Source organism: Gorilla gorilla, chromosome 12 (assembly GCF_029281585.2).
Source record: "Gorilla gorilla gorilla isolate KB3781 chromosome 12, NHGRI_mGorGor1-v2.1_pri, whole genome shotgun sequence".
NCBI lineage: Eukaryota > Metazoa > Chordata > Mammalia > Primates > Hominidae > Gorilla > Gorilla gorilla.
The window spans coordinates 129196789-129485146 of NC_073236.2; the positions used below are offsets into that span (position 1 = coordinate 129196789).

At 46.0% G+C, this 288358-nt stretch overlaps 2 protein-coding genes and 1 non-coding gene across 3 annotated transcripts; all 3 read left to right on the forward strand.

Annotated features, from left to right (window-relative positions):
• The first annotated feature begins 29130 nt into the window (after nt 1-29130).
• Nucleotides 29131-146329, forward strand: NOL10 (nucleolar protein 10). The gene is made up of 21 exons (XM_031008168.3): nt 29131-29934; nt 35122-35167; nt 37669-37767; nt 43825-43902; nt 46143-46180; nt 48008-48144; nt 50904-50969; nt 52351-52411; nt 56416-56501; nt 60209-60287; nt 61579-61728; nt 64946-65012; nt 75074-75126; nt 111041-111167; nt 115199-115278; nt 115482-115580; nt 117401-117490; nt 128612-128785; nt 129073-129320; nt 140257-140359; nt 145793-146329. The coding sequence occupies exons 1-21, from the start codon at nt 29869-29871 to the stop codon at nt 145910-145912; spliced, it is 2067 nt and encodes a 688-aa protein (XP_030864028.1). The 5' UTR covers nt 29131-29868; the 3' UTR covers nt 145913-146329.
• Nucleotides 146330-270984: 124655 nt separating this feature from the next.
• On the forward strand, nt 270985-279125 carry ODC1 (ornithine decarboxylase 1). The gene is made up of 12 exons (XM_004028836.5): nt 270985-271388; nt 274256-274365; nt 274471-274589; nt 274873-275046; nt 275253-275425; nt 275685-275819; nt 275950-276031; nt 276208-276291; nt 277341-277503; nt 277586-277698; nt 277792-278006; nt 278645-279125. The coding sequence occupies exons 3-12, from the start codon at nt 274488-274490 to the stop codon at nt 278787-278789; spliced, it is 1386 nt and encodes a 461-aa protein (XP_004028885.1). The 5' UTR covers nt 270985-271388; nt 274256-274365; nt 274471-274487; the 3' UTR covers nt 278790-279125.
• Nucleotides 272659-272794, forward strand: LOC115933635 (small nucleolar RNA SNORA42/SNORA80 family). Its single transcript, XR_004069501.1, has one exon. It is a non-coding gene; the product is annotated as a small nucleolar RNA SNORA42/SNORA80 family (small nucleolar RNA).
• Nucleotides 279126-288358: the final 9233 nt, after the last annotated feature.

Consider the following 288358-nt stretch of genomic DNA (forward strand, 5'->3'; position numbering starts at 1 on the left):
AACTCGGGCCTGTGACTGAGTCTTATGTCCTTTCTACTGCTCCCAACAAGCCTGCAGGACTAGATAATCAGGGTGAGGAAGAACACATGCTTTCTATTTTAGTCCACATTTTCCCATCTGCAAGGTTCAAAGCCATGGACCTGGCTTCTCAGAGACTGAGCAACACATTTAGAAGTATCTGTGACTTTGCTCGTGGCACCACTCTTTCTATACACCTGGTTACCTGTAAATACTTTGTTTTGTGCCAGGCGTGGTGGCTTACACCTGTAATCCCAGCACTTTGAGAGGCCAGGTGGGCAGGTCACCTGAGATCAGGAGTTCGAGACCAGCCTGACCAACATGGAGAAACCCCGTCTCTATTAAAAATAAAAAATTATCTGGGTGTGGTGGCGCATGCCTTAATCCCAGCTAGTTGGGAGGCTGTGGCAGGAGAATCGCTTGAACCCAGAGGCGGAGGTTGCGGTGAGCCGATATCACACCATTGCACTCCAGCCTGGGCAACAAGAGTGAAACTCCATCTCAAAAAAGAAAAAAAAAACCCAACCCAAACTAAACCAAACCAAAACAACAACAACAACAAACAAAACAAAACAAAACTTTGTTCTGTGAATTAAGAGAGTCAGACACAAATAACTCCTGGATAGGCCAGGCACGGTGGCTCATGCCTGTAATCCCAGTACTTTGGGAGGCCCAGGCGGGTGGCTCACTTGAGGTCAGGACTTTGAGACCAGCCTGGCCAACATGGTGAAACCCCATCTTTACTAAAAATACAAAAACTGGCTGGACACGGTGGCTCACGCCTGTAATCCCAGCACTTTGGGAGGCCGAGGCAGGCAGATCACGAGGTCAGGAGATCAATCAAGACCATCCTGGCTAACACGGTGAAACCCCAACTCTACTAAAAATACAAAAAAATTAGCTGGGCTTGGTGGCGGGCGCCTATAGTCCCAGCTACTCGGGAGGCTGAGGCAGGAGAATGGCGTGAACCCGGGAGGCGGAGGTTGCAGTGAGCCAAGATTGCGCCACTGCACTCCAGCCTGGGCAATAGAGCGAGACTCCATCTCAAAAAAAAAAAACAAAAACTAGCTGGACACGGTGGTACGCACCTGCGGTCTCAGCTGCTAGGGAGGCTGAGGCGCGAGAATCACTTGAACCCGAGAGGCAGAGGTTACAGTGAGTTGAGACCACGCCACTGTACTCCAGCCTGGGTGACAGAACAAGACTCCATCTCCAAAAACAAAAAACAAAACAAAACAAAAACACACAAATAACTTCTGGACATCATCTGATTAAGAAAATAATAAGGACCTACAGTGTTCCTTGTCTTCCTCAAAATCTTCCTACTCAAAATCTAAAATCTTTCTGGTCTTTCACATCTTAAGTTTCTTGTTTCATAGCTGAATTTATAATGGATGATGTCTACTGCTGCAGGGGTAGCTTGACATTTTTCAAATAACTTTTTATCTGCTTATATAGGTAATTCTCTCCTTTGCTTTTCTCCAACAAGAATGAGCTTGAAATTTCTCTGTTTTTTAAAAAGAATTTGGCAAACAGAGAAGTATAAGGAAGAAAATAAAAATTACTTGTAATTCTATAATTAGCTGCTGTTAACATTTAAATTATTTATTACCATTTAATGCATATTCATGTATAGATGCAGATTTCTTTGCATGATTGAGATTATATATTATTCATAAATCTTGGCATTCTGCTGTTTGCTTTCTAAAGATCAAAAAAGTTGTCAAATGTATCTTATCAGTAAAGGATAATCCAATGTCATCAGAGTTTACCACAGCTCAGAACTTGAGTAAGATTCTGAAGCCAAATAAAGATGCCTTGTTAAACAACTTACATCTTGAAAAGGTGGCAAGGCGGGGGGGAATCTTGTCCAAGAGGTTGTTTGATTTGCATTTCTCAAAGACAACCACATGTGTACTTACCAGTTTTGAGCTAACTTGTGTTTTTCTCTCACAAAGATCAGCCTTTAACAGATAAATAGGGAGAAAACAACAAAAAGTTCTGGAGCCTGCTCCCTTGGTATATTAAAAGAGTATGATTTAGCATTTACACTGTATAAGGAAGGTATTTTTCTTCCATATTTCAACCTGAAGCACCATTTAGCAACCCATTTTCTGTCCCCTCCCTATACAACCTTAAAGTTTCTGAAATCTGCTGCTAAAAGACTTAAAAGTTGATGTGCCTTAATCACTGCTTTTAAAATACTCCCCAGGTTATGAAAAATACAGTACCCAGGTCATAATAAACACCATCTCTTCCCAGGAATAAAGGCTGGGGAGGAAATGCCAGGAGTCTTGAGTCATCTGTAGCTTATTATGAATTTGGCTTTAGTTAGTTACTTCTGAAATGTTTCTGCAGTTGGCACTGATCGTGCACTGAGCCAGCTGAAGTCTGTGCAACATTGAACAGTCCCGTCAGGTTTGGGAACCAGAAGGGTGAGGCTGGCCTCGTTGGTCTGTTGTCCTCTGGCCACTCCCAGCTGACGTATTTTGAACTTCTTTATTACTTCATAGCCATCCGAAGATGATGCTCTTTCCAAATTAGCCCAGATATCCTTGAATCTCAATCAGCTCACGTGGGTTGTTCTGGGTTTTGCTGAGAAGAGCCCTGGGGAGTTTTTCTATGGGGACGGATCTATAGTACAGAAAAATGCAAGTAGAATTGTCCCTTGCAAGTCAATACGGTGCTGTAGAAACAGATTAGGCTTTGAAATCAGACAGTCAGAAAAGCCGCTTACACTTGCTATGTTTCAGGTTTCCCAGCTGAAAACAAAGGAGCAAGATTATGCCTGCTTTTTAGGCTTGTTATGAGGATAAGATAGAACAGCATTTCTGGTGAGAGCAACTGAATAAGAGCTCCCCTCACTTCTCCCTCTCCTGCTTTCTTAGGTTTCTTTATGGTTTTACATATTAAGTGCAGCACATTGTAATAATCTCTCGAAATCATCTACCATCCTTCTTCAGGGCCCAAAGTCCTCTCATCTGTATTTTCTTTTTCACCCAAAAAGCCTTTGTGATTTTAGGACAGCCATTGTTATCATTGTCACTGTTTTGGTCAGAGAAATTAAGGCCAGGGAATTCTCAGGATTTGTCCTAGTGTACACAGACAAGGAGAAGTCACCTCTGCTCACTTCCTCATCTAACAAGTTTTTTTTTCCCCTCACAATATTTGCCAGGCACTGTGGGGCATGCAAAAATAAATCAGTATTTTCATACTAGTACTAGAGCAAAGCAAGTCTGATAAACAGAATACTGAGCAGTTCCAACTCACTAAGGTCTGAACACAAAACACTAAGCAGGATGTGATATGTGCATACACACGAGGTGTAGACATACCAGGAAGACCATGATCCTCATTTCACAGATGAGGAAGCAGGCTCAAGGAGATTAACTGAGCTGATCAAAGCACACTTAGTGGTAGAACCGGGTCTTGAACTTCATTCTTCTACCTCCAAGTGTCTCTGGCATTACAAGCTCTAAACCACCCCTCTAGGCCCCATGCAAAGACCTAGTTACTAGCACTCAGCCTGTAATTGCATTCGTTTGTTTGTTTGTTTGTTTGTTTTTGAGACTGAGTCTGGCTCTGTTGCCCAGGCTGGAGTGCAGTGGCGCGATCTCAGCTCACTGAAACTTCCACCTCCTGGGTTCAAACAATTCTCGTGCCTCAGCCTCCTGAGTAGCTGGGACAACAGGTTTGTGGGTTGGTTGGTTTGTTTTTGACAGAGTCTGGCTCTGTTGCCCAGGCTGGAGTGCAGTGGCACGATCTTGGCTCACTGCAATCTCTGCCTCCAGGGTTCAAGTGATTCTCCTGCTTCAGCCTCCTGAGTAGCTGGGATTACAGGCACCCGCCACCATGCCCAGCTAATTTTTGTATTTTTGGTAGAGACGGGGTTTCACCATGCTGGCCAGGCTAGTATTGAACTCCTGAACTCAGGTGATCCACCCACCTCAGCCTCCCAAAGTGCTGGAATTACAAGCTGGAGCCACTGTAACTGGCCTACATAAGTTTCTACATAACGTCAGTGGACTTTTTGGTGAGCTGTAAACTGTGGTTAATAATAGTACCTGTCGGCCAAGCGTGGTGACTCACGCCTGTAATCCCAGCACTTTGGGAGGCCAAGGCAGGCAGATTGCCTGAAGTCAGGAGTTTGAGACCAGCTGACCAACATGAAGAAACCTCATCTCTACTAAAAATACAAAATTAGCTGGGCATGGTGGCACGTGCCTCTAATCCCAGCTACTTCGGAGGCTGAGGCAGAAGAATCACTTGAACCCGGGAGGTGGAGGCTGCAGTGAACTGAAATAGCGCCCTTGCACTCCAGCCTGGGCAACAAGAGCGAAACTGTCTCAAAAAAAAAGAAAAGAAAAAGAAAAAGAAAAAAAAAAAGTACCTGCCTCATAAGGTTTTCCCGGGAATTAAATGATATGGCAGAGTGAACAGTGCATATTAAGCAATTGGCAACGGCGTGCTATTAGCATTTGCTACTTTAAAAAGCTCCATTCATCTCTGCTTCTTTTCCTCCTTTTATTTCTCACTTCCAAGTTCCTTTTTCTCCTCACAGGGTTCTTTGGGAAGATGCGAATTTTGCCCTATTATAAATATATGGCATATTGCCACTCCTGCATTCAGTCACTTTCAACCTATCTTTGATGGAGTTAGCCTACGTGGTAGGTTAACTACATCTTGGAGGTACCACAGGGAATAGGAGAGGTCCCTGACCTCAAGAGTCCTGGGCTGGAGAAAGAAGAAAAAGAAGAGAAGGAGTGTGGCTGGTGCTTAGGGAAGAGTCTTTGGGCTACAGCCAAGAGCCCTCTGCAGGAGTTTTGAGCTCTGGCTTTGGAGTCAAAACAATCGGACCTCAAGTCTCAGTTCTGCCACTTACTAGCTGGGCCCTTTCCAAGTTACCCAATCTCTCAATACCCCAGTTTTGAAAATGGGGACTTCAAGTTCAAGTTAGAGAATTGTGATGAAAATGGAATGAGATAATGCATGCAAAATGTCTAAGCATGACTGAGCCTGGTATGCTCACAGTAAGTGCTCCCACCATTTTATTTAGATTATAGAGTTCAGGAAGGCACTCTGTTCACTGCCAAGTTCACAGTGCTGAATAGACAATATATTTTGGATCACTGCACTTCAAGCAAGGGTCTTAAATGCTGGAGGATGTCTGGAGAATCAGAGGAAGCTAAGTGTAAATGTTTTTGCTCTTAGATCTGTCTCTTTTAGAAATATGAAATGATTTGAAAGAGACATGAAAATATAACACTGTATATTTAAGTACTGGATGTCTATGTTACAGATGAGCGACATCTGTAGCCATTCAATTATGTTTATAAGACAAAATTGCAAACAACATATATGTCCAACAAAAGAGGATTGAACGAATTAGTAATTTTATAATCGTGCTGTCATTAAAAACATTTTAGAGGAATATTAAATGACATAAGTGATCATGTAATCTCAGCATTTTGGGAGACCGAGGTGGAAAGACTTCGAGACCAGCCTGAGCAATGTAGCAAAACCCCACCCCTATTTAAAAATTAACTAATTAATTAACAAATAAATGATCATTGACTTGTTTTTTTTTTTTTTTTTTGAGATGCAGTCTTGCTCCATCGCTCAGGCTGGAGTGCAGTGGCACCATCTCGGCTCACTGCAAGCTCCACCTCCTGTGTTCAAGCGATTTTCCTGCCTCAGACTCCCGAGTAGCTGGGATTACAGGCGCCCACCACCATGTCTGGATAATTTTTGTATTTTTAGTAGGCACAGGGTTTCGCCATGTTGGCCAGGCTGGTCTCGCACTCCTGACCTCAGGTGATCCGCCCGCCTCATCTTCCCAAAGTGCTGGGATTACAGGCATGAGCCACCATGCCCGGTCTGATCATTAAATTTTAAGCAGAAAATTCAAAATCAGATTCCAATTCTCAGGCCGGGTGCAGTGGCTCAGGCTAGTAATTCCAGCACTTGGGGAGGCCAAGGCAGGAGGATCACTTGAGGCCAGGAGTTCAAGACCAGCCTGGCCAACATGGTGACTGTGGCCAACATAGTCTCTACTAAAAATAAAAAAATTAGCCAGGCATGGTGGGTGCCTGTAATCCCAGCTACTAGCAAGGCTGAGGCAGGAGAATCGCTTGAACCTGGGAGGTGGAGGTTGCAGTGAGCTGAGAATGCGCCATGGCACTCCAGCCTGGGCAACAAGAGCGAAACTCCGTCTCAAAAAGAAAAAAAAAAAAAGAGAAAGTCCAATTCTCTGTAATCCCAGTGCTTTGGGAGGCCAAGGAGGGAGGTTCACTTGAGGCCATGAGTTTAAGACCAGCCTGAGTAACATAGTGAGACCCCCAACTCTACGAAAAATAAAAATTAACCAGGTGCAGTGGCTTGCACCTGTATTCCTAGCTACTCAGAAAGCTGAATACAAGAGTATCACTTAAGCCCAGGAGTTTGAGGCTGCAGTGAGCTATGATTGCATCACTGTACTCCAGGGTGGGTGACAGAGCAAGACCTCCTCTCTGAAAAATAAAAATAAAACCCCAAACCAAATATGGAAAAGGAGAAAACTAGAATAAATCCTGTGCTACTGAACTGAAACTGGAGGTGCCAGTCTAAACTCCCAGATTTTAAAATGGGTGGATGAAGGGAGAGAGAGAGAGAGAGAGAAATAAACCATTTACTAGCTCTGTTTGCTGGGAGACCTCAGAAGCAATGATTTACCAGTAGCACTGAATATACCAGTAGTCCGGATCTTAGTTTCTAATACCACTATCCACTAAAAGGAACCAGGGAACCTTGGAGAAATGGGTGGCTTCCAGGCTGGATTAGAGGATAGTTAACAGATACGTCAGTTTACTCTCAAATATTTTATACATATAATTAAGTCATTATATAATATATAGTACATATTGTAAGTATATATTAGGTGATATAGAGAACTATGTCATATATATTACATGCCAATATAATAGTCCTATCATATACCCATATCTGTCTATGGAAGTTCCTTGTGCTAGTCTTACAACTTTTCTGTAAGGCTGAAATTTACAAGCCTGGGTACGGTGGCTCACACCTGTAATTTCAGCACTTCAGGAGGACAAAGTGGGCAGATCACTTGAGGCCAGGAGTTTGAGACCGGCCTGGGCAATATGGCAAGACCTCATCTCTACAAAAAATACAAAAAATTAGCTGGGTGTGGTGGTGCATGCCTGTAGTCTCAGTTACTCAGGAGGCTGAGGTGGGAGAATCGCTTGAGCCTGGGAGGTCGAAGTTGCAGTGAGCCGAGATCACATCACTGCACTCCAGCCTGGGTGACAGCAGACCCTGTCTCAAAAGAAAAAAAAAAAGAAAAAGAAAATAAATTATGTTAAAATAAAAAGTTATCAACCAACAACAGGAAAATCCCTTTGGCAGATTTCCATTAGTAGAAGTGAGAAGGGTGGTCCTGTTCCCACCCCCAGCTCTCAGCCTGGCCCCACTCTGCCTAGAGGACAGTTCAGGAAGCCACAGGCTCCGAGGTCACCCTCCCCTGCTCACTCTGATCTCCATGCGGCTCAGCACTCCCCCTCTTCCGTCCTTCTTCCTGTCCCTCCTCCACCCTCCGCCCTTCATCTGTGCTCTCTGGCATTCATGTCCCTCATCCGCAAAACCTCTGGCTCCCAACTTCTTTCAATTTCCCCACCTTGTGTACTCCCCTGAGGACACTGTTTTACTCAGAACCCCTCAGGAGTTGGTTGTTTCCTGTCCCCACACCTACCAGCCCTGGGGCAATTCTCCTTGCTCCATCTTGCCACATCAGGCCCTTCTCCCGCACTCTGCCCTAACTCCCCTTGTTCCCACCCCTAGCTTCCAATCTCGGCATAGACCAGCCCTGGCCAATAGAACTCTCTGTGATGACTGGAATGTTTTATAACGGCACTGCCCAATACAGAAGCCATTGGCCACATGTGCACCTGAAGGAGGCTGGAGAAACTAAGGAACAGTTTTACGTTTCATTTAATTTTCATTACTTGATTTTTTAAAATTCATTAATTAGATAATTTTATTTATTTAATTATTTTGGAGACAGAGTTTCGCTATGTGGCCTAGGCTGGAGTGCAGTGGTGTGATCTCACTGCAACCTCGGCATCCCAGGCACAAGCCATCCTCCCACCTCAGCCTCCCGAGCAGCTGGGACTATAGGCACATGCCACCACACCTGGCTTATTTTGTATATGTTGGTAGAGACAGGGTCTTGCCACATTGCCTAGGCTGGTCTCAAACTTCTGAGCTCAAGCAATCCTCCCGCTTTGGCCTCCCAAAGTGTTGAGATTACAGGCTTGAGCCACGGTGCCTGGCCAATTAATTTAGTTCTTGAGACAAGGTCTCATTCTGTTGCCCAGGCTGGTGTGCAGTGGTGCAATCACGGCCCACTGTAGCCTTGTCCTCCTGGGCTCAAGTGGTCCTCCCATCTGAGGCCTCTCCTGAGTAGCTGGTACCACAGGGGCATGCCACCATGCTCAGCCTTAATATTTGCATTAATTTAAATTGACTACACGGCTGGTGCTACTGTGTTGGGCAGTGAAGTGTGGACAAACCGCCCTCTACCCTTCTTTTTATGGTGACCTGCAGACCCCCAAGCTCCTCCCTCTCGTTCTAGTCCCCTTCTCCCCATCACTGTTCCCATCCTTACTTATGCGTGGTTTTTTTTGTTTGTTTTTGTTTGTTTGTTTGTTTGAGACAGGGTCTTGCTCTGTCACCCAGGATGGAGTGCAGTGGCAGGATCATGGCTCACTGCTGCAGCCTCGACCTTCCAGGCTCAAGTGATCCTCCTCCCACCTCAGCTTCCTGAGTGGCTGGGACCACATATAGGTGCATACCCCTACACCTGGCTAACCTACTTATGTCTTCTTTTTTTTAATGGAGCAGGGTCTCACTATGTTGCCTAGGCTGGTTTTGAATTTCTGGGGTCAAGCAATCCTTCTGCCTTGGCCTCCCAAAGTGCTGGAATTACAGGCATGAGCCAGGGCACCTAGCCTATTTATAACTTTTATTTTAAGTTCAGGGGTACATGGCCGGGCACGGTGGCTCACACCTATAATCCCAACACTTTGGGAGGCCAAGGCAGACAGATCGCTTGAGTTCATGAGTTTGAGACCAGCCTCTGGACAACATAGTGAGACCACGTCTGAAAAAATAAAATAAAATAATTTTTTAAAACGTTTTAATTAAAAAAAAAATCAAGTCAGCTCAAGCATGACCTGCCCTTGAAACCATTCTTGATCCTCATTTGGGCTTCTGCCCCTGGCATCTCCCATCCCTCTATCACAGCTTTAGTGCCTGATCCCAAAGTCCCGGATTCCTCATCTGTCTGATCTCACACTGCGAGCTACTAGAGGGCACTCCCTTCCTCAGCTCTATATTAATGCCCAGCACCACGCCTGGCATAAAGTAGGTTGCCAGCAAATGTTTGTTTAATATGTGAATTCTTATAATTATTTTAATAAACATTGTGATTTTTAATTCTTTAGTAAGTATATCAAATGTTTAACTATTTGGAAAATATATATTGCTCATTGCCATAAATAATATGCGCTTAATTTGCCAATAGCTGATAAACATTGCGGAAACTTAAAATTCAGAGAACACACACTGTGATTAATAACTTTAGAGGTCAGTAATATCCAATTCTCAGAAGAATACTTGTCCTTTTTTTGTCTTTTTTTTTTTTGTTTTTTTGTTTTTGAGACAGAGTGTTGCTCTGTTGCTCAGGCTGGAGTGCAGTGGCGCGATCTCAGCTCACTGCAACCTCCGCCTCCCTGGTTCAAGCGATTCTCCTGCCTCAGCCTCCCTAGTAGCTGGGATTACAGGCACCTGCCACTGTGCCCAGCTAATTTTTGTATTTTTAGTAAAGACAAGGTTTCACCATGTTGGCCAGGCTGGTCTTGAACTCCTGAGCTCAAGTGATCCACCCATCTCAGCCTCCCAAAGTGCTGGGATTACAGGCGTGAGCCACCGTGCCCGGCCCCCATCATTTTCTTAAAGAGGTTTTCAAGATCCCACTTATGTTCATGGTTTCACCTATGAACATTTATGCTAATGTGAGTGACCTCCTTCGCTCTCCCCTGAGATTTATTTGGCGGAAGTAGCACACTGATAGATGGATGGAATACAACATCAGGAATTAACAGCATCTTTTCTTTTCAGCACACATCATTTTTAAGGTGTATCCACTTGGGAAATGGGTGCTATGAGAATAGGGAATTTTGGATTTGAATATTGTGAAGGAATAATGGTTCTCAACCACACAAAAGCCATGGAATAACAGCACTGGTTTTCTCCAGGTATCCTGTTTGGTGGAAGCCTGCTGAGTCTATTGACAGAGGGAAGCCATTGCAACTTATGACAGCATACAAGGTAGGACTTTTGAGATGTCAGTAGAAACAGGGGTGCACTGGTCCCTTCCTAGGAGGGGCAGAGGGTGTCAAAGGCATCTGTGGGTCTGGGTTGGGTGCGAGCCTGAGCCTCGTGAGCATTGTGGAAGTTGCCCAAGAGTGTGGAGTTTGATGGGGGGGGGCCCTCATGTTGTAGACCATACCTCCCGTCTGCTTCCCGGGAACCTCTGCTTCTTCCCAATCTGCCTTTGTCCTCCCTAGATCCTAAAGCCCTGCAGCTCCCTGGAGCCATCTTCTGGAGTAAACAGACCCTGCAACATCATCCACTTGCCTCCACCCCCTGCCATAGCCCTCACCTGAGGATGCTGTGGGGAACTGCAGGTCTCCGCCCTCCAGGCTGCTGCTGCCAGACCCCGATACCTCCACACTTGTGTAGAAGCCCCTGCTCCCCAGGGCTCCTGCCATCCTGCTGAACACCCTCTGCCCCTCCTAGGAAGGGACCAGAGAAAGTCATGTGTGTCTGCAACGATGGGTTCGCGGGAGACGGTCAGATCCACTAGGGAAGCATCTGCATCTGCCTGGCTCACCACATGGTAAAGCTAATAAACAGTAACTATTTCCCTGAATGAACAAATGAACGATGAATGAATGAATGTTAACACCTGCCCACTCCCCGTCGCGCGGTGAATACTCAGGCATCTAGCTTTAGAGCAGTATTTCGCTCCAGCCCAAGAAGGGTGGCTTCAGTGCCCCGTGGAGGACACCGGATGGCCGCCTCTGTGCACCTTCACTTCCTCCACTCCAAGGCCTTCCCTTTTCTCTCCCTTCAGGTGCCCACTCCTGTGCCACACCCTGTACCTTGTCACCACCTGAAACTGCTCCGCCCCTGAAATCTTGAATACCAGTACCCCACTCTCTGACCCCACCTCCATCCCCCACGCCTGCCTCCCACCACACCTTCCCCTTAACTCACACACCGCCTCTGCTCCCTCCCATCCCATCACCTCCTCCTGGTCCTGTTTCTCTTCCAGCCAAGCCTGAACCCCGGGCTGCCTGAACCTCCGTCTCATCAGCACCTTTCCTTCTCTGTGCCTCACCTTGTTTCAGAAGAACCCCAGCCTAGCTCAGCATTTTTTTTTTTTTTTTTTTTGAGACAGGGTCTTCCTCTGTCACCCAGGCTGGAGCACAGGACTCAAGGGATTCTCCCACCTCAGCCTTCTGAGTACCTGGGGTTACAGGAACCATGCCTGCCTAATTTTTTTATTTTTTGTAGAGATGGGGGGTCTCACTATGTTGCCTAAGCTGGTCTCGAACTCCTGGCCTCAAATGATGCTTTCACCTCAGCCTCCTAAAGTACTGGGATTACCGGCGTGAGCCACTGTGCCTGGCTACATTTTTTGTTATATCACAATATCACCCTCTCCCAGGGTTGCCTCTTTCTTCTTAGCTCAGGGGATGCAGCACCTGTGGTTCAAGGTCATTACCACCTCCTGTTTGGACACAGAATCCTCCCCAGCTCCCCATCAGCTATCTCCTCATTTTCTTTTATCTTCAGACTCATTAGATTGACCCCTCCCCTCAGCTGGCAAACATGCACCATTGCCTTCTGTCCTAACGCCATCCTCCTTGGTCCCTGATGCCCATCAGCCGTCATCTAATCTCTCTCCTTCCCTGTGCATCTCACCTCCTCAGAAGGGAGGCCTCATCACAGTCGTCAGCACCTGCCTGCACATACATGCACTCCCCTGACAGGGGAGGACCTACCTGCACGTGCATCAGGCTCATGGCTGGGGAGAGCCAGGAAAACATGACAGACAAGGCCGCCGACCTCCTGAAGCCTACATTCCAGTGCAGAAGGGAGGAAATCGGCAAGCAGATAGGTAACTAAAAATGAGAAGCACACACATTCTTTTAAAGTCCTATGAAGAAGATAAAAAGAGGCAACGAGACTGAGCAGGCTGGACATGGGGTCTCACACCTGTAATCCCAGCACTTTGGGAGGCCAAAGTGGGGAAGGGTGGGACATCATTTGAGACCAGCATGGGCAACATAGTGAGTCCCCATCTCAAAAAAAAAAAAAAGAGAGAGAGAAAGAGACTGACAGAAACTGAGAAAATGCACTTCAGTGAGTGTTCTTTCTGAAGCAACAACAGTGCCTGAAAGTTTATTTCTTTATTTATTTTTGAGACAGAGTTTTACTCTTGTTGCCCAGGCTGGAATGCAGTGGCGCGATTTCGGCTCACTGCAACTTCTGCTTCCCAGGTTCAAGCGATTTTCCTGCTTCAGCCTCCTCAGGAACTGAGATTACAGGTGCTCGTCACCACACCCAGCTAATTTTTGTATTTTCAGTAGAGACGGCGTTTCACCATGTTGGTCAGGCTGGTTTCAAACTCCTGACCTCAGATGATCCACCCACCTCGGCCTCCCAAAGTGCTAGGATAACAGGCGTGAGCCACTGCCCCCGGTCTAGTGCCTGAAAGTTTGGAATGATCCAGATATGTGAGGAGTGGAGGGAAGAGCATGAGGGGCCCTGGGAACAGAAAATGCAGTGCCCAGGGCTAAGAAACCGCACGGCTTAGGGAAAGCAAGTGCGGGTGGGTGCCACACCCTCCTCAGCCCTCCACAGCCTGGTTTCTTCCCCTGCCACTGCCTTGGAAGCCACACTCTTCTCCTTTGTGAGCCCAGTGAGAGGGTTCTGCCATATTGATTAGTCCTCCCTGCTCTATTTCTCCTTCCTTGATCTTCTCTTCCGGAGCCACCCCCTCTTGTGACTTCCATGACTCAGAGAACCCCCACCCTCCCTGCATCCGTGCCCACTCCCTGCCTGGCTCCTTTCCCGTGCTGGTTCCCTGACTGCCCTTCAGGTGTGCTTGACCTGAGTCTCCATTCTCGCCCACTGCTTCCTCACTCCACACCAGAGGGTCAGAACGTTTTCTGGGGTCATAGACTCCTTTGATTCTCTGCTGGTCATTCTTCCCAGAAAAAAATAAGTGCACATAATACATACATAAGATTTTTTTCATACAACATCATGAAGGGGTTTGAGGGTCCCCCTAGGTGTTGTGAACGCCAAATTAAGAAGCTTCATTTCTACATTGTCCCAGAAAGATTCCATCTATTTTCACAGTACTATCTGTTTATAGCTTTTTAAAGTTGAAAACTGCACTGTAATCCCAGCACTTTGGGAGGCCAAGGTGGGCAGATCACTTGAGGTCATGAGTTTGAGACCAGCCTGGGCAACATGGTGAAACCCCGTCTCTACTAAAAATACAAAAATTAGCCGGGCGTGGTGGCAGGCACCTGTAATCTCAGTTACTCGGGAGGCTGAGGCAGGAGAATCACGTGAACCAGGAAGGCGGAAGTTGTAGTGAGCTGAGATCACGCCACTGCACTCCAGCCTGGGTGACAGAGTACGACTCCGTCTCAAAACAAAACAAAACAAAAAGACCCTGAAAATTCAGGTGGGTAGGGATGAATGGGCAGACACAGAAGATCTATATGATACTGTCATGGTGGATACATGTCATCGTATATTTGTCACAGCCACAGAATATATAGCACCAAGAGTGAAACCTGATGTAAACTGTGGCCTTCGGGTGATAATGACTTGTCAGTGTAGGTCCCTCCACTATAGCAAATGTGCCACTCTGGTGGATGGTGTTGATCATGGGGGAGGCTGTGAGTGTGTAGGGGTAGTGGGTATATGGGACATCTCTTGAGAACCTTCTGCTCAATTTGCTCTGAAGAACAAAGCTCTAAAACTGCTCTAAAAAATAAAGTCTGACCAGGCACGGTGGCTCACGCCTGTAATTCCAGCACTTTGGGAGGCCAAGACAGGCGGATCACCTGAGATCAGGAGTTTGAGACCAGCCTGGCCAACATGGTGAAACCCTATCTCTACTAAAATTACAAAAATTAGCCGGGTGTGGTGACAGGCACCTGTAATCCCAGTTACTTGGGAGGCTGAGGCAGGAGAATCACTGGAACCTGGGAGGCGGAGGCTGTAGTGAGCCGAGATTGCACCATCACACTCCAGCCTGAGCAACAAGAGCGAGACTTCATCTAAAAATAAAAAAATTTTTAAAAAACCTGTTATTTTAAAAATGAATCATATGCAGGAAAGAGAACAAATTACATGTATGAAGCTTGACAGATCATAAGTGGGGATTCCCATGAAGCCACCACCCAGGTCAAAAATGAGCCCTGAGTGTGACCAGAAGCCCCCTCTTGCCCTCTGCCAGTCACTATCCTTGCCCACCCCACAAGGAAGCTACCATGCTGACCTGCACACCAGTGACCAGTTCTGCCTGTCATAAGTAGAATCATCTGTCATTGGCTCCTCCATACACCTGGCTTCGTCTGTTATGCTTGTGAGATTCTACTTTCTTGGCCATAGCAATTGTTCTTTCTCGTCCACTGCTGTCCAGTATTCGTTGTCTGATGTCCCATAGTGTGTTTTGATGGACTTCTGTTTCAAGTTCTAGGCTATATTGAATAATGCTATTGTGAGCATTCTCGTACGTGTCTTTTGAGCATTCTTGTACGTGTCTTTTGGTGAACATATGTACACATTTCTTTTCTTTTCTTTTTTTTTTGAGGCGTAGTTTTGCTCTTGTTGTCCAGGCTGGAGAGCAATGGCGTGATCTTAGCTCACTGCAACATCTGCCTCCTGGGTTCAAGCGATTCTCCTGCCTCAGCCTCCGGAGTAGCTGGGATTACAGGCACGTGCCACCATGCCCGGCTGATTTTTTGTATTTTTAGTAGAGACAGGGTTTCACCATGTTGGTCAGGCTGGTCTCGATCTCCTGACCTCATGATCTGCCTGTCTCAGCCTCCCAAAGTGCTGGGATTACAGGCATAAGCCACCGTGCCCAGACACACATTTCTTTATTTTTAATTTTTAAATATTTTTTAGAGACAGGTGGAGTACACTGGCTATTCACAGGTGCCATCATAGCACACTACAGCCTCAAACTCCTGACCTCAAGTGATCTTCCTGCCTCAGCTTCCTATGTAAGCTGAGACTATAGGCACATGCTACTGTGCTGGACTGTACATATTTCTTTTTCTTTTTCTTTCTTTTTTCTTTTTTTTTTTTTTTTATTTGAGACAAAGTCTCACTCTGTCGCCCAGGCTGGAGTGCAGTGGCACAATCTCAGCTCACTGCAATCTCTGTCACCCAAGTTCAAGTGATTCTCCTGCTTCAGCCTCCCGAGTAGCTGGGATTATAGGTGACTGCCATCGTGTCTAGCTAATTTTTGTATTTTTAGTAGAGACAGGATTTCACCATGTTGGCCAGGCTGGTCTTGAACTCCTGACCTCATGATCCACCCGCCTCAGCCTCCCAAAGTGCTGGGATTACAGGTGTTAGCCACCACACTGGGCCAGCTGTACATTTTTCTGTTGAATGTGTATTTAGGAGCGGAATTGCTGGGTCGTAGGAGATACATATGTTCAACATAGGTAGATAATTCCAAATAGCTTTCCAAAGTGATCGTACTCATTCACACACCCACCAGCAATGTGTGAGTACATCTCCATCCTTACCAACACATGGTATTGCCAGAATTTTTAACTTTCACCATTCAGGTATGTGTGTAATGACAGCTGGTTGTGGTTTTAATTTTTATTTCCCCAATGACTAATCATGTAGAGGACATTTTTATGTGCTAATTGTTATTAATACACTAATATACTTTTTATTGGATTGTTTTTATATTATTGAGTTGTAGGAATTCTTTATATATATCCTGGATACTAGTCCTTTGTCAGACACATACTTTGTGAATATTTTCTCCTGGTGTATAGCTTGCCTATTTTCTTTTCTTTCTTTTTTGTTAGAGACAGTCTCACTCTATCACCCAGGCTGCAGTGCAGTGGCACCATCATAGCTCACTGCAGCCTCAAACTCCTGGGCTTTAGCAATCCTCCTGCCTCAGCCTTCTGAGTAGCTTGGACTACAGGCACTGGTCACCATGCCCGGCTCCTATTCTTTTTTTTTTTTTTTTTTTTTTGAGACAAAGTTTCACTCTTGTTGCCCAGGCTGGAGTGCAATGGCACAATCTCAGCTAACTGCAACCTCTGCCTCCCGGGTTCAAGCAATTCTCCTGCCTCAGCCTCCCGAGTAGCTGGGATTACAGGCATGTGCCACCATGCCTGGCTAATTTTGTAATTTTAGTAGAGGCAGGGTTTTTCCATGTTAGGCTAGTCTGGAACTCCCAACCTCAGGTGATCCGCCTACCTTGGCCTCCCAAAGTATTGAGATTATGGGCATGAGCCACTGCGCTGGGCCCTATTTTCTTTTCTTCTTTTTTGAGACGGAGTCTTGCACTGTCATCCAGGCTGGAGTGCAATGGCAAGATCTCCGCTCACTGCAACCTCTGCCTCCCAGGTTCAAGAAATTCTTCTGCCTCAGCCTCCTGAGTAGCTGGGACTACTGGCACGCACCAGTAGTCTAAACTACTGGTTCCTGGCTAATTTTTGTATTTTTAGTAGAGACAGGGTTTCACCTTATTGGTCCAACTGGTCTCAAACTCCTGACCTCGTGATCCGCCCACCTCTGCCTGCCAAAGTGCTGGGATCACAGGCGTGAGCCACTGCTCCTGGCCTCGGCTCCTGTTTTCTTAATTATGTCTTTTGATGATCAAAAGTTTTTCATTTTGATGAAGTCCAATTTAACAACTCTTATAATTGTTGCTTTCTGTGACCTACGACATCTCTGCCTATTCCCCAAGTCACACAGATATCCTCCTAGGTTTTCCTCTAAAAACCTTTTTCGGGCCAGGCACGGTGGCTTACGCCTGTAATCCCAGCACTTTGGGAGGCCAAGGCGGGGGGATCACGAGGTCAGGAGTTCAAGACTAGCCTGGCCAAGATGGTGAAACCCTGTCTCTACTAAAACTACAAAAATTAGCCGGGCATGGTGGCAGGCACCTGTAATCCCAGCTACTTGGGAGGCTGAGGCAGGAGAATCACTTGAACTTGGGTGACAGAGATTGCAGTAAGCTGAGATCACGCCACTGCACTCCAGCCTGGGTGATAGAGTGAGACTCCATCTCAAAAAAACAAAACAAAACAAAAACTTTAAGGTTTTAACTTTGATATTTAGGTCTGTTTTTTTTTTTTTTTTTTTTTAGACAGAGTCTTGCTCTATCACCCAGGCTGGAGTGCAGTGGCACAATCTCAGCTCACTGCAACCTTCTCCTCCCAGGTTCAGGCAATATCAGTGCCTTAGCCTCCTAAGTAGCTGGGATTACAGGCATATGCCACCATGCCTGGCTCATTTTTGTATTTTTAGTAGAGATAGGTCTTGCCACATTGGCCAGGCTGTTCTCAAACTCCTGGCTTCAAGAGATCCGCCCATCTCGGCCTCCCAAAGTGCTGGGATTACAGGTGTGGGTCACCATGCCTGGCCTATGGTCCATTTTGAATTAATATTTTTTGTATGATATGAAGTAGGACTCACGGTCCACTTTCAGCCATACAGATACACAGTAAATCCCAGTACCATTTGTTGAAAAGCATTTTCCTTCCCCATTGTATTGCTTTGGTGCTTTTGTTGAAAATCAGATAACTACATAAATTGGAATAGATTTCTGAGCTCTTTATTATTTTTATGATCTGTTTGTAGATTCTCAAACTAAAAGTGCAAATTCATTACTGTTGCTTTGTAGTATGTCTTGAAATGAGGCAAGGTAAGTCCTCTGACTTTGTTCTTTTTTTTTTTGTTTTTTGTTTGTTTGTTTTGAGATGGATTCTCACTCTGTTGACCAGGCTGGAGTGCAGTGGCGCAATCTGGGCTCACTGAAACCTCTGCCTCCCGGGTTCAAGCAATTCTCCTGCCTCAGCCTCCCGAGTAGCTGGGATTACAGGCATGTGCCACCACATCTGGCTAATTTCTGTATATTTAGTGGAGACCTGGGATTACAGGCATGTGCCACCACATCTGGCTAATTTTTGTATATTTAGTAGAGACCGGGGTTTCCCCATGTTGGCCAGGCTGGTCTCGGACCCCTGACCTCAGGTGATCCACCCCCGTCAGCCTCCCAAAGTGCTGGGATTACAGGTGTGAGCCACCATGCCTGGCCTGACTTTGTTCTTTTTTAAAGTGTTTCAAGAAAAAACACTTTGCATTCCTATATACATTTTAGAATCAGCTTGTCAACTTCTATCAAAAAAAAAGATTACTGAGATTTTGGTTGTGGGATTGTGTTGAATGTATAGATTAATGTGGTGAAAACTGGAATCTTAAATAAGTCTTATCCTGAATTGTTTACTTATTTCCCCTATTCTCCAACTGTCCACCAAAACTTGCTCTTACTGATGTATATTTTGTCTTAGGTAGAGTACCATTATCTACTATCCTGGCTGACTTTATAACTGGGAGGCACTTTTAACTTTGCCCTCTTCCTCAGCCCTAACAACAATCTTTAAGGCTGGCTGAATTTGCCCCCTAAATCTTACTGGATTCATTCGTGACTCTTTGTCCCCACGACTGCTATGCTAATGTAGGCCTTCCTCGTTACTCACCGGGGTAACTGCAATCACGGCATAACTAGTTTTTCTGCTCTAGGCTGGACCCTGCAAATCTACTTTGCACTCAGCATCAGAAAGATGGCTCTTGCAAATCCGACCATGCCACTCTGGCTCAAAGCCCATGGGTTGTAAGTTGAAGTCCTGATGGCTTTGACCTGAGACGCAGCGTGCTCATGATCTGGCCCTTTCCCACCCTTCAGTTGCATTTCCTGATATTCCCTGTGCTCTGTTCTTTCTGAAAGTCTTGTGACTAAGAAGGGACCCCACAGATGAATAAGGGTCCCTTCTTAGTGTGCCCATAATGCTCTGTACACAGGACCAGCTACACAATTTCAAGAACCTAGTGCCAAATTAAAACATGGGGCCCCTTGTTCAAAAGTGGTTAAGAATTTCAAGAGGTGACAGTAGAATGTTAAACCAAGTGTGGGGCCCATCTGAGCAGGGGGACCCTATATGACCATGCCGGGCCTGGGCACATCTCATGCTTGTTATTGTCTCTGTTTCTGTGATACAAACAGGCAGCCCTAGAGCTCTGGAGATCCCAGGCAAATCATCCATGAAGTAAGTTGCTTTCTTCCAAAATCAATGGCTTTGGCTTTTGTTATAATCTGATTAACGTAAATGCTCTTACAAGGTCAAACATTCATAGTTTTACAGTCCAGTTACTCAGTTCTGAAAACTGCAGTTAACTAATGACAATGTGTGAGAACCCCTAAGATCAGGCATCGTGAGTCGTGATTAAACGGATTGCTGTGGTCACAATGTCAGTCAGCAGTTTCATCACAAAGATAGAGGTTGTGATAAGCATTCAGACACAGAAGTTACCTTGGGGTCAATTTGTATTCTGTGTAGTATAATTAGCCTGTGCTTATTCTCAGTAAATATCTGACAATGTTCTTATTCAAAGGATTCTATAAATTAAATGTCCCTCCCCAGAATAGATTGGAAATGCACATTTATTTGTACTTGGTATTACTCATACAACACTTAGGTGTGTGATTAAAGGAGGAAATGTACAGTGAGCTAGCATCCCCTGGTTTTGGCAGGGTGTGGGTGTTGACTGTGGCATGGTTTGGGACCCAGGCTCTAGCAAAGGTCTTCATGGGCAAGTCTAAGGGTCTTTTGGTCTGTCCTACTGCCAAGTCACCCGACTTCATTCATCAGTCCCTAGAATTCTTCATCAATGCAGACAAACATCTCAGCCAGCCTTTTATTTCTATTTCTACTTATTATTTTTTTGAGAAGGAGTCTTGCTCTATCGCCCAGGCTGGAGTGCAGTGGCACAATCTTGGCTCATTGCATCCTCCACCTCCCGGGTTCAAGTGATTCTCGTGCCTCAGTCTCCCGAGTAGCTGGGACTACAGGCACGTGCCACCACGCCCGGCTAATTTTTTGTATTTTTAGTAGAGACAGGGTTTGACCACGCTGGTCAGGCTGGTCTCAAACTCCTGACCTCAAGTGGTTACACCACTCCAGCCTGTGCAACACAGCAAGACTCCATCTCAAAAAAATAAAAAATAAAAGTTTTTTAAAAATACAAAAAATGAACAAAATTAGCCAGGCGTGGTGGTGTGTGCCTGTAGTCCCAGCTACTTGGGAGGCTTCAGTGCGAGGATCTCTTGAGCCCGGGAGGTCAAGGCTGCAGTGAGCCGAGATCACACCATTGCACTCCAACCTGGTTGACAGAGTGAGACTCTGTCTCACAAAAAAAAAAAAAAAAAAAAAATTCTTAAGACTTTTTAATTGCAAAAAAGAGAAAATAAGTTGTAAATCTCCTACAAATATCCTAGAGTTCCCATTTACCACCCCCCGCCCCGCACCCAGCACTCTGGTTGTTAACATCATACATAACCCTGGTATATATATCAAAATATGAAATGAACACTGATACAATGCTGTCAACTAAACTGCAGATTTTATTCAGATATTACCAGCTTTTCCACTAATGTCCTCTTTCTACTCCAGCATTGAGTCCAGGACACCACATTGACTAAAGACATAATTCTTTTAAATGTTACTTAAAGATGTACAAATAGAAACCTAGTTACAAAATGTATTATGCTTTTAACTCTTGTATTATTATAAACCAAACCAAAACAAATTTATATTTTCTTTTTTTTTTTGAGACAGAGTCTCGCTGTGTCACCCATGCTGGAGTGCCGTGGTGTGATCTTGGCTCACTGCAACCTCCATCTCCCAGGTTCAAGCGATTCTCCTGCCTCAGCCTCCAGAGTAGCTGGGATTACAGGCATGTGCCACCATGCCCGGCTAATTTTTTGTATTTTTTTTTTTTTTTTTTTTTTAGTAGAGACAGGGTTTCACCATATTAGCCAGGATGGTCTCGATCTCCTGACCTCGTGATCCGCCCACCTCGGCCTCCCAAAGTGCTGGGATTACAGGCGTGAGCCACCGCACCCGGCCCTTTATAAGTTATTTTCAAGCAAAACTTTAAAACTTCAACCTAGTATAATTCAAATTAATTTAGTATGATGATTGATATTGTTTTGATGGAAACCTGCTCTTTGCTAAATGAATGGAGAGCTCTGCTATGGCAAGAGTTCTCTTGCTTCTATCCCTGTGCTATCACGTTCCCTGGGATGATTTAATTCTTCCCACCCCTGACTTCAATTTGGTCAATTGCAAAACCCTTTTTCCCACAGTGAGCCATGACATCATTGACTTTCACTTGGCTCAAACTTGCCCGTATCTTATTACCTCCTACCAGACCCATCTCATCTTTTTTTTTGAGAGGTAGTCTCACTCTGTCACCCAGGCTGGAGTGCAGTGGTACAATCTCAACTCACTGCAACCTCTGCCTCCTGGGTTCAAGCGATTCTCCCATCTCAGCCTCCCGAGTAGCTGGGACTACAGGCACGTACCACCATGCCCAGCTAATTTTTCTATTTTTAGTAGAGACGGGTTTCACCATGTTAGCCAGGCTGGTCTTGAACTCCTTGCCTCAAGTGATCTGCTTGCCTCGGCCTCCCAAAGTGCTGGGATTACAGGCGTGAGCCACCGTGCCCGGCCCAGAGCCTCTCCTAATCACTGGGTCAAGACAATACAACTAGTGGGACAGGCGCGGCGGCTCACGCCTGTAATCCCAGCACTTGGGGAGGCTGAGGCAGGCAGATCACGAGGTCAGGAGATCGAGACCATCCTGGCTAACACGGTGAAATCCCGTCTCTACTAAAAGTACAAAAAATTAGCCGGAGGCCGGGCGTGGTGGCTCACGCCTGTAATTCCAGCACTTTGGGAGGCCAAGGAGGGCAGATCACAAGGTCAGGAGTTCTAGACCAGCCTGGCCAATATGGTGAAACCCCCCCTGTCTCTACTAAAAATACAAAAATTAGCCGGACGTGGTGGTGCATGCCTATAGTCCCAGCTACTCAGGAGGCTGAGGCAGAAGAATCACTTGAACCCGGGAGACGGAGGTTGCAGTGAGCCGATATTGCACCACCGCACTCCAGCCTGGGCGACAAGAGCAAGACTCCATCTTAAAAAAAAAAAAAAGAAAAGAAAAAAAGAAAAAATAGTAGTGGCACATGGAACCAGTGAACTGTAAACTTAAATGCAAACTTGGCACTGAAATCAAGCAGCAGTGCTTCTTACAAGATGGCCAACCAGAGAATTGGGTGTGCTTATTATCACTGAAGTATTAATAGAAGAAAAACACCTAAAGATTATCTCTCTTTCATTATTTTCTTTTTCGAGACAGAGTCTCACTGTGTCACCCAGGCTGGAGTGCAGTGGCACGAACTCGAGATCTTGGGTCATTGCAACCTCCACCTCCCAGCCTCAAGCGATCTCCTGCCTCAGCCTCCCGAGTAGCTGGGATTACAGGCACATGCCACCACATCCAGCTAATTTTTGTATTTTTAGTAGAGATGGGTTTTCGCCATGTTGCCAGGCTGGTTTCCAACTCCTGGCCTCAAGTGATCCTCCCACCTCGGCCTTTCAAAGTGTTGGGATTACAGGCATGAGCCACCACACCCAGCCAGTTATTGTATTTATTTATTTATTTTTATTTTTTGAGATGGAGTCTCGTTCTGTTGCCCAAGCTAGGGTGCAGTGGTGGGGTCTCAGCTCACTGAAACCTCTGCCTCTCAGGTTCAAGTGATTCTCCTGTCTCAGCCTCCTGAGTAGCTGGGATTACAGGCCCACGCCGCCACACCCAACTAATTTTTTGTATTTTAGTAGAGACGGGGTTTCACTGTGTTGCCCAGGTTGGTCTCAAACTCCTGAGCTCAGGCAATCCACCCGCCTCGGCCTCCCAAAGTGCTAGGATTACTAGTGTGAGCCACCGCACCTGGCGCCAGTTATTTTAAGAATACAAGTGTAGTCTGGGCATGGTGGCTCACGCCTATAATCCCAGCACTTTGGGAGGCTGAGGCGGGCAGATCACCTGAGGTTGGGAGTTCGAGACCAGCCTGACCAACATGGAGAAACCCCCATCTCTACTAAAAATACAAAATTAGCTGGGCATGGTGGCGCATGCCTGTAATCCCAGTTACTTGGGAGGCTGAGGCAGGAGAATCGCTTGAACCCGGGAGGTGGAGGTTACGGTGAGCCCAGATTGAGCCACTGCACTCCAGCCTGGGCAACAAGAGTGAAACTCCATCTCAAAAAAAAAAAAAAAAATAGAATACAAGTGTAGGCCGGGTGCGGTGGCTCATGCCTGTGATCCCAGCACTTTGGGAGGCTGAAGCAGGCGGATCACCTGAGATCGGGAGTTTGAGACCAGCCTGACCAACATGGTGAAACCCCGTCTCTACTAAAAACACAAAAATTAGCCAGGTAGTGGTGCACGCCTATTATCCCAGCTACTCAGGAGGCTGAGCAGGAAAATCGCTTGAACCTGGGAGGCAGAGGTTGCAGCGAGCCGAGATGGCACCATTGCACTCCAGCTCTGGGCAACAGAGCGAGACTTCATTCCAAAAAAAAAAAAAAAAATAGCCAGGTGTGGTGGCTCATGCCTGTAATCCCAGCACTTTGGGAGTCCACAGTGGGTGGATCACAAGGTCAGGAGTTCAAGACCAGCCTGGCCAAGATGGTGAAACCCCATCTCTACTAAAACTACAAAAATAAGCTGGGCATGGTAGTGGCTGCCTGTAATCCCAGCTACTCAGGAGGCTGAGACAGAGAATTGCTTGAACCAGGGAGGTGGAGGTTGCAGTGAGCCGAGATCTCACCACTGCACTCCAGCCTGGGCGACAGAGGGAGACTCCATCTCAAAAAAAAAAAAAAAAAAAAAAAAAATTGTAAGCCCTAGTTTAAGAAACAAAACAGTGAGATGATACACAATGAGAACTTTGATCTCTAGGGCCTCTTGCAGGGGAAGAAAGATTCAGGAGAGTTACCCAGGTGTCTCAGTCCATTCTCTGTTGTTTACTACAGAATACCTGAAACTGGGTAATTTATAAAGGAAAAGAGTTTATTTGTTACAGCTGTAGAGGCCGTGAAGCCCAGGGTCGAGGCGCCGTATCTGAAGAGGGCCTTCTTGCTGGTGGGGACTCTGCAGTCCCGATGCGGTGCACGGCATCACATGGTGAAGGAGCTGAGTGTCCCGGCTCAGGTCTCTCTTCCTTTTCTTATAAAGCCACCAGTTCCCCTCCCATGATAACCCACGAATCCATTAACCCATTTATCCATGAATGCAGAGTCCTCATGATCCAATCACCTCTTCTAGGCCCCAGCTCTCAATACAGCCTCATTGGAGATTAAGTTTCACTGTGAGATTTGGAGGGACATTCAAACCACAGCACTGTGCAGAGGAGGGTGTTAAAAGCAGCCAGAGGAGCAGGAGCAAAGGCAAGAAGAGGGTGAGAGAGGCCTTGTATTTTTCAGGCTGTCAGTAATCCAGGATTTTTGGAGAGGGTAGTGAATGCAGGAGAGAGGCAGCAGCTTCGGCACTGGCTGGAAAAGGAAGGAGGGGCCAGGTGCCTATAAGGCCAGAACCTGCAAAGGTGTTCGAATGTAGTATTTTCTTTTTCCTAGAGAGGGTCTCACTCTGTCACCCAGGCTGGAGTGCAGTGGTACGATTATGGCTCACTGCAGCCTTGACCTCCCTAGGCTCAGGTGATCTTCCTACCTCAGCCTCCCAAGTAGCTGGGACTACAGGCATGTGCCACCACACCTGGCTAATTTTTTGTATTTTTTGTAGAGACAAGGTTTCACCATGTTGCCCAGGAGGGTCACAAACTCCTAAGGTCAAGTGATCACCCACCTCAGCCTCCCAAAGTGCTGGGATTACAGGCATGAGCCACTGTACTCGACCTTCAGGTATGTTCTTTTTGGCTTTAGGAGGATTGAAGAGTTTTTGTAGGAGTGCACCATAATCAGATTTGCCTGTTAGAGAGAATGAGTTTGTCTCTTATGGGAGGCAGACTTGAGGCCGGGAGAACAGGAAAAGGGACTGCAGTGGGCCAGGTAGGAGACAATGAGGTCTGAACTCCTGCGGCAGCAGGAACAGAGAAGGAATCTGATATTGGAAAGAAGGAACCAAATGCTTCGGAGACCCACTGGCCATGGAGGTAAAGAATTAGGAGAGGAGCCGGGCACGGTGGCTCACACCTGTAATCCCAGCACTTCGGAAGGCTGAGGTGGGAGGATCGCCTGAGGTCAGGAGTTCGAGACCCGCCTGGCCAACATGGTGAAACCCCGTCTCTACTAAAAATACAAAAATTAGCCTAAAAAATTAGCCAGGCGTGGCGGCATGCATCTGTGATCCCAGCTAGTCGGGAGGCTGAGGCAGGAAAATTGCTTGAACCCGGGAGGCAGAGGTTGCAGTGAGCTGAGAACCCGCCACTGCACTCCAGCCTGGGCAACAGAGTGAGACACTGTCTCAGAAAAAAAAAAAAAAATTTAGGAGAGCAAGCTTGAATGTTATTTGAAGGTTTCTGGAATGGCAACTAACACCAGAACATTTAAGGTTAGTTGGAATCTGTAACAACTAGTTTTTCTGGAACAGTTTTTAATGTTTTGGTTTTCTAATAACTAGCACTTATGTAGTGTTCTGTGTAAGGCACTGTTCTGAGTGCTTTATATGCACTTTATTTTATTGACTCTAAAAGACCATTACCTATAAGATGCACCATTCCCTCAAGATATGCACGATACACTAGACATATCCTTTCAGAGATGCTAAAAAAAAATGGATGTCCTGAAATCAGTGATTTATGGCATAAACTCACTTTTTTGTTTGTTTGTTTTTTGAGACAGAGTCTTGCTCTTTTGCCAGGCTGGAGTACAGTGGCGCGAACTTGGCTCACTGCAACCTCCACCTCCTGGGTTCAAGCGATTCTCCTGCCTCAGCCACCTGAGTAACTGGGACTACAGGTGTGTGCCACCATGCCCAGCTAATTTTTGTGTTTTTAGTAGAGATGGGGTTTCACCATGTTGGCCAGGATGGTCTCGATCTCTGGACCTCATGATCTGCCCTCCTCGGCTTCCCAATGTGCTGGAATTATAGGCATGAGCCACCATGCCCAGCCTTTTTTTTTTTTTGAGACGGAGTTTCACTCTTGTTGCCCAGGCTGGAGTGCAATGGCACAATCTTGGCTCACTGCAACCTCCGCCTCCCGGGTTTAAGCGATTCCTGTGCCTCAGCCTCCAGATTAGCTGGAACTACAGGTGCCAACCACCACACCTGGCTAATTTTTGTATTTTTAGTACAGACAGGGTTTTGCTATGTTGGCCAGGCTGGTCTGGAACTCCTGGCCTCAAGTGATCTGCCCGCCTCAGCCTCCCAAAGTGCTGGGATTACAGGTATGAGCTACTGCGCCTGGTCATGATTAGTTTTTTGTTTTTTTTTTTTTGAGACGGAGTCTCGGTCTATTGCCCAGGCTGGAGTGCAGTGGTGCCATCTCTGCTCACCACAACCTCTGCCTCCCGGGTTCAAGCAATTCTCCTGCCTCAGCCTCCTGAGTAGCTGGGACTACAGGTGCATGCCACCATGCCCGGCTAATTTTTGCATTTTTAGTAGAGACAGGGGTTTCATTATGTTCACCAGGCTGGTCTCGAACTCCCGACCTCGTGATCTGCCTGCCTTGGCCTCCCAAAGTGCTGGGATTACAGGCGTGAGCCACCGTGCTCGGCCCATGATTAGGTCTTAAGGGCAGAGCTCTCATGAATGGGATTGGTGCCCTTATAAAATACAGGTTGAGTATCCCTAATCTGAAAATCCAAAATCTAAAATGCTCCAAAATCTGAAACTTTCTGAGTGTCGATGTGATGCTCAAAAGGAAATGCTCACTGGAGCATTTCGGACTTGAAATGTTTGGATTAGGGATGCTTAACTGGTAGACCCATCTCTATAAAAGCAAAACAGCCAGCTCTGGTGGTGTGCCTGTACTCCCAGCTATTCAGGAGGATAAGGTGGAAGGACAGCTTGAGCTCGAGTTTGAGGCTGCAGTGGGTCATGATCATGCCACTGTATTCCAACCTGGACAACAAAGTGAGATGCCCCCATGGAAAAAACCCACAACCCCAACAGAAAGTAGATTAGTGGTTGTCTAGGGCTTGGGTGGGGGATGGGGCATGGAGTGAATGCTAATTGAGCCTGGGGTTTCTTTTTGTTCTAAAAATGATTGTGGTGATGGTTGCAGAACTCTGAATACACTAGAAGTCATTCAATGTACATTCAATGGGGACATTTTATAGTATGTTAATTGTATCTCAATAAAACTGTTAAAAAGGAAATGTTAATGGAATTTGGATACATTTCCACTTATTTGGTATAGGGCTTTATTTTCAGTTTTATTTTACAAACACTTACATGGTCTTACTATGTGCCAAGTACTGGGTTCCAAACGCTTTATAAATATGAATGTATTTCATCCTCATAACTCTGTGAAGTGGATACTACTGTTATCTCCATTTTACACAGGTACAGAGAGGTTAAGTAACTTACCTAAGGTCTTTCAGTTAAAAATGGCAGTCAGGATTTGAACCTTGCCAGTCTGGCTTCAGAGTCTGTGATCTTTATTTATTTTTCAAGAGATAGGGTCTTGCTGTGTTGCCCAAGCTGGAGTACAGTGTTAGTCACAGGCATGATCCCATTACTGGTGAGCATGGGAGTTTTGACTTGCTCCATTTCTGACCTGAGCCGCTTCACACCTCCTTAGGTAACATGGTGGTCCCTGGCTCTTGTGGGGTCACCATATTGATGCCAAACTGAGGACACCCAACGCTCGTTGCGTGCTACAGCCAAGAACTCCTGGGCTCAAGTGATTCTCCTGCTTCAGCCTCACTAGTAGCTAGGACAATAGGCCTGCACCACCAAGCCAAGCCAGAGTCTGTGATCTAACCATTCTATTATGCCAGCTTTCCCAAGGATGTTTACAGTTTTTCTTAACTGTAACCAGTGCAGAAAATTAAAAATTTGTGGAGGATCTTAAATTTGAGGACAGAGTTTAGGAATATATCCCTACGTACATGGCTAAATGTAAATATGTAGCAATGCCTAATAGAGGCCAGGCACTGTTCTGGTACTCTGGGTAGGGGTGGATGGGGTAGATAGGGAATATAAGGACAAATGATATAGGGTCCACGAAGAACTCTCAACCTAATTCTGATGCAATGTGGTGTTGGTATTTGAGAGTTTCCAAAATGTTCTGGGTAGGAGAGGAAAACAATAATATTTGGGTTTTAGAAAGTAAGGCATAAAATAATTTGTTCATTAAATCAAAGGAAGTAAGAAGATCACTTGGGAAAGTTATAATCCAAAAATAGTTAAATATTTGAGTTTCAGCAGGAGGAATGAAAACAGATTACTTTAAGGAAATATTTCATAATTAGAAATATCCAGGTTTAGATACTGAAAGTGAGGGCCAGAGATAGGAGTGGGTTGAAGATGACGCCACAGTCTTTTTTTTTTTTTTGAGACGGAGTCTCACTCTGTTGCCCAGGCTGGAGTGCAGTGGCACGATCTCAGCTGACGGCAACCTCTGCCTCCCGGGTTCAAGCGATTCCCCCACCTCAGCCTTCAGAGTAGCTGAGATTACAGGCGCGCGCCACCAGGCCCGCCTCATTTTTGTATTTTTAGTAGAGACGGGGTTTCACCATCTTGGCTAGGCTGGTCTTGAACTCCTGACCTCAGGTGATCCGCCCGCCTCGGCCTCCCAAAGTGTTAGGATTACAGGCGTGAGCCACCGCACCCGGCCTACAATACTTCTAACGTAACATCGCAGAAACATTGGAGGAGAGAAAAGAATACACTTCCACTCGGAATTCGCACCCTGGTCGCCTTCATTCGCTGGGTTCACTCGCTGAACTGCCTCGCCCCCGCCCGGGAGGATGACATCTCGCCCTGGGCAGAGACTCGAAAGCCTCCTCCTGCCGCTCGGGATGCTAACAGTAGGGAGAGCTGTGTCTAGCGTTTTTTTTTTTTTTTTTTTTTGAGAGGGAGTCTCGCTCTGTCTCCCAGGCTGGAGTGCAGCGGCGCGATCTCAGCTCACTGCAACCTCCGCCTCCCAGGTTCAAGCAATTCTTCTGCCTCAGCCTCCCGTGTAGCTGGGACTACAGGTGCCGGCCACCACGCAAGGCTAATTTTTTTGTATTTTTAGTAGAGACGGGGTTTCACCATATTGGTCAGGCTGGTCTCGAACTCTCGACCTCAGGTGATCCGCCCGCCTCAGCCTCCCAAAGTGCTGGGATTACAGGCGTGAGCCATCGCGCCCGGCTTGTGTCTAGTCTTGCCCGTAGCAGCGTCGCCGACAGCCGCGCCAGGTTGTCAGAGCCTCACTAGTTTTTCTCCCGGCCGCCGCTCTTCCCCGATTCAGCCCACCTTTCCTCTTCCGGGAACTTGCCCGCGTGTTCCGGCTCCAGGAAGTGCGTCATCAGTCGGCGCCAGCGGCCGCACGCCGCGGAGCAGGGGCTCGGAGGTCCCGGGATTACGGTGCTCGAGCACGCTGGTGGGAAAGGACCCGGGACTTGAACAGTGTTGTGCGGCGCCATGCAGGTCTCCAGCCTCAATGAGGTGAAGATTTACAGCCTCAGCTGCGGCAAGTCCCTTCCTGAGGTGAGTCACTTCCCGGCCCCCTCACTCTCGAGCTCTTGGGGGTCGTCCTCCTCGTGGGGCAGCCGCCCCTCTCCTCGGCCCTAGCCTCTGTTTTAGCTGGACGCTGGTCACCCCCCGACTCGGGGAGGCCCAGAGGCGGCTGACAATTTCCGGGGGAGGTGTCGGCATTGGGAGACAAGGACACTGCCGTCACCGCGCCAGAAACTGGACCAAGGGATAATCAGGGTCAGTGAGCTTTGCTGGAACTTTTGTAAAGTTCTCTGTTCCAGAGAACGCATCCATTTGGGCTTCTTTGGGTGTTCACAGTCCCTGCCGTACACTGAGGAGGAAAACGTGGCAGATTGGTTGACACATCTCTCCCCCATATGGCCATCAGCTGTTTGTGGAGTCCCTATCATTTGCCAGGTCTTAGGGATACAACAGTGAACAAGGGAGATACAGACTTCGCATCTGCAGAATTTATGGTGTAGAGGACAGTATTTTCGAGACTTGTTGAACTTAACCTGATTCCTAGTCTTAAAGTTGGAGAGGGCTTGGACAAGTCGGTAATTCTCTTCCAATCTTCTCGTGTTTAATAATGCAGCTGAGATTTAATAATGCGTTTAATATGCAGCTGAGATCCAGCAAGGGGAAGGGTGACTTGTCCAGCATGACACACTTAGGCTCTGAAACTTGTCTTTTGTTTCTTATACGTGATGATCCAGCCTCTGTCCAAGCACTACCACTGAGCACTACCTTTTGTGGAAGCTCATTTCCATTTTGAGACTCTGCACTTTTTAGAAAGTGGTTTTCAAATATGTCACCTTATAGCATGCCACTGTTGGCCTGAGTCTTGCCCTTGGAAAACAGAATAAATGTAGCTCTCCTTCCATGCGTCTGCTTCTACAAAAATTTGGAGCCAGTGCTTAGGTTTTTCCTTTCTTCCTAAAATTCTGGTTTAAATAATTCCCTGTCTTCCAGTTGTTCTTCACACCCCACGAGCTTTCTCATTTTGTTCATTCATTCTCCGCATGTATTGAGAAGTTACTATGTGCAAGCAACTCTGTTTTAAGTATTGGGATATATGGTGGACATTTCAGGTAAGGTTCCCTGTTGGGGAAAAGGGAAATAAACAAGTGAGCAAATAAGGCAATTTAAGGTAGTCAAAAAGTACTTTTCGTGATGAATGATTAGAAGAGAGCTGTTTTGGATAAAATATTGAGAGAAAGTGTTTTCGATAAAACCTTCGGGGAAGGCCTCTCTACAAGAGGTGACATATGAGCAGAAACTTGAATGATGAAGAGGAGCCAGTCGTGTGAAGATGTGGGGAAGAGTTTTCAGTGCTGAGAACAGAAAGTGCAAAAGTCCCCACATGGGAATGCACTGGACATGTAGGAGGACGGAAGAGGCACAGGTGTGATTGCAGTATGCTGAGTGAGGGGGCGAGAGCAGGGTGGATGAGGCTGGAGAGGTAGGCCTGGTAGGAAAGGTAGGAAGTTCAAGTTTTGTCCTTAGTGCTGCTGGAAGTCACTGTTGTGTGGGCTGCTGTGCGACAAATGTCTAGCTGGGGAGGGTTCAAGTCGGGATGAATTAGGTAGTCCAGGTGAGTGACTTTGGTGGCTTGGGCTTGCCTGGTAACAAAGAAGATGCTAAGACACAGTGAGATTCAGGACATATTTTGTAGATAGGGCTAATGGAACTTGCTAATGGATTGGACTGTTGGTAGAGGGAAGTTGAGGTGACAAAAAGGAAGGAATCAGAGAACTCTTCAGTTTTGAGTCTGAACAAGTGGGTGCACGGTGGTGCTGCTAACTGACATGGAGAAGAATCAAGAAGGAACACATTGAAAGGTGGAGAGGAGGAATGTAGTGAGCAAAAAGAATCAAGATTTTTTTTTTTTGAGGTCGCGTGCAATGGCCTGATATTGGCTCACTGCAACCTCTCGGGTTCAAGCGGTTCTCCTGCCTCAGCCTCCCCAGTAGCTGGGACTACAGGCACACGCCACCACGCCAGCTAATTTTTGTATTTTAATAGAGACGGAGTTTCACTATGTTGGCCGGTATGGTCTCGATCTGACCTTGTGATCCACCCACCTAGGCCTCCCAAAGTGCTGGGATTACAGGCGTGAGCCACTGCACCCGGCCCAAGGTTTTTATTTTCAATAGTGAACATTGAAGTTCTAATACATACCAAATGGAGATGTTGAGTAGTTAGCAGTTGCATGGATACTAGGATGGAGATTGCAGGTGAAGTTACTGTCGTTGTTTGGGACTAGGTGAGATCAAATTGTGAGAGAAAGAACAGAGAAGATAACTAGGCTGAGGCCCTGAGGCAGTCTTAGCGTTTGTCATCCAAGAAGAGGAGGGGAACCCAGCAAAGAAGAAAGAGTAGTAGGCACTGATGGAAGGGGAGACTGGGAAATGTGTAGTTTTGTAGAAGTAAGTGTTTCAAGGAGGAGGTGGTGGTCACCTGTGTCAGCTGCTACTGAGAGCTTCAGTAAGATGAAGGCAGAAAAGCGACCATCGACTTTGGCATGATGCAGAGCGCCCTTGACCTTGGCAAGGAGCTCCAGTGGAGTGGTGGGGAGGGTAGCTTGAGCTGAGTGGATTTGGAAACCCCTGCTTGTCCTGGTTAATATTTTCTGGTTATTTCTTTGAGGTGTGGTGCCTAAACTACACGTGGAACCCCAGTTGTTGTCTGATCTGTGCAAATATTGCTTCTCTCCTTCTGGGCTTTACGTTTTTATTAATGTAGAGAAGCCTCTACATTTACTCCCCTCGTGATCCGATGCAGTCTCCTGGCTTTAAGCACATCTGCATATCGATAACTATCACATTGATGTTTCTAGCCCTTACCTCTACTCTGAACTGGACTTTTGTATCCAGCTGTTTTTTGACATCCCCGCTTGGATGTCTGATAGGCATCTCAAACTTAACTTGTCCAAAGTAGAACACCAGCTTTCCCCCCACATTTCCCCCTCCTCCAACCTAGTGGTCTTCCCTCCCTCAGTCAGTGGCAACTCCATCCCACCAGCTGTTGATGCCAAAAACACTGGAGGCTTTTTGTTGTTGTTTCTTTGCTCTCATACAATCCACTAGAAAATGCTGTTGGTTCTATCTTCAGTATAGATCCAGAATCCAGTCACCTCCATTACTGTCACTGATTCAAGACACTGTCACCCCTGACTATGCAATTGCAGTTATTGCAGTTGACTTCTAAGCAGTTTCTCAGTTTCCACCCTCTACCCCTTTATTCCACAGTCTGTTACCAGTAAGCTGCCAGGGTGATCCTCTACTCAGAACTGTCCAGTGGCTCCTGCTCTCTTGGGGGTGAAAAGCAGAGTCCTTTGAGTGACTTTTAAGGTCCTACTTGATGTTGTGCCTTCCTGCCCTCCTCTCTGAGCTCAGCGGTCACTGTTCTCCACCTTACACTGGCCTCACAAGTCTCCTCACTGCCCGAGACCAGGCACACTCCTGCCGTAGGACCTTGGCGCAGGTCCTGCCTGCCTGCTTTTTTCCCGGATGTTCTCCAGGCTTTGCCTCCTCATGCCTTTCAGGTCGTTGCTCAAGAGGACCTTAACCTTATTTAAAATTATAATTCTCCACCAACACTTCGTCTCCTTTTCTTGCTTTATTTTTTCCATGGCATACATAACCATCTGACATTCTAATTCTTTTACTTCCTTATTTGTTGGTGTTCCCTCACTTGAAAGAAAGCTTCATGAAAGGAGGGGTTTTTAGATTTTTAATTTTTTTTTTTTTTTTTTTGAAACGGGTTTACTCTGTTGCCCAGGCTGGAGTGCAGTGGCACAATCATGGCTCACCTCAGCCTTGACTTCCCTGGGCTCAACGATTCTTGCACCTCAGCCTACTGAGTAGCTGGGACTACAGGTGTGTACCAACATGCCCAGCTTCTTTTTTTTTTTTTTTTGTAGAGACAGTGATCCCACTTTATTGCCAGGCTGGTCTCGAACTCCTGGGCTCAAGTGATCCCCTTGCCTCAGTGCTGGGATTATAGATATGAACCACTGCACTTGGCCAAGAGGGCTTTTTTTTTCCTCCTGTTTTATTTACTACTGCTATACCTAATTACTGGCATTTAGTAGTACTAAATAAATATTTGTTTAATGTATTGATGAATAAAGTTAATTTTCATTTTCAGCCCCATCACACTTTTGACTTGGGGCTACGATTTTTATTCACACAGTTTGACCTACAGTCTCCCATTCTGGAGTTAATCAGCTTTTGTTGTATTTTTAATGCTGTTAAATTTATTTTCGTTAGTTTTCCAGTGGTTAAGCCTGTTTTTTTCTTTTTTTGGGGGGGGTGGGGAACGGAGTCTCTCTCAGTCACCAGGCCGGAGTGTAGTGGCAAGATCTCAGCTCCCTGCAACCTCCGCCTCCCGGGTTCAAGTGATTCCCCTTCCTCAGCCTCCCGAGTAGCTGGGATTACAGGTGCCCACCACCACACCTGGCTGATTTTTTGTATTTTGGTAGAGACGGGGTTTCACCATGTTGGCCAGGCTGGTCTCAATCGGCCTCCCAACATGCTGGGATTATAGGCGTGAGCCACCATGCCTGGCCAAGTATCAGCTATTTGGTTAGTTATTTATCTGGTTTTATTCTTTGTAAAAAATATATTTCTATAAGAAACATTCTCCTATAAATGTTTTACTTTTTAAATTCTCACTTAAATAGATTAAATTGTTCCGTATATTTAGTTATAACCCATAATATTTGAGGCTTTCTGCTTTCCTTTAGATTGCTTAGATGGGTTAGTTTTTCTCTGTGTAAAAGATTGTAGTTCAAAAAATTTCTTATCTGGCCTGGCCTGGTGGCCCATGTCAGTAGACCTAGCATTTCGGAAGGCAAAGGTGAGAGGATTGTTTGAGCCCAGGAGTTTGAGCCTTCGGTGAGCTACAGTCACATCGCATCGTTGTACTATAGACTGGGCAAGCATGAGACCCTGTCTCTAAAAAAGTAAAAATAAAAGAAATTATCTAATGTATGTAAGTATACACAAGAAAAAAAATCCAGGAGATATTTAATACGTTACGAGTAGAGTTAGGATTAGAGAATATTTTTTGCTTCCTATGTTATATATTCCTATGAAGTTTGAATTTTTAAATATAAGCATGTATTGATTTTGCAAGCCAAAAAACAATTTAGCTAAATTTGTTTTAAAATAAACTCTCTTCATTTTCTTTAAGTGGCTTTCTGATAGGAAGAAGAGAGCGCTACAGAAGAAAGATGTAGGTGAGTATTGTTTTTTCCCACTTCAGCTGCGTTAGTGATCCGTGTTCTAATGCTTTTACTCATTTGCTGTTATATATAAGTGAGGATTTATAAGAATGCAGTAACATGTAGTGGAAAATGAATGCTCTTGTCCCTTTCCTTTTTTTTCCTTTGACATGGGGTCTCGCTGTGTTGCCCAGACTGGTCTCTAACTCCTGGGCTTGAGCAGACCTCCCACCTTGGCCTCCCAAAGTTTTGGGATTACAGGCATGAGCCACTGCACCCAGCTCTTCTCCTTTTTTTTTTTTTTTTGAGACGGAGTTTCACTCTTATTGCCCAGGCTGGAGTGCAATGGTGTGACCTCGGCTCACTGCAGCCTCCACCTCCTGGATTCAAGCAGTTCTCCTGCCTCAGCCTCCTGAGTAGCTGGGATTACAAGCCACCATGCCCGGCTAATTTTTTTTGTATTTTTAGTAGAGATGGGGTTTCTCCATGTTGGTCAGGCTGGTCTCGAACTTGCGACCTCAGGTGATCCACCTGCCTTGGCCTCCCAAAGTGCTGGCATTACAGGTGTGAGCCACCGCATCCGGCCGCCTTTCTCCTTCTTAAGAAACTTTTTGTTGTGGTTGGTATGTTCCTGGTGGGTATGGGATTTGATTTTACCTTATTAACTAGTAAGTTAGCCTGTTACCGTTTCATGGATAACAATAGTAGACGCAAGACTCCTGGGCTAGAAATGCAGATGTTATTACTCACAGCACAGTAGATAGCATGAACATCAGCATATTTGTGCCAGTTCCCCTCTTGGGTCTCCTGGGGACACTTAGCGCAGTCCAGGTGGATGCTTGGCACACAGTGGATTTGTGTTGTGGCCGAGCAACACAGCTTGGGAAGTCCACTGCTTTTCTGGCAAGCAGTAAGCAAACCTGTGTTTTGTCCAGAAGGGACAGGTTACCTGTCTATCAAGGTTCTCAGCAGTGTAAACAACCCTGAGAAATGGCTCAGGTAAGAGTGGCTGGGGTCTTGTAATCTCGCCATACCCAGTAAGCATGCAGGTCCAAGGAGGACTGTCTCTCCTAACAGGTCCCTAATTGCTTTGCTCTCTTGTGTATCAAAATCTTATCATGTAAATTAAATCCATTTATCAGTGTTTGAGATACAGAGACAATGAGCATTTTTTGAAGAAAGGAATTTTACATGTAGGGTTTATGAATCTGAACAATTAAAGATGATTGCAGAAGATGTTGGTTCTTTTAAATTTACGGCAGCAAGAAATTGTAAGAAAAATTTCTAACTTAAATAATTTTGGTGCACAAGTTTTCATTATATTTTCTTCATTATAGCTTGTCACATACGAAATAAAATTTATTTTCCCATATATTTTGTTTAACTTACTCTTTAAAAACCTGAGGTATCAAAGGGGTTTCCTCTTGTCTGCAGATAATTGGTGCCAAAAGAGGTATAAGTCAGCTTCGTAGCAGTTTCTTATATAAACTTAAGAGGTTGGGTCAGGCACAGTGGCTTATGCCTGTAATCCCAGCACTTTGGGAGGCCCAGGCGGGCAGATCATCATGTCAGGAGTTCAAGACCAGCCTGGCCAACGTAGTGAAACCCCGTCTCTACTAAAAATACAAAAATTAGTCAGGCATGGTGGCGTGTGCCTGTAGCCCCAGCTACTCAGGAAGCTGAGGCAGGAGAATTGCTTGAACCTGGGAGGTGGAGGTTGCAGTGAGCCAAGATCGTGCCACTGCACTCCAGCTTGGACAACAGGTGAGACTTGTCTCAAAAAAAAAGAGTTTGGAGAGTTTGGGGGCTTAAACCTGTTACTTAGGAGAAAAAAAAGTTAGATTTTTGTCTTTGCCATGATTGAGTAGTAATAGTGGTTTAGGGGCCCGGTGCGGTGGCTCACTCCTGCAATCCCAGAAGTTTGGGAGGCTGAAGTGTGAGGATTGCTTGGCCCTAGAAGTTCAAGACCAGCCTGGGCAACGTGGCGAAACCCCATCTCTACAAAAAATACAAAAATACCTGGGTGCAGTGGCATGCGCCTGTAGTCCTAGCTATTTGGGGGGCTGAGGTGTGAGGATCGCTTCAGCCGGGGAGGTTGAGGCTGCAGTGAGCCATGATTTTGTGCCACTGCACTCCAGTCTGGGTGACAGAGTGAGACCCTGTCTCAAAAAAAAAAAAAAAAAAAAGTGATTTAATGTTTATGCTCTTCCTCCTATAACACTGGATGTTTGATACACTGTTGTGGAAAAATTTTTTTCAATTAATGATGCTACTTTTTTTATTCTTGAAAAGTAAAAATGAAATACTTAGCTTAGAAAAACAATGTATGAGCTAAGGAAAAAACCTCTGCTGTTTAATGGTTGGGCTGTGCTGGTGACCTTTCCCAAGGCCAGGAAGCATTTGGGATGAATTTCACCTGTTTATAGTTGTGGTGACTGCTTGGTACCCATTTGTCTTCTTATGATAGAGAATAAGCACATGTTAGTTAAACTAGTTGTTTTTTTCTCTCTTTTTAGATGTCCGTAGGAGAATTGAACTTATTCAGGACTTTGAAATGCCTACTGTGTGTACCACTATTAAGGTGTCAAAAGATGGACAGTACATTTTAGCAACTGGTAAGCATCTTTTTGGTTATGATTTTCATGCATTTTGTACCAGGAAATGCTGCAATGGGAAAGGTCTTTTTTTTTTTAACCCTAATATTTTATTATAAAAAATTTCAAACACACAGAAATATTGAAAAAATTGTATAGTAAACACCCATTTAACTACTACCTAAATTCTGCAATAAATAGTTTACTCTGCAGTATTTGATTTATCCCATGCATCTGTCTCTTTGTTCATGTATCAGTCCATCTTGTTTCTTTGATGCATTTCAGTGTAAGTTGAAGATACCAGTATACTTCACCCCGAAACACTTCAGCAAGTATATCATTAGCTGGAGTTCAATATTTATCAGTATTTACTTATGGCTTTTTTCAAGGTAAAAAAATTTATATTGGTGAAATGCACAGATCCTAAGTTTACCATTTGGTTAGTTTTGACAAATGCACACGCTTGTGTAACTCAAAGCTCTATCAAGATACAGAACATTTTTTTCCTGCAGAAAATTTCTCCCACCCATGCAGAGACAACCATTGCTGATTTTTTTTCAGTATAGACAAGTTTAGCCTGTTTCAGAACTTAATATAAATGTAGTCATACACTGTATATTCTTTCTCTTTGAGACTTATTTCATGTAGGATTTTGTATTTGAGGTTCATACATGTTGTTATATGTGTCAGTAGCTTCTTTTTTTTATTACCAAAAGATATTTCATTCTATGACTAAGCCACGGTTTATTTACCCATTCTCCATGTGATGAACAGCTAGGCTGTTTTCATTCAGTTTTTGGCTGTTACTAATAAAGCACTATGAACAATCGTATAGAAGTCTGTTTTGTGGGTATAAGCTTTCATGTCTTTGGTGAATACCTAGGAGTGGAATTTTTGAATCCTAGGTAGGTGTATGTTTAGTGTTCTGGGAAACTTCTAAGTCGTTCCCCGAAGTGATCATATCATTTGCACTCCTACTAACAATGAATGAGAGTTTTAGGAAAGGTCACTTATAACATGATTTTGTGTATAATGTACTAATTTTTAAAAATATCTCAAAGATTTTACATTAACAGTATTTATCATTATCAAAAAATCATGAAATGTAGAGAACTTTTAGTGTGTTGGAGTGTTGAACAGTATCACCCAACCTTTATTGGTTGTGATTTTGGCACGTAAGTCCTGTATATTGTCTAAACATTTTTTGCTGATAGCAGTATTCCTTTTCCAACCGCTTTCTTTTTGGTAATACCTTTTATACATACACAGGCCAGTCTCTTTTGCTTTGTGTTAATGATTATCTCAGTACTAACTAACACTATCTACATCTCTTAGCCTTCAGTTTTATGTTCAGAAACTGGTAAAAAGAATTGAGGAAATCTAAGATACATGGACACCCTTACTGAAGACTAGAAGAAATTCAAATTTTCTTCATTTTATAGATCCAGAGATATTAAGTGACTTGTCTAGGCTCACAGATCTAGTACTTAAGAAAGCTAGGATATAGATTTGTTAAATGACACTTTCTTTTATGAAATCGTCCTCTATTCCCATGCAAAATTAATGGTTCTTCTCCTCCTTCTCCTCCCTCTCCCTCTCCCTCTTCTCCCTCTTCTCCTTCTTCTCCTTCTTCTCCTTCTTCTCCTTTTTTAACAGAGTCTCACTCTGTCACCCAGTCTGGAGTGCAGTGGCATGATTTTGGCTGACTGCAACCTCCGCCTCCCGGGTTCAAGCGATTCTTCTGTGTCAGTCTCCTGAGTAGCTGGGACTACAGGTGCTCGCCACCACACCCGGCTAATGTCTGTATTTTTTTAGTAGAGACAGGGTTTCACCATGTTGGCCAGGCTGGTCTCGAACTCCTTGCCTCAAGTGATCCGCCCAACTCGCCCTTCCAAAGTGCTGAGATTATAGGTGTGAGCCACTGCGCCTGGCCTAATGGCTTTCCTTCTTATTCAGAATGGCTTGGTTTTATTTTATCTTAAAAATATTTAATAAATAATATGTGGGCTGGGCGGGGTGGCTCACACCTGTAGTCCCAGCACTTTGGGAGGCTGAGGCAGGCAGATTGCATGAGGCCAGGAGTTCGAGACCAGCCTGCCCAACATGGTGAAATCCTGTCCCTATAAAAAATAAATTAGCTGGGCATGGTGGCGTGGACCTGTAATTCCAGCTACTTGGAGGCTGAGGCGTGAGAATCGCTTGAACCCAGGTGGCGGAGGTTGCAGTAAGCCAGGATCGCACCACTGCGCTCCACCCTGGGCAACAGAGCGAGACTCTGTCTCAAAGAAAGAAAGAAAGAGAGAGAGAGAGAGAGGAAAGAGAGAGGAAAGAAAAAGGAAAGAAAGGAAGAAAGAATGTGAAACATGGTAGTGAGACTGAGGAACTGAATTTTTTTATTTTTATTTTTTTTGAGACAGGGTTTCACTCATTGTAACCTTGAACTTATGGGCTCAAGCCATCCTCCTTCCTCAGCTTCCTGAGTGGCTAGAAATACAGGTGCTCGCCACTATGCCTTGCTGATGAAATTTTTTTTTTTTTTTTTTTTTTTTTTTTGAGGCAGAGTTTCACTCTTGTTGCCCAGGTTGGAATGCAGTGGTGCCATCTTGGCTTACCGCAACCTCTGCCTCCTGGGTTCAAGTGATTCTCCTGCCATAGCCTCCTGAGTAGCTGGGATTACAGGCATGCACCACCACGCCCGGCTAATTTTGTATTTTTAGTAGAGATGGGGTTTCTTCATGTTGGTCAGGCTGGTCTTGAACTCCCAACCTCAGGTGATCCGCCCACCTCAGCTTCCCAAAGTGCTGGGATTACAGATGTAAGCCACCGCACCCGGCCAAAAAAAATATTTTTTAAATGGAGATGGGGTCTCAGTATTTTGCCCACATTGGTCTCAAACTCCTGGACTCAAGCAGTAGTCCGCCTGTCTCTCAAAGTGCTGGGATTATAAGCATGAGCCACGGCACCCAGCTGGAATCTTAAATTTAATTTGATTTTAATTAATTTTAACTTAGCCTCACATTGCTAGTGGCTGCCATATTGGACAGCACAATTGTAGAGTCCAGAGTCCTGGTTTGACTTTCCTAGAGGTCTTTTTCTGGTATTGGTAGGGGAAATGGAGTTGGAGTGTCACTTGCTTCTCCATTTAATTTGGTAGAGGTTTTTCTTTCAATCTCGGTACCTATCCCTACTTCTTTCTCAGATTCCCTTTGGTGTTCTAGGCCTTGTGGCTAAAAACAAGTTGAATAAGATTGGCCCTGAAGACCTTTCATTCTGGTTGGGGAAATAGGTTATCTAAGGGAATGAACCCAGGGGATGTGCAAAGTATTGATTTGTTACTTAAGTGACTGGCCTCTTGATTCCTTTTGGAAGCATTGGATTTATGATCATGCCAGATTCAAACCTATCCTTAGTGGTTGTGTTAATTTTTTCTGTTACTTGGGGATGAAAGATAAGAAATAGAGGATCTACTTATATTAATGTTTATATTTTTTTTACCACTTTTTTTCTGCTAGTGGCCAAAGTAATACTTGTAAGCCTTTTAAACAACATAGCAATAAAAAACAGCAGGGTACACAGTAGCTCATGCCTATAATCCCTGCACTTTGGGAGGCTGAGGCAGGAGGATTAATTGAGGCCAGGAGTTCAAGACCAGCTTGAGCAACACAGCAAGATCCTGTCCCTACAAAAAATAAAAAAAAATTAGCTGAAAGTGGTGGTGTGCACCTGTAGTGTCAGCTACTCACGAGGCAGAGGCAGGAGGATTGCCTGAGCCTAGCAGTTTGAGGTTACAGTGAGCTATGATTGCACCACTGTGCTCCAACCTGGGCAACAGCGAGACCCTGTCTCTAAAAAAAATTAAAGCCCCAAAAACAAACGACAGTGGAATAAAGGTCCTGGCTATATTAAAAGTTTTATGTGTAGCCTTTCAAATTATGTGTGTGTGTGTGTGCACATAAAATTGTGTGTGTATATATATGTATCTGTCTATATGGATATATATACACACACACATATATACACACGCATATATATGTGTGTGTATATATATACACACGCATATATATGTGTATATATATACACACACACACACACACACACACACACACACAAATGTATTAAAATTATTGCCATACGACAGTGGGCTCATATTTACTGGTTTTAAACTTCTCTTTTTTAAGCTGGGTGCGGTGGCCCACACCTGTAATTCCAGCACTTTGGGAGGCTGAGGTGGGTGGATCACTTGAGCCCAGGAGTTTGAGACCAGCCTGGGCAACGTGGTGAAACCCCATCTTTACAAAAAATACAAAAATTACACAGTCGTGATGGCAGGCGCCTCTTGGTCCCCACTACTTGGGAAGCTGAGGTGGGAGGATCACTGGAGCCCAGGGCGGTTGAGGTTGCATTGAGCTGTGATTGCACCTCTGTGCTCCAGCCTGGTTGACAGAGTGAGACCCCATTTCAAAAAAGGAAAAAAAAAAAAACACCAAAGAAAACCCCACAAAATAACCTTTTTTTTTTTAAAACAAAATCTTGGGTTTTGATCTATGCCAGAAAACAAAGGACTACCTCATTCTTTTATTTTTAAGATGTCTTTGTTGGAAATACATAACATAAAATATGAAAGTCTCCGAAATTGCACTTCACGGAGATAGACTATCATTGTGAAGTTAGTTCCTCCAACTTTTGCCTTACAAAGTGCCAAAGTTAGGCCAGGCACGGTGGCTCACTCCTGTAATCCCAGCACTTAGGCAGGCGGAGACAGGCAGATCACCTGAACTCAGGAGTTCAAGACCAGCCTGGCCAACATGGTGAAACCCCATCTCTACTAAAAATACAAAAATTAGCCAGATGTGGTGGCAGGCACCTGTAATCCCAGCTACTTGGGAGGCTGAGGCAGGAGAATTACTTGAATCCCGGCAGCAGAGGTTGCAGTGAGCCGAGATTACTCCTCTGCACTCCAGCCTGGGCGACAGAGCAAGACCCCATTTCAAAGAAAAAAAAAAATAGAGGCCGGCCTCGATGGCTCATGTCTGTAATCCCAGCACTTTGGGAGGCCAGGGTGGGTGGATCACCTGAGGTCAGGAGTTCGAGACCAGCCTGACCAACATGGTGAAACCCTGTCTCTACTAAAAATACAAAAATTAGCTGGGCATCATGGTCTGCACCTGTAATCCCAGCTACTCAGGGGGCTGAGGCAGGAGAATAGCTTGAACCTGGGAGGCGGAGGTTGCAGTGAGCCGAGATCACGCCATTGCACCCCAGTCTAAACGACAGAATGAGACTGTCTCAGAAAAAAAAAAAAAAAAAAAAAGACAAAGTGCCAAAGTTACCATTTCATTGTACAAAATTGGGATCGTATTATATGGATCATTCTCCAGCACTCACCTGTGCTCTCCCTGTACTTTTACTTTATAGTACGTTTTGGCAGCTTTCCATGTCAGTGGTTACTACTGAGGTCTGCCTCATCCACTTTATGGGCTATGTAATATTCCCTTGCGTGGATTTATTGTCGTTTATTCAACTATTTTCCTGTCAGTGGATATTTTATTGCTTTCAGTTGCTGACCATTTATAAATAATGCTGCAGTGAACATTCTTAATATCTTTGGCAGGCTTGTGGATATATTTCTGTGAGTTCAATTTGTGTAAGTTGAAATATAGATTGAAAGTATGGAAACATCGTGTGTTTTAGGGATTGTCCTTCAAAGAAGTTGTATCAATTGTATACTAATCAACAACAGTATAGGGGAATATTTTATACTTTCGCCAACACAGATATTAACCGTTTTTTAATCTTTGCCATTCTGGTGGACAAAACTGTTTCATTGTTTGCATGTATTTTGTTAGATTACTTGTAAGGTTTCTTAGTTATTTTGTTTGGTTTTCTATGACTTGCTTGTTTAGCTTTTGCTCAGTTTTTCCTTGGGGTGTTTGAGAGGGGCTGCTTTTACATTCCTTTCTTTTGATTTGGTTACAATTAATCCTGCCTGTCTCTGAACAAGAAGTACACTCAATGTATCTGGATGTTTTGACTATGAAAGTATGTCTTTAGGTTTTACATCACATTAATTTTTTGTAGGAACATATAAACCTCGGGTTCGATGTTATGACACCTATCAATTATCCTTGAAGTTTGAAAGGTGTTTAGATTCAGAAGGTGAGTAAAAAGCTAAATTTGAATTCATGAAAATGGCTTTTTATGTTGTCTGCTTTTCTGGTTTTAAAATGAGAACGGTTTGTAATTAGTTTTTTATTGCTGTATAACAAATTACTGTACTACAATCCTGATGGCTTAAAACATCCATTTAGTAGCTCACAGTTGTGTAGATCTTAAGTCTGTGCAGGTTCTGTGCTCAGAGAGGAGGTCAGGGTGTTGACCAGGTGGAGCTCTGACTTGGAGGTGCTGGGCAAGAATATGCTTCCACGTGTTAGTTTGTAGTTCTTTTAGAATTGACTGGCAACTTTTCTTGTTTTCAGAGAATGCACCCCCCCCCAAACCCCCAAAATAATAAAAAATAAAAAAGAATTTGCTTCCAAATACACTCAGGTTGTTGTCAGAATTCAGTTTGTTGTGGTTTATAGGATTTGGGTTCCCATTTCCTTCTGGCTGTCAGCTGGGGGCCACTCTAGGCTTCTAGAGGCTGCATGCATTTCTCATCACACGCTCACCTCCACCTTCAAGCCAGCAACAGCTCATCAGATCCTCCCTGTATTTCTTTTCTTTCTTTTATTTATTTATTTATTACTTTTTTAAAGAGATAGGATCTTGTTGCCCAGGCTGGAGTGCTGTGGCATGATCATAGTTTACTGTAGCCTTGAACTCCTGGGCTCAAGTGATCCTCCTACCTTAGCCTCCCAAGTAGCTAGAACTACAGATGTGAACCACCATGCCCCACTAATTTTATAATTTTTTGTAGAGATGGAGTCTAGCCATGTTGCCCAGGCTGGTCTCAAGCTCCTGGCCTCAGCCGTCCTTTTGCTTTGGTCTCCCACAGTACTGGGATTCCAGGCATGAGCCACTGCACCCAGCCCCTTGTGTTTTGGATCTCTCTGACTTTTTCTTCTGCTGCCAGCCAGAGAAACTCTGCTTTTATTTATTTACTTATTTATTTTTTTGAGACGGAGTCTTGCTCTGTCGCCCAGGCTGAAGTGCAGAGGCACAATCTTGGCTCACTGTAAACTCCACCTCCCAGATTGAAGTGATTCTCCTGCCTCAGCCTCCTAAGTGGCTGGGATTACAGGCGCACTTTACCACGCCCAGCTAATTTTGGTATTTTTAGTAGAGATGGGTTTCACCATGTTGGTCAGGCTGGTCTCAAACTCCTGACCTCGTGATCCACCCGCCTCGGCCTCCCAAAGTGCTGGGATTACAGGCATGAGCCACTGCGCCCAGCTGAAACTCTGCTTTTAAAGGGCTCATATGATTATAAATCTCCTCTTTGCCATAGGATGTAATGTAATCATGGGAGCAATGTCTTATCAATTCACAGTTTCTACCCACACTCTCAAGGGAAGGGGGTTATACGAGGGTAAAGGTTACTGGGGGTCATTCTTAGAATTTTGAATGGCACTGAAGTCAAGTTAAAATGGGAAAGTTCAAGTGCTTTTATCAGTTGGCCTAGAATTTGGGATTGAGGGGAAAGGAGTTAATGGGATATGTGGTCTGTGGAATTATATGCATAGTCTCCCAACTTGTTTCACCCTTTGTTGTTTTTTTTTTATTTTTACTTTTTAGAAACAGGATCTTTTTCTGTCACCCAGGCTGGAGTGCAGTGTTATGATCACAGCTCACTGCAGCCTCAACTACCCAGGCTCCAGAGATCCTCCTACCTCCGCCTCCCAAATAGCTGGGATCACAGGCATGCACCACCATGTCTGGCTAATTTTTTTTCTGTTTTTTTTTTTTTTTTCTTTCCCATAGTGATAGGGTCTTACTATATCTTTGTTTATTGAAAACAGTAGAAACTCTGTGTGCCACTAATAATGGCTATTTTTCGCTCTTTTTGTTTATCAGGTAGACTATGAATGGGTAAAAAATGACTTTTTTGTTAAGCAACAATTTTTTTGTTCTTTAATGTATATTTGAAAGTCTTTAAAATTATTTAGTTTTCAACATCTCAGAGTGTCAGAATTTAGAAGTCATTATATTTTGTGAATTTGCATTCAGTTCTACAAGAAATCTAGTTGATGTGTATTGAGAAATTGTGAGGCTTTTAAGTTAGTTTTTGTTGGTGTTTTGTGACAATGTACTATGACAATTTTCTTGTTTCACGTAGAGGCAGAAAAAAACTGGTATGTGTATAATTTCTGTGTTGAATTAGAATCTTTGCATCAGGTTTGCGTTGTTACTAAGAATATTGATTGATAATTGTATTTTTCCTATTTCTTGTTTTTCAGTTGTCACCTTTGAAATTTTGTCTGATGACTACTCAAAGGTATGTTTTATAGCGTTGGTTTGTACTGACTAGACCCAAGAAATGAGTGAGTGGAATTTATTTTAATGATAAGCAGTTTTATGATATTTTTATTGTTAAACTAAAATGGCTGTGTAGTTCTATTGTTAAACAAAAATGGCTGTGTAGTAAAATGTAACCCATCATTTTTTATTAATATTAATACAGTGATACAGATAGCCTTTGGCCAATCTAATATCAAAGGTAATTTTTCATATCGTATATGAAACCTTATTTGTATTTTTAAGAATTGGTAGCAGTCATCTTTTATATCATCCTATATTCTAGATTTGTGATTCTGATTATTATGTTTAACCTAGATTTATTTGCCAGGTTGCTTTCATTTTCTTATTTATTTGTGAAATGTAAACTAGCAGGGTTGTATGTTTAATTTTTTTTAACTTTGCAGATGGTTGTGGTATATTCTGAAACAGTTCAAAATATAGCTAAGTAGATTTTTTTCTCTTTTTTGGTGCCATTAGTCCATCTTTCAATTCTTTTTTTTGGAGACAGGACCTTGCTCTGTCACCCAGGCCGGAGGGGCAGTGGCGTAATTTCAGCTCATTGCAGCATCAGCCTCCCGAGTTCAAGTGATTCTCCTGCCTCTGCCTCCTGAGTAGCTGGAACTACAGGCATGCGCTTCCACGCCTGGCTAATTTTTGTGTTTTTAGTAGAGATATGGTTTTACCAGGTTGGCCAGGCTGGTCTCAAACTCTTGACCTCAAGTGATCCACCTGACTTGGCCTCCCAAAGTGTTGGGATTACAGGTGTGAGCAACTGCCCCCGACCCATCTTTCAACTCTTATAGTCACTTTCAACAGTTATAAAATTGTCAGTAAACTCTTGAATTTAAAATGAAACATTTTTAGTGATGTCAAATGGCATCGTGAAAGAAAATTGAATTTTCTTAGCTGACATGGCTTTATATTTTCAGTTTTGGAAACTATGGGGTACAGCTTATCCTTTTGTCTATGGTATCATTTATCATACGTTTTGGAACATGCCATTTTAGAATGTATTTTCTCTAAATACTGACAAATTTGCCTTTAAATACCATCTGTTGATGTTTAAGATACCCCTTTAGTACACTAAAGTCAAATGTATACAAGGAGTTTATCATAACTTGTGTGATAATGGTGGGATTATTATTATTTTTTGTTTTTTATTTTTTGAGACAAGAGTTTCACTCTTGTTGCCCAGGCAGGAGTTCAACGGCACAATCTCGGCTCACTGCATCCTCCGGCTCCCGGGTTCAAGCGATTTTCCTGCCTCAGCCTCCTGAGTAGCTGGGATTACAGGCATGCGCCACCATACCCAGCTAATTTTGTGTTTTTAGTAGAGACGGGGTTTCTCCATGTTGGTCAGGCTGGTCTCAAGCTCCCTACCTCAGGTGACCCACCCGCCTCGTCCTCCCAAAGTGCTGGGATTACAGGTGTGAGCCACCATGCCCGGCCAGGATTATTTAAATGTGTTCCCAAGTGAAAGAGGGAACTGATCATTGAGGGTACCATGAGAGTGCTCTATGTTATGACATGCTGGTGCCATGTAAATGAAGGGCGTTTGTTTCAAGTCTTTAATTAGTATGTAAGGTTTGCAGAAAAGCTATCAGGATACAGGAAGGCATTAAGGAGCCGATGGAGCGTTTTCATTCTTAATCCCAGTGGAGTGTGTGTGCATGGACATGTGTGTTTAGATACAGAAAGTGAGAGAGAGGTAAGGGTTTTCCTTGGTTTGCCAGTTTTTTAGCGATAATCAGGTAAACACCTAACTAGAAACCTAAGCAAACTAATTTTTTTGTTTTATTTTCAGATTGTCTTCTTACATAATGATAGATACATTGAATTTCATTCGCAATCAGGTTTTTACTACAAAACCAGAATACCAAAGTTTGGGAGAGATTTCTCTTACCACTATCCATCCTGTGACTTGTACTTTGTTGGTGCAAGGTATTGGATCCAGTCCCTTTTTCTCCTTTTCACCTCCTAAAACAACCAACTTCTGTTCCTAAATTTCGTGTACATTTTCTCTGTTTAGATAACTTGCTTTAGTAAAAAAGTGATACGTGGCTCTTGTAAAAAAAAAAAAAAAAAAAGTAGAAAACACAGGATAGGCAAAAAATTCTATTTTCTACATATTGGTTTACTTATAAGTACCATATACTGTTTTAACAACTGTTGTTTTGCTTAATACAATATTTTCTAATGTTAAAAATATCTGTGATAGTTATCTGCCTCATTGGGAAATACTGATGGGAAGTGTGTGAGCCTTTTCAGTTTAGCCCGGTTGCCACAATTTATGAGACATAGTATTGTTTTATTTATCTGTTTATCTTCTAGACTTTTGTCTCTACCTTAAGTTTGCTTCGTGTCAGTAATCAGTTTCTATCTGATCACTTTGTGATTAATAGGTCATATGTGGTTATGGACTCTAGTTTAAAAAAATTGGGAGAGGGTTTTATTCTTATTATTTTTGGTAATTTGATAGTTTGATTTAATTTGATTTGCATGAAATGACAAAAGCATTTAAAGCATCTTTCATTATGTAGTTGATGCCCTACATTAAACAGTCTACTAAATTCTGAACAAAAGTTTATTAGCAAGTTTTCAAAAATTTAAAAAACAGTTGTTTCAAAACCATTAAGTAGTAAATGTATTTAAGAAACTAATTAGGACAGATGTCATAACTTTAGAACACCACTACCTACCCATGTCTTTTTGTTTTGTTTTTTCTGTTTTTTTTTGTTTTGTTTTGTTTCATTTTGTTTTTCTGAGAGGGAGTCTCACTCTGTCACCCAGACTGGAGTGCAGTGGTACGATCTTGGCTCACTGCAACCTCTGCCTCCCAGGTTCAAGTGATTCTCCAGCCCCAGCCTCCCGAGTAGCTGAGACTATGAGCACCCGCCACCATGCCCAGCTAATTTTTGTATTTTTAGTAGAGGCGATGTTTCACCTTGTTGGCCAGGCTGGTCTCGAACTCCTGACCTCAGGTGATCCACCTGATCCGGCCCTGTTTTGTTTTGTTTTGTTTTTAACAAAGCAATTAGTGTATCTTTTTGGTTATTAGTATTAGCAATTTATTTACAATATTTAACGAGATAAATTGTAGGCAAAAATTTAGTACAATTTCAATAGAAATATCCCTTTTTTTTCCCCTGAAAATACAGCAGTATTTGAAGGACTAATTTCTTTAAAGAAGAATAAGACATGATCTTTGCTTTTAAGTTGCTGAAAGTGAAGGTGTAATTCCTACATGTGACTCATTTAGGAGTTATATCTTTAGCTTCTGTTAGTATGGTGCTAAATTTGGAGATAGACATGTATACTCTAGTTGATAAAGTCAGTTTCTTAGCCCTGTTGCACAGTATTTCAAAACTTTTTATTCTAAGTACCTTTTTGGTTTTATTATTAGTTTTTTATAAAGATGGGGTCTCACTATGTTTCCCAGGCTGGTCTTGAATTCCTGGGCTCAAATGATCCTCTTGCTTTGGCCTCACAAAATGTTGGGATTACAGGTGTGAGCTACTGTACCTGGCCTATATTATTATTATTATTTGAGATGGAGTCTCGCTCTGTCGCCAGGCTGGAGTGCAGTGGTGCAATCTCCACTCACTGTAACCTCCACCTCCCAGGTTCAAGCGATTCTCCTGCCCCATCCTTCCGAGTAGCTGGGATTACAGGCATGCGCCGCCACGCCCAGGTAATTTTTGTATTTTTAGTAGAGACAGGGTTTCACCATATTGGGAAGGATGGTCTCGGTCTCTTGACCTCGTGATCCGCCCACCTCAGCCTCCCAAAGTGTTGGGATTACAGGCGTGAGCCACCGCTGCCCAGCCCTGTGTTATTTTTATGGTCATCAAAAAGGTAGCATTTGACCAGGTATTTGGCTGGTGGCTATTATGTGTGTGTGTGTGTGTGTGTGTGTATATATGTGTGTGTGTATGTATGTGTGTGTGTATATATATATAAAATAAAAAAATATATATATACAAATACATACCCATTTTAGAAAATTCGGAAAATATAGAAAAGAAAAAATTCAGGCTGGGCATGGTGGCTCATGCTTGTAATCCAGCACTTTGGGAGGCTGAGGTGGGCAGATCACCTGAGGTCAGGAGTTCAAGACCAGCCTGGCCAACATGGTGAAACCTCACCTCTACTAAAAATACAAAAAAATAGTTTGAGACCAGCCTGGCCAACATGGTGAAATCCTGTCTCTACTAAAAATACAAAAAATTAGCTGGCTGTAGTGAGCGGCGCCCGTGAGCTGAGATTGCGCTATTGCACTCCAGCCTGGGCAATAAGAGCAAAACCCCATATCAAAAACAAAAAAAAAACAAAAAAAAGAAAAAATTCAGCCATAATTACACCACCCAGAGAGGATCCTTATTATATTTCCTTCTAGTCCTTTCTTATATACATATGTAGATACATTACATATACTTTTGGATCTTGTATTCTCCATCTTATTTGTAAATAGTATTCTACGTAATGACTTCATATTTCCTTGGCACATGAGTGGTTTAAATCACTTTTATACATGAACAAATTCATAAAGTGGATATTTTTCAGATTTAGAATACATTTTTGTATCAGTGTTACAAAAGGAAGTGGTGGCTTATGAGTAATATATATATTTATAAAATTTATATTTACTTAAAGTTTCATTGTAGTTTAGCAGGTTTTTAACTTTCTTTATTACTTTACAGTTCTGAAGTTTATAGGTTAAACTTAGAACAAGGACGATACCTGAATCCTCTACAAACTGATGCTGCGTGAGTATTGTTTTAGTAATTCTGCTGTATACATTTTGACCAGGAGGTGGAGCCAGAGGCTCAGTTTGTTAACAAGTAACAAAATATTGCAATTAAGCAAAACTCCCAGCAACTTAGTTAAAAAGTACTGTTGAATTTATTCTCAGACGAAAAATTCACTGAAAGATCTGGTGATTACTTTAAAAATTAAATAAAAGCTTTTTTTCATCTGCTCAACTTTAAGTCAGTTAAAAATACTCAGTTTATTATTATTACTTGTAGTGTTCTTTAAATTTACATTCATGGTTTTGTTTTGTGATATTTTCTCCTGTGGAGAACTTTTGAATTAATTTGGAGTGCCATTTTAAAATTTTTATGCTCTGCTAGCGGACATTTAAGGATTTTAAAGGTTTCCTTTTATCATACATTATAGTCTACACATATGTATTATGCAGCAAAAATTTTTAGGAATGAATCCATCAGCATCATCATCACAACAAATAATAGCGATAAACACATTAGGAAAGCACTTTGTGCCAGGTGTTATTCAGTCATTTTACCTTTATTAACTCATTTTAAACTTAGAACAGATTTTTGTGGTAAGTACCATTTTACAGATAGGGCAGCTGAGGCTCAGGGAGGTAAGTAGTTTGCCCAAGGCCACACAACTAGTCAAGAGTGGAAGCTGGATTACTTCTCATTGTGTGTATGAAGAGCTTGCTGAATTTTTCGTATTGCTTTGAGAGGATTTTTAAAGGTTAGGTGAACATGTTATGATAAGAACCAAGTAAACTCCAATTTTTTTTTATTTCACATTGGCTAGAAATGCTTTTATTTTTATTAAAAAAAAAAAACTTGTAGTAGTAACTTCACAAATGCATTATATTGAGTGTCCTCTGTACCCCAGATACTGCTGAACACTTTGCAGTCTTTTTCATTTAATCCCCATAACTACCCCCTGAGGTAGGTGAAATATCCATTTTACAGAGAAAGAAAATGAGACTTAGAATGATGTACCCAGGACAAGCCTGTCAAGGCTCAGGATTGTCATGGTGATAGCGTGTGTTCTTTTAAGAATGTTACCTGCCTTGGAAGAAAATACCTTGAAAAATAGAGTGACCCTTTCTTCTCATGGTAGTGGAATAGTATTTCAGAAGGAAGTCCCTCCTTGTTTGTCACCTAGCAGGTAGAGTGTCACCCTGGGGATCAGAAACTCCAGTGACTGAGCCAAGCACTTAACCCTTTCATACCTTGGTGTTTTCCATTTGCAGATTAGTAAGAGAGAATCTGTGTGTCTTCTTTCTACTCAGAATTTGGGTTGACTGTTTATTTATTTAATATTCCTTCCCCACTAAAGTAGGTGCTAACTAATACTTACTTTCTTACTGCTTTCCTGTGTTAGGGAGAATAATGTTTGTGACATAAATTCAGTGCATGGCTTGTTTGCCACAGGAACCATAGAGGTAAGCATATGTTGACTTTATTTTTTAGAATATTTGTTTTAAATTTGATTGGAATTTTTATTTAAAGACTGAGTTGCTTGATTCCTTAGAGCAGGATGATAATGAGGTGATAGCTTGAACATCCTGTAGAGTAACATTCAGTAAATATTGAGATGAATGTACACAACATTTTTCTTTTAAATGATAATATCTTTGAATCAATGTCCTTCACACTTACCAATAGTTTTTTGTAGATTTGCATTTTTCACTGAAAACAGTGATACTCATAGTTTTAAAAAATGCAAATATGTCAGAAGCATGTAATTTTAAAAAGTGCCCTTTTATACCTTCCAGTCACCAAATCCTACACCCCAGAGGTAACACTTGAATGGTTTGGAGTAGTATCCTTTCAGATTTTTTCCTAAGTGCTATATGCCAATATGCACATGTGTACATACATATTTTTTAAAGTGGTTTACCAAACTGAAATTGTATTCTACTGTAGTTCTCCATTTGCTTTTTTTTTAGACATAACAGTATATAATATACATCTTATTGGTACTTATAATTACTTACAATGCTAAACTAGTTAAAAAAAAATTTACAGGCCAGGCGCAGTGGCTCACTAATCCTAGCACTTTGGGAGGCCAAGGCAGGCAGATCACTTGAGATCAGGAGTTTGAGACCAGCCTGACCAATATGGCGAAACACCGTCTCTACTAAAAATACAAAAATTAGCCGAGTGTGGTGGCGCACGTCTGTAATCCTAGCTACTCGGGAGGCTGAGGCAGGAGGGGCGGAGGTTGCAGTGAACGAAGATTGGGCCACTGCACTCCCGCCTGGGTGACAGAGCGAGACTCCGTCTCAAAAAAAAATGATAGTTTACAGATAGCATTCTGTTGTTTGTACTATAATTTATTAAACCAGTTTCATATGGATGGAATTAATGGTTGTTTTTTTTTTTTTACTAAAATTATTTTTATGTTGAGAGATTAATGCAGCCACAAAAAAGAATGAAAGCATGTTCTTTGCAGCAACATGGATGCAGCTGGAGGCTGTTACCCTAAGTGAATTAGGACAGGAACAGAAAACCAAATACCGCGTGTTCTCACTTACGAGTGGGAGCTAACCATTGGGTACTCATGGCCATAAAGATGACAACACCAGACACTGGGGATTACTGGATGGGGAAGGGAGGGAGGGAGGTGAGGGTTGAAAACTAACTGTTGGCTACTGTGCTCACTGCCTGGGTGACGGGATTAGTCACACTGCAAACCTCAGCATTATGCAATATACCAGTGTAACAAACCTGCACGTACCCCCAGAGTCTAACATAGAAGTTGAAGTTGTATTTTAAAAAAAGATTAATATTTGAAATGGGACACTGAGTTTGATCTGACAGATATTATGTAAAACTATGTTGAATGTGTTTGGATACCGTTATGTCTAAATCAAGCTTTCTCTTGGTAGTCAGGTTACTTGAGGGGAAGTTTTACAAGAGTTTCCCTGAGAAAATAGTTTTTAGGGTCCTTACAGGGCAGTCTAGGCTAGACACCAGGCAATGTGCTAAGAGAAGTTATGTATTAGAATGTGGCGCTCTTCCAGCAGCTGGTTTAAGACCAGCCTAGGACATGTTGAAGGGATAGGAGGTAGGGATGCTCAAAGACTGGGCTTCCAGAAATTCCTTGATTATTAGCAGCTTGCAGTTTCATAAGCATAGTCATATCAGGCTTAACAAATTCATTTTACATTGATTTTGATATTATATCTCAGATTTTAGTTTCTTCTTTAGTTCTTAGTTATCATAATATTGTTGTCAAACTAAATGTTTGCATTTTGTGCTTTTTGAAGTGCCTAAGAGTGGAGGTTTGGCAATGGAAATATTCAAATTTAGGTAATAGAAAATCAGTGTGCTTAAAAATACATTTTGTATTTACGCTGGAAGTTATCTGCATACCCATTTTGTGTTTTTGGAATGCAGCTTTTCTTTTTTATGTCCATAAAGTTTATTAACTCATTTTGAGAAGACATAGAAGACTAGACCATTTGGAATTACCTGCTGTAGTTTAAAAAGGTTTCCCTTCCTTTATTCATCTTTGCAACATACCTACTTGTAATAATATTAAAAGATTAATGAGGTCAGAACCTCCAAAGTATATTGAAGGTTTTGCTTTTAAGGTAGTTAATGTATTAAACAATCTTAAAACATCTTTATGTTTTTGTTTTATCATTACGAAATCAAATGATAGACAAGAATACAAAGTGAAAAGTGTAATTCCCTTCCGCCCTGTCCTATTCCTGTTTCCTTAGGTAAACACTGTTAATAATTTGCTCTGTATCCTCTCAGGTTTTTCTGTTTGCACAAGCATTTTTTAAAAAACACAAATGTTGGCTGAGTGTGGTGGCTCACGTCCGTCATCCCAGCTCTTTGGAAGTGCGAGTGGGTGGAACACTTGAGTCCAGGAGTTCGAGACCAGCCTGGACAACATGGCAACACCTCTTCTCTACCAAAAATCCAAAAATTAGACAGGCATGGTGCATACCATAGATGCAGCTACTGGGGAAGCTGAGGTGAGAGGATGGATTGAGCCCACAAGGTGGAGGCTGTAATACGCTATGATTGTGCTCTGCACTCCAGCTGGGTGACTGAACAAGACCTTGTCTCAAACACACAAACAACAACCCCTCATTTAAAAAAATAAATTGCTTTTTTGTGGACACAATTCTAGTACATGTATATTCACATCATTCTTTGTAATGGCTATTACTCAGTTTAAATGGACGTACTACAATTTCTCCATTCTGTTTTTTTTGAGACAGAGTCTTGCTTTGTTTCCCAGGCTGGACTCGGCTCACCGCAATGTCTGCCTCCCAGGTTCAAGCGATTCTCTTGCCTCAGGCTCCCGAGTAGGTGGGATTACAAGTATCTGCCACCACGCCCAGCTAATTTTTGTATTTTTAGTTGAGACAGGGTTTCACCATTGGCCAGGCTGGTCTCGAACTCCTGACCTTGGGCGACCAACCTACCTCGGCCTTCCAAAGTGCTGGGATTACAGGCATGAGCCACCATGCCCGGCCTGTTCTGTTTTTTTTTGGGATTTTTTTTTTTTTTTTTTTTTTTAGACGGAGTCTCTCTCTGTCGCCTAGGCGGGAGTGCAGTGGCACGCTCGGCTCACTGCAACCTCTGCCTCCCGGGTTCAAGCAATTCTCCTGCCTCAGCTTCCTAGTAGTTGGGATTACGGGCATGCGCCACTATGCCTGGCTAATTTTTTGTATTTTTTAGTAGAGACAGGGTTTCACTGTGTTAGCCAGGATGGTCTCGATCTCCTGACCTCGTGATCTGCCCATCTTGGCCTCCCAAAGTGCTGGGATTACAGGCGTGGCCACCGCGCCTGGCCGGGATTCTTCTTTTCATTAAAAAAAAATTTCCCCCAGCTTTTTATTTTTAAAAAGTTCACATCTTTGTAAAAGTTTAGTGATAACTTACATATATTTTGCATTTTCTTTTCCTATAAAAATGTACGTGTATTAAAAATGTTTTTTGAACCTTTTGAAAATAAGTTGCAGACATTATGATATTTCTTCCCTAAATACTTTACAATGGATTTCTTAAAAATAAGGACTTTTTCTATGAAATAAACAATGTTAATGTGGTTTATTTTTGTATGTGTTTTAAGGATTTCTTAGCAGCTGTTTTTTTTTTGAGAAGAAGTCTCGCTCTGTCACTCAGACTGGTGTGCAGTGGCACAATCTCGGCTCACTGCAACCTCCACCTCCTGGGTTCAAGCAGTTCTTCTGCCTTAGCCTCCCAAGTAGCTGGGATTACAGGCGTGCACCACATACCCGGCTAATTTTTTGTATTTTTAGTAGAAACGGGGTTTCGCCATGTTAGTCAGACTGGTCTCAAACTCCTGGCTTCAGGTGATCAGCCCGCCTCGGCCTCCCAAAGTGCTGGGATTACAGGCATAAGCCACCATGCCCCGCCTTCTACAGCTTTTATTTAAAATTGTTTTTCATTTGCTTAGGGTAGAGTGGAGTGCTGGGACCCAAGAACTCGAAACAGAGTTGGCCTGTTAGACTGCGCCTTAAACAGTGTCACAGCAGATTCAGAGTAAGTAGAAATTAATCTGCAATGTAAATGTTCATCAACTTTTAATTTAAGTAATGTGTCTATATTAAATTCAAATAAATTGCTACAGGATATCTGAAATTGTACTTTCCATGATTGTTTTTCATAATGATCCTCTCCTGTAAAAGCTCGCTAGTGAGTAAGCCAGATAGAATTTCTTTCCAAAATACTATACAGAAGGCCTTATTTCTTTAGTTGCTGTACGATTTTATTAAAACAATTACACTACAGGAATTTATATCCCAATTTTGTAGAATCTAGTGATAGAACCAGGAGTCCACCACAAAGTCCACAGAGGTGTGCTTTGAATTCTAAGGTGGAAGGAAGCAAGTGTTTTTTTAATATTTTCTTGTTCCTGTTTGCCTAATTTCTACATTTAAACCAATCAGAAGAGTTTTCACTATTATACATCCATTTACAGTTTTATGATTATTTCCTGAGAAAAGATACCTAGAACCTGAATTACTGGATTAAATAGCATACATGTTTTGAAGGTTTTTGGTACATTGCTAAATTGCCCTACAGAAAACATAACCTCAGGTTAAATGTCTGCCTGCATGCCCAGAGCATACATTGCTCACTCTCCTCAGCCTGGGACGTTCATCACAGCACTGCTAATAATAAATCTTAGAAAGAGCCTGAGGATATTGATTAAATAAAGCTTAGTAGAAATAATAGCTGACAGATAGTGCTTTCTATTTGCCAGGTACTGGGTCTAAGTTCTTTACATATATTAACTTATTTAATATGACAGCCCTTTGCTATAGGCACTGTTATTGTATTTATTTTACAGATGAAAAAAATATTCGTCAGTGGCATACATGTTATTCAGCCTTTAGGAATTATGTTGCAGAAGCATATTTATTACTAGGGAAAGGTGGTCCAAATGCGCCTGTCAATGGAAAAGCAAGCCATACTGTTGCCTATAGAGTGTTACCACATTGTTATCAGAAAAACAGTGAACACAAGTATAGTCATAGGAAGAAGGCTGGGTGTGATGTAAAAACTAGAGTTTTTTTGTTTTTTTTTTCTCTGATTTGGTTTTAGGTAATTTTATTTTTAAATTTTTTTTTTAATGCTTAGATTTTTTTTGTTTTTGTTTTCCCTACAAACCTTAGAAGCTGTCACTTCTAGGTGGAGCCAATACAATATGAGAAAGCAGTAAGTGTAAGTGTTGGATAGGGGAAGCAGGCTGTCATTATTTGCAGATGATGTAAGTTTCTCTGCCTGAGAAACTCAGGAGAGTAACTGAAAATCTGTAAGAACTAATATAGACCAGGCACGGTGGCTCACGCCTGTAATCCCAGCACTTTGAAAGGCCGAAGCTGGAGGATCACTTGAGGTTAGGAGTTCAAGACCAGACTGGCCAACATGGTGAAACCCTGTCTCTACTAAAAATACAAAATTAGCTAGGCGTGGTGGCGCATGCCTGTAATCCCAAGTACCCAGGAGGCTGAGGCAGGAGAATCGCCTGAACCCGGGAGGCGGAGGTTGCAGTGAGCCGAGATCGCCCCACCGTACTCCAGCCTGGGTAACAGAGCAAGACTCCATCTCAAACATAAATAAATAGGCTGGGCACGGTGGCTCATGCCTGTAATCCAGCACTTTCGGAGGCTGAGGCAGGTGGATTACCTGAGGTCGGGAGTTTGAGACCAGCCTGACCAACACGGAGAAACCCTGTCTCTACTAAAAATACAAAATTAGCTGGGCATGGTAGCGCATGCCTGTAATCCAAAGTACTTGGGAGGCTGAGGCAGGAGAATTGCCTGAACCCAGGAGGCGGAGGTTGCAGTGAGCCAAGATCATGCCATTGCACTCCAACCTGGGCAACAAGAGCAAAACTCCATCACAGACAAACAAATAAATAAATAAAGTGTTACCACATCGTTATCAGAAAAGCAGTGAACACAAACATAGTCATAGGAAGAAGGCTGGATATATACCCGAGTGTTAAAACTAGGGTTTTTTTTCTGATTTGGTTTTAGGTAATTTTACTTTTTTTTTTTTTTTAATGCTTTGCTTTTTTTTGTTTGTTTTCCCTACAAACCTTATAAGCTGTCACTTCTAGGTGGAACCAATACGAGAAGGCAATAAGTGTAAGTGTTGGATAGGGGAAGCAGGCTGTCATTTCCAGATGACATAAGTTTCTGTGCCTGAGAAACTCAGGAGAATAACTGAAAATCTATAAGAACTAATATAACAGTTAAATAAATTGGTTATAAAATGTTCAAAAATCAGTGACCTTGTTATTTATTAGCACTATCCAGTTAAAAAGATTATCAATGGAAAAACATTCTAATAACAACAAAAATTGTAAAACTCGATAAGAACATATATGGGCCAGGTGTGGTGGCTCACACCTGTAATCCCAGCACTTTGGGAAGCCAAGGTGGGCAGATCACTTGAGGTCAGGAGTTCAATACCAGCCTGGGCAACATGGTGAAAACCCATCTCTACAAAAATTAGCTGGGAGTGGCGGCGCACATCTGTAGTCCCAGCTACTTGGGAGGCTGAAGCAGGAGAATTGCTTGAACCGGAAGGTGGAGGTGGCAGTGAACTGAGATCATGCCACTGCACTCCAGCCTGGGCGATGGGAGTGAAACCCTGTCTCCAAAAAAAATATGTGAAGAAAATGACAAAGGAATAAGTAGAGAAATATATCACTATACTGAAAGAAATGATTAAGTATACTTTGAAGAGTAAGTGACTAAAGTTGCTGTGCATATGAGGCTTCGAGGTTCCCACAGGTGCCCCAGCGCAGTTACAGGCTCAAGCTCTAGGTGGCAGAAGAGACCTGATGATGCCGACATCCAACAGCCAGGACTCTAGGTCCTGGGCCAAGGGCATGTGGACGATAGGATTGATAGCAATATTGTCCACTTCTGACTTGTCGCCTGGCACTCTTTCCACTGGAGATCATTGCTTTTGGTGCTGATTGGCTTGATTGGTATGTGAGAGGCATATTCTAGAGTCGTGGCCATAGCATTCACTCTGTCTTTGGTACTTTCAGAGGCTCTAGGGTTCCCATTTGAGGATTAGTCTTTTATTTTAGCTGAACTTGGCTAATTTTAAAGTGGAAATGGTGTACCCATGTCCAAACAAAACTATTTCTTCTTAAGTATAAAAGGGGACGTTTCTATAAATACCTTATTCTGGCTTAATTAAAATGGAAGAAAGAAGTAGATTACGTTTTGTATATAAAGTGTAACTTTGATTATGAAAGTTTGAATATAATTACCATTTACTTACTATTTTTGAAACAGGGTCTTGCTCTGTTGTCCCAAGAGAGCTCCACTGCAGTGCAGTGGAATGATCACAGCTCACTGCAGCCTTGACCTCCCAGGCTCAAGCAGTCTCTTGCCTCAGCCACCCAGGTAGCTGGGACAACAGGTGTGTGCCACCACAACTGGCTATTTTTTTTTTTTTTAATTTTTTGTAGAGATGGTGTCTCACTGTGTTACCCAAGCTGGTCTTGAATTCTTGGCCTCAAGAAATCCTCCCACCTCAGCCTCCCAAAGTGCTGGTATTACAGGTGCGAGTCATCTTACCAGGCTGCAGTTACCTTTTAAACAGAAGGCTAGAAATGTGATTTCCCCCCATTAGATTTGAAGTGAAGACTAATAATGAACTTGTTACTTGGAAGGAGGTTTGGCCGTATATTCATGAAGCATGAATATTTTGCTTTTCAGGATAAACAGTTTACCAACAATCTCTGCTTTGAAATTTAATGGTGCCTTGACCATGGCAGTTGGAACAACCACAGGGCAGGTAAATATGTTTAATTTGGAAACTTCACATGTAAGTTGGTATTTCAGTGGTGTGTGTATGCGTCATGAGAAATACACTGCAGGAACAGAAAATGAGATCATACTATTTTAGCCAGACCAGAGGGTATTCCAGAATGCTGGATTCTTCCACACCTTGAGAAATCTTGACTCTTGCCTTGGTCAGTCTGCGGTGCTGTGGACTTAGAGCTGCAGTGGGATAGGCCTGCACTACCACACCTGGCTAATTTTTTGACTTTTTGTAGAGACAGGGTCTCACTGTGTTGCCCAAGCTGGTCTTGAACTCCTGGGCTCAGGCGATCCCCCCACCCTTGGCCTCACAAAGTGTGGGGATTACAGGCGTGAGCCACCGGGCTTGGCCATAGGTATTCTCTTGTTAGTGGTTTGGAACAGCATTTTTCAGAGTCTATGCAACAGAATTCTCTGGTCAGACAGTCTTGGGGGTCTGCCAGACTTTTACTCTTGAAGATTGACAGTGGGTTTCAATACTTTTTTAATGAAGGCTCTCAGGAATTCTTGCAGACAAGAAATATGTTTAATAAATATTTCCAAAATTTGTGTGTTCAAGGAACTTTTTTTTTTTTTTTTTTAAATATAGCATCATTAACTACAGCACATGCCATGAGTGGTCAGCAGAACATGCATTAGCAGTGCTAGTCTGAGGAGTACTTCTTTCTTTCCTTCAAGGCAGAGCCTGTACACTTGCCTCCTACAAGAGGTCTGAAACCCTGCCTTGGAGGATTTGCTTTCTTTGTCATCATGGGCTAGAGGGCATCTGTCACCTGGGACTTAATCCTAGGGGAGCTTTCCCAGGCTTCCTTGCCTCTAATGACAGGGGTCCGAAGAGATTCCCCCTTCTCCCAAGAAGTCACAGCCTTGCCACCACCATCTGTCTTGATCTACTAGGACTGTTCCTGATTATGTCTTTCATTTTTGCTTATATCTGTTGCTATGACACTGCCTGGTACATAGGCCCTCAGTATGTATTTGTTGAACAAATGAAATTCTTATGGGCTTTCATTTTTTGTTCTTTCTTAGTATGTTCAGTAGCTCTTACAAATTAATCTTGAGGTTGAATTCATAAAATGTATACTCTAAGGATTATTTAAGAGATCTTTCTGGAAAGAATCTCAAATCTCAGCACCTTGAGTAAGGGTGTTCATTGTGTTCATAACTAAGTGATGAAGCAAATGGCTGCCATTATTCTCACTTACAGATATTTCCTTTGAAGATAAAATGTCTAGTTTGTTTAAACAGAAATAATTTTTTTTCAGGTTTTATTATATGACCTTCGATCTGATAAGCCATTGCTAGTTAAAGATCACCAGTATGGGCTGCCCATTAAGTCCGTTCATTTCCAGGATTCATTAGATCTGATTTTGTCTGCTGACTCTCGAATTGTCAAGATGTGGAATAAGAACTCCGTATGTATTTTTGGTTGAAATTACTTGCTTCTTTATTTGCAGGTGTTCCGAATGATCCTTTCCTCTCCCTTTCCTTTTTTATGTGGGTTATTGGGAAAGAGATACTGAATATACATTTGGGAACTTAGCGGGAGGTCAGTTACTTTTGGATAGATAATATCCATATTTAGATAAGATACTCATGATTGCTTTCCTTCTGTTAAGAAGTTTTCCCGATTATCTAGAATTGGCATGCATTTTAGATGTTAAGTTAGGTAGAGAGAAAATCGTGGTTTACAGAAGTTGATCTATGACCCGAGAAACCCCCTAGATATTGAGATTCCCTCACAGGTGTAGGAAAAGTCTTAAGAGCCACTAATTATCCTTCCATGCATGTTGGTATTATTACATATCTCAAATTCATGCTTTTCCTATTTGATTTTTATTTTTTGAGACAGAGTTTTGCTCTGTCGCCCAGGCTGGAGTGCAGTGCCATGATCTCAGCTCACTGTAACCTCCGCCTCCCAGTTTCAAGCAATTCTCGTGCCTTAGCCTCAGAGTAGCTGTGATTACAGGTGCATGTCACCATGTCCAGCTAATTTTTGTATTTTTAGTAGCGACGGGGTTTCATCATGTTGGCCAGTCTGGTCTTGAACTCCTGGCCTCAAATGATCCGCCTGCCTCGACCTCCTGAAGTGCTGGGATTACAGGCGTGAGCCACCTCACCTGGCCTTAAAAGCTATATTTCTTAAGAATATTTTGATGGTCCTTCTCCTCAGCTCTAAATGTCATTTGAAATGTAACAAAATCCTATATTGCTGGTTTTAATCTGTCTTCTGCTTTTCATTTTTCATTTTAAAACCTAAGTATTTTGAGAGAATAGTAAAAAGTTGATCAAATAAATGGGAAAAATGCATTCAGTATAGCTATGTTTTTAAGAGTTCTTTGCATTTAATTCATTAGAAACTTGGCATTTTTAATTTAAAAACAGATCACTTTAAAAAAATTCCTATTTGTGATGAAGTTGGGTGGACGGTCCACCAGCCTGAGCAGTTCATGCCTAAGCGCAAGTGCCCGTCTATTCCGTGGGGGCTGCCTGTGCTCAGGCACACATGCTACAGACAGCCCCTCACAGTTCAGCTGCCTGTTGAGTCTCTGGCTTTCTGGGCTGTTACTTTGGTTTTTTAAATTTCATTTTGTTAATTCCTGAAGTATGGGTCTTTCTTGGCTTCTTTTCCTTTTTTCTCTGGATCTGTCCTGGAGACCAGAGGTGTGTTCTACATCCCTGAGGCCCTCACCTAATTCATAGGTTCTGGTGACTTTATGTTACAGAGAAGAACATAAAGAAAAGACAGGCTTTCAGTCTTTCTAAATTCTTGGAAGAATTGCCCTGATGATTGCCCAGGAAGTGTCTATGCTGTCTGCTTTGTTGGCTTTGAGTTTGAAGGATTTTGAGGGCTTTTTTAAGGAAGATTCATGATCTTAGACCAGGACTTTCTCTGCTCTTTTTCTGGCAATTCAAACTAATTGATATTAAAACAATATTTATTTTTAATACTACAAATGCATATGTTTTTATTCTTAAAAATTCATAAAACACTGGTAAAGTAGAAGTTATTTATCCTGGACCTGGCTTTCATCCAACCAAAGGGAGAGACTGTTAGTAATCTGGATGTATCTTTCCAGACCCTTTAACTTCTGCATAGTTTCCATCATGTGGAGTATTATCACCTTCGACACCTTTTTGTCGTTGCTCCGTGCCATTATAATTCCTTTCCCTTTGCTTCCTGGTTTCCCCTCTTTTCCTTCCTCTTTCAGTGGGAACTTGAGAAGAACAGGAGGTAGCTGTGTGAATTTCACTGTTAGTCTTGGGTTAGGACTTGGCCGTGTTCTTCATCGGACACAAACCATCTTGTCTGTGCTCTAACACTGCTCTTTTTCGCCGTGGACACTCAGTCCATCCTAGTGTCAGACTTTGCATAATGAGTTACAAATGCAAGAGCTGGCAGAAATTTTCAACATCACTTCTTGAAATCATCACACTGTAATTGCTACAGTAAATTTTATTTTGGCATTTTTTTTGTTTCTTATGACTAAAGACTTCCTCTTGACTAACACCCACGTTACTTGGTTTTGCCTGACTTGCTTACCTTGTTTATCTTTCTCATCACCTTTTTCTACACCCACCTTCTTAGCATCTTTTTCTTTTACTTTCCTTCTCTTAATTTTTAAAAGATAAAACACTTTTCCCCTGACAGTTAAAATAGAAATGGTTTAGCCCTAACTACATAGTAACTAACACTTAAGTATTTGTAGGATTTCATTTTGTATTTCATATCCATTGTCTCACTTGATCCTCCTCAAAACCTTGCAGTGCAGGCATGGCAGTGTTGTCCTCATTTTCCATGCTGGCCATCTCTCTCCTCTGATTGGTTTCTTTTTTCTTTTCTTTTCCTTTCCTTTCCTTTCCTTTCCTTTTTCTTTTCTTCCCTTCTTTCCATTCTTTTCTTTCCTTTCTTCCTTCCTTCCTTCCTTTTCTTTCCTTTCTTTTCTTCCTTTCTTTCTTTTTTTTTTGGGCAGAATCTCACTCTCTCGCCCCAGGTTGGAGTGCAGTGGTGCTATGGTGCAGTGGTGCAGTGGTGCACCCTCCGCCTCCTGGGTTCAAGCAGTTCTGCCTCAGCCTCCCTAGTAGCTGGGATTACAGGTGCAGGCCACAACGCCCGGCTAATTTTTGTGTTTTTAGTAGAGTCAGAGTTTCACCATGTTGGTCAGGCTGGTCTTAAACTCCTGATCTCAAGTAATCTCCACGCCTCAGCCTCCCAAAGTGCTGGTATTACAGGTGTGAGCCACTGCTCCCAGCCGTCTTCGGATTTCTTTCAATACAAGTTAAGCTGGGTACACTTCACAGATTATGAGAGACTTTTTTTTAAAGTTGATGCATAATTCAAACTTCATCTTTTCTTGCCATGTTGACATTATCTTTAAAATGTTGTAATTTTTCTTTTTTTTGGACAGGTCACTTCTCCTCAGGCCTGTTTCTTCATCTATAAAATGGGATTTTTTGATAAATTGATAAGATAAATTCTCTAAGATTTTTAAGAATTTAAATTTTGTATTTGAAGTAGGCTATTTTATTTCTTTACATAGGAGTAGATGGTTGAGTTACAGCTTCAGTTTGACATTGCCAAAGTTGTTGTTCTTTAATTTTTAATAATTCATTTTTGCTTGCTATTTTCAGGGGAAAATATTTACTTCCTTGGAGCCAGAGCATGACCTTAATGATGTTTGTCTCTACCCCAACTCAGGTATGCATTCTGTAGTGAACGTTCAGTGAGACAAATAAAAAGGCTATACTTTTTTAGATTTTAAACCCATTTTATTTCTTAAGATAGAATTTGGCTTTGTCAGCACAATTCTTGGATATTTAACTTACTTAGAAAAATTAAGAGCAGGAAGTGGTGTGGATGATTCAGAAAATGGTACTCTTAATGACTCAGTGCTCAGCCCGCCCAGCTATTAGTGGAACGTGGTAACAGCATACAGGTAGGAGGCAGGTGAAGTGCTATTTTAGTGTGCTCTTTAGCTCTTTTATGTGATTAGTAATAGTGTGTGGAAATTGAGGGTAGAGATTTGGAGAAAGCTAGATTGCCTGATAATATACAGATGGCTCATGAAGCCATAGGTTTTGTAAATTCTAAGTTGTATGCTATTCAGCAATTTACATGTTAGGTTTCAAAATTTAACAATGCATTCAAGGCAAATCTGTGAAGAATTTCAGAGTATGGGAGAAAAATGAGAATAGTTTCTACTCTGAGGGCAGAGGTACTCAGATCATCCTGATTGAGAGAAGTAAGGCAGAGCTTGAGAACTCCTATCACGTTTGTGCAAAGAGTACTTTGACAGCTTGCTGGAGAGAGAGAGCTTTTACCCTGACCACCGAGAGCAGAGCAGTGAGAAGATTTTGCTTTGCGTTGAGCTGGAGTGCCGAGTGAGATTTGGTTAGGTGGAGTTGGGGGGCTGAGGTGATTCTCATGGGAGAGCAGTCCAAGATGACCAAAAAGGATGGGCACAGAGGGCTCGGTTGGGGTGGGGAGGAGTGTCCTGTGCCTGAGCTGTGGTGGCTCTGGGAAGGCTGAAGTGGGAGGCAGAGAGTGGCGGGTGGTAGAGGGTTGGGCATGATGTGCTAAATGTCTTGGGCTCCGTGTGCTGTCAGAGAGGACTTGTTCCGACTGTGCTTTCAGAGGCAGGTCTACCCACTGTGCAAAGGGTAGATTGGTTTTGAACAAAAGTGCCTCGGAAGTAACTGATATTCTGAGCTGAGATGGGGAGCACAGGTGAGAGAGCAAGTTTGGAAAGATTATGGCTTCTTTTTCTAACGTGTGAGGATTAGGAGGTGACAGGACAGTGGCAGTATCTGGCACTATCTGGCTTCCCATCAAAATCATCTGCACAGCTTTAAAGGTACAGCTCCCTTGACCTTATACTAGGTGTACTCACTCATAGTGTCTATGGAAAGGGCTTAGAAATGTGTGGTTTTTTTTTTTTTTTTTGAGTTGGAGTCTCGCTCTGTCACCCAGGCTGGAGTACAGTGGCACAGTCTCTGCTCATTGCAACCTCTTCTCCTGGGTTCAAGCGATTCTCATGCCTCAGCCTCCTGAGTAGATGGGACTACAGGCACGCACCACCACGCCTGGCTGATTTTTGTATTTTTAGTAGAAATGGGGTTTCACCATGTTGGCCAGGCTGGTCTTAAACTCCTGACCTCAGGTGATCCACCTGCCTCCACTTCCCAAAATGCTGAGATTACAGATGTGAGCCACTGCGCCTGGCCAGAAACGTGTATTTTTAACATACTTCCCAATGGATTCTTAGGCAGCAAGCCCTGAACTGATCCGCAGACTTGTGCTTGGGAGGCATGTCTGGCGTCCAGTAGAAAATGTGGTCTTGGGATAAGCAGGTCTGTAGATAGAAAGTTTTGCAATTATCCCAGAAGTGGTGGGAATGAATGAGATTACTGATAGGGAAAGCTGGGAGTGAGATAAGTGAGCAGGAGCTGGTTCATTTGGGAGAATGAGGGGGAGGAGCCAGCTGAGAAACTGGATGGGAATGGACAGAACGACAGTGCCAGGCCCCACAGTTTTTGAAGTATGGAAGAGATTCAGTGGGCACTGCTTAGCAACTACTAAGGATTACAGAAGTTGGAGCAGGAAGGAAAGAACTAAGATTGATTGCATGCTGCTGTTATCAATCTGGATGATGGATGCTATAATACAAACTTATTTAATCTTTTATAACTGTGTAGTCAGTGGTCCATGGCTTTTTTTTTTTTCTTTTTTCTTTCTTTCTGTTTTTTTCTTACCTCTTAAGGGGTCAGAAAAATTGGGTAATTCATTCAGGGTTGGTCACCCAGCTGGTGTGTGGCAGAGCCTCAGTTAGAACCCAGCCTTCCTGTTTCTGGTGCCCATGCTGTTTTTTCTTTTTTCTTTTTTTTCTTTTTTTCTTTTTTTTTTTTTTTTTTGAGACAGAGTCTCCCTCCGTCCCCCAGGCTGGAGTGCAGTGGCGCAATCTCAGCTCACTTCAACCTCCCCCTCCTGGATTCAAGCGATTCTCCTGCCTCAGCCTCCTGAGTAGCTGGGATTACAGGTGCCCGCCACCACGCCCGGCTAATATTTGTATTTTTAGTAGAGACAGGGTTTCACCACGTTGGTCAGGCTGGTCTCGAACTCCTGACCTCGTGATCTGCCCGCCTCAGCCTCCCTAAGTGCTGGGATTACAGGCGTGAGCCACCGTGCCCAGCTGCCCATGCTGTTTCTAATTGCACACTGCTCTCCCAAGAAAGATGAGAAACCCTGGACTTTATAATTTGCATTTCATCTGTGATAGTTGAGAGAATTTTATTATAATCATGGGAGTAAAGTGAAATTCTGGTGAGCTCAGGAATAGACTGCAGCTGAGGATGCTGGGTCCTAGTTAGGGTATTGAAATGACCTACACCAGGGTGTGGGCTAAGTAGGTAAGTGAGTAAATCAGGTGGAGCTGAGGTTGGGGCAAGGGTGATGAGCAGGGATAGTGCGACTGGGGGAGTGACAGTTTGAAGGGCACAGAGAGTGGGGAGAGAAAGAGTCTTACCTTGGGCTGTACAGCTTGGTAGCCACTAGCCACTCGTGGGCATTGACATGTACTGTGAGGATAAAATATACATTGGATTTAAAAGACATTCTATGAAAAAAGGATGTAAAATAGATCATTAATAATTTTCTATTAATTACATGTTGAAATGAAAATATTTTAGACATGTTGGATTAGTAAAATATATTAAAATTAATTTTACCATTTTTAAAAATGTGGCTACTAAAAATTTTAAAATCACATATGTGGTTCACATGCTCTTTCCATTGGACAGTGCTGGTCTAAACTGGGAGAGCTTCAACCCTTGAGGATGCTGGTAAGGTTTAGTAGTGCTTGTGCCTGGCCCAGTGTAGTGGGGATTGTTGAGCCTGGTAGGCTGCCTCAGTTTTTCCATTGTAACCAAGAATATAGAAGCCCAAAGAGACACCTGCTGAAATGAGTGCCAATCTGTTGGCCCCCGCAGGCTGTGTGCCTAAACAGCTTCTCCAGGAGGCAGGGCTGGAGGGTGAACTCTTGTGGGCAACTTGATTTCTCAGGTCAGTTTTTGTGCATCTCTTCCCCCACCTTTAATGGCTGTAAAGATCTATTAACCCACAAAGGGTGTGACTACTTGGCAAAGAAGCCTCTTTCTGAGAAATACTCAGGCTCAGACTGTTGAGGAACCCATTCTTGAAATGCCACCACTGATGACAGTGGTTGGAATCACAAGGACAAGGAGAGGAGGGAGGCTGATGTTAGCAGTGCATGTTGTTACCCAGGTGACTGCTGAGGAAGAGACTTAAAATGGATTGAGAGGGTGCTGATAATTCAACTACACATCTCTGGAATGCTGATTTTATTTTTTCGCCTGGTCTGTATTTATTTATTTTTTCAGAGACAGGGTTTCACTTTGTCGCCTAAGCTAGAGTGTAGTGGCACAATTATAGCTCACTGCAGCCTTGAACCCCTGGGCTCGAGCGATCCTGCCTAGGCCTCCTGAGTAGCTGAGGCTACAGATACGCACCATCACGCTGGCTCTCCCCTGGCCTCACGATAAAAATTTAAATGATGTGTCATTTAAAATGGCATAAAAATTGTAAAAATAAGCATGCTTTTAAATGAAATTTAAAAGTGTTTCTCTCTGGGAAAAACGCCCAGAACACTTATTTAATGAAGATTGTTGTGGCCTAGCGCAGTGGCTCACGCCTGTAATCCCATCATGCCTATAATCCTGAGGCAGGAGGATCACTTGAGGCCAGGAGTTCAAGACCAGCCTTGTCAACACAGCAAGACGCTGTCTCTACTAAAAATAAATAAAAATAGCAGGAAGCAGTGGCACACGCCTGTAGTCCCAGATACTCTGAGGGCTGAAGCAGGAGGATCGCTTGAGCCCAGGAGTTTGAGTTTATAGTGAGCTGTGTGATCTTGAAACTAACTGTACTCTTGCCTGGGTGACAAAGCAAGACCTAAAAAAGAAATTATCTTGCTAACATTTTAATTGTAGAAGCATTTATAGCACAGTGATTTTAATAGTTACTTATTAAAGTAATATTTATGAAGAAATGTTTGACAATTTGGTCAGAAAACATTCTTAATGAGTAGCATTTTAAAAAGTCTATTTGGCAAACTGACCTATAGGCCAAATCCAGTCCACCACTTGGTAATTTGCAGCCTTTGAGTTAAGAATGGATTTTACATTTTTAAATGGTTGGAAAAAAAAATCTAAGAAGAGTAATATTTTATGACATGGAAATTCAAATTTTTGTGACTGAAATTCAGATTTCAGTGTCTTTCAGCATAAAGTTTTATGTGAACACAGCCACCCTTGTTCGTTTATACATTGTCCATGTGGCTTTTGCAGCACTGTGGCAGAGGTGAGTAGTTTTAACAGTGACCAGGTGGGCTGCAAAGCCTGAAGTGTGTACTGCCTGGCCCTTTACAGAGACAGTTTGCTGACCCCTGGTCCATATTACTAATATAAACAAAAATGGTCACTTTATCCACAGTATTTAATTATGAAGAATTTCAGGCCAGGCACAGTGTCTCATGCCTGTAGTCCTAGTACTTTGGGAGGCTGAGGCGGGTGGATCACTTGAGGTCAGGAGTTCGAGACTAGCCTGGCCAACGTGGTGAAACCCTGTCTCTACCAAAAATACAAACTTAGCTGAGCGTGGTGGCAGGTGCCTGTAATCCCAGCTACTCAGGAGGCTGAGGCGGGAGAATTGCTTGAAACCAGGAGGCGGAGGTTGCAATGAGCCGAGATCATGCCACTGCTCTCCAGCCTGGGCGACAGAGCAAGACTCTGTCTCAAAAAAAAAAAAAAAAAAATCCAAACATACAGAAAAGTTGAAAAACTGGTAGAATGAACATCTTTATATTCTCTCCTCAATGTTTGTTATTGTTGTCTTCACCATAATTGATTTATTTATCTCTGTGCTTCTGTGGTTGTTGTGGTTTCTTTGTGGAATCACTTGAAAGCCAGCTGCAGACATGGTGGCACTCGCCTGCACCGAGGGTGGCATTGATCTCCTGAAAATCATTGAAATTATTAGGTCCCTTATTGTGCCTAATAAAAATGGCAGCCCTTTTCTAATATTATCTTACATCCAGTCCATTTTCAGGTTTTCCTAATTGTTCCCCATATGCTCTTTTTTAGTTAGGTGTGGTTTTTTTTTTTTTTTATGTTTTTTTGAACCAGGATATAATTGAGGTTGTGTGTTACATTTCGCTGTTGTATATCTTTAGTTTCTTTCAATCCAGAACAGTCCCCCACATGTTTTTCTTTTCTTCTCCATGACGTTGACTTTTCAAAGATCAGGCCAGTGGTCTCAGAATATCCTTCATCCTCGATTTATGTGATTTTTTTTTTTCTCATGATGTTGTTTAACTTGATCTCTACCGTGTATTTTTTCTAAAACAGAAGTTAAGTCTAAAGACTTCATTAAGTTTAGATTAAATTTGGGGCAAGAGTAATGTGCAGGCTGCTGGGGTCTCCAGGTCGTTGCAGTATTGGAGAGGGGTAAGGTTGATCCCATTGTTAAGTGATGTCGTCATTACAAAGTACAGTTTCTTGCAAACCAGCAACTTTAAGCATGATGTTTTGGACAAAGGAATGACTGTTACTAATAACTCATAAGAGGTTAATCAAGAGTAGAAAAGCTAGCCAAATAATTTATTTCATAAGAGAGCAGGCAGAACAAGACCCGTAGGCGCCCCTTTGTGGCTTGGATCTGAGTGTGGCGGATGATTGCGCTCCGCTTTTCCTTGCTTTCCCACACCTTTTCCTCCCGTTCAACTCTTTGTGTCTGGTGCTTAATCATTGTGGGCTTAATCATAGTTTAGAAAAGCTGAAACTGTCTTTCTTTTTTCTTTTCACTTACTCATTTTGGAGTAATTGAAGCATAATCATGATTATGGTTTTGTAATATTTTTCTTATACCAAGGCTGCTCAGTATATTGGGAAATGGTTCTGCCTTCCTGCCTTGTTCAGGGCCCTGCTCCTATGGCTCATCAGCCACCTGTACAGTGAGCAGCTGCTCCATGCCGGTCAGGGCACTTGAAGAGACAGCATGGCTCTATGACTTGGGTGTGCATCAGATTCATGACACGGGGAGCTTGTAAAGCTTACATGTGTCTTGAGTCCCACTCCAGACCTGTGGAATCAGCATCGGTGGTTTCAGAACCATGGTAGAGAGAAAAGAACAGGGGCACTGGACTCAAGAAAGACCCAATTCAGACTTAATAGTGGTAGAAATTACCCAGCCTCGGAATTCTCACCTGCCTTACAGGACTGTTGAAGACTACCTGTACTGATAAGTGTGAAATAGCCTTTTATTCCGTCAGTGCCTTCTAAATACATGGAAAACTGTTGGAGCCATCTATAAATATCTTTGGTGCCTTGTGTAGTAAACTCAAATGCCCCATACTTTCATCTGAGGTTCTAAATAGGGCAGGAGCGCCCCTGCCAGTCCCCTTTGGCACAGTTCTGCATGCACAGCCTGTCTCCTCTGAGCTGTTCAAGGTGGTGCCTGATGCCATATGTTTTTGCGCAGCCCTTCCCAACACGTGTGGTTAAGGACCAGGATTTTGGTTTTTTGTTTTGTTTCGAATTTTCTAATCCACTGCACATTGATACGTCTGTAAAAGACAATACAAATGAATTACTAGGAAAATGATCACACATTTGGTTGTTACTGCAGTGTTGAATTGCAGGTTTCTAAATGCTTCTTTTCAATTTCTGCACTTATTTCCTGGCCTGGTAACAGTTTGCAGTCTGTCACTGGGGACACACTTTGAGCAGCTGTACAGCACTGTGTTTGTGTTGTGAACTTCAGTGAGTCCTTTAGTCCCCAGAGCACATGCAGATGAGTACTGATTTGTGCATGTTTCTGGGGAGGGCACTATTTTGTCAAATTCTCTTTTATTGTATTATTACAGCGTACAGTGCACTGCATACTGTACACTATAGTGTACTGGGTCATATTGGAAATGTGTTCTTTTGACTCTAGGTGCTGATATCTTTTCCTTCCTTTAAAAATGTATAGTTTTATTGTGGATAAACTACATTAAAATAAATTTAAAGGAAAAAAGTCCTCAGTGCCATAATCTCTTTACACGTACTATTACGTACTATTACTGTCTTCATGGGTGAAACCATATTAATCCTGTGTTCATATGTTTTAAGTTGTCCTCACACTGTACTTACGGTTATCTTTTGCTTTTCAGTTTGATGTTATATTAAACACATCTTTCACGTTGCCATGTGGTATTCATACTGACTTTTTTTTAATGGTTTCTTACTTGATCATGCAGGTCTTTTAATTTTACCTTAGTTGATGAAGTGTCAGAGTCCCATGTTATGAGCCTTGGAATTGGTAGACTGTCAGTGGCTCTACTTACTAGCTATGTGATGGCCCTGAGCAAGGGAGGTAACTTGCTGAGAATGTGACTTGCCTGGCGCGATGCTCATGCTCTTCTCTTCTCCTGCCTTGATCATCTTAATTTCTGCTGAACTAAGGCTTTCTTTCACAGGTTTATTTTTCTGTTTCTGCCTGTTAGAAGCTGCTCATACTCTTTGGGCTCTATGATGTTCTTTTTCTCATTCATAATTGCTTTCAGCCCTGACCCTCCTCACTTGAGTTTGGTAGTAGACCTGCTTGTATCATTAGCCATATGTGGTTATGTAAGATCCTCCTCCATTTTTAGAAAACAGTCTAGCTGTGTCCAGTCTGAATTTTTTTGTGTAATTACATTAGAGCCTTTTTCGTGGTTTGTTTGGTAGGTAGTATTGTATTTCATTGTGGAATGTTCATTGTTGAGTGTTCAGGGTTGAGCCAGTGGAGAAGGCTTAGGAGAGGTCTTTATTAGGAGCCTTCCTTTTGGTTGTGAAGATGTGGCTTCTGTCTCCAGATCTGCTTTAATTATGTCCAAAGGGCCCTGGAGATCTTTCAGCAGTGTTGTTAGTGGAGACCTAGGAAGCACAATCAGTAGAGGCTGTTTCTGTCCATCATGACCTCGGTGAACATTGTTTGGAAGGCCAGAAAAAGTGCTAAGATGAAAGATTCTACAAGAGTTACAAGCTATGAAAAACAGCTCCGACTTTGTTTTGGTTTAATTTAGACATTATTCTTGCTTTTTTAGACTTCATTAGGTGCTTTTAGATGTTTTTACGGGGTGTGTGTGTGTGTGTGTGTGTGTGTCTGTGTGTTTTGTGTGCATATATTTTTGGTGACCTGTTGGTCCCAGTTCAGGGCTAGCTCACACTTCTGAGTTATTGGCAAGACGTGGTTTTGGTAAGATAGTATCGAGGCCAGATGCTGTGGCTCACGCCTGTAATCCCAGCATGTTGGGAGGCCGAGGCAGGCGGATCATGAGGTCAGGAGATTGAGACCGTCCTGGCTAACACGGTGAAACCCCCCTCTACTAAAAATACAAAAAATTAGCCAGGCGTGGTGGTGGGCGCCTGTGGTCCCAGCTACTCGGGAGGCTGAGGCAGGAGAATGACGTGAACCCAGGAGGTGGAGCTTGCAGTGAGCTGAGACCGCGCCACTGCACTCCAGCCTGGGCAACAGAGCAAGACCCTGTCTCAAAAAAAAAGATAGTATTGAGTTCCTGCTTGAGTGGTAATTGACTCTGTTCACTCAGCATCTCATTTCTGTAATAGAGTCAAATATCATCACTTTTACAAACTTTTGTGTTAATAAAAGGAAAGGCAGCAAAAAATATTTTTAAAAACAGAATCTAATCATTGCCCTTAACATTATTTGGTATATTCATTTATCATTATGTGATCTGATAATCTAAATGTCTTCCCTCTGTGGATTCCTCTTGTATCTTACAAATAGATTTTTAAAATGAATTCTTATTTAGCTGATCTGTAGAAGTCTTTATTTAAAAACAGGCACTCTTGAGTTTGACTTTAGCTTTAACATTCTCTCACGACTGGGGCATCAGTCCCTCTGAGCTTTATTTTCTGATCAATAAAATAGGGCTGATGATACATCTTCTTTTAGAGGGTTGTTGTATGTTCACTAAGATAGTATATGTGAAAGTGCCTAGATGATTATGAAGGACTGGTCAAAGGCTTGCTGGTTTCAGTTTTATTTAAAGTGCAGTGGTCCGGAGCAGGGGATCTGAGGAGTTTTGATGTTTGCATATTGCCATGTTGGAGCTGCTTCAGAACACTTGGGGAAGGAGTATGTTGCAAAAAATGGCAGAGAAAAGGGAACAAAACCGAGATATTTGGATACTTTGATACTAAGTAGTTTAGTACCAAATAATAACGTATTTATAGGTTGCTCCTGGGGTTATAGAGAATCCCTTATTGAATGCCGGAAAGTTATCTCTTTCTTCAGTTTTGCTTTCTTATATGCTGATCCCAAGGAGACTCAATTATTAACCACCCTGTTGGTTCAGTCTGTTATAATTCCCTGTGAGGGAGTGACTGTGCTGTAGTCAGGGCTGTTAGAGTCCCTCTAGGACTTTCTGGTGTAGATGGTAACAAAATGTAGACATTTTGTTTTGCAGTCAGTTTTGTAAAAGTTAGGAATTTGCTTTGCAAAAGCAAAGCAAATTTGTTCTGGAAAATTTGAATTTGTTTTGTAAAAGTTAGGAATTTGCTGTGACATTTTGTGGGAAATACTATACTTTGGTTCACTGACTAACAGAAGTTCCTCAGGCATTTCAGAATGGAAAGCAAATAGAAAAGGGTACTTTCTTTTTCCTATGCGTTGACCTTTTTCATGGTATTTATTTTTAGGCATGCTTCTGACGGCCAGTGAAACCCCCAAGATGGGCATCTATTACATTCCAGTAAGTAATACAAAGAGGAGTTTCAGTAAAAATAGGACAAGCAAAGATACTTTTTATTATTTATTTAATTTTTTGAGACGGAGTCTGGCGATCACCGATGCTGGGGTGCAGTGGTGCAGCCTCAGCCCACTGCAACCTCTGCCTCCTGGGTTCAAGTGATTCTCCTACCTCAGCCTCCTGTAGGTGGGATTACAGGTGTGTGCTACCACACCCGGCTAATTTTTGTATTTTTGGTAGAGACGGGGTTTTGCCATGTTGGCTGGGGTGGTCTTGAACTCATGACCTCAAGTGATCCTCCTGCCTGGGCCTCCCAAAGTGCTGGGATTACAGGTGTGAGCCACCACTCCCGGCCAAAGATACTTTTTAAATGGGATGTATTGAGGAACCTGGGTCTACATGTGGCTGTGTACATTAGACACAGTGGACTCACTTTTGGGTTGAATTTGCTTTCTGGAGCCAGTCAATTCATGCTCAAACATTCTTTTATGGGAACTGTTTAATATCATGTTAAAATAGACATTATAAATTAGTATTTATTCTTCTGATTTACATTTATTTTTTGTTTCCAAGTATTTCAGATTCTTAAACTTTCAGCTGTTAGTGATCCGGAGGTCTAATTCTGAAAAGTCTATTACTCTTCAAGTCATCTCACTATAGTTTGTTTCTTTTAAAAATAAGTTACATATATAAATTATCATAGATCATCCTGATCAGGGATGACATGTAGTTTGCCAAAAAAACCTTTTTTTCCCTCCTTAAATAATTCTTCTCTTAAATAGCCAGAAGCTCCCCACCCTTCCCTTTAAGTTTATAGTAAAAAACGAAACAAGGAAATACGATTTCATAAGCAGAAAAACACATAGTATAAAGTTGGCATTAGATTACTTTATACTCAGCAGACATCTCCCTTACCTGAGATTTGAGAAGAGAGTAGAGTGAGGGGTACTGAAGATCAGAATCTGAGGGAGGTGAACTCTCTGTAACCACTATCATCTTCCAGGTATGAAAATTGTTCCTGTCTATGATAGTCCTTTTAAAATTGCTCAGTTATGTATTTTCACACACAAAAAAAGCATGCTGCTTGCTGTTGACGCTGTGGTTTCGGGATACTGACGTGTTGTTGAAAGCACTTAGAGATATGTCGTTTGGTTGGTAGTGAAATGAAGGCCGTTCAAACAGGAAGCATTTTGGTTTTCCTAAGTTACCATTTGTTCCTTTTCCCCTGGACTCTCGCAGATACTGCATTCATATTCCTGTCAACTTATCCATCTTTCCTTGTATTCACTTGTTAATAAATATTATGGACTACACCAGCTGTGTGCTGTATGCTGGCAGTATTACAGCATCCAGGGTACTGCCCTTCACTTTGAGGAGTTACTGTTGGGAATCCAACAAGAAGGTAGGCAGTTGCCATTCAGTGTGAGGAGCGCTACCAGGGTACTGTGGTGGGAGCACGTAGGAGAGACCCTGTACCCACTGAGGGCCCAGGAGCTGATGAGAAGTGTGGTTGGCACTCAGGGAATACTTCCCAGAGGGAGAGACTTTGAAGGAGGGACCGAAGGATAGCTGCGTAGACTGGGTGAAGGGGTGGGGTGGAGTGAGGTGCCCAGTGGGAGAAGGGTTTTTTTTTCCTTTTCAGTCGACTTTCCCAGGTTGGACAGTAGATCGGATCTTGACAGTAGAGTGGGTGCAGAGCTGCGGGAGCAAGTACCTCCCATGGCTGAGCATTTGAGCCTGTGGGGGCAGGTAGAAAGCCAGGTTAGGAGGGGTCTTGTGAGCCGGCTGTGGGGATGTAGGGCAGGGAGTCTTGACAAGAGTTGTAAGCGGGGGGATAGGATCAGACCTGTGTTCTGAAAAGATTACTTTTGCTGCCACAGGGGAATGCATTAAACAGGCTCTAATCTGGACACAACAAGCACAGGCTGTGGCAGCCCACAGGAGAGATGATGGCACCTGCATTACCTGTGCCAGGCTCCCTTTCTAGTAGTTGTGGCTCTTTGGGGTTCTGGGATAGTGTGAGAGAAGTCTAATCTGGTAGGCAGTACTTGCAGACGATTCATCCTTGAATTGCCCGGTGGCATGTCTCAGAGGTGTTCATTGATTGAGAGCTGTATAGATCACAAGAATGCTGCCCTCACACCAGCGTTACGTAGTTTTCTCCCAGTTTGTGCCCCTTTGGGGAACACTGTCAGGAGAGGCAGAATAAATCAGCTTGCCCCTAACCTTTTCATCATGAGAAAGGTCTCTTTCATCTTCCTCTTAGAAGTGCTTATTGTATTTTGATCACTACAGCAACATGGACAGCAAGTGCCTGTCCATACCTTGGATCTTAGATCCCTTCCGCATGTCAAAAGTAGATAGAATCAACTAGTGGGCAGGTGAAAAGCACTCTCAGTGTGGAGTGCTGCTTCGGGAGGTCTGCCTAGTAGAGGAGGAGATGTGGGCTGGAGAGCCGCGTTGTGGAGAGGTGGGGAGGGGCAGTCCTGAAGACGGTTGCAGTGAGGCCACCTTACAAGCCTGTGTGAGGATGGTGGCCATGGGGATAGAATTGAAAGGGTTGTTATGGTCGTAAGAGACTTGAAATTGATGAGTGTGGGAAGTAAGGAATAGGAAAGGACCAAGGATGACACCCCGGTTTTTGCTTGGGCAAATGTGCAGATAACTATGTCATTCTGAGTCCAGGAAGAGGCAGGAGAATATTAAACATTATTTTCCCTTTGGTATTTTCTGCATTTTGTAAAATGATCTTTTAAAGAAAGCAAAACAGCTTTTTTGTTCATGCAAACAATGTATGCATATTCCTATTTATTCTAAGTGGGTTACAAAGTATATGAAAATAAAAACCAGCTATTCCCTCTTGATAATACTATAACTACCATTAATATTTGGATGTATTGTTTTTCAGTTATATTTGTGATGTTATGTGTGTGAAGTTGTATTTTTTTTTTAAGCTTTAATTTTTTTTTTTGAGACGGAGTTTTTGTTGCCCAGGCTGGAGTGCAGTGGCACAATCTCAGCTCACTGCAGCCTCCACCTCCCAGATTCAAGCAATTCTTCTGCCTCAGCCTCCTGAGGAGCTGGGATTACAGGCATGTGCCACCACACCCAGCTAATTTTTGTGTGTGTGTGTGTGTTTTTGTATTTTTAGTAGAGATGGGGTTTCACCACGTTGGTCAGGCTGATCTCAAACTCCTGACCTCACGTGATCCGCCTGCCTTGGCCTCCTGAAGTGCTGGGATTACAGGCATGAGCCACCGCACCTGGCCCTAATTTTTGTGTTTTTAATAGAGATGGGGTTTCACCATATTGGCCAGACTGGTCTTGAACTCCTAGCCTCAAGTGATCCACAGCCTCAGCCTCCCAAAGTGCTGGGATTACAGGCATGAGCCCCGAAGTTGTATTTTATATACAAATTGGCTCCTGGTTTCTTCAGTTAACCTTGGAAATATTAATTCTAAGGTACTGAAATTACCTAAAACATTTTTAGTTACCTCTATTATATGTCATTGGCTGGTTTATGACATGTCTATTATCTTAGAACTGTAAGAGACCCATTGTTTACTTCTGATTCTCTGGATCAGTTTCTTAGGGTGGGCATTTTTGTTCCAAGTAATGGTGACTTTAATTAGCATGAGTGTGAGGGGCTGGTGATGAGAAGAAGTATGAAGTGTGAAGTATGAGGGGCTGGATGATAGCCAGGTGATGAGAAATTGCCTTCTTGACAAATGTTAGCTTATCTTATAAGACCTTTTTAGTTTCAACTTTCTACCTGAGATTTAACAGAAAGCTGTGAAAAAAACATCCAGAGAGCCCTCTCCTAGGTGAGCTGCATATGGGGACAGTGTGAGCAGAAGTTGCTTTTGCTAAGCGAAGCATTATGCTGAAACTTGGACTTCAGTGTTCCTTTCTGACCTACCTTTCTGCCCTGCTCCCTCCCACAGTACTGAGTGATATTTTATAGCACCACTTGTCTTTACTTGGAAACTGCTCTTTGTAATACTCCTTCAAAGCAAAGGCAGAGCCCAGGGGTCTGAAAGCCTGCCATTTTTCATAAGATTTTATCAAACTTACCAAGTTGACGTTTGGCAGGAAGGTTTATTTGAGGCCTATAGAACCAAAGAAATGTGTGTTTAATGTATGATCCATGCCAAGTTTAGGAGGCCTGGACTGTGATTTGTATTAACATCTTATAAATCAGGTTTGAAAACTTTTTCCCTCCCTCTTTGGGGCATACTGAAGATGAAGGCAACTTAGTGTTCTTTTAGCTTGTTAATTTTTGCCTTTCTATCTGATACCATCTTTCTTGAGTAATTGAAATCTTTATAAACTAATGCAGTTCCTGATACACCACCTTCTGGCACTTAGATATCTCTGTAGCCAGCTTGTCCTTTGAGACCAAATTGGTTGTCTCCAGCCCCTGTCCCATTTTCTCAGTTCTTCCTTTTTTTTTTTTTTTTTTTCTTAATTCTCTCAGAGACCAGGTTCTATTGTTTTGTTTGTTTGTTTTCCAGGGTCTAATTCATCTGCAGCTTCCGAGACTAATGCCAAGAATAATTTTTCAAGCTTGGTTTTTCCTCTGAAACATAATTTAATCTTAGGTTAGTTCTTTATAATTAACATCCTTGGCAACTATGTAGACTCCAGAGGGAATCCAAGTCCCCTATGGCACCCAACCCAAAACCCAGCCTTTCTGCTTAATGGTGTTTCTGTTGGAAATGCTCCTGAGTTCCGAGCCCCTAGCATATCAGGGCACTCCTGCAGCCACTCATTGCTTGGTGGTGGTGGTTGGGGTGCGAGTGATTGCTTGCTGCTTGGTAATGTGGATGTGTAAACTTGAGGAAAAATGCAGGAGGAAAACTATTTGTTTGGGAAGCTGTTTGATTTAGATGGAGTCTCGCTCTGTCGCCCAGGCTGGAGTGCAATGGCAGGATCTCGGCTCACTGCAAGCTCCGCCTCCCAGCTTCACGCCATTCTCCTGTCTCAGCCTCCCCAGCAGCTGGGACTACAGGCGCACGCTGCCACGCCCAGCTAATTTTTTGTATGTTTAGTAGAGACGGGATTTCACTGTGTTAGCCAGGATAGTCTTGATCTCCTGACCTTGTGATCCGCCCGCCTCGGCCTCCCAAAGTGCTGGGATTACAGGCGTGAGCCACCGCGCCCGGCCCAAGCTGTTTTAGAAGAATAAAAGTAAGTCAGTTGGCCAGGCATGGTGGCTCACGCCTGTAATCCTAGCACTTTGGGAGGCTGAGATGGGCAGATCACTTAAGGGCAGGAGTTTGAGACCAGCCTAGCAAACATAGTGAAACCCCATCTCTACTGAAAGTACAAAAATTAACCAGACGTGGTGGTGCGTGCCTATAGTCCCAACTACTCAGGAGGCTGAGGCAGGAGAATCGCTTGAACCTGGAAGGCAGAGGGTGCAGTGAGCCGAGACCACGCCAGTGCACTCCAGCCTGGGCAACGGAGCAAGAATCTGTCTCAAAAAAAAAAAAAAAAAAAAGGCCAGGCGTGGTGGCTCAAAACGCCTGTAATCCCAGCACTTTGGGAGGCCAAGGTGGGCGGATCACAAGTTCAGGAGTTCGAGACCAACCTGGCCAACATGGTGAAATCCTGTCTCTACTAAAGAGACAAAAAATTAGCCAGGGGTCATTGTGGGCACCTGTAATCCCAGCTACTTGGGAGGCTGAGGCAGGAGAATTGCTTGAACCTGGGAAGCGGAGGTTGCAGTGAGCCGAAATCATGCCATTGCACTCCAGCCTGGGTGACAGGGTGAGACTCTATCTCAAAAAAAAAAAAAAAAAAAAAAGGGAATTCAGCTATAAGGGTATGTGTTTTGTTTTTGTTTTTTTCCTTTTTTAATGTCAATATTTAAGATGTTATAAAGAATAAATACATTACTGCACCCAGCTTTCAAGAATGGCAGTTAGGTACTTTTATGTTATGTTATGTTATGTTGTTATGTTATGTTATGTTATGTTATGTTATTTTTGAACGAGACAGGGTCTCGCTCTGTCACCCTGTCTGGAGTGCAGTGACGTGATCATAACTCACTGCAGCTTCATCCTTTGGGGCTCTAGCATCCTCCCGCCTCAGCTTTGTGAGTAGGTAGGACTACAGGCATGTGCCACCAAGCCTAGCTAATTTTTATGCTGTTTTTTTGTAGAGAGAGGATCTCGCTGTGTTGCCAAGGCTGGTCTCAAACTCCTGGCCTCAAGCGATCCTCCCACGTTGGCCTCCCAAAGTGTTGGGATTACAGGTGTGAGTCACTGCACCTGGCCAGTTATTTTATTTTCAAACATTTTCTTAAGAAACTCCTATATTATTTCTATTAAAATATTTTGACTATTTAAAATAAAACACTGATTAAATATTTTAACATTTACCATTTAATTTAAAATTTGGAAAGTACTCTTGGAGCCTGCAAATGAGGCAGTGTTAAAAACATGAAGAACCCTTCTAACTTGCACTAGTGCTTCTGCGTCTGTTCAGAATAGCACTGGAGCTTATCCAGCAGTTCATAAACCCACAAAACTCTGTCTTTGCAAATAGAGGAGACTGTGTGTTAAGAAGCATAAGACCTCAAAAATACATACAACACAACTTCACAGAGGCATGCAAACCAAAGGAAATGCACAATTAGAAGCCACATTTTTTGGAATGTAATAAAAGGTTGTTTAGTGAATGTTTCTAAGCCTCTCAGCTGAGTAGGTAGCACACTCCCCGCAGAGCTGAGGCCTTCTGACGCCATCACAGGGTTCAGCACTGGTATCTCCTCAGGGCTTCAGTCACTGGGCTAGGGCAGACATCTGTGCTCCTGCACCTGTAAAGATGACAAGGCAGTAGGTGCTGCAGAATTTTAGGGGTTGTCAGGGAGATGCTTTTGAAATCATTATAGCATTGGGAAGTCAGTTTTAGGGAAATGGCATGGACATTTTTCTAGTAAATATATGAATATTTGCAGTCTGGCAGATTTTTTTCTTGCTCCATGAAGAAATACAAATAGATATTATAGTCTTTTTCTCAGGTTTTTTTCTGTAAGGGTTTTTGGTTTTAGTGTTTTTTTTTGTTTTTGTTTTGTTTTTTGAGACAGTGTCTTGCTCCGTGGCCCAGATTAGAGTGCAGTAGCACAATCAACCTCCATCTCCTGGGTCAAGCGATTCTCTTACCTCAGCCTCTCAAGTAGCTGGGATTACAGGTACGCACCACCACACCTGGCTAATTTTTGTATTTTTAGTAGAGATGGGGTTTTGCTGTGTTGGCCAGGCTGGTCTTGAATTCCTGGCCTCAAGTGATCCACCCATCTGGGCCTCCCAAGGTGCTAGGATTACAGGCGTGAGCTACCACACCCAGCCTCTAAGGGTTTTGTGACAAAAACAAATTTAGGTGCAAACAATTTTAACTTCTGTCTGTGGTGAATTGAATTTGTTAGTCTAGTTCTAAACTCCATGACTATGTCAATGACTGTTGTCTATTAGAGAGGTACTTATGGATACTTTTTAATCATCGCTATGTGATCTTCTTCCTATATAGATGGTATCTTTCTTCAAGTTCAGTATTTGAAACATTACTGTTCTGGTGTGTTTTGGCATAATTTTCCAAAGTCTTAAGAACACAGCCTTACTCCTCAGCTTCATTAAGAAGATACTTTTTTTTTTTTCTTTGATTGAAGGTCGCACTCTGTCTCCCAGGGTGGAGTGCATTGGTGTGATCATGGCTCACTGCAGCGTCACATCTTTCTGAGCTCAGGTGATTTTCCTACCTCAGCCTCCCGAGTATCTGGGACTACAGGTATATGCCACCACGCCCAGCTAATTTTTTTTTTTTTTTTCTGGTTTTTTGTAGAGACAGGGTGTCACTATGTTGCCCAGGCTGGTCTCCAACTCCTGGGCTCAAGCAGTCTTCCTGTCTTGGCCTCTTAGAGTGTTGGGATTGGGATTACAGGTGTAAGCCACTGTGCCTGGCCAAAGATGCCATATTTTATCAGCTATCCAGAGTATATGTTGTTTTAGTTTAACAGTAGATTTGACAGTATCTTGAAAATAAGTGTCAAAAATTCCTGGATGGGCCAGGCATGGTGGCTCATGCCTGTAATCCCAGCACTTTGGGAGGCAGAGGCGGGTAGATCACTTGAGGCCAGGAGCTTGAGACTAGCCTGGCCAACAAGGCGAAACCCCGTCTCTACTAAAATACAAAAAAATAGCTGAGCGTGCTTTGGCACGCGCCTGTAATCCCAGCTACTTGGGAGGCTGAGGCACGAGAATAACTTGAGTCTGGCAGACAGAGGTTACGGTGAGCCGAGGTCGTGCCACCGCACTCCAGCCTGGGTGACACAGACTCTCTTAAAAAAAATAAAAAATACATGAAATTCCTAGATGGATGAGTGTTTTGCTATTTTGTCTATTAATATTTTTATTTTGTTTTCCTATATTATAAAAGTAAATGTAGGAGACCAACAAGTGCTTGTATTTGTTCAGTAAGGATATATTGAGTACGGTACTAGGCTGCAGGAATATGTTGGTGAAGAAAACCAACATGTTCTCTATTGTACACTTACCGCCCTTGTGAGCTTACAATCTAGGTGAGGGGGTGATGATAAACAGATCTGTGACTAAGCGCTGTGAAGGAAGGCAGCAGGGTTCAGTGGCTTCCTAAGCGTTTTCCCTAAGTCAAAGGTCAGGCACTTTGTATCAGTCTCTTTTTTATGTAGATATTTTATCAGCCCCCTTCTTCTGTGTAGATATTATATATAGATTTGTAAAAATCTCCCCCACCTTCATCTTAAATTTGAATTTCAGGGTTGGAGACTTGGTGTTTTCTTTGCCTTATGATCATAGCACATATCTGGGGCAAAATAATGAATGACCATATTTGTCCCACAATCTCTGGAAACAAAAGAGAACAGCAGAGAGAATGTTGGCCGATAGAGAACGTAGAGGTTGAGCCTCTATAATCCAAAAATCTGAAATGCAGACGCTCCAAAATTTAAAACTCTTTTGAGTGCCAACATGACTCCACAAGTGGAAAATCCAAACATGAGACTTAACCTAAAGTCTGTTTCCTGCCAAAAATTATTAAAAATATAAAATGTTTAAAGGTATAAAATTACCTTCAGTCTATGCGTATAAAGTGTATATGAAGCATAAATGAATTTCATGTTTAGACTTGGGTCTCATCCCAAGATATCTCATTATTTTTATACAAATGTTCGAAAAGCCAAAAAAAAAAAAACCAAAAATTTAAAATCCTTCTGATCTCAAGCATTTTAAAAACAGGCTACTCAGCCTGTATTGCTTTTCCTGGACAGACATGTGTACAGTCATCCTCCCTTTCTCCTTGAACATACATCTCATATGCAGATCATTTTACTTTATCTCCAAGTGGTATTTAGAAACACAGTTGACCAGGCCTCCTTAAAACTCTGTGCCCAGCTTCTAGAAGGCCACATTCTCCTGGGATTCCTTCTTTCATCTAGTTATCTCTTTTCAGTCTTCACTGGCTCCTTCTCCTGCTGAAAACGTCCTAGACTTCGGATCTTGCCTGTCTGCCCTGACCTCTGAATGTTAGTGAGCGCTAGGACTTAGTCCTTGTCTCTTCTTTATTTATATTCTCTCCCAGGGAGCTTGTTTATGCCTAGGCTTTATATAACAGCTGTGTGTTAATGACGTCCAATTTTCCCTCTCCAGCCTTCCCTCTGAGCTACAGAGGTACATATCCACCAGTCTACTCGGCTTCTCCACTTGGATGTCTAATAGCACATCCTGTTTAATGTGTCTACATCAGAACTTCTGATCCAGCTCCCCACCTGCACCCCACCTGCCAGGGTCTCCATTTCAGCTGAAGCCTTGTTGTTGCTCACTCGGCTGTCTAGGCTTAGAGCACAGGAGCCATCCTTGTTTCCTCTCCTCTCCACTTCATGCCTCCTCATCCAGTCCATCAGCTGTTTGCAGATTTTGTTCCACATCCAGCCATTTCTCAGTGCTTCCCTTCCATCAGGCCTCTGGATTACTGTAATACTGGATAACTGATCTTTCTGCTTCTGCTTTTGTCTCTCTTGTAACCTATTTTCCATGTAACAGCCAGACTGATTTAAAATATTAAAAATATAAACAAAACAGGCCCAGTGCAATTGGTCACACCTGTAATACCAGTGCTTTGGGTGGCTGAGGCAAGAGGATTGCTTGAGCCTAGGAGTTTGAAACCAGCCTGGGCAACATAGTGAGACCCCATTTCCACAAAAAGTTTTAAAAATTAACCAGGTGTGGTGACATGTGTCTGTAGTTCCAGCTACTTGGGATGCTGAGGCAGGAGGATCCCTTGAGCCCAGGAGTTTGAGGCTACAGTAAGCTATGACCATGCTACTGCACTCCAGCCTGGGTGACAGAGCAAGACCCTGTTGCTTAAAATAATAATAATAAATACACACACACACACACACACACACACACACACACACACACACACACACACACATATACATATAAACAAAACGAATATAAATCAGATTGTGTTACTCTTCTGCTTAAAACCTTCCAGTGGCTCATTATTTTGCTTACAACTTGAAAAGTCTTACATAATAGAAAAGCAGAAAGAGACTAAAGAATCAGATTCTGTTTTCTTCTCACTCAACAGAGAATAGATCTCTGTTAAGCATTAATCAATTTACATAGATCACCAAATGGTCAGACTGTTAAACCAAATCCCCAGCCACTGTCACCATAAGTGGGGAATAACTTATGGGCTGTATATTAATAATATATCAATATATAATTAATACCAGTGTTATGATATATTAATATATAATTAATATATCAATTATATATTAGATAAGCATTATTAGATAAGAAATTTAAAATTAGAGCCTTTTGCGGTGGTACCCACCTGTAATCCCAACTACTCAGGAGTGGAGAATCACTTGAGCCCAGTCCAAATCCAGCTTGGGCAACATGGTGAGACCTTGTCTCAAAAAAATAACGGAATAAATAAGTAAAATAAAAAAGAAAGACAGACACAGCCAAGTTCTGCTGTTCATTTGGATTCGCCCCGCGAGCCAAGGACAACTGTGCTTGGATTTCAGGAGCCCAAGTATGTTACACTCTGATGAGGAAGTTTTCCTGGTTCTGTCAGGTGAGTCCATCAGGTATGGACTCCAAAACTGCTAAAAGATAACTTCCCCAAAACATGAAATCATGATTCTCATATAGATATGAAATAAATACATGTTAAAATTTTAATTTAGGCCTAGTGCGGTGGCTCACACCTGTAATCCCAGCACTTTAGGAGGCTAAGGCCGAAGGATCACTTGAGCCCAGGAGTTTCAGACTAGCCTGGGCAACATAACCAAGACACTGTTTCTATTATTTTTTTAAATAATATTTAAAAATTTAAAAATTTCACATTTTAATTTAACCTGTAAATTAAATGAGGGAACCAGGCCCATGGTTAAATCAAAAGGTAAAATTTTAATTTAACTTTTGAAAGGAAAAGTGTAAAAAAGGACAAATTTACATGGAATAAAGTTATATTGAATTGGGAATGTGCAAGTAGACACAAAATGGTCTATTTTGGACTATTTGGGGCCTTTTCCAAAGGTATAAACTGTCCACCAGACATAATTCATTTGCATGTCTATAGACAATTATTTTGCATTGCTTCCAGTTACCTACAATTTGCAAAGTTGTAAAATAGGTCCTGTAGAATGAGAATCAGATGATCTTGCAGGGTGTACTCTAGACTGGGGTTTGGGAAACTACACACCAGCTGTCTGTTTTTGTAAATAAAGTTTTATTGAAACACAGTGAGCCCATTCATTTATGTATTATCTATGCAACTTTCTGACTATAATGGCAAAGTTGAGTAGCTGTGACAGAGACCATATGGCTCATGAGCCCTAAAATATTTTCTCTTCGTTTATTTACTTCTTTATGTCTATATTTCCCCATTGTAATGTAAGACATGAATGCAGGGGCATTATTTTGTCTTTTTCCCTGTTATATCCTCAGCGCCTAAAGCAGTACCTATCATACTGTAGGCCCTCACTTAATGGGTGTGGAAAAATTAATGAGCACACAAGTGAGAGTGACCTGATTACTGCAGTTTGGAGCGTCTTCGATAATGGTTGTGTACTTTGACCATGGCTGGTTTGCAGTGCTTCTTGACTGTACTTAATGCCAGATTGAAATTTTGCATTTGCCCTTTTCTGCTACTACTATTAAAATATAGAAAGGCACTCTGGGAGGCCGAGGCGGGCAAATCACCTGAGGTCGGGAGTTTGAGACCAGCCTGACCAACATGCAGAAACCCCGTCTCTACTAAAAATACAAAATTAGCCGGGTGTGGTGGCACATGCCTGTAATCCCAGCTACTGGGGAGGCTGAGGCAAGAGAATCGCTTGAACCTGGGAGGCAGAGGTTGCAGTGAGCTGAGGTCACGCCATTGCACTCCAGCCTGGGCAGACAAGAGCGAAACTCCATCTAAAAAAAAAAAAAACAGGGAGAACATGGTTCATGTGTGCCAGAGTATAATTTTCATACAGTAGGATTAGCATCAGTTCTTTGGCTCTGACAGTGCCTTCTCGTCAGCCACATCTGAGAATGATGGTATGATGCAATCGTTGTGTTTGGGAGTGCCAACAAATTTTTAAAAAGTAATACCTTGTCCAAAAGATTTAATAGTGATTCTGTTAAGAAGATAGGTTAATTAAACTTTTTTTTCCTATAAAAATCCAAAAGGAGAATATGAAAGCAAGGGCATTTAGCTTTTGTCTTAATTTTTTTGGAATTTGTGCAGAAGTTGGCTTTGCATCTAGAGTATGACAGCCTTATTGTATGTTTTAAAGATTGAAAAGAATGCCTTTTGTTTTTCTCCCCATGCTTTTAACTGGAGTTGCTGGGAGTGCTGTACATGTCATTCCCTAAGATTTGGGTTTGAATCAGGACCACGATTAGTCCAGCTGATGTATTTCAGTTCAAAGCCAACAATGTAGGATCATTTGTGTTTACTAAATTGATATTCTGGAGAAGTCCCCAGTAAGAGATCTCTTTGCCCCATTAGTATATGTTGAAATGGCCCTGAATCTGTTAGTGTCCGTGTAGAATCCTAAAAATGATAGATCACACTTTTCATCTAAAGTGCACATTTAAGCAGAGCTCTATTAGACATAGTGACAGATGTAATTTTGCCAGAAATTGCTCTTTTATAGTACCAGTAGCAACATATTCTCTTTGTTTGGGAAGGTAGTGTCAGATGAAAAGAAAACTCTTCCCTAGGGAATTTATCAGCATACAAACGATGTTCCAGACAGAATGTAAACGGGAAAGTCGTTGCTCAAATCTTGTCCACACTAAAGGATCTACCAGTGTGCTTTAAAGGAAAGGGGAAGCTTTGGAGCATAGACCATCAGAGCTAGAAGGGATCTCCAAGGTCATCTAGTCCAGCGCTTAATTTGTAGCTGAGGAAGCAAGTTTTCATTTTTTTTTTTGTTTTGTTTTTCCTGAGACAGTGTCTTGCTCTTTCACCCAGGCTGGAGGGCAGTGGCACAATCTCGGCTCACTGCAAGCTTCGCCTCCCGGGTTCACGCCATTCTCCTGCCTCAGCCTCCCGAGTAGCTGGGACTACAGGCACCCGCCACCACACCCGACTAATTTTTTGTATTTTTGGTAGAGACGGGGTTTCACTGTGTTAGCCAAGATTGTCTCAATCTTCTGACCTCATGATCCACCCGCCTCAGCCTCCCAAAGTGCTGGGATTATAGGCGTGAGCCACCGCGCCCAGCTGCAAGTTATTGTTTAAGGTCAAATGGCAAGTTGGTGACAGCTGGATCTAAAAAGCATTTCTTCATTCCACATTGCATAGTAGAAATAACTTAGACTTTGGAATTGGTTGGACCCGAGTTTGAATACCAGCATTGCCATTTATAAATGTTGTGACCTTGAATGAGTTACTTATTCTCTCCGAACACTAGTTTCTTGAGCAACAAAAGAGGAATGATATTGTAAGGCATTTATGTAGAATGGATATACTCATTCAGTCATTTCTCATGTTCAGCTGATTTCTTGTAATGAACAGAATTCATGGGGTCCGTGGCAAAGAGTATTTGGATAAAATTAAGTCATTAAGCTGGGCGTGGTGGTTCATGCCTGTAATCCCAGTACTTTGGGAGGATGAGGTGGGAGGATCACTTGAGGCCAGGATTTCTAGGCAGCCTGGGCAACATAGTGAGACCCTCTTTCTGCAAAATGTTTTAAAAAATTAGTGGGGCATGGTGGTATGCATTTGTAGTCTTAGCTACTCAGGGGACTGAGGGGAAAAAAAATAATAATTATGGCATGTGAGCATGGACTTTTATTTAGCTTTTAGAAGGGAATATCATGTTGAGCAAAATAAAGCTATACACGGAAAAGATTGTGACAAACTTGTGAATGTGAGCGAGGAAAATGAGTTAAGACATGATTTGGGATTGTTTAGTCTGATAATCACATAAGATATAGATTGAGAGAGGTCTGTTGTGCCATTAGTTTTGCCATTGACTATTGAAACAGAAAGCAGTGATAACATCTGGTTGTTTAAGTAAGAAGTCTGATTTTTTAAAGTGAAGTTCATTTTTCCCAATTGTATCATCAAGGCGCACTCTTTGCACAAAATATGGCAAATACAGATGAGTAGAAGAAAACTCAAATACCCTTCCACTGCCTAAAGACAAACATTAACATTTTGCTGTATTTTTTCAATATTTAATCTGAAACTTCATTAATATGGTTTCTTATCTTGTTTTTTTCCCACTAAACATTTCTCTTTATTATTATAAACTCTTGGAAATTATTAAAAAATATATTTTCTGTATGAGTATAAAGTAATAGTTATTTTTGGAAATACATAAATATCAGAAAAATGAAAAAAACTATAAATCTCACTAGTCAGAGATGTTCTTGCCAACATTTCTGTTACATTTTCTTTGCATTTGGGATATTTTAGTGGCTACTGATTGGATTTAAAGTGAAATCCTGTCAGAAGCTCATTTAGCTTACATCAGTTTCAATAAAAGCCCTTCAAGATGTTGGAGGCTGGAGGTGGAGGGGTGGGGGGGGGAGGGAGGGAGGTGTATGTAGGGGAGAGGTGGAGGGAGCAAGCGAGCATGTTTGCACTCTTAGGCAGTTTCACTTATGTGGCTGTCCATTCGCTCTGGGGGGCATATGTCCGGGACTAAACTTGAGATGGGAGGGCCTTTCTCAACCGAGAAAACGTGTTCCTAATTCCCTAAGGCATCCAGTTTATGTGATCAATTACCTTCTCCCCCATGCATTTAGGATGGCTCCAGTGATGGATCGTTGTTGGGAGAATTGAGAAAAGAGCTACTCGGTTATTTTTGTGTTCTTAGTTGAGATGAGGAAGACTGTTTGAAAAAGTGTGCTTAAATCTGTTGTTTCCTAGTACCGCTCATGACAGCATCACAGTGAGTGTGATTCTGGTCATTTAAGACATGGGATGTTTTGGTATGACGTAGTCACCAGGTGCAAGTCTCCTGCTGTATCTGGTCCTATTCTAACACCAGATGGAAATTCTGACGGGCCTTTCAAGTTTAGGTTTGCTTATATTCCATTTAGTCTTACCTGCTTGACTTTAGAACCTGATCTTTATATAAGATATTAAACCAATGAAATTAAACTTCAGAAATATTTAATGCAATGGATAGAGTAGGAGAAGAGGAACAATTTTAAAAATATAATTAGCAGAATGGGTGAGATGGTGCCTAGCAGCAGCAGCATCTATAACAAAAAGAGCTCTGTTGGTTTCAGTCAACTGTAAGTCAAAGGAATAAAGGTTAAGTAGAATGTTGGCAGTGACTCCACTTGTGAATGGGAGTCGAGATGTCAGGATAGCACAGTGAAGGGGCTGTCTTGGGGCTCTTCATGTGCCGAGTGTACCTGTGTTTGTTATTTCTTCTAGTGGTGGTAAGTTGGAGAAAGCTCAGAAAAGAATTCAAGAATTGTGTTTCCAGGCATCATCTAGATAGAGAAGGCATGATTTTAGGATCTAGGAAAAGAGTAAGATCATGCAAGAAAGCTACCTTGTATGAGGTACAGAAAATGATAGGACATTGGCCTGAAGACGGAAGTTTTCATTGTTTGAGGGTGTGGGAAGAGCTGTCAGACAATGGGAGGCAGTGAAGCACTTGCCTTTCACAGCTTCTAAAAGGAGGAAAAAGACAAATTTGAATGAAAAATATGATTTACTTTAAATTGAGTTCAAATTTGAATTCAGATGTATATTTTTAATTTTTTATTATTTTTATTTTTTAAAATTTTAACCTTTTTTTTTTTTAGATTCAGGGGGTACATGTATAGGTTTGTTACATGGGTATTTTGTGTGATGTTGAGGTTTAGGGTGTGATTCAACCAGTCACCCTGGAAGTGAGCATAGTATCCAACAGTTGTTCCTCCCTCCCTCTCTCCCTCCCTCCCACTCTCTCCAAAAGATGTGTTTTTTGTTGTTGTTTTTTGTTTTTTGTTTTTTGTTTTTGAGACGGAGTCTTACGCTGTCACCCAGGCTGGAGTGCAGTGGCGCAGTCTCAGCTCACTGCAACCTCCGCCTCCTGGGTTCACGCCATTCTCCTCCCTCAGCCTCCCAAGTAGCTGGGACTACAGGCACCCGCCACCATGCCCGACTAATTTTTTGTATTTTTGTAGAGACGGGGTTTCACTGTGTTAGCCAAGATAGTCTCAATCTCCTGACCTCGTGATCTGCTTGCCTCAGCCTCCCAAAGTGCTGGGATTACAGGTGTGAGAAGATGTGTATTTTTAAGATGTCTTGATTCATAATAGGATAAAAGAAACAAATGCCCAATTTTATTCTCCAAGAAAGGTATTACAATGATAAAGCCAAGCCTATAAGAAAGATCCGGAAAGATAAGACATCTTATGGAAGGTAAAAGACCTAATTTTATGGGGAAAAAGTGTGGAGTTCTGTTTTGTAATTTTTCAGTTATATATTCATAACTATGAACTGGGAAGCAAGGCACAAATGTCAGGTGGTTAATACATATTCTTTTGTAAGACAAACAAGTTGTTTGTGACTTTACAAAGGGGAAATGTGGACTTCCTATTTTAATCTAAACACTTTCAGGTAGTAACAGTATCTGTGGCTTTTTCTCAACAAAGGATATCCTCCCCGTTTCCCATCACAATTTATTGGATCACAAGAATAGCGGACATACAGAAGCATTAATGTGTGACAATCAGGAAGTAATTTTCTGAGCATCCTGTCTCATTTTCAAAGTTAATTTCAGTTCTGATTGGGTAAAAATGTATGTAATTTTCATGGAGATATTTGATACATATGTGACATATATTGTGTTAGTGTATCAGATGATGTTTGTTTTTGCTTAAATAGTCTTACATCTGGCATGTCAATTTTCTTGAAAATAAATGACAACTTCCTATTCAGATGCTAGTTTGACTTCAATGTTGACCAAAGGCCTTGTCTCCTGGTTCCAGCATTTCCTCCATCTTGGTGCTTACCAAGTCGATCTCGTTACCATTCTTATTTTGGATGAGATATAGTCGGACTTAAACCTAGTATTTCAGTGTCCTGGTTGTGTAGTCACTTAGGTGGCGATGTCTTTAGTTAACATGGCCATTATCTCTTCTTTTTTTTTGTTTTGTTTTGTTTTTTTCCTTAAAAAAGAAGGTAGCTTATACAAGTAAGCCAGAAATTTAGACTACATTCTTTTAAAAGGCCCACCTTATACAGAAAATAATAAGAAAGTTCTAGGACTTACACCGTCTCTACTTTGATTCAGTGTTCTCAAATCCCACGTAAGTTTCTCTTCTGATGCCCACTTAGGATGTAAGCTCCACAAGGCGGGAACTTTGTATGTTGTGCTTTTTGCTGTGTCCTTGGTTCTTAGAACAGTGTCTTATACTTCATAGGCTTTCATTGACTCCATGTATGCTGGTTTAAAGTAATGAATATTGACCCTTTTAAAATTTGTTTTATTTATTATTATTTTTTGAGAGAGGGTCTCACTCTGTCTCCCAGGCTGGAGTGCAGTGGTGTGATCATGGCTCACTGCAGCCTCCAAACTCCTGGGCTCAAGTAATCCTCCTACCTCAGCCCCATGTAGCTGGGACTACAGGCACATACCACCATGCCTGGCTAATTAAAAAAAAATTTTTTTTTTTTTTGTAGAGACAGGGTTTCACTATGTTACCCAGGCTGATCTTGAACTACTGAGCTAAAGGGATCTTCCCATCTTGGCCTCCCAGAGTACTGTGATCATAGGCATGAGCCACCACACCTGACCTGACACGTTTTTTTAATGTATTATGAAAAAAAAAGTATTTTGTCTCTCATTGGTTAGAGGAGAAAAAATTTCAAATAGACATAAAAGTAGAGAGAAATGTAACAAACCCGTCTTCTACCCATCCTTTTGCTCCCATGTCATCAGCTTTTCCCCCAGGCTTTTTTTTTTGTGGGGGTGGGGTGGAGGTAAAGTTGGCTTATACTGTATTACTAGCACTGTAAATTGCTCTAGAAAGTAGTTATTACAGATTGTTAAATGGGAACGAATATTAGATCTTGACATGGGCACAAATCCTCATTTGGATTATATGTTTACCTTCTTGAGGAACAGAACATTATTCTTGGTTGGAAAACAAGTAATATGTAAATGATAGTAGTGGGACATTGAAAGAAAGGTTAGATCTGCCTGTCCATGTTTCTTGCATGTCTGTACATGGTTATGTCATTCATTCATTCAGTGGTCTTTATTTTTTAGAGCAGTTTTTGGCTCACGGCAAAACTGAGTGGAAAGTACAGACTTCTTATGTCCCTCCCCCACACGCTCCCTCACCATCAGCACTTTACAACAGAGTGGTCCATTTGCTGCAGCCAGTGAAACAGACATTGACACATCACCACCTGAAGTTCATAGTTTACATTAGAGTTTACATACTCTTGGTGGTGTACATTCTGTGGGTTTTGACAAGTGTATAATGACATGTATACACCGTCATAATATCACATAGAATAGTCTCCCTACCCTAAAAGTCCTCTGTTCCACCTGTTCATCCCTTCCTCCACCCCACAAACCCCGAGCAATCACTGGTATTTTTACTGTCTCTAGTTTTGCTTTTTTCCAAAATGTCATATAGCTGAAATCATACAGTATGTAGGCTTTTCAGATTGGCTTCTTTCACTTAATCCTATGCTTTTGAGATTCCTCCATGTCTGTTTGTGGCATGATAGCTCATTTTCCTTTATCGCTGAGTAACATTCTCTTGTCTGGATGTACTGCAGCTTGTCTGTCCATTCACCTATTGAAAGGCCTCTTGGTTGTTTCCAGTTTTGGCAGTTAGGAATAAAGCCGCTCTAAACATTCTCGTGTAGGTTCTTATGTGCACATAAGTTTTCACCTTGTTTGTATAAATGTCAACGAACCCAATTGCTATGTCATATGGTCACAATACGTTTAGTTTTGAGAAATTGCCAGATGGTCCTCCATAGTGCCCATACCTTTTTGTATTTCTGACATCAGTGAATGAGAGTTCCTGTTGCTCCACATACTCGTCAGCATTTGGTGTTGTCAATGTTTTTGCGTTTTAGCCATTCTAATCGATTTATAGCATATAGTATCTTATTGTTGTTTTAATTTGCAAATATCATTTATTTATGTTGGTCAGTCATGAAAATGACACACCATGATTTTTGTCTTTTTGGGCTTAACTAGATAGTTGTGTTAATTAGTTGTTTTGAGTATTTGAGGGGCTGGGTCATTTATTATACAAACATTTGTTACACAAACACTTAGTGAGCATCTTTCCTGTACCAGGACCAAGGGTGGGATATCAAAAACTGCACTAGGATATCAAAGGTGTTTGAAGATATGGGCCTTGCTGCCTAGGAGCTGATAGTCTAGTAAAGGAACAGATAGTACAAGTGATAAGGAACTTTGGTATACAGGATCTTACAAGAGGTAAGAAAGTCACTTTCCCATAAGTAATGTTTCATTCAAATTTCGAAGGACGTTCAGGAATTAGGCAGTGATGGTGGATAGAAGGGTGGCAGAATCAGGGAGATCATCCTGTACAGAGGGAGCTGAAGTAAACCCACGAGCCCCAGTCCGTTCAGTCTGTTTGGGAGGAGCTTGGGTTTTTCAGTGGCTCTTAAGGAATGGGAGATACCGATACTTCTCCAGTAAGACTGGAGAAGTATCAGGACTTAAAGCCAAACCTTTTGTACCATGTTAAAATTTTTGCTTTTGCTTTAACTAGAGTGGCATGCCTTTGAAGGGTTTTATTCAAGGGACTGAAATCAGATAGGTGTGTCAGATTATTCTACCTGTGTAATGGGGGTTGGCTTTGGAAGCCAGGGATAGGACACACTGTAATTGATTAGAAAAAATAATGAGGGCCCCATTTAAGGCAGTAGGCATGGTGAGGGAAGAGTTGGGTGTGAGAGACAGTAAGGAGTATGCTCATAGAGTGTGGTGATTCGTGGGGAGTGATGGATGATGGGGAGAGAGGGGAACTGAATGAGCAGTGGTACCATTCACAGAGGTAAGGTGGAGTAGATACTAAATTCAGTTTTGGCCATCTTGAATTGTCTTAATTCTAACTCTTCATATATATGAGTTAAACTGCTTCCTGGGAGGGAGTTTTGAGCTTTTGTTTTTCTGGTTCATCTCCATGGAAAAGGTCAAAGGTTATGAGTTAGGTTCTTGAATTTTCTGGAGAAAAAAAATCATCTTTATTATCTACACTTTGAATATCTGTTCTCAGCCAGCAGCACTAGTACTGACTTGAGTGCTCACTAATAGCCTCAATGTTAAATTAGGGGCTGGGTCTCTGCTCCTTTACAGAGTATTTGAAATAATTGAGGTTTCAGTTTGATAGTGTAAGGGACTTGTTCACCACTTGGTATCTGCATCTGTGCCTGTATTCTCTTTTGGGGGTGTTTATTTTTTCTTCCCTCTTTTTTTTTTTTTTTTTTTTGAAAAACGCTCTAACTAAAAAAAAAATTTAACCTTGTAACAATACATAACCAAGAAGATAAAAGTCCTTCATTACCATTATTAACAAGTTATTAACAAGTTGGTGCACATGCTGTGCAGTCAAGTCACGTATGACACACACAGCATGGCATGGGGCTTGAGCAGAATCAGGGTCTCCTTATACTATTCTCAAAGGTTTTTTTGATCACAATATCATTTTGGTCAGCACGTAAATCAAGCTCTTTTTAATAGTTGCATAGTGTTTTGTTGTGTAGATATATCATACTTTATTTACATAGTTTCCTGTGTAACTGTTTACCATCTACATTTTCCAGTTCTCTAAACCAGTGCTGTCCAGTTCTCTAAACCAAAGTCTGCCAGCAGCGTTTCTGTGATGACGGACACGTTCTGTATCTGCTGTGTCCTATGTGGTAGCCGTTAGTCACATGTAGCTGCTGAGCACTTGAAATGTGAGTACTGCATCTAAGGGACTGAATTTTTAATTTCATTTAATTAATTTTAACTTAAATCGCCACAGGTGGCTTAGTGGCTGCCTTATTGGGCAGCATAGCTCTAAACTATTCCAGAGTCAAGTGAGATCATTAGGCTACTTCCTTAGACCACATACTTTGGCCTTCATCAATTATAGTTTAATGATTTTCTTTGATGTTGAACTTCTGTAAGCCTCTCAAAGAAATATATTTTGTTGCCAGACTCCTTTAAAGGTCTATATTATGCTGCTTGAGTTTTGTTCCAACAGAGAATTTCTTCTTCCAGATCTATCAGTATACTTCCCTTTAGCAAGTAAAGGGTATCTGTCGACCTTACTGTGCATCTCCTTTTGTCTTGGTTGCCTAGAAGCCCAAAGTTAATTTTTATTTTTATTATTTTTGAGACAGCGTCTTATTCTGTTGCCCAGGCTGGAGTGCAGTGTCCTGATCACAGCTCACTGCAGCCTTGAATTCCAGGGCTCAAGTGATTCCCCAACCTCAGTCTCCCAAGTACCCAGGGCTACAGGAATGTGCCACCACACCCAGATAATTTTCGTATGTTTTATAGAGATGGAGTCTCACCATGTTGTCCAGGCTGGTCTTGAATTCCTGGGCTCAAACGATCCTCCTGCTTTGTCATCCCAAAGTGCTGGGATTACAGGCCTGAGCCACCACATCCCAAAGTTAAATTTTTGATTGAATTATAGCAGTTGGGTTTTTTTGCCTCTCACCACCACCCCTGTCAAACTTCGTCACTTTCTTTTCCTTATGAGTTTAAAGATTTCGTTATGTGTATGGTTTTTTTTTAATAAAGCTCTTCATATTCTTTTTGCAGGTGCTTAGATTTTACATGAAGTCTTTTGGATCTATCCTAAAACTTCATTAAAAAATGATTAGCAGCGGCCAGGCACAGTGGCGCACGCCTGTAATCCCAGCACTTTGGGAGGCCGAGGCAGGTGGATCTTTTGAGCTCAGGATTTCGAGACCAGCCTGGCCAACATGGCAAAACCATCTCTATTAAAATACAGAAAATTTGCCTGGCGTTATTGTGCATACCTTTGGTCCCAGCTACTCAGGAGGCTGAGACAGGAGCATCGCTTGAGCCCAGGCGGTGGAAGTGGCAGTGAAGTGAGATCATGCCACTGCACTCCGGCCTGGGTAATAGAGCAAAACTCTGTCTCAAAAACAACAACAACAAAAATCAACAGTATATACACACTGCTTCCCTCCCACAGTCATGCACAGCCACATATACATCTTAGTGAGATTCTAAATATTATCACATGTTTGTGGGAATCCTGTTTATTACCTCAGAGGAAACTATGCATATTTAAGACTCTACTTAAGTACTGTTGTGGTTGACCACATTTTATTCCACTGAGTTCAGATTGAGTTCCTTTACGTCCTTTGCTGTGCCAGTATCATGCTTTCTTTCCTTCAGCTTTATTTGGGGGAACATATGGGAGATCTTATTTTGTATGAATTTAAAATATGTTCTTCAGGATTTCCTAGTTCCGTGCATGACTGCCTCCCCAAGATAATCAGTAACTGCTAAATGGTGTTAAAATATTTTTTCATCTTCCTAGAATAGCACTGTTAAGGTATAGAACCTTGAATAAAAGTGTACATGTAATTTTTTTAAAGTTTTGCTCTTCCTTTTTTTCTGCCGAGTTTCCCCCCCGGGTATTTTTAAATATATTGGTACCCTTAGTTTTTACATAGATTTCAAAATTAAGAATTAGAAAGCAATAAGAATATGCGGAAAAGTTATTAATAAACACTTTTGCCTGCAAGGAAGTCGAGTAGAACCAGGAAACTACTGATGTGCTAAGGATAACACACCAAACCATCTGTGTTACTAACTCTTGGCAGGAATAAAATGACAAAACAAGATCTTGGGAGATGCTCATTACCAGGTGCGTGGTCAAAAAGATAAATACATTCTCATGTAAAAAAATTGGCGTAGTGCCTTTAGCATCCTTGGGGCATGTGTGCGTGTGCATGTGGGCAAGTTTAGCATTTGGTGTAGTTAGGAAATTGGGAGAGGAAAAGGGTAGAAGTAGAGGACTTTAACATTGCTTAGAGTCATTGTTATTGCAAAGTCTGGAAGTGAACTCTAGGAAACTGCACTGGAATTCAAGTGTAATATGATGATAAACATCAAATGACTGTTTGTAGCCGAGGTGCAAGGCCAGGCTCTTCAGGAAAGAATGAATAGGAGACCTTAAAATAAACATCTGTTTTTTTATTCAGCTAACAGTGGACTTTGAAGAAGACTGGGGCCATGTTCAGATTTTCTTTTTCTTCCTTGAGAATTGAAGAAAAATGTCAGCTGAGGATTTTTTTATGCTATTTAACATGTCATTTGTAGTGTTTCATGAAAAGCAGACAGATATGTAAAGCTTTTTATTCCACTTCAAATTAGTATAATAAGTTAGATCCAGTTTTGAATTTAAAAGAGAACTTTAACAGATATGTTTTATGAGTGAGTTTCATGATTTTGAATAAAATTTTCACACACTTAAACTACAGTGGTTTGGCCAGGTACGGTGGCCACAACTGTACTCCCATTGCTTTGGTAGGCCAAGGTGGGAGGATCATTTGAGCCTAGGAGTTCAAGACCAGCCTGGGCAACATAGTGAGACCCCGTCTCTACAAAATAAAATAAATTAGCTAGGCATGGGTACATGTCTGTAGTCCCAGCTACTCAGGAGGCTGAGGCAGGAGGATAACTTAAGCCCAGGTGATCAAGGCTGCAGTGAGCTATGATCATGCCACTGTACTCCAGCCTGGGTGACAGAACAAGACTCTGTCTCATAAATACATACATACATACATACCTACATACATACTACAGTGGTTCATTTGAAAGTAATTCTGTATGTCCTGTTCCTAAATGTTTTAGGAATATCTGGTTTTCACCAAGCTTGCATGTTCTGAATCCTGCTTAAGTTCAAAGTTTATAAACCTCCATTAGGTATGTGAATTTAGTTTTCAGCAAATTATTCCTTTGGTTTCCCAGAAGCTTCCTTCACATTCCAGCTCCTCAAGTAAATGTTAAAAGTTTAACAAGGAAAAGGAGTGAATTGATTTTGTATATATTTTTGTTTGGTGAAATAGCAGAGTGTAGGCATAGTCTTTTCAGATAAGTTTGCTAAAAAGTAGTTTCCTGTCACCTCCCTTTGAAAAGAACTGAGGTGTGCCCCATCCTCAAACCTACCATCTTTCCAGTTTATTGGGGTAGTAGGTGGGAATAAATGTTTCTTAGATTTTTCTGGCCTCCCTTCCTAAGCCAGGGTAGCTCCTGGCAAATAGTCCCCAGACAAACCTTAACTGGGCCGCCTTCCTGGAACCTCATTTTATACCCAAAATACAAAAAAATAAAAATACAAAAATAGGAAAACACATGAAGATAAAGTGCTGCAAACACATGACTTTGCAAATATTAATCATACAGAGCCAATCGCTTATGGTATAGAAATAGTCTGAAGTATTCTTTTGGCACAGCATTGCCTGTGTGATTCTCGCCAGAAAGGTTTAACTGGATCTGATTATGAGCAGTGATCAGCAGAGGACTGTGGGGAACCCCTGCAAATCAGGGCTCTTTCTAAGAGCTCTGGCCTGAGCCTTGAGCAGATGTCCACATCCTGAAAGTTAGTGAAGGTGGGGGCTCCTACATTAAAGGAAACTAAGGAGACATAATAACCTCCTTAATTCATTTTTTTTTTTAAAAAAACAGCTTTTTAAAGACATAATACACATACCATGAAGTTTATCCTTTTAAAGTGTATAGTCCTAAGCCAGGCTCTGTGGTACCCACCCATAATCCCAGCTATTCGGGAGGCTGAGGTGAGAGGATCGCTTGAGCCCAGGAGTTTGTGACCAGCCTGGATAACATAGTGAGACCCCATCTCAAATAAAAAAGAAAAAAAAAAACATGACGTGTACAGTCCAGAGTTGTGCAGTGGTTGCCACTAATTCCATGACGTTCTGTCGCACTAACCAGAAACCCCATGCCAGTTTTTCTTCCTTCTCCTCCCTCTCCCAGCCCCTGCAACCACTCACCTACTTTCTATCTATACATTTGCCTTTTCTGGACATTCATGTACAGTATGTGGTCTGTTTTTTCTTTAGCATGTTTCCCGGCCCGTCCATGTTGTACCATGTCTCAGTACTTTATTCCTTTTGATTGCTGAGTGACATTCCATTGTGTGGATATTATCACATTTGTTCACCCATTCATCAGTGGATGAATGTCGTTATCCAGTTTTTACTAAGTCCAGTGTTTGGACTTAGTGAAGTAGCTAGTCTCTTAAAGATGAGTTCTCTGGCAACTTTCCCCCTTCCTTCATATGGACCCTGCTTTTCTTGTTTGTTTGTGTGTCCTGTAATTTTTTTGTTGGAAGCTGGATGCTTTAAATAATATAATTTAGGAATTATGGAACTCAGTCCCTCCCCCAGGTCCCCAGGGTTTGTGGTTGTTTGTTTAGTGACTGTCCTGGACTAATTCTATAAAATCTGATTTCTTTCTAACGTGTGACCACTGAAGTCTCTGCTCGTTGCGGAACTGTCAGCTAATGAATAAACAGAGATTTCCTTCAATGCCCGGAACCAGTCAGTCGCCCAGCCTCTGCCAGAGTGATCCTCATGAATGCCCCTGCTCACCATTGCTCTCTCTATTCAAGCCACACTGGGCTGGTCTTTTTACTGATCCACAAATATGCCAAGCAATTCCAACCTCTAGGCCTTTGTAGTTGTCAGGTAGTCTTGAGGGTCACTCCCTCCTACCCCTTGGGTCCCTGTCCATCATCTCCCCTTCCCCTCTATTCTTCATTGCCTTCTCTCCTTCAGTTTCCACAGCACCAGTCTCTGTCTGTCATACTCTCCACTGCCTCTCCCTTGTTTGTAGTTTCCCCTTTCTGGAAGGTAAGCTCCTTGAGGGTGGGGATTGTTCTGTGTTTTGTTACTGAGTATCTAGAGAGAAGGGAAAGTGCCCGCCTCTTTGTTGAATAAGTGAATGGGGAGGTAACTCTTTGTTGAATAAGTGAATGGGGAGAGAGCTTAGGCAACCTGTTCTTGTTTAAGAATGAGGGCCAGACGTGGTGTCTCACTCCTGTAATCCCAGCACTTTGGGAGGCCGAGGCCAGTGGATCACTATAGCTCAGGAGTTCAAGACCAGTCTAGTCTGGTGCACTCTAGTCTGGGTGATAAAGTGAGACCCTGTTTCAAAAAAACAAACAAAAAAAATGAAGAATGATGTGCTAAAATGCCAACTGGGGCCAGACACGGTGGCTCATGCCTGTACTCCCAGCACTTTGGGAGGCCAAGGCGGGTGGATCACCTGAGGCCAGGAATTTGAGAATAGCCTGGCCAACATGGTGAAACCCCGTCTCTGCTAAAAATACAAAAATTAGCCAGGCGTAGTGGCACACGCCTGTAATCCCAGCTACTTGGGAGGCTGAGGCACAAGAATCCAGGAGGCAGTGGTTGCAGTGAGCCGAGATCGCACCACTGCACTCCAACCTGGGTGACAGAGCAAGACTCTGCCTCAAAAAAAAAAAAAAAAAAATGCAGGGTGGTCTTGTCCACTGGTAGTTTTCATGTGGACTCTACCCAGATATCAATATCTTAAAGTCTGTCTTCTGGGACCTTTCATTTACTCCAGAGAAGAATCCCCCAGTTTTGTTCTGAGGTGTTAGGGGTTTGGGCTGGTAGAGTGGACGCACAGCAGCATAGGCTTGACTTTGGCATTCCAGGGGCTGGGAAAAGGAGGCGAGGGTCCCACAGTTTGATGTCTAGACTGCCATTAATTGTCCTGACTTTAGCCCCACAGCTCAAGTCACCTGTGCCTGGTGGCATACTCCCCACCCACCCCGCACATAGGGCAGCTTTGGTTCCCCTCCTCCAGAGAATTATCGTCTGGTCTCTTTAGGCATGGTGGGGATTTGGGTGTTCATCAGCTCCATTGTTCCCTCTTTATTCGGGCCTGTGCCTCATCCTGTCGTCCCCCATGCTTAGAGCCTTGAAGTTCTTGTCCCAAGGATTCTGAGAGAGGAATCTTTTCTCTTTGCTGTTCACCTCTGTAAGCTCTCATGTTTACCCGGTTAAGTTTCTTAAACTACTGCATCTTCTTCTTCAGTTCTTTTTGTCCTTAAAGGTTAATACCTTTTAAAATTTATTTACTGTCATTTTAAAAAGGCTTGACAGCGATGGGGGTACCACTATTAACCAAAAGCTCTCTGTGTTTCTTAACATCAGTTTTAATTTGGTGTTTAAATGTTTGCTTGGGGCGTCCTGTCTCCGCTAGCCCTTGATTGCAGGAACTCTGTCATGCGTATTTCTACTCATAGTGTCACATAGATTGACTATTGCTTGATGGGCTATTAGTGAGATAGTGGCTTAAGGAATCTCAACAATTTTTTTTTAAGTTGGCCTTATTTTTCTTGTTATTTCATTTCAGTCCCTAAATTATCTTTTCAAATATTAAGTCATGGCAGGTAATAGTTTTTCTTTTTCAAAAATAAATCTTTTAAATGTTGAAATTAAATTGCTTCTTTGCTAATCTGATTTTTAAGAACAAAACACTACAAGTAGAGTACATTTAAATGACTCATAATTACTCACACAAATGCATGTAAACTTGGATATGCAATTAGGCAGCTCATTATTGCTGCAAATGCAATTACATGCTTAAGGTCATGGCCACTCCCTCTGGCTCACCCAGTGTTCTCTTGGGTTTGTGATCATTTATTAAGCCTCAGCTGTCAGAATTTGAAAATACATGCTGCTGCTCCTAGTGAGGCCTTTCCAACAATAATGGAAGAAAAGCTGGAAAAGAAAATTTTCTTTTGAGTTTATATGCAGAGTTGGTTTTCTTAATTGGCAAAATCCCATTTTCCCACAGGAGATGCAGGCTAGGTAATTAGAAAAATTATCATTAATCGTAATAGTGGTCAGTGATATTTATAGTATATCTATATTTAGTATATATTTACCATATGTAGCTATGTATAGTGTATATACATTATAGTACAACTCCATCATCTCTTATCTGCAATTCTGAAATTTAAAAAGCCTTGAAAGTTTGTTTATAACCCTGTGGTGAACCCTGACTGGACCTGATTTATTAGGACTTCAACCTATGTGAAATAATGAATTTCTTTGTAGGTCTGTGTTTATCCCAAATCACTGGTATGAATTTGTGTAGGTTTTGCTGCAGAGATGTTAATATGGTTTGATCATGGGCCACTGACCTAGACCTTACTGAAGTTTTTTTGTTATATACAGCATACATACTGTATTACTTTTTTAAAATGCAAAAAGTTATTTGTTTCAAACTCTGGTTCCAGTTGTTTCTGTTAAAGAACCAGGGCCTCACTGCAGTGAGCTATGGTCATACCACTGCACTCCAGCCTGGGCAACAGCAAGATCCTGTTTCCCAAAAAGAATCATGGCCTCACAGTAAGGGTAACAGATTTCTGGTTAGACCTGGATTTAAATTCTAATAGGGGGCTGGGCACGCTGGCTCATGTCTATAATCCCAGCACTTTAGGAGGCCGAGGTGAGCGGATCACCCGAGGTCAGGAGTTCAATACCAGCCTGGCCAACGTGGTGAAACACTGTCTCTACTAAAAATACAAAAATTATCTGGGTGTGGTCCTGTAGTCCCAGCTACTAGGGAGTCTGAGGCAGGAGAATCACTTGAACCCGGGAGGCGGAGGTTGCAGTGAGCTGAGATCGTGGCACTGCACTTCAGCCTGGGTGACAGAGTGAGACTCCTTCTAAAAAAAAAAAAATTCTAATGGGGGATAAAAACCCTCTACCTCTTAGAGTGTGGGTTGCTAGTGCTATTATTATTTTTATTGTTGTTATTGTTTTTATTATTGTTCCAGTTCCAGAACTGATATTTATGTCTATTTTTAGAGTGTCCTGAAAACAGTTCTATAATAAAATAACTAGATACTTGATATGGTTGCTAGGTGGTAAAAAAACTTTTATATTCAAACTCCCTGTTGCTGTTAGTAAATGTAGTTCTTACCTGTTTGATTTAATAGTGTCATTATAACATAAAAGTTTAAATTGAATTTCTAGGATTGTAATAGTATAAGATCACTAAAAGGTAAAAATGACAATTCTTCTAACTAAACATCTTCTGTGTAATCAGTGAAATATATTAATTTTATGTAGCACTACATTCTAACTATTTAGTGTGGCAGTTAAGCTTTACTGGTTATGAAACCATAGCCTCTCAGTTGTTCAGGGCCTTGCTCAAGTGCCCCTTGCAAAGCTATCTTGATCGGCCTCAGCAGATAAAGGGCTTCCTAGAACCTTTTAAAAATTTCTGTTTTGGCACTAATCCCATTGTATTGTACTTGATTGTTTTCCACTTACTTATGTTTGACTTTAGCACTTAACTTTTACCAAATGCTCAGTTAACTTTTTGAATGAATGAATGAAGTTGAAGAAATTAAGAATAATTTAGTCCTTCCACATAAGTATTGCTGTATTTGAAACAACTCTGTTCCTTTTGGGTTTCATTCTACTATTTTTATAGGTTATACTGTACTTGGAACATAATAAATATGGAATTTAATAAATATGTGATGAATAAAAATTGAATTGAAATCTATTTCATTACATTTCATGGTTTCAGTTTTATTCCTGAAATTAAAATAATTTACTTAGGTCCTTTTTCCATGTGATTCTTTTTCTTTCTCTTCTCTTGTCTTCTCTGGTCTTCTTTCTCTTTTTTTTTTTTTTTTTTAACAGGGTCTTATTCTGTTGCCCAGGCTGGAATGCAGTGGCGTGATCATGGCTCAGGTGATCCTCCCATCTCAGCCTCAGGAATAGCTGGGACCACAGGCACATGCCACCATACCTGGTTAATTTTTTAATATTTTTTTAAAAAATATAAAAGATGTGTAGAGACAAGGCCTCACTACATTGCCCAGGCTTGTAAAAGAATATTTCTAGGCTGGGCGCTCTTGAAATTCCAGCACTTTGGGAGGCCAAGATGGGCAGATCACCTGAGGTCAGGAGTTCAAGACCAGCCTGGCCAACATGGTGAAACCCCGTCTCTACTAAAAATACAAAAATTTAGTTGGTTGTGGTGGTGAGTGCCTGTAATCCCAGCTACTCAGGAGGCTGAGGTATGAGAATCGCTTGAACCTGGGAGGCAGAGGTTGCAGTGAGCCTAAATCACGCCACTGTACTCCAGCCTGGGATACAGATGGAGACTGTGTCTCAAAGAAAAAAAATAATATTTCTAAAAAAAGATAATTTCAAATTTAATGGCTGTTCTATGTTATCAATTATTTTCTTATTTGTTCCATTAATAGTACGTTAGATAATGAAAGGCTTTGTCATACTCAGTAGCATTATAAGTAAGCAGAAAAAAATGATGGCATTTGTATTGGTTTAGTAGACTTTGGTTCTTTGTCTATAATATTAATAGTACTTTGTTGTTGTTTTAATCACCCTTGATCTGTTAAAACCATTTATCTGGTAATCTTCAATCTTTTTTTCTGTCTCAGCACAGCTTTGGGATGTAGCACAGTGATTTTTCTGAAGTAGAGTGAGGGAAGGAGTATCTTCTTTCAGCTCCCTAAGAGTATTTATTTTATTTTTATTTTTATTGTTCTTAGAGACAGGGTCTCACTCTGTTGCCCAGGCTGGAGGGCAGTGGCACCATCATAGCTCACTGTAGCCTCCAAATCCTGGGCTTAAGGGATCCTCCTGTCTCACCCTCCTGGGATAATATTTGGGACTACAGGTACATGCCATCATGCCCAGCTAATTTTAACAGTCTGTTTTTGTTTTGTTTTGTTTTTTTAAGCAGGGAAGCAGGGTCTAATTCTGTCACCCAGGCTGGAGTACAGTGACACAGTCTTGGCTCACTGCAACCTCCACCTCCCGGGTTCAAGCGATTCTCATGCCTCAGCCTCCTGAGTAGCTGGGATACAGGCATGCGCCACCACGCCTGGCTAATTTTTGTATTTATAGTAGAGATGGGGTTCCACTGTGTTGGCCAGGCTGGTCTCGAACTCCTGACCTCAGGCGATCTGCCCACCTCAGCCTCCCAAAGTGCTGGGATTACAGGTGTGAGCCACTGTGCCTGGCCAACAATATGTATTTTTGTAGAGATAGGATCTCACTGTGTTGTCCAGGCTGCCTTGAACTCCTGGGCTCAGGAAGTCCTCTTGCCTTGGCCTTCCAAAGTGCTGAGATTAGGCGTGAGCCATTGCACCTGGCCCCTAAGATTTTTAGTATTCACCCTTTTTCCTCCCCACTTGTAGTGCTTTACAGGAATACATGATAATTTTGAGTTTTATAATTAACATCTTAAAGACAAATTGTAATCGTAGAAGCAGTGATCATTTTGGGCACATGGCATGTATTTTCATGTCCTTTAAAATTGGTTCTTCCGCTCAAGTAGATTGGCACAAGCAGATACTTTGCTGCATTTGAGTTGTGGCCTTCTTGTAGCATGTTGGTACATAAAGATTCATATTTTAGAGAATCAAGTATTTCCATTTAGATTGGTTGATATGATTATCATTAAAGTTGCTAAGGGAGCCACATTATCCCTTTCTAGCAATCTGATGAATCAGTTTTCAATTTTCTACTTTTATTAATACTGACCTGTGAGTTGAAGAAATATTTGCTGGGCGCAGTACCACTGCCTGTAATTCTGTCTATTCTGGAGGCTCTCAAGAGTTTCAAGACCAGCCTAGGCAACACAGCAAGAACCTGTCTCTAAAAAAATAAAAAGAAAAAAAGAAAGTCTTATAAATTGACCACAGCATGGGCAACATGGTGTGACTGAAGCATAGAATACAGCAATGTAACAGCAGGACAGAAAACCTGGAAAGTTTGAGGTAGTAGTGATAGTCCATATATGGCTAAAAAGGATGTTTTCCTCAAGTTGTAAAATGTGGAATTTAGAAAGTAAATTAATATATTTCAAAGGATTAGTTGAGGTTTAACATATTTTATGGCTATGAAGGCAATAAAGACATTTTACACATTGACGCTGTGATGTAGCTACATCAGAGAGTGTGACGTGCCTGTGATTGAGCCCTCCTTATTGGCTAAGCTGGCCACTGTTTTTGAAACTTAATGGTAGGCCTCTGACGAAAGATCTAATGTGGATAAAACCTGCATTTTATACCAGTGTAAATCAATAATTTCAACTTTGTTTTGGTGGTTTTGATGTTTTTTCTCTGAAAAGGAACTCAGGAAATGTGATTAATAAGGTCAACTACTAGATTTAATTTTGTTTTTGATGGAAATATTTTTTCCTAGAAAATTTAATGGCCATGAATCTGATTGCAGAGATTATTTACCATAACTAGACCTGTCCCCTGACAGGCAATTTAAACCACTTCCATTAAAATCTAGATGATCAGAAAGAATGTTGTGGAACATTATAAAAGAGGGCTATGTGAAAGTAAATTCACATCTAGACTGTTTTAGTATTCCTGCCTTCACCTTTGAAAGTCAGTGCACACAGTATAATCTTTTTATTGTCTTTGAAGCCCATGTTTATGATTGATTTAAAAAGGTGGAACAATTTATTTTGAGGTTCTTTGGGTAACAGTGTACCCTTGTATAGGAATCAAGATAGATCTAACTTTCACCAGAAGTATTCATATACCCAGTAGCTTTATGGTGAGGTATTTGAGTGTTTTTATCTGAATAAGGAATATTAGACCAATTTAGAAATACTGTTGCCGGAGAGGACCCTTTCAGTTTTAGTACTTGATGCATACGAAATTCATATGTGTTTTATACCTGAATAGATTGATTTATCACATAGTTATTGAGCACCTACTATTTGGCAGGCACTGTTCTAGGTACTAAAAATTCAGCAGTTAACAAAACAGATGTCTCTCCTCAGAGGACAATATCTTGGATATTATATTCTAAAAAAGCAATAATAGCATACTTTAATCTCGTCTAGAAAAGAAAAGATTGCTGTTTTAGGGAGTACACCATTATCTGATAGAGCTTTGCATTTGCAGGTTTATGACTCACTGGAAGCAGATACCCCTGTAGTTACAAGGGCCTCAACTCTCTCGGCTTCAAAAGATGCCTGTGATTTTCCTAGCTTGCTCATGTGCTCCTTCCGACATGAAGTCCTTTCTTTTTTTTTGAGACAGAGTCTCGGTCTGTCGCCCAGGCTGGAGTGCAGTGGCGTGATCTTGGCTCACTGCAAGCTCTGCCTCCAGGATTCATGCCATTCTCCTGCCTCAGCCTCCCGAGTAACTGGGACTACAGGCATCTGCCACCGCGCCTGATTTTTTTTTTTTTTTTTTGTATTTTCAGTACAGACAGAGTTTCACTTTGTTAGCCAGGATGGTCTCAATCTCCTGACCTCGTGATCCTCCCGCCTCGGCCTCCCAAAGTGCTGGGATTACAGTCGTGAGCCACCACGCCCGGCCATGAAGTCCTTTCAAATAGACTTATTCGGTGTCCCAGCCTTCCCTAGTTTTTTTTTAAGCCATCTTCCCCTTGGACTCAGTGCAGTCTGAGTTCATTGCACACACATTGTGTGTGTATGTGCATGTGTGTGGACATGCAAGTGCACACATGTGCTTCAGCTGGATTTTAAACTTCTTCAGGGAGATTGTGGTCAGTGTCTTTAATTTAGCACAGTGCTTTGTATGTGGTAGCATTTAGTTGTTGACTTCAAGCTACTGTCCTAAAATTGCTTAAAACCATAGCAGTTCTTTTAAAAAGTGTTCTATATGGAATTTTTAAAAAATGCCTTGCATTTCTTGAAGGTTTGTCTTTTATGGTTGGAGTCAAACCACTTAGTATATAAAAACCTTTACTTCTATTTTTAAAAATTGTAGATTGCACTAATATGAAATTTCTTTGGAAGACTCTATATGCTCGAGTTTTTTTCATGTTTATGAGTACCATAGCTGTGTTGAGGTGAAGAGAATCACTCTCTCTAATCAGGCAAAATAATGTAACTAAATTATTATGGCCATATCTAACATTTACTTTTCTTTTTATTTGAAGAGGGTGTTAACAGGGGCTGTTTTTCTTTGTTATAACTCTCTTCCTTCTGCCTTTTCTTCTTCAGAAAGTTTAAGCTAGATTTAATAATTTCCATTATGATTTCTGGGTTTTTTTCCAGTATGCTTGATTGCTACTGAAATAAACAGGTTAAGTCGTCACTGGAAGTTCCATTTTGCCCGAGTCCAGTGTTCTCTCATTGGAATACCTCTAGCTTAAGGGAGGATTTCACTAGCGTATCTTCTCTGTTGACTGAGCCAAGGTTTCCTTTGGCATACATTGACCTCAGCGGGTGTGGCATTTTGTTGGGAAAGATTTGTATCAATAGCAAAAATGTACAAAGTGATCATAGTATTTTATGAAAGTAGGTGGATTATATTTTTTCATAGTTGGATTACAAACTTAATGATTCATATTTTATTAGTTGGTTATAATTCTGTTCAGCCTTTTGTTCCTCAGCCTTTCATTGGGATAACTTGTGGAGCCTGGTCACCCATTTAGTTTTGAAGAATTCTTTATACAGAAATTTAAAAAATCAACTAATTATTTTTAAATGGCAAGTAAAAATTATATGTATTTGTTGTGTACCACATGATGTTTTGAAACATGTATATGTTGTGGAATGGCTAAATTGAGCTAATTAACATTTGCATCACCTCACGTAGTACTTACCATTTTTTGTAATGAGATCATTTAAAATCTACTCTCAGCGATTTTCAAGAATACAACATATTGCCATTAACTATAGTCTAGAATTTTAGTTTTTAATGAGTTAAATGAATTAAATGAAGTGGACCATGCAGAATGGAATGTAATTGTCAAGTAATTAGTTGAAAAATCTTAAAAGAAAGTAATTTTGGGCCGAGTGTGGTGGCTGAGCCTGGCAGATTGCTTGAACTCAGGAGTTCAAGACCAACCTGGGCAACATGGCAAAACCCTATCTCAACAAAATAATAATAATAATAATAAATATTGTTTTTTAAAAAGGTAATTTTTCTTTTAGACTTTTGTTTGGCAAACTTAAAAAATCTAGTGTACCAAATAATGCTTTTGTAGAATTCTAGTAGTATTTTGAAGGAAGGAGGTGATACATGAATGGATGGATGTTATTATAAGTATCTGAATTATTTATCTGTACTTTGATAGTGCTAATATAAGAACATTCATTCATTCTTTTGTACCTTAGACTAAGTGAGGTTGTTTTCTCTCACAAGCCTAAACATTTACCACTTTGTTTATTCTCTTCTGTTACATACTTGTTCATTATACATACTGCATCCATTTGTCAATACTTCTGATAGAAAAAAGGATTTAGAAATCATGTTTAACAAAATCTGGTTATAAATAACTGAGACTTGGATGGCGTGGTAAACTGTGTCTTTGCTGACCTTCTTCTCATAAACACCAACAGGTTTTGGGTCCTGCTCCTCGGTGGTGTTCCTTCTTAGACAACCTGACCGAAGAATTAGAAGAGAATCCAGAAAGCACAGTCTATGATGATTATAAATTTGTCACCAAGAAAGACCTTGAAAATTTAGGTAAAAAAAAAATTGTGATGAAATATTATGTAATTACTTTATTTCTACTTTTTTTTGAGTTTTGAACATGAGAATTGGCTGAGCCGTGTTTACTTCATCTCCCAAGTCTTCCCTTTCTGCCAAATCAGATATTAAACATATTATAAATTGTCAGATTTGTAACCTTTCTCCTTAGAGAAAAGTTCAAGTAAATTTAACATGCTGAAGCTTTTTTGTATTTTAAATGAGAATTTATTTTAGCAAATAATTTATTTTAGCATACTAGCTATATAGAGGAAAAAAATTGTCATGAAAGCAGTGATTTTTTTTTTCACCAGTGTTATCTGAAGTATAATAAGGTTTTGAAAATGTCTCAGAGACGGCAAGTAAATGATTCCTGCCTCCCTTTTAGGTTTGATTATAAAAGACCCAATCCAAAACTTAGAAGTGATACACTGAAACTTCAGATGTAGAAGAACCTTAATAGTTACTTTATGTTTAAAGGTCACAAGCCAAGAAGTGTCTTAAAAGAACAGCAAATACTTATGAGATAGGGCTTACTATGTACAGACAGTATTTTTTTTTTTTTTTTTTTTTTTTTGAGACAGAGTCTTGCTGTGTCACCCAGGCTGCAGTGCAGTGGCCCAATCTTGTCTGATTGCAACCTCCGCCTCCTAGGCTAAAGTCATTCTCCTACCTCAACCTCCCGAGTAGCTGGGATTACAGATGTGCGCCGCCATGCAGCATGGTAAGACGGGGTTTCACCATGTTGGCCGGGCTGGTCTTGAACTCCTGGCCTCAGGTGATCCACCCACCTCAGCCTCTCAAAGTACTGGGATTACAGGTGTGAGCCACCGCGCCCAGTCTGTGCAGGCAGTATTCTAAGCGTTCTACATGTAACTCATTTAATCTTCACATCCCTATGGATTGGGTACTATTATGATTCCATTAGATAGGGAAACTGAGGCAAAAAAAAAAAAAAGATAAATGTACGTTGCCAGAAGTTTCAGTGGTAGTAAACTTGAGAGTTGAGCTTTAAATCCAAGAGTCCATGCCCTTTCCCCAGCCATCCCAGCCCCTGCAGGACATGTTGGGCCTGCTTGCCTAGCCCTCCTCTAGGTTAGAGTAGATGGTGCTCATCTTGTTCTGCTGCTGCCAGAGGGCTACAGCAGAAGTTACTGAGAGTGGGAAAACTTAGAGGATCCATTCTGTACAAGGCAAGGCAACTTAGTTGTCTTTGGAACAAATAGATGTGCAACAACAGTTGAGTATTAAAACAGAATCATGTTACCATTAGATTAATTAAACTTCCTTTTTAACCCATATCTCATAGCACAGTTAATCCAGGCGGAATTACTTTCTGTCAGTTACTACCAAAAAAGAGCTGAATTTAGCCTTTTAAAAAATGACTTGAATGAAATAGGACCTTCTTACTGCAGTGCCTTCTTAAGTGTCTCCAACGTAATTTTCATAATATGCTGTGTCACACTCACCTACATTCCTAAATCGAATGAAAAAAGGTCATTGTTCTTTCATGGATTTTTTAAAAACTACTGTGTTTAGTACATTTTGGGTTCTTTTTCAGTTTCTTTACTGGGTTTATTTTGGGTGAAAAAAGCAGTTATATAAGTTTAGGTATATTTTGTTAAAAAGTAATTGTACTGCTCATTTTTAAAACTATAGAAATAGATATTCAACAAAATGACAGTCATACTAGAAAGCATTTTATGTATATTACTAATATCTTTTGATGTCAAATGAGCTTTTATCATTTCCCCATAATATATAAATCCTTCTAAATAGAATATCTTAAGAGTAGAAGTAAGTAATGAACTTCCCTTACTTCCTAAGATTATTTTTAGTGCAGCATTAGTATATTGAAGATTTGCAAGTTCTGACTCTTCTGAATATGGCCAACAGCAGATCTTATAGCTTGGTATTTCCCACAGTGCGTTCTTTGGAAAATTACGTCTGTAAAAAGGACTGGGTGGATAGCATAGTGGCTGATATTGTGGGCACTACAGGTAGACTGACACGGGTTTACATCCCACCTTTCTCACTTAATATCTGCACAACTTGGCCAATTCACTTCGCCTCTTTAAGCCTTGGTTTCCTCATATGTAAAATGGGAATAATATTGGTCCCAACCCATAGGGTTGCCTGGAGAATGAATCAGAAAATGCTTGGAAAATATTCAGCACCCTGTTATTTTAGGAGATTTGTGGCAAATAAGTTTGGGAAATGCTAGATTAAGCACAGTTAAATCAATTTCTTTACCTCGCATACTTCTTAGAGCCTTTAATACCATCATACATTGTAAATCTCCAAACGGAAGGAAAGTATGAAACATTTCCCAAACTTACTTGACCATGGAGCCCTTTTTTCTCAGAAGATCTCTTGGGACTAGTGATCCATGGAGTTAACTGTAGGAAATGCTGCTGCATCCGATTCTTGGGTTAGGATTGTTTCGCTATGAAAAGCGCTTCACTTGGTTTTTATTTATGACCTGACTTGGATTAATTCTGTGACATTAATAAAGGAAACAAAAAATTGCTTTTGCAATCACTGGTATATGTATTTTATAATGTAGTGGTTAATCAGACCCTTATCCTGAGGAAGATTTAGAGAATATACACGTGCAGTTGTATACATTCACATTTCATTAAGGCTCAGCCCTCTTTTGTTAGGACTCCATTGTGAAAGTGCAAACCCCGTAGTTTTATTAACCTAATGAATTCTATGACAGTATTTTCCTAATCAAGTTTTAGAATTCCATTATGAGAATATCCTAAATTTAATTTTCTTTTTTATATTGTTCTATAGCATATACTATTTTATACTACTGTATGATTTTGCTCAGTACTTGATTTTCAGGTCTAGATGGATGTATATTTCTAAAATTTGGAAATTAGAGTAATGCTTTCCTTAGAAAGACAGTCACTTATACCAGGGGTCCCCAACCCCTGGGCCATGGACCCATACCAGTCGGTGGGTGGCCTATGAGGAACCGGGCCACACAGCAGGAGGCAAGTGGTAAGTGAGCATGACTGCCTGAGCTCTGCCTCCTGCCAGCCATGGCATTTGATTCTCATAGGAGCGGGAACCTAGTGTGAACTGCACATGCGAGGGATCTAGGTTGTGGGCTCCTTGTGAGAATCTAATGCCTGATGATCTGAGGTGGAATAGTTTCGTCCTGAAACCGTCCCTCCCTGCATCCGTGGAAAAATTGTCTTCCACAAAACCAGTCCCTGGTGCCAAAAAGGTTGGGGACCACTGACATATATCATACATGTTCTGCATGTGAGTACATCACATGTGGACTTATTTTGAAGATCTCAATCTTTTTCTGTGTCAATATTTAGAATTAATAAATAATTCCTGTGACATAGAGCATTCTTATGTGACCACCAGCACCACAAATTCTAAGTGTAACCTATTAAAACTGGGAAACTCTGTGAAAGGTATTGTTTGAGGCAGGGTTCTCAAATGCTGACTGGCAGTGGACTTTTCATTAGTCCCTGATGAGGAGTGCATATGTGATATGAGTATTAACATGCATGTATGTATGTTTATATATGGTGGTAGGAATTTGTCAGCTGTTCTTTCTTGGAAGACGGTTCTTTCTACGTTGTTTTTGAGTGTCCTTTGTCTTTGCAAATGGTCGATGACAATGTTTCTCCTCTCTCCCTTCTCCTCATTTCAATTTTGCAACTTACTGTTGATCCCCAGTATTATTTTCTAAATTGAACTTGTTTGTGGAAATAAAAAATCTGAGGACAACTCAGAGGGTATAAGGGAACCCTCTTTGTCTTAGTTCATAAGGACTTTCTCATCATTTTTGTGTGTAGTATTATTACATTTAAAATAAGGATGATATTGCTGAAGTAGATTAAATGTTCTCTATAGATATCAAAGAAGATTAGTAATTCTAATCCTTAAATGTTTAGTCTGAAGTGAAATCTTACTATAATCAAATTGTTGCCCAAGAAAAACTGTTGAATGTTAATGAAGATTGCATAAGGACCTGCTGTCTTCTGTTTGACCTTTCCCAGGGCTCACCCACCTCATTGGATCTCCTTTCCTCCGGGCATATATGCATGGGTTTTTCATGGATATAAGACTCTATCACAAGGTAAACAGAAAACTACAGTTATTATGTTTCAGGTAACTAATGCGCAGTCTATGGCCATTTCCTCACTACTCGCACTTTCATAAATCATACATAGGATTTGTAGGGGATCTGCCTGTTCTTTGGCATAACTGTCGTGGTGTATATGAAAATGATATTACCAAATACCATTCTTTTATTTTAAAAACTTTTTTCATTTTGAAAAGGTGAAACTGATGGTAAATCCATTTGCTTATGAAGAATATAGGAAAGATAAAATACGACAGAAAATAGAAGAAACACGTGCACAGAGAGTCCAGTTAAAGGTAAATATTATACTTACCATTGAATTTATCAGAGAAGAGTACTTAATTTCCATTTTGTGTATTATTCCAAAGAAATCTGCCATTCTTTTCTGGATTTTCCATCTTTAATTTGCATCTTTTACTGATATTTTTGGTATAGTTTGTTTGTCATCAGTGTGTCATGTTTGTCATGAGGGTTACAATTTTAGCATTATGACCTCTGCGGTAATTGTACTGTGGGACATAATGCTAGAATGATTGATATTGTCACCTCCACTAGAAACCTGATAGCATTTTTAAATGGGTTTTCCATTTTTGGAGTATCCGGGCTTTGCTAATCCCTATTCCTTACTGACCTTTGGCTGTATCTTAGGCTCTTTTTGGATCATGGGAAATGGTCGACAGTCATAAACTGCACTCGCTGTCTGAGTACATAGAATTTAATGTAAAGAATGATTAACTTGGTATTGGAGAACTGAAAAGACAGAACTGCTAAAGGATGGAGGAGAGAGGTAAACTGCAGGAAGCAGCCACCAACTCAGAGCTGCGGAACAGCCTGGGGAATAGGAAGAGGAGGCTCCGTGGAGCTGGACCCAGGCCTCTGAGGAGGGGCCGCAGGCTGGTTCCAGGGCCCTTGAGGCATAATAGCAAGGATGTTCCTGGGAGCGTTGGAAACTGCAAACTGGAATCCACCACTGCTGTGGAACCATCTTTTGTTTCCAGGACAAAGAGTTGCTGTTGTGTGATGCCAGTGCAGACAGGGAAGGGCAGGCCCTGCTCCCGCACCTGCCTTGCAGTCTGTCTGCAGCCGCCCCTGTTGGTTCATTTCAACCACCAAATGATACCAATGTATATAACTGAACGTTGGTATACGTACATACTCTGTCACTATAAAAGACTAGTGACTGTTTTCTGCATTTACCCTCAGTACTTTTTTGTTTTTCCAGACTGTTAAAAGATTTCTGGTGTATTTTTGAGACAGGATCTTGCTTTGTTGCCCATGGTGGAGTACAGTGGCATGATCAGAGCTCACTGAAGCCTCGACCTGAGCTCAAGTGATCTTCCCACCTCAGCCTCCCAAGTAGCTAGGGGACTATAGGTGCACGCTACCACACTCAACTAACTTTTTGTAGTTTTAGTAGAGACAGAATTTTGCCGTGTTGCCCAGGCTGGTCTTTAACTTCAGGGCTAAAGTGAGCCTCCCATCGGCTTCCCAAAGTGCTGGGATTACAGTCATGAGCCATTGCACTGCCTCTCAGTGCACTGGAAAGAGGCTCTCAGTGCCCTGGGAAGAGAAATGAGGGCGAATTCCCTAGCAGTAAGCTGGGGTTGCCATTTTTTTGCCATGTGGCCCACCTGGTATCACCTGTCTACATTTCCTACTATGAGGATAATGAAATTTTAAAAATACGAATTAGTTGGCTGGGCGTGGTGGCTCATGCCTGTAATCCCAGCACTTTGGGAAGGCCAAGGCAGGCAGATCACGAGGTCAGGAGATCGAGACTGTCCTGGCTGACACAGTGAAACCCTGTCTCTACTAACAATACAAAAAATTAGCCGGACATTGTGGCGGGTGCCTGTCGTCCCAGCTACTCGGGAGGCTGAGACAGGAGAATGGCATGAACCCGGGAGGCGGAGGTTGCAGTGAGCTGAGATTGCGCCCCTGCACTCCATCCTGGGTGACAGAGCGAGACTCCATCTCAAAAAAAAAATAATAAAATAAGAATTAGTTATCTCATATTTATGAAATTATACTTACACAACTGTTTACCTTTAAGCTAATATGTAAATACGTTAGCTTTTAAAATAAAATAAAATACCAGCTTTTATTTTCTCTCTAGAAATTGCCAAAAGTTAACAAAGAGCTGGCACTTAAATTAATTGAGGAAGAAGAGGAGAAGCAGAAATCTACATGGAAAAAGAAAGTTAAGGTAAGGTGAAAAAGTATCGGCAAATTGTTTCTGCATTTTGTTGATAGTAACTTACATCTTTTTTATTGTTTCTTTTTACTTTAAAAATACATGTAGGACTTTTTCTTTCCTACGTATAAGATTAGTATATGCTTAAGATGGGAAGTCTGGAAAATAGAAAAGAATATCAAGAAGAAAGCTATCCTTACGATTCTTATACCAGAGAAAGGCATCATTAATATTTCAGTGAATTTTCTTCCTGTCTTATTTGTTTCAAAATTAGAAACTACAATAGCAAGAGTCTTGTATGTGTAAAATGTTTATCCTGATTCTTTAAAATAACACAGGTGGTTTCCCATTTTGTTAAAAATTCTTTGTAAATATTTTTAATGGCTACATATTCTGTTTTATGAAGTGATTATAATTTACTCAATCCTTCTATTGTTAAACGTTTAGATTATTGTTTTTCTTTGTTCATAACTCCAGAAGTAACTGATTTTTATTTAGACTTGGTGTTCTTACGAGTATGCAGGCTGAAGTGTAACTTCCACCTGCTTTCCTTTATTAATGTGAAAATAGACAAAGATCAGTCATAAAATAAATAAAAGTTAGCACTTTGTTTAGTTGGTATTGTCCAGAGGTGAGATTTTTCTAGTGTTTTCAGATGTATGAAGGTACCTGGGTCCTTGCCAATCTTGTTTTCTCTGCTTAGATGAGGCAGGCAGATAGCCAAGCTTGGTTATGTGCTGGAAGGAGTTGGAAAGAACTGATCTCTGCGACAGCCTGCAGAATCTAATGAGTAAGGAGCTGACCTTGTAGTTTTGGGCCAGCTGTGTGGTGCCCTCAAGAGGTTCTTTTTTTTTTAGCTTATTCTTTCTCTGTCCTCTGGTTTTTAACCAGGTACGTGCATCTAAGATGAGTGAGCTCCTTTTGTCTTCATTTCTGTTCATGCTCTTCAGTACCCAGGGACTGCAACTAAAGGATCTTGTTCCTAGCTCTTGGCACACTGGTTATGTAATCTTGGGTGATTGCTCATCTTCACTGGGTCACAGTTTTTTCATCTGTAACATGCAAGGACCGGATATGGGCATTCTTAGAGCTGTGATTTCCAAATGGATTCAGACTCAAGACTCCCCCTTGCTGTCTTCTGCTTCCTTAGCCTTTCCCTGCATCCCCTCATCCTCGTTTATTACATTCTTTTAGTATATTATTTAAATTTTAATTTATGGAAGCCTCTCAATAGAGGACTTTTAGGTTTCCATTTTCATGACATGAATAGTATGCCAATGTTGAAATAATTCCTCAAACTTATTAATATTTGAATTTATGTCTGTGTGTAATGGTTCTGCACCTTCCTAAGTTACACCAGTGTGTATAAATGAATATATATATCTTTAAGTGTTTAAAATACAAGTCTTTGCTGCTGTGTTGACTCTCTCCTCAGAGTATTCACACTGATCTTCTTGTTAGCTAAGCCTAAGCATGATTAGGGAGGTAACTTTTCTGCTTTGTAATGTCATTTTACAGTAAAAGCTAAATGGAAGTGATCTTTGGATGTACATGCCCTAAGGCTTCAGTAGATAGAGAGTAGAGCTAACTTAGACTGTAGATGTTTGCATTCCTATCTGTGTTTTATGCCAGAGTCTTTATCATCTGATAGCGGCAAGAATACTTAAGTTACAATTTAATTTTGCTACTTTGTGCAGCATGCTATACCAGAGCCTGTTTATAAGGCCCTGTGATTATCTAGATGCAGAAGTGCCCTTCCCTTCCCCCCATTTCTTTGTAGACCTTTGCTGAGGTTGAGGGCAGCCAGAGAAGATTTAGAATACCCCATAGTGCAGGATGGTGGAAATGACCTCACAAGTTGAACACATGCAGAGCAATGCTCATGGTCAGGAGGGAAAGTCAGCATTGTTCCATGCCTTTACACATTTTGACAAAACATTAAAAACTCTCTTACTGTCCATTATAAATTGGAAAACTAGGATCTTTTCATTATATTGTAATTTAAAACATTAGGAATAAAGCCTAATTGAGTATTTTATTTTCTTTGTTTTCTTTTATTTCTTTTGTCAATAGTACTTGGAACAGTGCTTACTTTTTTCTCCTCCTAAACTTTTGATACGGAGCCAGCATTTTTCTTTGCCTCAGCAAATTGTCATACTCACTTTCTAAGTTTGGATAAGCTTCCGATGTTTCATCCTTTGCTCTTTTGACGTTATGAATTGTCTCTGAGAGTTCCTTTAATGTAAAGTTTTTTGCCAGTGTCACTTCCACTGGGACACTTTTCTTCTTCTTGTCACAACTGTTTTCCTCATTTGTTTTCAGAGGTTCACCATTACGTGGTCCCCTCACTACAGACTTAGAGTGCCAGCCAGTGACAGTAGCCACATTCCCTGTATTCCCACAGCCAGCTCTTTCTTCTATAACTCCCTTTAAATTTGATTCACATTTTTGTTGTTGCAGTTTTATCTTGTTGATTAGTTCTCTGTAAATTGTTCTTTTTTGTAAATGTCACACGAGTTTGTCTTCGGTATCTAAAGAAGCAATGCAACAGTTATACATGCGTCCTGTCTGCAGGAACTGAACAGGAAATTCACTGTGCATCACACCGCCTGATGCAGTGTCCAGTCACTGACAGGCTTTGAGAAAAGCAACCCATTATTTACGTAGGGATTTGTGGACTAAAGAGCTCGCTGTGGAGTTATACTTTATGAACATACTCAGTTGATGAACAGAGATAACTGAAATTTGAACCGTCTTGTTGGGGCACCTGGTATTCTTTAACTGCATTCCTTAGCTACTCCTTCCTGTTGGCACCGTGCGAATCAAGAACTTGCCTTTCTGTTATCTCCAGTCACATCTACGTTCCGTTGATGTTCACTCATTTTGTTGCTACATATTCTCTAATTAACTATCAGGATGGCATTTGATTATTTTAAAACCTATTTGTGGGTCACCCTGTAAAGAATTACCGAGCTGTGTACCATTTTACTTCCAGTGAAAAGGAGGAAGAACCTTAGAAATTCCTATCTTCTTCCATCAAACAGCAGTTTCTCTTCAGCTCTTCATAGCTGGAAATGTGATCTTTGTAGCCGTATCATGTGATAACAGAATTCTTCCAAAGAGTAGTATTTGTAAAATGTGCCCCTAATCTTCTTGTCGGTGACTTCCTAGCCCAAGTCAGACCTATTATCAGAGCTCAGTTTCATTCCAGAAATATTTATATATGGTCTTTTGAAAATCTGAGGCTGTGCTTGGAAAAAGTTTCTATAATTTGTTGTTGAACAGTTTCATCTTATGTAAAGTGAAGATCATAGAAATCACTCATGAATTAAGGAAAGAATCCTTCATTATAATTTAAAAGACTACTTGAAAGAATTGCTAAGTCTCATCAGCAGATCATTAGTCTCGCCTTTGAACTCAGCTCCTTAAAAGCTTGAGAACTTTACTAGCTGTGATACCTCCTGATTTGAAAGTCGGTATCTTGCAATACCAATTTGAAAGGTATGTTTTGCCTTGTCTGCAGCTGAAATTTATTGGAGACAGTGAAATGTGTTCCCAAATATTGCTGCCACTGAGAACACAAAAATCGAATAAGATGTTTACTGTATGGTTGATATTGAACCTAAAATGGGAAGTGGCCCACCACATAATGTCAATCAGTATTATATGGACATTATCCAAACTCAGAAATTTTGGTTGCATTAATTCTAGTTAACAATTAAGGCCGAGTGCAGTGGCTCATGCCTGTATTCGCAGTACTTTGGGTGGCTGAGGCAGGAAGATTACTTGAGCCCAGGAGTTGGAGTCTGCAGTGAGCCATGATCACACCACTGTACTGCAGCCTGGGCTACAGGGCAAGACAGCATCTCTTTAAAAAAATAAATGAATGAATGTATTTATTCTTTCAACAACTATGTATTGAATTTCCAGTATGCACAAACAGCTTTGAGAGGCATGGGCATCTGTGATCTGTTTGATTTGTGAGGGTTTGAGTTTTGGTTAGAGCTATTTTTCCTATAGGTATCATTTTTTGTATGTTAGTCTTTTTTGTCAGTTTCTTGCTGTGGCCTTAAAGTCTCTGATGAATGTACTTTCCTTTCATTCTGCAGCAGCTCAGGCAGGACTGTGCATGAGATCTCTAGGCCAGGGGTCTCCAACCCCTAGGCCATGGTACTGGTCTGGGGCCTGTTAGGAATGGCATTTGATTATTTTAAAACCTATTTGTGGGTCACCCTGTAAAGAATTACCAAGCTGTGTACCATTTTACTTCCAGTGAAAAGGTGACCTCAAGCTTCATCTGTATTTACAGCCACTCCCCATCGCTCACATTACTGCCTGAGCCCCACTTCCTGTCAGATCAGTGGCCACATTAGATTCTCATAGGAGCATGAACCCTATTGTGAACTGCGCATGCAAGGGATCTAGGTTGCCTGCTCCTTATGAGAATCTAATGCCTGATGATCTGTCACTGTCTCTCATTATCCCCCGATGGGACTTTCTAGTTGCAGGAAAACAAGCTCAGGGCTCCCGCTGATTTTATATTATGGCGAGTTGTATAATTATTTCATTATTATTACAGTGTAATAATAATAGAAATAAAGTGCACAATAAATGTAATGCGCTTGAATCATCCCAAAACTCCCTCGCCGCCCCCTCCGCCACCATCTGTGGAAAGCTTGTCTTTTCTGAAACTAGTCCCTGGTGCCAAAAAGGTTGAGGATCACTGTTCTAGACTATGTGTATTCTGTGGCTAGGAACCCATGGAAGAGATATTTTAGCAGTTTCAGGAATTACTAAATACGACTGAGAACTTACATTAAAGTAATACCTCATCTCTCTAGGGAATACAATTAGGTACAGATACTTTGGGTTGGATCAGGTCAGTTTTAACATCCAAAATATTATTTTTAAAGCTTTTTTAGTATCAATTAAAATTTTTGTTTTTTTTAAATTACAGTTATACATACATAGTTTTAAAAACTAAACATTTCAGTCTGGGCACAGTGCCTAACACAGACATTACGGGCTCACACCTGTAATCCCAGCACTTCGGGAGGCCAAGGCAGGCAGATCACTTGAGGCCAGGAGTTTGAGACCACTCTGGCCAACACAGTGAAACCCCATTTCTACTAAAAATAGAAAAACTAGTTGGGTGTGGTGGTGCGCACCTGTAATCCCAGCTACTTGGGAGGCTGAGGCAGGAGAATTGCTTGAACCTGGGAGGCAGAGGTTGCAGTGAGCCAAGATCACGCCATTGCACTCTAGCCTGGGCAACAGAGCAAGACTCCATCTCAAAAAACAAACAAAAAAACAAAACAAAAAGACATTTCTGTAATCCCATCATTTTGGGAGGCCAAGGCAGGGAGGATCACTTGAGCCCAGGAGTTCAAGACCAGCCTGGGCAACATGGTGAAACCGCATCTCTACAAAACATTAGCCGGGTGTAGTGGTGCATGCCTGTGGTCCCAGCTACTCAGGAGGCTGAGGTGGGAGGATCTCCCTGCAAGGCCACAGTTAGCCATGGTTCTGCCACTGCACTCCAGCCCAGTAACAGAGTGAGACTCTGTCAAAAACAAAAACAAAAAAAACCTAAACATTTCTCCAAGGTTTGTTAGGAATGTAGGCCATCCCATTGTCTGCCCCTTTTCCTCCCTCTGCCTTCCTCCATTTTCACCTCTTCTCAGACAACCACTTTTGCCTTTTTAGCTGATTATTTTGGTATAAATCTCTCTCTCTCTGCCCCCTCCCCCTCCCTCCCTCTTGCCTGTAGTCCTACCTCTTAACTTGTTAGTGTTAGGCATTATCTTTTGATAACTTTCCTTTCCAAGGAAGCTATATTGTGATTTTGATTAAGTTGGTATTCAGCATTACATTGTTGTACTTTTGTTTTTTGAGATAGAGCCTGTTACCCAGGCTGGAGTACAGTGGCAGAATCATAGCTTACTGCAGCCTCAGTCTCTCGGGCTTAAGTGATCCTCCCACCTCAGCCTCTCAAGTAGCTGGGATTACAGGTGCACACCACACCCAGCTAATATATATGTATGTATATATTTTAGTAGAGCTGAGGTCTCACTGTGTTGTCCGGGCTGGTCTCCAACTCCTGAGCTCAAGAGATCCTCCCACCTCAGCCTCCCAAAGTGCTGGGATTACAGGCACGAGCCACCATGCCTGGCCTACGTAAGTGCTATTTCCAGCCGAGTCAGTAGTAATCTGTGACTGCATTTCTTGTTCAATCTTTGTGTCCTTTGAAGTTAATAATTGTCTCTCTTGCTCGTTTTCTATGTAGTTATCACTAATCAACACCCAATTCTATGTCAGTTCTCTAAGTCTTATTTTGAGATGTTTAGATAGGTTAGACTTATGTTTATTTACCTTCCTGAAGAAGTTGCTTCTAGAATTTTCTGCCCCATTCCATTCTGGCCTGGTCATCTTCTAATCCTGGGACCTCCCTTTACCATTATCCTGGGGATTCACTTCACCTCAACCTGTGTTGGACAGAGAATTACAAGAACCTTCAGTTTCCTGAAGGAATATAGTTTCCAACCTAGGCAAGCAGTCAGTCCATGTCAGGGTATGGTAGATATTTTCAGACATGCAAGTTCTCAACAACAACCAATTCCCCTTAAATGCAGCTTTTCCTCGGGAAGTTGCTAGGGGAGTTGTTTCTCTAAAATAACAGTGTAAGCCCAGGAAGAGGAAGCGTCCTGGGAAACCTGACACGAAGTGACTGTACTGTGCTGCAAGCCCATCTCAGTCTAGAAGTTCGGTCTTCAGTGCTGGGGAATGTTCTTGAAAGAAAATTTCAATTGGTTTTTCCTGCCATGATCCATAGTTATTTTTTGGCAGTGAGGAATAAGAGAGTTAAAAAACTGAATGAAAACTCTAGGTGGGGACAGGGTCCCTCAGTCACTGTGCGGTGACTTGGCCACACTGTTTGGGGAAGGACGCTGCACATGTCATTGTCTCTTAGGTCTTTCTCTTGGCTGGTCAGGTCCTCCTGCTTGGGTGGGGGTAAAGGCCTGGCTACCAGCATTCCTAGAACTGACCACTGTAGGTCACAAGAGGTTGGAGGGGTCCAGAGGGCACCTCACCCCCATGTGCCAGCCTTGCCCTCCCCTCCTTGTGGCCAGCACACCTCTCTTGCTCTTGCAGTGCCAGCCTCAGCCAAGCAACTTATCAGTGGGAAAGGGCTGGGGCCAGGCTTTCCAGAGCTGGGGTGTGATTTTTAAATAGGCTTTCTTTCTGGCTTCCAAATTTTTATTACCCACATTTCCTTTCCTTTTTTTCCTTAAGGGTTTATGCCCTTTTTAAAAAGCTCCTTTTCTGTTGTTCTAGTGAAGTTTTAGGAGAGATTAGAAGATACTAGTGTTCAAGCCACCATCTTTACTCAGAAGTCTGTACCAGCCTAACTTCATAGGTATCATAGCATTGAAAGAACTAATTTGATTGGCCGGGGTGCAGTGGCTCACGCCTGTAATCCCAGCACTTTGGGAGGCCGAGGCAGGCGAATCACCAGGTCAGAAGTTTGAGACCAGCCTGACCAACTGGTGAAACCCCGTCTCTACTAAAAATGCAAAAATTAGCCGGCCGTGGTGGCGCGTGCCTGTAATCCCAGCTACTCCAGGAGGCTGAGGCAGGAGAATCGCTTGAACCCGGGAGGCAGAGGTTGCAGTGAGCCGAGATCACACCACTGCACTCCAGCCTGCGCGACAGAGCAAGACCCCATCTCAAAAGAAAAAAAAGAAAAAAAAAAAAACTAATTTGTTTCAAATGGCAATCATTCTTCATGTATGTTACTATGTTGGAACAAAATAATAATAGGCATCCCACTCAGGTAGACAGATACCATTCTTCCAGGTAGGACTGTGGTATGAATAGTACTTTAATGTTTTCTGTATTTTAATGGTAAAGTTGAGCATGTGTAGACGGGTATTTATAGGACGGATCACTAGCCAGACACTTGTAAGCTCCTATAGAACATTAATAGCTATACCTTATCCTACTTTTTTCCTTAAGACAGCTGTGAAAACAAACAGACTAGGAAAAAACCCTGAGGGAAATATTTTTACAAGCTGGGTCAGAAGAGGTTTTATTTTATAGTTGTTCATCCAAAGCATACTTGTCTTTAGGCAATGCAATTGATTTGTTTTAAATTAAAGAAAAAATCTTAATACCAGCAACATATGTAGTCTTTGTAACATTTTCTCTATTTATTAAATATGATTATTACTTTAATAAATATAGTAAGATGAAAAGTAAATACTTGCCCTTGGGTTTTTTTAACCTGAAAATGTGTAATAGGCACATAGTTATTCATTTGAAATTATCTTTGACAATATCACCTATCCGATATCTACAGATAACTCCAAAATTTACATCATAGCCCCCTCCTTTCTCCTGAGACATGGCGCATTGTTCCCAGACACCTAGTGGTGTCCGTCTGAATCCTGGTGCTCTTCTCCCTGTGCCACAGGCATAGGCAGCCCTAAATGGAGCGTGATTTCTTCCCCTTTACTCCACCCCTGCGTTTTTTCCTAATGCTCTCCAGTGATGGATTCTAACTCAGTGTCGCCAGCTTTCTGGTTGCTTAAGCTACATGTTTGAGAGAAGTTTCTAACCCTGTTTTTAATTCTTAACCCTCCCATCTCCATAGCTGGATCTGTCAATTCTAATTTAGAACTGTATCTCACAATTATTCTTTCTTAAAAACTGTCTTTTCCCATTGCCCTAATTCAGGCCCTGTCTCTCTTGCCAGTTTCTTAAAATGGCTTCTTAGTCTTCTCATGATGCTAACTTCTTACTCAGCAGTCCGTCAGACATCATGCTGCTGCAGACTTTTGAAGCACAATTTTGGGTTGTTTTGTTTGTTTGTTTGTTTGTGACAAGGTCTCTCTGTTACCCAGGCTGGAGTGCATGTGTGATCTCAACTCACTGCAGCCCTGACTTCCCAGGCTCAAGCGATCCTCCTACCTCAGCCTTCCAAGTAGCTGGGACTACAGGCGTGCACCACCACGCCTGACTAATTTTTTATATTTTGTATAGACAGCGTCTCACCATGTTGCCCAGGCTGGTCTTGAACTTCTGGCCTCAACCAGTCCTCCCACCTCAGCCTCCCAAAGTGCTGAGATTGCAGGCGTGAACCACCACCTGGCCAGTTCTGTCATCTGGGAGTCTTGAAGCACACTTCTGTTGATCATCCATCTTCTCCTTCCTCCCTCCTTCTCTGTCTCCCTCCTTTGTTTCTCTTCCTTTTCCTCTTCCTCTTCTTCCTCCCCCTCCTCCTCTTCGCTAGTGGTTTCCCCTTATATCTTCAAAATAACAGTCGTGATATTTAAAATCCTTTACGGTATGACCCAATCAAAAAATTGTTTTTGAAATTGGATCATTCTTATGTCGCCAGACTATTCACCACTCCCATCGGCTGGAAATGCTGTTTCTTCAGATTTCTACTTGTTAAAACCTACTCATCTTTCAAGCCCCCTCCCTGATGCTGCACCCCCCAAGGCCCCTCCTGGGGTGTCTTTTGTTGGATTCCTTTTTCTGTCCTCTCCTGTGGCACTTTCAGCACTACCGAGCAGCCCTCAGAAGAGGCCTAGTAGCACGTGTTTGCAGTGTTTTTTCTTCCTTACTAGTTTAGGATCAGGAACCTGATCTTACCTTTCTTTTTCCCTTCATCCTAAGTCTTTCTTGGAAATGATGTTTAATCAGGGAAAACTTGCTGCATTTAATGTCTTAGAATTTTAGGTAAGGGTTTATCTGTTTTTAGGTACATACAAATAATAAACAGGCCAAGTTCCTTAATATCTTATGATTTACTAAACTTTTGTATAGGTCTGTCACACAAATAATATTCAGAACTCAATTGCCTGCAATCTTGTTTACTCTCAACAGTGGAGAAATAGTAAAGTAGTCTGTTCAGCAGAGTCAGAGTCCATCACAAACAGGTCAGCTTTTTCCAGCAGTGTTCAGGGCTGTTTACTCTGATTGACAAACAATTCTGAGTAAGCCGTTTCATCTGGCTTCCAAGCCTGTAGCAGAGAAGGAACAATAAGACAGTCCTAAATGTGTAAGATTCTCTGTCATCTACTTAAGTGAACAGGTAAGTTTACAGTACGGTTTATAAAACTTTCCACTGAAAATGGTACGAATAAAAAGGAATTTAGTGTCAGTCCTGAGCTATCTAAATGGGTCTCAGTAGCCAAAGTTTTTGTATCTGAAGGATACACAATATCCTTTGACAACAAGTAGTTGACCTGAGGGGGAATATTGATGAAACAACCCTGTAGGGGATGGAAACGTCCCTTCTGTTTCCCAGTAACTCAGCTGGAATCGGTAAACTGACATCACCAGCTTCCTGCATCCCACCATGTGAGTTACTGGCTTTGTATACCTCCTCTCCCAGTTTTGGAATCTGAAGTTGAAAGAATTGCTTATTTTAAGTCAGTGTAGTAACTAAGCTTTATTTAAAAGCCCTGTTTTCAGTGGCTCATGCCTGTAATCCCAGTACTATGGGAGGCCAAGGCACGAGAAATTGCTTGAGCCCAAGAATTCAAGACCATCCTGGGCAACATAGTGAGACCCATGTCTACAAAAAATAAAAAATTAGCCGGGTGCGGTGGTGCACGTGTGGTCCCAGCTACTTGGGAGCCTGAATGAGGTGGGAGGATCACTTGAGCCCAGGAGGTTGGGGCTGCAGTGAGCTGTGATTGTGCCACTGCACTCCAGCCTGGGTGACAGAGTGAGACCCTGTCTCTAAAAAATAATAAAAGCCACTTTTAAAAAACCTAGTATCTTCTTGAAAGGTGTTTTTTTGCATTAAAATGTTAATTGAAGAAATTCTTTCTAATCTGTTAAGCATAAAGTTAGCCAAAAGGCTCATTCTTAGCTCATTGTGTGTAATGGCCAAGTGGTGTAGAACATCTGCCAAGTAGATTAATAGAGGTTGTTTTGGTGGTGGCAGCTAAAACCTAGGGGCACGTTGAAAGTCCTGGAAGAAATTTCATAATGAGTTAATAATGTATGCCTCATGCCGCTTATTAACTTATAATGGAATCAGTGTTTTAAAACCATGTTTCTGGTCAAATTTTAATCAGATATTAACTTAAATTTTTACGTACTTTTTCCTCCTCGTAGAGTCTTCCTAATATTCTCACCGATGATCGATTTAAAGTTATGTTTGAGAACCCTGACTTCCAAGTAGATGAAGAGAGTGAAGAATTCAGGCTTCTGAATCCACTTGTTTCAAAAATTAGTGAAAAAAGGAAGAAGAAACTAAGACTCTTAGAGCAACAAGAACTTCGTGAAAAAGTAATGTACTCCTTATCAGTTAGAATTTGCTACTGTTTCTTTAATGTAATGTTTTCTTTGTAAGTTAGAAGAGTCTTTGATTATACTTGAGATGTAATTAATTCCATATTAAGTGTTTGACATTGGGCTTAGGAGTATTATCTTATTTAATTAAAGGCATTTCTCCTGATGCATGCAGTAGAGCAGCTGTTAGGCACTCATTAATGGGCCAGTGCTGCTTCAGAGAAACCAAGGGGTCTGTGTTTGACTGGGGGAAAGGAGTTGCTGCTTACTATTTTTATTCTCAGGAAGAGGAGGAAGAGCCGGAAGGAAAACCAAGTGATGCAGAAAGTTCGGAGAGTTCAGATGATGAAAAAGCCTGGGTTGAAGAGGTCAGGAAGCAACGCAGACTCCTCCAGCAGGAGGAAAAAGTGAAGCGGCAGGAACGACTCAAGGAGGACCAGCAGACAGTCCTAAAGCCCCAGTTTTATGAGATCAAAGCAGGAGAAGAATTTAGAAGCTTCAAAGATTCTGCCACAAAGCAGAAACTGATGAAGTGAGTAGCACTGCCTGAGCGCACAGTTGACATGTAACCAAGCCCTTGCTTTTCCTCTCTGGCACATTGCCCTAAAGATGACATTTCTGTCTTTGGATGATGGAGGTGCAGAGGGTGGAGGGGACGAGGGAAGCGGGGGAGGTAAGGCCGTGCAGGAGGTGATGTGAGGGAAGCACCCAGGAGGCCTGAGGGGAGCGTCGCTATTGAAGTACATTGGTCTCTAGGGGATTTACTTATTTGTCACAACTTTTTGAGGTATAGTTTACATGCAGTAAAATACAGGGTAGAGAGAGCCTTATGAGTATCAGTGGAACACTTTCAAGCTGCAGAAGCCACACACTTTCCTTGTCCTTGTTTTTTCCCCATGGGGTTCCCTCACCTACAAATACTTACTCTGTGCCCTACAGATCAGTGGTTTGAAGCCTTTTGGACAGTGGTTGCTAGGAGATGACAGCTTTTCTGCTTCTTCACAAAGTTATATTAAAAAATTAGAACCTCGGTTATGTTTACCCCATCTCACTTTACCTGGTTATTGAAAAGGTTACTTGGAAAATTTGCCAGAAATTTTAAGTCTTTTTCAGGAAAATTGAGAGATCGAAAAGAGTGGTATTCTAGAATAGGCAAATATGTAGAAAGAGGCAGAAAGTAGAATGGTGGTTGCCGAGTGTTTCATGGGTACAGAGTTTCAGGTTGGATTATGAAAATGTTCTGGAAATAGTTGGTAGTGGTGGTTGTACAACAGTGTGAATGTACTTAATGCTGCTGAACTGTCTACTTAAAAATGGTTAAAATGGTAAGTTTTATGTTATAAATATTTACCACCCTTCCAAAAAAATTAACCTTCCCCAGAAAAGGTAGTTTTATTTGAATAATTTTCAGTTGTCAGGAGTCTGAGTCAGGAACAAGCTAGGTGTCAAGCCCAAGTTGTATATAAACTCTAAATTATGCAAGTCTCTGCTTTGAGAATTCCTAGGCAAAGTATTGATGCACAAGATTGCAGTATGATAGATGGTCACAGGAGATGTCTTGAAAGAATAGTGGAATGTCTGGGGAGCCAAGGGAGCCATTCTTGAGGTGGAGCAAGAGGAGTGGGCAGAATAGATGAGGTATTAGGCTGGGGTCAGTACATTTCTGTACCTTGTACTTCTCCAGCTCCCAGCTCTCCGTGCAGGAGAAGGTGTTTTCTCCGAAGTGGGAGGAGGAAAAGGGTGGGGAGGACATCAGTGAACAGGTGGAATTGTTTCTGGGGTTGAGATATGTTTTATTCATCTTTATTTCACCAGCTTCTAGCAAATATCTGCAACACCAGATGTAGTGAATCCTTGAATTTAGAATACAGAAGCACTTCAAAATTCTGGTTCTGGTGAACTAACTAAAGATATGTCCATGAATAAAGAAGCTAATAGAGTTGACCCTTGAAAACTCGAGGGCTAGGAGTGCCAACCCCCTGCAAAGTAAAAAATGTGCATTTAGGCTGGGCATGGTGGCTCACGCCTGTAATCCTAGCACTTTGGGAGGCCGAGGGGGGCGGATCATGAGGTCAGGAGATGGAGACCATCCTGGCCAACATGGTGAAACCCCGTCTCTACTAAAAATATAAAACTTAGCTGGGTGTGGCGGCACGTGCCTGTAGTCCCAGCTACTCAGGAGGCTGAGGCAGGAGAATTGCTTAGACCCGGGAGGCAGAGGTTGCAGTGAGCCGAGATCACGCCACTGCACTCCAGTCTGGCAACAGAACTAGACTCCATCTCAAAAAAAAAAAAAAAAATATATATATATATATATATATATATATGCATTTAACCTTTTGTGTTATTTATTTTCACTAGAAAGTCTAGACCTAACACATACAACTTTTGATTTCCCGAAAACTTCATTTTTTTTTTTTAAACCTTCCTGGTGACTGAGAACCTAGAATATCCCCGAAAACTTTACTAATAGCCTACTGGTAACCAGAATTTTTAACAGTCAGGTGTCAATTACCACATATTTTGTATGTTCTGTGTATTGTATACTGTACTCATACAATAAGATAAGCTGGAGAAAAGCAAATGTTATTAAGAAAATCATAAGGAAAGGAAAATATATTTATTCACTAGGTGGGAGAGGATCATTGTAAAGGCCTTCATCCTTGTTGTCTTCATGTTGAGTGGTCTGAAGAGGAAGAAGAGGAGGGATTGGTCTTCCTGTCTCGGGTGGCAGAGTCAGAAGAGGAGGAAGTGGAAGGGAGGCAGGGGAGGCGAGTAATGGTGTTAACTTTTATTAGAAAAACTGCGTGTAAGTGGAGCAGTGCAGTTCAAACCCATGTCATTCAAGGGCCAACTATAATGTTCTTGGTATCTTTTGAAGGTGTTTTCTTTACTGACCAACCTCACTTTTTAAAATAACAACTTTCTTGAGATATAATTTATGTAACATACAATTCATCTGCTTAAAGCATGCAGTTCACTGGTTTTTAGTATATTCACAGAGTTCTGGAACTATCACCTTAATTTTAGAACATTGTCATCACCCCAAAAAGAAACCCCACGCCTTATGGGCAGTCACCCCACATTTACCCTACCCCATCTCCCATCCTGAGGCAGCCACTAGTTTAATTTTCTGTCTCTATCGATTTGCCTATTCTGACATCTCATGTAAAAGGAACTGTATAATGTGTGGCCTTTTGTGGCTGGCCTCTTTCCCTTAGCACAGTGTCTTTAATGTTCATCCATGTTGTAGCATCTATCCGTATAGTCAGCCCTCTGTATCCAAGGGTTCCTCATCCATAAATTCAACCAATATGGGTTGAAAATATTCAGAAAAAATTTGTAACTGTACTGAACGTGTACAGACTTTTTTCTTGACTTTATTCCCCAAACAATAGTATAACAACTATGCATGTAGCATTTACATTGTATTAGGTATTATAAGTAATCTAGAGATAATTTAACATATAGGAGAGGGTGTGCACAGGTTATATGGAAATAACCACACCATTTTGTACAACTTGAGCATCCATGGATTTTAGTATCCAAGGGAGGTCCTGGAACCAATTCCCCAGCGGATACCAAGGGACAACTCCACTCCATTTGTTTTTATTACCAAGTAATATTCCAGTGTATGTATAGACCAGTTTATATATCCCTTCGTCAGTTGATGGACATCTGGGTAGTTTCCACTTTTTGGCTATAATGCTGCTATGAACATTGGTTTATACAGTTTTACATGTGTTTTGCATATGTTTTCATCTATGTGCAAGAATTGGAAGAAATTGCTGGTGATATAGTAACTCTATGTTTAGCCTTTTCAGAAACCGGCAAACTTGTCCACAGGCTGTGCCATTTTACATTCTCCAGCAGCGTGTGCAGCCTCACTTTTTATACAGCTGTTATGCGTAGGTGTTTTACTGGGAGTCCTGCTTGGTTTGTGCTGTTCTGGTTCTGTGGAGTAAGTTTATTTGTTGAGTATGTGCTGTTTTTGTCTTGCTCTATTTACTGCTTTATCTCTGGCTCTTGAATAAGTACTTAGAATAGAGTGGGCACTTGAGAAATACTTGCTGAAACTGTGAATCTTTTTTGCCATGACAACACATCAGGCAACTCAAGTTACTCCTTCAAGATCTGCTGAGAAAGGACTCCTTTTCCCCATAGCCATTGACCAGGAAAATCTGGGAGCAGTTGTTTTGAGCGTAACCACAGCAACAGGAGGCTGTGATTTGGGGGTAGGCGGTCTGACTAATCTCTCTAACATTCTTCCTTTTGCCTGGGGGCTGTAGTAGGATATGGAGGTATAAAACAAAGAGGATAAAAATTTGTATCTAAGAATAACCCATAGCGAGGTGAATAAACTGCAGTTAAACATTCTAAGTTAAATATCACCAAGTTAAACATTCTTACTAAGTTAAATATAACCAAGTTAAACATTCTTACTAAGTTAAATATCACCAAGTTAAACATTCTTACTAAGTTAAATATCACTAAGTTAAACATCCTTTTTGAGAACTATATAAGTGATAATATTTACATGAGTATTTGGTGAAGCATTAAACCATGATCCTTCAGAGAACTAAAGTGACTCTGTATGTTTATTCTGCAAGTTACCACAAGCCAGTCAACAAGAGACAACATCAGATTGAATGTGTTGTATTTAAATGTTCACTTGGACTTGCCTAGCTTTAAAACTGTTTCTATAAAGGGAAAGGTGGATCGTGAATGGTAGCTGGAGACTTGAGTGAGCTGTCTGCGTTGCTTGGTGTGGTCATATGGCTTTAGATAAACGTGTGTCTGTTGACACATATTTTTATGCCTTACAGTGGGCTAACTTTGTTTGTGAGTCTGTTCATCCACTTATCAGCCTCTCCACCACCCATTCATTCATCAAGCATTTATCAGCTGCTCAGTGCGAGCATACCAGCATTCTAGACCCAGGGGATGGGAAGAACGACATGGCCTGCGTACCTGAAGCGCTCATGGGAAAGGAGCATAAGAAGGAAGGAGCTGAATTTGGGGAGCCTTGAAATCATATGGAAACTGGTTGTGGAAAGTTGCGGAGTGGAGCATTCAGGGCTGGTGGGAAAGATAGCATTCCTGGCAGAGGCACGGCGCAGCCACAGGCAGGCCATGCAAAGGGTTGGGGGTGCCTTCCTACAGCCAGAGCATGGGGTGCCTGAAGGGGTAGCCAAGCAAGCACTGGAAAGCTACGATCTTACAGCTTAGATGAATGGGATCCAATCTATTCCAACCCCTCCCCTAGTGTTGTAAATACTTTTGTAATAAAAGCAGTGCATGTTTGTTGTAGCAAATAAAAACATAGGCATAAAAAGTCCCTATTCCCAGAAACCCATTAGCAAAATATCTCCATTTTAGAAAGACAATGTGCAGAGAACCTGGACACCCAGAGACCAGCTCTCAAACCATTAGAATCCCAGTTAGAAGGGCCACAGGCCTGAACGATGGGGTGGAGAGGAGCAGACAGACCAGAAGACTAAGAGTGAGAAAGAAAAATGGGCACAAACTCCACCATCAGTTCCTAATAATATCAAAGGAGAAGGGAATAGTCAGGGATGACGTAGAGATGTCTAGCAATGTTGCCATTGAGGTAAAATACAGAATGCAAAATAGGTTTAAGGCTAAAAGTAATGAGCTGGGTTTTGTGCACATTAAATAAAGGAGCCCATGCGTCTTCTGTGTCACATTCAGTAAACCAATGGCAGTGTCCATCGGGCCCAGGAAGAGGAGGCTGGAGATGTCAGTTTGAGAGATACCAGCCTTTATTGTGTGGTCAAGATCACGAATGAAAAGAGATTTAGCGTCATTGTATAAAGTAAGATTAGGGCTAAGAATGGAAGCTTGGGGAAAAACAAATATTTTACTTAAATCTGTGATAAAATCCATACCATACACCTCTCTAGAGAAAAATACAAATGCCTGTGATGTATTTGCATAGAATTTTAGAGACCTCACAGATGTACTGATTGCCTAGGACTAAAAATTCTGTTAGAAAGCAGACAGAGGAGAAGATGGACAGTAAAAATACTGGAGTTGTCAACAAGCTGAGAGGAAAACTGGAAAGGGCCAAACCTGGAGCGTGTCTCAGGGAAGGGAGTGGTCCTGACACCCATCGGAGTAGAGAGGCCCAGGCATGAAGGCTGGGAAAAGGCCAGTATGCGGATGGCCTCACTGGCACTCGTTTCTCAATCCTGCCAAAATGGCCAACTGCAATAGAGACACGAGTGACTGGGAGATAGAAAACACAGTAAACAGTTAGTGTAGGTGAGTCTTTCAAGAAGTTTGGTAGTGAAAGAAAGGGATGAAAGCCAATAACTTGATGGAAAGCAGTTTATAGACTTGAGAGACGTGATTTGTTAGTAGGCAGAGAAGACTCAGCCACAGAAAGTGGGTAGTAAGGAATTGAGAGAATTGAGTCAGTTGATAAAGTAGCATCTGGTAAGGAACCGGGTGGCAGTGGGCCTGAGTACCAGGTAAGGAGAGCCTCAGAAAAGGCAAGGTATGCATCCTCAGAGACACGGAGGAAAGAAGTCCAGATGCGTGGACATAGGGGACATCATTCTGGTTAGAGGTAGAAAGATTGGGAAGGCCATGCTTGTTGGCCTCAGGAATCTGGGCACATCAGCCTTTTCTGGTATCTGGAGCAGCCGTGACCTGCAAGGTATAGGAGTGGAGCTGTGTGCGTTGGTGAACAGTGGAGGAAGAGAGTCCTTAGAATGAAAACTCTCCACGTTTCAGTAGATGGGGATAACTTCTCTCCTTGGGTAGTCAATATTAGCTGCCAGGCAGCCTTTCAGTTCCATTTATGAAAGCATTCTTTGAAGTACCTGCCCTGTGGTAGGTCCTGAAAATTCAAAGATGTTTGAGACAGTCCCTGCCTTTGGGGAGCTCATCTTCTTCACCGGGTAGCTTGGTAGCCTTGGGTGAGCTTTTTATCGTGTCTGCAACATTATCCACTTTGTGAATTAATATGGCATGTTTTTACTCTTCAGCTCACATTCCTCTGATAGTGGATAAGAGCTGAGGTAATGCAGCTTTGTTTTAATATAAGCGTTTAAAAATCTAATCTGGAAAGTAATTAAATTCCAGGCTTACATTTTTAAAAAGAGAATCTTGTATTACTCAAGGAATATGTCCTCAGTACTATGTAGGCATGTTATCATTGTAACACTGAAGAGTGTGGACTGAAGGTTAAAGCCTCTCCTGTCCGCCACCTCCCTCCCTGAGGTCATGGCCATGTGTGCACCACACTTCTCTCCTTTAAAAAATGCATTCATTCCTGTATGTGTTCACACTCACACATCTATACCTGTAGCTTTTTTTCTTTAACATGAATGGTTCATACTCTTCATGTTATTTTTTGAGATGGGTCTCATGCTGTCGCCCAGGCTGGAGTGCAGAGGCGCAATCATGGTTCACTGCAGCCTCGACCTGCTGGGCTCAAATGATCCTCCCACCTCACCCTCCTGAGTAGCTGCGACTACAGGCCACCACATGCGGCTAATTGTTAAATTTTTTGTCCAGATGGGGTCTCATTTTGTTGCCCAGACTGGTCTTGAACTTCTGGCCTCACAACATCCTCCTGCCTCAGCCTCCCAGAATGCTGGAATTGCCGGCATGAGCCACTGTGCCCAGCCTAATTATACTGTTTCAACTTGCTCTTTTCATTTAGCAGCAAGTCTTGGAAATGTTTCTTTATAAGTACAGTAGGCTTACCTTCTGGCTGCATAAATACTTCATAAGGTGGGTGTGCTGTGATGTATATTGTTCCTCTAACGATGGGTGTTGAGGTTGCTGCTTTTTCTCTTTCCCTTTTCACAGTCGCAAATGTGTGTATGCACACGGACAAGTATTTCTTTAAAGTGTATTCCTAGTAGGAGTTTGCTGGATCAGCGGGGGTATGCGATAGAGACTGCCAGATCACCCTCCAAAAAGGCTTGAGCACTTTGCACTCTGGCCAGAGCTCCTGTTTCCCCACACTCCAGCAACGCCGGATATTAAGAATCTTTTACATCTTCGTTATGCCTATAGATGAGGCATCAGATTTCGTGGTTGCCTGAGTTTAAGTCTCTTGAAATAGGGCCTTTGAAGCAACACATGGAAACGGAAAGCATTCAAATAAAGTTTTTACTAAACCTTATGGCATATGTAAATATTTGTCAAAGGTAGTTATTTAAAGCAAAGTACTTAAAATTAAATTTAAAAAATACTTAATCCTTTATCTGTGGATTCTCTTTCTCCATTTTCTAGTTTATTCCCTCCAGTATAGACTATGGAGCGGGGGCTCCTTTAATTAGAGTTAATTAACTCTTCTCAATTTTGTCCTGAAGCACATGCCTTTATGAATATGACCCCCACCCCCACCCCCACACTGCCCCTTCCATGCAGCGGGATTCAAAACCTCTCATCTGAGGAGCACTGAGTTTTAATTAAATATGTGTGTGCGCGCGTGTGTTCGTATTTTAAAACCCCAAAGTAAATTAGCCTCCCTGGTGCATCTAAATATTTAATTTGATTTTCGTCCTTGTAGTTTCTGCCCACTTTCCTTTTTATTTTAAGATAAATTTACTAATAATTTAGGCTCTTCCCCTGGGAGCCTTCTGCATTCTACACTGAGTAATTCTACCCACTTTCAACATTGTAAAGCCTCTATCTATTTTCTTAGCAATCACAAGTTCGGGGATTGTTTTTATCTACTTGTTCCAATTAGATTTTCCCCTAGAATCCTTTACTATACACCAATGAAAAAGTCCCCCATGGCTGTCAGACCTAAAGTAAAGCCTAGGCAGGGAAAAGAAGCAGGGGCGGGGCAGGGAGTGGGGGAGGGGAGAGGAGGGGGAGGGAAAGGCCAATTCTGCCATCCTCCTCTGCCACCTGCCAGTGTCCTGGAAGAAACATGCTGAGAAGCGCATGCAGCGTGGTGTTCTGCCTTTTGTTTTTCTGTTCAATAAGGAATTTTCAGGTGTTCCTACAGCAGTGTCTACTTAGGTCATCTCTGACCGAAGTCACACTCAAGCAGCAGGCTGTGGAACTGCTGGTTAGCAAACGCTTTCAGTAAACTGACTTTCAAAGGGAGGGAAGTGGAACTTCTTTAATGTAGAAATCTCCACACACGGTCTCTGTCTGTGTCTGATCTTCTGCCATGGTTTGTTCCAAAACTCAGCTTGTCTTTCCAAATAGCCTAGACAGAACAAGTTTTTACAAGTGCACATTGAAAGTACATTGAGAGAAACCCCAGAATGTGTATGCCCTATCATGGAGGAAGTAAGGTCATTCTTAACAGAGTAATAATTGCTCACAATTTACTGGCAAAGTCTTTTTCTTCCTAAATTAGTGTTTTCTGTATACCATCTTCTCTCAGTGGTTCCATAGTTATTCAGAATTCCTGTTAACTTTTTTTTTTAAGTGAAAGCAAGTTTATTAAGAAAGTAAAGGAATAAAAGAATGGCTACTCCATAGGTACAGCAGCCCTGTTAACTTTGAAACCTCAGAGTTTATAGCTATGAAAAGAAAGAAGAAGAATGACATGAACAGGTTGAGGGATTTGCTGAGGCTCACATAATTCACATGCATGCCAGAGTCCGTTTACACTTCACTTTTGAATTGTTCGGAAAAAAAAAAAAAAAGCTAACCTAAATCTTCATTTCATTCCGTTTGTCATGTGGAAGCTTGTCATTGAGAATACTTAATGGACAAGTTTCCTGAGCAAAACTGTGTAAATCAAGTATGGCCTGACACTTGCCTGGAAACCAACAATTCTGAAATTGGAATCCTGCTTAGAACTGAATCCTTACGTGGCCTGCAGCAAGTCATTTCACATCTTACCTCCCTTTTTTGCCATCTATAAAGGATAAATACTTCTGTCTCAGGGATGTTGAAAGGATTAATTAGTTAGGCTATAAAGAACTTTGAAGATGAAAAGTACTTTAAAAGTGCTTCTTAATAACATTATTGCTTAGAAAAGAGTGCCACTTTTATGCTAACCACTTTATGTCTCAAATTATGTAAAGAAGGTATGTTTAGTACATTACTACGAGTTGTAAACTAGAGATAAATTTCACATGGTGTGAGCATCAAACATTAGCTTCAGAATTTCAAAGAAACATCAGTTTGTCTTAAGGATCATTTAGGAGCTGTGCTCTCCTCAGTAATTAGTTACAAAGATGATATTTCAGGGAAAAAAAGACTCTTTCACACAGTTCAGCCTTTTTCTTTCTTCAGTCAGGTTTCTTAGCCATCACTTTAAAGGGCTGCATTGAATTTGATCTGGGGCAGGGAGGACAGGAGACAGTATACTATTTTAGAGGAGGGAACAGAATAGAAGAGGACCATATTCTTTGTCTTCCCTCGCATCTCTCTCAATCTTATCGGGGGATAGGAATCTATTGCTTTAGCCATTTCTAGAAAAGTTAGAGTAACTGTTTAAACTTACTGAAAATATATATCATTAGGCTTAATTCAGTTTATTTCCCTCTAAACCAAGTTAACAAAAAGGGCCAGTGTTCTAGTTTACAATAAAACATTATAACTTGCAGTGAAGTTTCATATAATGGGTACAAAATTCATACTTAACCTCTTTATTGGAAAGCAGAGGGGGATTGTGTTAATTACACAGATGACAGTGAAATGCAGGGCACAGCAGACTGTAACAGAGACACAGATTATATAAAGAGAGCCTAGAAAAATTTGGAAAATGTGATCAAGAAATGAAATGAGATTTAAATTTGGAATAAAGTATGTCAGAAAGAGTAAGTCAAGTAAGAAACTAAAAGGAAAGATACCTGGAGAGATAGCAGTGGCTAGAGCTGAATCAGGTAGAATTACCCAAAGTGTAATTGCTTTTGTTTTCTCTCAGCGTCATCAGACAGATTCATGTTTCAAGCTGTTCATGCTGTGGGATGATGGCTTGCAGTCTACGGAGTTAAGACTGAGTGAAGGAAAAACGAGAATTATCATAGCTCTTCTCTGTGGCTTGACCTGGAGGACTTAATTTGTGCTCATTCCTTTGTAAAAGGTGGACGAGTGGCCAAAATACTCACATACCTAATTTGTGTATTGTTTAAATATATCATTATATCATAAATGCCATTGACCATTATGATCAATTACAGGCTTCAGGAGTAGATTGCTCTTTGCATTTGGTCTTCAGAAATATGATTGATTTTAGTAAGAAAAGTAGCAGGCATTGAAGTGTTTGGTCCTGCCACTTAAGATATTAAATTAGTGGGTGTTTTTGCCAGCCATTGTTTTACAGTCTATCTCTGGAATATGAATAATGACTATTTGAATGCACCTAATTCTTTCAATTTATTGTGTTAAATGAATGATATTTTCTGTTTACATGTGTAAACATTTTTCTTCGCTATCAATTCTAATCAAAACTTGTTTCAAATGGTAAATTAAAACATAATTTTGATTAATGTGGCATTCTTTTGAATTTCCCACAGCAAAACCCTTGAAGATCGTTTGAAAATTGAAGCAAAAAATGGGACATTGAGTGTATCCGACACCACCGTTGGCAGCAAACAATTGACATTCACGTTAAAGAGGGTGAGTTGTCTTTTATTGTTATTTTTTAATTCACAAAAGAAAAATAGGCTTTCAATAGTGTTTGTGTGTGTGTCCTCAGAGCAGCCTTCTCAATGCTTTTCCCCTATTGAGGAAGCTGTGTTCCCTGTTCTGGCATTTTCCTTGCAACCGGAGCCCCTGGTGGGCCAAGAGCACAGTGTGTGACTGCAGCAGAGCCAGGAATGTCACTTGTGTCCCAAGGGAGACAGGGAGTTAGTGGCCCTGGAGTTAGCTCTGTTGGAGATGAACCAGCCGTCTTGGTTTCTGGATTGCTCTGTAGCCTCAGGTGCGGCTTATAAAGCAAAAGTCCCATCCTGACCCTCTAAAGATGTAGGGCTACTACCTCCTGACCCTCTGAGGATGTAGGGCTACATCGCATGTATATGGACTTTGAAGAAGTTGGCGAGTTCTGATAACTTGTGACAGTCACACCCAGCTTGCCCAGATACTGTCATTTTAGAAGACAGACTACTCTGCCAGTGGTCATCCTATTCTAAATTGATTTATAAGATCCATTTTTTTTAGCCAGTGGTAATAGGACCTGTCACACATCTTAGGAGGAGTAAGCTGCTTAAATATTTACTGTTAACTGGATACAGTTTTATTTCTCAAAAAATTTTTTTCTCATTCAAAGTCAGTCCTCTTCAATATAGTCACCAAATAGAAAAGAATGACAAAGATTTCATCCCTTTTTTTTCCTTAAGCAGTAGTAGGGAGATTATTCTTTTTTAAAATTGAGATATAATTCACAGACCATATGCATCCTTTTAAAGTGCACAATTCAGTGGTTCTTAGTGTATTCACTGAGTTGGGCAACCATCACACTGTGTAATTCCAGAACATTTTCATCACCCCAGAAAGAAGCCCTATACCCTTTAGCATTTACCCCATCTTTTCATCCCCCAGCCCCTGGCAACCACTAATCTACTTCCTGTCTCCATAGCTTTGCCTGTTACGGACATTTCATACAAATGGAATCATTCAATGTGAAGTCTTTCATAACTGGCTTCTTTCACTGAGCATAATGTTTTCAAGGTTTATTCATTCAGTGGTGTAGCTTGCACTGGAATTGCATTTCTTTTTATGGCTGAATAATATACCATTGTACGTATATAACACATTTTGCTATTCATTCGTTTTTTAAGGGACACTTGGGTTGTGTTCTTTTGGGGGAAGTGATTAATAATTGGCTGTGAAAATGACTGTGTAAATTTTTGCATGAACATGTGTTTTTATTTATCTTGGGTCTATACCTAGGAGCGGAATTGCTGGTGTAGCTATTTAACTTTTTGAGAAACCTGTCAGACTGTTTTCTGACAGTGGCTGCACCATTTTACATTCCCACCAAGCAGCGTATGAGGGTTGCAGGTTTTCCACATCCACACCAAACCTGTCTCTTGTCGGTCATCTTTATTATAGCCATGCTAGTGGGTGTGAGTGGTGTGTTGTTTGATTTGCAGGTCCCTAATGACTAATGAGTTGAGCATTTTATCATGTGCTTTTTGGTCATTTGTGTGTCATCTCTGGAGAACTACCTCATCACATCCTGTACCCATTCATCTCTGATTTCTCTAAAATTTTCCCAACCTGCATCCAGGAGGCTTGCTAAGTAATAAAAAACTTCATTATTCTAAGTGCAAAAAGCTTTTCAGTTAATTCTGTCTGCTGAGAGCAAATTTGCCCTCTTACATTTATCACTTACGTAAGCCAAATACACATTCAGAGGGACCTCATTGTGCCTGTTCCTAATTTCTTATCGATTTTCTTTATACCTGGAAGCATTCGTTGATTCCCTCTGAAACTCAAGTGATGTCAAATGGGGCAGGAGCAGCACAGCCTGGAAGGATCCCAGGTCTGCAGCGCAGCCACCTCAGCTCCTGCAGAGGCCCCTCTGCTGGGTTGAGTGAGCACCTACCTTGCAGTAACATGAAAATACAAGCCTTTTCCCACTGTTTCTAAATTGGAAGGTACTGAGTTGAAGATCAGTTTAAAATTTGTAGTAAAATGAAAATAAGATGGCTCCGAAATTATATTTTTGTTTATAAAAAAAGTATTAAGAATTGCTTTAAATGGCCTCATAACTGAATCAAGCAGAGGCTTTGAAACTGTTTTGAGGACTGTGTCAATTAATGTTTGATGTGTGTGTTTCCTTGACAGACATTTTAATTATTAAATCTCAGTTTTACTTGAGTTCTAGTTTACAGTAAATTTTACTCATTCGGGCAGTTGTTCATAGAAGTCTCTTTTTATACTGCATGTTCGATATGCTCAGGTAGAATCTTGAGTTTTTCCTATGTTTGCATATGTACCTCCTAAAATTTCAATAAAATTGAAGAGAGAAAATCCATGCTTTAATGTCGTTTAAAATTGTATAGTGGCAAAACTGGGATACAGTCACAAATCTAATTTTAAAATGCCATTTAGTACAGTTCCTCATCAAGCCTGAGACTGTTGCTGATACAAATGTGCCTGTTTGCACCTGTCCTCCTCCTCCCTCTGTGACAGGAGTGCTGGAGGCTGTGGTGAAGTAGTCGGGAAGAGGAGGCAGAAGCACCCAGGAGAAGCGCTAATGGCCCATAGATCCCATCCTCCTGAATCCGCCACATGGCGGCAAGGCCTTCCAGATGCAGCCTTGGGAGAGAGGCTAGTCATAGTCCTTTTTCTGCATGGAAATTTGTCTGCAGAACAATAGTCACTGCTTACAAGCTCCTCTCGAAGCTCCTACCTTGGTGGAGAAAGTCTGGCAGAGCTTCCCAAAATGTGTTCCAGGAGATGTAAATGGTGACTCTGGAAGATTACTTTTGCCATCAGACAGATAAGGGAAAAACCTTGGACTGATGTCCATGTTGAAGACTTATGAAGGTACCTTAACTTAGAAGCTCCAACACACACTCCTTGTTTATCTGTATTTAGCACATGATTTTCCAAAATTATATGAAGAAACCCTTTTTTTTTTTTTTTTTTTTTTTTGAGACGGAGTCTCGCTCTATTGCCCAGGCTGGAGTGCAGTGGCACCATCTCTGCTCACTGCACGCTCCACCTCCCAGGTTCACGCCATTCTCCTGCCTCAGCCTCCCGAGTAGCTGGGACTACAGGCAGCTGCCACCATGCCCAGCTAATTTTTTGTATTTTTAGTAGAGACACGGTTTCACCATGTTAGCCAGGATGATCTCGATCTCCTGACCTCATGATCCGCCCATCTCAGCCTCCCAAAGTGCTGGGATTACAGGTGTAAGCCACCACATCTGGCCTGAAGAAACCCTTTTTAAATAAACCCTGATTAACATGAAGAATCGAAATACTGAGTAACTGGTGTTGGTTCACTTTACAGGGCTCCTGGTGGTGTCATCACTTGCTCAGCTAGGGAGTGTTAGAAGGAGTTCTGAGTTTTCCATTAACGCATGTGTATTGATGCCTGCCCTGTGCTGCATGCTAGGGACGGACATGGCTCTTGCCACCACAGTTCTCAGTGTACTGGGAGAGAGAGACAGCGGGTAAAAATTATACACCTCTAATTATATCATTAGAACTGCAGCAAGTGCTTCAAAGGAGAGCAGAGGGCTGTGAGAGTGTTTGGTAAGGGACCAAACTTTGCACAGTTTCAGTAAGCACAGGACTGAACTGACATAGTATTTCTATTTTTTTAAAATCCTTCCGGTTGCTGCATGGAGAGTTGCCTCAAGGGATATTTGAAAGGAAGCAGAGCACGAGGAAGGCAGCTCCGTGGTGGCCATGCTTAGGACCGGCAGCAGCCTGGGCTTGGGTGGGGCCCTTTGAGACGGAGCACAGTGGAGGAGTTTGGGACGCACTTCAGAAGAATACACAGGACAGGATTTACTTTGAAAAGACAGTTGAAGAATAGTAATAGTCAGAGAAGGGACTTAAGAATTATTCAGAAACCCAGTTTAAGAACTTATTAGAATAGGAGAAATGCATCCTTTTTTTTTTTTTGACATTACAAATTGCTTTCCTTCCCTGCTATTCTCTCACTTGCAACTCTTCAATTTTAGAAGAGTGGGTAATATCCACAAGAGGTGAATCCACTGGACACTTTCTCCTCAAGGGTAACATACAGATGCATGTGTTTTGTTAGGTGTGTGGAAAATACAGATCCTGGCTGGGCGCGGTGGCGCACGCCTGTAATCCCAGCACTTTAGGAGGCCAAGGTGGGTGGATCACAAAGTCAAGAGATCGAGACCATCCTGGACAACATGGTGAAACCCCATCTCTACTAAAAATACAAAAATTAGCCGGATGTGGTGGCGGGTGCCTGTAGTCCCAGCTACTCTGGAGGCTGAGGCAGGGGAATCGCTTGAATCCGGGAGGCAGAGGTTGCAGTGAGTCGAGATTGTACCATTGCACTCCAGCCTGGCAACAGAGCAAGACTCCATCTCAAAAAAAAAGAAAATACAGATCCCAGAGAAGCAGGTTCCCTGGGTGTCCATAAGACGCTGCTTTTCCGCTTTATCAACTGAGGCCCCTGACAGTGCTTTCTCAGTTTACCATCTGTGCAGTTCCACCACTAAGAATTTTTTTTTTTTTTGAGCTTTACATTCAGGAGTTTGTATTTTCAAAACCATCAAATGTGTTTTTAAAACCGTATAACTCTTACCTTTGTTGTGGATTCTGCATTGATGCTCTTCTAAGAATTTCTGCTGAAAGTAGTTAAACCATTTGGCGCCAGGGATGGGGTAGGGAGGAGTTCCAGCTCCCATGTGAGCCAGTGAGCATTGAGAACAAATGTGAGCACCTTTCCAGCAGTCAGCCCGAGAGTCTACATGGTTATTGCAGCTGTGAACGTGTGCATCATCTGCCTGGCTTTTATCAGTGATTAATGAGAGCAGTTTGCTGCTTTTAAGGAGAAGTGGAGTTTTGGGAAACAGCTAAAAATTCTTTGGAGCAAGTTCTAGTGAATGAATGCTTTAATAACGTACTTTTAGTACATTTAAGTATTTTTTGTTTTTAAAAAGAGTGGGAATAAACTAATGGCTCTAGTTTGTAAACAAAGATCTCTAAAAGGAAGTGGACACTCTAAGTGATATCATCTTCTTAAGGTGGCTCTTGTGTAGGCTCTTTTAAAACATCCCAGTGGTTGTGTGAGTGTGTTGGTTAAAAAACCAGTCTCCTACTTTGTAGGAGACGGGTCTGTCAGGGCCCTTCTCTTGCCTGGGGTTCAGAATTTCTGCTTTTGCATTGATGGTAAAAGTTGGCCTTGGTCCTGCTGTTTCTGCCAGGGTAACATTTGTCAGAGCAGAGTCCAGGCAGCCCCACCATGTCCCCTGGAGCCTGTGGGCAGCATTTCTCCTGGCAGCAGTTCTGAGATTGGTTGTGGTACTGTTGGCAGCCTGACGGTTACCAGAAAAGAGGTATAGAATTTTCTCTCTTTCCCTCTACTCATTTCATTTTCTCTTTTAGTCTGAACAGCAGAAGAAGCAGCAGGAGGCTGAGAAACTGCATCGACAAGAAAGGAAAAGACTCCGTCGTTCGGCCGGACACCTGAAGTCAAGACACAAAAGAGGACGGTCGTTTCATTGATTTGGGAAGTGGTCCTACCTGTGATTAGGGAGGGGTACGTCTCCCCCAAACTGATCATCGTTAGGGTGTTAAACACAGACGAGGAAACACACGTTTTTAAAGTTCATGTACATTCTTGTACGCAGAGGTAAAGATTTGAAAACCTGTGCCTTGTGGATTGGACGTTGAAGCTGGCCCCGCCGACGGCCACCGCATAGCCCCAAGGGTGTGCTTGCAAGTCGTTGCTCCCTGGAAACATTGTCCTTTCCCCATGGCTTTAATCATGAAAACCAGGTTGGGGTTTTTTTTAGTATTGTGAAATGTACACCATGAAATGAAAGGTTTATCCTGTGCTAGAAACCAAGGTTTATCATGCTCTAGGAACTTTTTTCTTGCACTGCCTACCGCCATTCATGATTAAACCATCCAGAAATACCATCCCTGTTTTACCTGGTGTCTGTGTATTGCCTGTGTTGTGTTTATAAGTTTATGCTGATAGGTTTGTTCAGCTTGTTTATGTATTAATTTGGGATTTGTTTTTAAATAATTTATACCAAGAGAGTATAATCTAATGGTGCAGGTTGAGAGCATCCCAAATCCAAAAATCTAAAACTGTTTGAGCACTGTATTTATCTGTTCTTGCATTGCTATAAAGAACTACCTGAAACTGGGTAATTTATAAGTAAAGAAAAGAGGTTTAATTGACTCACAGTTCTACAGGTGGTACAGGAAGCATGGCTGTGGAGGCCCTGGGAAGCTTACAATTGTGGCGGAAGGTGAAGCGGAAGCAGGCATGTCCTACGTGGCTAGAGCCGGAGGAAGAGGGCAAAGGGGCAGATGCTACACACTTTCAAACACCAGATCTCCAAGAACTCACTAACACAGAATAGCAAGGGGGAAGTCAGCCCCCATGTTTCAGTCACCTCCCTCCAGGCCCCTCCTCCAACACCGAAGATTATAATTTGACATGAGATTTGTGTGGAGACACAGAGCAAAACCATATCAAGCACTGACATGACATTGGAGGAAAATGCTCATTAGAGCTTTTCAGGTTTTGGATTTTCAGATTTGGGATACTTGACTAGTAAATATAATAACAGATATTCCAAAACACACACAAAAAACAAAGTCTAAAAGACTTCTGGTCCCAAGCATTTCAGATAAGGGATACTCAACCTGTAATAATGGGAAACAAGCAGTAGAGGCTGTTGGTTAATCTTGGCACAAGTTTAATTACAGGTTTTTTTTTTTCCTGTTTCTTAAGTACAGTCAAACATAAACTTACTGGAGGAAACATTTATAAAAATAAATATACTTTCATTTGAATAGCTTCTTTGAGAAAGACTCCAAGAAAATTTTTTTTTAATTAGACAAACGGTGGTGTGCACTTGTAGTCCCAGCTACTGAGGAGGCTGAGGTGGGTTGCTTGAGCCTGAGAAGTTGAGGCCAGCCTGGACGACAGAGCAAGACCTGCGTCTCAAAAAAAGAAAAAAGAGAACCAACTTTGGTTTCCTTAGTTTTTCCAGCTTTGATGTGATTTTGGAGGTGCCTTTATAGATTTTTAAGGTTCTTTATATACAACTGAAATAGTAACTCTTTGGACTGTGAATGATACAGCCTAACTTCGAATAGCATAAGCCGAGAGGCAGAATGCATTAATTTACATCACCATGCTTGGGACATGGAACTGGCCTCAGGAACACCTAGATCCATGGCTCCACAGTCAGTCAGCTAGCACATGCGCACTCTATCTCTGTTTCCCTCTTTCTCTCTCTCTCCTTCCCCTACTCCCTCCCTTCCTCCTCCTGTCTCACCATTGTTCCTTCTCTCTTCAGGCCTCCCCTGCTGTCTTTTCCCTATGTGTTTCCCGTCCCCCTGCCTCTGCCCTCTGTGCTGCTTCTGCTTCTGTGCAGATTGGCTTGTTCCCAAGGCAGGGAACAGCTCGGCCATGTGTCCACTTCTGTGGTCCGAGAAATGAGGTCTGTTTACAGAAAAAAGGTGTGTGGAAGGTGGGGTATGTGTGTATGTTCTTGTTCCTGGGGCACCCAGCCCCATTTGTGCTGTGGTACCAGGGAGTCCTCCAGCTGTTCCAACCCCCGGACTGGTACTGTCCTTTTTCAGCTTCTTTCCCCCTAAACTCTTGCTCAGTGTCCACCTCTTCTCAAAGGAAGTGGCTGCAGCTTCCTGTTGCCTTCTCTTCTCTGTTTCTACGCTGCCTCCCTCAGGGATGGGGGGTTTTAAAAATTTAGAGAGGGACATTTTGCTGGCTGGAATGTCCCCAGGGGTTGGGTGTTTATGCCCTTGGCCTGTTTCCTGAGGTCAGGGTCTGTCACGTCTACTCCTGGCTTTCCCAGGCCCCTCTTTTGCTTCCTTCTTGAAGGGCCTCCTGGTTCTGTGGGGAGCCAGTATTCCACAGGGCCAGATTCCACAGGCAGCGGTGCTCTCTGTTCACCCAGCACTCTCAGCACACCAGGAGGTCAGGACATCAGGGTAGAGGAGGAGGGCCAGGATCACTTCTGGGCACCTGGGAGGCTGGCAGTTTAGTAGAAAGAGCTTGCATTTGGAACCACCCTGACACAGGGTCGAATTCCAGGTCTGTTGCCTGCTAGTTCTGTGTCTTTTGACTGTTCCCTTAATCTCTGTGAATCTCATTTCCTCCTGTAGATCAGCCTAATACTTAGTTTTTATTAGAGTAAAATGAGGCACTTATATTAGGTACAGCACCCGGCACTGTGCAAGGCTCATGAGGATTTGACAAAGCTTCTTGACCATTGAGGGTTTTCAGGAGCAGGGGAGGTGACCTCCGCTTTTGTTCTGGAGAGTTGCTGAAGGGCAGGCGGAGGGACTGCCCTGAGTCTGAGGGACACAGAAGGAGTGTCCGCTGACGACAGCTACATGGGTACTCCTCCTAGGCCTGACCCGTCCCTCATTGCCCCAGTTTTCCTACCGATTCAGCCCTTAACACAGGCCTGCCTCTTCAGGGCTGATTCCCAGCGTGCCTGCTCTAATCCTTCATGTCTTCGAAGTTTCCTGTTTTCAAGTTTTATTCAGCTTTCATACTCTACTCCATAATTTTTCCGTGTGTGTGATATACTACTCACTAGTCCTAGGAAATGGCCATTTCCCGTGAGTCTCTGTCCCAGGCACGCGCAGCTGGGGGTGTTCATGAGCCAGTGCGAGAAGCATTTCCTCACAGATGGGGCCCTGAGGGCATGGCTTTTACATCGGGACTGAGCTGGGGGGTTCCTGGGCTGCCACTTCTCCCCTTCCCCTGCTCCAGATCCTCTCAGCCTCCGACACCCCAGACCTAAGGCCCAAGTTTGTTTATTTGTTTCCAAGTTGTGCTCAGCAGTTAGGATAATGGTGGCTTTGGAGAGAGGGGGGAACATGGCTGGGAGGGACGTGATGGGGGATCCTGTTTGGTCCTGTTCCTTCACCTGGTGGTGGCTTTTCCCACGAGCGCACTTTGGTCACTCCTGGGTTGCTCACGACTCATGTCTCTTTCTCTGTGCTTGTTGTCCTTGGACACAAAGTTTCATTGAAAAAGAATTACTCGTGTTAGCCAGGATGGTCTCGATCTCCTGACCTCGTGATCTGCCCCCCTCGGCCTCCCAAAGTGCTGGGATTACACAGTGAAACCCTGTCTCTACTAAAAATACAAAAAATTAGCTGAGCGTGGTGACAGGCACCTGTAGTCCCAGCTACTCTGGAGACTGAGGCAGGAGAATGGCATGAACCTGGGAGGCAGAGCTTGCAGTGAGCCGAGATTGCGCCACCACACTCCAGCCTGGGCGACAGAGTGAGACTCCGTCTCAAAAAAAATAAAAAGAAAGGAAAAAAAAAAAGAAAAAGAATTGCTTTATCAAAGGGACATGTTTCATGGCTCCTCACAAAACCATTTCTACAGATAACTCATAACACTGTAAGGTTATGTTTTTTAGATTTTTTCTGTTCTATAGACAATGATAGACACATCTGTTTTAATCATACAAATGGGATCACACTATATATGCTGTTCCTGAACTTGATTTTTTGTAACTAACAATATATTAGAGATATTTTCCCAGGTCCATACATATTAATATGTAGGGTGATCTACCTCATTCTTTTGTATAGAGTATTTCATTACATGGCTGACCCATAATTTATTTAACTCTCTGTCTACATACAGTTCAACCTAAAAATCTAAAGAAATAACCTTTTAAAATCTTTTTTCAAAAAAAGTTTACATTCAAGGAGACACGTGCTTGTTTGTGAGATGGGCATATTGCACACTGGTGAGGAGTGGGCTTCCAATGCACCCGTTACCCAAATAGTGGACACTGCATCCAATAGGATGCAACCTATTCCTCAACCCTCACCACCCTCCCAGCCTTTGGGGTTCCCTGTGTCTGTTATTTCCATCTTTTTTTTTCTTTTTCTTTTTTTTTTTTTTTGAGGCAGAGTCTCGTTCTGTCGCCCAGGCTGGAGTCCAATGGTGCAATCTCAGCTCACTGCAACCTCCGCCTCCCAGGTTCAAGTGATTCTCCTGCCTCAGCCTCCTGAGTAGCTGGGACTACAGGCACCCACCAGCACACCCAGCTAATTTTTGTATTTTTAGTAGAAACAAGGTTTCACCATGTTGGCCAGACTGGTCTCGAACTCTTGACCTCAGGCGATCCACCTGCCTCAGCCTCCCAAAGTGCTGGGATTACAGGCATGAGCCACCAGGCCCGGCCAGTTATTTCCATCTTTATGACCATGTGTACCCATAAAAATCATTTCTATAATAAGTATAACCCAAGTTATTTTTTAAATGAATGTAGTAACTTTGCAAAGCATTTGTATGTAGTAAAACAATGGAAATGTCATTTCGGTTATCATTTTCTTTCTTTTTCTTCACTATATGGAGCTTGATAGTTTTAACTCCACCAGTTAGAATAGAGTTTTAGCATCTTTTTTATTCATTTGTCAGAAGAGCAGAAACAAATACTTTATAACATTTTTGTTATAAAGTAACAAAAACAATCTTCATAACATTCTCTTAAGTACCATTTATGGTACAACAATTGAAATTATTAAAGTTCCTGGGACATTTCTATGGATTTCCCATCTCTTATGAATAACCCCCTGTTATTCTTCAGCTACAGGAGAGGGTGGGGTGCGTGGGGCTGGGGCAGAAGCAGGAGACCACTTGGGAAGCGCCATAGCATCGTGGGTGGGTGATGGGGCTGGCCCAGGGGTAACAAGGGTAGAGCCCCAATAGGTTTTGCAGGTAGGATTGACAGGATGTGGAGGAGAGGAGCCAGGCATATCTCTGACATATTTGGCCTTAGCAATGCCAAAGATGGAACTGTCCTTGCCTGGTACCACAAAAACCACAGCAGAAATAAGTTTGGGGGTGAGGAGGTAATGAGGGATTCTGTTTTGACCAGAATCAGCTTATTTTATTATGTACGTATTATTTATATGGGGACAGGTTTTCACTCTGTTGCCCGGGCTACTGTGCAGTGGCATGATCACAGCTCGTTGCAGCCTCAACCTCCAGGGCTCAAGTGATCCTCCCCCCTCAGCCTCCCAAAGTGCTGGGATTACAGGCATGAGCCATTTTATTTTATTTATTTATTGTTTTTAGAGACGGGCTTGCTATGTCGCTCAGGCTGGTCTTGAACTCCTGGCCTCCAGTGCTCCTCCCACGTCAGCCTCTCAAGTAGCTGGAATTGCAGACTTATTTTAGATTGAATGCTTATCATTTTTCTCGTTTTGAAACGCCCTGTGGTTCATGTTCTTACTCAGAGTAACAGTCCATGTCCCCATAGCAGCCCACAAGGCACCACGTGGCCCCGGCTGGCCTGTCCAGTGCTCTCCCCTCCGTCCGCTCGTCCTCTACATGCTGGCCTCCCTGTCATTTCTAGAACACTCGGGCATTCTCTTAAGCCAAGGCCTTTGCAGTTGTGATTCCCTCTGCATGGAATGCTCTTCCCCAGCCATCTCCTGTCACTCTCTCACCCACCCCATCAGGTCATGACCACGCTATTTAGATTGTCACACCCCATCTCCTGGATTGCAGATGAGATGATATGCAATGTGCTTTTTAAAAAGACTCTACTATGGACAATGTCAAACATATACCAAAGTAGAGACAAATTTAATGTGCTTCCATATTCCCAGCACCTGCTTCAGTAGTCAACAGTAGCTAGCCCTGTTTCATCCTCACTTCTACCCATTGTCCCATTATTTTGAAATATTTGATCCCCAGACGTCCTATTGTTTCATTCATAAATCTTCATAGTGGCTTACTTGTTTATGGTTGGTTCCCCAGCCCCGCTCCCTTCCATAGCAGCCTAGTAAGGGTAGGGATGTGGGTTTGGATGCGTTTTGCTCATTGCTGTATATCCAGCATCTAGAACAATGTCTGGCACCTCGTAGTTACTTATCAGTATTTATTAGATGAATAATTAGGTCAAGTTTGATGAAGCCTGAAGATTGAACTCTGGCTTTAATACAAGAGGGGTATTAAATTTTTGACTGCAGCTGTTTGAGAGGGGCTGGGAATGCTGAAAAGCCTAATTGGAGTAGTTGAGGAGAGAATGGGGAAAAGGAATCAGAAATAGTGATTATGCACAACAGTTGATACAGGGGAACAGAAAATAGGACATTTGAGATCAAGAGAGAGCTTTCTTTAAGAGGGTAGATATTATAGCCTGTCTATGTGCCCCTGGGAATGATCAGGAAAGACTGAAAGCGATGATGCCAGACAGAGGGCAGCTCCTGGAGTGATGTCAGGAAGTCCGTGTGGTGGTCCTCTGTCGCTGCATAACAAACTACCCATTACTTAGAGGTTTACAAGAAAGTTAGCTCACAGTTTCAGTCAATCAGGAATCCAGCTTAGCAGAGTGATTCTGTCCAAGTTCCTCCTGAGCTACAGTCATCTGAAAGCTTGTCCGGGGCTAGAAGAGCCCTCTTCCAAGCTTCCACACATGGCTTTTGGCAGGCGGCCATTGTTCCTTGCCACATGGCCTCTCCACAGGGCTGCTTGAATGTCCTCACAGCATGGGTGACTTCCCCCAGAGCAAGCCATCCAAGAGAGCAAGAGACTAAGATGGGAACCACAGTGTCTTTTGTGACCTAGTATTAGAAGTTGCATGTCATCCCTTACTCTGATTTGTTAGAAGGGAGTCACTAAGTACAAAGTAGGGTGGCCAGACATCCAAATAAAGGTAAACAAAGGCTTATTAGTATAGGTGTATTCCAAATATTGCATAGGGAATTCTTATACTAAATAATGACTTTATCTGAAACTCAGAGTTAATGTATGACCTGTATTTTTATTTGTTAGATTTGGCAACTTCAGAAGGAATTTGTGGACATACTTTTAAACTACAGCACTAGCCAAAGGGAATGGGATGTAGTGCATATGTAGAGCTCAGGCCTACAGAAACACAGCAGATCATAGGGAGAGGGCTGGCGGAGTACCTGGCAAATGTAGATAGGTAGGCGGGTGGGTAGGCAGATGCAGTGAGGGGAGCAGGTGGACATGCTCTTCTGATTGCTTCTCTTTTCTCACTGGAGTAAGCAGCAAGGTTATGGGCAAGGTAACCTTCTCCCGCCCCGCCATACACCTTGCACAGAGCTTACCCTTGACTCAGACCCTCCATGCTGGGGGAATTACCTCCCTGTGACCATCCTAGGAAGACACCTCTTGGCTCTTGCAGAGTCAGAAAAGCACAGGACATGGAGTTGAGAAACCTGGGTTCTGCTTTTTCTTTTTTCTTTTTCTTTTTTTTGAGATGGAGTCTCGCTCTATCGCCCAGGCTGGAGTACAGTGGCACAATCTCGGCTCACTGCAACCTCCACCTCCCGGGTTCAAGTGATTCTCCTGTCTCAGCCTCCTGAGTAGCTGGGATTACAGGCACACGCTGCCATGACCAGCTAATTTTTTGTATTTTAGTAGAGATGGGGTTTCACTGTTGTTGCCCAGGCTGGTCTCGAACTCCTGAGCTCAGGCAGTCCACCCACCTTGGCCTCCCAAAGTGCTAGGATTACAGGTGTGAGCCACCGCACCTGGCCTGCTTTTTCTTTTCCCTGTTATGGCCTCTCTGGGTTTCCAAAATTCTACCTCAGGGTTTTTCTTTTTTCTCTTTTTTTTTTTTGATGGAGTCTCACTCTGTCACCAGGCTGGAGTGCAGTGGCACAATCTTGGCTCACTGCAACCTCTGCCTCCCAGGTTCAAGTAATTCTCCTGCCTCAGCCTCCCAAGTAGTTGGGCCTACAGGCATGCACCACCACGCCCAGCTAATGTTTTCTCATATTTAGTAGAGACAGGGTTTCACCATGTTGGCCAGGATGGTTTCAATCTCCTGACCTCGGATCCACCCACCTCAGCCTCCCAAAGTGCTAGGATTACAGGCATGGGCCACCTCGCCTGGCAAATTTTTTTTTTTTTTTTTTTTTTTGAGACAGTGTCTCACTCTGTCGCCCAGGCTGGGGTGCAGTGACACGATCTTGGCTCACTGCAACCTCCGCCTCCCGGGTTCAAGTGATTCTTGTGCTTCAGCCTCCCTCAATGTTTTTTTTACTTTGTCCCACAGTAAGAAATCCATTTGACATCATGGTGCAGAATACATGTACATCAAAGGTATTAGAAAATTGTTATCTTGCGTCATACAAAGGACGCTGTTATTTTTCTATCCAGTCCTGCTCTAGTTCCTTTACACCTCCCCCCAAAAAAGTTCACACCCATTACTATGGTTCCACCACCCACTAATGAGGGCTCCAACCCCGAGTTGAGAATCACTGCCTCCCACCCTAATCAACTGATGGCATTCTTGCAGGAGTATGTTGACAAAGCCCATACTGAAATGTGTCCCCCAAATGTGTAATTCTTCCTATTGTAATGTGATAAATTGTGTAATGAAACGTTTTGCTGGAGTTTTATGAGAATTTTTTTTGACTGAAGACACGAGATGAGTTTTTAATTCTTTTTTTCAAAGCTCTATTTTCAGCATAAATTAAGTACAGAATATATTTTATGGAATAATTATAGGGTTTTTTAGGAAAATTTAAAAGATTTTGTGGTTCTTTCTAAGGAAAACTTTCGATGTGTTAAAAACCTATCCAGGGCCTGGTGCAGTGGCTCACGCCTGTAATCCCAGCACTTTGGGAGGCTGAGACGGGCAGATCGCTTGAGGCCAGGAGTTCAAGACTAGCCTGGTCAACATGGTGAAACCCCATCTCTACTAAAAATACAAAAAAATTAGCCAGATGTGGTGGCAGGTGCCTATAGTTCCAGCTACTCAGGAGACTGAGGCAGGAGAATCACCTGAACCTGGGAGGCAGAGGTTGCAGTGAGCCAAGATCGCACCACTGCACTCCAGTCTGGGCAACAGAGCAAAACTCCATCTCAAAAAAATAAAAAATAAAAACCTGTCCAGGTTTTTTGTTTGATAAATTTTGTTTTTGAAATGATTTTCAAACCTAACTTTACCCATATAGCCATGAAGTTAAAACAAAATCCTAGAGTTTATGCTGTCATTGTAAGCAATTACAGATGATGGCCGTTACAAAACTTCATTTTACTCTTTGTGGAAGACTAGTCTCCATTTCATATGCAATAGAAGATTCAACTCTCTTTTGCACTTGAGAATACTAAAAGTAAATGTATTTTAGTAAAGAAAAAAAGCCCACGTGTAAATGAATGTGTGTCTTGGAGCAACTGAATTCTATTCAAAACTTTGGAAGGAAACAGCAAAGTGTTAGAATACGTGATTTTTAAAGTGTATGTATAAATAAATACCGTGAGTAAATATTTGGTTATTTCTTTGGCATCCCTAAAAAGTTTATATACGCAAGTTGGCATAATTTTTTTTCTTCCCCTTGGGAAATAGTGTAATTGCCTTTATTTGGAGTTTCCTTATATTAACCATTTATAATTATAGTAGCTTGATTTAGGACATTACACATCTCTTTGAACGTGGGGAAATTTTCAGTCCTGAAAATTTTTATCTTACAATTTTTTTTATTAACGTGTACTTTTTCCAAAATTAATGCAATAACAAATCTGACAGTTAATATTTGAAAGAACTATTTTGGCCAGCGTGCTGCCTCCTACTCAAAACATCTGATGTTCCCCATGAGCACATACTGGGTGAATGGAAACTTCTAAGAAAATGTCAGTCCTTACCCTTGGAGATAGGAAGGCCTGAGGCAGGAGTGTCAGGAGGGACACAGGTCACCATGCTGGTGCGGGCTCCGGGTGTGCAGCTCCCTGTAGGGGGTGGAACCCTCCCCACTCCCTGGGCATCCTGCCCAATGAGAGTCCCAGATGCACATCTTAATGCACGAGGAAGTTATTATTCTCTCACTGTTGTCAGTTGCAGACCCTGTTTGTGACTATTCTGTAAACCCAGATGGAACTTCAAAGCGGTAGGGTGGAGGGAGGCCAACTATATTTTTCTGGTAGCCTTAGGTTTCTTTCCAATGTAGGACAAAATCACGAATCTCAGCCTCTCAGGATTTGAGGGATCTTCTAGTTGAGCTGGCTGAGACGCCTACCTGATTGGATTTCCCGAGTTGCCTTCTATCCCATTTCAGATGATCTCATTGTGAGTTGAGATTTGGAGAATCAAAACCTCCCTCCCCGCCCTTTCCCTAGCTTCCTCCTGCCCTTGCTAGGTCTGCCTTCCAGGGTTCTGCAGAACTGCTCTGATTTCTCCTCGCGCTCCCCTCCCTGTCCCCATTTCCCTCTGCACATCACCCCTTTCCTTGCTGGGACCCACCTCCAGTCCCCTCCACTCACCACTCAACCTTGTGCGAGAGGAAGCTCATCTCCTGATCTCCAGCCTTGCTAGCCTCCCTGGGAGCTTCGACACGGCCTCCATTTCCCTCTTGTCCTCGGCCTCCTTGGTCTCTGCCGATTCCTCATCCTCACCCACGCAGGTGTTAACATGCTCCAGGATGTCTTCTTTAAGCCTGTCACTCTTCTTCCTTCCACAGTGTCACCTCTCTTCAGTGTCCCAGAGCTGCCTCCCAGATAGCCTCTGGGCCTTTCATCTGGGTGGCCGCTGGCACCTTGAGTTCCACATGCTCAGAGCAAAACTCATCCACCCCATCCCACCCACCCGAACACTTGCTGCTTCACCCGTCTATCAACCTGAGCCAGAAGTTACAGTTCCCGCAAGCACTACTTATCGAGCACTCTGTGCAGGTGACTCAGCAAAGAGCCATTTACTTGAGTTTATGTTTCACGGGGGAGACAGATGAGATCCAGTAGACACGATGCAGGCCACACGAGCCATTGGGCAGGAAGGAGAGCTGGGAGGGCAGGGCTGAGAATGCAAGCAATCGGCTGGCTCAGAAGAGGCCTCTCCGAGAAGGTGAGAAGTGAGCAAAGCCTGGAAGGAGGGGAGGCAGTTGGCCAGGGTATCCGGGAGGAACGTTCTAGGCAGAGATCTCGAGGGTGCATCAGAAGCCCCTGGAGGGCATGTAAGGCGGAGTTTCTAATTCAGTGGGTCTGAGGTGGGGGCAGAAAACCTGCATTTCCAACATCACAGATGGTGCTGCTGCAGCTGGCCTGGGGCCCCACCTGAGAACCACTGGCTGGTGCAAAGGCCCGAGGCAGGGCTTTGCCCGGATGCTCAAGGAAGACGCCATTGGCCCCTGGGGCTGGCAGGGAGTAAAAGATTCCCCTGTAATCCGGCGGGTGTGGCTTGGTGTCAGCTGTACCAGAGTGAGTTGTGGGGCACTTGGGTCCTTGCATTGCTGTCCCAGCCCATGGAGCTCTCCGTGGGGATCTTTTCATCCCGGGAACCTCAGCCACAACTTCCTCCTTGCCCTTTGCTCACCTCTGCAGCCTCCTGGCCCAGCAGCCTTCTCTGCATGCAAATAGCAGCAGCATCTGGGCTCCCCAGGCCAAGCTGTGGGAGACTCTAAGCGTTTCATGATGATGGGCTTTCAAAGTCCAGGACGGTCTGATGAGTGAAGACAACAGAAGGAAACAAGACCTGGGTCTGGTCCGGACTTGCTCATGGCGAAGATTTCAGTTAGTCGCCAGGTCACTTAACCCGTCCGTGCCTTGGTGTCTACATCTGTAAAATGGGTTTAATAGTATCTGTCCCGTAAGACTTCAGAGGATGTTAGTGGAGCCTAGTGAGTGAAGTCCATTAAATTCAGAAGAAAGGCGTAACTAAATACAAAGCACTACTAGACTTAGCTCTCAGGGTCTTTAAGCCAGGTTGCATCTTGTTTTAAGAGGGTTACCATGGCGATGAGTTTGTTTGAAAAGCATATGTTTAAAAGGCTCGGCTATTATCTTGCAACAATGAGTAAATTTCATTTTACTGGTTCCCATTGTAACTGAGAGGCGCAGCGCCTCACCGGCAGCCATGACAGCCAACATTGCTGCGACTGCCACCTTCTGCCATGGCAAAGAGCACGGTTACTCCTGCTGTACAGACAGTGAGTGCTTACTGTACGTTGTAGAGGCCACTGTGGTGGCATCTTGTCATGCGGATAGAGGACTGTCCTGTGGGCAGGACCCACCAGAATAATGCTCCTGCCATACCCACATCTATGGTTATGCTGGGTCTGCACTGGGCCAGAGATGTTGGCGGGATGGGCGGGGAGGGGTGAGGCTGAGCATCCTGCAGGAACGACTCTGTACCAGGCACCATCAGATTCTTTACACGTCACATCTCATCAAATGCCCCCGGCAGCCTGGCACTGTCCCGGGCAGCAGGATGGGGGTGTGGGTGCATAAGAGGTAGGACGGTCCCTCCCTCCATGAGAACAAAATTCAGCCTAGAAACGCAGACAGCGTGGCAATGCTGGGGCGGTGGTGGGGGCCTAAAACTCAGGCACAGGGGCCAGCCCAGAATCTGGGGTCCTGGGGTCCTGGGGCTGGGCAGGGGCTTGGGTCAGTCCCTGGGTGCAATCCCAGCCCCACCGCGCAGCAGCTGCATGACAGTGGACAAGTCACTCACCCTCCTTGCCCTGGTTTCCACATACAGGAGCACACACAGCGCTGTCAGTGGGACGTGGGGCACGCCACGTTCAGAGGCTCCATGTGAGTGTCTGGCAGGCAGCAGCAACTGAATGAATGGGGCAATGGGGACTGTGGCCCTGGATGGGGACACAAAGCTCCTCAGGTGCTGCTCTAGCTCCGTGGTCCTGATTGGACAGGAAAGACCCTGTCACTCCGCCGTTGCTGCTTCTCAGGGCTGGACCCACCACAGGCACCTCACACACCTCCTGGAGTGCAGGAAGCAGGACCCCTTCTCTGTGTGGGGCCACATGAGCAGAATCTTGCTCAGGTCTGAGAGCCCCACCTCTGCTAAGAGGGGCTTTGAGGGGGTCACATGTCCCCATATTCCTGCTCACGATTGGGCTGTGGTGTCCCTGCTGTGCCACAGGCCCAGTCGCAGCCAAGGCAGGACCAGGGGCTGGAGGGTCTCAGAAGCTGCCGCTCAGCCCCTGCCTCAGTTTCCTCACACTGTGAAGGTGGAGTCAGGTGAGCCTCCCGTTGCCTGGTTTTCCTGGGGAGGGTGGGGTCTTCCTGTCCAGCTTGGACGTGGAGTAGAGCACCCCTCTTTCCCACAGTCCCGCCAAACTGGACTCATTTTCCTTCAAAGCCTAATTCTTGTGAAGACACTTGTGCCCTGGAGGGCCTGGTGGCCACAAGGTGGACACTCCATGGTAAGGCCTCATCACCAAGGCACCTGCCGCCCAGCACAGCACTGTGCACAGCAGGTGCTTACTAAATACAGGCTTAATGAATAAGTGAATGAATGGAGAAGGGCATGAGAGAGGGGAAGGAACTCATCTGTATTAGGTCAAAACAGCCCGAATTCTGGCCTCCAGTTGGCATGGGACCAAGGAGAGCTGCGCATGTGGTGGTCTGAGCCTCAGCCAGGGTGGGCCCAAGGGTGGGGGTGAGGCGAGGTGCACCCATTTTCCTGGGAGCTGAGCTGGAGGCTGATCCCGGCTCAGGGCCTCCTGCTTCCTTCCCTGTGTGGGGAAACGAGAGGCATTTCCTGGAAATGCAGCCTGGGTGCAGCGGAGGACAGAGCCAGGCAGGCTGGGAGGAGGCTGTGGGCCAGGGCTCTGGGACAGGTGAGAAGACACTGGCGCTCTGCCCAGAGCCCCTGTCCCCCAGCAGAGTGGCTACGAATTTCCTTCCCATCAGAAGTCAGGCCCTGCAGGTCCGTGGACCAAGACAAGCTACCTCCAACCAGAAAGAACTCTGGAGAGACGTGCCTGTGTCCACGCCCATGGTTGCTCAGGGACCAGTCAGGCAACCTCCTGCCTCAGTTTCCCCCTACAAAACAGGGAGATCAGCATGGCCCATTCTGTGCCCCCAGGAGAGGCACCTGTTATACAGAGCAGGGCGGCAAACAATGGCCCATGGGCCGAACCCAGTCACAGCCTGGTGGTGCTTCCTTTTCAGCCACCCACCTTGTAGTGCCTGGCAAGGGCAGCCTAAGGGAACCCACACCCTCTCTGACACCTCTGTTGTGTGGATCTCACAGCTCTCCCTGCTGTCATAGCTTATCATTTATTTATTTTTATTATTTTTTTGCGACTGAGTCTCACTCTGTCGCCCACGCTGGAGTGCGGTGGCATAATCTAGGCTCACTGCAGCCTCCGCCTCCTGGGTTCAAGCGATCCTCCTGCCTCAGCCTACTGAGTAGCTGGGACTACAGGCGTGTGCCAGTACACCTGGCTAATTTTTGTATTTTTTGTAGAGGCAGGGTTTCACCATGTTGGCCAGGCTAGTCCCGCACTCCTGACCTCAGGTGATCTGCACGCCTCAGCCTCCCAAAGTGCTGAGATTACAGATGTGAGCCATCGTGCCCAGACAGAAGTTATCATTTATTTATTTTTGCTCATCTTCCTCTACTAGAATGGAAACTCCACTGAGAGCAAGGATCCCATTTATTCTTTATTTCCATATCCCCGGTGTCTTTGAAAGTGCCTGGTACGTACTGGCACAACGTTTCTGAAATGAATGAGTAGATATGGCTCTACTGGTGTCCTGTGACCCGCGTAACCAAGTGCCAAGAGCTGGGTGGCTCACAACAACAGAACCCGCTCTCTCACCGTCCTGGAGGCCAGGTGTCTGACATTGAGGTGTCAGCAGGGCCCTGCTCCCTCCAAAGGCTCTTGGGGAGGCTCCTTCCCGGCCTCCTCCAGCGTCTGGGGGTTGCTGGCAATCTTTGGCAATCTTTGGCACTCCTTGGCTTGCGGACGCTTCACTCCAATCTCCGTCTCCATTTCTGCCCAGAACTCCCTTGTGAGTCTGTGTCTTCCCTTTCTCAGGAGAATTGCTCATTCCAGCCGCAATTCTTCCAGAGGGCGGTCTGCGCGCATGAACTGCCTGAGCGGGGAACCCAGCCGGATCTTGAACTGCCCAGGCCCCAGCTCCCGGCTTGATTTGCTGCGGTTTTCCTAATTGGAAGAGAAATGTATGCTGATTATTTTTAAAGACATAAATGTTACAGAAATGTAACAAAAGCAAGTGAAATTCCCCCCAGCCCCATCTCTCCCTGCTCAATGGTGTGATCGCACACAGTTGGGGCTGGTGTCTCAACTCAGGCCTCTCATCACCCACGGAGGCCTGGGATGGGCAGAGCATGACGTCAGGCACCGTGGGGGGACTTGCGGGGGCGAGCTTTACCTTTGCCCTTAAGGAGCTCCCAGTCTAAAGAGGGAGACCAAAAAAAAAAGCCCAAGGAACTGTCCTAGCCAGAGGGGCCTAAGGAGGCCATGACTAAATGGCCTGTGGCTTTCTGCAGGGGATCCTGGAACAGAAAAGGACTTAAGGTGAAAACTGAGGAGATCTGAGCCAACAGTGGACCTGATGAATGACTGTCGGTCCATTCATCGGAACAAATGGGCCGGACTCATGCCCCATGTTAATAATGGAGGAACCTGGATGTGGGGTTTATGGGGACTCCCTGTACTATCTTCTCAATTTTTCTGTAAATCCAAAACTGTTGGAAAAATTAAAATCCATTAAAAAAAAAAAGACACAAGATAAGGCACCAAGGTGAATGGTCTGCTGAGACACAGGAGGCCAAGCCTCAGAGCTCCCCACCGGCTTACGCTGAGGGACCCCAGGAGGGAGGCCAGCTGGCCCTTGCAGCCACACAGGGTGAAGGAAATGAGTTGGGTGTTTCAGGAGAGAGCAACCAGATGTCCCATCTGGCTGTGGCCCGCATCCCTCCCCGGCCCTGCTCGGTAAGTGGTATCTGCAGCCTTGGGAATGCCCCAAGGGGAAGGGGACAAGAGGAAAGGGAGTGAGACCATGGGATGGACCTGCGGGCCTTCCTGCTCTAGTTCCCAGCCTCTGCCTGCCCCACGGGAGGCTCCCTAAGTTCCCCGAGGTGCGGGAATGCACAATGAGCAAATGCTGGTTGCTAGGCCTGCGTGCGCACAGGCAGACTCTCCGTTGTGTCTTTCGGTGCCTGCGAGCGCCTTGCGGGCCTGCAGCTCATAAACCCTCTTCACTCACCATCTATTTTGCTATTTTTTAATTGCCTGAGGTCAAATCCAGAAAGCAGCTTCTGAGATTCCTGCGGCTTCCTGCCCGCCTGGTGTCCTACGCTACCATTTTCCTGTGCAAACACTTGAGGGGCGTTGGGAGCCGAGGGAATTGGAGCAGCAGGCCCTGTTCCTTCCCCTGGCTGTGTGTTTAGGAAGGTCTTTGGAAACACAACTGTTTGGAAAAGTCTTGAAATAGGAAATAGAGTCCCAGCTGAGTGTCTAGGTTACATGAGAGTCAAAAAATATAAAATCATTTCCTCCAAGGTTGCCAAGTTTGGAGGGCCCACCCCGCTCTGCACATCCTGCAAATGACTCAACTTGAATTTACCTCCGTGACTCTTGCGCGACTTCCACGCGTGAAGCCAGCACCCAAAGGAGCACTGGGTGCCCTTGGTGGCCTGGACACCAGCCTCCCCTCCATCACAACACTGGGACCCTGTCCCAGGCTGGGCCTGGCCCACTGCTCAACAAGCATCACACTGTCACCTGGGGCATCTGCCTATCTTTTCATCAGACAAGGAGAAATGGCCTGTCCCTTGCATGGGGAGAATTCCTCTGCTATTTTAACCATTTTCTTTTCTTTTTTTTTTTTTTTTGAGACGGAGTTTCGCTTTTGTTGCCCAGGCTGGAGTGCAATGGCGCGATCTCAGCTCACCATAACCTCCGCCTCCCAGGTTCAAGCAATTCTCCTGCCTCAGCCTCCTGAGTAGCTGCGATTACAGGCATGCACCACCACGCCAGGCTAATTTTGTATTTTTAATAGAGATGGGGTTTCTTCATGTTGGTCAGGCTGGTCTTGAACTCCCGACCTCAGGTGATTCACCCGCCTCGGCCTCCCAAAGTGCTGGGATTACAGGCATGAGCCACCGCACCCGGCCTTATTTTAACCATTTTCAAACATGCAGCTCAGTGGCAGGAATCCATTCATTGTTGTGCAGCCATCACCAACATCCACCCCCAGAACTTGTTCATTATCCCCTGCTGAAACTTTGCACCCACAAAACACTCTCTATTTCCTCCTCCTCCCAGCCCTTGGTAACCACCACTGGACTTTCTGTCTCTATGAATTTGCCTCTTCCGGATGCCTCATATCAGTGGAGTCATGTCCCTTTGTGTCTGGTTTTTTCACTTAACGTAGTGTTCTCGAGGAGTTTGTCCCTTTGTGTCTGGTTTTTTCACTTAACGTGGTGTTCTCGAGGAGTCTGTCCCTTTGTGTCTGGTTTTTTCACTTAACGTAGTGTTCTCGAGGTTCATCGGTGTGGTAACAGGTATTTGAGTTTCATGCCTGCCCATGGCTGACTAGCATCTACTGTGTGACTGCCGCACTGTGCTGATGCGTCCCTCTGGGGAGGGACAAGTGGGTCGCTTCCACCTTCTGGAGACTGTGAATAACACTGCTGTGAACATGGGTGTGCACGCTCTGTTGGAGTCTCTGCTTTCAGTTCTTTTGGATATATACCCGGGCGTGAAACTGCTGGGTCATAGGGTAATTCTGTGTTTAACTTTTTTTCTTTCTTTCGAGACAGAGTTTCTCTCTTGTTGCCCAGGCTGGAGTGCAGTGGCGTGATCTCGGCTCACTGCAACCTCCGCCTCCCGGGTTGAAGCGATTCTCCTGCCTCTCCCTCCCGAGTAGCTGGGATTACAGGCATTCGCCACCACGCCTGGCTAATTTTTTGTATGTTTAGTAGAGACGGTATTTTGTCATGTTGGCCAGGCTGGTCTCGAACTCCTGACCTCAGATGACTCACCCACCTCAGCCTCCCAAAGTGCTGGGATTACAGGCATGAGCCACGGCACCCAGCCTGGGCTTTTTCCTGTTGCTGTCATTGTTGAATTGTAGTTCTTTACATGTTCTGGAGAGGGACATCACATTCTATGTTTGATTTTTATCCATCTGTGCACACATATCCAGAAGCAGAAATTCAAGTGTAGGGGGGCTGTGGGGGGACTGAGAAAGGCTTATATAAAAGGCTTGGCAACAAAATCAAACCAGCCTTTGCAGAGGTCCCTGTTCCTTCCATTCCCAAGGGAACATTCCAGAAACCCCCTTTGTGGGCTGGGCTTCTCAGTCTTTTCTCCATGTCCTGCTGCAAGCCCGAGAGCCCTGAGTCCATGGGCCTGTGTGGTGGTGGTCCACAGCCTCCAGGCCAGGGGAGGAAGGGTAGACCTTGCTGGGCTTGGGTGCTCACCCACCAGGCTCCCATCCTCAGTCCCCCTGGGAACCCTGTCGGCATCGCCTTGAGTGCCCCTGCTGTCTGCCTCCGGCCCGCCTGGGTCAGCCCCTTCCTGAATGCCCCTTGCACCCATCCGTGCCCGTCTTCTCCAGGAGCAGGAATTCAGCCTGTAATGGATGCAGTTTTATTATTGAGGGAGGCAATGAGTGTGGGTATCAAAAAGGAGAAAGAAACCCACCCGCCGTTCTTCCACAGCGCATGACGCGGCTGAAGGATACAGTGGACTTACCCACTTCAGTGACTCCCAAATTATTCATCAGATTCCTCGAATGGTACACACATCCCAATTCCTCATCTAGAGGGCGTTTTCCACCTGGCATCAGCCCCCAGGGATTTTGGCCTTCGTTGTCACTGCTCGGCTGGGAAGGGGAGGTGATGAGCTGCATGCTGGTGGCAGAGGCAAGTTGAATTTGAAGGCCCCCAGCTCCAAGACTGGATGTGGTGCCTGCCCCAGCCTGTGGGGCACCTTAAGGGCCCTGTGGCTTTAAGAGCCAAGGCCAGCTCTGTCCCCCTGCTCAGCCCAAGCTACTAGAAGGCCAAGGCAGAGGCCTCACAGCCTCAGAAGGAACCAGCCCTGCCCACACCTTGGTCTCTGGCCTCCAGAACTGTGAGACAGGATTTAAGCCCCCGGTGTGTGGTGCTATGTGACAGCAGCCCTGGCAAACTCACATACCTGGAAGCCCTGGTTAGAACCACGTGGTTTGTTGAAGTGGAGCTTGGGGGCCTAAAGGAGGGGCTTCTGCTCTGCCTACAGCCCCCGAGCCCAGGGGGGTTTCAACAGTGATGCTGTCTAGGTTCTGGCAACAATTGTGTGTCCTCAGGGGTAGTGGAAGGGAGCACCTCGCATGGCTGATTGAGACTGGAAAACAAGGTCCTGGCGAGAGAGAGAGAGAGAGAGAGAGAGCAACAGAGAGAGAGCCCGAAGCCCGCCCATGGGAAGCCCCCATCACAGACTTGGCCCCGCTTAGGCACAGACCTCTCCATGTTAGCGATGGAAGTTACCTGAGTCACAAGGCAGCGGAAGATGTTAGCAGCGAATCCATACAGGGCTGCAGCAACCTCCTCAGAAGAACGAATTTGAGGGGCATGAGGCAGGAGAGACTGGGGCAAGTTTTAGGGCAGGAGTGAAAGTTTATTAAAAAGCTTTAGAGCAGGAATGAAAAGAAAGAAAAGTACACTTGGACGCGGGCCCAGCAGGTGACTCGAAAGACAAGTGTGAGGCTTGACCTTTGACTTGGGGTTTTGTATGGTGGCCTGCCAGGGGCTTGCATCCATTCTCCCGGATTCCTCCCTCGGGATGGGCTGTCGCATGCACAGTGGCGGCCAGCGCTTGGGAGGGGAGCACGCGCAGTGTGCGCACTGGAGCTGTACGCATGCTCCCTTGAGGCGTTCTTCCCATGCCAGTCGAATGTCCCTAGAATGTCATATACCGCTTATACTCCGCCGTTTCACCTCTCGGTGCACACGTGTGAGCCCGCCTGCCCAGCTCCTGAGGTCTCATGGGGAAGCCGCTGATGGCCAGCTTCAGGTGTTTTCTATTAGGAGACTGCCTTTCCCTGGAGCTGGCTGCAACCAATTATTATTATTATTGTTATTTTTAATTTAATTTTATATTTTTGAGATGGAGTCTCTGTTGCCCAGGCTGGAGTGCAGTGGCGCGATTTCAGCTCACTGCCACCTGTGCCTCCCGGGTTGAAGCAATTCTCCTGCCACAGCCTCCTGAGTAGCTGGGATTACAGGCATGCACCACCATACCCAGCTAATTTTTGTATTTTTAGTAGAGACGGAGTTTCACCATGTTGGCCAGGCTGGTCTCGAACTCCTGGCCTCAAGTGATCACCTGCCTCAGCCTCCCAAAGTGCTGGGATTAAAGGCATGAGCCACCACGCCCGGCCCCATTATTATTTTAGAGAGACAGTCACCAACCGCCTGACCATCCCTTGATGGTCGCGGACACTCCTGGTGGGGTGGGGGTGCCTCTCCTGCCCTGCTCATGTCTGACCAGCCACCTTCTGTAACATGGGGAGCCTGAGTGCTGGTGGATGGAGCAGGGGCAGCCCCCAGCACCCACTGCCACCTGGTGCTGGATGTCCCTCTTTCCCGATCTGAGGAACAAGCGGCTGTGGAACCAGTGATGGCAGCTTATTGCTTCCTGGATGGAGCGGGCTGGGTTTCCTTCCCGTCCCAGCACTGCTCCCACTCCCCACCCCCAGGGCAGCAGCTCCCTCCCTGGAAAAGGCTGAGGACACGTGTATCCTGGCAGCTGGGCTGAGGGTACATCCTCTTGATTGTTTGAAGGAAAGTTCAGGAGTAAATATGGAAAAAGCCAGCAGCGTGTGGCAGGCCGCCTGCCCCAGGGGGTGTGGCCGGGCCCTGGGAGCATGGCACCCCTGCCACTGGCCTGGACGCAAGCCCCAGCTCCCTAGTGCCTGGGGCCTCCTCTCCACAGGGACACTGGGGTCAGGAGAGCCTGGAGAGCTACTGGGTCTGATGGAACAAAAGACAGCATTTTCAGGGGGTGCTGGGGGTCCCCACGGTCCACAGTAACCTGTTCCAAGGTCTGCCCCAGGGCCCGGAGAGCCTTGGGGATGGAGGCAGACAGTGGACAGTGGTGCCCGGGGAGGCCAGGCAGGGATGGGGCCCCACCATCCGGCCGCCCTCTGGGGGCTGGGAAAGGGGTTCAGTTGCTGCAGGTTTCTGGCCCAGTGCCCCTGGAGATCAAGCCCCAGTCCCTTAGCTGCCCCACTAGTCCTGCCTTGCAGCCTCACTGTCCCCATCTCTCAGGGTGCCTGCCCGTCACCACTGTACACACTGTCACTCGAGGCCCAGCACCACTCTCTGCACACTTTGTGGGCTATAAAGACCTACTTATTTTCCGTTTGTCAGCATTGCTCTGTGACTTGATTTAGAAGGGTCCTAGGATCCTAGGATGGGATCCCCTTCTCAGCCGACCCCCACATTCTCCCCACCTGGCGCAGAGCAGGCACTCAGTTCAGGGCTGGGTTGCTGCATTTAATTATTCCTGGGTAGAAGTCTCAAGCAGGTTGAAGTTCAAGCCAAAAAAGAACCATGTACATTAGAGGAGTGCCAAATTGCCCGGGAGGGTGACAGCGCCTCTGGAGGGGTGCATTCAATCAAAAGGGGCGGGGACACACGGCCCTGGAGGGCCTCCAGCACTGAGGTCCTAAGCGCCTAAAAGGGGCGGGGACACACGGCCCTGGAGGGCCTCCAGCACTGAGGTCCTAAGCGCCTTTGTGAGTGGGGCACACAGGCTGGGTGGCCTTCATCAGATGTGACGTCTCAGACCCCGGGCACGGTCCAGTGTCACAGATGCCAGCTGCCTCCAGACGTCCATGTCTCCTTTATCCCCACCGCAGTGCACTATTTGCTGCTTCAAAATGCTTGTGATGCCTGCGTGCCTCTTCTCCCCTTCTTCCAGCTGGTACCCCGAAAGTGAGCACATGCCCCTGGAGAAAGTGCCGCCTTCATAGCCTCCCTGAACTCACTCAGTTCTGGACAAGGAGATGTGAGCAGAAGCAGTGTGTGCCACTTCTAGGAGTTCATGTCCTCAAGGGCGGAGCATCCCTTCCAGTCCCCACGGCTGGAATTTCAACATAATGACCCAAGTTCCAGCAGCTGCAAGGACAGGTCCTGCACCCCAGGGAGGACACGCTGAAACCGGGAGGAGCCTGATCCTTACGATGTCGGTGCCACTGCTGGAGGTGACAAGGAACCTCTGTGACATGAGAGGACAGGGCTTTGGATTTTTCTGCTAAATCTCCTACCTGATACAGTCAAATCACAGCAGTGTCCGGGAAGGGAGACTGTTATGTTTCCTTGGAGGGGGAGTCCATATTTTACATTTATTTGTATTCTTTTTGTTGTCTAGCACAGAGTAAGCATTTTGATCTGATTTGATCCAATCTTTTCAAATTCTGTTACCCAGGAAGTGACAAAATCTACACCATGCCTCCCTGCCGTCTCCAACATGCCCTGTTTTCTCATCGGCAAACTCCCTCTTAGGTTCCAGACAGGCCTCTTTGGGAGGCTGCGGAGCTTGCTTTTGCCCCAGTTTCTGCTGATCTTGGGTCTGGATGACATCACCTCTTAGATCTGATCTTTCCAGATGGGACATCCACCTGGCAGTGGCTGCTTAAGGCATCTGCTGCCCGCCGACTGAGCATCTGAGCAAAGCCATGTGGCAAGTCAGAGTCCGAGAGAGGAAGGGCTTCCAGGAAGGAAGGGCTGGGGTCAGCCAGCAGATGCCGAGCCGCTCAAGGTGGGGAAAGCCGGCCTTCCGATGGGGCCCTGGGGCAACAGGACGGGGTCATCCCAGCAGAGGCGCACACGCGGCCAGGCTGCAAGCACTGAGGGCGCCTGGAGCAAGGAAAGCCACAGCAGCAAGGAACCACCCCTCGTCAGGGAAGTTCACAGCGATAGGAATGAAATAGAACAGTGGCTTCGGGAGCCACAAGGTGGGCTTTCCTTGGATAGAATCTTGAAGTGAAAAAGTGATGGCTCTTTTTCAACGAGTGGCAGCCACTTCTCCTTAGCCTGGGTCTGCTCTCCAGGCATTGCTGCGGGGAGGGGCAGGCACTATTTTTTCTTGGTAGTACCCATCTGTATTGCTTATATTTTTTCAAAGCCTGTTTACCTACTCCTGTCATTTAAAAGAAAAACATTTTAAATAGATTCCTGAGCGGGTCACCAGACCAGGGGCCACCAATAAAAAAACTTGGAAATTCCACTTGCTCCAAGGACTTGGCTTTGGGGGGAAATGTCAGAATCAAAACAGGCAGCCGCAGATTTTGAATGGAACGGGTCTGGGACATGCCTTTCCTCTGAGCCTGAGGTGGTCCCAGGTCCCAGCACGAGCCCTTTGTTGTCACGTGACCAGGAGCCAAACCCTGCCTTCGGTTTTGTTTCCTGTGAAATAAGGCCCCGGGTGGCAGTGGCAGGGCGGAGGTGTGCTTTCGCAGTTGGGGGTGAAGCCAGGTAGTCACGAAGGTCAATTACAGGGCAGGGACAAGGCCACGGGGCCGTCTAATAATGAAAGGATATATGAGATTGTCTTTCTTTCTTTCCACACGCAGCTTACTCCTGTAGCTGCCGTGCTGAGCTCCATATGAAAAGGTTACTGACCACAGAGCTTTGGGTTAGTTCCTGGTGAGAACTCCAGGGTAGGGTGGGTAGGGGAAGCGTGCCTTCCGCCGTGGGACAGTGTCTCGGTGCCTGACTGTATTAGGGTTCTCCAGAGAAACAGAACCAACAGGATGTATAGAGAGCAGTAGAAGGAGATTTATTATGAGGGACTGGCATGTGATCACATAGGCCACGATGTCCTAAGATCTGCTGTCTGCACTGCACTGGGGATTCAGGAAAGCTGATGATGGAGGTCCCAGGCTGAGTCCAAAGGCCCTAGAACCGGGAGCTCTGACGTCGGAGGGCAGGAGAAATGCATGTTCCAGCTCAGGAGAAAAGAGAGACAATGGGCCTTTCCTCTGCCGCTTTGTTCTATGAAGCCTTCCTCGATGGGTTGGATGAGGCCCACCCGCAGGGAAGAGAGCGGATCTTCTTTACTGGGTCCCCTGATGGAAATGCCAGTCGCTTTCAAAAACTATGCCCCTCACCCCGCCCCCCGCACTGACACACCCAGGAATAATGTTTTGCTGCTTATCTGAGCATCCCTTAACCTAGTCAAGTTGACTCATAAAATTAACCACCACACTAACCCCAGGTGTGCTACATACCTTGAAGTGCTAAATACTGGATGAGATACTTTACTGCTGGGATCTAACAGCTTCTCATCCAACCCTAGAAAGCCTCTAGGATCTTCCTCCTCATGAGTGAATAGATTAAGGCTGACCAAGGTCTCCCAGCCCCTGAGTGGCCCAGCTGGAATTTGAGTTCGTGACTATCAGTCTTCAAATCTGAGTCGTGCCTACTCCAGGCTGACACAGCCCTGAGCGGCTGAATGAGCTGGCAGGCGCAGGATGTGTCTACTGAGTTAAATCGAATGTACTGGAAGGGAGGGGACTTAGGACACATTATATTATTCATGCATTTTTGCACTTACTTATCAGGGACATGCTGTGTGCACATTCTGATACTGAGCTCAGCAGAGGTACAAGAGAAATATACCGCCACGGTTTCCTTCAAAGAGCTCGCCGCATGGCTGGGAAGCAGTAGCAGGGAGGCTTTGCTCAGTGCAGACGGTAAGATCTGTGGGCCCCAGGAGAGAGAAAGCCTGCGCCTGGGGTATGGGGTAAAGGCATCATTCAAGAATATTTCCTGAAGGAAGTTGGGGTTGAGCTGCACAATATGGCATGAACAGGGCTCGAGTTCATGCCAAGAACTCGGGAATTTTGTTTGGAACTTTGTTCCAAGAACAAAGGAAGAGCATTCCAAAAGGGGAAAATGGAATAAGCGAAGCACCAGAGATAGGTATGTGCAAGGCATATTCAGGGGGCAATAGATCAAACCGGCTGCAACAGCAAAGGCTGTGGTGGCGTCTAGTAAGTTTGGAGGATACCAATAGATAATTATTCAACATTTATTTATTTATTTAGAGACAGTCTTACTCTGTCGCCCAGGCCGAAGTGCAACGGCAGGATCTCGGCTCACTGCAACCTCTGCCTCCCGGGTTCAAGCAATTCTCGTGCCTTAGCCTCCCAAGTAGCTGGGATTACAGGCTCCCACCATCATGCCCGGTTAATTTTTGTATTTTTAGTAGAGACGGGGTTTCACCATGTTGGCCAAGGTAGTCTCGAACTCCTGACATAAAGTGATCCACCCACCTTGGACTCCCAAAGTGCTGGGATCATGGGCGTGAGTCACCACGCCTGGCCTATTCAACCTTTAAAAAGAAAAATTCTGGGCCAGGCGTGGTGGCTCACGCCTATAATCCCAGCACTTTGGGAGGCCAAAGCGGGCGGATCACCTGAGGTCAGGAGTTCAAGACCAGCCTAGCCAACATAGTGAAACCCCGCCTGTACTAAACACACACACGCACACACACACAAAAAAAAAAAAAGAAAGAAAGGAAAAAAGAAAATTAGCCAGGCATGGCAGGTGCCTGTAATCCTTGCTACTCAGGAGGCTGAGGCAGAAGAATCGCTTGAACCCAGGAGAGGGAGGTTGCAGTGTGCCAAGACTGCACCACTGAACTCAAGCCTGGGCGACAGGGCAAGACTCTGTCTCAGGAAAGAAAAAAAAAGAAAAACTCTGACACATTCTACGCCATGAATGAACCTTGAACCTTGAGGACATGATACGAGTGAAATATGCCAGTCACAAAAGGACAAAAACTCTGTGATTCCACTCCTGTGAGCTTCTAGAGCAGCCATAGCTACAGACAGAAAGTAGAAGGTGGGTGCAGGACTGGAAGGTAGGCGGAATTGGGAGTTGTTGTTTGATGGATATGGAGTTGCAGCTTTTTTCTTCTTCCTCTTCTTCTTCTTCTTCTCTTCCTCCTCTTCCTCTTCCTCTTTCTTCTTTCTTCTTCTTCTTTCTTTTCTTCTTTCTTCTTCTTCTTCTTCTATTTTTTTTTGAGATGGAGTTTCATTCTTGTTGCCCAGGCTGGAGTGCAATGGCAGGACCTTGGCTCACTGCAATCTCTGCCTCCCAGGTTCAAGAGATTCTCCTGCCTCAGCCTCCCGAGTAGCTGGGATTACAGGTGTGTGCCAGCACGCCTGGCTAATTTTTTTTGTATTTTTAGTAGAGACGGGATTTCACCATGTTAGCCAGGATGGTCTCGATCTCCTGACCTCGTGATCCTCCCACCTCAGCCTCCCAAAGTACTGGGATTACAGGCGTGAGCCACCACACCCGGCCCTGGCTAATTTTTTGTATTTTTAGTAGAGACAGGGTTTCACCATGTTGGCCAGGCTGGTCTCAAACTCCTGACCTCAGGTAATTTGCCTGCCTTGGCCTCCCAAAGTGCTGGGATTACAGGTGTGACCCACCGTGCTCCGCCATGGAGTTGCAGGTTTGCAAAACGAAATAGTTCTGGAGATGGACGGTGGTGATGGTCGCATAACAATGTCAGCATACTCAATGTCATTGACCTGTACACTTCAACACTTCAAAATGCTTATGATAACTGTTGTGTGTGTGTGTGTGTGTGTGTGTGGTGTGTGTGGGTGTGTGTATACATATTTTTTCTTTTGTTTGAGACAGAGTCTTGCTCTGTCGTCCATGCTGGAGTGCAGTGACATGATCTCGGCTCACTGCAACCTCTGCCTCCCAGGTTCAAGTGATTCTCCTGCCTCAGCCTCGCGAGTAGCTGGGATTACAGGCACACACCACCCACGCCCGGCTAATTTTTGTGTTTTTAGTAGAGACAGGCTTTTGCCATGATGGCCAGGCTAGTTTCGAACTCCTGACCTCAGGTGATTCACCCACCTTGGGCTCCCAAAGTGCTGGGATTACAGGCGTGAGCCACCACACCCAGCCATGTTATGTATATTTTACCACAATTTTTAAAAATAGGTCAAAGTTTTTGTAGTTTGGAAGGTACAGACGTCTTTTGTGGCTTGCGTGCTGCACGCCGAGGAGTTTGGACTTCACCTCGTAGGCTAGTGGTCTCCTTCAGTTTCCTCTTGCTACATAACCAACTACCTCAAAGCTCAGAGGTTTAAAACAGCCACCACTGTATTTGCTCACATTCTGCGGGTCAGGAACTTGAGCAGGGCTCCACTGGGCAGGTCTTCGGTTCCACGTGGTATTGGTGTGGGTCTCTTGTGAAGCTGCTATCACAGGATGGCTGGGGCTGGAACAATCAAGACGGTGCCACCTCTGTGTCTGGTGTTTGCAGGAATGGCTGGGACAGTAAGACTTCTCTCCTTTTCTCCCTATATTCCTAACTTGGTGGTTGGACCGCAAGAATGGGCTTCCCAAGTGACCAAGGTAGAAACTGTTTCTATCTTAAGGCCAAAATTTGGAGCCTACATAGCATTAGTCCCACCGCATTTCATTGCTCAAAACAAGCCCAGCTTCAAAGGGGAGGGGGAAAGCCGGCACTATTTCCTAAGGAAATCGTGGCAAGGTTGCTTTGCAAAGGAGCAGAAAAGATAGAGATTATTGTTATTGTCAGTGAAAAGTCTTGGAGCTAACTTAGTTTTTTTTTGTTGTTTTTTTTTTGAGACAGAGTCTTGCTCTGTCGCCCAGGCTGGAGTGCAGAGTACAGCGGCACAATCTTGGCTCACTGCAAACTCTGCCTCCCGGGTTCACGCCATTCTCCTGCCTCAGACTCCCGAGTAGCTGGGACTACAGGCGCCCGCCACCACGCCTGGCTAATATTTTTGTATTTTTAGTAGAGACGGGGTTTCCCCGTGTTAGCCAGGATGGTCTCAATCTCCTGACCTCGTGATCCACCCGCCTCGGCCTCCCAAAGTGCTGGGATTACAGGCTTGAGCCACCGCGCCCAGAGCTAACTTTGATATGTATGTTTCTTTGCAAACTATACACGTATATTTTTATTATTTTAATATTTATTTATTTATTTATTTTTGAGACAGAGTCTCACTCTGTCACCCAGGCTGGAGTGCAGTGGCGTGATCTCAGCTCACTGCAACCTCCGCCTCCTGGGCCCAAGCGATTCTCCTGCCTCAGCCTCCCAAGTATCTGGGATTACAGGTGCCTGTCACCATGCCCGGCTAATTTTTTGTATTTTTGGTAGAGACAGGGTTTCACCATGCCAGTCAGGCTGGTCTCGAACTCCTGACCTCGTGATCCACCCACCTTGGCTTCCCAAAGTGCTGGGATCACAGGCATCAGCCACCGCACCCGGCCACACATATATTATTGTACTGATATATCATGTACTTATAAAACTTACACAAAAACTGGAAACAGAAAGACTTACTATAAAGTTAGATCAACAATATTTTTAAATGATTGTGATTTTGGTTTCCATTAATGGCTCAAAAATAACCGTTTGCTCTCAATAATCTCAAAAATAACATTTTGTTGGTGAAAGCAAGATGATGGGGTATGCTTTGTTCTCTTACAAAATCTTGGTTTAATAATTGGTTTAATGATCTGAAGATCTTGTTCTAAGTTATTTCAATACTTGATTTTGATGGACGTCATAGCCGAAAATACACAGCCAAAGTTTCAGAGAGCCGGAAGGAAGAAGGGCCTTGTCCACCCACATGGAACCATGTTTCTCTTTTAAATCCACTGGTATGCAAACATTTTTGTTTGCTTGTTTTAAAAATCTGACAACTGTTATCATCCTTATTGTCAATCTATTGTTTTTGCAAAGTAACTGGAAGTTTTTAATATTTTTAATAAATGTGATCAAAATCTACCAATTCTCCTCATTGGGATGATTTTTAAACAAGATAAAGAATTACATTTTTTGGCTGGGCATGGTGGCTCACTCCTGTAATCCCAGCACTTTGGGAGGCCGAAGCGGGCAGATCATTTGAGGTCAGGAGTTCGAGACCAGCCTGGTCAACGTGGTGAAACCCCATCTCTACTAAAAAAATACAAAAATTAGCCAGGTGTGGTGGTGCACGCCTGTAGCCCCAGCTACTTGGGAGGCTGAGGCAGGAGAATCGCTTGAACCCAGGAGACAGAGGTTGTAGTAAGCCAAGATCACACACCATTGCACTCCAGCTTGGGTGACAGTGCGACTCTGTCTCAAAAAAAAAAAAAAAAAGAATTATGTTTTCAAGTTTGTCATTGCTGTTGTCCACAAGTTTTTTCAGCCCCCAAGTTTTTTCAGCCTGAAGATGTGAAAGTTGTTTAGTTGACACATTGTTCATTGCTCCTTCCCTAAAAATATCAAGCAATAATAACATTTCCAAACATTGTTCAAACCGCCCAATTGCACAATATAAAGCAATGACTTTCTTAGGATTATCAGAATGTCACTGTCTTCAGCAGATTGTGTGAGTGTGTGCCTGCATTCTCAGAGTCGGCTAGGGAGCTACCACGCATAGCCACCGTATGAAAGAAAGGGTCGCTAAAATTGGAGCACTTGCTTTTTGTTTGTTTGTTTAAGGCTCGATGGGTCTTTTCAATATTCTGTCACAAGATCACCAGTGAATCTCTGCGGAACAAAAGATTTCCTTCGCTCCTCGTCTCAGTGCAAGGTACTGAAAAGATGCTCATCTGTTGAAAGGTCTTGCGTTATGAAACTGACCGCTTCTGGTCACTCTGCTCTCTGGCCTCCTCCCCTACCTGCCTCAGTGACGAAGGCAACGAATTCCCTGTTTCACTCTCTTTGTAACCCCATTCTGCCTTCCTTTTTCCTTTTAAATTCCAAGTAAAATGCAGCCCCCCTGGCTTACAGAGTTTTTCTTTTTTTTTTTTTTTTGAGATGGCGTCTCCCTCTTTCGCCCAGGCCGGACTGCAGTGGAGCTATCTCGGCTCACTGCAAGCTCCGCCTCCCGGGTTCACGCCATTCTCCTGCCTCAGCCTCCCGAGTAGCTGGGACTACAGGCACCCGCCACCGTGCCCGGCTAATTTTTTGTATTTTTAGTAGAGACGGGGTTTCACTGTGTTAGCCAGGATGGTCTCGATCTCCTGACCTCGTGATCCACCCGCCTCGGCCTCCCAAAGTGCTGGGATTACAGGCGTGAGCCACTGCGCCCGGCCCCAGAGTTTTTCGATAACACATTGTTTTCATTACAGAAGTCGTTTACAGTTGAGAAAATGCCTTCTCTGGCAGGTCCTTCCTTTGGTGGCTCATGAAAAAGGAGTTCTTTGTGCACTTCATCTGTGAAACATAACCTTTGCCAGATACAGTAACAATATCTGTAGTTTCATCCAATTGAGTGGCAAACTTCCCACTGAATAATTTGTTCTAATGGTTGTCTTCACATTTTCCAACACTATTTGTTGACCAAAAAAATATATCTTGGTTTGCTGCCATCTTGCTTTCCAGTCTGTAATCCATTTAAGCATTTGCCCACTGGTATTGCCTCTTGGACTTTTTCTGTTAAAACAGAAACAAAAACAAACAAAAAAAACACCTCAGAGGGCTGGCCACGGTGGCTCATACCTGTAATCCCAGCACGCTGGGAGGCCAAGGTAGGATCATTGCTTAAGCCCAGGAGTTCAAGACTAGCCTGGGCAACATAGCAAGACTTCATTCCACAAAAAATTAAAAATTAGCTAACTGGGCATGCTAGGGGGAGGACCTGTAGTCCCAGCTACTCGGGAGGCTGAGGCGGGAGGATTGCTTGAGCCCTGGAGGTCGAGGCTGCAATGAGCTGTGATCGTGCCACTGCACTCCAGCCTGGGTGACAGAGCAAGACCCTATCTTAAAAAATAAACATTTTTAAAAAAACACCTAAAGGCTGGGCGCGGTGGCTCACGCCTGTAATCATAGCACTTTGGGAGGCTGAGGTGGGTGGATCACAAGGTCAGGAGATCAAGACCATCCTAGCTAACGCGGCAAAACCCCGTCTCTACTAAAAAAAAAATACAAAAAATTAGCTGGGCGTGGTGGCGGGCGCCTGTAGTCCTAGCTACTCGGGAGGCTGAGGCTGGAGAATGGCGTGAGCCCTGGAGGCAGAGCTTGCAGTGAGCGGAGATTGCACCACTGCACTCCAGCCTGTGCGACAGAGCGAGACTCCATCAAAAAACGAAAACAAAAACAAAACAAAAACACCTCAAAAGAAGCTTCTAAACATTTTTCATTAAATCTCAAGAGTCCATAAAGAGTAGAACTGTAAACATCACAAACAGTGTTGAGGTTTGTCTTGGGTTCTGAAGGCTGAGTTTTGTAAATGTGTTGCTAATTGAGATAGTTTTATGGAATCTTGAGCTATGATCCAATGCCAATGCATAGCGTAGACTTAGAGGGAGGCTTCTTGTTAGCAATGACGATAGATACATAAATCCACATTTCCAATAGCCTTGGTAGTTTAGAAAAGGGAGGGGTGCTGACTTCTCATCACATTGGATTAGGTCTCTATTGCTTTTACTTGATATTTGTCAGCTCGGTTACCTGTTGTGTGGTTCTCCAATTCTCTAACACCAACTTGGTGTTCAACAAGTTAATTCGATTCCAACACTATCTACCTGGAGTTAGCATCAGACTCCACAGTTGAAGGGCTCAGTTCCACAAGACAGCCTCATTCAGATCCCAGCCACAAATGGGGTCCTCAGCCGACCTACACTTCTGCCCAGCTGACTTCGAATTCAGGAGTCCCCACCCCCAACCCTCAGGTTCGCTAATTCGCCAGAACGCCTCTCTGAACTCAGGGAAGTGTTCCCCTTGCCGTTCCAGTTTATACAGGATACAAACAAGCCGTCCAGTGAAGAGGCACATGGAGAGTGCCAGAAGGGGCCAAGTCATGGCAGCCTGCGTCCCGGTGGAGCTGGGACGTGCTGCCCTGTTGGCGTGCGGATGCATTCACTAACTTGGAATCTCCTCGAACCCCATCACTTAGGGGTTTTCAGCGGAGGCTTCACTACGCAGGCAAGACAGAGGAAGTCACTGGCCATTAGTGACAACTCACTCTCCAGCCCCTCTCTCCTTCCTGGAGGTGGGGGGTGGGGTGCTGAAAGTTCCAACTGAGGCTTGGTCTTGCTGGTGTCCAGCCGGAAACTGTCTCAGTGCCCCATTTCCCCACGACCCATCATTCATTAGCGTAAAGAAGACAGTTCAGTCACTCAACAGAGTCCAAATGTTTGAGGAGTTCTGTGTCAGGAGCCGGAGACCAAGGTCAGAATTTCGGTAAACCACACCTGTTGTTCACTGGGGCTTGTATGTTAGGATTATTTTCAATTTTAGGACTTTTTTTCTTTTTTGCTGTGTTTTTTTTGAAGCACTTCTCCATTTTAGAACAGTTACTTTGATTAAAATCTGATAATATAATCTATATATCCATAATGAATCCACCTAACTGGGCAAATGTTTCATGATCCTAAGAAGAGACAAATATGGGCAAGAGTGCCTCTGTATTTTTTTTTTAACAGGGTCTCACTCTGTCACCTAGGCTAGAGTGTAGTGGTAAGATCATGGCTCACTGTAGCCTCCGCCTCCTGGGCTCAGTGATCCTCCTGCCTCAGCCTCCCAAGTAGCTGGGACTATAGCACATGCTACCACACCTGGGTAATTAATTTTTTTTTTTTTTTTTTTTTTTTGTAGAAATGGGAGTCTTGCCATGTTGCTCAGGCTGGTCTGAAACTCCTGGGCTCAAGCAATCCTCCCACCTTGGCCTCCCAAAATGTTGGGACTACAAGTGTGAGCCACTGCGCCCAGTCTCCCCTGTATTTTGTGTGCAGAAGTAACCTTCTGACTTACCTTCCAAGCAGGGACTAGTACCAATCTGAGTGATAAATATTTGTCAATCTTACTCGCTTAGGAAACAGAGTCATCAACATTTCTTGAGGTAGGGTGACTCATTCTTCCATGCATCCCACAGATATGCGTCAAGAGCTTACTGGGTTCTAGGAGGTGTGGTGGGTGCCAAAGCCACCAGATTGAATGCTAGGCCCTTGCCAAAACCAGGATAATCCTGGGCACACCGGGACAGCAGCCCCAACTCCATCCTGAGGAATGAAGAAATGATGCCACCCTCCATTCTGAAAAACCACATTCCCCCACCCTCCAGCTCTCCTGCATGCTCCAAACATGCTGCTTACAGGCGTGAGCCACTCAGCCTGGCTCAGCTCTTTTTTGATTGTTTGTTTTTGTTTTGAGACGGAGTTTCACTCTTGTTGCCCAGGCTGGAGTGCAATGTTGTGATCTCGGCTCACTGCAACCTCCGCCTCTCAGGTTCAAGTGATTCTCCTGCCTCAGCCTCCCTAGTAGCTGGGATTACAGGTGCCCGCCACCATGCCCGGCTAATTTTTTTGTATTTTTAGCAGAGACAGGTTTTCCCCATGTTGGCCAGGCTGATCTCGAACTCCCGACCTCAGGCAATCCACCCGCCTTGGCCTCTCAAAGTGTTGGGATTACAGGCGTGAGCCACTGCGCCTGGTCCCCAGCTCTGTTTTTAATAGCCAAAGAATAGTCAGACAGGAGGCGACTCTCTATCCAAGTCCCAGGGGGTATCGATGCCAAATATAAAATGCCACCCCAACAGCCGACGACGGGGCTGGTGGGCAGGCTCGAGGCCTGGCTCTGCAGCATCGCTCAGTGGGGCAAACACCTGCTCTGGGAGCAGGCCAGGTCCCACACGGGAAGGATGCGTGCAGAAGACGACAGTCATGGGAAACAGAAAGGGCAATCAGGCTTCTGTCTGTGAAACGCAGCACCGGGTAGGTGGCTCTGTGTGGCTCTGGAAACTTGGAATATCATAGCGCCCTCTGTGTGCTCAGATGGTGGTTTCTCAAAGCACTCACCAGAAAGCCCACATCCTTCCGCTGAGGTTTAAGGTCCAGAGAGAGTGTTCCTGGTACCGAGTACCATAACCCAGGTTTTATGTGCGACTTCCCCCTGCATCTGTCTGCCAGGCGCCACCAGCCTCTAGTGCACCATGGTGGGGAGCAAAGCCCTTCTGTCTCTGAGCTGCTCTGATGTCCACACCAGTCTTAATCTCAGTAGCCCTAAGCCACTGGTGTTGGTTTTGTACTCTGGGGTTTCATTCTAGAAGCCAGATCCTTCTTTTTTTTTTTTTTTTTTTTGAGACAGAGTCTCACTGTCTCCCCCAGGCTGGAGTGCAGTGGCGCCATCTTGGCTCACTACAACCTCTGCCTCCCGGGTTCAAGCGATTCTCCTGCCTCAGCCTCCCAAGTAGCTGGGATTACAGGCACGCACCACCACACTTGGCTAATTTTGTATTTTTAGTAGAGACGGGGTTTCACCATATTGGCCAGGCTGGTCTGGGCAGACAACAGGGACACCGTGACCCCTCCCCGCCACTGGGCTTGACATTCATTGAGTGTGTGTGAAGGACACACACAGACCAGAGGAAATGTACATCCAGATTCCTCCTGAAAGGCGGCCACAGGATGCCCAAAGGAGAGGCGTTCCAGAAATCAGTAAATCTCCCCAGGGGATGTTTGAGCAAAAATGCACTCAGCAGTTCCAGAAATCAGTAAATCTCCCCAGGGGATGTTTGAGCAAAAATGCACTCAGCAGTTCCATGACACGACATTAGCTTTCTTCTTCTTTTTTTTTGGTTGTTGTTTCCTGTGTAAATATTTTGTTCTTTTGTCTTTGTCAACAGCCTTGACCACACACATGTAAGCTTCATCTCACTCAGCGGTTTCCCAGCTGACAATGTCCCAGGCGAGGCCGGGTTTCAGCAGACTCATCCCTGCATCCTCCACCAGCACTGTTTGTTCTGAAATCATCTTGTTCATGGGGATTCTGGGGAAAACCTCACTTAGCCCCCTTTCTCCTCCATGTGGTGTCAGCATTCCCATCCTGGCTGCATATTCAACTCACCTGGGGAGACTAAAAATCACCCCAATACACAGGACCTCCCCGAAACACCCCAATACACAGGATCCACCCAAACACCCCAATACACAGGACCCCCCCAGAACACCCCCATCCACAGGACCCGCCCAAACACCCCAATCCACAGGACCCCCCCGAAACACCCCAATCCACAGGACCCCCCCCGAAACACCCCAATCCACAGGACCTGCCCAAACACCCCAATACACAGGACCCCCCGAAACACCCCAATACACAGGATCCACCCAAACACCCCAATACACAGGATCCCCCCAGAACACCCCCATCCACAGGACCCGCCCAAACACCCCAATCCACAGGACCCCCCCGAAACACCCCAATCCACAGGACCCCCCTGAAACACCCCAATCCACAGGACCCGCCCAAACATCCCAATACACAGGACCCCTCAAAACACCCCAATACACAGGATCCACCGAAGCACCCCAATACACAGGACCCACCAAACACCCCAATACACAGGACCCCCCAAACACCCCAATACACAGGACCCGCCCAAACACCCCAATACACAGGACCCCCGAAACACCCCAATACACAGGACCCCCGAAACACCCCAATACACAGGGCCCCCGAAACACCCCAATACACAGGATCTGCCGAAACACCCCAATACACAGGATCCCCCAAAACACCCCAATACACAGGATCCCCCCAAACACCCCAATACACAGGACCCACTGAAACGCCCCAATACACAGGACCCGCCGAGATCCTGATTTAGTGTCAGAGAACCTGCTTCCCGGGTGATCCCAGTGTGAAGGCCTGGGCGGAAACCCGTTTCAGGTTCCCACGCCAGCAGATGCCGAGTGACCACGCCTGGGCGGGCAGGGCTCTCAGTTCTTCCCAGCTGTGTGACCTTGGCAGGGCCCTGCAGCTCTCTGAGCCTTGGGTTCGCCCATGTGTGCTGGGATAGTGTCCCTGCCTTCCGTGTCTCTCAGGAGTATTGAGAACATCAAGTGAATTCCAGGATGGGGCCAGTGCAGGCCAGCAACCAAGGGCGCCCTGCTCCTTCAAGGCAGTGCCTGGAGCCAGGCCACAGAGGCCGGAAGACGCTGGAAGTGCGGCGGGAGCTGGTCCCATCTGCCCTCCGCACTCTGCCCAGGCTTCTGCCCCCGAGCACTGCCTGGACCTGGTGGGGCATGGCTGGGACCCGGGAAGGATCTGCGACGTCAGTGACATAAAGCCCAATAGGACAGAAAAAGGAAGCACTTCTCTCATTGGAAGTGTTACCTAGATGTGGGAATGACAGTGCGGTCATTGTGAATGGAGGTCCTGGGGCCGAACCGCCCAGGTGAGAATCCAGCCTCTACCAGGAGAAGCTGCTGAAGTCTCATTTCTTCACCTGTACAATGGGCAGAGTTGCTTTGAGGATTAAATGAGATAATCCATACAAGGTGCTTGGCTTTTGTTAGGATTATGACTGGTACCTTACAGGTGCAGTTGCGTTTCTTTTTCACAACAATCCCTATTACTATCATTCTCTCTTTTACAGGTGACACCATGGAAGGTCAGAGAGGTTAGGTACCTAATTGCCCAAGGGGCAATGCCAGCAAGTGGAAACAGAGCCAGAACCTGAACACACGTCTGCCTAACTCCAAAGACAGCTCTTTCTGTATGGTGTCCTGCTTGAACTCAGAATGAGTGCTTTTGGGGCTGTCTGAGAAATGGGAGTGAAGAACCTCCCAGGCGGCTGGGAGGAGGGCAGGGCCTGGCTGGAGACCCCCAGAGCAGAGTACAGGGACCACATGGAAAAAGGGAGATGCGGAATCAGAGCCCCAGAGCAGTGGGTCGTGGAGGTCGAGGGCCTGGGGCCTAAAAAGGAAGTCACATTCTTTGAGCGTCGTGTGTCCCAGGCTCTGACGCATGTGTTGAATCATGAATCGTCATTGTCCTGCAGACCGTCTATGACAGAGGAGGTGAAGATCAGGCCCTGGCCCAGTCACACGGGAGGCACTGTGGAGCTGTGGAGCCCGAAGCAGCAGACAGAGGGGTGAGAGAGCCTGCGCCCTGCAGCAGGTGGGGCCTCTAGGTGCCCCCTGCGGTGGGAAAGGCCCTGCCAAGAAGTCCTTGCTCTCCCTCCTGTCTAACATCAGCCTGCTCCCAACGGCTGGCTCCCATTCTCCTTCCTCCACAAAGCAAACTCCCATCCCCGGTCGGGCAGGCCTCCTGCTCTCTACACCCCAAGGCCACCTCGGCCTATGTCGGAGTGAGCTTCCGCCCTCACTGGGACCTAGAAGGCGCAAGAGAGGAGCATGAAGTGGCAGCCACATGCTGGGGGCCTGGATCCTGGGACCCAGATGCTGGGTTATATGGGGCAGCTGTGAGGTCTGTACTGGGGTCTCAACCCTGCATTCTAAGTGGGGTGAGGAGGGATTTCCTTTAGAATCCCCTCGGTGTCTCCCAAGGGTGTTTCTCTTGGTTAGTGGCATCAAGTTTGGCTCCTGGCTCTTTACAGCAGGGTCACTCTGAGCAAGACAGGCTTTTTGCAGCAGAAATGGCTGCTGGCATCAAACCCTCAAGAGGACAGGACCTGAGACGGGCCATCCTTACTATTGGGTTCACAGGCAGCGAGGGCCCAGTGCCCAGTTGGCATTAGAAGATGGGAGCTTTCCTTGGCATGTGGTGGAGAAAGTCACGGGGCTGTGGCCAGTGCTCACCAGGAGTGAAGCCCCATGAAGCCCTGGGTGTGGCTGGCTGCTTGCCATGGAGTGAAGCATGTGAGGGTTGTGGGGCAGCAGCTCCCAGTGACAGTGGGGGTTTACAGAAGGAAAACTGAAGGCTCAAGGCATAGGAACAGAACCAGCCAGAGAGCTTGTAGTCAGAGTCTCTGGACTGATGCAACTTACAACCAGAGCCGAGTCTGGTTTCAACACAAGGCGAACTCACAGCCCCTCCAGGTCTCTGATTGAAATGCTATGGCATTGTTGGCAACCAGCTGGAGCCTTCGGATTGTATCCAGGACTTCGGGAATGTTCACCTCACTGATTCCCAGCCCCCAAAGCCCACAGAGCTGCCTTTGCAAATGAAAGCAGCCCCTTCCTCCTGTCTGGTGAGCTGGAGACCTTGTGCACAGCGCACCCATTGCCTTTAGACCTGTCACCCAGCAGGATGCAGGAGCCGGTAAGTACCCACTTCTGGAGATAGGAGGAGTATGCCTCCCAAAAAGCAATATTTGCCAATGTATTTTGTCAAAAACTTGGGGAATATGTCAGGCATGGTGGCGCACACCTGTAATCCCAGCACTTTGGGAAGCCAAGGGAGGTGGATCACTTGAGGCCAGGAGTTCAAGACCAGCCTGGCCAACATGGTGAAACCCTGTCTCTACTAGAAATACAAAAGTTAGCAGGGTGTGGCAGTGCACACCTGTGGTCCCAGCTGCTTGCGAGGCTGAGGCAGGAGAATCGCTTGAACCTGGGAGGCAGAGGTTGCAGTGAGCCGCGATTGCACCACTGCACTCCAGCCTGGGCAACAGAATGAGAGTCCATCTAAAAATAAAATAAATAAATAAATAAAAAACTTGGGGAAGATATGTGAGAATGGATTTGAGGCTGTTAGGCTTAGGAAGAAAGGAATAATTTTAGAATGGACAGATTTTATTACTATGGTGCAACTATAGCAAAGTCAGTGCCATTTTATGGTACAGTTTTTCAGCATTCTGGAGTCAGTGTGCGTGTAACTGTCCTAAGCCAGGATAGCTGTAGGATCTATGGCCATTGAAATGGGCTCTCTGATTTCAAAGGGAAGGGTGGGCGTGTGACTGAGACGGGCAGCAGGACCCAGGGGTGAGCAGAACCAGCTGGGAGCTGATGGTCCTGCAGAGCCAGGAGCTCTGCAGTAGGGGGTCCGAGACCAGCCCCTGTGAAGGCATCACAGCACAGGGGCCGGGCGACAGAGCAAAGCCACACTCTCATCAGCAAGAAACTATGCACTTCACAAACATCTCCGAGGCTAAACGTCAACCACAGGGACACCAAGTGACCACGATCACAAGCTATGCATCTCGAACTGAGCCTTGTGTGAGCCAGGGAGTCACAGGCTGGGTGTGCTCGGCCGCAGTTAGTCATCAGGGAGGTGGCATGTACACGGCTGGGCTTGAGAAGGTCCTGAAGGCACAGGTAAGCTGGCTCTCACTCCCCTCCCCTCGCTGCACCGCCCTCCCCGGCCCCTCGGTCTTGGCCTAACTGGCACCTCTGAGCACCATCCACCCACCCCCAGGTTCCCAGGCTGCCCAGCAAAGCTGACCCTCATGTCCTAACAGAGGGTCCCTATGGCCAAGTATCTTCATTCCCTAGGGCTGTCATCAGAAAGTGCCACAAACTAGGAGTCTTAAACAACAGAAATGTATATTGTCTCAGTTCTGGAGGCTCGAAGTCCAAAATCAAGGTGTCAGCAGGGCCACGCCCCCTCTGAAGTTGTGGGGGAGAGTCCCTCACTGCCTCTTTCGGTGCCCGGTGGTGGCCAGCAGTCCTCAGCATTCCTTGGGCCACAGGCGCGTCACTGCAGTCCCTGCTTCTGTCTCCCTGAGTGTCTGTATCTCCTCTCCTTCTAAGGACACCAGTCATATGGAATTAGGGGCCCAACCTACTCCAGTATGAACTCATCCCAACAAATTACTTCTGTAATGAGCTTAATCCAAATGAGAATTGCATTCGGAGGTACTAGGGGTTAGGACTTCAAATGGTCTTTTTCAGGGGGATATAATTCAGCCCCAAACACCAGGAGACCAGGGAGGAGAAATCTGAGCCGGGTTTCAGGACGGCTGTGTATGACCAGCTGACGCCAGCACCTGCCGGATGGGCTCCCAGCTGCGCTGCAGAACCCCCGGGCTCAGTCCTGAAGGATGTTGGGGAAGGGACAAGGAGGCTAGATCGCATGCAAACCAGAAGCCAGATGTGTCAGCCAGTACCCTGTGATAAATATCTCTCTTCTTAAACTGGCAAGAAGGGATCATATTAGCTCAACAACAAAAACCCTGTGATTGAAGCATTCTTTTTTTGTCTTTTTTTTTTTCTTCTGAGATGGAGTTTCACTCTTGTCACCCAGGCTGGAGTGCAATGGTGACATCTCAGCTCACTGCAACCTCCTCCTCCGGGTTCAAGCAATTCTCCTGCCTCAGCCTCCTGAGTAGCTAGGATTACAGGTGAGCGCCACCACGCCCAGCTAATTTTTGTATTTTTAGTAGAGACGGGGTTTCGCCATGTTGGCCAGGCTGGTCTCGAACTCCTGACTTCAGGTGATCTACCTGCCTCGGCCTCCCAAAGTGCTGGGATTACAGGCGTGAGCCACCGCACCAGGCCGCCTTCTTTTTGTAATTAGAAAAAATAGTAAACATGCAAGCAAGAATCTTCCCAGGGTGATGCAAGCGGGGAGTGGGGGGGTGAAAAAGAGGGAGTGAGGGGATGGTGTTCTATGGGCTGCTGGGAGTGCTGGCCCCACCCTTTTCATCTAAACCCTTTATTTGGTCTTGCTGTGATTCCCAGGCTGTTCTTGAGCTCCTGGGCTCAAATAGTATCCCCCACCTCCTGCCCCGACCTTAGCCTCCAGCAGAGCTGCAACTATGGGTGCGCCCCACCATACCTGGCCTGGAGGTGCCTCTTCTAGTAATAATTCTCAGAGCCATGGTGGCTCTGCATTCCAGGTGCTCTGGGATCTGTCCCCACCAACCTGCTTCCTCTTCTGCCCAACTCCAGCCAAAGACCCAGAACGCCCCAGTGAGACCCCATGTTCTGCCTCCCTGAGGGACACACCACTGAGGCCACCAGCGGGGAACCAGGCCTAGTCACACATCTGGGAGGGAACATGAGGTGACTCAGGCCACGAATCAGCTTCGGGAAGGAGCATGCTCTTGCGGCTTGGAGACGCTTAGATAAGAAGTAGATTGGGAACGGGCAAGCAAGCAGATCTGATTAAAGGGAGCTGAGTGAGCAGCCCTGAGCGAGCCGGGCTGGTGAGCCTGTTCTGTGTCTACAGCCTCCATTCAGCCTCTCAGTGCCTGTCAGTAGCAGGGCACCCCAAGTCCCTGCAGTCCCAGTGAAGAGCTCTGGAAGCAGAGCCCAACCCTTCCATTGTACAGGTCAGGAGACTGAGGCCTGGAGCTGGGACCAGAGCCTGGCCCTCCTTGGTTCCTTGTTCTTGGCCTGACTGGCATCTCTGAGCATCATCCACTCCCCCAGTTTCCAGGTCACCCAGCAAAGCCATCTGCGTCCTTCTCTACAGGCCCTGCCCAAGAGGCCCTGGGGGAAGAATAAATGAGAAACCCCCTCCCAAGGGAGAGGGCAGAGCAAAGGCCTCAAGGAGGAGGGCTGCAGCTGTGGCGGTCTCCAGAAATAGAGACATTGCTCACAGCAACGTCCAGTGGGCCAAACAGCCCATTTAAAATGCCAGTTGAGGCTGGGCGTGGTGGCTTACGCCTGTAATCCCAGCACTTTGGGAGGCTGAGGCAGGCGGGTCACTTGAGGTCAGGAGTTCGAAACCAGCCTGGTCAACATGGTGAAACCCCATCTCTACTTAAAATGCAAAAAAAAGCTGGGCACGGTGGCATGCACCTGTAATCCCAGCTACCCAAGAGGCAGGAGAATCACTTGAGCCCAGGAAGCAGAGATTGCAGTGAGCCAAGATCACACCACTGCACCCCAGCCTGGGTGACAGAGCGAGACTCTGTCTCAAACAAATACATAAAATGCCAGGGCACAGTGGCTCATGCCTGTAATCCCAGCACTTTGGGAGGCCAAGGCAGGCAGATCACCTGAGGTCAGGAGTTCGAGACCAGCCAGGCCAACATGGTGAAACCCCGTCTTTACTTAAAAAATACAAAAATTAGCCGGGCATGATGGCGGGCACCTGTAATTCCAACTACTTTGGAAGGCTGAGGCAGGAGAATCGCTTGAACCCAAGAGGTGGAGTTTGCAGTGAGCCGAGATCACACTATTGCACTCCAGCCTGGGCAACAGAAGCAGACTCTGTCTCAAAAAAAAAAAAATTGCCAGTTGGCTTACAGGCAGCTCAGCCCCAAGTGCAGGGCTCCTCGTGAACCTGGCAGCTCACATGTTCCCCCCGCTGGGGCCTCCCATGACCTGAAGCCGCTGTGCTCATTTTCCAGCGGGCTCGAGGTGCAGTTGAGTTCATGGGGGTCTGTGCCATCCTGGAAGCCACTCCGGAAGAAGTGCAGGCCCCTCTCCTGCCTCACCTGGCCATCTTGATACTATTTCCCTGAACACTCAGATCTATATCCTTTGCCCCACTTTCTATGATTATGAAAGTAATCCATGCTCATGAGAAACTAGGAAAATCAAAAAAAGTTGAACAAAGAAGACAAAGATCACTCATAATCACACATCTGGGTAGATGTTTTGTGATTATCTTCTGGATTCTTTGCAGCATATAAAAGTAAGTTTTAAAGGTAGTCATAACTGGGGCCACACCACCTACTGTTTTGTATCCTGAGTTTGTTTTTTTTTAAACAGCATAATGTTCTCTGAATTTTCCCACATTAATAAACAAACATTATCCAAAAACAAAATTATTGATTCATTTTTGTTTTCTTTGAGACAGCGTCCAGCTGTGTCTCCCAGGCTGGAGTGCAGTGGTGCAATCATGGCTCACTCTGCAGCCTCAACCTTCCTGGCTCAAGTGATCTTCCCTCCTCAGCCTCCCAAGTAGCTGGGACCAGGTAGCATGCACCACCACACCTAGCTAATTTTTAAAATTTTTATAAAAATTATTTTTGTAGAGATGGGGTCTCTCACTACATTGCCCAGGCTGCTCTTGAACTGGTGGGCTCAAGTGATCCTCCCAGCTTAGCCTCCCAAAGTGCTGAGATTACAGGTGTGAGCCACCAGGCCTGGTCCAATTTTTTTTAAGCCTAAATTTTTCAGGAGGTTAAGTTATCCATGGTGTTGAGCACAAAGTAAATCCCCACTCCCAAATACATATCAAAATCAAAACCCCACTTCATCCCTGTGTCCTGCACCTTTCACCACTGAGCTGGCCAACCAGGTCAGACACAAGATATTTCGAAGCACCTGTGCCTCATGGGGAAGAGACTCTTCCAGGACACAGGACTGTTTACCAGAACAGTGAAGGGGTCAGCTGGCCAAGCCCTTAGTGCAGCCTCTCTGTTAAGAGTTTTTTGTGGCAGCCGGGCGCGGTGGCTCATGCCTGTAATCCCAGCACTTTGGGAGGCCGAGGCGGGCAGATCACGAGGTCAGGAGATCATGACCATCCTGGCTAACACGGTGAAACCCCGTCTCTACTAAAAATACAAAAATTATCCGGGCGTGGTGGTGGGTGCCTGTAGTCCCAGCTACTCGGGAGGCTGAGGCAGGAGAATGGTGTGAACCCAGGAGACGGAGCTTGCAGCTTGCAGTGAGCCAAGATTGTGCCGCTGCACTCTGCACTCCAGCCTGGGCGACAGAGCAAGACTCCGTCTCAAAAAAAAAAAAAAAAAAAAAAGTTTTCTGTGGCCGGGCACAGTGGCTTACGTCTGTAACCCAGTGCTTTGGGAGGCTGAGGCGGGTGGATCAGGAGGTCAAGAGATTGAGACCATCCCAACTAACATGGTTAAACCCCGTTTCTACTAAAAATACAAAAAATTAGCCGGGCTTGGTGGCAGGCACCTGTTGTCCCAGCTACTCAGGAGGGTGAGGCAGGAGAATTGCTTGAACCTGGAGGCGGAGGTTGCAGTGAGCTGAGATTGTGTCACTGCACTCCAGCCTGGGCGACAGAGCAAGACTCTGTCTCAAAAAAAGAAGAAAAAGAGTTTTATGTGCATTATCCCTTTAGCCCACTGGCAACCTGTCAAATGGGACAGTGGGGTAGAGGTGGCCTGATTTCCCCCAATAGTCCTTCCCTTCCTCCTTAGCGATAGGACATCAATTTTATCTGGACACACGGCTGCTGGAATAAAGACCACGTTCCTCAGAATTCCTTGTTGCTGGGTGGGACCATGCGACAAATTCTATCCAAAGGTCTGTAACCCAGTGTGTTACATGTAACTCCCAGGAAGTGTGCTTTAAAGAGAACCCTTCCTCCCTTGTGCTAGCTGGAAATAGGACACAGTGGCTGAAGCATGGCAGCCCCATTGGGCCATGAGGTGAGAGCTTCCTACTGAGGATGGCGAAGCAGCAAGAGAGAAGGGGCCTGGGTCCCCGCGGATTTACCACACCACCAGCCCCGGACTGTTTACCGGTAGACTTTTACTGAAATGAGAAATACATTTTTATCTTGCTTAAAAAATATGCTACAGCAGGCCTCTCAGAGCCCTGGGCTCTCTCCATAGATAGCTTCCTGCTATTAGGAAAGGTTATTCACATTTATTGCGTGTCTACCTCTTGCGAGGCATGTCATATACTTTCTTTAATCAAATTTCATGTATTTTAGCCTCATTTTATTTCCCCAACAACCCTACAGTGTCAGTATTATGATCCCCATTCTACACATGAGGAAACCTAGGCTCAGAGAGGCTGAGGACCGTATCCAAGTCCCACAAGTAAATGACAGTGCCTGACTCCCCAGGTCCCACTGGCCCCGTGGGCCTTGCTGCCTCCTCCCCAGTTCTCCCGGGTTCATTCAATTTTGCTTCTGAAGGAAGAGCTCCCACCTGAGAAAATCAAGTCACCAAAGGTGGCCATAGGCCAGGTGTAGTGGCTCACGCCTGTAATCCCAGCACTTTGGGAGGCTGAGGCAGGCAGATCACCTAAAGTCAGGAGTTTGAGACCAGCCTGACCAATATGGTGAAACCCCATCTCTACTAAAAGTACAAAATTAGCTGGGCATGGTGGCACATGCCTGTAATCCCAGCTACTCAGGAGGCTGAGGCAGGAGAATTGGTTGAACCTGGGAAGCGGAGGTTGCAGTGAGCCGAGATTGTGCCACTGCACTCCAGCCTGGGCGATAGAGCAAGACTCCATCTCAAAAAAAAAAAAAAGGGTGGCCATTGTCTTGTTATCCACCAACCTCACGTTTGAGATGAAGTCCCAGAAACAGAGCCATTTCCCAAGGGTTTGAAGGAAAACTTCAATCATGTTTTAATATCAGTAAATTATTTTCTTTCTCTACTTCAGGGGAAAAGAGCCATCGTCAGCTGTAATAAATCCAACTCAATTACCCTTATTATAGTGATTACTGCCCATGCCAGTCTAATTGGCTTCACTCAGCGTTTTCATTAAGAAACCGTATCTTCAAAGCTTTATACTCAGACACATTTTTACTTGGAGCTAAAATTTAGCTTTAACGGCCAAATTGGGAGCTCAGGCGCCGGAGGTGCCGCCCGCAGCAGGCGGGCAGGCAGGCCAGCTCCCCTTAGCGCCCTCCCAGCCTCGGGAGGTGCTAGCAGGTCTGTCAGGACAACCGGTCACGACTGTGCAGTTGTCTCCACACGGGCTTCAGTCCTGTTGGGACAGGCCCCGGGCTTGTCAGATGGCAGCGTGGCCACGGCCTGGCCGAAGCCTGGCTCCAGCCGGGTTCTGGATCTCACCGTGGCTCGAGCAAGTGCTCAGGGGGTGCTTGTTCTGGGGCATGGTGGGAGGAGGCGGGATGGGGAGCCGGAAGGCCTGTATGGGAGTTCTCGCTCCCCCCATGGCTTTTGGCAGGGTGCTTGAGCTTTCTAATCCTCAGTTTCCCCCTCTTCAAGTGGATAATAGTTGTCATGAGGCTCAAGAGAGATCAGGTGTGGAAAGCACCGATGCAGGTGGTACCGTTTGACTGTGAGCCCCAGCACGGACCCAGCCTCAGCGTTCCTCTCTCCAGTGGAAAGCTTGGACAGGTCGCGTCTCTGGACCTGTAGAGACACAAACTCAAGTCAGTTCTCCATCCGGGACTGTCAGTGGCAGGCCATGGTGCCCGGCAGCAGGCATCTCAGGCTACTGGCCGCCGAGGGGCTCCTGCAGGGCAGAGGGCCAGGGCACTGCCCTGGCACTGTCCAAGGTTCAAATCCCACAGCTCCACGCATTCTCCATGCGACTCTGACTTCTCAGAGCCACAGTTTTCACTGGCGCAAAATGCAGATAATAATTGTGTGAGGCGCAGGCTGGCACAGGCGGGCTCTCAACAAATCAGGCCTATTGTTATTAGCAATGGAGGACCTCGCAAATTCCGAGAGTCTGGTGAGTGGAGGACACCTAGCTGGCCAGCAGCCTTGTGGTGCAACGTTTTGCCAGCCCTGGTGACCGCTTGTGAAGGAAGAATAAAACTCACCCCACGTGCCACTAGTCCAAGGCTGGCCTTGCAGGGGCTTACCTGGAGATCCCAGACTCGGGGTGCTTGTCTAGGACCCCGAGAGCTCCCCTTTCGCAGCTCCACCTGCTGCACTGCTGCTGCTCCCCCCAGTCAGCTTCAGAGGAGCATTATTGCTTTACTTCTTGAAACAAGACCGAGCTGGCCTTGACCCACGGCATTTGCAGGGAGGGAGAAGAGGTAGGCCTCGCAGAAGGGCTCCTTCCATGAAGCCAAGACGCAGGGCGGCTGGGAAACGCTGGTGCCAGGGAAGCTAGAACTCTCTCTGCTCCCTCTTGCCCTGGTCCCGCTGCCCTGGGATGTCTCTCCCTCTCTCACATTCAGAGACACAAGCACAAGTAGACCGTGGTGTCCTGCACGGAGTGTGAATCTCGGCCCCAAACATTCCATCACCAGCTGGAGCAGCTTCCGGGGCTTCTCTGGTCCTCAGTCTGCTCATCTGTAAAACGGGTAACACTGTTCACCTGGCAGGGCTGTGGTCCCATCTAAACGAGGCGTGCACACGAGGAGGCTGCACTGGGCCTGGCACGTGGTTGCTTCTCAGCAAATGGGGCTGATGTGGTTTGGATGTGTGTCCCCTCCAGATCTCATGTTGAAATGTGATCCCAATGTTGGAAGCGGGGCCTGCTGGGAGGTGCTGGATCATGCAGGTGGATCCCTCATGAATGGCTTCCCTTCCCACGTGAGTGTGTTCTCACTCTGGGAGTCCACGGGAAATATGGTTGTTTAAGAGTGTGGTGCTTCTGCCCTCTCTTTCTCTGGCTCCCTTTCCACCATGGTTGGAAACTTCCTGAAGCCTCACCAGAAGCAGATGCCGGCGCCACACTTTCTGTTCAGCCTGCAGAACTGGGATCCAAATAAACCTGTTTTCTTTATAAATTACCCAGTCTCAGATATTACTTTGTAGCAATGCAAGAATGGGCTAATACAGGGGCGAAAGCAACAACTCCGAACTTTCAGGGACCTTGGTGATCACCCAGTCCTGCCCCATTATTGAACAGACCAAGATCCCGGCATCTGAGGTCCAGAGGCAAAGTGAGTGCTGCACCTGCACTCACACCTTGCACCCCACCCGGAGCCATCCTGTCTGTGTCTCCTGCCAGGCCTCTGCTGGGCCTGCACTCACACCTTGCACATGCCGCCCCCCAGGCCCCCCATCACTGTGTCTCCTGCCAGGCCGCCACACCCTCCAGCTGCTGCTCCTCCACCACGGCTGCCCTCAGCCCTTGGCAACTCTCGCCTACATCGCAGCAGCCCTTAAGGTCTCCCTGCCTCTGGCACTCTCTTTCCAGTCCCTTCTGAGGCCAACTGCCTGATGTGCCCTCCTAAAATGTCTTCATTTAAAAATCCCCATTGGTTTCCAAACCCCTCAGTTTCACCTCCTCAATTTGCCACTTAAAGCCCTACAAAAATGGATTTTGCCTCCAGCCCCATTGCCCTGTTTCCCCGAGACAACCCTCCTGCCACAGCCCAAAGGGTCCCATTGGAGTTTCCAGAACCCCAGGCCCTGGCTTGACCACGTGGCTGGAGACCAGGCTGCCTGGGGCTCAGGACAAATTTACCTCGGTCGCAGGCTCCCCAACAGGGCTCAGCTGGGGATGACTTCCTGGGGAGCAGCCCCTCAGTCCCCCCACCTCCGTCTGGCCCCCCACACCACCCTAGAGAGCTCCTGAAAGGCCCTTTCCCTGAGTCCCCATGTGCCATGTTGGGCCACGGTCTCAGGAGCCGAGAGGCCGGCAGCCGAGGGATCTGCAAGAAGTGACACAGTTGAGGGTCCTGAGATTGGAAGATGACCTGGGATTATATGGATGGACCCTGAGTGGAATCACAGCTGTCCTTATAAAGGAGGGCAGAGGGAGCTGTGATGGAGGAGAGGAGTGGGTGACGTCACAAAGGAAGGGAGGAAGAAGCAATGTGGCCTCAGCGGGGAGGTGCACCCTGCCCACTGTGTGCCCAGCACAGGCACGGAGCCGGTCCCACCTGTGCCTCCAGAGGGAACCCCCACCACCAGCTCACCCAGAACCGTCAGGGAGCACCTTCACTTATTCAAAGTCATTGCGTTTGAGCTTAGTCCTCACAGCAGAAAAAAGTGAGGTCACCCAGGCGTGCAGTTGAGGATCACACAGCCAGCCGGGCTCCAGCCCATGCCAGTCCAACTCCTGGTGCCAGGATTTTGCCCCCTGCCCCCTGGGCCGGATGGCCATGGGGCTGCCACAAGGCCCATGATGAGCTGCCACCTCTGGGGCATTGCCTGCACTTGGCACGAGGACTCACCAGCATGGGAAGAACAAGGGCCTGCCAGGTGGCCCTCACAGACATCCTTGCAGGATCCGACCCTTCCACTGTGCCTCTGCCCTCGCCCCGAGGCCAGCATCTGCGGCTGCCTCTGCTCCTCTGCCCAGGCTGCCCAGGGCCCGGGGCCCTCCTTCTGCTCCCCTTGTAGCTGCTGCCCTCCACTCGGAGGGCAAGTCAGAGTCTCCTGGGTGCTCCTGCCCCAGCCCTCCCATCCGTCCCTGCACATGGATCCCCCACCCCAGCCCACTGCCCTCTGCTGCCCCTGCCAGCCTCTGTGGCTCTCTGGTCCTTCCTCCCTGACAGAGCCTGCCCACTGTCACCTTCTTATTCCTCAGTCCCCGCAGACCACCGGCTGCCCAGGCTGGCTCGCTCATCTCCCATCCACACCTCCTTCACTCAGCAGGTGATGGCGAGCCACATAGGCACCCATGAGACATCCAGGATGCAGACAGAGAAAGGCCCTGGTGGTGGGTGGTGGCGAGTTCACTCCAACAGGGGCAGCCCCACAGTGAAAACATCAAGTGAGCAGATGGTGCCAGGAGCGAGATGGGGCTGAGCAGACTGGGGGTGCTGAAGAGGCTGGGGGGCTGAGGAGGCTGGGGGGCTGAGGAGGCTGGAGGGCTGAGGAGTCTGTGGGAGCTGAGGAGACTGGGGGTGCTGAGGAGGCTGGGGGTGCTGAGTGGGCTGGGGGTGCTGAGTGGGCTGGGGGTGCTGAGGAGGCTGTGGGAGCTGAGGAGACTGGGGGTGCTGAGGAGGCTGGCGGGGACTGAGGAGGCTGGAGGGCTGAGGAGGCTGAGCAGGCTGGGGGCGCTGAGGAGGCTGAGCAGGGTGGGGGAGCTGAGCAGGGTGGGGGAGCTGAGCAGGGTGGGGGAGCTGAGCAGGGTAGGGGCCCCACTGCCTGGAAGGGGCCAGCCAGGAGAAGCTGGTGGCAGTAGAGAGTCTCCATGTGGTATCTGGGGATGAGGGCTCCAGGTGGACAGAAGGACGCCCTGAGGCTGGACCTGTCAGTTGGAGGAGAGTGGGAGAGGTGGGCGGAGGTACCTGGCACCCCAGATAGGGCCTTGAGGGAAAGGACACTCGGCAGGGTGTAGGGCTGGGGCTGCAGGCCTGTGTGGGATCGTGAGGCTGAGACTTAGAAGGCAACTGCTGGAATGGGGAGGGGCCCCAGGCTTCGTGGGAGGCCGGATGTGTCTTCAAGGGGGTCCCCCTTTGACTAAAACCCCCTCTACCAGCTCCGCTGGCCGCCCCCTGACTGCTCCCCACCCCCCACTCCACTCCCATGGCCGCTTGCTCAGAGCCGCCCCTCCCCCACACCCAGTCACAGCCTTGGGAATCTTCAGTGCCCACTGGTGACCCCCTCATCCCCAGGGGACAGACCACAACCCTCAAGTCATGCCCAGACAGCTGCCCCTCAGGTTTCTCTGACCTACCCTCAAGCCCCACAACTCCTGACATCCCCTCTCAAAGGGGCCCAGCCCCCAAGAGTGGGGCCTTCTTTATCTCTCCAGCCTGACCCCAGGGTTCCTCCGGCCTCCCCTGTCCCCCTGCACCCCGTTTTCTGCCCCCTGGGTCCACAAAACCCACCCTCCATCAGGCCCACCCTATGTCTTTCCCATCACGGCAGCAGGGGCCTGAGCTCGCTTCTGGGAGGTGCTGTCCAGCGCCTGGATCTGGGTCCTCGGAGAAGCTTGGGAGCCTGACCCCGCCCCTCAGGGGGCACCCGGCCCCTCCGCAGCTCCTCTTCCCACCTGGCTTTCATGGTGACGAAACGTCACAGGCTGGACGGCTTCAGCAGCAGGCACTCCTGCTTGTTCTCATGGTTCAGCTGGAAGTCTGAGGTCAGGAGGCCCCTAGGGTCCATTCTGCAAGGCCTCTCTTCTCGGCTGGCAGAGGTGGAGGGACAGTCCCCTTGCCCCTCTGATAAGGCTGAGGTCCCATCAGATCAGGGCCCTACGCTTACGACCTTACTTACCCTTAATTACCTATACAGTCACACTGGGGTTAGGGCTGAACCCAGGCATTTCAGGAGCCGCGGTCTGTCCACAACCCCCTCCACTTCTCGGAGGATATGGAGGCTCCCGGTCAGATCTCCCTCCCTCCCTCCCTCCAGCCTCCCCTCCTGGCCTCAGCCCCACCCTCCCCTTGCCCCAGCCTGGACTGGGCTCCATCTCTCCTGCTCACTGTCTCCCCAGGCCTAGCTCGCACAGCCCTGCCTCAAAACAAATATGAGACCAAAACCCCAAAACCCTTCTCCTGATCCCACGGCGCCCACCCTCATCAATCTCTCACTTTCTTTTCTCTTAGAGATTTCCCAGAAGACCGTCTACATTCGCCGTCCTCAGCCCACTCCTTCCCACCCCAGGGAGTCCACACTGTCAGGGTCTCCTCTTCTGCCCCCAAGGGGCTGGCTAAAACACAGAGCCCGCCTCCGCCTCCCAGGGTTCATGTGGAAGCCCTGATCCCCAGTGTGATGGTGTTTGGAGATGGGGCCTTTAGGGGGTGATTAGGTTTAGGGGCAGTCATGAGGGTGGGGCCCCCACGAGGGGACTAGTGTCCTTCTAAGAAGAGGAAGAGAGACTCAGGCTGTCCCTCTCTGCCATGTGAGGACACAGTGAGAAGGTGGCCGTCTGCAGGCCGGGAAATGGGCCCTCATTAGAAACAGAAGCCACCAGCATCTCAACCTCAGACTTCCAGCCTCCAGAATGGTGAGAAATAGATCTCGGTTGCTGAAGCCACCCAGCCTGTGGTATTTGGTTACAGCAGCTCAAGCAGACGGATATCCAGGTGAAATACCAAAGGCCACCTGCAGGGAGTGCTCCTGTGAACACGCAGGTGGCCCTAAATGAACACACCTGCTTTGGGTAAAAAAGATGCCCCACATATGCCAAGGAGGTGTGCCCAGAGCAGATGCCCAGGATTCGGGCCCCTGGTCAGCAACTGACTGGGGCCTGCTGTTCAGAAGAAGCTCGGTGCCCTGGGGACCAGGTAGGTCACTGCAGCCATTGACCTTTTGAGGCATCTGTGCCCCTCACGGCTGCTGCCCCGTGGGCTCCCAGCCCCCCTGCGGTATCCTTATCGACTGGATGTGCCCTCTGCCCAGGGCGGCTCTGACCAGGAGCCAGTGTTCCCCATGCTTATCCGGAGTCTTCTTGCCTTCTGGCCTCCATCCATTGAAGGATTCACACATCTTTTTCATGTTGAAGGCAAAAAAAAAAAAAAAAAAAAAAAAAAGATTACATAGCATTTAGCAATTACAGAAAGTTACAAAAATATTAAAATTGATTTTGGTTAATATTTTATTTCTTTCCATCTTACTCCCAGTATTTTCCTGTGGGCGTGTTTCCTGAAATTCTATCATATCATATATATAATTGTATGCCTTCTCCTTTACTTCTTTAGAATATATATTTATTTTTCTATCTATCTGTATCTTAACATTGTATCATGAGCAGTTTCACGTGTCCTGACGCAGTCTTCCATTTGTGGATTTAGGTTTTCCATTCCTTTATTCATTCAACAAATGTGTGTTCAGAGCCTGCTATGTATGTGCCAGACACTGATAATATAGCAGTCAATGAAACAGTTGGAGTTCCAGGCCTTATGCAGGTTGCAATCTGATGGGAAAGCGGGGTAGTGAATAAGCATTTGGAAGGGAATTCACAGTGCTGGGGAGGAGAAGTGCAGCTTGCTCTGGGAGCAGATAACATGACAGCCTGGCCGGGAGACTGTAAGCACCTGAGATCTGAAGGCTCTGTAGACAGATCGACACCAGGTTGTCTCTGGGGGTAACATCTTAGGCAGAGGAATAATAGCAGGTGCAAGGGCCTTAGGTCTGGGGAGTGCACATAAGAGAAAAGAAAAGAAAACCCTTCCGGGCAGCATGGAAAAAGCCTGCTCCTTCCTCCCTAGAAGGCCGTGCAGGGATGGATTTCTGCTGTCCACACCCCCTCAGGCACCCGCCTCGGGAAGCCCAGTCTGTCACTCGCCAACCCCTGGAACTGAAGAACAGCAGTGTTTTGCCCGTGGTGGGAACATGGAGGCAGCGGGGCACTGGTGCGTGTGGCCAGGCTTCCACATTCAGGTCTAAGAGTCAGGCCCAGCTAGAGATCCAGCCAAAGACAGACCGAATTATGGTACCGACCCAGAGGGTGGGACAACCACCAAGGCCTCCGAAGCCTCACCTTCAGAGTGGGGCAAGTGCACCCTCCTGGACCCTGGCCCTCTGATGCTCACGCTGAGAGTGAAATACTGCGAGCATGACTTTCTGAAGGGATCATAATTAGGGAGGACGTCCCCTGATCCCAGTGCCACTCCCCACACCTCGTTCTGGCACTGAAAGAGGAAAAGCTGATGGGCGTCCCCACCCAGAGGCCTGGCCAGGGCCTGCGTGCCCTCTCTGCCCTGACCTTGGCTGGACTCCCCTGGCCTGATCCACATCTGAGAGGGACCTTCTGTGAAGGGCGCCTTCTCTCCCAGGCATTCTGTGTGTGTGTGTGTCATAGTGTGTGTGAAGTATGTGTATGTGGTGTCTGTGTGGTATGTATGTAGTATATGTGTATGTGGTGTCTGTGTGTGTGTGATATGTATTGTGTATGTGTGTGTGGTATGTGGTATGTGTGGTGTGTGGTATGTGGTGTGTGTATTTGGTATCTGTATGGTATATGTGGGTGTACTGTGTGTGTAGTGTGTGGCATGTGTGTGGTGTGGTGTGTATGTGGTGCCTGTGTGTGTATGGTGTGTGTGTGGTGTGTATGTGTGTGGTATGTATGTGGGTCTGTGTGGTGTATGTGTGTGTGATGTGGTGTGTGTGTGGTGTGTGTGGTGTGTGTGTAGTGTGTCTGTGGTGTGTGTGGTGTATGTGTGTGTCGTGTGTGTGGTGTATGTGTGTGTGGTGTGTGTGTAGGTGTGTGTAGTATGTGTGTGGTGTGTGTGCAGTGTGTCTGTGGTGTGTGTTGTGTATGTGTGTGTCGTGTGTGTGGTGTATGTGTGTGTCGTATGTGTGTAGTATGTGTGTGGTGTATGTGTGTGTCCTGTGTGTGGTGTGTGGTGTATATGTGTGTGGTGTGTGTGTGCGCGTGTGGTGTGTGTTCTATCAGGAAACCTGTCCTTCCACTTTGAAGCCCACTTTCTGGAGGCTCCCAACAAGGCAGGCTTTTTCTGTATGTTGACTTTGTGCTGCTTTGCTGGAAAGTGGGCAGTGGGCACAGCAAGCTCCGAGCTCATGGCTCTGGGTTGCTTTCCACAGCCAGTCTCCCCTCTGCCTTTCCAGCATGCTCCTGACTGTGTCCAGTGTCCAAGGGGAGCACCGCGAATGGTCTGAACTGACCGTGACAGTCTGATTCCATTTTGCCACCTGTTCCTCAAGCCTTCCCACAGCCGGCAACAGGCATGTGACTGAGTCTTGGACAATGAGATACCTTGTGAGGGGTCTGCTGGGAGGCCTTTGGGGAACCCTTGGCCTCCCTATAAAAGGGACAGATGTGACTGGTCCTCTTTCCTCTTTTTCCTGTCTTAAACATGGACATAATGCCTAACATTATGGTGGCCATTATGAAACTATGAGGCGATAAGCATGAGGAAGCGTTAGAATCCCAGATAAGAAACATACAAAGAGCTTTGACCCTCCCCTGCCCGCTAGGGCATTCCTGAGCAGGTGAACGAATACCACCAACTGTCTATCTTTAGATTTCTTGTTATGTAAGAAAAATAAGCTTCTATTTGTCACATTGCTACTACTTGTAGTGGAAAGCATTCCTAACTGATTCATCTTGTACATTTAAAACCGCTAAAATTCTCGAAAGTTGGTTTTGTAGTTTTTATGGCTTCAGGTTGTTTAACCTGAGCAAGAACCAACCATATCTGATGTAGCAAGAAGAATGTCATGTTTCATTTCAAGGAGACTTGTCTCCTTCCATAATTTTCCAAGATTTAGTGCACTGCCAATAGATTCATCACTGCGCTTAGAAGAAAATTCACCTGTCAGAATTTCAAGCCGAGAATCAGAATCCCAATCCCAGAATCCATGTAAGGCTGAGAACCAACCAGAAGATCTTTAGCCCATTATGCTAGAACTCTAAAGGGTTACACACCCAGGATTAGTGTGAACCCGAAGTAAATTTTTGCATTCTCTCCCCCAAACCCCCCTTTAGAAATAACAAGGAAATGTTTCTTGGCACTGAGGAGAGCGGGAGAAAAGCTCATCTCTGCGAAGCTGTATCCACACACTGACCCTTGTGCAGACTGGTACCCAAATTCACATCCCCTGAATGGCCCAGAAAATTTCCAGGAACAAATTCAGATGAAGGTGATCTTGAAGTGGAAGTGTCCCTAGGTGCATGGCAGATGCTAGTGCAAATTCTTTCAGGCAGATGTCACATTCATCTGAGATCTCAAAGAATTATCATCAAGTAATATCTCAGGAAAGTAAGCAGGCTGGGCGTGGTGGCTTATGCCTGTAATCCCAGCATTTTGGGAGGCCAAGGCGGGTGGATCACGAGGTCAAGAGATTGAGACCATCCTGGCCAACATGGTGAAGCCCCCATCTCTACTAAAAATACAAAAATTAGCTGGGTGTAGTGGAGCATGCCTGTAGTTTCAGCTACTCGGGAGGCTGAGGCAGGAGAATCACTTGAACCCAGGAGGCGGAGGTTTCAGTGAGTCAAGATTGCGCCACTGCACTTCAGCCTGGTGATAGAGTGAGACTCCATCTCAAAAAAAAAAAAAAAAAAAGAAAAAAAGAAAAGAAAGTAAGAAAGCGGCACTTAATGAAAAATAAGGAAGCACACAAGGAAATAAGCCAACATGAGCATGAATAAGCAGAAAAAACAAACAGCTAAACTACTCCCAAATATTTCATATAATGAAATAATAGGAAAGAAATTATACAATTGTTATGTTGAAAAAACAATACAAGCTTAAAGATATTTGCAGGAAACAGAGAACTATGAAAAAACTGATTTGGCAGGTTTTTCAAAAATCAAATAGATCTTTCTTATAAAAATGAAAAATATAATAACTGAAACTTTAAATTTAATAGATGGATTTAATAGGAAATTAGATATAGGCAAAGAGAGAATTAGTGAACTGGAAGATGGGTCAGAAAAAATTATCCAAATGATAGCACAGAGCAACAGAAAGATGAAAATCATGAAAAAGAGGAGGATAGAGTGAGAAGGTCTAAATACATTTAGGTGGTATTCCAGAAGGAGAAGCAAGGGAGATGGGGGCAAAAGTATTATTTAAAGAGATAATGTCTGATAATTTTTTGGAATGGATCAAAAGATGTCAATCCATACATTAAAGAAGCTCAACAAATGCCAAGGACAAAAAATAAAAATAAAAGTGAAAAAAATGTTCGAACTGAGTGGCTATCACAAATCTGTCTCTTACTGGCAGGGTGATCCAATGGTGTGTCCAAGGGGCTGATATTACTCATCCAATCCTGGGACATGGAGCTCTGAGCTCTTGCAGGGGATGAACAAAGCAAGTATAAGTGCAATAATGGGCTCTGTGAGGCCCACTCCTTCTGGCCTGATCTAGGTCTGTTGGTACCATAAACAGAATGATGGTGGAGGTACCAGTGCATTTTGAACCTCCTTCTGTTTATTATATATAACATAGGAGGGATGGACAAATGATGGAAAACCCATTCCTCCAAGGTGAGATTTTTTTCAAGAAGTCTGGCATAAATCCATTGTTTTTTCCCACCCTACCTGGTAACTTAGTCTCCATACCTACCTTAGAATTGCCACATGCTTGGGATTTCATAGGAAATACTCTAAAAATCTTGTTTGGCAGAAAGGCTTATTGAGAAAAATTCAAAATTATACATTTTTTGAATATCAAAACTTAGGTTTGATACAGTTCACCTCATGTTAAGATGGAATAACTGAGGCCAGAGAAAGTAAGAGACACTGGGAGAGTCTGTGTGACAAGGCCAGGCCTAGGTTGTGATCTCCTGGCTCCAATTCTAAGGATTAGTCCCCATTCAGCCACTCACTTCCTAGAGAATGAGGAGGCAGGTGATTTCATTCTCAAGGGATGGTATTTCAACAATGGTTTGTTATGGCATGTATCAGGTTGTTTAAAAAAGAAAATTCTCCAAAGCTTCCCAGCGGTGACATAGAAATACAGATGCAGACACCCCAACAGATAAAAACAGCCTCAATTACATAACCACGACAGCAAATGGTGAATCATTGCCGTGTAATGAAAAAACTCAGATTGGTCACTAGTAAAAGTAAAAGGATCGCTATGGTGAGTCACTGGGCCCACCCTCCTGTGGAGCCGCTGAAACGCAGACACCTACCAGTTGATTCAGAGTCTGGGCTTTGTCTTCCTTTCTTCCACATCGATGTTTCGGTATTTCACAATGGAGCTTTGCAAGTGACGTAAATTTTCAACAAGGGCTGGGCCGCAGCCCCACACTCTGTCTCTAGACTGTTTGAATAGGTGGGTTCTGCACCTGCACCCAAAAGAGAAGATGACTTGAAATGTACAAATAGCAAGTATTATTGAGTGCCTACTGTGTTCCCAAAAGACACGTGGACTGGAGATTCATTACACAGGTTCATCCTTGTAAACTCTAGGAGATAGGCACTATCCTAATTTCCCTGAGGCCAGAACAAAGGCAAGGGGAATCAGAACTTGCCCAGAGTCTTACAGTTAGTAGGAAGTGACAGAGGCAGGACTCATCCCAGGCAAAACCATGTGAAGGCCTACCCTCTTTCCACCAGGCAAGAAGGCGTCCTCCAGCCTTTTGACTGCCTTGGTGGCGCAAGAGAAAGGTGGGGCACCAGGTGGTGGCTGTCACATGGAAGAGGAAAGAGCAAGCAGAGGTGGGCCCTCACATCTATAGAGTGGCACTTCCACAGTGCGTGAAGTGGCTGAGCACTGGATATCGGTTTCCCCTAGCAGTAAAGTAGAAGCATTGAAGTGAGAGAAGACCTATTTGTTCAGTGGAGAGCAAGGCTTACATCTACCTGTTACTCCTTTGGCAGACTATGCTTTAAATTGACCATCTGAGACCAAGTGGGAAGTTCCAGAAGCAACCTTTTATTCAACACTGATGTGGAGCACTTTGTGGGTGGTGTCTCAGCAATCTGCTACTCTGGCCTATACTGTGGAGTGGAAACTCACCCAGAATAATATTTTTCAAAGCAGCTTATTCACTTGGTGGGTGGGTAGGAAGGGTTATCTCTTCCTCAGGAAGTTCCAACTGAGCAGCATGAAAACACACTATTCTTTTTTTTTTTTTTTTTTTTGAGACAGAGTCTTGCTCTGTTGCCCAGGCTAGAGTGCAGTGGCATGATCTCGGCTCACTGCAACATCTGCCTCCCAGGTTCCAGTGATTCTCCTGCCTTACCCTCCCGAGTAGCTGGGATTATAGGCACCCACCACCATGCCTGGCTAATTTTTTGTTAGTAGTAGAGACAGGTTTCACCATGTTGGCCAGGCTGGTCTCGAACTCCTGACCTCAAGTGATCGCCTACCTCGGCCTCCCAAAGTGCTGGGATTACAAGCATGAGCCACTGCACCTGGCTGAAAACACATTATTCTTTCTGATGGTCTGAAAAGTAATTCACTTATGTATATACATTACTGGTATGACCCTCTTCCCCAGCCACATCTCCTTTTTAATATTAACATATTCAAATGAGCCATTGAGTATGCATAAGTGCAATTGCCCACAAGCCTTGGGGCCTCAGTCCAAAAGAGCCAGTGCCTCTGCATCCAGGTGTGGAGAGGCGAAACTGTCATAGCCTGCAGCTGGGGGGTGAGAGTGGTACAATCATTTTGGGCAACCATTCGGCAGTATGTACTGAAGCTAAATCCATGCTGCACCCCGAGCCCAGCAATTTCGTCCCTAGGTGCATGCCCAACAAGGGTGGATGTGTGTGCGCACAAATGTGGGGGAATATTCACAGGAGTCAAAACTCCTGTGAATACAAAGGTCTACCAGCAGTGAATAAAGAAAGAAACTGAAGTTTAATCACCAAAAGATCATATACAGTAATGAGAGTGGACAAGCCACTGTTTCTTGTGACAGCATGTGTACATCCCACAAACATAATATTGAGCAAAAGAAATGGACGCAAAGAACATACTGCAGGCTTTTGATTAACACACTTGTTCATATATATATATGAACACACTTCATATATATATATGAACACACTTCATATATATATATGAACACACTTCATATATATATATGAACACACTTCATATATATATATGAACACACTTCATATATATATATGAACACACTTCATATATATATATGAACACACTTCATATATATATATGAACACACTTCATATATATATATGAACACACTTCATATATATATATGAACACACTTCATATATATATATGAACACACTTCATATATATATATGAACACACTTCATATATATATGAACATACTTCATATATACATGAAATTTAAAAACAGTAAAAAGGGATCAATGGTGGGCATAAAAAGTCAGAAGAGAAGTTACTCTTGGGAGAGTCAGTGACTGGGCGGGGGCACAAGGTAGCTTCTGGAATGTTCTGTGCCTTGATCTTGGTGCTAGTTTAACCGAGTTCATTTACGATTTGTGCACTTTTCTGATGTATATTATTGTCAATCAAATTTTTTCTTAAAAATGTGAAAGGGAAGGAGTCAAAGTCTCCATCCCTTTTCCTCCAAGAGGCTTCTCCCTCTGTGTGTTCACCCACACTCTTGCTGTGAATCGTGAATTCTGCATTCCAAGGGATGTTTCCAGGGACAGCCTTCATCAACACAAGATGCCTGTTCCCAGGTGCATAGCTATGGAGGCCAGCTCTGGGGTTCTGCCCGGATAAAGGGAGTGTGCTTTGCTCTTCCTGTTAGAGAAGCACCTGGCATCTTTAAAATAACAACTTCTCCCACCAAAGCAAGCAAACAAGTTTCGCCTCATCTGCATGCTGCTACAAACACACACACACACACACACACACACACACACTCTCTCTCTCTCTCCCTCTCTCTCTCGCTGTTTTTCTGATTATCCAAGAACTGCAGGCCTGTTGTAGAACACTCAGAAAATGTAGGGGGAAAAAATGGAGAAAATAAATAAAAATAAAGGGGAAACCACTCATGATCTTGTTACCCAAGGACAATAGAAGCTATTATTTTCTCTCGTTTTCTTCCAGTCTTTTTAAACACACATATTTGATAAATAGGGGGTGTTTTGTTTTGAACTTTAAAGATCAGATTTATCTGGAGAAAACAAAAAACCCACAACCCAAAGGATGGGATTTTACATCTCAAGACATCTCCCAGGTATTAAGTCTACAGATTACAAATCATTTTTATAGAAGATATTTTTGTACAAATTTTACGGGTATTCAGGAGCGGGATGTAAATCAATCCCCATTTCTATTTTAACAGGGGCAAGGTAGGAGAGTGGGAAAAACAGTTTTAGATGCAAATATTTGAAAGGAGAGCAGACACGAAGCTTTTTCATTATCTATAATCAATAGGCTTAAAATAAAACAAAACTTTCAATCTTCCATATCTCTCTTTAACAGCTCACTTCTTAGCTGCTAGCCAATCCACACCAATTATTTAAATTCACTGGTATCCACCTTTTGTCCACTGGGTAAATTATTCATTATGCCCACTGCTGCAGCACACATAAACCAACAGCCCTGCTTGGCTGAACAGGCCTAGGACTGATGGGAGATGGGCTTGAAACTGAGATCAAGGTGTCATTTCTCTGCAGGTGCTAATATTGCCCATGATGGGGAAAGATACCATCTACCAAGCTGATTCCTACACAAATGCACATAAAGGCACACAGGTTTAGCTACTGTGTTGCAAGAGAAACCAGGACCTTGTTAAATAGTTCTCTCCATTACCATTTATTTTCTCAAGGGAAGTTTTAAAACAGAAAAGAAAAAACCCACACATTGGTCTAGGCCACCTTATAAATCCAAGCATTGGTGTGGCATTTCAGTGGAGATTGAAACTTGGGGAAAAAAACAAACACACACACAAACAACCATCAACGTCGTTAAGAAAGGCTCCCAGTTTAAGTGTCCCTGTTTATCCACCCTTATTCATCATCTGAGGCCATCAATTCTAGAGCAGGATGAATACAGTTTTAATACGGTTAATGAAGTATAATTTACATCTAGTGAAAAATTCACTCGTTTTAAGTGCATAATTTAATGATTTTTGGCAAATTCACAGTTATGTAACCATCACCACGATCCAGTTTTAGAACATTTTCATCACCCCAAAAAGATCCCTCCTTCCCACCTGCAGTCCATCTCTGTTCCCGTAAGCCCCAGGCAGCCACTGACCTGCTTACTGTCTCTAGAGCTTTGGCCTTTCCAGACATTTCATATCATACGAAGTCTTCTGTGTCTGGCATATTTCACTCACTATAGTGTTTGTCGAGGTTCATCCATGTTGTCACATGTATCAGTTTGTTCCTTTTTCTTCTTGAATATAATTCTAGGGTACATCTACATATATCACATTTTGTTTATATACTCATCAGTTGATGAACATTTGGATGTTTTGGCTGTTATGAACAATACTGCTATAACAATCTGTTTACTACTTTTTGTATTGCCAGACCTTTTCATTTCCATTGGGTAGTTTCCCAGGGGGGTGGGCAGGGGGGAATTCCTGGGTGGTATGGGAAAATTACACTTGAGTTTTTAAGAAACCGACAAACCATTTTTTTCGAGGTTGCTGTACGATTTTGATTATGGACATTCCAGTTAGCGTGAGGTGGTATCTCACTGTGGTTTTAAGATGCATTTCCCTGATGACTAGTGGTTTTGATCATATGTGTATTAGCCATTTATTTGTATTTTTGGTAAAATGCCTATTCAAATATTTTGCCTATTTTTAAAATTGGGTTGTATGTCGTCTTATTGAGTTGTAAGAGTTCTTCATATATTCTGGGTAGAAGTCCTTCATCAGGTATATGTTTTATAAAAATTTTCTACTAGTCTATGACTTGTCTTTCCATTCTCCTAATGTTGTCTTTTGAAGCACAAAAGGTTTTCATCTTGATGAAGTCCAATTTATCAATTTTTTCCTTTTACCAGTTGCACTTTTGGTATCTGAGAACTCTTTGCCTAGCTCAAGGTCATAAAGATTGTATTCTATGTTTTTTCCTAAAAGTTTTATAGTTTAAGGTCTTGCACTTAGGTCTAGGATCTATTATAAGTTAATTTCTTTATAAGGTGTGAGGTAAGGATCTGAATGCTTCTTTTGGCATGTGGGTATACAATTATTCCAGCATCATTTGTTAAAAAGCTATTCTTTTTCTCCACGGAATAGCCTCAGTACTTCTGTTCAAAAGCAATTAACCATAAATGTAAGGTTTTATTTCTGAACTCTTAATCCAGTTCCATATATATATATAATATTATATATATATTTATGTATGTGTATACATATACACACACACACATACATATCTTTATGCCGGTACTACACTGTCTTTATTACAATAGATTTACAATAAATTTTGAAATTAGGAAGTGTGAATTCTCCTACTCTTTTCTTCTTTTTCAAAATTGTTTTGGCTATTCTGGGTTTTTTGCATTTTCATATACATTATAGAATTAGCTTGTCAATTTCTGCAAAAATGCCTGCTGAGATTTTGATAATGATCGCAATGTATCTACAGATCACTTTGAGGAGAACTGCCATCATAACCGTATTGAGTCTTCCAATCCATGAACATGGAATATATCCTCACTTATTTAAACCTTTAGTTTCTCTCAGGGATGTTTTATAGTGTTTGGTGGACAAGTATGATGCTTCTATGTTTAATTTATTCCTAAGTGTTTTATTCTTTTGATGCCATTGTGAGTTAAATTGCTTTATTATTTTATTTTTGGCTTCTTAATTAATTTTGGGTTTTGGTTTTGTTTGTTTGTTTGAGATAGGGCCTCATTCTATTCCCCAGAATGGAGTGCAGTGGCATGATCTTGGCTCACTGTAACCTCCACTTTCCCAGGCTCAAGCAATCCTCCCACCTCAGCCTCCTGACTAGCTGGTACCACAGGTACCCGCCACCACACCTGGCTAATTTTTGTATTTTTTGTAGAGACAGGGTTTCACTATGTTGCCCAGCCTGGTCTCAAACTCCTGAGCTCAAACAATTCACTCGCCTCTGCCTGCAAAGTGCTGGGATTACAGGCGTGAGCCACCATGCCCAGCCTGATTTTTATATATTGATCTATAACCCACGACCTTGCTAAACCTGTTTGCTACTTCTAGTAGTTTGTGCATATGTGTGCGTGTGTACATGTGTGGGTATTCTTTAGGATTTTCTACATACAAAATCATGTCATCTGCTAATTAAGGCAGTTTGACTTCTTTCTTTCCAATCCTATTCATTTGCTTTTACTTGCCTGTTTGTACAGGCCAGGACTTCCGGTAGAATGCTGAATAGAGGTGGAGAGAGTGAATATCCTTGCCTTGTTACCAATCTTAGGGAGAAAGCACTCAGTCTTTTGCTGTGAAAAATGGTGTTAATTAGAGGTTTTCAGTAAACCTTTTTTTTTAAGTTGAGGAAGTTTCCTTCTATTACTAAGTTGTTGGGAGTTTTTGTAATGAATGGGCATTCAGTTTTGTCAAATGCATTTTCCTGTGTCTGTTGGGATGACAATGTGGTTTTTGTTCTTTACTCTATATGGTGTATTACATTAATTGATTTTCTTGCATTCTTGGGATAAATCCCAATTGGTCATGATGTATAATTCTTTTACATGTTGTTGGATTGAGTTTGCTAGCATTTTGTGGAGGATTTTTGCATCTATAGTCATAAGAGATATTCTGTAGTTTTATTTTCTTGTAGTAGCCTTACCTGGTTTTGGTATCAGGGTAATACTGACTTCATAGAATGAGTTGGTAAGTGATTCTTTCTCTACTATTTTCTGAAAGAGTTTGTGAAGTATTGGTTTTGTTTCTTCATTAATGTTTGCCAGAATATACCAGTGAAGCTATCTGGGCCTAGACTTTTCTTTGTGGGAAGTTATAAAATTACTAATACAGTTTTTTTTTTTTTTAACATGTTACAAGTCTATTTAGCCCATCTCTTCCTTTCAGGAGTTTGAGACCAGCCTGGGCAACATGGCAAAACCCTGTCTCTACAAATAAGATACAAAAATTAGCCGGGTGTGGTGGCACATGCGTGTAGTCCCAGCTATTCGGGAGGCTGAGGTGGGAGGATCGCTTGAGCCTGGGAGGTGGAGGTTGCAGTGAGCAGAGATCATGCCACTGCACTCCAGCCTGGGGGACAGAACAAGATCCTGTCTCAAAAAGAAAAAAAAATTATCCTAAAGCTTTTCCCATAACATTAAATACTCCTTAAAACCCAGTTTTGTAAGTGCTTAACATTGCATCATATTGAAGAATACAACTTACTTAGCCGTTGCCCTATTGTTAAACATCTGGATAGTTTCCTAGTTCCTCATTATCATAAACAATGCCTACATGAACATCTTTATCCCTAAATCTATATCTAATTATTTCATTAGATTGATGTCTTGAAAACCAGGTTTCCTGGGTGAATGCATGTAAACACACATTGTTTTCTAGAAGGACTTTACCACTCTGCGCTCCCACTGGCTGGTGTGAGGGCGTTTATTTGACTGCACTTGCTTGATGGATGTTTGAAATGGAAGTCTTGGCCCAGGTTTTCTGGGGCCCAGTGACAGTGGGGCCCCTGGAGGCTCCAGCAAGACTGAGTCTGGGGACAAGCCCCTCAAGCTGCTTTCGGCTGGGAACAGGTGCAGTGAAGGTGAAAGATGCCCCTTCCCAGGCGGTCTCTGGGTCCTGGAGACCCCTGTGTGTCAGCCCAGTGCTCTACCAAGTTGAAGCCAATGGTGCCGGCCTCAGCCCCTGCTGGTGAAAACCTTGAGTTTGGTTCCTGGGCCCCTGGGAGCCACAGGGTTCCCACAGGGTCGGGGGACCTGTGTCACTCATTCCATTCAGCACACACTGTCGTGCACCACACTGCAACCGCCAGTGTGATCTTCCCAAAGCACAGATGAGGTTGGTTCACCCCATACCCCAGAGCTCTTCATTGTCTGCATGGAACGAAGTTCAAGCTCTTCGGCTTGGTGTTCCACAACCTTCCATGACCTGCCTCCAACTTACCCTTCCAGCTTTGTTCATTCTTTCTCGTATTCAACAAATATTAGTAATTGCTACATGCAGTAACCAAACCAGACTCTCACTATAGAGGACATTTAGAAGCATTTCTCCCTGTCCATAGCTCTACCTCACTATTCCCAGAACAACCAGAACCCAGCGGCCGTAAAGTTCTGTCTGCTCAGCAAGACCCTTCTGGGCTACTTCTGTAAGAGAAGCCTCCTCTGACTCCCTGGCCATGGGCAGGGCCCAAGACATACAGTAGGTCGCCAGTAAATGTCTAAGGACTATGCAATTTCATGGTGCTGGACACCTCTGGAGTCAGGCCGGGCCTGTGGGCCAGCCCCAGCAATGCCATGGATCCCCTGAGTGCAGGGGAGTGTGGCAGGAGGGGTGCAGGTGCAGAACTCATAGCATGCTGGTGACAGAAGCCACGCTGGACATCAGCTCTGCGCTCTGCACAGGCTCCAGGACATCAGCTCTGCGCTCTGCACGGGCTACGGGACATCAGCTCTGCGCTCCGCATGGGCTATGGGCTGCTCTATAAGGTACAGGCCTCGGACTAGATGAGCAGTCCTCAGGAACCAGTGACCTGACAGTCCCCCTTCTGGAACTTTTTTTTTTTTGAGACGGAGTCTCGCTCTGTCGCCCAGGCCAGAGTGCAGTGGCTTGATCTTAGCTCCCTGCAACCTCCGCCTCCCAGGTTCAAGTAATTCTCCTGCCTCAGGAGATTCACTGGGATTACGGTGCGCTGGGATTACAGGTGCGCGCCACCACACCTGGCTGATTGTTTTTTTTTAAGTAGAGATGGGGTTTCACCATGTTGGCCAGGCTGGTCTCGAACGCTTAACCTCAGGTGATCCACCCACCTCAACCTCCCACAGTGCTGGGATGACAAGTGTGAGCCACTGCGCCTGGACCTTCTGGGACTTCTGTTACAAGGCCAAGTTCCTTGTCCTAACCCCAGAGAACCCCAGAGATTCTCAGTCAGGGGCCCGTGGCAGGGCTCAGAATCTGTATTTTCATGACTACCCCATTCCTGGTTTCGGAATTACTAGAGCAGGTGATCCCTAACAGCCACACAGCCTCAGTTTCCTTGAGCTCTTGGATCTAAATGTGATAATTCAAACCAGAAGTTCTGTGAAAGAGTCTCATTCACGGAGTATCCCTTAAAATCCCCCAGTGAAATCTGCTACTTAGAAATTCTGCCCATTTTTCTTCCTTTTAAAAAGGGGACCCACTGGGGGGCCGTGAAGGTGACCTGTGTGTCCCTTAACAGGCTTGCCCAGGTACAGGCAAAGCTTGAGATGGAGAGGCCAGGCCAGTGGGACCGTGCACAGCCCTCTCCTGCATAGCTTCATGGCTGTGTGTGGCAGCTGTTCGGCAGTGTCCTAGTGAGCCCAGGGGCCCGGCCTGGAAGTTTTGCTCACAAGTGGCCCTCTCTGGCCTCCCAGGAGGCCCACAGCCACAGGCACCCTGCAGGGGTGGGTGGCCAGGAGCCTCAGACCTGGAGTGGGCTGGGGGCAGGTGCTCTCCAAGGGGAAGGGTCCACTTCAGAGGTCCAAGGGCCAATCAGCCGCCTCACTGAACCTCGGTTTCCCCATTCGTTCTGTAAGAGGACTTCTGCTGGCCTGCCTCCCAGCAAGTGCTAATGGGAGGGACAGTGACGACCCATGTACTCCAACCTGAGCCCCCTCCATAAGGAGGAGCCAAGGCCAGGCCCAACCCATTGTCCACCTCCAGGGAGGACAGGCAAGAGAAACCCGGGCACCTCTCAGGCGGGGTCCAGGCAGGAGGCCGCAGCCCCACGGGGCCCTCGTGAAAAGGCCCAAGGCGGAGTCCAGGCTGAGGCACAGGTTTCCAGGAGCCTGTCAGGGAGCAGCTGCTGGAGGAGCTCAGCGCTCCCATCCTGGCGGCCCTTCCCTGTGTGACCCCCAGTTCCATCTCAGCTGACTGTTGGAGACTCCAGGGGTGCCCCGTGAGCACTCCTGGGAGAAAGCCACCTTCTGCAGCAACAGAGGCTCTAGCGACCAACCTGGGACCCCATGTTCTGGAAACACTTCCGAAAACCTATACTGGCCAGAAAGGGAGGTAAACATGGGCCCAGCCACCCTAGGACTCTGGCCATCTGAGCTAGAGATTGAGGCAAACTACAGATGAGGTTAGGGTCTGGGTGAACCCAAACAGCGTCTAGTCCAAAGCGTCCATTTTACAGACAAGCAAACCAAGGCTCAGAGTCTTGAGGCAAATCTGCTCAGCGTGGAGCCCCAGACTCAGGTTCCCTGGACTCAGGGAAATCATTTCTTCGGTGCTGTTGTCTGAGGTGGAGGAATTTTGCCTGGTGCTGGCTTCTCATTCCCTTTCGTCCCCTCTTAGACTGGCCCATGCCTGGGTCCTACCGGGTGTGTTCCTCAAGACGTGCCTGGGGGAGCTCCTCTCTCCAAGGAGGCTCTGGGGCAAGAGGCCATGAAGAGGTGGAGTCTCAGACCCTCAGTTCAGCCTCGACAAAACACGCACGGGGCGCCCCTGACCTCTTTCAGCTGAGGGAGGAAAAGCAAACATTTATTTCACCACATCATTCACCTTGAAGCTTCTCGCTACCCCTTGGGCAGCAGAGCTCTGAGGTGGAAGTTGCTTTTGTTTTTTGTTTTTGCTTTTTTTTTTTTTTTGAGACAGAGTCTCACTCTGTCATCCATGCTGGAGTGCAGTGGCACGATCTCGGCTCTCTGCAGCCTCTGCCCCCTGGGTTCAAGCGATTCTCCTGCCTCGGCCTCCAGAGTAGCTGGGATCACAGGCGTGCACCACTATGCCTAGCTAATTTTTGTATTTTTGGTAGAGACAGGGTTTCACCATGTTGCCCAGGCTGATCGCAAAGTCCTGGCCTCATCTACCTGCCTTGGTCTCCCAAAGTGCTGGGATTACAGGCGTGCGCCACCATGCCCGGCTCTGTGGTGGGAGTTTTTATCTCATTTTTACAAGCAGTTGGGAGAGCCTGTAAGGGAGGCCTGGGGTTTGAACCCTGGTCTTTGTCTCCAGGAGAGAGCTCTAGAAAGGGAAAAGAGAAATCCAAAATGGTGTCAGCATTCACGCTTGAAGCGTATCTCCAGCCATCGTGTGCGGGCTGCAGTGAACAGTCTCCCTGTGCTTCAGGAGCTCATTGTTATCCCTTAGCCACAGCAATTATGTGAGGGGCATGATAGTAGCCCCATTTCGCAGATGAAGAAACTGAGGCTCGGAGGGAGTACCTGTCCTAGGTGGGGTCACCTAGCTCATAAGGACGGAGGCCTGACGCCACCTCTTTCCACCGCCTTCCGCTACCTCTGTTTGGAATTCTCTGGCAAGTTGTGCAAAGTGTAGACCTGCACCTGCCCTTCAGTTTTACATGCGGGGAAAATGAGGCTCTGAGGGGCGGCCACACAACTGGTGTAGAGACTCCAACCAGCCCGTCAGCCTCCAAGCCCAGCAGTTTCTCTAGGCCAGCCCCTTCCAATCGCACGTTCTCTGTCCCTTGGTTCCCTGGCTCTTCCCAGACCCCCAGAGCCCTGGCCCTAACAGGCCACCTCATAGTCCCCCTGCCACCATGGGACCAGACCTCAGACAGAGGCAGCTGAGGCAGAGGACAGGCAGGGGAGATGCTCATAAAAGCCAGCACAAAATGCAGCCATTTGGTGCTTTCATCTTTTTGCAACTCCTGAAATAACACATTTTAATTGCTTCATTTTCTGTATTCTTTCATTTTATTTAGACTAGTCTGGGGCTCTCCAGTCTGGTATATTAGAGAATTTCTTACTTTTTAATAATAATACTTAGCGTTTATGTAGCACGTTTCATGTTCAAAGTGCTTGACAGAGTTCACTAATTAATCCAAACGCTAACAGCTGTCCTGGGCAGGTTTGCCCAAGTTCTCAGGCTCCTAATTGTGAGGGGTGGAATTCTTCCTGCTGCCTGACCCCTGGTTCCCTCTCTGGACCCCCAATTCTCTCTGCACTTGAGACTCTAGGCTATCAATCACAATTGACCTGTGTGCTGGGTCATGCCCAGGGCTGGGGGACACGGAGCAGAGGCAGACACGCTGCCACTCAAAGGGCCCTGGAACAGTGAGGGAAGAGACTCTAGTGCTAAGACACATGTCTTGGTGGAGAGAAGCCTGGGGAAAGTGGGAGCAAAGGAGACAGTGACCCACTGGTCTTGCAGAGCTGTAGGAGGAGGGGATTTGAGGATCAAAGAGGAGTTCTCCAGGCAGGCCGGCCAGGCAGAAACGGCATCCCAGGCAGAGAGTGCAGCCTGTGCCCAGAGGTGGTGCTGAGAGGCAGACATTCAGGCCTTAAAGGAGGAGGGGGAGAGATGCCACGGAGGCCGGGCCAGGCTGCTGTGGCTGAGGCCTGCCGAGGAACTGGACCTTACGCCACGGACTGTGGCTGGAGGAGCAAAATCCTTCCCTGTGGCAAGAAGACACAGAAGCCAGGCTTGAAAGGTGGTTCTGCACATTCAAGATTCTTCTGTAGGCTGCGAGGGGCTGAACCAAGGACAGGCATGAGATGGAGAAGCCTGAACTAGGGCAGAGAGAAAGGAGGCCGAATCCGGGAGAGACTGGTGGGACGACAGGACTCAGAGGCCCGTCAGGTGTTGGGGGTGGAGGGGGGCATGGCGGCGGGGTGGCCTGAGGGTCCTGGAGTGCAAGCACAAGTCCCTAAAGGGGGCTTGAAAAGGCGGTGCCTGCGGACCCCTCCCAGTGTAGCTGCAGGTGAGATGTGAGGCATTCACTGAATGATGATACATGGATTCATGGGTCAAGAGCTTGGGCAGGGTACGGAGAGGTCTGGAAAGAGCCATACTTGGTATCACTGTGTTCAGGTGGCATTTGATACCCCGAGAGTGCCCGGGTTTATCTCTGGGGACATCAGTAATTAAGGGGGCAGTGGAGGCAAGGGGCTGACATGGGCTGCTGAGTGAGTTAGGCAGCGTGGGGCGAGATCTGAGCAAGGTCCGCCGGATGGCTTGGTGCCACTGCCACTGATGGAGAAGGCTGGGTAGCAGGAAGGGGAGGAAAGGCTGGTGGAGGAGGGGTCAGAGCTGGGGAGAAGCTTCTGCATGATCATGTCCACAGGCCCAGTGGAGGGAAGGAGGCTGGCTGCCGGGGCAGGTGCCTGAGGAGTCCAGCACAGGTGTCCACTTCCACCACGTGGTGGGGGTGGGAGGAGGCGGATCAGGGCAGGTGCACTGGGGGGAGCCGAGGGAACTCACCTGTGACTGGAGGAGCCAAATCCTTCCCTGAGGCAAGAAGACACAGAAGCCAGAATCAGAGGCCCTGCCCTTGTCCTAGGTCTGCCCAGTCCTCTTCCTGCAGAGCCAGGAGGAGCCCCAGGGCCATCGGGGTGGAGGGCAGGCCTGGGGTCTTGTGGAGGCTCTTGTCTACAGCTTGTAGGCCAGCTGTGCCCATGGAGGGTCCCAGTCTTCTTCCCACCGCCTCCTGGGGGTGTCAAAGCCCCTAATGGTACAGCTGGGGCTCCCTGCCTGGTAGGTACCAGCCGCCAGCAGCTGTTCCTTCGAGAGCAGGGTCTCAGCTGTTTTGTTGGGGGGCAAGCCCCACCGCCCACCCTCCCAGGCAACCCTTCAAGTGGGGCAAAAATATAGCCTGTGCCTGTCCTAACTTCCAATTCCCCACCCAGACTCCAGCGAGAGAGTCGGAGACAGCCTGAAGTCCCGAGGGCCTCAAGTCCCACCTCCCCACTGGCCCGGATGCAGCCCGTGCTGGCCATGCCCAACCTACAGCCGCCGGTCCTGGAAGACCAGGGGACAGCACAGAAGTGGGAGGGTGAGCAGGAAAGTGGACGGGGGCCAGGCCTGTCCTGTGCAAGTCAGCCCTCGCCCCGCAGCGTCTTCCACCTGGTAACAGAGGGGCCTTGGAGATTCCCACCTTCAGACCTCGGGCAGGGGAGGAGGGACCGGGAGGCACCCGCAGGAGAAGGGAGCCAAGGTGGGGAGGTGCTCGCTGGCGTCTCTGTGTGTTTGTCACAGACACAACAGAAGAGCTGGGAGGGAGGAAGGAGGCGTTGACTTGTTGGGACTGGGGCTCTGCCAGGTCTGTGGGGACTCGGAGACAGAAACGTTGCTGCCCTGGAGGGAGGGAAGAGTCTCCACTCAGAGGTTTGGAGTCTCCACTCAGGGTTGTGACTAATGAGGTGCTCACCATACAGGCCTGGCTCCCTCCTGGGCTCGTGAGTCCCCGGGGCTGGGTAGGAGAGGAAAGTTAATTGAGCATCTAATAGCTAACAGGTCCCGTGCCAAATAATAATAATTAACTTTTATTGAGCGCTGTGCTTGGCACTCCTGAGCTCGTCACAGAAACTATCTCATTTAAGGTTCACGGCAACCCTATGCGAGAAGCGCCACTCCACATTACAGCCGGGGAAACTGAGGCACGCTGAAGTTAAGTGATATGGCCGAGGCTGCACCACCAGGATTGGAACCCAGCAGCTGAGCACCCTCATGCCAGCCCTGCACTTGTGATGCTACTGTTCACATGTGCTGATTGGGGCACGATGCACCTAAGGTCCCCATAGTGGTTCCTAAACAGAGCGGCCAGAGTCCCCACCTAGGCCTGGATGCACACTGGGCCCTGCCACGTTCTCCCTAAACTTCACCTGTGTCCTCCACATCAGCCCAGGCCAGGGGAGACTGGGTGGCCAGAAAGAAGGCCGTCCATCTGCACACACCGGTGTACATCTGTACCGGTGTTCAGCCCCCTCGAGGGGTTTTTGCTTACAGTGATGAGCCTGCTGATTGTCGGGCCAGTATCAGAGAGACCCCTGGTCCCAGGCCTCCTCTAGTTGCAGAATCTTGGAGGCTGGGCAGCGGCAGCTCTGCCCGCTGGTGCGGAAGCATGACCCTATTGTAACGACCAGTGCAGATGAGCTGGTACTCTCCAGTCACAGACCAGCTGGCTGCCCTTCCACTTCTGCCGCAGACTCTGTGCTCACTGCCTGGAGCCATGGGGTGGCCAGAGTGGCTGGAAGCTGGGCCAGGGCCAAGAAACTGCCTGCGGCTCCCATGCAAACCAGCTGGAGTGGGGTGACAACTCCTGGGAGCACTGGCTTCTTTCCTGAGCTGCAGACCTGCCTCACTCCATCCTTCACTTCCTTCTTCAGGGCCTGGCTGGCCCTCTGGGCTCCTGGACGCACTTAAGAACTGAATACGGTGATTTCCTTTGCATGTTACAGGATGTTAATAGAGTGGCTTAATGCAGTAACCTAAATGGGTTTGTCAAACAAATCAGAATCCTGAGCTTTATCCCTGGAAAGTCCCCTAGCCATTATGCAATCCAGACTAACTTGGCCTGAACAGGTGGCTAGCCAGCCCTTGCTTGAATACCTCCCATGACGGCAGCCTCACTACATGTAAGGCAGACTCTTTCACTTCTCAACTGCTCTTGCTGGAAAATTTAAAATCTGCCCTTAGCAGTGTACGCCAGTACCTAGAACAATCATTATCCTTTTCCGCAGAACATTTCAAGTACTAGAAATCAGGACTCACGTGGCCAACTGGAGGAGTGGCTTCCACCTTGAGTGCTGCCCGCCCAGCCCTCCCCCCGCACAGTGCAGGACCAGCCTCCTACCCGTTCCATCCACTGAGTTTGATCAGGCCATTGGCTCCAGCTCACAGTTCTCCTGGGCTCTTGGCTCACTCACCGTTTCCTAAGAGCTCTTCCAGCCTCCTTTTAAGACGAGAAACATCTATTTTAGTTCATAGAGTTTATCAAAGACCCCATGAAGGTGACCTCACCCTGTGAGACCTTTGCTGGTAGAGGGAGTATGTATGGCCTGGGAGAGAGAGTGCGTGGTTAGGACGCCAAGGGCCAGGTGGTACCGTCTACCAGCCATTGGTCAGGAACACAGCTAGGGGTGTCTGGCCAAGGACTCCCCACTTGCTAAGCTGTGTGCCCTGGTCAGGGGCTGCATCTTCCCAGAGGCGTGCCTTCAAATTCACACAAAGCAACTGTAAGAGCTAGATCCAGCCTTGCTTGGGGGAGTCAAATGGTCTGTTTGAGCCTCAGTCTCCTTACCTGTAAAACAAGGATAATAACAGTGGAGGGACCAAGGAAGTGCTCAGAAATATTTGGGGTTTTTTTGTTTGTTTTTCTTTTTTTGAGATGGAGTCTCTCTTGGTTGCCCAGGCTGGAGTACAGTGGCAAGATCTCGGCTCACTGCAACCTCTGCTTCCGGAATTCAAGTGATTCTCCTGCCTCAGCCTCCTGAATAGCTGGGATTACAAGCATGTGCCACCACGCCCAGTTAAGTTTTGTATGTTTGGTAGAGATGAGGTTTCACCATGTTGGCCAGGCTGGTCCCGAACTCCTGACATCAAGTGATTCTCCCGCCTCAGCCTCCCAAAGTTCTGGGATTACACTCCTGAGCCACCACGCCTGGCCAGAAGTGCTTAGAAATATTTGAATGAATGGATGAATGAATGAATGATGCCCATCTTACTGGGCTGTCATGAGACTTAACACTGCACCTGCGACCCCATAGGTACTCAACAAAGGATCACTTTCTCATTTTACCTCCTTCTCCTTCTTAGGTCAAAAGAAGCAACTCCTGCTGCATTTGCCCTTCCTCAGGCACTGGGGCCCTGGGTCTGTCTTGAATTTCCTTCTCTCTCTACACCAAGCTCTATGCCAGGAGCATCCACTGCAGTACACGCGCCCCCCACCCGTCCCCCCTAGGTCCAAGGTGAAGATGAAGGGCAGGTGGCTGCGCGTGGAGGTCGAGGAGTGGCTGGTGGGCCTCTGGGCCTGGCCGGCTGTCTTGGCCGTGGGCTGGGGGAGGAGCTGTGCTGTCTCCATGCCCCTCCCGCAGCAGAGGCGATTCAAAGCCATGACAGAGGAGGAGAGTGAGTCGCCTGCCACACAGCAGCTGCAGCAGGCCTGTTACATCACAGCCCACACACCCGGCTGCCTGTCACCCACCCAGACAACGCCCCGGCCCGGCCCCGGCACGGCCCGTGTGCACGGTGACTCATTGTTGCCGCCTCTTCCAAACAGCTGGCGGGCCCTGTCTTGCCGCGGCCGGCTGGCACCTTGGGCTCCTGTTCTTAGCAGGATCATTGCAGGGAATGTGGTGTGCGCAGCCTCACCGTCTCCCAAAGTGAGGTGGCCCAGGGTGCTCGGCATCCAGGGGCTCCTACGACCAGCGCCAGGTGCCCAAGGTCAGCCTCGCACTGTCACTGGTTAAATTACACCTGCGGGCCGTGCAGTTAAACAGCTCTGCCACCTGCTAGCAGAGACTCTGGACACATTTCCTAGCGTCTGAGCCTCAGTTTTAGCTGCTGTAAAATGGGAATAATAATGACACCTACTTCTTGCAGTGTCTTAAGATAATGCTTATGAAGCCCTCAGTGCCACATGCTTGATGCAGAATAAGAAATTAATAATAAAATAGTGCAATCGCTTTCGTAATGTTGGACTGTTCTATGTTTTTATTTATTTATTTCTTATTTAGTAGAGACAGGGTCTCACTACATTGTCCTAGCTGATCTCGAACTCCCGGGTTCAAGTGATCCTCCTGCCTCAGCCTCCCAAAGTGCTGGGATTACAGGTGTGAGCTACCACACCCAGCCCTGTTCTCTTCATTTACTAGTGGTCAAAGCCACGGCCAATGATCTTTTCAATGATCATGGCAGTGTGGAGAAGAGAAAGAAACAGCATAATCTTTGAAGTATAAACATACTAAATGAGTTGAGGATCACCGGTTGGGGGATTACTGGTGGGAAAGATGAAACAAAAGTGGCAAAGGGTGGAGGTTATTACAGCTGGGTAGGAAGCATGGGGGTTCATTATACTATTTGCTCTTTGTTTGTGTTTACTGTTTACGTTGTGTACGTTTGACGTTTCCATAACAAAACAGTTAAATAAAATCATGGTGTCTGCGAGGCAGACCGATTGACTCTGGACACGCCCTCACTCACTGGCCAAAGTAGGGCAGGTTTCACAGCAATCTTAATGAGGACTTATTCTCTGCCAGGCTGGGAAATCAAAACTGAGGGCAAGGGGGGCCCAGCCCTGCACAATGCTTCCGGTTCAATGTGAGGGTGATGCATAACATCTCTTTTGGAGATAAGCTCAAAAGAGGGGTCTTCTGAGAGGGTTAGGGTGTCTGCATGGTCTGAAGCCAAGTTCAGGGCAGGCAAGCATAGAGGCAGGAGGGGCATTTCAGAGTGGAGCCTCCTGGCACTTGCACACGGCCTGAGAAGTTCTGGACTCAGGGTGCCGTGTGACGCCAGAGGTGGCAGATGACAAAGCTGGGTGGGTGGCAGGTGGCAGGTAGCAGCTGGTAGTAATGCCAGCCTGTGTAGCTAGGCATTCACTTGGGGGCTGAGAAAGAGCCCCAGGAGGCTCAAACAGGTGACAGAATGGCTTGCGGTCAGACTCGTGCTTTAGTAAGTTCATTTTGTCGGGCGCGGTGGCTCACGCCTATAATCCCAGCACTTTGGGAGGCCGAGGCAGGTGGATTGCCTGAGGTCAGGAGTTTGACCAGCCTGGCCAACGTGGTGAAACCCTGTCTCTACTAAAAAAAAATACAAAAATTAGCTGGGCCTGGTGCCAGGTGCCTGTAATCCCAGCTGCTCAGGAGGCTGAGGCAGGAGAATCGCTTGAACCTGGGAGGCGGAGGTTGCAGTGAGCCGAGATCATGCCATCACACTTCGGCCTGGGCCGGACAGAGCAAGACTTCGTCTCAAAAAAAAAAAAAAAAAAAAAGAGAAAAGAAAGTTCATTTCACAGCGTGGGGACCAGGGTTGGGTGGGCCGGGAGGTCGGGTAAGATTCAGAAAGTGAAATTGGCAGGACTAGGGTGGGATCAGATGGAGGAGGGAGCAGGACTCTGGACCAACGCCCAGTTCGATTTGCAGAATCTGAATGTAGGGAGGGAAAATGTAGGATGCACCCCCAAGGCTGAAGGGCTGAAAGCAAAGCTCCCGGGGACCTGCTGTCAGGACTTTCCAGGAGGCTGATGTGCCAGGTTCAGCCGTGGCTGGAAATGGGGGTTTGGGTTGTGAACGTGGAGGTGACAGCCGGGGAGCAAATGGGTCATTCAAGAGGAACCTTGACAGAGGAACAGAGGGCAGTCAAAGGCACCCCATCATAAAGGGGGGTGGGATGGGAAGGGGAGAGCCACACCGTGGAAGCAGCATGGAAGAGAGGGTTAGGAGGCGGGCGTGCCTGCAGGATGGGGCCGGGGCACAGGGCATTTGCTCAGCAGATCTGGCGCAGAGCCATCGCCGGAGATGCGGCCCAGGGAGGGCTTATTTAGGATGGGCTGAGTTTACGGGCAGAGGGGTAAAGCTGATGAGAAGATAAGATATAGGAAAGGGCAAAGCACTGAGGAGTGGGCTGTGAGCAGGAGCTGGAGGGTCTGGGAGTGTGGGGATCCCCGGTGGCTTGTGCAGGATGAGCAAACGAAGACTCCGCAGCTTCACGTGCAGCACAGGGTAAGACGGCTTCCTCAGAGTGTGCAGGGAGTGACCGAAACAGAAGCACACTCAGCTTCAAAGGGCCGAGCATATCAAGCATAAGTGAGGATGGAGAGCAACTGGAGCCCTCACCCGCTGCTGGGGGGTGTGGAGAGGTATAACCACTCTGGAGAACAGTCAGGTCCAATCTACACCTGGCCTATAACCCAGCCACATTCCACTCCCGATGTTTACCAAGACATGAAAGCTTATGTCCATACATGTGCCATGCCGGTGCGCTGCACCCACTAACTCGTCATCTAGCATTAGGTATATCTCCCAATGCTATCCCTCCCCCCTCCCCCCACCCCACAACAGTCCCCAGAGTGTGATATTCCCCTTCCTGTGTCCATGTGATCTCATTGTTCAATTCCCACCTATGAGTGAGAATATGCGGTGTTTGGTTTTTTGTTCTTGCGATGTATACATATGTAACACTAACCTGCACAATGTGCACATGTACCCTAAAACTTAAAGTATAATAAAAAAAAAAAAAAAAAAGAAAGCTTATGTCCATGCAAAGACTGGTACACGGATGTTCCCAGAAGTTTTATTCGCAGTAGCCCCAACTAGAAACAACCTAAATGCCCATCAACAGACAGATGGGTAAGAAATTGTGTTCAAGACACGCAGAAGGATAATACTCTAAAGGACAGAAGGAAGAAAAGAAGGAAGGGAGGAAGGAGGGAGGAAGTGAGGGAAGGAGGGATGGAGGGAGAGAAGGAAGGAAGGAAAGAAAGAAGGAAGGAGGGAGGGAGGGAGGGAAGGAGGGAGAGAGAGAAGGAGGGAGGGAGAGGGAGGGAGGGAAAGAAGGAAGGGAGCAGGGAGGGAATATCCCCACCCATAGCGGGGAGGCTGACTTTGTCTAACTCTGCACCCAGAGGAAACCCCTCTGGAGGACAGTGGGCAAATCCCATCCCTCTTGCCCTTCCGTGACCGGCATGTGGCAGGCACGGGGAGCCTTGTTAACCACGGTGACTGATGACACAGATGTGGGACAAGCAGGGAACACCAGTGCTGGGCTCCCAGGTGGGGAGGCAGCTCCCTCCTGCAGCCTGCCCCTCACCTGGCTCACCTGCAAGGCTCCGTGGCCAGTTGGGCCCCTTCCCCAGCAGCTAAGTGGGTGCGACCCTGGTGGGGTTTTACCCCAGGCTGGCTGGCCCTTGCCCTCGACTGCTCTTCCTTGGGAACTGCTGTTGTGCCTCTGGTGTGGATTCGTCCTGGCCCACCCCAGCCCTGGCCTTCCCGACTGGCTTCCGAAGACATGTCTGTGACCTGTGATCCATAGGGGCAGGCTCAGCTCATGGGGTTTTGATCCAGCTGCTGGACTTCCATGGCCCACTTCTGGAAAAGGCCCTGGCTGTCCACCCACAGCCCCATCCTTCTGCAGAGCCCCCACCCCTCTTGTCCTGACTGTGGGGCCCACCCATGTGGCCAACATCAGGCCTGAAGACCTGGGTTCTGTTCCCAGCTCCACCAATTCTAAGTTGGTATTCACGAACTTAGAACAGACACGTCACCTCTGTGAGCTTCGGTTTCCTTGCTAGGTCATTGCTGAGCGGGGGGCACGGCCACTCACGGAAGGCCATTGCGTGGTGGTAAGGTACACATGTACGGAAGGGAGGGTGACTCTTAGACAGCACCAGCCTCAGTCCACAGGCAGTCTTATTGTGCCAAGGGTTGGTCTCCGTGACTCTCACCGTGGCAGCCTGCACGCTGTTAGAAGCTGGACTCATCTACTTTGGATTGTAGCCAGCTCTAAGGGCCTCATTTGTGACCCGTGTGTGTTCTAGAGACAGCTGGAGTCCACAGCACAGTCCCTCATTCTGCAAAAGCAAAGCTGGCTCAGCCTTGCTGCCTCCCTGGATGGCTTATGGGTGAATCAGTGGGACAGTTTACAGGTGCTGTTGAGTAACCATCCTCTCGGGGGGTTCCCCTCGCTCCAGGATGTGGCGTGCAGAAAGCTGCCACCCCGGCATGAGCTTGGCCCCAGCGTCATCGCCCAAGTTGTGTAAATAGCCAGCCAGTGAGGCATGCAAAGGGTAGGGGCTGCTGAGGCAGAGGCTTCCGGGGAGAGGTGGCACAGGGCCGGGGGCGAGAAGTGCTGAGGCTCCTGGAACCATGACTGGTGGTTCCCACGCAGGGCCAGGCTCTCCAAGGGCCAGTTCTCATATTTGGTTGTTGATGTTTGGGTATGGAAATGTCAGCCCAGGGAAAGGCAGGCTTGCCTCCTAATGGACAGAGTTGTTGCCAGGGATGAGACACCTGCTTCCTTGTGGTTAAAGGGCTTGGCACCTGGGAGGCGGCACAAGACTTAGGCCTAGGAGGATCATTCATGATCAGCTGGGTCAGCAAATCCTTGACTGAGCACCTACTATACGCTCATGAGTGTGTCTCTGAATCCAACGTAAAATTACAGGGTTTTAGGGTCAGAAAGGACTCATAGTCATCTAGTCAATCCTGCCTTCCAAAGCCTGTGTGTGAACAATCTCTCCAGTAGCTCTCCTGGGCAGTGGCACAATCTCTGCTTTGTTAAATACTCCCAGCGATGTGGAACTCACTGCCACTGGAAGTAGCTAGTGCTGTCTCATAGCAGCTTCTTCTTTTTTTTTTTTTTGAGACAGAGCTTCCCTCTTGTTGCCCAGGCTGGAGTGCAATGGCACGATCTCAGCTCACTGCAACCTCCACCTCCTGGGTTCAAGCGATTCTCCTGCCTCAGCCTCCCAAGCAGCTGGGATTATAGGTGCCTGCCATCATGCCCAGCTAATTTTTTGTATTTTTAGTAGAGATGGGGTTTCACTATATTGGCCAGGCTGGTATCAAACTCCTGACCTCAGGCGATCCACCCACCTTGGCCTCCCAAAGTGCTGGGATTACTGGTGTGAGCCACCACGCCAAGCCAGCAGCTTCTTATTCTAAGGAAGGATTTTCCATACCCAAGAGTTTTGATGGAGCCTACAGAGCTGCAGGTTCCTCATCTACCTGCCAGTCCTCCAGGTGTTTCAACACAAAGCAAGCGCTGCTGCTTCTCCCTCTCACTGTCCTTGTCAATTGAGATATAATTTATATACCATAAAAGTGCTTTTAATGGGTACCGGTCCATGGCTTTAGAATATATTCACAAGGTGCAGCAACCATCACCATGATGTGATTCCAGATATTTTCATCGCCCCCAAAAGAAACTCCTCACCCCTACCTCCACCCCGGCTCCTGGAAACCAGTGACCTACCTCCTGGTCTATAGATTTGCCTATTCTGGACATTTCATACAAATGGGATCACAAAATATGTGGCCTTTTGTGTCTGGCTTCTTTTGCTCAGCATAATATTTTCAAGGTTCATCCATGTTGTAGCAAGTATCAGTATTTCATTCCTTTTCATTGCCAAATAATATTCCATTGGATTGATCGACCACATTTTTTAATGCATTAATCAGTTGATGGACATTTGAGTTGCTTTTACATCTTGGCTATTACGAATAATGCTGCTGTGGATGTTTGTGTACACATTTTTGTGTGAACCTGTTTTTAAGAATGGCATTTTTGGCCAAGTGCAGTGTCTCACACCTGTCTCCTGCCTCAGCCTCCTCAGTAGCTGGGATTACGAGGGTTCACCACCACGCCCAGCTAATTTTTGTATTTTTAGTAGAGAGAGGTTTCACCATGTTGGCCAGGCTGGTCTCAAACACCTAACCTCAGGCAATCCACCCACCTTGGCCTCCCAAAGTGCTGGGATTACAGGTGTGAGCCATCATGCCTGGCCAGTATTACATCTTAAATGTAAGCTATCACTTAATCTAAGATCACATAGATTTATACCTAAGTTTTCTTCTAAGAGTTTTATAGTTTTAGCTCTAACATTTAAAAATTTTTTATCTTTTTTCGAATTTTTAAAATATGGTGTGAGGTAGGAGTCCAACTTCATTCTTTTGTGTGTGGCTATTCAGTTGCCTCAGCAACATTTCTTGAAGACTATTCTTTTCCCCATTAAGTTGTCTTGGCAGTCTTATTGAAAATCAATTGTTCATACACATATGAGTTTATTTCTGGATTCTCAATTCTATTCCATTGATCTATATGCCTATATTTAAGCCAGTACCAGACTGTCTTGATTATAATCACTTTGTAGTAGGTTTTAAAATTGGGAACTGTGAGTCCTCCAACTTTGCTCTTCTTTACCAATATTGTGTTGGTTATTTTGAGGCCTTTGAATTTCCATATGAATTTCAGAATCAGTTTGGTCAATTTCTGTAAAAGGGCCATCCTGATTTTGATAGAGAGTACAATGAATTTGTAGATCAATTTAGGAAGTATTGCCAGATTAACAATTAACTCTTCCAATCCATAAGCATGGGGTGTCTTCCTCTTTATTTAAGTCTTGTTTAATTTCTTTCAGCAATGTTCTCCCTTTCACTCTTGCCACTCCCAGCCTTTTCCTTCCAGCAAAACAACTGTAGTTCCCTGAGGGAACACGCAGGACATGGGGACAAGCCCCTCAGCCTCCAGCTGCTCCTCTGAACTTGCTCCTTGTTGTCCATGTCTCTCTTACAGGGTGGGGCCAAGAACCCCTGAGCACTGAGCTCCGAGTCTGGCCTTGATGTTGGGGGAAGACGACTGCCCCCTGGGGCTCCCCCATCCCTTCGGACACCATGCAGGCCTCAGGTAACCCACTGCTCCTGGCCCCAGCATGCCGATGCGGCATTTCCCCATCTGTTTCCCTCAGGACACTGTGAACTCATTTGAGGCAGTGACCCAGGCTCAGCCAGCTCTGCACCTCTGGAGCGTAATTCCAGGGCTTCTATTAATGTTTGTGGAACAAGGCAACTTCCTTGTTCTGGATCTAGATAACACTGAACTTTGCCTGTGAGTACACTTGAGGCTGACTGCTCCATGACACGGCAGATCTTATGACAGATCCCGGGAATAAAAATCCCTCTCTCAGCCGGGCTCAGTGGCTCATGCCTGTAATCCCAGCACTTCAGGAGGCCAAGGTAGGTGGATCACCTGAAGTCAGGAATTCAAGACCAGCCTGGCCAACATGGTAAAACCCCATCTCTACTAAAAATACAAAAAATTAGCCAGGTATGGTGGTGCATGCCTGTAATCCCAGCTACTCGGGATGCTGAGGCAGGAGAATCGCTTGAACCCAGGAGGTGAAGGTTGCAGTGAGCTAACATTGTGCCACTGTACTCCAGTCTGGGCAACAGAGTGAGACTCCATTTCAAAAAACAAAACTAAGAATAATAAATAAATAAATAAATAAATATCCCTCTCTCTTTGGAAACCCAGCATTCTGTGCATTATTGGAGATTTCACCCACTCTTCTCTTTACTCCACGGTCAGCTTCGAACTGTGCTGACCCAGGATGCAGCGCCCACCCTAAATGTTTGAATGGGGGCTTTGCTGGCCTTATGAATCCCCAGAGGCTCAGAGCCAGAACGCTTCAGAAGCGATAAGTAATAACAACACTACTCTCGTCTCCTGGGGACTGAGTTTTAAATTAAACGTTTTGTTTGGGTGGTGCCTTCCAAAGCCTGCAGGCAATGTGTAGAACTTTCTGGTAGGAGTTGCAAACAGTGAGAACCATGACTCAGTCACCCGAGAGACTCGAGGGAACATCAGGGTGCTGTTTCTGAGACACTGGATCGCACGAGACAGAAGTAATCGGAAGTTTCCCAGTGGATAGAAACAAGAGCAGTCAGAATAGAAGAAATCAGACATGTTGTGAAATAGATCCAGACCCTGAATGCATGCACGCTCCCTGGAAGAGAGCTGTGAACCCTCTGAAATTCTGCCCACGCCGTCCTGCTAGAGGCTGTCACAGAGGCCATCCAGGGAATCTTCGTTGGCTGAGACAGCCAGCTCCCTATGGCTTACCTAGATGCCACAGTGGGTATGTCACATTCACTGCTGATTGATGCAAAGTGAGGCTGGTTCTCTGCCTGCATGTTGCCAGAGTGATTGCCCTCACCTTCCAGAAATTCCAAAGCAGGTGCAGCTGCACAGCCTGGTGCTGGTCCTGCATTCTGGGTGCATCTTACTTTCTTAGAGCAGGCACCATAGAAATCTGATTTTCAAAAACTGATTCTGTTCTGTGTGAAACTGCTCTCAAATGTTTATTGAAGGCATTTGAGAACCTGTGACCAGGTTTTAAAACAGGATTAAAAAAAAAAAAGCATCTTCACACCAAGATGCTTTTTGCAATCCCACCAGCTCCAAAATAAAGGCCTAAAGATACAGATAAGGTTGGGCAAGCCGGGCGCGGTGGCTCAAGCCTGTAATCCCAGCACTTTGGGAGGCCAAGGCGGGTGGATCACGAGGTCAGGAGATCGAGACCATCCTGGCTAACACGGTGAAACCCCGTCTCTACTAAAAATACAAAAAAAGTTAGCCGGGTGCGGTGGCAGGCGCCTGTAGTCCCAGCTATTCGGGAGGCTGGGGCAGAAGAATGGTGTGAACCCGGGAGGCGGAGCTTGCAGTGAGCCGAGATCGCACCACTGCACTCTAGCCTGGGCGACAGAGCGAGACTCCGTCTCAACAGCAACAACAAAAAAGGTCGGGCATATTCAATATAAATGGCCCAGGAAGATCCCCTGGCAGCCCTGCCTATGCTACGTGTTCCGGAATTCCTGTTGCCATTTTCGCACTCACACTTTAATAGGTGCAGACAACTGAGAATCTCAGATCCTGAACTACAGAGACTCAAACAAACAGGTAAGCTGAGGAAATAGTCTATGTGGGGGTGGGGGACACGGGGAATCATTCTTACTGGGTTCTGAAAGGATTGCTAATTCCACCCATGAAACAAGAAACAGATGGTATAGAAAAGGAACATTCAGAAAATAGAAAACAGTTCTTGAGAATTAAAAACTTGAGAGCAGAAATGAAACAGTCAGCAGAAGGACTAGAACACTGAGTTGAAGAATTCTAGGAAGTAGAGCAAAAAGGTAAAGTGAAGGCATAGATGGAAAAAGACAAGAAATGGAAGGTCCCACCAGGAGGCCCAACTTTTTTTAAAAAGGGCATTCCAGAAAGAGGAGAAAACAAGAGAGGAAATAAACAACGAAATCATTCACGAACATTTTCTCAAACTACAGGGCATGAATGTCCACAATGGAAAGGGCCCTGAGTTCCAGCTCAGCAGACCAAAATAGATGAGTGACCAAGCCTTTCTCCTGAGTCGGTGGCTTGATTAATTTCTATTTCTCTTAAAAGTTGTAAGCAGTCATTTTTCTCCTGAAATGTGAAGGCAGCTCTAGAGGCCTCGGAGAGTCATTGTTGGTTTAGCAGGTGAGAAATCTTGGCAGGTGGAAATGGAGATGAGAAGCCTCCATGAATGGAAGTGGGGGTGAGAGGCCTCAGCAGGTGGAACTGGAGGTGAGAAGCCTCGGTGGGTGGAACTGGAGGTGAGAAGCCTCGGTGGGTGGAACTGGAGGTGAGAAGCCTCGGTGGGTGGAACTGGAGGTGAGAAGCCTCGGTGGGTGGAACTGGAGATGAGAAGCCTCGGTGGGTGGAACTGGAGGTGAGAAGCGTTGGTGGATAGAATTGGAGGTGAGAAGTCTTGGCAGGTGGAGCTGGAGGTGAGAAGCCTCCATGAATGGAAGTGGGGGTGAGAGGCCTCAGCAGGTGGAACTGGAGGTGAGAAGCCTCGGTGGGTGGAACTGGAGGTGAGAAGCCTCTGTGGGTGGAATTGGAGGTGAGAAGCCTTGGTGGATAGATTTGGAGGTGAGAAGCCTAGGCAGGTGGAACTGGAGGCGAGAAGCCTCTGTGGGTGGAATTGGAGGTGAGAAGCCTTGGTGGATAGATTTGGAGGTGAGAAGCCTAGGCAGGTGGAACTGGAGGTGAGAAGCCTCTGTGGGTGGAATTGGAGGTGAGAAGCCTTGGTGGATAGATTTGGAGGTGAGAAGCCTAGGCAGGTGGAACTGGAGGTGAGAAGCCTCTGTGGGTGGAATTGGAGGTGAGAAGTCTCAGCAGGTGGAATTGGAGGTGAAAAGCCTTGGCAGATGGAATTGGAGGCAGCTCCTGAGGATGCCCTGTGTCTGGTGCAGCTGCACAGCCAGGGTATGGACTGTGTGTGCCCCTACAGCTCCGTGCCTAATCAGTGATCTGCTTACCAAAGTGGGCAAGGGGCCCTGGGAGTGAGGCCAGCCAGGAAACCGGAATCAGATGAGGGGCCTGAGCCCCCTGCTAACTCTCCCTGGGGAGCTGGAGGAAAGAACTGGCTCCAGGAACAGGCGCAGAGAGGGAAGCCAGGCATCGGGGGTCGTGGCAGTCAGAGACCACTAGGGCTGCCTCAGGTGGAGGTAGGTGCTTTCAATGCATTTCAGCTAAAAGAACAGGTAATCCCACAGCATCATTCTCCCCTTGACCTTTCAAAGCCCCTAATCTGATGGCATACCTGTATGTGGATCACTGACGATGCTTTTCAAGGTTGAGCAATTTGTTCATATTTACTCTGTGGTTGGGTGTGAAAACACCAGGTCAAGGATAACATCGCGGCTGTTTGTTCGCCTCATGGGAGAAGGAGCTGAGGGCCTTTCTGCAAGCACAGGATTGATGGTGATCCTGAGTCACGAGCAGGCAAATGGGAGAGGCTTTTGAATTGGGGCGTTAGGGAGAAGCTTGAGTTATGTAACAGAAGCATGGTGAGCTGTCCTTGATATGATTACCACTCTCAGTAATTATTATTATTTGACCTACGCAGACAAATCCAATTAAATAAGAATTGTTTTGCAATCGAATTGTTCGGAGGACAGCTGAGAGCTCCCTCTGCATGGTGAGAAAATTCCCCTGGGTTTGCACTACATTCGGTGGTTTCTCAAGCAGCCCCACCTATATGGCTGCTTTTAGATTTTGATCCACAAAACCAAATGTGTGAAGAAGGCCAGGCATGATTCCCCCCATTTTGTGACCAAGGGGTTTGAGGCTCAGAGAGGCCAAGTGACTTGCCCAGGGTCACACAGCATGAACAGAACACAGGCAGGGCTGGGTTGGTTTCCTAGCCTCCATTTCAGACTTTGCTCTGCCAGTGCTGGCTAGGCTCCAGCAGCATTGTTAGGCGGCATTGTCCTGGGTGGGAGGAGCAGCAGGTGCTGGAAAGCACAGGAACTTCAGATTAAATAAAATATTGTAATGCTGGTCCCCATAACGGGCCCCATGGGATGTTGGTGAATCCTGGGTCCTGTCCTCAAGCCGTGCAAAGCCTGTGAGGCTCAACCCTCCACTGAACTCCAAGCAGGCTGTGCTGGGAGAACCCTGGACACTTTGTGCATGTAAAAGGAGACTCAAGATTCTTGTTACTGGCATTCCAAAATGTAAATGTGCTTTTTCTCCTGATTATAACAGCATGGCAAGTTCATTGGAAAATTTTTGAAAATACAGAAAACTATGAGTAATAATATAAAAATCACCCAAACTTCTATTAACATTATATACAGTTTTTCCTTTCTGTGGTTTGTCATGTATAGATGAGTATTTCTTGTTTAAAAGACGAGGTTCATGCTATACATGGTTTTGTATACTGAGGGGTTTTTTTCACTTTAACTTACTTCATGATTCTCTTACCATGATGCTAGTCATTGAATATATAATATTTTCAATAATACACTATTCCATCATACGCAAAAAGCCTTTTGCTTAGTTTTTGTCTTTGAAAAACCACAGACATGAATTAAAATCAGAAAGAATGAGTGACAGACTATATGCATGTGCACATTTACAAGCATAAAAGTATCTTCTTCAAAAACAAAGGGAAAACAATTTTTGAAAAATCACACATGCACGTGGGCGCGCGTGCGCACACACACACACACACACACACACACTCCAATTGAGCCTAAAAACCATTTGACAAAATGTAGCATCTTTTCTTTAAAAACCTCTATGATAGATTATGGAAACGATTTGGAAATATAAGGCATTCACCAAGAACCAACAGAGGATAGTTTTCTAAAGAGTGAAACTCTAGAACCAAGTTCATTTAAATCAGGAACTGTACAAGGATGATAATATGACCATTATTATTATTGAATATTGTCGTGGTTCCAGCGAATGCAATAACATCAAAAGCCTATAAAACCATTTTGGGACCTTGGAAAACAAGAAATAAATTTGTCTATTTTTGTGGACGATATGACTATGCACTTAGAAAACTCAAGAGATTAGTAAAAGCAACTAGAAATTATCAATGAGTATTGGTGACATTGCTAGATACTAGATAATTATACAAATTATACAAATACTGACAGCTTCTGTCTATTCTAGTCATAAGCAACTAAAATGGAAAAAGGTGTATTTACAATAGCAACCAAAGCTGTGAAGTGTTCAGAAATAAAATGTAACAAGAAAGAATAATGTCCTATGTAAACTCTAATTGGATGGCATAAAGCAGACTGAATGAAGAGAAAGCTTGGATGGGAATGCATATGTTTAACTTAAAGTACCCCTCCTAGAATTAATGTATAAAGTTAATGCAACTTCAAATAGAATTCTGATGGAGTACTTTTTTCTTTTATTTATATATTATATACTTTATATATATTATATTATATATTTTTTCTTTTATGCACATATTTTATAGAGATGGGGCTCTCACTTTGTTGCTCGGGTTGGTCTCAAACTCCTGGCCTCAAGCAATCCTCTTACCTCAGCCTCCCAAAGTGCTGGGATTACAAGTGTAAACCATAATACCTGGCCAAGTATTTTTTAAGAGGCAGAGAATTGGATAAAATTATCATAAAGCTTGTTGGGGAAAATTAATTCCTAAGAAAGAAAACCTTTTGAAATAGAATCATTGGGGGAATTTGCATTTTCAGATCAAGACATGCCCGAAAGCCACTCTATTCAAAGAAACAGACTGTTGGCATCGGAATAGAAAGCTAGTTCTAGAACCAAACAGAGAAAGCAGAAATAGATCCCAGTACATTTAAGATTCTAACACATGAAAAAGATGTTCTTTTTTACTAATGGGAAAAGATAGATTACTTGGTCCTCAATCTTACAATTTATAAAATGATGGATTTTGACAAAGACATCAACAGCAAGACAGTAAAGATTTCTTTCCTTTTTTCTGTTTTTAAAAATTACTTAATAATTTAATGGTAGGGAAAACTCTTTTAACTCAGAAGTTTTTTTTTTTGAAGACAGACATATTTGTTGACATTAAGCCATTTAAAATTGTTTATAGCAAAAGATACAATAAACAAGATGCTAGTTACAAACACTTGCAACTCAGAGGCCAGTGGCTTCATGTCTTGTATGCAAAGAAAGAGCTCTTACAAATTAGTAAGAGACAATCACCCAGTTAAAAAACGGGCCAAGGATCTAGAGAAGCAATTCACCAAAGGGCAAACTCAAATGACTAACAAAAATTTCTAAAGATTCTCTGCAATGTAAAATAGTGGTCAGATTTTTCTTTTTCTTTTTTTTTTTTTTTTTTTGAGACTGAATCTTGCTCTGTCTCCCAGGCTGGAGTGCAGTGGCCCAATCTTGGCTCACTGCAACCTCCACCATCTGGATTCAAGCGATTCTCGTGCCTCAGCCTCCCGAGTAGCTGGGACTACAGGTGCAGGCTGCCACACCCAGCTAAGTTTTGTACTTTTAGTAGAGACTGGGTTTCACCATGTTGACCAGGCTGGTCTCAAACTCCTGACCTCAAGTGATTCACCTGCCTCGGCCTCCCAGAGTGCTGGGATTGGAGGCGTGAGCCACCACGCCTGGCCCAGATGATTCTTTACAAGTGTAAAATTACCAAAATTTAAAAACAGCAATAACATCTTTTGCTCTTGGGGTATGGGAAATGAGTACTCATTTACTGGTTACAGCTTACTTGAGAGTATTGAGAGTCAATCTGGCAATATCTGTTAGAATAATAACCCTTCAGATCCGCAAAAATCCTTTTCCTGGGAAACGAACACATAGACACAAAAGCATCCATACATAAGGCTTGATATTCAAGGATTGTAGCCCTGGAAAACTGTGGGAACAAAGTGAATACCTATCAAAGAGAGGGTTGAATAAAATACAGTAATTCTCACCTTAGACTTAATTATGTAGCCATTTAAAAGAAGGAATTTGAGTTACGATTGTTGACTTCATTGAGAAAACTAAGATGCAAAGAACTGTATAAGGTATGATCTGACTTTTGCAAACAATGTGATGAAAACCATATATATTTTTGTATATTATTATATGAGCAAAGAGACATATACATGGGGTTGTTAGTATGGATGTCTTGGGGAAGCTGCTGTATGTGGAAGTGGGAAGGTGTATGAAGGGATGGTGGAAACAGGAAAACAAAAAAAAAATACCACTCCCAAAAGGAAAATGAACCAAAGGGAAGAGTGGGTCTGTGTGTGTTTGGCCCAGACCCAGGGGAATCCTGTGAGATCTGCCATGTGTGTCAATAAAGATATAGCACGGAGGCATTCCTCCCATACCTCGCTGAGTATTTTTTAAGAGGCAGAGAATTGGATAAAATTATCCAATTTTATCCAAAATTTTATCTGCTTTTATCCAAAGCGTGTGATAAGACACACGTTTATCACTTGTGCTTAATGTGGCTCAGAGCTAGTAAGCAAAATTATTCCTGTTTTACGTCTTCAGAGACAGGAAAATCTTATCACGTGAAAATCTCACCATGTCCTCTCTGACATAATAAAAAACATATATGTTGATCTCTGCCCCCAGTCCCTGGCACAGAGCTCCTAAAAACCTTGTAATTTCTTGAGCAAGAAGTGTGCTAGGAGAATTTTTTGTTCTAACATTTGATCTCTGCCCCGGTTTTTGAGACAGAGCTCCTGAAACCTTTGTAGATAGGGGTGCTCGGAGAATCTTTGGTTCTAATATTCGGTCTTTGATCCTGGTGCCTGACACAGAGCTCCTAAATCCCTTGGAATTTCCTGGATGATAGGAACTTTTTTTTTTTTTCTAATGAAGTGACTCTTGGTGGACTCCTGGCCAGGAGAACGGTCACTGGAAATCCCAAGCCCTGATGAGAGGCTTGGAGCTTTCAGCTCCATCCCGCATTCACCAGAGAAAGAGAGGAGCTGGAAGCCAGGTTAATAATCAATCATGCTTATGTTGAAACTGCCATGAAAACCCCAGAACTCTGGGGCTCGGAGAGTCTCTGGATTGCTGAACACATGCGGGGTGTTAGACGGCGGGGGGTGTGCCCACAGAGGGCATGGAAGCTCCACACCTCTTCCCACAGGCGTGCGTCACACATCCCTTCCCTCTGGCTGCTCACCTGTATCACCTGTGACACCCTTTATAATAAATCAGTAAATGTAAGCATTTCCCTGAGATCCGTGAGCCATCCCAGCAAATTAATCAAACCTGAGGAGGGGGACTGTGGAACCCCCAATGTACAGCCAGTCAGTCAGGAACACGAGTCATACACCAGGGCTTGTGATTGGCATCTGAAGAGGGGACAGCCTTGTGGGACGGAGCCCTTCGCCTGTGGGATCTGACGCTACCTCCAGGCAACAGTGTCAGAACTGAGTGGCATTATAGAAACCCAGTTGGGGTCTGCTGAAGAATTGCTTGGTGTGTGGGAAAAAAAACTCACACATCTGGTGTCAGAAGAGTGGTGTTGAGTGTGTGAGTAAGAAAGGCACTTCGGGTTTCCTATCCTTACATCCTCCCTCATATGAGTGATGGAACACCGTGTTCCACTGCCTGCCCTGGCACAAGCCCTTTCCTGGAGAGCTTCCCTCCCCATAATGCCTCCTGCCCAAAGTGCTCACCGGCGTCAGGTAGCTCATCACGGCAGCTGAGCTGGGCCAACTGGGTTCAGGGTGCATGTGAGTCAAGGAGACCCAAGGGCCAGTCATTTGGTAATGGTGAGCTCTTGTGCTGAATGGCCACGTGGAGTTAGGGCTGAGGCAGCAAGATTGCTGAGAGTGGCCTAAGAGAAGGGGCAGTGGTGCTGTTGACAGCCACCATGCATCCCCGGAGAGAGACAAAGAGAATGGCTCCGTACCCCCGCCAGCTCCCCAGCCCCCAGCTTCAGTTCCATGACTGGGCTTTGTTCCTATAAGCTTGCCCTGTGCCCCAGTTATCTATTGGTAGGTTACAAATACTCCCAAAACTCAGTGGCTTCCGACAGTTGTCATGTTCACTCATGATTCTGTGTGTTAGTGATGTGAGCTGAGCTCAGTGGCATCATCCTTCTGGGCTAAGCTGAACTTGGCTGCTCTAGGCTTGACGTCACTCACCTGTCTGGGGTCTGTGTCTGTGTGGTCTCTCATCCTCCAACAGGCTAGCTCAGACTCATGTTCATGGTGGCAGAAGAGTTCTCAGCCTAATGGCAGAAGCTGCAAACCCTCTTGAGATCTGAGCATAGAAGTCAGTGTCACCTCTGCCACATTTAATGGACAAAGCAAGTGAGGCGGCCACTCCAGATGCAAAGGATAGGAGAAGAAACTCCACCTCTTCATGGTGCGACCTTGAAAAATTGTGGCACTTTTTCACACCTGCGTCATTTAAGTAACTACTTTCATTCAGTTCTTTGAATAAGTTTCTATCCCATGATGCCAGAGAGGTTTAGCTAAAATGTAGGTGCAGACACAGATTCTCAGCCACAGAGACATCAAATCCTTCCTTCCTGTCTCCGTTCCATGAACACTAAATAAAAACAACAGTTCCCATTTGTTGGTCACATGCTGTGTGCCAGAACCTAGTTCATTTAGAGCACACAGCAATATGAGGGACGGGCTTTTCTGGGTCTGGGTCCCTTTCTGCAGATGGGGAGGTAGAGACTGTTTTTTTGTTTTGTTTTGTTTTTGTGACAGGGTCTCGCTCTGTCACCCAGGCTGGAGTGCAGTGGCATGGTCACAGCTCATTGCAGCCTCAATCTCTCGGGCTCAAGAGAACCTCCCACCTCAGCCTGCTGAGTAGCCTGGACTACAGGCATGCACCACTGTGACCAGCTAATTTTCATTTAATAGTTTGTAAAGACAGGGTCTCCCTATGTTGCCTAGGCTGGTCTCAAACTCCTGGGCTCAAGTGATCCTTCCACCTCTGCCTCTGCAATTTCTGGGGTTACAGGCATGAGCCACCGCACCTGGCCAGGCAGAGACCTTAAAAGGCTCAGCCACTCTCCAAAGTTAGGCAGTGTGTAAGTGGCGGGTGAGGGTAGGGAGCTGGGATCCAAGCCCAGGGATGCAGGAATCCAGCCCCAGCACTCAGCTCCACTCTGGGACTGGCCAAGGAACTGCAGCCTTCAAGAGAAGGAAGACAAAGTCCCTGCTGCAACCCTCCCAGGCTAGCAGGTACACAACCAGGCCAGAGACGCCTGAGTCGGCACTGGGGGAGGGGAAGCAGGCGGGAGCAAGCATTTCATTGTGGGAAACGGGCAGGGGCTGGAAGGAAAGGGAGGAGCTCACCTGTGCACAAAAGCATCAGATCAATAAGGGCCAGGCAAGTCAACAACTCAGGCCACAGGTCTTCAGTGAGCTGGGGAAGACTGCATGGGATGAGTGTGTTGTGCCCAGGAGCCTTTGGCCCTCTTCTTATTTGGGCTAATGATTGACAACCTGACTTCCGTGCCTGGGGTGGTCAAGATTCCCCTGTGACCCCTGGAGAGTGAAGGGCCATGTGCCTCTGATGTGTCCCTCCTCAAAGAGGCACAGATCTTTTCTGGTGCTGAATAACAGCAGTACCAATGAAGATGCAGGCCTGGTGTGGGGGTTCCCACTGAAGATCCCAGCACTTCAAGAGGCCAAGGTGGGAGGATCACTAGAGGCCAGGAGACCAGCCTGGGCAACATAGTGAGACCCTGTCTCAAGAATGAACAAACCAAAGAAAGAAGGAAAGAAAAGAAGGAAGAGACAGAAAGAAAATAAATTAGCCAGGCATGGAGGATTACTAGAGGCCAGGAGACTAGCATGGGCAGCACAGTGAGACCCTGTCTCTACAAAAGAAAGAAAGAGAGAAAGAGAGAGAGGGAGGGAGGGTGGGAGGGAGGGAGAGAGAGACAGAAGGAAGGAAGGAGAGAGAAAGAGAGAAAGAGAAAAAGAAAGAAAGAGAGGAAGAGAGAAAGAAATAAAGGAAGAAAAAGAAAGAGAAGGAAGGAGAAAGAGAGACAAGAAAGAAAGAAAAAGATAGAGAAAGAAGGAAAGAGAGAGATAAAGAGAGAAAGAAAGAAGAAGAAAGAAGAAGGAAGGAAGGAAGGAAAGAGAGAGAAAGGAAGAAAGGAAGGAAGGGACAGAAAGAAAATAAATTAGCCAGGCATGGAGGATTACTAGAGGCCAGGAGACTAGGCTGGGCAGCACAGTGAGACCCTGTCTCTACAAAAGAAAGAAAGAGAGAAAGAGAGGGAGGGAGGGAGGGTGGAGGGAGGGAAAGAGAGAGAGAAGGAAGGAAGGAAGGAAGGAGAGAGGGAAAAAGAAAGAAAGAGAGAGAGAGAAAAGAAAGAAAGAGAGAGGAAGAGAGAAAGAAATAAAGGTAGAAAAAGAAAGAGAAGGAAAGAAGGAGAAAGAGAAAAAAGAAAGAAAGAGAAAGAGAGATAAAGAAAGAAAGAGATAAAGAAAGAAAGGACGGAAGGAGAGAGAAAGAAAGAGAAAGACAGAGAAAGGAAGAAAGGAAGGAAGGAAGGAGAGAGAAAGAGAGAAAAGAAAGAAAGAAAGAAAGAGATGGAAGGAAAGAGAGAAAGAAAAGAAAGAAAGGGGAGAGAAAAGAAAGGGAGAAAGAAAGAGGAAGAAAGGAAGGAAGGAAGAAAGGAAGGAGAGAGAGAGAAAGAAAAAGAAAGAAAGAAACGGAGAAAGGAAGAAAAGAGGGAGAAAGAGAAAGAGAGAAAGGAAGGAAGGAAGGAGAGAGAAAGAAAAAGAAAGAAAGAGAGAGGGAGGGAGGGAAGGAAGAAAGGAAGGAAGGAAAGAGAGAGAAAGAGGAAGGAAGGAAGGGAGGGAGGGAAAAAGAAGAGAAGAGAAAAGAAAAGAAAAGAAAACTAGCCAGGCATGATAGCATGCACCTATAGTCTCAGCTATTCAGGAGGCTGAGGTGGGAGTATTGTTTGAGCCCAGGAGTTCAAGGTTTCAGTGAGCTATGATCACACCACTGCACTTCAGCTTGAGTGACAGAATGAGACCCTGTCTCAAAATAATAATACAAATATAATAATAATGCAGATGCCTCTATAGTCTGCTCTGTGCCATGCATTGCACCACTTAGATATGTGGGCCACTGGGGCCCCATCTCAGCTCTGGGCTTACAAGCTCTGTCATGGCCCTGGCCAATGAACACTTCATTTCATTTTCTCATTTGTTAGCTGGTGACCGTAACACACACCTCCTAAGTCTATGCTGAGTGAGGTATCTCAGGTACTTAGCACAGTGTCTGGTACTTAGCAAGCACTTGTAAACATTATGATTATTGAAAAGTGCGTCAACACTCATTCATTGACCACGCAAGGTGACGCCTGGGTTTCAACAGCACTGCTTCACATTCATGTTTATCTCGTTCTCTCTGTTCCCCGATAACCTGCACAGGAGTTGATGGATGTAGGATCCCTTTATGCTACTAAAGGGGATCATGATACCTGACAGGGCTAATTTGTGGGGCATTTGGTCATCTTGAAGCAAAATGGCAGCTGATGCGTGTTTTCAAATGAGCATATCTGCTGAGGCCGAACTGAGTGGGGTCGGGGGCTCCAGAATTACTAAATCGTGACTGTTCTTACAGAAAACTTCAAGTAGCAACTTTAACCAAGAGGTGGCCGAGACCCTGCCTGAAGCCATTTGTGTGACTATTGCTGTTGGCTCTAAATTCATCTCATCCGTAACCAGAGAAATGCATTTCTACTACCTCAAGGGGAAGGCAACCTCCATTTTTCTGTTCATAAAAAATTTTTAGTTATTTTCTGAATTGAAACTTCCAGGAGAATATTCCACAGGTGCAAGGTTTATGACCTTTAAATCGCAGCGCTAGTGTTTCCTCTCTTGCGGTAGGAGTGCCTGTACTCACGTCAATAAACATTTGCCTTCTCCTCTTCCCTCTCTGGTCCTTGTGTTTCTGCCATTACAAAGCCGGAAGGGCAGCGGGGTCACCAGCTCTCATGAGGAAGGGGGGCCGAGCACGCCCCGTCACTGGTCGGCGGGGAGACATGGGCATGCACACTGTGGGTTTTGGTGGGGTTGGTGTGTGGGGTGCACACCCACACGCTGCTGTGCGGACTTGTTCCCATGAAATGAGTCTTTCATGGTGGGGAGGGAATATCCATCTATTTGATTGTATGCCTGTCAGCATTGTTCTAGGGAGAGAATATTCTAGAGTGGTGCCAGCAGACACAGTCACCACAAAGCGTTAGCTGAGGGACGCACCTTCATCTCCCTCAGGCAGCTGAGCCATTACTTCCTGTTCCCCCGATGCTGCCCGCACAATTCCATTCCTTTATTCCTCCATCTATTCGATATTTATCGGACCTCTTCTTTGGGGGGATACACAGACAACAGGCCCAGGTCCCACCTTAAGAAGTTCACCTTTGGGGAGGGGAGAGGGGAGAAAGAAAAGCAAACGAAGGACGGGTGCCCCAGCATCAGGCAGACAGAACACCTGATTCAGCCTGGAGACAGGGAGGGCTTCCAGGGTGGGTTGACACCGCCACTGGGACTCAAAGGATGAATAGATCCCACAAAAAAGTCGTATGATGTACAAACGTTCAGAGGAGGGACAGGGCGCAGGCTCAGGGCCCCTCAGCAGCACACAGGGCCGTGGCCACACTGCACCATGACCGCGTGTGCCGCTGTGCCTCCCACCCACTGGACACCAGCTCCTGGAGGACCTAGGTGGCCTCTCCCTCATCTGTGACATCCCCGGCACCTGGCACTGGTGAGGCCACTTAGCGAATGGTGAGTGACTCAAATGACGGCCATCACGCAGCTGACCCAGCCTAGGCAACATGGTCATGCGAAGGGCCTTGCCATCCTTCCTTCCATGGAACCCACCTGGGCCTTGGGATTCTGTCTCTCAGTGCCTGAGGGGGGTCTCAGGCACCACCTCCCTCAAAGCCCCAAGACCTTTCTTATCTCTCTCTGCACCAAGTCACAGAAACAACAGGGGGTCCTGCACAGCCATTGTGAGAATGTTGAAAATGCAGACTTTTAACCCCATGACACCAGGGCCACCTGCAGAGGAGAGACACGCTTCTCCTCTGCCGTCTGTCCACCCGTGGCAAAGGAAGACAGATGGGTGGAGCATCACACCCTCTGCAAAAAAAAAGAGTCTTTGATCACAGAAAAATGTTTGGTAAACTTCTCCAGAGTTAAACTAATTGGTTTGGGGCAGATCTAATCTCCTGGATGCTTTGCTGCTCAATTAGTACTGGTCAAAATGTTTGAAGTTCAGAGGAGAGCGGCTTCTCAGAGGACAAGCCCATTTGAATAATTAGCATCACGGGGTGTTCCCAACACGGCCGACCCTCCTGGGGAGATGAAAGAGACACCTCCCCTATACGTCTTCTGGCTCCACTGCCAATGGAGACCTCTGCAAAGCTTTCAGAACAGGTGGCCTCTGCCCTTCCCTTGAAAACTGAGTGTGGGAGGGAGCCTGTTCCAGGCCACAGCCTGGCAGGAAGAGAGCAGGCTCGGAGGGGAGGCCCTCTCCCTCTTCTGAATGTTTGCACATCACACGACTTCTTTTCTGTGGGATCTACTCATCCTTCTAGTCCCAGGGGCAGTGTCAACTCACCCAGGAAGGCTTCCCTGTCCCCAGGCTGAACCACACGTCCTGTCTGCCCTGTGCTGCCAGGCTCGGGCACCCATGCTTTGCTTGCTTTTCTTTCTCTCCTCCCCGCTCTCCAAACGTGAGCTCCTTAAGGTGCGACCTGGGCCCATTGTGTACCACACCATAGTTATTGATAAGTATTGAAGAGATGAACGGATGAAGGAATGAATGAGCGAATGAATGAATGAAATTTGTGTAGGCAGCACCAGGGGAACAGGAAATAACAGCAAAGACATCTGAGGGAGATGGAGGTGCACTGTTTAGCACTGTTGACACCGTGGGCTGGATTGTTCCTTGCTGTGGGGCCTGTCCTCACCTTATGAGACGTGTGGCAGCAGCCCTGGCCTCCACCCACCAGACGCAGGAGCACACACCTTCTCCCCACCATGACAACCAAAAAGATCCTCAGACATTGCCAGATCACTCCAGTTGAGAACTACTAGGCTAGACCAACAACTTGTCTTCTTTTGGGTCTGAACAAAACATGGTACCAATAGCTTCAACTCAGAAAAGGTTTCCCTTCTCCGGCCAGCACCTGTCTCCTTCCCACCCTGTAGTGATAAGAGGGAGATTTAAAAACTGCAATTCTTTTTTTTTTTTTTTTTGAGCGGGAGTTTCACTCTCCCGCCCAGGCTGGAGTGCAGTGGCATGAAAGCAGCTCACTGTAGCCTCCGCCTATTTAGTATTTTTAGTAGAGACAGGGTTGCCAGGCTGGTCTCGAACTCCTGACCTCAGATGATCCACCCGCCTCGATCTCCCAAAGTGCTGGGATTGCAAGCATGAGCCACCGAGCCCAGCCTTAAATTCCAATTCTTAGTGACTAATTTGCAGTATCACAGCCTATTTTGAGGTTGTGTCTCCCGGGCTTTGAATCCAGGCTCTGTCACTCACAAAGGCCATTTCATCTCTCAGAGCCTCGGCGTCCCCACCACAAAGTATGAAGAGTGCCAATCCCATTTGTACAGCGGGCAGTCCATGAAATCACGTGGGTGGTGCCCCCACACAGTAGGGCTTGCACGTGGCAGCTACGGTACTGTGTCTGCGCTTCTCCCTTCAGGAGGAGGGGCGTCCCAGGGTATGAGAGTCTAACCTGCTACCAAGTCCTTCAACGGTTGGCATAATTCAGTTCATTCAAAGCCTGTCTCGCCCACTTAGAAAGAGCCAGAGGCCGCCATGCTCTCTCACAGGTGCCCGGGCTCAGGGCAAGAGTGTGACCCTTGGGGCCAGTCAAGCCAGACCCAACCTCCAGCCCTACCATTGCCCCGCATGTCCAGGGCTGGTCATTCAGCATCCCGCTCGCCTGAGGAAACAGGATTAACAACCCTCCCCTCACAAGGTCTCAGGAGGATTACACGAGTCCTTAGGTTCACAGATGCTGTGGAATTATTAACTGTGGCTCAGTCGGTGTGGCGAGGCCAAAGCCCAGAAGGCTGGGATGGGAACGTGAGTACAATTCCTTCAGGGAGGGGCCCTGGGAGGCCCCGGGCAGCTTCCCCTCTGGTGTGGCTTGTTAGACCGGCACAAGCTGGGTGTACGTCTCTTAACTGAGCACCAGATCTGCGACCCTCGGCTTCCAGAACCGAGTATATCAGCATGAAGGGACAGGCGTGTTCAGACACGGGGTTGCTTTTTAAGCAAGAAAATGTTCTTCCAAACGAAACCAGCGGCAGCACTGGAGATCTCGGCGGTCTCTTTCATGCCCAAATGCGGAGATTTTTGTCTTTTCTGAAATCAAGCACCCACAGCCCTCTCCTTGCGGCAGTGAGAACCCCGAGGCCCATCGAGACTCATCCTGTCCACTGCGCACAGCACGCCTGGGGTCTACGAGGCCTCAGGCCTGGCCCAGGCCTCCTGCCACTGTGCTCGGATGAACCCTGGTCTCCAGGTCCACGGGGAGGACAGGTCTTTCCAAGGCTGCTGGCTGAGCCACATCTGTGCAGCCCTCCCCGCCCTGGGCCGGGGGTAGGGTTCCCTGGGGACCTCACACAGCCCCGCCCCTGTGGCCAGCCCTGAGAATGAGAGCTAGAAATGCCCTGAGCAGCCCTTAGGTCCATCAGCCCCCGTCGCAGACAAGTGTCCAGTGGCTGGCACACAGTTCCCGCTGGACCCCCAGCCCCCACGCAGAGGTGACGGAACCTCTAGGCATTCCCCAGAGGGGCTGCCGAGAGTGGGTGTGGGGAGACCGTGAGTGTGGAGCCAGGAGACCGCCGAGGCCTTACTGTGTGGCCTTGGGTGAGCCGCCCGACCGCCATGAGCCTCTGGGTCCCCCTCTGTGGAAGAGGGACTCCGTTCTACAGATGTCATTGCAGGACTGGGAGAGGTTGCGTGACAGTGGGACAGGCGTACTTCCTGCACACAACGGAGATCCAAACGGCAGCCCCTGTTCCTTCTGATGTGGCGTATTTAGGACGCAGCTGCATAAAGGTAGAAGACCAGTCAGCCGAAGGCCAGCGCATGGGAAGCAAGCGGGTGCGGCCTCCCGACATGCTTTCTTGTCCTGAATAGGACCTCCCTTGGCTCAGAGCTGGGCTCGAGCTAATTCAGCCCAGGTAACAGGGACTGAGAGCTTCCAGCAAGGGAGGTGGAAGAAAGATCATGCACTCTCCTGGGGAACCCCTTCCTCCCAACACAGACCCCAAGAGGGGAGGCCCTGCCCTCCGGCCCCACCAGGCGGCTGCCTGTCCCTCTCCCTCAGTTGAGGGATCCTCCTCTGTGGCCTCCTGAGAGGCTCCTCAGCCAGGATTTCTATGCTGATGATCACTTTGGCTTCTGGTCAACACTGGTTTTGCAGAAGAAAAAACGGAGGGTCAGGGAGGCCATTAAAAGCAGAGCCAGTGGGAAAGGACCTTGAGCAGCCAGGCACAGGGAGCAAGCCAGTCCTCGGCTTCGGTACCCTCTTAAGAAAGCACTTAGGCCTCTCCGAGACCGTTTTTCTCTTCTGTAAAATGATACCATCTCAAAAGCCCTTCCAGGCCGGGTGCGGTGGCTCACGTCTGTAATCCCAGCACTTTGGGAAGCCCAGGAGGAAGATCACCTGAGCTCAGGAGTTCAAGACCAGCCTAGGCAACATGGTGAGACTCCATCTCTCCAAAAATAAAAAATTAAAAATATTTAAAGCCCTTTCCGATGCTAAAATGTGGTTATTTTGATCCTCATATTCCTGGAGTCGAGGAACACGGGTTCCCTCTCTCTGGCACATCTGTGTCAGCAGCTCCGGGTGGCCTGTCCCTGCAGAGGTTGTGGGTGTGGAGCACGGCACCAACTCTGGGTGCCTGTATTGTGGGGGGAGTTCACAACCCCGCTGGCCTGGTCTCCAGGCTGTTTGTCCCTCCCTGGCTCTTCGTCACCTGCCCAGGAATGCCAGCACTGGTGGGAGACGTCGGAGCCGCTCAAGGCTCTTTGTTGCGGCTGGGCGCGGTGGCTCACGCCTGTAATCCCAGCACTTAGGGAGGCTGAGGCGGTCGGATCACGAGGTTAGGAGATCGAGACCATCCTGGCTAACACGGTGAAACCCCATCTCTACTAAAAATACAAAAAATTAGCCAGGCATGGTGGCGGGCACCTGTAGTCCCAGCTACTCGGGAGGCTGAGGCAGGAGAATGGTGTGAATCCAGGAGGCGGAGCTTGCAGTAAGCCGAGATCGCACCACTGCACTCCAGCCTGGACGACAGAGCGAGACTCCGTCTCAAAAAAAAAAAAAAAAAAAAAAGCCTCTTGTTGCCAGGTGTTTGCAAAGCTTGTGTTTCCTGCACAGATCCTAGCAGAGATTGCTTGGAGTACTTGGAATATGGAGGGACAGATTGCATTCCATCCTGTTACAGATTTTATCTTTCTCTCTTTTTTCATAAAAAGGGAATTTAGTAGAAAAGTATTTCTTCAAAGTTGAAGGTCAAATTAAGATCTTGACATTTTATCTCCTATCTCACAGTGAAGAATTCATGAAATAAGACAGAAAAAGCACACGGCAAGTTGCTGGCCCCAAGCAGAGGTGAGGCAGGTCCTCCCGGGGCTGGGGATTTCCACACCTGGGAGGCTGGCTAAGCACTGACCCATGAGTCCTCAGGACACCCTGGGGGGAGGTTCTTGTTTTCCAGATAAGAAGATAAATTTTAAAAATCCTGCAGTCACAGACAGCGAGTGGCAAAACTGAGATCTGAACCAATGTCTTCCACGTGGAGAAAAGTGACTGGGGCTACTGGCTCTTTAGTTTCTGTAGCTCAGAGGAAGCAACTCAGGTGGGCTGGGACCCCCGCGCTTGCTTCAGGCATCTGCTCTCTGAGGACCCCACTTTCAGGTTTGCCTCTGCACGTCCCCAGTAGAGCAGGAGCCTCTCCCCAGATACATGGATCCCGGAATGAGCCAGACAAAGATGCCTTTTTCTTACCCATTCGTGCCCATTCATTTCATGTTATAATTTTCTAATCTAAATGTACTTTTGAAATTTTTCAGACAAGCTGGGAAATTATAGACTATTCTGCCCACCCTGTATTCTTCCATTTCTCTGTCCATCTAATATACAAAAGAATAATACAAATCATTTTTGGGGCCAGAAACGGTGGCTCATGCCTGTAATCCCAGCACTTTGGGAGACCAAGGCAGGAGGATCACTTGAGCTCAGGAGTTTGAGACTAGCCTGGCCAACATGTGAAACCCTGTTTCTACTAAAAATACAAAAAAATTAGCTGGGCATGGTGGCGTGCACCTGGGGTCCCAGCTACTCGAGAGGCTGAGGTAGGAGGATGGCTTGAGCCTGGAAGGGGGAGGTTGCAGTGAGCTGCAATGGCGCTACCGCACTCCAGCCTGGGAGACAAAGAAAGACTCATTCTCAAAAAATATATAAAAATAAAAATCATTTCTCCCCCAGTATCAGGTGCTTTGCATGCATTGCCTAGGAGCTCAGTTCTAGTGTCCACTCCAAATCCCAGAGTGAATCAACCCAGGCCTTCACCCCAAGCCTGTGGTCATTCACGCTGCCTCTCTGTCCCCCTTAAAACCATCCTAAAGGTATGGGCTTGCTCTACCCATCCCTGGCACCTAATTAAACCTGTGGAAAGGCTTCCAGGGGAGATGAAAGGGACCAGCCATACAAAACTTCCCATATAAAGGGCTTCTCATCTTTAAAGCTCTATCTATCTAGATAGATAGATATCTATTTATCATCTATTAATATTTTTTAAAGAAGGTAATTGAGTCTCCCTACATAGTTCACAGGCAGATGGAGACAATCTTTCCTTTTTTCTTGTGAAGAAAGAAGCCTAGAGATGGAGGAAGGGGGGCTTTCTTGCGGAGACAGGTGTTCAAACATGAACTAGAATGCAGATAGCAGCAGCTCATTTTTCCTTTCAAACAGCCTGATCCAGCCTCTCTCTAGGTTACCCCTTGTGGTTACAACTCAAATCTGCTTAAAGATGCCCTGCCAAGGGGAATTAGAAGGTCACCAAGCATTCCTCAGAGCTGGAAAGCTCTAGAGCTCCTCCAAGGTTCCAGGGCTGGCCTTTCTCTCCCCTCGCATGACGCTGGGGTGCTGATACTTGCCTCCCAGAGCTGCTGTGGGACTCCAAGGGCTAACTCAAGGAGAGTCCCTAACGCAGGCCTGGCACAAAGAGACACGTTATGATCCTTTGCTGGCCTACCACTGAAATCTGTAATTATCAAGCTGCATTGATTATTGGCAAGGAGAAAATATGTTATAATTTTTAAAAATTATGTAAATTATCTTCTAGACTTAAAAAAAAACTTTCTATGACTATATCTGCCTCTGTTTCTGCTTGTACAGAAATTAAAATTTTGCCTTTTCCTGTGAAATTATGTTTTATAGCTTACTGGCTTGTGATAATAATCCTTTGTACTTTTGCAGGGCCTTTTATCTGGGAATCTCAAAGCACTTCATAAACTTTAATTAATTCTTGCAACAAGCCCCGTGAGGTAGGTAAATATTATTATCCCCATTTTACAGATAAGGGGAGTGAGACATTGAGAAGTTAAGTAATTTGCCGAAGGCCCCAAAGCAGTTAGTAGCTAAGTCTGAACAAGACCGCAAGTCGACTGTCTCAGGCCTGGCTTGGCCCCACGGGGGCCGCCCTGCTGGTTTCCCCGCCCCGCCCCAGGACGTGATTGACAGGGAGACCTCAATCAATTGCAGCGTCTGTGTTAAATACATGTTGTACGGCTTACAGGCGTTATGGGGAGTTATCGGGGCTGACTCAGAAGTTTCACCCTGGTACTGGCTTATCTTCATGTGAGCTGAGCAAAGCCTGCACACCCATTTCTCAGGTCAGAATGCTTCTGCTCCTCAACCCTCTCGCTCGGAAAACTCTCACTTCCCTCATACTTGGACTCAACCAAGCATCTGCTGTGTGCCGAGCACGGGGCTTGTGGCTTTTTTTTGCCTGTGCTGTCTCCTCGAAATACATTCTTAAGACAACCCTATGAGTGACTGTTGTTATCCCCATTTTACAGATGAGGAAAATGGAGGCTCTGAAAGTGAAGTGGCATATTCGGGGTCGCACAGGAGAACTAGGATTCCAACCATGTTCTGGCTTGAAGTTGATGCTCTTGTCACTCAGCCAGCTGACACCTGGTACCCGGTTGTGTTGCAGGAAGGCTTATTAATCCTACAATGGTATTTCCAGAGGACGTTGGTAAGTGAGTGAAGGGCTTCCATTTTAACCGTGAGCCAGGCTGAGCTAATAGTTTCTGTTGTTGGGTGCATGGATTAATAGGCGACTCTCCTAGGAGAGTGTGCGCGGTTCCAGAACGGGGCACAGTTGCCCCTGAGAGACCCCTTGCTGATGGCTCTCCTTATCTTACTCAACAGCCTCACCACCAGCAGCAAAGCTCCTTCCCTTGACCTGGAGACACTGAAGCGGCTCCGGATGCTTTGCTCTTTCCTCCGACATGACTGTTGAAGTCAGACAAGCCTGGATTTGAACTCTGGTTCTGTACCCATTGTGGTTAATCTTGGGCAAGTTCCAACCTCTCCCTGCCTCAGTTTCCTCATTAGCAAAAGGAGCTGTGGCAAGGATCAAATGAGTTAACGAACACGAAATCCCACAGCACAGAGCCTCACACGTGGCAAGGGCTCCATCAGGGTCCGCATCTGCTCTGCCATTCCTGTCCCGCCAGCTGCCTGCATTCTGTTCTAGCAGAGCCGACTGAGGAGCACCAATGGTATCCAATTCTTTCCTCTGTTGCTTTTGCCAAAATCCTGGCTGGGACTGCGGCTCTCCTTCACCCAGGTCATGACAACACCCAAGAGCAGTCACTACAGCTGCTCCTGCTATGTGACAGCTGGGAGAGACAGAGGATTAGCTGGGGTTACCCCACTGTGGATATGTCATGCTTGTCTCTTTCACATCCTGCTAAAGTGGAGTGTTGAACTTAAGGTGCTTCCTGCCTCCAAGCCTGCAAGCCTGGACCTCCCAGGATTCTCTTCTGCCCCTGACAGCGTTAGCATTGCAAGCGCAGCCTTGGGGAATGAAGTATCCCTTCCCAGTGCCGCTGAGAGAGGGGCAAGAACTTGGGTGCAGTCCCATGGCCTGAATGAACGGTGTTTCTCAGGCATGGCAAATCTGAAAGAAATCAACACATTTTTCTGTTGGATTATCTCTTTAAAAATGGGAATGGCGGCACAAGCACATTTCAGTTCGAACAGGTTCTGCGATGCCAGCTCACCTGCAGGCTCCTGTGTTCTTTCATGCTCCTCCAGCAGCTCTTCCTTTCAGGCCCTAAGAATGCACCCCTAGCACTGGGGCCTGGAGCACAGGCCCCCAAATACTGCCTGCAGCTCAGCCCTGAAATGACATTAGCTGGGGGTGTTGGAGCCAGCCCGGCCACTAGGCCTCTTAGACTGGTTGTCTGGGACACTGCCTGCAGGACAAGCCCTCAGCCCTTTCCTTCCCCTCACTGGACTGTGGGCACGACAGGGAAAGCATGTCCCATGTACTAACTTTGCCCAGAGGTGGCCTGTCCAGCCCCCTCTCCAGGTGACCTTGCCCCATAGCGGGAAAAGGTACGTGCCGCTACCGCTGCAGACTTCTGGGTACTTCTACCAGGCAGATGGCCCTGCCACCAGGAGCCAGGGGCTGGCCACCAACCTGGTGCTCCAGAGTGCACAAGGCCTCCCCTGGTCTTGGGCCCCCTCACCCCATCAGTCTGCTGTCCTCTCAGCCTCCTGATCTGGGTTGGTCTGAGCCAGTCCCTCAGACCCTGACCAGGTGGAATTTCTGAGCCTGGCCTTGGCCAATCCCACCCAAGTCTGGCCCCGAGGGCCTGTCCTCCCCTTTCTTGGGCTGTCTGCCTTCCTAGACAGGCCTTTCTTATTTAAACAGCAGCGGAATTGCATAAATATTTGCCAAGTCCATGTGTCTAGACAACCTTGAGGATGTCCCACAATGGAGCATGGAATCCCTCCACAAATGGGAATTAGACTTCTTCACTGCCAGGGGTCCTCCTAGAAGTTTCAAGACCATCACAGAGGGCAACTGTAAAAGAATGAGGATGGTGTGTTTGTGTGTGTGTGCACACACCTGTGTGTACGAGGCCCGTAGAATCCAATGTGAAGGACTGAATACAAGCCACATTACAAAAATGGCCCCAAATACAGCAAAGCACATCCGACAGGGCCGGGCCTCCCCTCTCCAGTGATGGGGGTGAACAGAGGGGTGGGCTCATTCTTTAAGGCAAAGCTGTTTCTTCTCATTTTAGAAAATAACATTTATGGCCTGACACTGTGGCTCACACCTGAAATTCCAGCACTTTGGGAGGTTGAGGTGGGAGGACAGCTTGAGCCCAGGAGTTCAAGACCAGCCTGAGCAACATCGTGAGACTCTGTCTTTACAAAAAACTTTAAAAAATTAGCTGGGTGTGATGTTGCACGCCTGTAGTCCCAGCTACTCCAGGAGGCTGAAGTGGGAGGATTGCTTGAGCCCAGGAGTTAGAGGCTGCTGTAAGCTATGATCGCACCACTGTAGTCCAGCCTGGGTGACAGGGCAAGACCCTGTCTTAAACAAAAAATTAATAGTACTTTTAAAAAGTGAGTGCTCCTTATTACAACCACCAGGATGCTTAATGGTTATGAGGTTTCCTTTCAGGGTGATGAAAACATTCTGGAAGTCAACAGTGGTGCTGGTTGCAGGACACTGTGAATGTACTGAATGCCACTGAATGGTACACTTTATTTATTTATTTATGTTGAGATGGAGTTTTGCTCTTGTTGCCCAGGCTGGAGTGCAATGGCTCGATCTCCGCTCACTGCAACCTCCGCCTCCCGGGTTCAAGCGATTCTCCTGCCTCAGCCTCCTGAGTAGCTGGGATTACAGGCACCTGCCACCACGGCTGGCTAATTTTGTATTTTTAGTAGAGACGGGGTTTCTCCATGTTGGTCAGGCTGGTCTCAAACTCCTGACCTCAGGTGATCCGCCCCCCTCAGCCTCCCAAAGTGCTGGGATTATAGGCATGAGCCATCATGCCCAGCTGAATGGTACACTTTAAAATGGTAAATTTTGGCCAGGCACAGTGGCTCACACCTGTAATCCCAGCACTTTGGGAGGCCAAGATGGGCACATCACCTGAGTTAAGGAGTTTGAGACCAGCCCGGCCAACATGGTGAAACCCCATCTCTACTAAAAATAAAAAAATTAGACGAGCATGGTGGCATGCGCCTGTAGCCCCAGCTACTGAGGAGGCTGAGGAAGGAGAATCGCTTGAACCTGGGAGGTGGAGGCAGCGGAGAGCTGAGATCGCACCACAGCACTCCAGCCTGGGTAACACAGTGAGACTCTGTTGTTTCAAAATAAATAAATAAAATATAAAATAGTAAATGTTATGTGCATTTGACCTCACTCACACACATTGTCCATCCCGGCATGTGAGGCGTGCCCTGCACCAGGCAAGGTGAGGACACAGCACTGGACAAGACCCGCCCCTCCCGCCCAGTGTTCCTTCTGGTTAACGGCACAGACACTCTCAGTGAAGTGGGACTCGGCCAGCAACAGAAGTGAACGGGGTGGACTCCTCCACCAGCTATAGGCTATGGCGCTGACATTTGCTGGATGGAAGTGGTGCCCGTCCCGCTGCTTCCAGGAGACAGGCAGAGTTACTGCAATGGTGGCAGCCCCTCTGCTGCTTTTCCCTCCCCTCCCCCGGGGCACCCCACAGCACCCCACTTCTAGAACTAAGAAAGGTGGGCTGTATTCTAAGATGTTGCTTGCAAGTCAGTCATTTGAAATGTGAGATGTATTTTACCCCAGCAACACTGTGATGAAAGGCAAATGCTGGCCCCAAATAGCCCATGAAACCAAGTCAGCTCATGTGTATGAAACAGTACACACTTGTCATGAAAAATAATTGAAAATGATGGTCCTAGAATACAAACGGGAGCCTTGCTTCATGTGACCTCGGCAGCCTGTGGGTACAGATGCGTCCAGATTACCGAGGGCACCAAAGACCTTACCTGCTCTCACCCCACCTCTCACACGGGTCCTTCTGGCCCTGAGAGCTACACCCGCCCAGATGTCTCTAGGAGACCCATGCTGTCGGTTCTCTCTCCTACGACTGCAGCATGTGCCGAGGCCATCTTGGGGGCCAGCGTTGGTGCTGAGGGCAAAAGATGCCTTGGGGCCCTTGAGCAGCCTCCTGCGGCACCAGAGTCTTGAATCTGGTGACCGTCAGCCTGTGGGGCCCCCTCTGGCCCTTGGCCTGGAGGAATGGGGTAGGGAGGGGTGCAGTGAACCCCTTCACAATGCCCAGCACACTGGAGTCCAGTCTGCAAGTTGGCCAACATACTTGAAAGGAGTCACTGTTGGGTGTCATTGGAGGCAGAAAATGTCTTGGTGGCAGGTCATTTCTGCTAATGCCATTGAAAGAACTTTCCAGAACTTAGGAGGCGAGGAACCAGAGAGTGATTTTTCACTCCCCTCAGTTTGCTCAATCTGTAGCCATTCACTGAGCATCGCCCGCGTATTTCTCTAGTTTTGGATCTAGAGAAGTATATTTGCCATCGCCTAGCACTAGAAGGCCTGGATTCCTGCCTTGCTATTTCAATAGACATATAAAGCCTCCTTGAGCTTTCGTCTCCTTGTCTTTGTCTTTGAAACAGTTCTTTTTTGTTTGTTTGTTTGACAGGGTCTTGCTGTTGCCCAGGCTGGAGTGCAGCGGTATGATCATAGCTCATTGCAGCCTCAACCTCCCGGGCTCAAGCAATCCTCTCATCTCAGCCTCCTGAATAGCTGAGACTACAGGCAGACGCCACCACGGCCGGCTAATTTTTTACTTTTTGTAGAGACCGAGTCTCATTATGTGGCCAGGCTGGTCTTAAACTCCTGGACTCAAGCAATCCTCTTGCCTCAGTCTCCCAAAGTGCTGGGACTGCAGGCGTGTACCACAGCGTCCGGCCTGAAACAGCTCCTCCTTCACAAAGTTGTTACAAGGGTTAAAGAAGATAAACACATGCCAGCATTCTATAAATTGGAACGCACTAGGTAAATGCCAAATAACTAAGTAAACACAGAATGCGTAGGCAGATGGCTTTGGGGTACAGGTTCTTCCAGGGCTTTATTACTGTTTTATTTATGATAAAATTAATGATAGAGTATGCAAATGCTTAAACCCACTACCACTATGGGGAAGGAATAGTACCCTTCCCCATCCAAGCATGGTGGTGAACTCACAAGGAGTCAAATAAAATCAAAGTAAAATCTTCTGTGTACCTATACATATAGTGGGATACGAGGATGATATTACAGCGCATGCATATTTTTTTCACGTAAATCCTGGTCAATTACCAATCCTGGTCAAAACATACAGGTCTAGAGTGAGGGCCCTTTGCCTGTCATGCAGATGGGCTCCAAGGCATGGGAAGGCCTGGAAATCCTGGGAAGAGTTCACAGGGTGTCACATATCATGTTCCCATGGGAGCCTATAACCTCCAAGCCGAGGATGCTGCTTCAGGTCGGTGCTTCCCCAGCACCCTTGTGCACACAGATCATGGGGGCCTTTATCAAAAATCAGGTTCTGGGTCGGGCGCGGTGGCTCATGCCTGTAATCCCAGCACTTTGGGAGGCCGAGGCGGGCGGATCACGAGGTCAGGAGATCGAGACCACCCTGACTAACATGGTGAAACCCTGTCTCTACTAAAAATACAAAAAATTAGCCAGGCGTGGTGGCAGGTGCCTGTAGTCCCAGCTACCTGGGAGGCTGGGGCAGGAGAATGGCGTGACCCCGGGAGGCATAGCTTGCAGTGAGCCGAGATTGCGCCACTGTACGCCAGCCTGGGTGACAGAGCGAGACTCCGTCTCAAAAAAAAAAAAAAAAATTCAGGTTCTGCCAGGTGCGGTGGCTCATGCCTGTAATCCCAGCACTTTGGGAGGCCAACGCAGGCAGATCACTTGAGGTCAGGAGCTCAAGACCAGCCTGGGCACCATAGTGAAATCACTACAAAAAATACAAAAATTAGCCAGTTGTGGTGGCTCATGCCTGTAGTCCCAGCTACTCAGGAGGCTGAGGCAGGAGAATCACTTGAGCCTGAGAGGTGGAGGTTGCAGTGAGCTGAGATCATGCCACTGCACTCCAGCCTGGGTGAGAGAGCAAGACCCAGTCTCAAAAAACAAACAAAAAACAAAACTCAGGTTCTAGCTCAGAAGTTCTGGCATATGGCCTGAGATTCTGTGTTCCTACCAAGACCCCAGGATGCCGCTGGAGCCCAGGCCTGGGTCTCGCAGCCTTCATCCCAGGCAACAGGTTTGGGTCACCTCGAGGGCTATAGGAGTAGCGTCTGGGCTCCAGCCCCTGAAGCATTTCTGTTTTGTTCGTCTGGGTGAGCCTGAGCATTGGCACATTTTAAAAAGCTCCCTAGGTGATTCTTACATTAATCTAAGACTGTCCATTCCAGGGCAGCAGATCTGTCAACCGAACAAAATGTTCATGTTCTCTTACTATTAAAATAAAACATATGATGCTGTTTAATGATCATGTCAAAATAAAATAAAATAAAACATGGGGATGCAATGAGAAAGTGGGAAAGCACCTACCGCAGTGGATGTCGGCACACAGCCACTCAGGCAGCGTGAGCCATCATCAACAACAGGGCAATATTAAAGACAGTTAAGATGGGAGGATAGCTTGAGCCCAGAAGTTCAAGGCCAGCCTGGGCAACATGGCAAAACTCGGTCTCTACTAAAACTCAAAAAATAAATAAAGTAGCTGGGCCTGGTGGTGTGAACCTCTGGTCCCAGCTACTCAGGAGGCTGAGGTAGGAGGATCACTTGAGTCCGGGAGGTCGAGGCTGCAGTGAGCTGAGACGGCACCAATGCACTCCAGTCTGAGCGACAGAGTAAGACCCTGTCTCCACCACCCACCCCCAAAAAAAAGTAAAATAAAAAATAGTTAACAATTGTGTGACGCAGAAAGTGAACTCTAATGTCAACTGTGGACTTTAGTTAATAATAATGTATTGGTATTTCAATATTGGCTCATCAATTGTAACAAATGTACCATACTAATCAAGGTGTAAACAGTGAGGAAATTGGGGTAGGAGAGTATATATTCTGAATGTTCTGCTCAATTTTTCTGAAACTTAAAAATGCTCCAAAAATAAAAAGTCTATTAATTAAAGAAAAATTAATAACTGGTACCACACAGACACTGGCCAATGCTGAGTCCCACAGGCAGGGAGCAGCCCTTTAGTTACTGAATTATAGGGAGGGAGGGAGGGAGGGAGAGAAGGAGGCAGAGAGGGTCTCAACGGATGCGGAGGGCTGCAGAATTATTTTGATATTTAAACAACCGGCATGGCCCTAACACCTGGATATCAACTCTGATGAATAATTTAAGAGACAAGTTCTCGTTCTGTCACCCAGGCTGGAGTGCAGTGGCACAATCATTGCTCATTGCAGCTTCAAACTTCAAGCTGCTCCCACCTCATTCTTCCGAGTAGGCAGGACTACAGGTGCGTGCCACCATGCCTAGCTATTTAAAAAAAAAAAAGTTTTGTAGAGACAGGGACTCACTATGTTGTCCAGTCTGGTCTCGAACTCCTGGGCTCAAGCAATCCTCCTGCCTTGGCCACCCAAAGCGCTGGGATTATAGGCGTGAGCCACCACACCCAGCCTATTTTTTTAAAAATATTTATTTATTTATTTATTTATTTTGAGACCAGGTCATGAGACTGGCTAATTTTTGTATTTTTGGTAGAGACAGGTTTTCATTATGTTGCCAAGGCTGGTTTTGAATTCCTGGGCTCAAGCAATCCACCCACCTCGGCCTCCCAAAGTGCTGGGATTACAGGCGTGAGCCACTGCGCCCAGCCCCGGCCTATTATTATTGTTGTTATTATTTTATATTAGTTAAAAGGAGAAATGAAAAAAGCAAAGAAGTAGCAACCCAATAGAACAGGTACAATTATCCTCATTTTACACATGAAGAAACTGAAGCACGGAGAAGTTTGCTTTGTCCAAGGTCACGCAACTGTCCAATGGAGAAGCTGGGATTTGAACCCAAGTTTATCTGCCTCAAAACCTAATCTCTTTTCAGAAGAGAAAGACTCTCCCTGGCCAAGATTGCTGGCACCTAGCTGGTCTGTTACCAGTTTACTCCTTCATGAAGATGGTCATGAGGCTGGCGTTTGCAAAGTGCCAAAAGTATAGCTGCACTTGCAATCTGGAGGCGAGAGCTCCCACACAGCATGGCCACGCCACTCCCTGGGTGGATCCCTTCTCTTCCCAGTGCCTCACCTTTACATCTGGAGAAAGTCAGTGTCGTAAGGACCCTTACACCTCATCTGATCAGTTGTCCTGACTTCCCATTTTATAGATGGGAAAAGTAGGGTTCAGATAGGGAGACAACTCGGCTAAAGTCACACAACCCCTGTGTGCAGAGCTGGGGCTGGGCACCAGGTCCTCTGCCACCCAGCACGCTGCTCTGCCTGCCCCCGTGGAGCCACAGTGCACACATGTGCCGCTGCCCTTGGCCGGAGTGCAGATCAGAGCATGTCCGTTTTCATTGCCTACGTACAAGTGCCCGTGTGCTGTGTGCAATTAAGCCGTGAGGGGCCGTCTCCACCTTCAAGTCAGTGGGCCACAAGTCCACTCTCTGTGAGCCATGCTCAGTGACGTCACTGGAAGTTGTCCACAGGTGACTTCACAGAGGTGTGACAGTGTCACACATACCTCCCTTTGCTTCAAATGCACAGCTCAGCATCTTTCTGGATTCTTTATACAGGTCAGTGTGTGCTTTGCAAAAACTAAGGATAGATGAGAGCCGATTGAGTACAATCAGGGGCTTGCTTTTATGAATAGGAAGAATAGGCTTTGTCCAGCAGCATGAAAAAGTTGTTTTAAAGTTAAAATTATGTCATTGGGTGGCCCTCAGACTCTGGCAATGAATGACACCTCACCAGACGGTTACAGGGGTGATTTCTTCCAAAAGGAGGTTAAAGCTGAGGATGCACAGTTCATGGCTTAGGGGGACACTCCCACTTGCTTTTTTGAGGCACTGTGTGAGCACTTTCAAGAAATATCCTGTCCTGGACCAGATTCCCGCCCTGAGAACACAGTTATTAAAGGCCCAGGTTGAAAGGGGACCACAGTCCTAATGAGTTCAGGTTGTGTTAAAAATGCACGTGCCGTTGGGTACATTGGTTGCCATTTGTATATCTAATGTCAATGTTTAAGGCTTTGACCTAGAGCTACAATGTCCAATATGAGAGCCACCAGCTAGGCATGGCTATTTAGGTTTGCACAAAGTAAAATGAAATATAATTAATAGGCTGGGCACGGTGGCTCACGCCTGTAATCCCAGCAGTTTGGGAGGCCGAGGTGGGCGGATCACCTGAGGTCAGGAGTTCAAGACCAGCCTGGCCAACATGATGAAACCCCATCTCTACTAAAAATACAAAAATTAGCTGGGCATGCTGGCACACGCCTATAATCCCAGCTACTCAGGAGGCTGAAGCAGAGAATTGCTTGAGCTCGGGAGGTGGAGGTTGCGGTGAGCCGAGATCATGCCATTGCACTCCAGCCTGGGCAACAAGAGCAAAACTCCATCTCAAAAAAAGAAAAAAAATAGAAATACAATTAATTCAGTTTCTTAGTCACCCTGGCCACATTTCAAGTGCTCAAGAACTACACGTGGCTCATGGCCGCTGTATTGGACAGTGAAGATCCAGAACACTTCCATGATTGCAGAATCAACACGTGGGTCCAGAGAGCAAGTGCTGTTGATGGGACAGAGAGTATCAGATACAGCCTGGGGAACCAATTGGTAAGGCCAGACCACCATGAGCACGGCACTGAGAGCCTGACAGCTGGACTGAATGGATTGAGGATATTTGTCTCTTCTCCAGGGGCCACGCAGGCCTGAAGAACAGAGAGAAGCCACTGAAACAGATGCTTTCTCTAGACCTCGTCCGAAAATCTGGACCTCAGGACAGTGTGCGCCATCTCATCCTAAGACCAGCGGGGGCAGAACCAGTGACTGCACCATGGAATTAAAGCTGTTCTGCCTGGCATGAGTTCTAGAATAAACCTGCTTGGTGGGACACACGGAGGATTCACGCGGGGATCACAAGCAGGCTCTTACTTTGCAATTGGCATGTATCTTTGGTCCTGGAAAGCCAATTATGAGCAGATTATTACAAATCAAATCCTATTCTTCCAGAAAAATGTTTCTGGTTATTACTGAGGAATGTTTGGTTTCCAGGAACCAAATTGACCTCAATTAAGTAAAGGGAGATAGTTCTCAGAAGTTGGGGAAATTGAGTGAAAGCTGAGGGAGGCAGTTCTGCCCTGACTGGGCTGGAAGTGGACTCTGAAGGGCCAGGTGGCACCCTATCCTTCCCATGTGCCCTCATTGCTGCTGTCTCGGCTGTGGATGTCATTCTTTTCTGTGCATACGGGCTTGTGTGGCTCCCGCATCAGCCCGCATGCCATTCATCGTGGCTGACTCCAACGACTGGTTTCCATCCCCAGCCTCCCACGTTAGCTCCAGTGCCTGGGGCGCCCTCAGACCACAATCCAGTCTGAGGGAATCTGACCCGTCTGGTTTTATCTACACACCCAATCACTTGAGCCCGAGGGTAGATATATTCTAAGACTGGAAGGCGCAGGTGCTCTCAAAAGAGGAGGAGGAGGAAGAGGAAATGGTGGCCTCTCTGGTATAGTTTGGCTTTTGGCGTAAGTCAGAGCCGCCTTCGTGGTGTGGTTAGAAAAGAGAAAACAACTGGAAACTCTATGATCATTCACAATGATCAAACTCAGCCGGAAATTCAAGATGTGAACCTAAATTTACAGTGTCCAAGTATCAAGAAAGAGTCTGCTACATAAAGAGCTTAATGAATATTTGTCCAACGAATACATGAATGAATGGACCCACTGAATTTCAAAAGACACAAAGGGGTCTGGGCACAGTGGCTCAAACCTGTAATCCCAGCACTTTGGGAGGCCAAGGCGGGCAGATCACTTGAGGTCAGGAGTTCGAGACCAGCCTGGACAACATGGTGAAACCCTGTCTCTACTAAAAACACGAAAATTAGCTGGACATGGTAGCGCATGCCTGTAGTCCCAGCTACTTGGGAGGTTGAGGCAGGAGAATTGCTCGAACCCAGGAGGTGGAGTTTGCAGTGAGCCGAGATGGACTCACTGCACTCCATCCTGGGCAGGAGAGTGAGGCTCTGTCAAAAAAAAAAAAAAAAAAAAAGACAAAGGGTAGAGGAATTTTATATCATATATTTGACTGTAAGAAGGAAAAAAACTCCTTCCTTCTGCACCTCAAATGGACATTAAGTTTCCGACATCTTTCTTTTGATGGACATTTATTGAAGACCCACCCTGCAGCTCACACAGCAATGAAGGCGTAGACACAGAACCCGCCTCCCAAAACTCCAAGTCCTGAGTGCAGTCTAGTGGGGAAGACAAAAGTAGTAATCACATTAAAGTATGTGCAAATACCCCTAAAGATGAAGAAAATCTGAACGTATATTTCCTCACTCTCTTGATAAATTTCACTATAGCAAATACAACATCAACAATCACTCCAAAGTATTTTAAGAGGTGCTTAATGTTATTTTGAAGAGAAAGATGATGTTTCTCCCATCCAATAGCATTTTAAATATGTTTTAAGTTAACAAAATAATTTGCTTGTTGATTAAAAGTTAAGTACAGAACAGCATAACTGATCATTATATCAAGACCGACTATACCAGGCAAACCAGGATCTTCTCCCCACTGAAGTGTCATGTAGGATCCCATGCCTACTTTAAGTCAGCACCGAGAGTCTGCATAGAATGGGATGCCAAATATCTGAAATCAGGACCTTACCGGAGACTGTGTGTGTGTGTGGTCTCTGTATTTCCGTGAGCTTGGTTTCTATGTGGGCACGGTGAGAAAACATCGTCATCCATGAACCATGCAATCTCATGGGGTGACAAGACAGCACGCACACCTAAACACTAACAGTCCACCTTGTCAAAGGAGCAGAGACCAGACAAGACAAGATATGGCCAAGGTAATGAGCTCCCAGGAAGGCCAGAAGCAGTGCGGTTACTGGGGCTTCATGATTTGAGATGAGACAGATTTCTTTTTTTTTTTTTTGAGATGGAGTCTCGCTCTGCCACCCAGGCTGGAATGCAGTGGTGTGATCTCGGCTCACCGCAACCTCCACCTGCCGGGTTCAAGCGATTCTCCGGCCTCAGCCTCCTGAGTAGCTGGGACTACAGGTGCATGCCACCACGCCCAGCTAATTTTTTGTTTCTTTTTAGTAGAGAGGGGGTTTCACCGTGTTAGCCAGGATGGTCTTGATCTCCTGACCTCGTGATGTGCCCGCCTCAGCCTCCCAAAGTGCTGGGATTACAGGCGTGAGCCACCACGCCCGGCCGAGATAAGACAAATTTCGATCATCAAAGATCTAAGCATGACGTCTAGGTGAGGGAAGCAGCACTCTGTTGATGCAGAAGCCGGGAAGCGGGGAAGGGGAGGGGCAGTGCAGTTACTGAGCCCCTACCAATGTCAAGGCTTGCGCTAGGTTCTTTATAGTTTAACTGATAGTCTTACAACCATGACCCTGCAAAATCCTATATCCAACAACCCTACAAAATAACCGTTAGATCCAGCCTCAGAGACGTGAAAAGACTTGGCCAAGACTCCCTGGGTAGCTGCAATGAGAGCTAACATGTACCCTTACCAGGTGTGCGTTCCAGGCCAGGTGTGGTGGTTTAGGAAGGGTGGGTCCAGGGGCGCTCTCTGCCCCAGGTGCAGGCAATAAGGACACGCATTGTCTGCAGATCATGTTAAAACAATAATAAAACTGACTAAAAGTTGCTCTGCTTGTTATTATCATCATGCCCATCAATTCTAAACAGTGTCACTGATAAAATACTCCTCCCTGAAAAAGATCCCTTTGTTCTAAACAATTGCTGAGGTTATGATGGTGTTTTAATAATACATATGTGAACTTCAGGTTTTTATTAGTTGTCCTTTCATAAACATATTCCGCACCTAAATTAATTCAGAGAACTCCTGGTTCCACAGCTGGCCTCTGATTCACACAGACTTGGCTACGTGTTCATTGGGAAAGTGTCCAAAGTTTTTTCAGTCCTTCAGCTGGCGGGCCAACTTGTTCCGGTTCACCCAGGACTTTTCTGATTTTAGCACTGAAAGTCCCAGACCAACAACTGACCACCTCACCTTTGCGCCCAGAACAGGAGCAAGACATATTTCCAACTCTCATGACATTTGCAAGAAACAGTATCACTGTGATTGTGAAGGCAAAGAGGCAGCATTTAACCAGTTAAATTCCATCATTACACATGGGGTTTTGGTGTTGAAAATTTAAACAGTGAAAATGTTAACTGCAAGATGGAATATTTTTGTTTGATACATGCAAACAAAACTTATTGTTTTAATTTATACACAAAATGTTTAACTTAGTTTGAATAATATCTTTAAAATCGAAGTTTCTTCTTTTAAAATTTTTTGTTTTACACCTAAAGAACACAACAGGAAAATCACGACTGCCTATTTTTACATAGGTTATCACAGAAAGTAATCCTATTGTATTGCGATGGTTAATACTGAGTGTCAACTTGATTGAACTGACAGTATTGATCCTGGGTGTGTCTGTGAGGGTGTTGCCAGAAGAGATTAACATTTGAGTCAGTGGGCTGGGGAAGGCAGATCCACCCTTAATCTGGTGGGCACCAGCTAATCAGCTGCCAGCGGATATAAAGCAGGCAGAAAAACATGAAAAGGAGAGTCAGGCCTGGCCTCCCAGCTTCCATCTTTCTCCTGCGCTGGATGCTTCCTGGACTCGAACATCAGACTCCAAGTTCTTCAGTTTTGGGACTTGAACTGGCTCTCCTTGCTCCTCAGCCTGCAGACGACCTATTGCAGGACCTTGTGATTGTATAAGTTAATACTTAATAAACTCCCCTTTATATAAATCTATATAGAGAGAGATATCCTATTAGTTCTGTCCCTCTAGAGAACCCTGACTAATACATATACCAAGGAAGGAATGTCGAGAAAAATTAACTGTTTCAGGGGTCAAATACAGTAGCCACAGCCTTGCTGCCGTGCGTAAATAATCTCATTTAATTCCCTTTGAGGTGGCTTCTATTATTTTCTCCATTGAGAGATGAAGAAACTGAGATTCAGGGAAATTAATTAACCTGCCTATGAGAGGCTGGGATTCAAATCCATGTGCTCCGTCTCCAGGGCCTGCCCTCTTGACATATTAAAACCCAGACATACCCAACCCCAAAGCTGGGCTCTTCCAGACAGAACTTCTTGCTGGGCTATGAGGGTCCTGGCTAAGAATTTCATTATAAGAATATTGTAGCTGCTTCTTTCAGTTGCATGGCTGCATAACAAATTACCCCAAAACTTAGTGGGGTTAACAACCATCTTTTATATGTCTGCTGGATTCTGGGGGTCAGGGACAATAGGTACTGGTTTGTCTGCTGGCTGATGTCTGTGAATGCAGCGCTCTTCAGGGACTGAGCTCTGGGGATTGCAGCCTTATAAGCGTCGCATGTTGCACTGAGCTTCTACAGTTAGCCCTGCACAAATCCATCTCCATTCTTCCAAACAACCTGGGGAGCCCTGGAGTGATCTCAGGTTCAGCCCCAAGGTGGGTATCCTCTGCCGTTCTCCTCTCCTTTCTTCTAGCAGTCCAGCCCTGCTTTTGTTCTGATAGTGGATGGTTCCCTAGGGCTGCTGTAACATAGCACCACAAACTGGGGCTTAAACAGAAATCTATCATCTCACAGTTCCAGGGGCCAGAGGTCTGAGATCAAGGGGTTGGCGGGCTGGCTTCCCTCTGAGGGCAGCGAGCATCTGCGCTGTGCCTTCCCTGAGCTCCCAGTGACTTACTGGTTGTCTTTGAAGTTCCTCGGTGCGTAGAGGCATCACCCTTATCTCTGCCGCATTCACAAGGTGTTTTCCCTGTGCGTCTCCATCGTCCCCCATCTTTTCATGGCTCACTGCAGCCTCAAATTCCTGGACTCAAGCGATCCTCCCACCTCAGCCTCCTGAGTAGCGGGGACTACAGGCATGCACCACCACACTCGGCTAATTTTTTTGTTTTTAATTTTTTTTATAGATACCGGTCTCCCTATGTTACCCAAGCTGGTCTTGAACTCCTGCCCTCAAGCAATCCTCCTGCCTTGGCCTCTCGAGGCACTGGGATTGTATGTGTGAGCCACTACACCCAGCCCCAAATTTCCCCTTTATATCAGGACACCAGCCCACCCTAACACCCTCATTTAACTTAATGACGTCCATAAAGACCCTATCTCCTAATAAATTCACATTCTGCAATACTAGGGTTAGGACTCAACATACGGTCTTGGGGGCAGGGGACATGATGTAACCCATAACAGAGGGCATCTTCATGCTCTTCGTGGGAGGCCTGAACCCATTTCCACACAAAAGAGTGGATCCTAGTGGGTTTAGTCAACCATGGAGGGATGGGGGAAGGCGAAGGGATCCGTGCATTCCTCGTGGGGAGCCGAGGGGAAGGATGCTGGTCAAACTGGTTTCTTAGATAAAAAGAGACATAGAGGAAGAGACGCTCCTCCCTCTGTCCACAAGCCTTCCTGGGGCAGCCTTCTTGGAACCATGAGGAGAGCTGGGCCAACACCTGGGCAAGGAACTGCAAAAACAGGAAAAGAATCCAGGTCTTCAACGTTGTTCTTGAGGCTCCGAATACATGAAACTGGAGACTCCCTTCCCCAAGCCGCATTGCTACGTGAGATGACTGCTTTTCCTTATTGCTTAAGCCAATGTGAAATGTCACCAGTGCTTACCAGAACTGTGGTTAGAAACTGTCCTACAAGAAGGCAGAAGGAAGACTCTGACGGGCCTACCGCAAGGGGCCGAGCCTGCCCTTGCCCGCCCGCTCTCAGACCCATTCCCCACTCCCACTGTGCCTCTGCTGTTTCTCTGGTGGAGTGGACAGGGCTGGCCTCAGAAAATTACACTGCCCAGGATCTCTTGTCAACAGGCTTCTGACTGGGAAGTGCTGGTGGGAGCCTGGAGGATGGGCGGAGGGGAGAGCTGGCTCCTGTCCCTCCTCTCAGTCTCCGTCTCCCTCTCCCTCTCTTGGCTTCGCAGCCTCCCCAGCACTAGCTGCTTCCCCTTGGTGGTCAGTGGGTTTCTCTGTGGTCCCAGTTCCACTGGACAGCCCACAGGTGGCTGCCATGCTGCTGAGGACCCTCGTCCCCTTTCATCCCCAGTCCTCTGGGTGATAGTGGCTTCCTGCAGCTGTAAGATATGTCATCTCTGTAACTAGTTCTCTTGCTAAATTCCCTCTGCTGAACTGCCTGCCTGGGCCCTGAGCCATACAGGGCATGGAATGCCAAAGTGAAACATTCTGTGCCCGCATGTGGAGGCCGACCTGCCTTCTACGATGGCAGGGCCCTGCTGTCAGCCAGGATTTGGATGGACTGATGGAGGCTGGAGCTGGGTGAAGTAGCAGCCCCTGGGGGTAAGAGGCTGCTCCCCAGAGTGACTCCTCCTCTACTCTCCCCTTCACAGCCCTCAGTCCTCTCCCAGAGGAAAGCTGGGCTTGTGGGCGGGAGCCTCCCTTGGTGCCCACAGGTCTTATTCTTGCCCTGGGTGCTGCAGGCCCCTCCCTAACTCTCCCTGGCCCTGAACAAGCCTTTCCAAACCCAGGCCCCTGCTCCCTCAGCTGCGTCCACCTCCTTTGTCTGTGTGACCACTGTCCCAGGGACCAGAACCTAGAGAGCACAAGCCTGGGGGCAGCCTCCCCTCTGGACCAGGAGCTCCTGGAGCACAGGGACCTCCTTGGCCTCCCCTCCTTCTCCCTGGCACCTGGCAGGGGTGCTGGCACAGAGCAAGTGCTCACAGCTGTTAGAACAGAGACAGGGAGCACTGCCCTCAGGGTACCCTACCCCTTGGAGGGCCCGCAAGGCTCGGTGTAGCAGACCCCAGCCACAGGCCCTTCGGATGGTCCCGCCTCTGACTTGGCAGGGACGCAGAGCTCACACTGCCCCTGGGCAGAGCACTCACCTTCCTGAAGACCCAGGTTGTGCAAGGGCCCTCCGCATGCTGCTCCCTGTCACGAGAGGAAAAAATCTTGCAGGCGCTGGGGCTTCCCAGAGGTGGGGCCCCACCAGGGTGAGGCTCTGGCAAAAATGGGGCAGTGGCAAAGCCCAGCAGAGGTGCTGCAACTTGTTGGGTCAGAGGGAGTCACCAGGAGCTTAGGAGAAAATAAAACAAAAGAGGCAGTTTCCTTAGGCACTGGGTAAAAGCGAGGCTTCTCTTGGCTCTTATCAATTCCCTGCTGGTCCCCAGGAACCCGGCCCAGCCACAGAGGGTCCTCCCTTGTCCTACCTGCCACTTGCACACAGGTGGCACTCAGCAGACACGTATGGAATGAATCAACAAACAACTGACTAAAGGAAGAACACCCAGGGTCTTTTGTTCCCCTAATCTTAGATAGCACACGGGGAGAAATTCTCCTGAGCTAATCACTCGTATAGCAACCACAAATGACCATTTCTCAGCACAGCCTCGCTTTCTTTCTTTTTTTCCCAATAGCCCACAGGTGCTACTAAACCCAGTTTCAACTTGACAATATTGAATGGCTTTGTGAGCCAGGAACCGGGCTAGAAACTGAACATACGGAGAGAAGAAAATCATGGTCCTGATTTCAAAGGGAGAGTTGTGGGGAGGGGAAGGCAGGATGGAGGCAGGAAACAAAGGTGCCCACACCACGTGACCCACGTTACGATGGCAGGGGCAGGGTCTGTGGAACATCAGTGGCTCAGGGAGCTGGAGTGGCAGAAGAGGCTGGGAGGGTGGGCAGGGCAGGCCTCAGAGGGTCCTGGGTGCCAGGCTAAGGTGTTTGGACTTTACTCTGTGGACCAAGGGCCACCAGTGAAGGGCTTGAAACAGACAAGCCAAGTAGGCAGATGGCAAAGCTTCTGTCCACGTGTCAGATGGCATGTCTGAATACTGACTCGGTATAGGCTTAATGGCACTCTGACTTCTGCCCACTGAAAAAGACAAGGCCGTGGGAAGCAAAAGAATGATAAACATCACTTTCCCCATGAAAATGAACTCCTCCAGGCCGGGTGCGGCGGCTCACACCTGTAATCCCAACACTTTGGGAGGCTAAGACGGGTGGATCATTTGAGGTCGGGAATTTGAGACCAGCCTGGCCAACATGGCGAAAACCTGTCTCTACTAAAAATACAAAAAATTAGCCAGGAGTGGTGGTGCACGCCTGTAGTCCCAGCTACTCAGGAGGCTGAGGCATAAGAATAACTTGAACCCAGGAGGCAGAGGCTGCAGTGAGCCAAGATTGTGCCACTGCACCACTCCAGCCTGGGTGACAGAGTAAGACTGTGTCTCAAAAAAAAAAAAAAAAAAAGAACTCTTCCAAACTCTCAGCCTCCAGACAAGGGCCCCCTCTTCTCTGCAACTGTGTGTGCCCACTGACCTGCCCCCAGGGCCCTTCTGGGCTCCAGGAGGCCCTGGCCTAGTTCCTATTTGGCTCCTTTCCCAGCAGCTTCCCAGTGAGCCACACCAGGGCTGGGGCAAGGTAGGGCCGTGATGTAACACTTTATAAAACAAACATCCTGGGACTTCCACTTACACATGGGCGTCCTCTGCTTCCAGCAGATCCTTTTGGAGGAGCTCCACTTTTCTGATGATGCCACCATTGCTCAGAGGAAGGAAGGCCTCCCTGAAAGCTGCTTTCTATGCCTCAGGCACGCCATTTGGATTATGGGCAGAGATGGCACACTTTCCACCTTGGAGGGTGGATTGGATTTTTCGGAAACACCTAAAACCATTCAAAGGGCAAGGTTAAAGGACTGGTGAGTGACTGAGCTAAGGAAAACTATTTTTGGCCAAACATCCAGATGGGACTAGAGCATCTGTGACTAGTCCCCATTACCCAGGTGTCCTGAGTTAGGGCACCCTTGCCAGGGCAGAAGCTAACCTCCCAAAGTCCTCATGGGGCTGGAGGTCATGAGCCTCACTCCACAGTCCACTCTTCTATGCTTCTGGAAGAAGTTTGGTGAAGTAGAGTACAACCACGGACACGTAAGCAGAGCCCAAACCCATTTTCCAGAAAGCTCTCAATGTCAAACTTTCCAATACTGAGTAAATGGATACACAAATTCTTGCTGATTATTGTCTTCTATGTGACCTACTTCTTTTTGATAAGGGTGAGGCCAGGCGCAGTGGCTCACGCCTATCATCCCAGCACTTTGGGAGGCCAAGGCGGGCAGATCACTTGAGGTCAGGAGTTTGAGACCAGCCTGGCCAACATGGTGAAACCCCATCTCTACTAAAAATACAGAAATCAGCTGGATGTGGTGGTGGGCGCCTGGATTCCCAGCTACTCAGGAGGCTGAGGCAGGAGAATTGCTTGAACCTGGGAGGCAGAGGTTGCAGTGAGCCAGTATTGCGCCACTGCACTCCAGCCTGGGCAACAGAGCGAGCCTCTTGTCTCAAATAATAATAATAATAATGATAAGGGTGACTGCTTAAGTCTGCAATCACTACATACCTTTATAAGCCTTTTCATGTAAGTTAGCAAAGAAGAAAAAAGATACCTCCTTCATCAGACATGTTTTTGTTTTTGGTTTAGAAAACTTGGTCAGTGGATTTATACAGAACTCTGTGAAATAAGTAGATGCTTAGAACATTAGAAGGCAAGAAGAACCTGAGCTTTCAGCCAGTCCAACCACCCCATTTTCAGAAAGGTAGTCCGGAACCCAGAGAGGCAGAGTGATGTCCGAACTTTCATAATGAGTGGGGCAGGGCGGCGGGGGGTGGTGAGGGGGCCCAAGGAATCCTAAGAAAATGGGAGTTGCTCCCAGAACTTAGGTGAGATGACTAAGCTCTTAGAAGCATGTCCAGTGTAGTATCTAATGTTTTTATTCACTCTTTTAGCACCACACACAGAAGTCTCATCTCTGGCCAGGCACGGTGGCTCACGCCTGTCATCCCAGCACTTTGGGAGGCCGAGGTGGGTGGATCACTTGAGGTCAGGAGTTTGAGATCAGCCTAGCCAACATGGCGAAACCCCATCTCTACTAAAAATGCAAAAATTAGCTGGGCATGGTGGTACATGCCCATAATCCCAGCTACTCAGGAGGCCGAGGCATGAGAATCGCTTGAGCCCGGGAGGCAGAGGTTGCAGTGAGACGAGATCACGTCACTGCACTCCAGCCTGGGCAACAGAGTGAGACTCTCAGAAAAAAAAAATAAAAAATCTCATCTCCACATGAGGGTGATTCCTAAGTGTGTGGCATCACGTATTTTTTTTTTTACAAAGATCTGTTGCTTTTTTCCAAAGAAAAGAAAATAGTAATGGAGAGGATGAAGTTTACTGAAAATACATTGAAAGACAATAAAGTCATGCATTTTGAGTAAGGCCAGGTTTAGTCACCACCACCTGAGCTTCTGGAATCCAGCTGAGTGGTTGGGTTTCACAACTCCAGCCTTGCTGTCCACAGTTCTGCTGCCCAGGGCCTCTGCGGGTCTTCCTGCAGCCGCAGAGCAGAGCTCCGGGGAAGCAGCAGGCCTCCTTCCCTCCTTCTATTTCCCCTGCTGGGCTCTCCGGGCAAGGGCTCACCTTCCCAGCACGCGGGCAGGAGTTTGGGCTTTGGGGTGGGCTGGCGGGAGAGGAAGGTATGTGGGCGATAGCAGTGTGAGTGGCTTGTATGTGCAACAGTCAGAGCCCTCCTGGCTCCCTGAGCCAAGAACTGGCCTCTACGTTCCAGTTAATGTTTCTATCTGGCCACCCCCAGGCTGCTAGGGGAACGCTACCTGCCAAGACATCCAGGCCCTCTGCCTGGAGGCTGCATACTGGGCAGTGCTGGGAAAGACTGGTTGATAGGTGTGCCGGGAAGCTGGGCGATTCTGGCAGTGTAGGACACTTCCGCAGTGGGAGGAAAATTGCGTCATTGGAACAAAGTGTTTCCTCAAAGAGAGGCACAAAGTCCGCATCACCACAGAATCAAAGATGTCTCATTCAGCGCTGGAGCTATAACGTTCTCTGATGGGTTTTGATGGTTAATCTCATCATGAATTAAGCGTGTTAAGGGTGGAGCTAACCCCCCTCTCCCTCCCTCTAGTCCGGGGAACACGGTGCCCGGTGGGCGCTCAAGGACTATGTAAAGATAAAGTTGATAGGGGCGTACCACCCCCACATCCCTTCACATAGGAAGAAGACTCACTTCTGCTTACGGCTCGCGTTTGCTCTCTGTTTCTGTGGAAGTCGTGCCTGCTCCAGGAAGAGCTGGATCATCCATTCATTCATTTATGCATGCATTCATTAAACAGGTATTCACTGACTGTGCCTCAGACCTGGTTTTGGGTACCAAGGAAGTTTTTCAAAACCTCACAGGGCTTTGTAGCTATAAAGATATGTAAGGATCCTTGGGTTGGTTATCTGAAGCCCAGAGAAGGGAGATAACTTGTCCAAGAGCACACAGCAAGTTGGGGGCAGCGCTGGGCCAGTGCTCTGAGCTCCTCCAACCCCGCCCCCACCCACCCAGGGCTAGATCTAGATCTAGATCTACCCTCTCCTCTCCTTAACTCTTCATCGGCTGTACTCCCACCCTAGGGAGTCGAAATCCCCACCCTAGGGAGAGACATATCCTGTCTGGATTGTCCAAAAGGGAATGAAAGGTAAAAATGAAAAAAAAAAAAAAAAGTGTCCCCTATTCAAGTCCAGTGCCTCCCTGGTGCGGGCATTCCAGCGTGGCCTGGAGTGAGTGGCAGTCCACCTCCAGAGGCGTCCCCTGGGCGCTCCTAGGGACTCGAATTTCCCACGCGGCTTTTTGCTTTATGTATTCACTGTTTAGACGTTTTCGGTCAAAGAATTTTGGGACTTCCGTAACTCTCAGAGCGCGCCAGGGAGCCGCCCTTAAAGATACCTAGTTACTGATGAGTTCCATCCGGTAAAGCAGAGGGTAGTGGGCGGCTTGGAGACTCAGGATCCGGCTCCCCTCACGCTCCTGGCTGAGTCCCTGGCTTCAGAGGGGAAACTACCTCCGCAGGCCAGGACCCATCTAGTTACAGGATACCTCGATGTTACAAAGACTAGGCTTCCAGCGCGGGGGCGTGGAGGCGGCTGCCAGCCCTGCCCGCAGCGTGCTGGCGACCCCCGGGACGCCCCTTCCCTCCCGCGCCTCTGCTCCCTAGCTGGTGGGAGCGGAGCGGCACCGTGATCACTTCCAGGTCCCTTGCACCGGAGCAATGGGCGGCAGCAGGGTCCGGAGTCGGCCCGGCGGGGCCCACGTGGCCAGCACATCGGTCCTCCGCTCGCGATTTCCCTTTTCCGCTCTCGGGCACGAGGTACTGAACGCCAGGTGGAAGCACAGCTGTGCAGCTACAGGCTCTGCCGTTCAGCTGCCGCGGGCCGGGGCCTGCGGCGTCGTGCGCGTGCGCGGACCAGTTCCAGGCGGGCGCGACCGCCGCAGGGCGGGGCGGGGCGAGGCGGCCGCAGGGCGGGGAGGGCGGGGAGGGCGGGGCGCGAAGCCGGGGGCGGGGGCCACGCGTGGGGCAGGCGGTGCTCGGCTCGGCTGACGTCGGCCCGCCGGCGCCCCACCAGCTCCGCGCGGGCCCGGGTTGGCCACCGCCGGGCCCCTGCCCCTCCCCCGGCGGTGTCCCGGCCGGAACCGATCGTGGCTGGTTTGAGCTGGTGCGTCTCCATGGCGACCCGCCGGCGCTATAAGTAGGGAGCGGCGCGCCGTGGGGCTTTGTCAGTCCCTCCTGTAGCCGCCGCCGCCGCCGCCCGCCGCCCCTCTGCCAGCAGCTCCGGCGCCACCTCGGGCCGGCGTCTCCGGCGGGCGGGAGCCAGGCGCTGACGGGCGCGGCGGGGGCGGCCGAGCGCTCCTGCGGCTGCGACTCAGGCTCCGGCGTCTGCGCTTCCCCATGGGACTGGACTGCGGCGTCTGGGCGCTCTGAGGTGAGGGACTCCCCGGCCGCGGAGGAAGGGAGGAAGCGAGGGCGGGAGCCGGGGCGGGCTGCGGGCCCCGGGCCCCGGGCACGTGTGCGGCGCGCCTCGCCGGCCTGCGGAGACACGTGGTCGCCGAGCGGGCCACGACCTTGAGGCGCCGCTTCCTCCCGGCCCGGGGATCTCCCGCGGCTGGATAAGGGTGATCGGGGCGCCTCGTTCTGCCCCCGTCTTCACAGCTCGGGGCTGGAGGGGCCTAGGGGAGACCCACCCGGAGACCCTGCGTCCCCGCGCCGGCCTCTTTCCCAACCCGTCGGCGGCCGCGCGCTGGCCGGGGAGCCGTTGGGGAGGCCCTGGCGGCCGCGCAGCAGGTGCAGGGGCGCAGAGCCCGGGCTCGCCTTGGTACAGACGAGCGGGCCCCGGCCTTGGCGCCTTCAGTTTCCTTCCAGTTTTTATTTTCGCTGTGTCTACAGAGCAGATGACACCAATTTGGAAACCCGCGAGAGTGGGTAGAGCTAAGATAGTCTTGTTGTAGTAGCTGTGATATTAGATGCTCGGCCATGACTTAGAGGTGTTTATTTAAGGACTGTGAATGACTCGGTGATTTCGGAAAAGCTTGGCTTAGATGAACGGACATACACAGGGGAGACAGCCCTAAGGTTTGCAGAAAAGGCTGATTGTGCTGTTTGCGAAGTCGAGATAATTGGTGAAAGTGTAGAAGGCAGAATCTCTCAGGAATGTCTGGGGAGGACAAAGAATGTGTTGGCTGACTTTGTTTAAACATAAAATTGGGCAGACTTTAATTGATTTGTGAAATTTTTTTCAAAGTTTGTTTGAATTAGCCCCATCTCTTCTAACATTATCCTCTTGTGCTAATTGATTGACCATTTTAAATAACTTAGCTGTTACAGAAAGAGCAAAAGGTGTTCTTCAGTAAAGTATGTTCAAGTAAGTTACTTAAGTAACGCTTTAAAAGATACAGAAAAGCAAAAAAGTGTTGGCGTATTAAAAAGAAATCAAAACTTTCCAAGTTTAGGCCTGAACATTGCCTTAAAAATATTTAATAAGGCCTTAAATGACCCAGTCCGTGACTGCGTGAGCCTATTTATTATTAAATTGTAGATATTCTTCATATAAACAAAAATATATAACCATGTCTGTAACAAAAATGGTTTTGCTAGCGTTGTTACTCTCTTCCCTTCTCCGAGGGGTGATTTAGGCAACTTCGGAGGTTGACAATGCCAAGCAGTCCCAATAGATAGAGCTTTAAAGCAAATTCTATGCATGGGTTTGGATTTATGACAGGCCCGTCACCCTGGGCCTGTCATAGTACCCCATGCCAGAGCAAACTGTGTCCCCGAACCATTGCCTGGCCTCTGTGCCCGTAGGCTGCTGGCACTGAAGTGGGTTGCACAGTGGAAAAGAAGAAAGCTCTACCTGGCAGAAATTTTTAAAGGTTAAAATAAATAATTTTAAGAAAGCTGGTTCACAAGGTGCCACATTTGATGAAAGCAAAATACAGTGGCTTTTATTGTTACTAGAGTGATGTTCTTGCTTATTTTTCTTATTGGTGAAGTTAGCCCCAAATTATTCTCATAGCTAAGCAAATACGAGAGTGACTGTAAGGACAGTTGGCATTCCCGGAATTGCTAAACTTGGTAGGCAACGCTGGTTTAAGAATACTGAGTTCTAGCCGGGCGTGGTGGCTCACGCCTGTAATCCCAACACTTTGGGAGGCTGAGGCAGGCGGATCACCTGAGGTCGGGAGTTGGAGGCCAGCCTGACTAACATGGAGAAACCCCATCTCCACTGAAAATATAAAATTAGCCAGGCCCCGGGTGTGGTGGCACATGCCGGTAATCCCAGCTACTCGGGAGACTGAGGCAGGAGAATCGCTTGAACCCAGGAGGCGGAGGTTGAGGTGAGCTGAGATCATGCCATTGCACTCCAGCCTGGGCAACAAGAGTAAAACTCTGTCTCAAAAAAAAAAAAAAAAAAAAAAAAACTGAAGTCTGATCAGGTAACAGCAACTGTAATACAATGTGATAAGTTGACTTGAAGATTACAGTTTTTAAAAAGTGTATACCCAGCTAATACATGAAAATTAACTCGTAAAATCTCAAATGCTCCAGACATTTCCATGATACCTGTTGGTCAGTAAAAATCATTCTAAGACTTAGTGGAAGTAGGAAATAGCAAGATGTTTGTATGGCTGTGTATAAAGGCTATAATGTAATCCCAGCACTTTGGAAGACCGAGGCGGGTGGATCACCTGGGGTCAGAAGTTTGAGACCCGCCTGGACAACGTAGTGAAACCCTGTCTCTACTAAAAACACAAAAATTAGCCGGGCATGGTGGCAGGCGCCTGTAATCCCGGCTGCTGGGGAGGCTGAGGCAGGAGAATCGCTTGAACCCAGGAGGCAGAGGTTGCAGTGAGCCAAGATTGCACCGCTGCACTCCAGCCTGGGTGACAGCGTGAGACTCTGTCTCAAAAAAAATACAAAAGTCTATAATGCTATTTTAAGTTTCTAAGGAACTGAAACTGCTCTGAAATAAATCAGGCCATTATAAGACTTTTTTCCATATCGGGGAGCTAAGTGCAGATAAGCTTCTGAAACTTGCATGCTAGATTTTTTTGGTACAAATATTTGAAATGCTTAGTGTGCTGCCTTGGAAAAACCTGGTATTTTTTGTGGTGTCCTTATACTGCCAAGGTTTATGGAATCATGTACCTTATGCCTAGTAATAATTAGGATGACCAGGCCAGTGAGTGGTTCATATCCGGGGCATGATTAGCTCTGCGTGTGCTCGGCCAGTGCCCCATCTTCAACTCGATGTGTTCCTAAGGTAGACAGCAAATTCCTTATTTTATTTCTCAGATTGTCACTGCTGTTCCAAGGGCACACGCAGAGGGATTTGGAATTCCTGGAGAGTTGCCTTTGTGAGAAGCTGGAAATATTTCTTTCAATTCCATCTCTTAGTTTTCCATGTAAGTAGTCAGTTTACATTTATGTTGCAGGTTAATCTTAAGAATTGTATTGCTAAGGCTTCTAAGTGAATTTCTCCACTCTATTTGCATTTTGTTGCGTTTCAGAGGAACATCAAGAAATCATGAATAACTTTGGTAATGAAGAGTTTGACTGCCACTTCCTCGATGAAGGTTTTACTGCCAAGGACATTCTGGACCAGAAAATTAATGAAGTTTCTTCTTCTGTAAGTATATGAGGCCCATGCTGGCAGTGCAGCTGAGAGTGCCAGGCAAGTGGAAAACTTTGGCAAGGTCTAAGGAAGAGCAGTGAGGCTTACATGTCTTGTTATGGAATGTAGAAGTTAATTCACTGGTGGTAAATTAATAGTGATAATGGTGATACTCATATCAGTGGCTAGACTCAAAAGAGCAGGATTCATTGTGACTGATGGGAATGAAGGTCGCTGGCTGCTGGTGTGGTGTGTGGTGAGGCTGCTAGTGAGTCACCTGTGACCACTCTTGTTTCAGGATGATAAGGATGCCTTCTATGTGGCAGACCTGGGAGACATTCTAAAGAAACATCTGAGGTGGTTAAAAGCTCTCCCTCGTGTCACCCCCTTTTATGCAGTCAAATGTAATGATAGCAAAGCCATCGTGAAGACCCTTGCTGCTATCGGGACAGGATTTGACTGTGCTAGCAAGGTAAGCGATAGCAGCAGGCCTCAAAAGCGTTGTATAAAATGGGCCTGCTATTCCCCACGAGGCAGATACAAGTTGTGTTTTTTGGGCAATAAATGCTCACTAAAGGCAAATGGGGCGGGGGGGTACAAGACAGCTTCCCATGCTTTTCTGTTTATTCCACGTGTTAAGCCACGTATGGATAGCATGACACCACTCTTCTTTTTCAGACTGAAATACAGTTGGTGCAGAGTCTGGGGGTGCCTCCAGAGAGGATTATCTATGCAAATCCTTGTAAACAAGTATCTCAAATTAAGTATGCTGCTAATAATGGAGTCCAGATGATGACTTTCGATAGTGAAGTTGAGTTGATGAAAGTTGCCAGAGCACATCCAAAAGCAAAGTGAGTTATTCCCCCATCTGAGGGCAAGATCGGGAGCATAAGATATGTGGATTCTTATCAAACAAACTTAAATTTCTGATTATTATATTTCTATACTTTAGTAGAAAGTAGTTGAAACCCCCTATTGAGTCATGAAGCCTGGGACTCAAACTACAGAATATATCAGCGACAGTATTTAGAACAGGATTGTTTTTATTTTAATCGTGGCTATAAGTGAACATCTATCATGAGACATTTGCTGCACTTTCCTTGCTTGTAGGTTGGTTTTGCGGATTGCCACTGATGATTCCAAAGCAGTCTGTCGTCTCAGTGTTAAATTCGGTGCCACGCTCAGAACCAGCAGGCTCCTTTTGGAACGGGCGAAAGAGCTAAATATCGATGTTGTTGGTGTCAGGTGAGATTTTGGTGGGATAGCTAGAGGTCAAGACATTGAACAGTTTGAGTTTTACAGGCTTTCTCCTAGTGTTTGCTATTATTTTAAGAAATACTAAGACACAGTGTCTCGTCTCTTTATTTTACCCCAGCTTCCATGTAGGAAGCGGCTGTACCGATCCTGAGACCTTCGTGCAGGCAATCTCTGATGCCCGCTGTGTTTTTGACATGGGGGTGAGTATACGTGACCCTGTTAGGGAAGGGCGGGACACAACTGACAATAACTAGTCTTAATTCTAGAGTTAACTTTTTATGGCAGTTGGTTCTGTATTACATGGGTTTCAGCCTATCTGCTGCATACATTTTTGTTATTAGCTGTGGATCTGGCTGACTTATTTTCTTGATTCTAGGCTGAGGTTGGTTTCAGCATGTATCTGCTTGATATTGGCGGTGGCTTTCCTGGATCTGAGGATGTGAAACTTAAATTTGAAGAGGTAATTTAGAACAAAACTGTAATACTCAGTAGCCGTTCTAATACCTTTTTGGAATATTTCAAAATTTAAGTGTCTTAACTAATACCACAATGGGCTGAAGTGTCTTGGTGTGATATTTTGAGTGATTTCTTTGTGCTGTCTGACATTACACTTGATACCATTTGGTTTTCTAAAGTGTGAATCAGCTTTCCCAGAAGTCTTGGATAATTGGTTACATTGGAAATCATGGCTCACACCTGTAATCCAGCACTTTGGGAGGCCGAGGTGGTAGGATCACTTGAGCCCAGGAGTTTGAGACCAGCCTGGGCAACACAGTGAGACCCCATCTCTACAAAAAAATTTTAAAATTAGCCTGATGTGGTGGCGGGCACCTGTAATCCCAGCTACTTGGAAGGCTGAGGTGGGAGGATCACTTGAGCCCAGGAGGTTGAGGCTGCAGTGAGCCACGATCATGCCACTGCACTCAGCCTGGGCTACAGAGTGAGACCCTGTCTCAAAAAAAAAAAAGAAAAAGCATGTTGCTGTGGGCGTCCTAGAGAATATGCTGACTGTAGCACATCATCACCCCAAATGTGCTTTGCTAGACCTATGCTTCCTCTCCTTAAAATACTTGAAATGTTTAGTCACTTAGGAAGTTAAGCCATTATGTTGGTGCTTGAATTTATAAAATACATCCACATGGTTTGTTAAAATCATGACGTAGGCAGAATAGGATTTTTATCCTGTTGGCATGTATTTGTTAAAATGTTTTGACATCTTGATGCCTTCCTAGGTAGTAGTTAGTTGTGTACTGTTCTTTGATAAAAATCATACCCATAACATCCTAAAGGAGATAGGGTGCCTGGAGGGGAATGAAAACGAGCCACCTGGGATGTGTAGCTTGGTTTTCAGGGAGATGTTGATGTTTTTTTGCTTTTGTTACTTAATGATAAACCTGTCTGTTGATGCCTGGTCTCATGATGTCATGTCACAAGGCCCTGTGATGTTACTCCCCCATGTGAATTTCCCACAATGAAGGCTGCTCTTTCTTTTCTGTTTCACTCTCTTAGATCACCGGCGTAATCAACCCAGCGTTGGACAAATACTTTCCGTCAGACTCTGGAGTGAGAATCATAGCTGAGCCCGGCAGATACTATGTTGCATCAGCTTTCACGCTTGCAGTTAATATCATTGCCAAGAAAATTGTATTAAAGGAACAGACTGGCTCTGATGGTATGTATAAAGGACGAATCACTTGATGTATAACTGAAAGCTGATGCAAAAAGTCATTAAGATTGTTGATCTGCCTTTCTAGACGAAGATGAGTCGAGTGAGCAGACCTTTATGTATTATGTGAATGATGGCGTCTATGGATCATTTAATTGCATACTCTATGATCACGCACATGTAAAGCCCCTTCTGCAAAAGGTAATTTCTGAGCATACTGTATAAAACAATTAAGAGGACTGGTCACAACACGTATAATTAAGTAGTACTTCCTCTCTCTGTCTCTTTATATAGAGACCTAAACCAGATGAGAAGTATTATTCATCCAGCATATGGGGACCAACATGTGATGGCCTCGATCGGATTGTTGAGCGCTGTGACCTGCCCGAAATGCATGTGGGTGATTGGATGCTCTTTGAAAACATGGGCGCTTACACTGTTGCTGCTGCCTCTACGTTCAATGGCTTCCAGAGGCCAACGATCTACTATGTGATGTCAGGGCCTGCGTGGTAAGTAAGCCATGCATGTTGATGGTGCTGCCAAGAATAGGCACCTTCTTGGATATGTGCTTCTTGTCTAGATGAATAAGAAATTGTCTTGCCTAAGATTAAATATAAATGGATATTTTTCCTAAGAAAAGTTTTAGAAAAGACTAATGAGTGTATTTCTATGTAACTGGAATATATTTAAGTTCATGCCATGTGTCTTGTGGTTTCCTTATTACCAAAACGGTGACTGAATAAACGCTTGCTTCAGAAATACATTGCATTGGCCAGGTGTGCTGGCTCACACCTGAAATCACAACACTTTGGGAGGCCAAGGCAGAAGGATCACTTGAGCCCAGGAGTTCGAGCCTGGGCAACATAGTGAGACCCTGTCTCTACAAAAAATTAAAAAATTACTTGGCCATGGTAGTGGGCGCCTGTAGTCCCAGCTGCTTGGCTAAGGTGAGAGGATTGCTTGAGCCTGGGAGGTTGAGGCTGCGGTGAGCTATGATAGCACCATTGTATTCCAGCCTGAGTAACAGAGAAAGACCCTGTCTCAGAAAAAAAATATACATTGAATTGTTTCCTGATGGGAAGTAAATACTCCCATGCCCAGTTAGGAGTGAGTCAGGGTTTTTAATATGCCACTTTTTCTTTCTCAGGCAACTCATGCAGCAATTCCAGAACCCCGACTTCCCACCCGAAGTAGAGGAACAGGATGCCAGCACCCTGCCTGTGTCTTGTGCCTGGGAGAGTGGGATGAAACGCCACAGAGCAGCCTGTGCTTCGGCTAGTATTAATGTGTAGATAGCACTCTGGTAGCTGTTAACTGCAAGTTTAGCTTGAATTAAGGGATTTGGGGGGACCATGTAACTTAATTACTGCTAGTTTTGAAATGTCTTTGTAAGAGTAGGGTCGCCATGATGCAGCCATATGGAAGACTAGGATATGGGTCACACTTATCTGTGTTCCTATGGAAACTATTTGAATATTTGTTTTATATGGATTTTTATTCACTCTTCAGACACGCTACTCAAGAGTGCCCCTCAGCTGCTGAACAAGCATTTGTAGCTTGTACAATGGCAGAATGGGCCAAAAGCTTAGTGTTGTGACCTGTTTTTAAAATAAAGTATCTTGAAATAATTAGGCATTGGGACGTTTTTATGGTGTGTTCATTCCAGACAGTTCACGAATCCCGTATAGCTTGCTCTGATTCTCAGAGAACAATGAGTGGGTCCACCCACACACAGGTAGGAGGACAGGTGAGACGGAAGCCCCATCCTCCCATGTGGGCGGTGCACATCTGCTCAGCCCACCCCACATGTCCAGAGTTGGCTGCAAACTCCATGTCCAGAGCCCCTGGTGGTGGGACCTACTTAAGTCTGACGGACCTGTCCTGTCCAGGCCAGTGCCCAGGGAAGGTGTGGGAGGCCCTTTGAGCCTGGCCTGCAGAGACCATCCATGTCCCCTCCACCTTCATGCCCGTGAGAAGTTAGGAATGTATATGGTACAACATTTGGCAGTCAGCTTATTTTAATAAATTCAGCAACAGCAAGTTCCTACCATGTTGTGTATCTTCACCATCTTGTCTGACCATGACCACTGGCCTTGTGTGTTCTTTTACTCAACGTGTACCCCCGCTCTCCCCCAAAGTGTGGCAGGCTCTCATGCTCCTTAACCCCCACTGTGGCAATGTCCTACTGGTAACGCTGGAGCTGCAGGAGGAGGGAAGGACACGTCAGAGCCACCAGGCAGTGGGAGCATCTTGGAGTCCCCACCAGCCTCATGAGGGGGACAGGAAGAGAGCAAATGTGTAGGGAGGAAGGCTGTGGCTCCTCCCAGGGTGGGGAGGCCAAGCCGATGCTGTCACCCATTTACCAAAGCTGAAGAGAGTGACTTCCTGCCTTTCTCAAAAGCATCACCTTCCCCTGAGCCCTGAGTCCAGAGAAGCCAGGAGCCCTCATGTGGCTGCCGAGGTAGCTCAGGGCTTGGCTTATCACCAACTCTGGTCTCCCTGGGCCAGGGTTGCCAAAACATGAAAGATTTTTTCAGGAGCCATAGAGGTTGGTTCTGACTGGAGCGGGAGGGCGGGAAGGAGTGCTGTAGTCCACAGCCCTGCCTTCCGGGAGCCTGAGAAGTAGGATGCTGGTGTGTTTGGGTAACTCTAGCTCCCCAACAAGGGCAGTTCCCTGGGATCCGGGACCCACTATGTTAAGAGAGTTGGCACTGAGTATGTACTGTGTGCCAAGAAATTTGAGCTAGACACCAAGCCTAGAATCTTGGTAAATTAGGTCTTCCATCTTAAAAAGGAAGAAATTCCCGAGATCGCTTAGTGGCAGTGCTGAGCTTGGACTGAAAAGGGGGGTATTCCACTCAAAATCAACTAAGGCTTTGGAAACAATGCTCTTTCAGCCAGTTAGGGAAAATGTAATCCAACAACGGTCAGTAGTGCCAGTGGGGACAGAAACAGCCGCAGGTAATCCCGTGCTACATGTGAGCGGCCCCTGAAACCTCGCTTCTGACCACAGCTTGGGGCAGCTACTTACAGGCCCCAACAAAGCCAGACTTGGGTCTGTGAAATGATGTGGCCAGGCTTGATCAGGTGATCTTCCTTGGCCCTTGTACATGGGAGCAGGCAGGCGAATTTGGCAGGAGAAACCAGAGAACGAGGACAGCCAGACGGTAGCCGGGGCTGTGTCGACACCAGGCACCGTCCTCCAGGAAGCTTAAGTCCTGCTTTGCATTTGGGTATCTCCACGTCATTTTTAAAGATGGTGCTGTCTGGTCGTGCACAGATACTGGGCATTTCTAGACTCGTGACTTGAAGTGAATACAGCTCCACCAAGACCACTTGTGAATTTCTTCCTGCCGTGCTGGCCCCCGGGAGAGGGGATTCAGGGGAATTGAGCTATTGGGCAAAGGTAAAGGCAGCCAGAGTACATTAGAATCACTTAGGGTGCTTCTTAAAAATACTCATTATTGCCCCCGACCACTTTCCCCAGACTCTGGGGATGGGGTAGTGTTGGAGCAACTGGAGAACCATCTGGAAGACATAAAAGTATCCCCAACTCCTGCTCCAAAATACATTCCAGATAGATGAAAGTTTTAAATATAACAGATTAGACCATAAACCTACTGGAAACAAAGTCAAAAGGCAAGGGACAAACAGGGCTACAATGCCCGTGAAAAGGACTAATTTTCTTCATATTAAAAACTCCAACAAATCAATAAAGTAACAATGCAATAGAAAGTGAGCAAGGCATAAACTTGGCTCACAGTAAATTTTTTTTTTTTTGGTAGGCAGAGTCTCACTCTCACCCAGGCTGGAATGCAGTGGCACCATCTCAGCTCACTGTAACCTCTGTCTCCCGGGTTCAAACGATTCTTCTGCCTCAGCCCCCTGAGTAGCTAGGACTACAGGTGCATGCCACCACACCGGGCTAATTTTTGTATTTGTAGTAGAGACGGTTTCACCATGTTGGCCAGGCTGGCCTTGAACTCCTGGTCTCAAGTGATCCACCCGTCTCTGCCTCCCAAAGTGCAGGGATTATAAGCATGAGCCACCACGCCCAGCCAACAGTAAACTTTTTGAACATGAAGACATTTGTCAACCAAAGGAAACACACAGTAAAACTAAGAATCTGTTTCTCACCTACCAGATTGGCAAAGACAAGAGTTCCCAGCTCGCGGGGTGAGCAGGTGTGCTCAAGCACTGGGCGGAAAAGTAAATTAGAGCAACAGTCTCTTTGGAGGGAACTTGACAATATCAATAATCCACATTATCTTTGACCCAGCAGTTCTAAGAATTTCTCTGATGATACTCTTCTAAAATTATTCATTGTGGCATCATTTGTAAACAATCTCTTGTATACAAGCAGGTACTGATGAAATTGTCAATGGAACGGGATATACAGTGGTTAAGGAATGAAGCAGATTCATCAGTACTGCTAAGAAACAAGCTCCAAGCTAGGTTCAGTGAGGATAGCAAAGCAAGGGGCACTGTGTAGTATGCTACTATGTGTGTAAAAAGCAAAATCAAACCCCAACAAACTGTGTGTGTACATACATACTTGCGTATGCATGGCATATTTCTGGAAGAGCTTGTAAGAAACGGGTAACAGAGGTTGCCTCTAGGCAGAAGAAACAGAGGCCTGGGCCGAGAGTGGGGACTGGCTCCACACTGCGCTTTTGACATTGGAATGTATTACTGACTTTACGAGGATTGTAAAATAGGCTTCCCACGTGAAGACATAAACTCAGAGATGAACTCAAGTCACGCAGATAGTGAGGCAGCATTCAAGCCAGGTCAGATGACCCCAGCATTCATTCGGTGTTTCCCTACCCTGGGAACATGCTGTTAAGCAGCTGGAGGGTGGCTTGGGCAGTGGACTGGCTCAGGGGGACATGGTAGAGTTGCTCACGACCTGGTCCTCACCTTTGCAGGGTCCAGGAGGGCTGGCTCATGCCAACCCAGCTCATGAGGCCGACGAAGGCAGCAGACCCATCAGAAGCCAAAGATGGGAACATTCCTGGCACATCAGCAGGTGGTCAACCCCTCCCTCCCCGACAGTGTCAGGGCCAGGCACTGCCCCTCACAGATAGCCTGCAGCAACCAAGGGCAGGCCAGAAGCCGGTGGGCAGAGCAAGCCACGTGTGCCCCCTGCAGCCCTCTTGAGCCCTGGCTGACGCCCACTTTGCACTTTCTTGTGGGTAGGGCCCACCCCTTCCCGGGCCTCACTCGGCTTGTCTTGTGAAGTCATGTGCTCGTCACACCCCCAGCAGTGACCTCTTCTACTGGGACCACACATCTCTTCGAAGGTTCCCTCCTTACTTCCTAAGTCATTTTCCTAAGTGACTGGAAGTGGCTGGCTAGCCTCCTCTGCTTTAGGGGGTTTTCTGGCTGTCACCCTGTACCGTCTTTGACATGGGCCCTCCCCCATGCTGGATCTGGGGGTTTGCTTTGCACCATCTCTGGGCCCGGCTGGAAAACTGCCCCTGAAGGCAAGAGTCGACCCGTTTCAAATCGGGCTCTCTCCCCACCAGGGATTCCCGCGAAGCCTCAGTGCCTGAGGGTGAGGGGGGCAAGTGGGGGGCTCTGCCTTCTCCGCCTCACCCAATCTCACCCAGTCTCACTCATCGGGTTTCAAGGTAGGACGTCATGTGAAGCAAAGGCTTTGCTGAGTTCTCCCAGTTCTTGTTTTTTACAGATGGGATGAAGCCCAGAGAGGCCAAGTGACTCGTCCAAGGCGAGTCCGTGAGTTAGAAGGAGGGCCTGGGTGTCCTCAGGGCCCTGCCTCGCCAGCCAGCTTCTGCTCCTGGGCTCTTGCTGAACAATGACCATGACTAGAGTGCGGCATCCTTCTCTCACCAAGGGCAACGTGTTCCCGGCCCCTGCTCTCTGCCAATCCTATTCCCTGCCAGGGTGGCAGAGGCAGCCCCGAGCACCCATGGCTCCGGAATACCAAGAGGGTGGCACCTGGCCCTGCATTCCTGCTGTGGCTTCAGCTTCGGCTGGAGCTGGACAGACGGAGCTGGACAGACGAAGCTGGACCCAGGCCCCACACCTCATTAGGCACTAGCCAGACCCAGGCCCTATGCCTCACTAGGCACAGGGGTCCCCAAGGCTGCCCCCTTCTGAGTGGGGGTTGAGCTGGTGCCACCCCCTCCCCACCTCCCGGCAGGGCAGCTACAAGGGAGGATTGGTGAAGGCCCGAATGCAGGGCACAGAGTGGAAGCGCCTCCGGAATTCTTGCTGCTGTTGGGAGTTAGGAGAATTTTATCCACGTGCAGCCATGACTCCAGGCTGGAGAGGGCTGTGACCAGGTGTGCTCTGCCACTGGCCAGGGGTTACCTAGGTGGAGCTCAGTCAGGTGACTTGTGGAGCTCAGGCCCGTGAGCTTGTGAGCTGGGGAGCGGGGGTCTCCAGGCTGGGCCAGCTCGGGGGTGGCTCCGCAGGGGAGGAGACCTGGTGCCCTGCTGGGCGAGGGTCAGTCTGGGCCTGGGTGGTTCCGCCAGGAGGGTCATGCACCTGGCCCTGGGGGTGCCTGTCAGAAGGCCTGGCCCTTCCAGCTTCTCACCCGCTCCAGGGCTGTGCAGGCCCCACTCCCTGGCTTCTCAAGGAGGGTTGCCAGATTTAGCACAAAGATAAGATACTGCACGGGACATATGTCAGCTGCAAAATTGCTTCTTGTTGATCTGAAATTCAAGTGTAACTGGGTGCCCTGTATTGTATCTGGCATTCCTATCTGGCAATAAGGCCTCTGGTCCTGGGTACCGGGAACCTGGCCTCAGCTTTTGTGTGCCGTTTGGCCCACCACAAGTCAGGGGCTCCTCTGGGCCTCAGCATCCTCCTCTGTCATCAAATGCCGCCCAGGACAGAAAGCTTTTCTCGAAAGCAGGCCCACCTGGAACCAGCACACCCAAGCCCTGGATGGCCCTCCTAGCTATGAACACCAGGGGGCAGCAGCACCCTGCGGTGGCAGCGCGGTCGGGGCCAGGAAAAGGTGGTCAAATCACTCGACCACTGGGCAAACACTGACCGCTCGACTATCACAGGGGGCCCTCGACAGCCACAGGGCTGTGAGACTGGAGCGTGGCCTCGATCCAGAGCTCCCGACTCAGCCACTCCAGGGTCCCGGGGGCTTTGAGGAAGGGGCACGAGGCAGCCCAGTCCCCGACCAGACCCCTCCCCTGACCCCCAAAACACTTCCTGAGGCCCCCCAGGTGAAGCCCCCAGCCCAGCCCCTGCACCCCTGCCCCATGTTGTAGAACCAGCCCTGTGTACAGCTGGTGGGGCCCTGCAGCCTTGGTCCTGCCTGTCCCCCTGCCCGTCCCCGAAGTGGCCCCAATCCCCTCTGAGGTGTTCCCAATCCTCCCCTGTGCCCACCAGCGACTGGTGACCCCACCCGGCCTCCCCTGACCACCCCCCATGATAGGCTGAGTGGGCGGAGGGCAGATCTCCCCCCGCCACCCCTCCTGTGGGGCTGGTGCCTGGCACCTGTCCCTGAGCCAGAGGCAGAGCCCACCTGAGGCTGCCTGTGCCGCCCTCCCCAACCCCCACACACCACCACACACGCAAACACACCACACACATCCACAGCGCACACTAAGACCACATGCCCCAGCCTCACACACACCCCACAAGACACCCACACACATGGCTCCCATGCTCTGCCATCCCCGCCAGGGTGCCTGACCCTAACCCTGGGGCCCCCACCTTCGGAGGTCCCCAGGAACCTGGAGGTCAGGTCCTGCCTCTGAGGACCCTTGCCATTCCCCTCAAGGTCCTGCAGCCCCTCCCTCTGCCCCTGGTTCCCTGACCACATGGTTTACAGGTGAAGACACAGCGCTTGTCCAGTGCCAGGCGGCTCATTCGAGGTGGAGCTGGGACTTGGCCTGGGTCTCAGTGTGTGTCCAGGGCATAAGCTCATGCGGTTCCAGCTGCGTGAAGACAGAGCAGAGCCACCTGCTGACCCTCCCTTCATTCATTCATCCCCACTCATTCCTGAGCAGCCTCGCAGGGCTTCAGGGTAGAGATGACCAAAGTAATTTGATGAGGTCACCGAAGGTGACCTCTGGAGGAGGGGACATGGAGGCCTAGGACAGGCCTGGTGCAGGGAAGCTCAGTGTGGAGGGAGGCCACTGTGGGCCCAGGTGGGCCAGGAAGGGGAGCAGGGTGCCCAGAGCCTAGGCCCAGCCTCTCAGGCCACAGAGCCAGGCACCCCACCTGGCCCTCCTGGAATGAGCTGCCAGGGCTGCCACTCGACAGCCTCATGTGGCACTCCAGAAGCCACCCACCTGTGGACCCGGGTCCACCACAGCACATGCAATGCCACACACACACACACACACACAGCACAGTACACACCACCACACACATCCACAGCACACGCAATGCCACACACACAGAGCACACACCACCACACACATCCACAGCATACACTGTTACACCATGCCCCACACACCATGACACACAAACACACCACACACATCCACATCACACACACAGCACAGTACACACCACCACACACATCCACAGCACACAGTTACACCATGCCCACACACCATTGCACACACAGACACACATGCATCTACATCACACACATGTACACATAGTCACACCATGCCCCACACACCACCACACACACAAACATACCACACACATCCACAGCACACACACACAGTCACACCATGCCCCACACACCACCACACACGCAAACATACCACACACATCCACAGCACACACACACAGTCACACCATGCCCCACACACCACCACACATGCAAACACACCACACACCTCGACATCACACACAAAGTCACACCATCCTCACACCATTCCCACACACCCAAACACACCACACACATCCACAGCACACACTAAGACCACATGCCCCAGCCACACACACACCCAAGACAACACACAGACGTACACACACACACCTAGTGGATGAGCCCGCTCGAGCCCGGAGGGCCTGGCTGCAGCTGGAAGAGGCAGGTGGCTTCAGGGCGGGCCAGGGTCTGCCTTCCGGTGAACTGCAGGAGGCAGGTGGCCCCTTCAGGTCGGGGCCCCATGGTGCAGTCCCACAGCCCGCTGGGAAGAGCCGGAGGAGCTGAGGCCTTCCAGGGGCCCTCCAGGGGCTGCCGCCCCGCCCGCCCCCGCTGGCCTCAGCCACCCCTCCTCCCGAGCTCCCTCCCACCCTCCCCAGCCTCCTGCCCCAGGCAGGCTGTACCCGCCCCCGCAGCTCCTGCGCCCCGGCAGTGCCTTGCTGTGCCATGCCCCACGCTGGCCCTGGGGAGGTGTTTGCTGTATAAATAGCTGCCCCCCGGGGCCCAGGCCCGCAGTGCTCCTTCGCCACCGTGTCTCCAGCATCACCCCGTCTCCTCTGAGACCTCTTCCCAGGCCACAGTAAGGGAGCCCCAAGCCAAGGAGAGGGAGTGCCCAGCTTAAAGGAAACTGACCTTGACCCTGCCCTGCCCTGCCCTACCCCGCCCCACTCTGGGCCGGGATACATCGCTGCCGACCCGGAGCCGGAGCCCAGGACCAGCGGGCACCAGGCCACTGCGCCGCCGTGGCGGGGTCAGAGCGGCAGGACTGGGTGGCTGGTGACAGGTGGGACTAGCACGGGACCACTTGCCTCTCGAGCCGAGCCCCGCCCCTGCCCCACAGCTCCATTTTCCTCTTGTTCCTTTCAGGGCTGCCAGGCTGCCCCAAGCCGGAGTCTGTTCCCCGACGGCCGAGGCTCCCGCTGGCTGGGAGCTCCCCGGGCGTGTGGGCTTGATTCATAGCGGCGCCCAGCCCAGAGCAAGGCGGCTAGGGGAAGGTCACGTCACGGATGAACCCAAGGCCGAACTCCTGTTTTTCTAAATACCTTTTCCTGGGCCCACGAGGTCCCTCTCAGAAGCCTGAAGGTCCTGTGGGTTCTGTCTCCTCTTGGGGGGCTGTGATCCTAACTGGACCCCCGTTTTGGGTCCCTGCTCATGCGCACCCCTGATCTCAAGAGGCAGATAGAAGATCTAATGAGGTACCTGCCTAAGCCCGGCAAGGAGGGGAGGGCTCCATTCGGAGTCCAGTGCCCGGCCCTGAGAAACGGGCGCTCAGGAGGGCGCCCCTCAGGCAGTGGTGGGGAGGTGCGCCCCCTTCTGCACTAGGGCGTGACCTGGCACGGGGTGGGGAGGGAGTCCGGCCTGGGTGCCACAAATACAGTGAGTTTAAGTCTTGTTCAGGGACCCAGGGAGAAACCCCTTCATTTGTCTAGACACCAGGGGCCCTGAAGGAGGCCGCTGGCAAGGAAACATGGACCCGGCTCCAGCCCAGCTACTGGAAGACCTTTCTGGAATCGGGAGAAGATGCACCTCGGACTTGGGAGCTGATCCTTCTTTCGATTCCTGATTCTGCCACCTCTTGCTAAGGATTTCGGGCTAGTTACTTAACTTCTCTTAAACCAGCATTATCAATCTGTATAATGTGGTAGTGATACCACATTGCAGGGTTGATGGAAGGGTTACATTAGACATTTGAAGTTTTAAACAGTGTCTGTACATGGAAACCCTTGATAAATGGGAGCTAATGTTTTGCTAGCTCAATGCTGGTTCCCACGCGGGAGGCCAGTCTACCCAAGCAGAAAATGCCTGGGGCTGTATTAATTAAGGCCTAAGGTTCAGGTAAGGGAGGTGACAGCCTTGCCCTACTAGGGGTTAATCGTGGCCTGACTAGATGAACTGTCTTGGGACTAACACCCCATACTGCCACCCTCCCCTCCACACTCCAGGGCTTCCTTCCTTCGAGTCTAAACATTTTCCTGTCTCAGGAGTTGTTCCCATTACCCTGTGTTTACTCAGTGAGCATGGGACACCATGCAGTGAGTGTCAGGACAG

What these genes read in the sequence shown, in the direction of transcription:
- NOL10 (XM_031008168.3), top strand. Translation starts at nt 29,869, where the DNA reads ATGCAGGTCTCCAGCCTCAATGAGGTGAAGATTTACAGCCTCAGCTGC. An exon ending in AAGGTGTTTAGATTCAGAAG is followed by an intron (nt 43,903 to 46,142) that starts GTGAGTAAAAAG and finishes CTTGTTTTTCAG; the next exon opens with TTGTCACCTTTGAAATTTTG. An exon ending in CATGGAAAAAGAAAGTTAAG is followed by an intron (nt 117,491 to 128,611) that starts GTAAGGTGAAAA and finishes TCCTCCTCGTAG; the next exon opens with AGTCTTCCTAATATTCTCAC.
- ODC1 (XM_004028836.5), top strand. Translation starts at nt 274,488, where the DNA reads ATGAATAACTTTGGTAATGAAGAGTTTGACTGCCACTTCCTCGATGAA. An exon ending in TTAATGAAGTTTCTTCTTCT is followed by an intron (nt 274,590 to 274,872) that starts GTAAGTATATGA and finishes CTCTTGTTTCAG; the next exon opens with GATGATAAGGATGCCTTCTA. An exon ending in TGAAACTTAAATTTGAAGAG is followed by an intron (nt 276,292 to 277,340) that starts GTAATTTAGAAC and finishes TCACTCTCTTAG; the next exon opens with ATCACCGGCGTAATCAACCC.